Source organism: Cryptomeria japonica, chromosome 11 (assembly GCF_030272615.1).
Source record: "Cryptomeria japonica chromosome 11, Sugi_1.0, whole genome shotgun sequence".
Lineage (NCBI taxonomy): Eukaryota > Viridiplantae > Streptophyta > Pinopsida > Cupressales > Cupressaceae > Cryptomeria > Cryptomeria japonica.
Genome location: NC_081415.1, coordinates 444,635,387 through 444,923,744, shown reverse-complemented (window position 1 = coordinate 444,923,744; position 288,358 = coordinate 444,635,387). Strand labels below are relative to the sequence as shown.

The 288,358-nt window shown below is 37.3% G+C and overlaps 1 protein-coding gene across 11 annotated transcripts; it reads right to left on the bottom strand.

The window, feature by feature from the left end:
• Nucleotides 1–119,877: 119,877 nt before the first annotated feature.
• On the bottom strand, nt 119,878–263,169 carry LOC131041418 (serine/arginine-rich splicing factor SR34A). 11 transcript variants are annotated; one of them, XM_059213997.1, is made up of 14 exons: nt 262,734–263,160; nt 213,708–213,979; nt 213,397–213,522; nt 202,666–202,731; nt 194,348–194,422; nt 194,075–194,204; nt 160,403–160,449; nt 160,248–160,305; nt 121,608–121,657; nt 121,418–121,474; nt 121,061–121,296; nt 120,861–120,953; nt 120,664–120,757; nt 119,878–120,375 (listed from the first exon to the last, which is right to left on the bottom strand). In XM_059213997.1, the coding sequence occupies exons 3-14, from the start codon at nt 213,481–213,483 to the stop codon at nt 120,331–120,333; spliced, it is 1,038 nt and encodes a 345-aa protein (XP_059069980.1). In that variant the 5' UTR covers nt 213,484–213,522; nt 213,708–213,979; nt 262,734–263,160; the 3' UTR covers nt 119,878–120,330. The 11 variants fall into 11 exon arrangements, with proteins under 11 accessions (XP_059069980.1, XP_057830483.2, XP_057830478.2 ...); XM_057974500.2 differs by having other exon boundaries at nt 213,894–213,979; XM_057974495.2 differs by having other exon boundaries at nt 262,738–263,160.
• Between the last annotated feature and the right edge of the window lie 25,189 nt (nt 263,170–288,358).

Sequence of the window (288,358 nt, the reverse complement as noted above, 5' to 3'; positions counted from 1 at the left end):
GCCATTTGTTTTATCTTGGCCATGGATTTCATCACCATCGCCGCCCAATCAAAATGGGCCATCCATGATCTACTTGAAACCGCATGTCATACCGATAGATCATCACTTGCCCTGGCTAGACATCCAGTTGTTTCGCCACATCATCTGTTGTGCAACCACCACCTCATTTTGCTACTTTGCGAAAGGTAAAATTCATGTTACTTCACCCAGCGAAACAACGTGGGTCGTTAGATCTTCAGCCAGATGCTCAACTTTTAGCTTCATCCTTTAACCTAGCCACCCAGGTCCACCATCTCTTTCGCTAATTAGCAGACTTTAAACCTTTGGCAACTTTTCTTTGCAAACCAATGCGAACTGTTAGATCAATCGGGAGATGCACCTTCTTTACCTATCATGTCACCCTTTTCACCGGGCCCACTACCTTTTCGCTACTTTGCAAAAGGTAAGTCTTTCACATCTTTCCATTTCAAATTAACGCGGACCACCTGATCAATCCTGAGTTGATCGGTCTTTAATCGAAGGATCTGCTTACTTCACCAGGCCTACCATCTTTTCGTCATTTCATGAAACATAAAACCCTAGCAACTCTTCTTCATGAATCAACGTGAACCGTTAGATCCTTTCTGAGATGATCGTCTATTAACCCTTTCATGACCACCTTACCCAAGCCCGCCACCTTTTCGCTACTTCGCAGAAGGTAAACTTCAGACCACTTTCAGTTGCAAATCCATGCACACCGTTGGATCAACTCCAAGTTGATTGGCCTTTATCCAAAGGATCCGCTTACTTCTGGGACCTGCCTATCCTTTCGTTGTTTCGTGAAAGGTAAAGCTCGCACATATTTCCTTTGCGAGACTGTGTACACCGTTAGATTTGCTGGAACTTGCATGTTTTTAATGGGGCTCGACAAAGAACTCAAAACTTAGGGAAAGGCACAAATAATTAAAATTTAATAAAGACCCACCTAAGACAATTCATAAAGGGGGGACCCTTTCATGATAGACCTACCCTTCTGGTTAAGTGGAATGCAAGGGCTTTCAGAACATAGGAAAGGTTAAAATTCGAAAACCCTAAACCCCTTTTGACCCAAAAACTTAGAGGCAACATGAAATGTTAAGCACTACCTTGTAGATTTTAGCTGATTATGGAACAATATTACCCAAGTTCAAAATAGCTATAACAAATCCATTCCCACATTGATCTTAAGTTAGGGCTAATGGCAAAAGGGATACCCAAATATCTAACTTGAAAGTTAGGCCATCCCCATTGTATAGAGTATTTATTAAACCAGTTAGGAGGTTGTTCATCCCATCCCAACATGATGGATTTAGGAAGGGAGGTCTTGTTGCCTAAGGCATCACAAAATAGTTGAAGTTTGGACATTAGTATCTCAACGTTCTCCTCACAAAGATCTACAATAATGGTTGTGTCATTAGCAAACTGGATATTAGAGAGTTCATCACCTTTGGGGAGTTGTATCCCTTTAATTGTAGGAGAGATACTTTGGTCCCTCAAGAGATAATAGAGGGAATCTATTGCAATAACCAATAGGGCATGAGAAAATGGACACCCATGTCTGATAGATCTAGACAGCTCAAAAGGCTCAAATTTCTTACCATTAACTTCCACACAAGCCCACACTCCATGCATGATAGTTTTCACTAACTGACAGAAGTAGGTAGGGAACCCCAAAGTCTCAAGCATCATAAATACAAAGGACCATTATATTCTATCATAAGCTTTCTTGAAGTCCAACAACAACATGGAGACCGATTGCCCAGAGACTTTGCCCCAATCCATTGCTTCCCAACATGATAACAAGTTGTCCAAAATGTATCTTCCTTTAATAATGTCAGTCTGTGACTAGTTGATGATCTCTGAAAGGATACTCTCCACTCTTAAGGCTAAAATCTTAGCTAGGATGTTATAGGAGACATTGACCAATGTAATAGGTCTCCAATTTTTTATCAAGGCTCTATCTCCATCTTTTGGGATAAGTTTGATGAGGCTACAATTTATATATCTTCCCAAGTAGCCTTTCTCAAAGGCTTCATTATAAACTTGGATCAAATCCTCCCCAATCCATCCTATACATTCTATATATAATTCCACACTAAGGCCATTTGGACCCGGGGCCTTGTCATTACTTAGGGATCTAATAGCTTTCTTGACCTCTTCTACCTTGACCTCCTTGTTCAGGATCACAACATCTTCCTCTGAGATTTTCTTGGGAATAATATTCTTGATTATACTTCTTGCCCAAAGCTTATTGTGAGAATTATCTTCCGAAGTGAAGAGCTACTTGTAAAACTAAGAGAACGCATCTAGAATGTCTCATTGATCCAAAAGGCTGGCTCCATCATTGCAAATGCTATTAATATTTTCCATGTTTTCCTTGCATTTAAGAAGTTGAAAGAAATATTTAGATCATTTGTCCCCTCCTTCCAACCAATTAAGTCTGGCCCTGACTTTTGCTCCCTGAATTCTAGTGTTCTGGAATCTTCTGAGTTCATCCTTGGCCTGACAAAGGGCATCAAGTTCCTTAGCATTAGAGGGATCTTTTTTGATGGCTTCCTTTTCTCTAAGAGGCATCAAGTGTGCATCACTTTCTCTACTTCTAGTATCCTTAGCCCTTTTATTTCCCACTATTTGAAAGAGATTTCTCCAACTCTTGACACATTTGTTCCATCTAGAGATAGGGTTACTATGTTGGACAATCCTGTTATTAAACACCCTAATGATAAATACTGCTTGCATAAGATCCTCATCCTATAACATTAGGGAGCTAAGAGAAAAGGCTTTTGGATCCCTAGCCCCTCTCATAGGATGGGTTTTGTGAACAACATTGGTTAAGATTGGGTGATGATCTGAGAGGTTGAATGGTGAGACTCTAATAGGGATGTCCCCCTCTCCTCCAAAGTTCTTAAAAAATTCATAGTTGAAGTAGAATTTATCTAATTTACTATAAATTCTTTTGTTACCTTGCTAAAAGTTGCACCATGTAAACCAAATACCTGTGAATTCTCTCCTCCTTCTTGCTAATTGGTCCCATAGATTATGTTTGTGGGTCATTCTATTCCAGAATAATTTCTTGTCACCTTTCTAATCAAATTTGATACCACCACTTTTATCCAAGGGGTTTTCTATCATATTAAAGTCTCCTCCATCTGATACATCCACCTCCACAACTCTATCTTCTCTGTGTGGTCATTGGATGCATAGAGAGAATAGACTCCAAAGATCTGGTTCTTATAATAAAAACTAATCCACACTAGTCTATTACAGGGTGAGTAGCCCCATCTAGAAACATACTTGCTCCAACTACTACTAATCAAAACAACAACACCTCCTTTCCCTTTAGGATGGTTGGTGGTATATTAATTTGCATCCTTCCAAATTCATTTCATATTGATATCAAGTTGAAATCTAGTTTCTTTTACCTCCTATATGAGTAGAATATCTATCTCTTTGTGCATCCTCAAAAATCTCTTAGCAATATACTTTGTGTCTAGGGATTCTGACCCCCTAACATTCCATGAGCCTATTTTAAATCCATATAAAATTAGGGAGCAGTGTCCATTGGGGCTCTAAAGATATTAAATCAATTTGGGAGGGAGCCCTTAGGGGATATCTTAGTTTGGTTCATAATAGATCCTCAACCGGGTCTCCCTCTCCTTTTAAACTCAAAAATCTGTTCAGCTCCTAGTTTAGGATTACTCATCTTTTTATCTTTTTGTTTATTAGATTTTTCATTTCTCCTCTTCTTCCTATCAGCATTTCACTATCCCATCAATTCCATAGCCTCCTCCACTATTCTATCATTTAACTGAGCCTTATAGGGGACAATGGCCCAGGATCTAGCCTTGTCTTCATTAGATAAAACATCTTCTTTAGGGCAGACCTGCATACCTTTTGGTTCTTCACCAGTACAAGTCTGTTTAGGGACACCTACAACAACTTCCACCACTTTTCTAGGGTCTATACCAAGAGGGAAGGGGTGGGGGGGTGTAGTAGAGGGCATACTAGGTACAAAAAATTTAGTCCCCAATTCTAGAGTATTAGCAACCCTTATAATTTCAAAAGAGGCCTCATAAGGATAAACATTATTCAAGGGAGAGTCCTTGCAAGGAGGATCAATTGATCCCTCAACTACTCTCACCTTCTTTGACTTGTTGAGCACCTCAACACTGTCATGAGAGCTTCTATCAAGTGTATTTCCCAAGCCTGTACTGGGGGAGTTAAAGAATTTTTTATCATCAAAAGTGCCTTTGATAGACTCTGTAGAGAGATTATCTTTAATAATTTTTTGAATTTTGTCTCTCATTCCCACCATGTTCTTAAGCTTCTCCAAGATAATTTGTTGTGCATTAAAAGTTCTATGAGGAGGGGGGATTATATTACCCTTGGTGATAGAGGAGCTAGTATCCATAGGAGAGCTCATAGACGGGTCGTTATTAGAGCCCTTAGAGATTTCCCTAATTTTTTCACTATAGCCATTCAATTCATCAATCAAATAGTTGCCATCTACAAGAGCCCCTATTACAATGGGGTTGGATTGTTCTTTGTTAGGAGAGTCATTCTCCTTATCATGTTCCTCATTATTGTCAGAGATGTCGACCTCCTTATTCAGGTATTTGTCCTCTTTGGGGGTTTCCTTATTATTGGTAGTTTCTTTAGTAGGGAAAACATCAGGATTGGAAGAATTAGGGTTAGCTACCGAGTTGGCATTCTTTCTGGGCTTTTTAATCAGGGGACAATTTTTCTTTATATGTTCCTCCTATTTACAAACAAAATACGCATTTATTCCCTCGAGGAATTCCACGGAGCAACAAAACATATCATCTTTAAATTCTATCTAGATATTCTTTAGGAGGTCTTTACCAAGGCAGAGAGCAATGAGAAGTTGAACATTCATATGCAAGAGTAACGTAGAGGTTTCATCCATTTTAATGACTTTTCCAATCAAGTCCAAGGCCTTAGGAATGGTGGACCAAAGAAAAGGAGGAACATCTCAAACTGTGACCCATCTAGGGCTCAACAATGCTAGGATTTCTTCATCATTTACATCAAGGTCCCAGGAAATGGTTGTCCCAACCCAATATATTTTTTTTTGACAGCTTTAATCTGGCTAGAATGATCTTTGAAGAAAATAGTAAACAATCCTCTCTAAATCATATGACGGAATGTAAAAGAGAACCCTAGTTTTTTAGCCCAAATAAAATGCAACCAAGAGTCCAGGTAGTTTCTAGAAGGCATTCTATTAACATCTACATCAGCAAGAAAGATGGCAACATGCTTCAATATAGATATTTCCCTATCAATCACAGAAATCATTGGATCATTAGGAACAACAATAAGTTCAAAGACTGGTTTAGGCTTACCTCGTCCTACATTGGAATCGATCTCCTCTTCTTCCAGCTACAATTTAGGGGAGAATATGGCATCTACTAGAATATTAATTGTCACCTTGAGAGCTTGTTTTAAGGTCTTCTCCCATTTGGAACCCTTGTTCGTCGATGAGTCTTTGTTGAAGTCATCTAACGGTTTACTACCCATACAAGGAGTGGTGGCAGAGGGGTATTAACTTTGCTCAATTAATTGTAGAGGCTTAGGGTCGTTGACGCCCACACGGTGCATGATCTCGCATGAATGGACTACCCTATACAAATAGGCAAGACAACTTCCAGAGCCTTTCCTCTAAAAGAGAATTAGATATAAGATCATTTAATTAAAATGAATAATCAGGATTAATTAAATAATAAAATTATTTAATTAATGTTAGGAGGAAAATGATTAATTGATTAATGGAGTAAAATTGAAATATTAGTGGAGGTGAGGAAAAGTGTTAGATCATTCAAATGCATAAAATAAACATGAAAACACCAAATAACTCAATAAATATGCAAATGAAGTGATTATGCCTTCCTTTTCCTTTGAATTGAACATTTAGTGAAGTGAAGATGTGCCCTTGCTCCACTTGTTTGGATTGGTTCTTGGATTGGGATGTGGAATGCTCTCCACTACAACAACTACAACAAAGGATTTTTGATGGATTGAGATGATGATGGATAAAATTGGCTAGGCGTGGAGTGATTTTGGTAGCTTAAGGGTGTTATGGATAGCTCTAAGACTCAAATGGATAGTATAATTTTACACAAAGATGAGATATGAAAATGAGAGGAGACTCCAATTTATAGATTGGAGGAGGTCCAAATGAAGGGCCAAGATTTATTTCGAATGGAGGGCTAGGATTGAAAAAAAGTGGGACAGGATTGAGAGGACAAAGTGTGGGGATCAAGAGATTCCTTTATCACATTGTGGAGAAACAAAGTTCGACCGAGCAAGCTACAAGGTGTTGAAAGTGAAAAAGACCACACAACCATTAGAGTACGAAACCCTAGTTAGGGCTCTATTGGCTATAAATATGGGAATTTGAGATTCATTTTCTCATTTACACTCTTGTAGTCTAGGATATTTAGAGCGGTTTTAGAGAATTTACTAAGCGTTTGCAAAGCTACAGTGGGAGTTGGATGTAGGCAACACCTGTACAGACTAGAGGGTGCAAGCGATGTAGTAAGTACCTTGACTTGTCATTTATTAGCATTTATTGTACTTTAAATTTTAGACCGCTCAATATCAAAATTTGATTGTTTTGTAAGTACATATCAATTCTCATTCATTTTCTTTTATTTTTATGCATTTTATGATTTGGTTATGCATTTGCTAAGAGTCACACATTTGTGTGTGTTGCACATTTGATTTTAATGTTTCAAATTTGCGTATATTTTTTGCGCAATCGCTAAGTTATTGGTGTAATTGATGCTTGAGTTATGCAATTGATATAAGTGTTGTGCATTTGTTAATTAGGATTACATAATTTCTTTAAAAGGGTTTTCTTATGCATTGTGGGTTTAGGGTCTACATTGGGATAGGTCTAGTAGCTTCAATGATAGGCATGTACTGACATTAGGCATGATTTGTAGGCTATCCTTTTGGTCCTTGGTGCTTGAGAGAATAGGCCTAAGAGTCTTGTGTGGCACCACTGGTTAGATGAGGTCGAGCACGACTACTTGCGACACATTGGTCTATACTATATGTGCTTTATGCCTAAGGTTACAACCAACAAAGGTTTGATTGCTATACTTGCAGAGCAATGGTACTCGGAGACAAATTCCTTCCATATACTAATTGGGGAGGATTTTGTTACAATGGAGGATATTTGGCACATCTTGTGGATTCCCATCCATCATGAGATGTTGACCTATGAGCCATAATCTAGGATTGTATCTCTTTGTGAATTGTATGAGTGTGATCTAGAGGAGCTAGGTATGGATGACTTGTATGAGACCAGATGGAGGAAATTGATGGGTGTGTATGATAGGTACATTATGGTATTGTGCAACTTGATTTTTGGTACATTGGTTCCTAACATATGAGGGCATGGTTTCTCTATCAAAAGGGGTAGGGTATTGAGAGTGATGGTATCTTATTTGCAAATTTTATGCTTGGGGTCCTTCCATAATTTCCATGTTATATCATCAATTGTATCTAGGGCATATTTAGGAGCTCATTCTATTGGTTGTAGTATCATGCTCCTACAGGTGTGGATTTGAGAGCAAATTTCAATATTTTAGCCTATAGTTGATGTATAGCTGGAGGCAAGTCAACCTTATATACATAGATATTCAGGTGTGATTACTAAGGTACATGGGTCATACTATATATTGTCCGAATCAGATAGATATATTACAAAATTTCACTTGGAGGCCATACAAAGATTTCCCTAGCTTACATGATGATGCTCAACATCTTCCATACTATAAAAACCAGAGATTTTAGTTGTGATTTAGAGGATTTTGATGATGATGATGATGACGTTGATAGGGATGAGGGAACAATGTATCTATGCTAGACATACAAATTCTTGATGTTGGGTTGGAGGATGTATAGGTGGGTGATGATGTCACTTAGATACTAGACTCATAGGTTGTGTTAACTAAGGTTTAGATATTGCAGGATTTGATTGAAGAGTTGTAACTACAGCTTGGTGTAGTAGTGAGGCATAGGGATGAGGACATGACATTTTTTATGGAGGAGCAAGCCAAGTGGATACATGAGTAAGATGCTATTATTGTGGAGAGAGACCATCTGGGGTTCGAGCGAGATGATGCTATAGTCAAGGTACAACAAGCCACTGATTCTTATCAGACATATTTTATAGATGGTGCAAATCTTAGTGTGAGGGCTATTATTGATCACTTTTATGAGTGAGGACATGAGGTATCCTACTAGAATAGTTTTTATGAGAGTGTGGTACCTATAGAGAAAAGGGAATCGAGTTACAAATCTTTTTGATCTCAGAGCTTGACACAATCAAGGGCTAAAACTAGAAGTGTGGGTATTATGGGACCACAACATAGGCCACCACCATCTTTAGGACATCTCGGGCCAAAAAAATTGACTAGGGAACAAGTTAGGGCTCTGGACACTAAGGATAGAGGGATTATCGATTGATGCTCTTTATGATAGACACTTGTGCATTTTTTATTGGGCTTGTGGGCCTTATTGTTTCTCACAAACATGATGGCATTATACTTTGACACTATTTTTGAGCTATATATGATATGTTAGTTTGATGGTGATGCTTATATGATGTCTTATTATTTTACATGCATGTTATTTTATGTTATGATGCTTATTATGAAATGGATGGTTTAATATTTTTTATGTGTTTTACATGCTTTATGATATATGTATGCACTATTATGATGTATATGCTTACACTTCTATATGATACATAGTCTATATTCTAGATGCCTTGGATGCTATTATGGATGCAAATTATTGTATAGATGTATGTGATGAATGCTTGATGGATGTTGCATACTAACATGATTCTATATGCATAATGACATGTCTTTTATTATTTTTGCACATATATACGATGATGTGATGGAATGTAATGCAAACGGTATGTTATGATGTATTATAATATGCTTATATTCTAACATGTGTATGAATGCAAGATGAACTTGTTTTTGCATGCCAAAGTACCATGCCAAAATGACTATGTGCATTAATGGGAGAATAGTTAGTGAGAAGAATGAACTAGTGAGCACCGAGGAGTGATTACAAAATAAATTTGATCAATTAATATGATAGTTGATCAAACAAAATGAAATTATCATAAATTCTTTTTCTTCTTAAGTGGTATGACAATTTCATCATTGAGCCTTATTATGTATCAATGGAGGTTTTTGTACCTTGGTATGGAAGACCAAGTTGTAGATGCTTTCCTCTTGCATTAACAATCATATAGTAGACAAGGAGTGTATCCATCCATTCTAGGGTTGTTGTACTAAGGGTCAAGGTATGAGTGACAACAATAAGCATAGTTATCTTTCACTTCATTTTTGCATAGGATACTTTCTGAATGAATGTGCCAACATAGGCACCCAAAATACTTGTGCTCTAGAACTTCATGAAAACACACCACAAACAACAAAACAAAGAAAAAGAATCATGAACCATTTTTGAATTCTGAAAGATCTAATACAATGTTGAATTTTCAAAGCTTTGATACCATGTTGAATTTTGCAACACAAGCCTACAAGATCAAATGACAAAGAAAAAGATTCTAGGAGCAAAAAAGACCAAGTAACCAGCCATGTAGTAAAAACACAAAAGATCGTATAAAATTTATGTGGAGAAAAATATGGAAAATCTAATAGCATATATTAATAGGTGACTTTGAGAGCTTTTCAACGATATGTGAAAGTCAAAAAATAGAGTCCATTTGCTCAAGTTATAATACCAAAAGCACAAAAACCATGACTAAACTTGGAGGCTTGGTACTGAAAAATTAGTGTAGAACCTGATAGAAAAAACCCTAAAGAATCGGATAGCCCTCTGAACTAGCTTTCCAATGATATCTCGTTTGCCCGATTTTGACTCTATGTGATGCGGTTGTGAGCAAAAAACCAATTGTTGGTTTTTATGGTTAGGAAGGCTTGAAGAGTTCCCCAAAATGGAAATTTCTAAAAACATAAACTTTCAAAAAATGGAAACTTATAGAAAGCAAAAAACTTGCCAAAAATGGAAACTTTTAAAAAAAAATTGTAAAAAAAAATCTCTATCTCTGATTTTAGCAAATTGACAAGAAATTTTAAGGTTCTTCGGCCTATTGAGTGTGATCGTGACCTGTATTTTGCTCCAAATTGCCCATATTTTTTAGCTACTCGTAGACCTTTCCTTAATTTTTGTACCCTTAGCCAATTGACCCCAGATTTCAACTGCTCAAATTTTGAAGAAATGACAATTGATCCTAGGGTTTTTTGATGCAGCGAACATAATGATGAGGCCTATTTTGGTCCAAAGTTGATGAAAAAATCATCCACCTCCAGATCCACAAAAAAGAGAATGTGGGACTCTGCAACACTTATAATTAAAGAAACCCTCAAAAATTGAGAAGGGGCTTGTTGAATCTACACTTTGATACCATGTTGAATTTTCAAAGCTCTAATACCATGTTGATTTTTTAAAGCTCTGATAAATTGTTGAATTTTCAAAGTTCTAATACCATGTTGAATTTTTAGAGCTCTATCTTTACTTCAAAATGGTATCAAATCTTTGAAAATTCAACAACTATCCTGACTCCTCTAGTCAATTTTGGAAATCCTTGAGTAGCATAGGAACATGACTCGAGACAAATCAATAAAATATAAGACTAACTTGAAGAATTGAGTCAACAACCATATTCTCTTTGTTGATGTTGATTGCTTGTGTGATGATGATAATGATAATGTTTGATTCCAAAGACTTAATACCCCATATAAGATCAATGAGTCTATTTTCAAGTGTATCCTTCTTTGTATAAGACAAGTTGATGAATGATTGATATGGGTTGATCAATCGATTCATAAGACATGTGATCGATTTGATTGGAGACTTGATTGATTGCTCATCTATCGTTGCTTGATTTGATAGACATGATGCTTTGATACGTTGTGTATCTGCTTATATGTTTGTTGTTTCAATAGATAGTTTATTTCTTTGGATTTTCTTGATTATTTGATTTTTACACTTCTTTTTTCATGACCTTTTATGCCTTTTTAGGATATTTTTCAAGATGTTGAATTTTAGAAAAAAAAGGACTTATTTGATTTTTACAGTTTTTTTCAAGATTTTTCTTCAATTTATAGGAATTTTAAGGATTTTTTTAGCGCTTTTTTCAATAATGATTTAGGGTTTTTCCCCTAGCCAAGACTAAGACCATGTAGTGTGGAAATGGTGCGTGGACTAACTTAATGTGAAAAGTGGACTTTGACATTGATGACCAATGAACCTCAAGCCATTAGAGGTATGTTGACACATTTTATGATGGATGGTGGGATAAAATGGTGGGTGGAATGATAACTGACTAGGTAAAATGATAATAGATGGTGAGTTTGTAACCCTTTACACCTGATGCTTGTTTTCCAGGTTTTCACCATGGTACTTACCCAAAGTGCCTGTTTGCTAGGTTTTTACTATAGGGCGAACTATTTCCCTTGAAATTTTTGGAGATCACACAAGATGCCTATTTACCAAATTTTCATCGACGTGACTAATTTTTTCTTTTCTTTTGTGTTCCTTTTGACATTTAAATTACTTTTTTTGAATTTTTTCTAGGATTTAAAAAGACTCAAGTTTAGTTCTTCTTCAGGTGCATGTTGTTGATGGGATTAGATAGTGGTTCACCTTCTTTTGTAGATAACTGATAAGCACCACTTCCATGGGCCATTGCGATGACATATGGCCCGAACTAACTTGGCTCAACTTTTTCTAGCATATCTCTATCTACAAGATTCCTTTGATTTTCTTTCAAGAATAAGTCCCCTATTTCAAAGAATCATACACTAACCATCTTGTTATAGCTTCTCCTAAGGTTATTTTGATATTCTTGAAGATTATTTAAGGCTTGCTATCATTTCTCATGAAGTAATTCTATCTCATTTAGTCTTGTGAGTCAGTATTTTTCTTTTGGGATGGGATTTTGAAATGAAACTTTGAGTGAAGGCAAGTTGACCTTGATGGGGAGTATGGCTTTTGATCCATACACAAAATTAAATGGTGTGGAACTTATAGAAGTGTGGACACAAGTTAAGTGATTGAGTTGGAGGTGATAGTCATGACCAACATCATCGACAACTTTCTTGAGGATTTTGAGAATGGTTTTATTAGTTGCCTCAACTTAACCATTACTCTACAAATAGTATGGTGTGGCAAAGCGGTGTTGGATATGGAATTTGTCACAGAGGTCATAGACATCTTGGTTTTTGGATGGATGATTGTTATTTTGTGACAATGGAGAGGGGGATTCCATGATGACATCTGATAGAGTTCAATAAGAACTTGGCAATTTGTTTGCTAGTTACATAAGTGGAACTACTTCCACCCACTTGGTGATATATTATGTGGAAATAAGGATAAACTTGTGTCTATTTGAGGATGTCAAATTAATATTCCCCATGAGATTGAGTCCCTACAAGGAGAAAGGCCATGGCGATGTTATGGGTGGGTAAGTTCATAAAGTTGTGTCCACTTAGTGTGGAAGTTTTACACTTAGAAAAAAATGGCAAATTGCACGGAGCGCATGAGAAACGAAATGGGATCCCATTTCACGTTGGGATCCCGAGCCAAAATTTGAAATGAAACCCCATTTAGCATCGGTATCCCGAGCCTAGATCTAAGATAGGGGATTTTGTTTCAAAAACAAAACGGGATCCGTTTCCCTTTTTTTATTTTATTTTTTTAATTAAAAAAAAGAAGCTTTATATACATTTCTCTTTGTCTTTTTCCTTTCTTATACTTTAAGTTATATTTCATGTATATATTGGTAGAATGCTTGAAAGTGGTTTCAGATCGCTAGGAGTTATAATGCAAATTCTAGATTTTAGAAGATCTTATAAATTTTTTAGACTTACTCAAATTTCAGTAATGAACAGTTAAATATTTGCTCTCTTTTTATCTTAATCTCTTAATCTTCCTTGATTTATAGACTCATCTCCATCCATATCTATATTGGCAAGATGTTTGAAAGTGATTTCAAATCTCCAGGAGTGATTTTTGCAAATTTTATATTTTAGAAGATCTTATAAATTTTTATACTTAGTCAAATTTCAGTAATCAGCAAGATCCTATCAGCATTTTCTAGCCCTCTTTATCTTTCTTGAGCTCTAGACTCATCTCTCTCCATAGCACTCTTCCTTTATCCCCTCTCTACCTCTATATCTCACTTTTTTCTCTCTCACATCCCTAACTCTCTACTATTTGTCTCCTCTCTCTCTACACACCTCCCCTCACTCCCTATCTATCTCTATTTTTCTACATATATACCTCTCTCTCTCTCTACGTACCTTTGTTACTCTCCCCACCAACTTATATTTCCCTACATACATCTCTCTTCCACTCTCTCTCTCTCTCTAACCCTCCCTCCTCCCCTCTCTACTTTTATCTCCCCTCTATCTTCCTGTCTACCTCTCTATCTCACTTTCTCCTTTCTCTCCCAAAATCTAGACTTATCTCTACCTCTCTCTCACATACTTAACTCTATACTCTCTATCTCATCTCTCTCTACACTTCCCCTTACTCCCTACCTACCTTTATTTCTCTACATATACTATCTATCTCTCTCTACATACCTTTCACTCCCCCCCTACCAACATCTCCATCTCCCTATATCTCTTCACCATTCCCTCATTCCCTCTCTACTTTTATGTCCCTTCTATACCCTCTCTACCTCTCTATCTCACTTTGTCCCCTCTCTCACAAAATCTAAAACAATGTCTCTACCTCTCTCTCACGTCCTCAACTCTTTACTCTTTATCTCTGCTCTCTCTATACACCTCCCCCTACCTACCTATATTTCTCTATATATACCTCTCTATCTCTCTCTCCCAATCAACTTATCTTTCTCTACATATGTCATAATAGGTCCTACTAAAGGGTCTTATGTCATAATAGCTCCAAGTAAGAGGTATAATGTCATAATAGGTCCTCTTAAGGGGTCTTATGACATAATAGGACCTATTATGACATAATAGGTCATATTATGTCATAATAGGACCTATTACGACATAATAGGACCTATTGTGACATAATAGGTCCTATTGTGACATAATAGGTCCTATTGTGACATAATATAACCTATTATGACATAATAGGACCTATTATGTCACAATGGGACCTATTATGACATTATAGGTCCTATTATGACATTATAGGTCCTATTATGACATTAGAGGTCCTATTATGTCACAATGCGACCTATTATGTCATAATAGGTTATATTATGTCATAATAGGTTATATTATGTCATAATAGGACCTATTATGTCACAATGGGACCTATTATGACATTATAGGTCCTATTATGACATTAGAGGTCCTATCATGTCACTATAGGTCCTATTATGACATAATACCCTTAATAGGTCCTAGTAAGGGGTATAAAGTTATAATAGGTCCTCTTAAGGGGTTTTATGACATAATAGGACCTATGATGTCATAATAGGACCTATGATGACATAATAAGACCTATTACATCATCATAGATCCTATTATGTTATTATTAGTCCTATTATGGCATAATACTCTTTAACAGGTCCTACTAAGGGGTATAATGCCATAATATGTCCTCTTAAGGGGTCTTATACATAATAGGACCTATTATGACATAATAGCTCCTATTATGTGATAATCGGTCATATTATGTTATAATAGGTCCTACTAAGGGGTCTTATGTCATAATAGGTCCCAGGAAGAGGTATAATGTCATAATAGGTCCTCTTAAGGGGTCTTATGGCATAATAGGACCTATTATGACATAATAGGTTGTATTATGTCATAATACGACCTATTATGTCACAATAGGACCTATTATGACACAAAAGGACCTATTATGTCACAATGGGACCTATTATGACATAATAGGTCATATTATGATATTATAGGTCCTATTATGTCACAGTAGGTCATGTTATGACATAATACCCCTTAACAAGTCCTACTAAGGGGTATAAAGTCATAATAGGTCCTCTTAAGTGGTTTTATGACATAATATGACCTATGATGTCATAATAGGACCTATGATGACATAATAGGACCTATTATGTCATCATAGGTCCTATTATGTCATAATCAGTCCTATCATGACATAATACCCTTCCATGGGTCTTATTAAGGGGTATAATGTCATAATAGGTCCTCTTAAGGGGTCTTATGACATAATAGGACCTATTATGACATGACAGGTCCTCTTAAGGGGTCTTATGACATTATAGGACCTATTATGACATAATAGGTCGTATTATGTGCTAATCGATCCTATTATGTCATAATAGGTCCTACTAAGGGGTCTTAAGTCATAATAGGTCCTAGTAAGAGGTATAATGTTATAATAGGTCCTCTTAAGGGGTCTTATGACATATAATAGGACCTATTATGACTTAATAGGTCATATTATGTCACAATAGGACCTATTATGTCACAATAGGACCTATTATGACATTATAGGTCCTATTACATCACAATTTAAGAGATCTTCTAAAATATAAAATTTACATTATAACTCCTAGAGATCTGAAACCACTCTCAAACATCCTGCCAATATATACATGAAATATAACTTAAAGTATACTTAAATGTTATATTTCATGTATATATAGCTTGTTTTTTTAAAAAAAATTAAATAAAAAAAACAAAAAAGGGAAACAGGATCCCGTTTCCCATTTGCTAAATGTGTTTTTAATTATTTTAAAAAACGAAACGGGATCCTGTTTCATAAACGGGATCTCGTTTCTAAAAATTTCAAACTTTGGTTCGGTTGTACCTTCGGTTTTGGCTTGGGAAATGGCCTAGAGAGTCGACCCTTTGGCTTGGACCTAGTTTGACCTGCAACTTGAAGGCCAAATCAATCCTCATAAAAAATAATGACTTCAAAAATATATCTGAACACCAAATTTTCATAATTTTTTTAAACAATGAAAACCCATTATAGTAGAGACTATCTAAATTCTAAATATGTAATATTTCTAGAAAATGGACCAATATTTTTTATTTTTAAAATAATTACTAATAAAAGAAGTCCATAAACTTGAAATAATAGGGTGTTTTAGTTTTTTAATAACTTTTTTGTCTCATAGTTTTTGGGGAAAAAATTATATTGCATCAAACTAGAGACAATTATATATAGTTTTAAAACAAAAAAATGTTAAGTTTAGGTCAAATTATTCTTGCCGTACATGAGAATTTTTCAAAACAATGATTATGCCCAATAAAAAATTAACAAAAAAAAAAATATACAGAAAAAAATTACAAAAAAATATTCTCATCAAAGGTGAGTGAGTTGTAGATATTTTCCCAAAAGGATTTATAAAAAATACTTTTATTTAGGTCAAATTATGCTTGTCCTACACGGGCATGGTATGGTCCTGAAAAAGTGACTTTTAAACTATAGGTTTTAGTAATGCCTATTCAAACTTCATTTTTAAGACCTGGGTATTAAAGTAAATTACATATTTGGAAAGTAGACTTAGAGCACTACATTTTCTATTAATGAAAATTTTCAAGATCCATTCTTTAAGTGCCTCAAATCTTTAGGTCAAACATGCCGAAATCGAAAAAGAAAGGGGAAAAACTTTCACTTTTTGGCCAAAAAGTGGACACAACTTCTTGCAGGCAGCCAGGTTGTAGATCATGTACTAGTGCATGTATGAGGTCTTCATGCATCTAAAATTGTCGACACCTTTGAAAAAACTTGTAGGCATCCTTTTCCATTTTTGGACAATAGTATTCGGTTGGCATGAGCTTATTAACAAAAGAAAGACCGCTAGAGTGGGCTCCACAAATACCTTAGTGTATTTCTTGTAAAGTTGTTTGTGCTTCTATTGAATCAAGACATCTAAGGAGAGTTTCATCATGACCTTTTTAATATAGGGTTTTAGTGATGATGACATAACAGGCAACTTGTTGGTTAAGAGTTATATAAGTTTTGGGATAAGTCAAGGGAAAGGTATTGATCATGGAAATAGGAATATACATCTTTATACCAAGGCAAATCGGGACCAACAAGTTTGCACACACATTCGAATTGTGGGAAATCAAAAGCTGGGATCATAGGTTTTTATACCAATAACTCAAAGTGCCTTACATTGTTTGAAATATCAAGTAAATTTCCTTCTGGGGGCATTGCATCTACAACTTTATTTTAGAGTCGATAAATTAGTCAAAGGCAATATGGTCAAATTACTAGTTGAAGTCATCAACCATACATTTGTAAGGAAAAATCTTATCATCCTTAGTGAGGTAATCATCATTGACTAGTCTCACTATCAGCTAAGAGTCATAATAAGTATGGAGATCCTTTATTTTCCACTATACGATTGTCTGGACCCCAATGATGAGATCTTCATTAACTACTATGTTGCATGTGCATAATTCCATAGGACTTTGGGATCGCATATCCTCAAGGTGTGATGAATAAAATGATTGTTCCTACTCCATGGTTGGTATAATATTTATTAAAATATAGTTTCCATTGTGTGGAGGCATTTATCATAAATACTAATTCATCTAGATAGTCTGCTAGTATTGGGTGATCTGTTTGAAATTAGGCATTTATCATAAACACTAATTTTTTCAATAAGCTTTGTCCTATGACTGAGAATATAATGTCAAAGCTTTTGAAATGCAAAAATGATTGCAAGGCATGTGCACTCTATTGGGGTGTAATTTATCTCATATCCAACAAGTATCCTACCAATATAATAGATATCTCTCTCTCTTATGTGATCATCATTATGTGCCAAGATGGCTCCTAAAGATGAAGTAGTAGTTGAAATGTATAGCAATAGTAGGTGGTATCAACATGGAGGTGAAAGAAAATAATCCTTAAGTGCTTGGAAGCCTTTGTGATATTGGTTTTTCCCCTTGAAAGATACTCCTTTTTGTAGTAGATGCTGAAATGGTTGGCATTTGTTTGTGAGTTGTGCTATGAATCTTCAGATGGATTGAAGTTTTATTTGTAGGCTCCTTAACTACTTGAGATTCGATGGTGGAGACATTTTGAGAATGGCCTTAACATTTGTTAGATCTACTTTAATTCCTCTATTGGATACTATGAATCCCAGTAATTTCCCTAAAGTGACACCAAATACACACTTCTTTGGATTCAGTCTAACTTTGCATTGCTCTAATCTATCAAAGATCCAAGCTAGAGAAACAAGATGGTTGTCTCCTGTGATAGACTTTGTCAATAAATCATCAACATAGTCTTCCATTATGTCATGTATCATGTCATGAAACAAGGTTTCCATAGCTCTCTAGTAAGTTGCACCAACATTTTTGAGACTAAAGGGCATGGCATTCTAGCAGTAAGTTCCCCAATGACAGGTGAAGGAATTTTTATGTTGGTCCTCTCGGGCTATACTAATTTGATTGTACCTAGAGAATCCATCCATTAGTGAAAGCATTTCATGTCCAACTGAGAGGTCACTAATCATGTCAATCTTGGTACTAGAAAGTCATCTTTTGGAACATGTCTTATTTAAATATGTGAAGCCTATACCAATTTGTTTGCCTCGAGTGGGTTTGGTGACAAGTACGAGATATCCATTCTACATAATCTATGGACCTAATGAATCCCACATCTAACAACTTTTTTGACTCTACTCTAACCAACAAAACAATTTGGGGGTGCATTTTTCTTAGATTTTGTTTAAATGGCCTGGCCCCTACAATGAGAGGTAAGTGGTGGAGATCCAACCCTAGCATATCACCATAGGACCATACAAATTTTATTTTTTTGTTGTTTTCAAAGATTTTGTAAATTATATTTTTTTGGCATTTTCATTGTCACCCAAGTTCACTTATTCTAAGTGCTCCATTAATAGTGATTATCTTTCCTAATCTATAGGGAGATGGTCCAACCTTCCATCCTCCAACGCCTCAGAGATATTTCCACCATTGGATATGCCTTTTTTTTTTTACTATTTTATGGTCGGAAGATGCCTTTTGGTTTTCACTTTGAGACTAAATATTTTCATTTATTTTTCATTTTTATTTTCTTAGCTATAAGGATGAACGAACTTTCGAAAATATGTTGCACAATCAAGGTTTATGGCCAAGCCAACTTTGTGAGATCTTCAGATGGTATCCCTTCTTGAACTTCTAGGAATTTAATGATTGCTTGATCATTTTCAAACCAATCCAAATGCGGTGGATCTTGTTGGTTACAATCAATGAGTTGTGGGTATACAAGGCAAATGTCATCATCATGGTTAGAATAGGTTACGAGGGTAGCGGTTAAGGTATAGGTAATAGTGTCAAATTAATATATCTAGGCATTGGGATCAATTCCTTTATCCTCAAATATGGTGTCATCATCATGAATGTCCTCGCCATCATAGGATTTATCAACAACTTGGATGTTGGAACTACTAAAGGAGCCCCATTCATACTAATTAAAATTTGTCTTGACATATCTCTCGTCATTTGACTCTTCATCATTAGTGAAGCTAACTTCTTTAGTGATAGGTAATTGGGTACGTGTGGATCCCCACAACCAGTTGTCTGTTTTATTGACTTGCAAAACTTTAATTTGATTGTCCATATCCCAATACTTGATTTCTAGGGTTGCTTTTGGGTAGGATTAGTTCCACTACACCTTGTTCTTGTGCTCCAAGTACACTGCTACCACTACAACCATGTCTTTGTAACATAGTGAATCCTTTAACATATTTTTCTAGAGGAAGTTAAACTTGAGGTCTATCTTCCCCATCTCTATATAGCCATCTTTAAATATCTTATTCTAGGGAATCTTCATTGAGCTTTCCCCATCTGATAAAGGCAGTCGAAGACTGATATTAAGTGATAATTTTTTTTTGTGCTTGTTCGATTGAGGCTTTGCAAAATATTTGGGTGGCATTGGTAATTTCCCTGTATAGAAGGCTTTTGTGTATGAATATTTGGCACATCCCTTTTCATCCATGTAGATCTTGACCTTGGGTCTGGAAGTGGATGGGGTAGATGATTGTGAAGCCAATAGGGACTCTTAGTAATGTGACGTGGATGAGGCTTCTTGATTGATAGGATCTTTATTTTTAGTGGTGTCTTTCATGTTGGTGCAAAATTGAAAAGAGTTTGGGTCACCTAATATAATGATTTATATGTCATTGTATGAAAACTTGACATATTGATGCTAAGTGGATAGAATTAATTTCATGACATGGTTTTATGGGTGGTCAAGAAGCATGTTGTACCTGAGGTCAAGATCGAGGACTTGAAACACTATCTCTTTGGGCTTAATTCCTTTAGATGGGCGCTCCACGTCATCATAGGCTTTGATATTCATTCTTTTGGATACATCCACACTATGCTCAGAAAATCCTAATGTTGTGACTAATTTCAATGTACAAATATTGAGACTAGATCCACCATATATTAGAAACCTTTGGATTTTATGCTTGTGAACATACACCTCAGGGTGGAGGGTATCATTATGCAAAGGTTTATGCATTGGTACATCTTGTCACATGAACGTGGTGTGGGGTGTAGTGGAAAGTTACCCACAATGGCCTAGAATTCATTGATGTTTAATTCATTCGACACCGTGGACTCACACAAGGATTGTTTAAGACTACTTTATGGTTATATGATATACAGAGGAGCTCAAAGATAGAAATTTGGGCAAGATTTTTCATAAAGTGGTCCAACAAGTTGTATTGATTTACATGTTGGCCCTTGGGAAGTTGATGGTACACCTTGTAGGATCACCTTAGACCAATGTGTGGCAACTGTGCAATCAAGGTTTTTGCCTTTAATAGTAATAGTGGCTATAATTTCACTAGCCTGAATAATGTGGTTGATGGTGTATTCACAAGATGCATTGGTATAATTAGCCTTATTATCCAAGTCCTCAAGATGGAGGCCTTCCCCTTATCATGATTTTGAAAAGGATTTTTAAAGATTGTATGATCAATATTGGACATTTTCTTTGGATTTTCAATTGCTATCTCACTCTGGTTGATTAATTCTTGAATGAGGTTCTTCAAATTATAACAATTTGAGGTCTTATGACCTTTTATTTTATGTTAATCACATAAATCATTGTTGTTCCACCAAGTTGACTTGAAGAGGCCTAGCTCATACAGTTTGATTTCTAGCAATGTTATTACATGAGATTGGATCAATTTCTTAAGTGCTAACTCAATTGGTTCTCCTAGTGGAGTATAAGTTCACCTCAAAATATTAGTCCTTGGACCACATTTTGGATTGGGTTGAGTCACACTAGATAAATAGTCATTATTATGCAATTGACTATTATTAGGAGGTGGTGCACTTGTATTGGTAGGACCTTGAAGACAAATTGTAGGTTGGGCTCTATTCACCACTTTTGCATCCACCACTCCATTGTTCATAATATTTTTATTTCTTCACCAAAATTTGGTTTTCTCACTAGATGCATTATTGGTTTAATTACCTTTCTTGAAGGTTTTTAGGAGACCTTGAGCGATAATGCATCTTTCATATTTTAGCCATTTTTCAATTACTTGGTAGAATGTGTCCAAATATTGCATTTCTAGTGGGTATTTCATTTGTGGAATCAGATTCTTAGTGAACATGTCCACTTGCTCTTTCTCTAGTATGTGACATGGGCTCTTTCTAGTAAGTGACCACCAACATTGTGAGAATGTGGTGAATGTTTCCCCATATTTTTGTCTAGTGGCACATAGATCCATTAGCATAATGGGATTATCTATAATATGTGAAAATGTGCCACAAACTTTTCATCTATATCACCCCATGAGCGTATTCTGAGTAGGAGGTGAGAAAAATATTCCATTGCTTGCCCTCCTAGATTGTGAGGGAAGAGGCACATTAGATAACTATCATTGTTAGCAACTTCTATGCAAGCAGTAAAGAACTCACGGATATGATCTCGAGGGTCACCTTTTCCCTTATACTTTTCAAATTTTTTAGCTTCAAAGCATAGAGGGAAAGGTGGCATGTACAACATTTTAAGGGGTGCAGACATAAATCTTCCATGGTATAACTTTTCTTTGCATTCCCAAATTTAATATTAGACTTTTGGAATTGTAAGATTTACACTTGTTGGATGAGTATATTTGTTTGGGTTGGCAGAACCTAAATGTTGAGGTTTGGGTCGACAAATAGGTTAGTGTTGGTATAGGTTGACAGTTGCTAAAATGTAGAATTGTGAAAGAGCTAAGAATTGATGAATGTGCTCAATGGGGTGAAGTATGTGTAATGGGTATTGATGTTTTGTTGTGTTTTGGCGAAGGAGATTTCCAAGTCTTGGTGGGGTGGTGCAATATTTTGATGACTAAATGTAGATCCTACTAGGACTGAAGTGGAGATTTGAGACACACTAGTCATTTCTTGAGAGTGAGCATTATAATTTTCTTAAGATGAGGCACTGAAATTTGCTTGAGGATTTGAGGATGACATGTTTTGAGTTTATCTATAAGTTTGGGTGCTAACATTGGAAGATACTGTAGCTTGCATAGAAGCGACATTAGTTTGACCAACTGGAAAGGCAATGAAAAGAGGATTGTTTTAGAAGGACATAGATGTATTGCTCTGCTTGATACTTTGGGTAGTACTCACCAATAGAACACTGTTGGATATTTGTTATGCAGATGACCCTTTTGAGGATCCCATACTATGAAAAGTTTGAGATCCCAATTGCATTATTATGAAAATATCAAAGTCAGGAGGCAACTTGGTAGCATTATGTGCTGACAATAGGAGATACCTATTTGGTTTGTGGTTGAGAAGCACATTTATGAATACAAGGACTTGGGGATATTGTTGAGCATCATCAAGTTCTTCAATAGTTAACCCCTTTTGGATGTTTTCTACAGAATATGGATCATTAGGATTGGAAGTGGTAGCATGATCCATTAAGGTAGTTGCTTTTTGACCATCTATTTGAGAGTGATGTAAGGTCCATAGTACTAGAGGGATTGAAATTGGGGTCATTATTGGATTCAATTGAAATTTTCACTCTTTGTGATTAGGTATAGTTCATGGGGGACACCTAAAAAAATGCACTAAGGATGACAAAGAAGACAACTATGTTTTAGGTGTTTTTTAGAATTTTGAGGATAATTCAACTAAAGGATTATGTTGTTCTTGGATTTTTGAGGTAATATCCTAGATGATAATGGAACTAAAATGCCCCTATGTTTTTGGATTTTTGAGAAAATAATGAGACTAATATGCACCTATGTTTTTGGATTTTTGATATTTCAAGAAGATGACCTAGTGGCTAACTTAATAAAAGTCTATGAAATTCTACAAGCTTGACTCCAAGGAAATTTATGAGCACAAACTTATGGATGTTCACATAAGAAATTGAAAGAGGCACCAGGACTTGAAAATAGGATGATGATTGATTGATAATTTGAGAAAAGTTGTGACCCTATGTGCTATCCTTATTTTTAACTGTAATGTAAAAACTAGATAACCCCTATGAATTTTTGTTCAAATTCATAATTTAACTCTCTAATTTCCTTTTTCAAGGCAATTGTTCACCTCATTAGTCTTTTGGGATCTTTGTAGTTGTTTCTCGATCCTAGTTATTTTTGTTACTTCAAAGAATTAACTCAATCATTTTAAGCCTTTTTCTCAATTTTGGTGTAAAGTTAGAGTTTGACTCTAATATTACACTTTCCTTAGTCTTTCAATGCAAAATTGAAGTTCACTTCTGACATTACACTTTGTTTTGTCTATGGTGTAGATATGACTCATAGGTCTGAATTGCACCTTTATGTTGCATAAATACACCTTGATGTATTTTAGGTTTGTAAACTTGAAACACATTTAGTGTATTTCAAGTTTACAAACCCGAAATACATATTTATGTCGCACATTTTGCCTCATTAATGTTAGGTCTTTGATTTTTATTTTATTTTTTTAAAGTTTTTTCTTCATTTTATATTTTCTTTGGGGTCAATCCATCTTCATTTTATTTCTTGATCACCCTTGGCTTTGTCAAATTTTGGAGAGCTTTGGAAGCCAAATTCATTTTTCAATCTTCCTTTTGGGTGAGTTTCCTTTATTTCTACCTTCTTTAGGGTTTTTTTTTCCCTTTTCTTACCCGACTATTCAGGTTTCCAAAGATCAATCAAATATCATTTTGTAATTTCCTTTTTGGTGTATTCTAGGAATGCAATGTCGTCATACACCAAGTCACATTTTTTATGGTTTATGGTGGGACTGAATTCTCAACATACACCACCGATTATTTTCATGTGCCAATGATTGCATTCTCTATAATTATCTTGGTAGATGTTCGGGTTGTAACCCCAACATACACTATGTTTTATTGTGGTGTATGTCGGGGTTATGGCCCCGACATGTGTCTTTAAACCTTCACTATTACTCTTGTAGGGTGGGGTTATGCTCCTAACCTACACAAAGTTCTTCCATTGTGGTGTAAGTTGGGGCTATAACCACACTCTACACCTGCGATAATACCCAAAGTGTTGTTTACTGGTGTCTATTGAGGCTATAACCTCGATCTATACCAAGTTCTTCCAAAGTGTTGTATATTGGGGTTACAACCCCGGTTTACATCAAAACCTGAACCATTTCACTTTTCTTTTTGTGTGTGGTGCAAATCAGGTTTGTAAGCTCAATTGCCACCACTTAATTTTGTTTAACTTCCCAAAGTACAAACTCCATTTACACCAATATGTTTTATAAGCTTTTCCAAATGCAAATCAGATTTATAAATTTGAAATGTACTTCTTTTAATCGCACCAATTTTAGGTTTAAATTGGGTTTGTGAACCCTTTTGCACCTAGAGCACACACATGTAAATCAGGGTTACAAACCTGATTTACACTCGAAGGCAGCTTTGTTCTATCAATAAGTTTAGGGTTTTTGAAACCCTAATTAAATAAATTTGATGAGATGAGCATGGTGATGATCTTTTCCAAGTGTTGGAATTACAATCACAATCAAATGACAGAATCATCTCCAACAAAAATAACTATGAAGTCTAAGAAGCAAGACCCCCATCCAATCTTTCCATCTTCATTTGTATTATCTAATATCAACAAAATTAGGGAAAAAAAGATAGGACATATAGATATATCTTGAGGAGTTTCTTAAGAGAGTAAAAGAGCCACCTAAGTACTACAAAATGGAGGCAACTATTAATAGTGGGGTTCACTTGGTTGCGGCCTTCCCGAGGTTAGCACAAAATCCTGAGTTTGTGTTAGCATTAGCTAACAGGTCTGATCTAGTAAGAAGATATGTCAAGGATGCGAAGGGGAAGAAAACTCTCATTAAGTTGGATGAAAATTTATTTGACACCATCTTCAAATGTCCAAACATTGATCAATATGCCAATATTGACATGCAGTTAGCACACACATACTATGATAATAATTCAAATAAGTGCAGGAGAAATGTCAATGATAATTGGTTGAAGACTCCAAGGCCTACTATTGCAAGATGCCCTAAGACTATTAATCAAAGTAACTCCATTTAAGAGGTATATGATTTATTACTCTTCTTAGTAGGGTGAAAGGGCTCCTTGTTTCAAATACTTATCATGAATGGATGTATCGATACATCCATATTATCTAGAAAAACAAGAAGATCTTTTGGGGTAAACAGATAAGTGATGCTTTGTGTGAACAAATTATCAAGGTCCCTACTACTTTGAAGTTTTATATGAATTCATACCTAGTATATATAGCAGCCTCAATGAGGCAATTTCCAAGATTGTCTAATACAAGAGATAGGAATCAAATACATGTATACCAATAATACTCTCAATTGACTCCGAACAATAGTTTGCATCATTTTAGGAGAGTGGATGATGCTTTCTTCTGTCACTACATGTGCATGTTTGATAAGGAAATCCAAAAAATGAGGTTGTTAGATGAAACTAGAATGTGGTGAATCAGTATGGGTGTATGTTCTTACAATTTCCTACTTTCACCTATCTCAAAGTAGGATGCTATGATGATGAACCCTTCATACTTCCTAGTTACCCATCGGATAAAATTTGTGCTCATGGAGTTGGCTCATCATATGGTAACAATGGAACGCTAGTTAGGTTCACACAATCCTGGGTTCAAATTTTCTCTCATTATTCACTCAATTCCATTTACAAAGCCAAGGCCATAGATTAAGAAATGAGAAGGGTTACAATGAGGTTCTTTAAGGCTAGGAAATATTTTGACTACAAAGGTATGAAGAACAACCTAAAGAAGAGCTATACTCATGTTCACCATGTAGAGGATATTTGGATTGATTGTAGGATAGAAGAGGATATCAAAAAGCTTGACTATTGTAGCCTTACTATGGAGCAAATTGAGAACCTAAATCTTGTTGATATCCCTAAAGATTTTGAAGATGATGGAAATTTTCTAGATCTAGTGTATGAAAAGAATAAGATTGTGGGTTCACCTTTACCCCTCATCCAATGGTCCCAAAAGGAAAACACTTCAATAAGGGCCAAATTTCATAATATTCTTACTAATACCATTGTCTGGTTAACACAAAAAGGAATTCAATTGAAGCCTTTCCAAATTGGATCAGAGGATGATATTGTAGAAGCAGTGGGAAAACTTCTGAATTGAGAAATAAGAATAGGAAAGATTTGGCAACTCCAAAGGCTCCTAAATTCAAGTTCACTGTTTGAAAAGGTAAGGATAAGAGTTAAGGGGAATCCTCGGCTCAAGATACTCAGACAGAGGTGGAAGTTGAAGAAGAGTTTCTTGAGGAGGAGCTACAATAAGAAGTTGTTCAAAGAATTAGAGAAAGAACAAGAAGAGGAGTTTGATGAGGAGGGATTGCCTAAAAAATCCTATTACTTCCCAGTATGAAAATACACAAGAAATCATCTCTCCTACATCTCATGATAAGCCAAGTATAAATACTCCTCTAGTATTAGTTTCTAATCCTATTCCTTTTAGTTCTACAATTTCTTATGCATCTAATGCTCCCAGTGTAGTAATTCATACCATTCCTTCCACAACAACTAATGAGTTGGCCTTAGATACCCCATTGGACAATATTGAAAATGTGTTTCTTCCAAATTTATTTGAAATTTCCTCTTCAATGTTAGAATATTTTGATAAATTCATGTCAGAGACTAAGCTTGTACCCAAAGTTTTGGTTATTGAGAACTCACCTACAATTGTAACTTCCACTCCTCCTATTGTAACCACAATTGTACAGAGTCAAGAACTTTCATCTCAAGTATTGGCCACAGGAGTAGAAGATGATACACATTTACCACCTTGGCTAGTCTCCAATGCCCCAAAGAGAAATAAGCAAGCCATATCCCCAGATGAATTTGAATTCAGCCAGTTAGTTCCTATCAAACCAAGGTTACAAAGAAGGCTAAAAACTTATCTAGGGTGAAAGTGGATAAATCAAATAACAAGTATGTAGAATTAGCAGTGCCTCCTCCAGATACAAATATTAATAAGATTTAACCCATAGATTATGTTATCAACAGGATTGAATTAGGTAAACAAACTCATGAAGGAACTATAGGAGATGCCCAAACATCTTTTGATAATCTTGTGGCAAGGTACAATGAGGAAAAGATTAAGAAGGACAAATTTAAGAAACAAGTGGAACAACTCACCAATGTGTTGATTAAGATAACAATGTCCTCAGAGATAATTGAACCAGTTACTTAATAAATTTATGAATAGGTCATCGAGTAGGTTGATCAAGTCACTACATGAGGAAGATCAATGGATGAATGGATGAACAGGATATTGAGCCAAGGAACACATTCTATGTTCTATAGTTGCATTAATCAACAATCTAGAGGGTGTTAAAACTGAGATAGATAAAACATTAGGATTACTCTCTCAAGAATTAAAAACATAAGAGAAGGACTTTGACTCATGGTTGAAGTTAGAATATTTTCAATTAGATGTTCTAGTTGATAATACAGTGCCCCCTTTGAGAGACATGTACACTGAACAAAGCAAACCATTAGAACGTGAGATGAGCACTCTAGAAGTTCTTATCAAAGATATGTGAAAGGCCCAAAAGGAATGTAATGACAAAGGAAAGGAAATCATTAAAAAGGTATCAATACATCCTTGCACATTCCTTGATGAGAATCAAAAGCCTCTTCACGAAGATGTTATCATAAAAAAAATTGACTTTCTCATTGGAAAATAGGTTGACAAATAATTTTTCTCCATATCTTCAATTGATAAGTTAATAGATATTCAAGTTAATCTAAATAAATTGGATTCGCTCTTAAGAAGCACAAAAGATGTTATGTCAGCCTTGGAGATTCTATCACTGGGGTCAAAGTTCTCACAAGTCATACTCAAGGACCCGATCAAGAACAAACAAAGATTGTGCTACAAACATTTGAGGAATTCATAAAGAAAGATCATTATGGAGTGTCTGGTGACACTTAGTAGTTTTTATATTTTTGAATTTGTAGGTGCATTTTTCCCATTGGAATTTGACACTTGAAGTATCATTTTGTATTTATGTTTTTATATCTAGAATATGCAAAAGTTCTAAGTCAAGTAGGACTCATTTTTTACTTAGTAATAGTTTGTTATAGCTTTCCTAGATTATCTCATTGCCCCTCTCCTATATATATGAGGGTTCTCATTTTAATTTTCATCTTTAATTTTTTGCAACCAAACTTTGTTGAAGTGAAGAGCAAAGTGAAACTTTGAGTTCATATTGTTATTTTACAAACTTTATCAAATAAGTAGAGTATCTTTGGAAATCATACTTTGTGTTGGATTCATTGTGGTTAATGGTGAGAGTGTTCTTACATCATTCTTATTGTAAAATATTGTTTTGATTGAGTAAAATCATTGTGGAAAGTATTGCTAAAGAGTAGAACGAATCTTGTTTTGTAAACTTTGTGTTACATATCAACATTTGTTAGGTAGAATTAGTATAGAGATAACCTTTTAAATAATTTGAGATTTATTTTGTTATCTTAAGCAAAAAATTGATAGAATTGTAAGTGGGTATCAACACAGAGACTTTTTAATTTGTCTTGTTATCTTGGAAAGCCATTTTGGGTTACAGAAGTTATTTATCAAAGGTTGATAGGATTATAGTGTTTTGAAGACTTTGTGCTTAAGCACTATTTTCTCGTCTCGGGGAAGCAACATAAGACTTTGTGCTTTCATGGAAAATTTGCTTCTTGTTATTTGTATTTTTAATTACTTATCATACTTTGAGTTATTCCATAATGACTTTGAAGTTGTATTAATCAATACTGCTCCAAATTGTAACTTTTTTTCTAAAAAAAAAAAGAGAAAAGAATAATATCTATTCTAAAAGAGAGAATAAGATGATGTGCCATTGAAGTTTAGATTAGGATTCATAGATAGAGTTTATTTTTAAGTAGAGAAGAGTATTAACCAAAGGGGGAGCCTTCCCTTATAATTAGGAGAAATTTAATCTTGCATACTGTAGCTAAAACCACAATTTTGTGAACCTCCCTAGTTTAGAAAATTTTAAACCAAAATTGTGATCGACTAATGAGTGTAAGGGATAAACTTGATGACTGATGGGTAATGAGAATTTGTTGAGGTCTTGGTATCTTGACAATGAATAAGGTTTAACACTAAGACCCGATTTTCTAATTTCCTTAAGGATAATAGATTCCTATAATGCAATTTTCCTAAGGATGCTTATGTTTGGAAAATGAATTTTGATCTAAGAGGACCCTAAAGGAAACCAATTTTGCAAAAAAAAAACTAGATGAACCTACTAAGGCTAATGATCTAGTAAATCACAAGATTGAAGTAGATTTTAGATCCTTATTAGATAGTTTCAGAGGAGATTGAGTTTATGATTTTAGCATACAATTGTGTAACTAAAATTGACAAAGGCATGAAAGATTAATGTCAATTACACCAATTCACTATAAAATGTGTGACAGATTAGGGTCAATTGTGGGACTTCTTTTTCCAAAGGCATAAATTGAAAGGCAATTACGTAAAACAGTTTTTAATTGCATGAAAGAAGTTTGCAGACTATTTTGTGAAAGCCTTTTAGAGAAAGTAGATTATCAGACAATCAAAAAATAGTGAATACAGTTTGGCTGTTGACTCGGACTACTCTAAAAGTTAGAGTTACACATTAAGGGCCTAGATTAGCTCAAAAATTGACTAACTCGTAGCAGTATAAACACAATGATTTTAACAAACACTTTAGAAGCAAGAATTTTTCCTCCTCAAGGAAACAAAGGATTCTACTTGATAGTGCCTCCATTGAAATAAAATACATATCCACATCATACTAGGTAAAGGTTTCATGGCATGAGCCTAGTAGCATACACTTAGGAAACATTGATGCACCTTTCCTCTTACACTGAAGATTCAAAGACCTTATGAACTAGGGAATTTCTATTTTACTATGGGAGGTACATGAGCGGTATCTATGGGGTATGATTTGCACTCCCTAAACTATCAAGCATGTGGTTTTTGGCCTCTAATTACAAGGTTTTTGTAATGCCCACTAAAATACCCTTAGAGAAATAAAGCAACTATCATACTAATGGAGAATTGTTTTTTTTAAATAACATCTAATACAACATATATCACCATCTATGAATTACATCCATTATCATTTAATCATTACGAACATGAATAATAACACATAAAACTAATTACGCAAGTGAAATAACATAACATCACTATCATCTCCCTAGGGTATCTCAACGTCATTACTTATGACATCACCGCAAGCAATTATTATCATGATCACTACAACTATCTATTGCAACCTAGTATCATGATCACCTATTCCTTTTATGCATATACATATGATCATTTACTAAACCAAACAAAACATATCCATTACCATTTATTCTTTCCATGCAACATAAGCAAGATCATCTACTAACTATCTATCATGAAATGCAATCCATTACAATGTTAACTAGTCCATTCTAATTAGGTTCATTTTAGAGCACTAATACCAAATATTCCTAATTCCCTTTTTTACATTCAACATGATCATATACTTACCCCATCATGATTTACTTAATAGCAACATGATCTATTCACATTTATAATTCCTTCATAGCATACACATAATACCAAATGCACAACCATAATTCCAATAACATTTTTTCCATTTTAAAATTATATTACAAAATACACTTAGATACATCCATATTTATCCTCCTACTAGATTCATAACCTCATCCCACATCAACTAATGCAATCTAGTGCATTCCCTTAAGGTTAACCATTCATCCTGCCATCTACCCTTTCACATTTGTATTCTAGGGATATCCATTCACCAAGAATAACATCTTTTCCATTAAGAACAATCATTTAATACCTTCATAAATATTACATACATATTGAATATCCATTTACAACAAAAGCATTACAATGACTTCAACCATCACAATATATTGCAATACATAAAAATCTCAATCTACTACAAGTCCTATTGCTTACAACCACAAGTTGTGATATACATTACAATACATCTCAATGTTTTCTTTCACAAATCATAATCCAATCCTAAGATAACATCTACCATTACATACATATGTCCAATATATCTAGAGAATTACTCTACTACTACATAACACATTTACAACATTTACATGATATATACATAACAAGTGCCATAAGATCGAATACATCTATTTGCTACAATATTCATCCATAGGCCACCATGTTAGAAGAATCCACATCCATGCACAAAGAAACCAACGAAGACATCCCAATGGAAGAAGGCATCAACCACCCGACCATGTGGAACCGAAGGAACCACCCCCCATGCTAGGAGATGACACAAGGTCCCAACACATACTCTAGACCTAAGCTAACACCTAACAACCAAAGAGACTCAACAACTCAAGCACTACAACAATACATAATCATAATCCATTCACAAGGTAATCACAAATATAAACTCTCAGAGGCGTACCATCCAATCAAGATATAAGAGCAAATCAACAAAGGACACATGTAGGAGTGGAGTGTCATCACATGCTACCCTCAAAAACATCAAAACACTTCCTTGAAAGGCATAATCCTGATAGACATGTGGAGCCATCTCAACCTATGAGAGAATCAAGGAAGATTGACTTGCCATCGCAATGGCCTTCCCAAGCTTATCCTAAAACATCCTTCCTAGGATCAAGTCTTTGGGCTCACAATTATTAATCATCTTGATTAGATGAATCATAATTATCCAACACATCTAATTAATTATTAATGTTTTCACTTGTTTACAATAAGGAAAACTTCCAATGTGTCCTGGTGGTCTAGACTATAAGTATCCTTACAAGGAACCTCTTAATATCCTATCTCTCATGACCCCGGTCATCACATGAAATCCCACTCCCCCTAACATGTTCTGAAAACAACAACAATAATAATAAGGCTCAAAGAAACATCCAAAAGAATCCATAACAACACATAAGAAGACGTAGCCATCAATATCAATCAAGAGCCACAATGCAAGATAATGATTCAAAAGCCATCTCATGGGCAATCAAAATCTGTCGTAAACATGAAACAATCCTCAACAACAAGGCTTATCAACTTGGTGGACAAAAAGCAATAAAATAAACCTCACAACATGGCTTATCAACATGTTGGAGAAGCATAATACCTCTACGGAAAGGCATATCAACTTGTCAGAGCATAAAACCATAACAAATAACCAGATCAGATTAAACTCAATGCTGGAAAATATCATAAAACCTCAACATAATCCTCTAGTGCAAGAACAGATCTGGAAAATTCAAACACAATAGCCAAAACTAAGAAAATACAAAAATACCACAGATCGGCACATTTAATACGCAGAGTAGCGCATTTGCATTATTTTGTACTGCATATGAAATATCTGACAGCGCATATGAAACATGGATTAATGCATATAACAAATGGTTTAGTGCATATGAACAACATAATAGTGCATACGATCAATAGAAAAGCACATGCAATCAATTAAATAGCACATATTACAAACCAAATAGTGCATATGACAATTTCTCTGGCGCATTTGAAAACTCAGAAAACTCTTCACGAAAAAGCCAAAAATAAGACTTCGAAAATAAAATAGCAGAAAATCATTTAAGTCTCGAAATCAAGCATAGAAGGGGTGCCCAAACCGTACAAAATGATTGCTATAAACAAAATATTAAAACACCATCTACATTAAAAGATAACACAAACTAAGCCTCACAGCTTCCCAACAAAACTTATTCAAAATGAAAACACGAAGGAAAATACAAGCTCTGCTAACACCCCCTAAAGATCACAACATAGAATAAACACCAAAACTATAATGCCATAATGAAATGAATAAGAACTACACTCTGTCAAAGCCTCTGAGACGAGCTCTCCGGCAAGGCCCAGCTAGAGCAAGTTTTAGAGAAAACAATGAACATCCCAACTCCACAAAATAGGGTATAAAATTGTAACACAATCTGAAATCCAATTCTCCAATACATACTATACTCAACACACTAGAAACCAAATAATCACAGATCCAAAATTTCCCAGCCAATCATTCACGGCTACGCACAACAAGTGCAAAATTTCCGAATATTATTTCCCAAAAACTATAGCCAAAACCTTATAATATAAATTTCCATGAAATAAATTTCATACCCAACTATATATTAAACTATAGAAAATATATTCTTCCCAATCTCCCGGAAAACAATCTTTTCTGCAAACACGACGCAAACAAGATTTGAAAATAAAATATAAAAGTAAGATCCTCCAACCTGGAAATTGAAGTGATGGAATGAAAATCTAATGAAGCGCAAACCAATCCAAGCCAAAATCTAAAAGCTCCAATCTTCAACAAAAATTATCAAATAGCCAAGCAAAAGCTCCAAATGGTAACCCGACAAAATGCACAGGGTGTGATTTAAATAGAAAATACATTCATAGCAAAGCCTCAAACCAACCAATGAAAATAATGCAAAACCAATAAATCTTACCTACCCATCCTCATATAATATTTTATTTCCCCAATACATATTTAACCAATAACGATTAATAGTAGGTAGGAAATATAATAAAACTTATCTACCAAGTAACAAGAGAATATTAATAAAATAATATAAAGTATTATTTACCATATGAATAAATAATAACCATTCCCAATTAAATAACCAAGGGCTATTAATTAAAATAAAGCCAATTAAATAAATTAATAATTAAATACAAATAGCCAAGGTATAAACAAATAAATAAATAAAAGCCATTAATAAAATATTAATCAACACTAAAATATAAAAGCAACATTAAACAATGAATAAATGAATGAATAATATTTAAACAATAAAAACCAAATAAACAATACATCAATAATTAGTAAATAAACACTAAATCCTAAATAAATAAATAGAAGCCATCAATAAAATATAAATCAACGTTAAAATATAAAAACACTATTAAACAATAAATAAATAAATAAATAATAATGAAACAATAAATATCAAATAAACAACAAACCAATAAATATCAATTAAACAATAAATAGGTCAAATAATAATTAATCAAATTAAACTATAATAATAATCCACCAATTAATTTAATCATTAATAAACTATGCAGGCTCAGACTTGTGGAGCCAGGTGGAGTCGACATCTGGTACTTGCAAATCCTGCATCCACCAATCCACGATATAACATATACAATAATATATCATAGATAACATGCAAGTGATAGAGAATCGCAACACCACATCATGCTCGCAATCAGTGATGTAACATTGTCCTCGTCATGAATACAGTCACAAAACAACCAAAACACATCATAACGCCAACTCATCACATATAATCATGAAGTAGGGTTAGCATAATCATAATGCCATCAAATTCATGATCCATATAATTCATCTAGCATAGAAAGTGCATATAGAGACCATCAAATATAAATCCATCATATATCATGATCATCAATAACAAGTATCATCATCCATACATAAGTCATCAAATATCATATGCCCACATGAATATCTAGCATCATAATGAGCATCTAAAATATAAATGGATTCAACACATAGTATGATACCATCTATCATTATCATAAAGTAAACTAGGCTACACCAATAGGGTCTATAATGTACAAATAGAAGGGTAAGTCGTGGTGGGGCACTACAGTTTTTAAATCAATATTCAGGAAAATTGGTGCATACACATTCGACAATAAGCCACTTAAGGTTGTATTCAACCCTGTGTGGCTCTAAGTCCACCCCCAAATTGACATTGTCAACATATGATCATGAGATAGGCTACAAATTTCACTCTCACACTTTTTGTATAACAGACTGAATAAGTATCACTTGAGGTCAAGCCACGTGATGATGAAATCCCTAGGAAGCCTCTCCAGCTAGAATCCTATGATTTTCTCTTACACCAAAGCTCCATGAAGGCAAGTGGAAGAATTTAGGTAAACAACACAATGTGTCAAAGCACCAGACAGTCAAGCAATGAATAATTCCCTTAGAAATCCAAATGTTTGCTAACTACCAAACACACAAGAACACAATGAATAAAGAGATAAAATCAGAACATTGTCCAAGGTTCTTGCAAGACACATGTTCTGATTGATTAAAAAATAGGTTTTAAGGACCCAAAACCATTACATCATGGAAAGAAAAAGAGCAGCAAAAGGATTAAAATTCCGCATACAAAACGACTGGCCAAAAGACCAGTGAACAGAAAGAACAGCAAAACAACAAAACACAACAAAGAAACCGGGGAGACGCTACATTGCAATTTTCTTTAGCAGGTCCTCTACCTTTATCACCAACTCATCATAGGTAGCCCCGACAACTTTCAGCTCTTCCAAATCCTTGTTCATTTTCTTTTCCTTCCTCTTGCCTCTGGTGCAGGTTCTGGGACCTTGAGCTTCCCCTGTGCCTTCAGCGTCCAGGTCAATTTCTTGGATTTCCTTGTCATCATCAAGCTTACTGATGAGGGTATGAGTATTATTGGCCGAGATTTTCATAATACTAAGGCTCTGCTCCGCAATATTCTTAAGGCACTCCTCAATTTTTTCCACTTTGGTGACTGTATCCGAGAGTGTTTTTTCACTAGTTTCCGCAAGGCTTTTTCTATCCAGCATCTCCCTTTCAATCTTCTCAAACCTAGGGTTAAAAGAATCTTTGATGTCTTCCACTTTAGCAATAGTGTTTTTCAGATCCTCAATATAGTCAGCCATTGTATTCCCCTCTCCTATATTAATGGTCTCCAGAATCAGGACTTTGTTGCATAGTTTTTAATACTCATCCATAGCTTTCTTGTAACCATTGATGAGCCATTCCATTGTTTTCATAAAACCATTCAAGCCCGCGGGAGGAGGGCCATAGGGGGGAGTCGCTTTTCCAGGGGTTACCTGTTCATCTTTAGGGATATGGAGGGCGAAGATAGTGTCGGCAGCCCTGAGAGTTTCTTCCAATGTCTCCTTTTCCAGGCTATGCTTGGCTTCCAGGGTCCTAGCTTGCTTGTCAGCTTCTGGTTCCTTGCCAGTCTCCTCTTTTTTCTTATGTTTTTTTTGGGTTTGGGCTTGGTTTTTACTTTTCTTCTTCAACAACCCTTTAGGGTTCTTCTTCTCCTTAGAATAATTTGAATCCTCTTCTTCCAAAGAGATGTTGATCAAGGGTTTGCTTTGAAGTTTTTTGCCCTTAGAAGATGAGGGTCTTGATTTCCTCTTCTTACTACTCTCATACTCTGAATCATTAGAGCTATCCTCATTATCAGATGAGGAATCATTGTCGGATTCCTCCTCCTCCAAAAAAGAAGAATCAGACATATCTTCCTCAGAGTCCACAGAGGGCTGCATCCGGTTAATTTGACTAGCCTTTAAATGGTCATAAATGAGGACCATAAGGCCTTGGTGCATTGCAGTATCGCCCAGAGGATTCTCTTTGTAGGCTTTTAGGGAAGCATTCATTGAGCAAAGCAAGAAATAAGGAAAATTCACCTTATCATTATGCCTAAAGTGGTTTAACAGAACAAAATGATACCCATAGACTTTCGTAAACCTACCATCTAGGGTAATATACCACATTAAAACAAAAAGAATTTCCCGCCAGGGTTTGGCAAAAGCCCTAGGTGGGTAATAGGTTTTGCTCAACTTTACCAGTCATCTTTTCTCTTTCTCAATCACCGGGTACCTTTCAATGGCTTCCCTGCTGACCTTCCTATCTATGTAGAAGTTGCAGCCTTCCCTGTTGAGACTCGTAGCTTTAGCAATTAAATCTTCATCAATTTCCACCATTTGGTCACCCATTTTTAGCATGCCCTTCTTCCAATTTTTGCAGAAGAGGCTAGTTACCATTCCATCATGGTCGTGGAGTCTCTCTATGAAGTTTGAGAGACCACCCTTTTGCAAAATACCCCACACCTCTTCCTTTTGTTGCCACTCCTTGCAACTACTTGGCTCATATCGTCTCCTATTTCTGCCCATGATGTCGCTTCTCATAGCCAAATTTTGAAAATTGCAGAGTTGGTAAAACAAAGAGCTTTTCGGAACTAAAACAAATACCCAGAAAGCATGTGAGTTGTTGGCCTTAATGATCTGATTGATTAAAAGACGGGTATTGATGGCACTGATGTTATAATGAGTGATTTTCTCATTATAGAAATAAGTCGAAGTGCTTACATCAGTACTTTTCATTATTACCCTGTCAATCAAGAGTCTTTGGGGTACTTCTATATCGTTCATTACTTATGATTTGTCTGACCTCTTCGGGAAGTCCACTCTCACCCATCCACGTGGTAATTGTCTCATTTTTAACCGCCACATTGGCAGCCCAATCAGCAGAACAGTTGGCCTCTCGATAGATATGGGAGATATGGCATTTCTTAAAGGTTCTAATGATGTCAATAGCATAATTGATTATGTTGGGAATCGACCATGAGGGTTTTGAAGTCCCATTGAGGCACTTTATTATATTATTTGAGTCCCCTTCTATCTATAGATAGAGGCAATTCCATTTTTTGGCTAGGATAATGCCTTGAAGAGCTGCCATAGCTTCCGCTTTATGATTTGTTTGGGTTCCAATAGGGACAGCAATCATCTCTTTGCAGATTCCTCTATGATCTCTAAGAATAGCTCCACAACCTGAAGGACCTGGGTTGCCTTTGGCTACACCATCAAAATTGATTTTGAGCCAGCCTTGGGGAGGGGTTTGTCATTTAGCTTCAAGCCTTTTATTGTAGCTGAGATTAGGACCATCAGTGATCTTCATATTCCAAGCCCTTAAGATATTTGACTCCAGGGAGTTATTTGAGTAACAAGAACCTTCCATGATTCCCATATTTTCCTGGATAGCCCTTTGAATTTTCTGGAAAACAGTATCTTGATTTAGGGAGACATCCCTGAAGATTCAGTTGTTTCTTTCTTTCCAAAGACCCCACAAAATGTGAGGAAGAGAGAGCTGCCACATACATCTCAAAAAAGAGTTAGTCCATTGAATTTTCCAGGAGGAGAACAAATCTCTGATGTTACTAGGAAACACCCAGGCTAAACTAAAGCTCTTGAGGAAACTTTCCCAAATAGAAGCTGAGAAGGAACAGTGGAGGGCAAGGTGGTCCACAGACTCTTCCTCTTGAAAGCATAACACACACCTGTTTGGAAGGGCAAAACCTCTGCCTTTTAGGTTGTCAATGGTAAGGATCTTATTTTGGAGGTTAGTCCAGAAGAAAAAATTGATTTTGGGAGTGAGACCTTTTATCCATTCTTTAGACCAGAAAGGATTTATAGGAGGGGGGGGGGGGAGGACATAATACATCGAAGACACAGTTAAAGTACCTTTGGGATCATGTTTCCAAATCAGGGAGTCCTCTTCATTATTCAGCCATATAGCAGACAGATGGGTCTTGAGCTTAGAAAGGCTAGGGTGGATACTATCAATGTTCTACCAATTGTTCCCATCCCAGTAATCTGCCACTAAGGAGCCAAAAGAGCCAATACAGGAAGGGGCATGGGAGGCCCATTCATGGGAGTCCATTAGGGGTTTATCAAAAAGTAGGGATCCTCCCAGAATCTAACTTTTCTACCATTTCCAAGTTTCCATATCACTCCTTTAGCAATCACATCTTTACATTTAGAAACATGGTTCCAAATATGGGATCCATTTATGCTGAAATCTGAATTAAGAAAAGAAGAGAGAGAAGAAGACAGAAGAAAGTACTTACTTCTCCAAATTTTGCACCATTCAGAATCAGAATGAAACCATCTCCAAGCTTGTTTGGACAAGAGAGCTTCATTTAAAGTACGAATCCTCCTAAGACCCAAACCACCTATAGCATAGGAATCTGGAAATCATCACAAGCAAATCAAAATACTAATCATAGCTCAATCACAAAAGCTCAAATGCAATGATCAATCCTAATTACACTCAATAGAGACATGAAAAGCAAAACATTCAAAACTAAAAACTAAGCAAACCAGATGCAGATTCGAATGTCTTCTTCATGCGGCTCCATTGTCCTTCTTTCTTCTTCAAATAGCTTTTGTTTGTGGATCTCACCTTCAAGTGCATAAACCTAATGTGAAAGCAAGATTGACAATTAGCGCAAGAGTACTCAAAGCATGATTGATTCGACAAAGTGATTATTATATCGATAATGTGATTATTAGATCAATAATGTGATTAGGGGCTTTGATTGAAGAAATTCATCCAATTTATGGACAAATTGGAGAGATGATCAAATTAGCATGAAGAGATTCAAATGGAAATTGCAAATCAATATGACAAATTATGACAAATTTGCACTTTCTATGCAAAATTGATTGATTGATAATTCATGACAAAATTATGACAAATTTCTATGTCAAAATTGATTGATTGTCAATTATGACAAATTATGACAAATTGAAATGTCATTCCCATGAAAATAGGAGGAAATTGAATTAGAAATTAGGAAAATTAGAAAAATAGAAAATAGGAATTAGGAAATTAGAAAATGAGGAAATAGGAAATTAGTGAATGAATTAATAATTTTTCATTTATTAATTAATTCACAAATAGGGAATTTAGAAATTGAGGAATTTAGGAAATTAGGAATGATGTGAAATTAGGTAAATTAATTAATAATTTGTCATTTATTAATTAATTCACAAAAAGAGGAATAATTAGCCAATTAAATAAACATTTAATTGTGACTCGAAGACCTAGGATAAATAAATAATTTATTTAACCTAGAGAGAGAAATGACAAATAGGATTAAATGAATAAATCATAAAACCCTAGAAGATGAATTAGAAATGCAAGGATGACAATTAGGTCTTGACAAAGGATAATTGATATCGATTTGATCATGATTTTGAATTGATAAATGATTCATACTGATAAGTGATTTGATTGATAAATGCGCCAATTGACGAGGAACAATGACTAATTGATCCAAATTGATATGATTGAGAAGGACGACGATTGATGACAAATCGATCACAAAATGACAAAATTGAAAAGACAAGGATCGATGACAAAATAGATCACAAGACGACAAGATTGATGACAAATTGATCAAAAGACAAGAATCGATGACTGAAGATTGTTATCGACAAGACCAAATTCGAAAGCGAGACAACTGAAGAATGCAGAAGAAGGACTCGATGCTCGCAAATGATAAAGACCAAGTGCGTGAGATAGGAGAAATGTTAATGCGACACAAAAACCTAAAATGAGGCAATGCGCAAATGTTAAAGTATGATCCCGCAAGCGTTGACCATTTTTAGGTGTCTACATTTTGCCCCTCTTTGAGACAATGCGATTTTAAGCGTTGTTTCAAAGAACAGTAATGAAAATGCCCCAGACAATGACAATGACATATGCATGCCCCCTCGAGGAATTGGCCGAAAACATCCAGAAAAGAGGCCAATTGATCGATAAAAATGATAGAAAATGATAGGAGCAAACAGACTGACAATCAGGGACCAGATGCACGAAGGACAAGCAAAAGAAGACGCAAAAGACCACGACCAACATAAGATGGATAGGGTGCACGTCCATCTATGCACTGACAAAGATCTATAAATGAGGCAAAGAGAGTGAAAATTGCTCATTTGCACTAGCCAAAGAGGAGAATTTGTTGCTCTGGAAAAGGACACTTGCTGAGAGATGGTGAACATTCTAAGGACAGATCACCTTGGAGAACATGTATGCACATACAGATGACCGGACAACATGGGAGCAGTGGTATGTATCTCAAAAACCCATGTTTTCAATTTCATGAATTTAACTTGCTTGCGAGACATTGCGGGGCCCATAGGGGATGCAGAAAGCGACTCTTGCGCTTGTGTAGGGCGAATCCTGCGCTTGTGTAGGGTCTTCTATGCTTCAAGGAGCCACTTAGGGATCCACGTGGTTTTTGATTTTTCATGCTTTTGTGGTTCCTTGGAGTGCATTGCTTGCACAAGGGATTTAGGAACCCATATATATTTTGACTTTGCTTTATTTTGCTCAGTGGGCCTTTGTGGCCTTTTGGATATTTCTTTTTCTTTATAGATCAATTTGTTCTTTGTTTTGACATGTCAATTATATTGGACATGTTGATCCTTGAATACATGTGGATTGCTAGACTTATGATGTTTATACTTGGCATCCAAATTGCTTGGAGGGGGAAAGGAATGCATGGATGGATATGAATGAAATGGAGTTCTTTTGGATTGATGGAATTTACTCAAGGATGTGTGCCTTTGCTGACCTTGCATAGAGGACAAAGGGATATAAGGACCTAAGATGGATGGAAAGTATGATGGGGAAGGTGTATGTTTTGATTTTGATGGAGGGATACCAACGTCTTGAGGAATTTCACAGAGGCCATGACCCTTAATATTTTCTTTAACATGAAGGGATTCTTGCTTATGGAGATCTAATCCTTTGCCTTTATGAATATCTTGACTTGTAGGATACTCTTTTCTTTGGGAAGAAGACGCGAGTCCATTATGAGGTGGATATGATATGAGAGAAATAATGAGATCTTGAAGTGGACCGGATTTCACCAAAGTGGAAGAACCCATTGTTAATGTCAGGGGTTCATGAACATCTTGCACTGACACGCTAGAATCATGAGAGGGATTAGGATCATGAAGGGGAATAGGATTGTGTAGTGGACATGGTTCAATGATAGGCTCTTCAAGAGATTGAATGGGAGAAATACTGCAAGCATCAAAAGAAATGCAATCTTGGAGTGTATATGGAGCATTAAGACAAGGAGATGGAGGAACAAAAGGATCTTGTGGAGGATTTAAAGGAATAATTTGATCTTGACAAGGAGTAAGATCATTGGAACCCTCTTCAAAGGTGCTTTGCTCTTGACTTTGAATGGGATCATCGGAAAGGATGGAAGGGATATCTGGAATTTCAATGGGATTTGAAAGGACATTTTTTTCATGAAATGCAATGGAATCATTTGGGATTGGATGGACTGGGATATCTTGACCTTGCTCAGGAAATGGAGTGTCAATAGGAATTTGGATAAGATGGACAAGAATAGGGGAATCATCATGAGTTTCTGGGAAGATGAGATCCTGGTCAACAATTGGACGGGATGATAAGGTTTCGAGATCTTGATCTTGATCTGTTTTAAGACATATTTCTTCATGCTCTAAATTATCCTCTTGACATGGGGTTGGACTTTGGATATGCATGGAGGATTCTGGCAAGGGATCAATGCTTTGGCATGAAGGAAATGCACTTTGAACATTTGCGATGGATTCTGGCTAGGAATCAATGCTTGAACATGAGGAAGAAGGACTTCGAATGGGGTCCTCTAAAATAGGTAATGGCAATAAAGTGCATGGTGGCATTGAGTCTTGTATTTCTGAAACATGACAAGGATGTGCATCATGAATTGGATTATCTTGGCAATCAATTATGGATAGCCCTTGGGTAATTTCATCCTTGGGTGTATTGTTTGATGAGGACAATATAGAAGGTTCTTGTGAAACTTCTAGAGGTGTAGGGATAGATGCCACTGGAGAGTCAATTTGTTTATGGGGGGATGAAGCATTGCTAGACATAGTTGTATTATCTTGATCTTCCTCAAAGAACTCACTTGGTAGGTTCCTTAAGAGCCTTGTAATAAAGCCACCTTTCTTTCGAGGTTTTGACATAGTTGTATCTGGAATTTGAACTTGTTTGGCACGGAGTTGGTTCTGATCTAACGTCATGTTTTGATATTGGACTTGGTTCAATTGTTCTGACATGTTTGAAACTTGGGTTGGTGTGTGCTGCAACCTTTGTTTTTGAATGTTTGGTTGTGGTTGTTGACATTGATATTCCACCATTGGTTGAACCATTTGTGGACATTGTATAGTTGGTTGGACATATTGTTGAAATTGGACCATCGGTTGTATTGGTTGTAAATGTTGGACCATTGGTTGTGTCTGTTGGAAATGTTCGAGCTATTGAACAATTGGTTGAACCATTGGTTGTATTGGTTGAAAATTTGATTGATAGTAAACACCTTCTTGTTCTTGTTGTGGAGGCACATAATGTTGAAATTGATGTTGTCTCTTTTCTTGAAATTGTTTCATCATCTCTATTTTGGAAAGGAGAGCTGGTATGTCTGATCATTCAAGAAGAGATCTTACATCAATTGACTCAATCTTTGGATTTCAACCCGGAAATTTTCGAAACATTTTGGACATTTGTGATCTATTCTTCTCAATGTTTTTCACTCTTTGTTCCAAAATCTCATTTTCTTGAGCTAGTTTCTCCTCTAGTTTTTGTATTTGGAGACTTGTTTCATCATAATAAGTTTGATCCAAGTTCTGAGACATGTAGAGATTGGATTGACATGATTGATTGCTCAATTGTGATGACATGGCTTCGTAAGAAGTTTGAGACCTCATTTCAACAAACATGTCACTATGCAAATGCAACTAATGGGATTGACAAATGCAACCTAAAGGATGACAATGCAACTTAATGTTTTTGTTGTTTTTCAAGATTTTGGTGAACTTTTTGGAATGCAAATCTAAAAAAAAGAGACCCTTAGGAAATTGAAATGATGTCTAGACCTCAAAGGACAAAAGGACCAAGTGACAAAAGGACAAAATGACAATGTCTCCCCTATATGCTTGGATACTAAGCTAGGTTTGACCAAATGATATTGATGACAAAAAGACAAAAGGTTTGATAAGGTCTAGACCTCCTAACAATGACTTAAGGTTTATCAAAGATTTGGATTATTCAAGTATGACAAAACCTAGTTTTGACACTATATGCAAAGGGACAATTACTATGCAAATGACCCTAATATGATATGATAATGACTTAAGCTTAATGAAGGGACCTAGGGTATGCACATGCAAATGTATGACAATGGTATTACTCTAATTCAAGAGGACACATGCAAATGGATGACCCTTATTGATATGCAAAGGAGTATGACCTAGGTGAAACTTAACCTTGGTAATTGACAATGAATTTGCAAAATGCAAACCTAGGATGAACCTAAATCTAAGTGACATGAATGTTGAGACAAGATTTTGAAAAATGTTTGACAACCATGTTTGAAGGTGTTTTGAACTTTGTTGGATGAAATGTTCTTATGTTTAACCTTGTTTTGAATCAATTTGCCTTGTTTTTTTGAAATGAGATGCAATTCAACTTTTGACAAGCAAAGAAGACAAGATATTTCAACTTAGACTCAAGACAATCATGCTCATTCACACATTTCTTATGGTAGGCAAGGACATTAGGTACTTGAGAGGTAGACTTGTTATGGGATTCAAGGAGAATACATAGATGCTTGACCCCATGGGCTCCCCTCCACGGCACTCACTTCTCAGAGCAGCCAAGCATCAGTCCCCATGGAAATCTCCCCATGGCAAACTTAGTATCTCTTCCAAGTATCTGAACTTGTCCTTCTCAATCAACTAGAAGGGTTTTTGGCCTCTAAAAACAAGGTGTTTAGTAAGGATTTATGTTAAGCATTACTCCTTGATGTCATGCAAGCATGATTGAGACATTAAGCCCATCAAGATACCAAACAAATGTAGTCGTGCAAGCATGATTTAGACTGTGAGGTCCTACTTAGATGTTGATATGAGAAAGAGTTCAAGGGTCATCACTTCCCAAGTAACTGCAATTCCCACGTAACCCTTCCTTCAAAGCTTTCTCTCATCAGGTATTTTTTTATAGTGAGTTAGAATGCCAAGGTATTCTAGCCATACTCACTTTGGGTCATTCCCTTCTCATGATTGTCACTTGCTTGCAAAAGCAAATGGTCGGGAAGGTACGCCCTCTAAAGGTGACACACAATCAAAAACATGAGCATGGTATTGAAGATCTGGATTTCTGATCACCCTAAGAAGGATGAGAGCATACTCTCCTACTCTAATGTCAAACTCAACAATCAAAGCAAACATACATTCATTCCATCCTATTTAGAAATCACTAGATGCCTAAACATTATTTGCAAACATAAAGTTTAGTTGAAGTCCAAGGCAACCTGCAAAACCCAAGTCAGAAGTTTGATATGTTTAGTCTTTGACTATTGATCCTGCATAAAATGTGTTAGTAGTTTCATTTGTTGTCTTTGTCATGCGTATGCCAAGGTTCTACATAGAAAATCAGTACCAACAAAACCAAAAAAGCAGAAACAGAATGCAAAAGAAAATAATTTGCAAGTGAAAAACATTGTCTTTTACCTCTGTTTCTGGCCCTACACAGGTGTAGAATGTCTGACACAAACGCAGAATGTCTGACACAAGTGCAGAATGTCCTTGACATAGGCGCAAAATGTCTGACATAGGCGCAGAATGCTTGACACAGGCACAGAAGTTCCCAGAAAACCCTGCACTACCCTATTTATTGGGTTTTTGACCTGCAAATTATCTCAAAAGCACTCAAAAGCATGATTAGGGGGTTAGTTCACGTCGGGTTCACCAATTAATGTAACATAGGAATCTGGAAATCATCACAAGCAAATCAAAATACTAATCATAGCTCAATCACAAAAGCTCAAATGCAATGATCAATCCTAATTACACTCAATAGAGACATGAAAAGCAAAACATTCAAAACTAAAAACTAAGCAAACCAGATGCAGATTCGAATGTCTTCTTCATGCGGCTCCATTGTCCTTCTTTCTTCTTCAAATAGCTTTTGTTTGTGGATCTCACCTTCAAGTGCATAAACCTAATGTGAAAGCAAGATTGACAATTAGCGCAAGAGTACTCAAAGCGTGATTGATTCGACAAAGTGATTATTAGATCGATAATGTGATTAGGGGCTTTGATTGAAGAAATTCATCCAATTTATAGACAAATTGGAGAGATGATCAAATTAGCATGAAGAGATTCAAATGGAAATTGCAAATCAATATGACAAATTATGACAAATTTGCACTTTCTATGCAAAATTGATTGATTGATAATTCATGACAAAATTATGACAAATTTCTATGTCAAAATTGATTGATTATCAATTATGACAAATTATGACAAATTGAAATGTCATTCCCATGAAAATAGGAGGAAATTGAATTAGAAATTAGGAAAATTAGAAAAATAGAAAATAGGAATTAGGAAATTAGAAAATGAGGAAATAGGAAATTAGTGAATGAATTAATAATTTTTCATTTATTAATTAATTCACAAATAGGGAATTTAGAAATTGAGGAATTTAGGAAATTAGGAATGATGTGAAATTAGGTAAATTAATTAATAATTTGTCATTTATTAATTAATTCACAAAAAGAGGAATAATTAGCCAATTAAATAAACATTTAATTGTGACTCGAAGACCTAGGATAAATAAATAATTTATTTAACCTAGAGAGAGAAATGACAAATAGGATTAAATGAATAAATCATAAAACCCTAGAAGATGAATTAGAAATGCAAGGATGACAATTAGGTCTTGACAAAGGATAATTGATATCGATTTGATCATGATTTTGAATTGATAAATGATTCATACTGATAAGTGATTTGATTGATAAATGCGCCAATTGACGAGGAACAATGACTAATTGATCCAAATTGATATGATTGAGAAGGACGACAATTGATGACAAATCGATCGCAAAATGACAAAATTGACAAGAAGACAAGGACTGATGACAAAATAGATCACAAGACAACAAGATTGATGACAAATTGATCAAAAGACAAGAATCGATGACTAAAGATTGTTATCGACAAGACCAAATTCGAAAGCGAGACAACTGAAGAACGCAGAAGAAGGACTCGATGCTCGCAAATGATAAAGACCAAGTGCGTGACATAGGAGAAATGTTAATGCGACGCAAAAACCTAAAATGAGGCAATGCGCAAATGTTAAAGTATGATCCCGTAAGCGTTGACCATTTTTAGGTGTCTACACCACCTTTGCTTTTCGGCCTACAAACCTGATCTCAAGCCACCAAGGACATTCTTTTCTTTTCCTCAACCCCAGACCATAGGAATCTTCTTTGAATTTTCTCAATTGCTTCAGCATACTTGGCTGGAATTCTGAAGAGACTAAGAGCATAAGTAGGAATACTTTGAAGAGTAGCCTTAAGGAGTAGGAGGTTACCAGCTTGACTTAAAAGGGCCCCTTTCCAACCTGCAATTTTTTTGTGAAATTTGTCAACTAGAGAACTCCAGAAGGAATCAGGAGGGGCAATCCCCATGGGGAGTCCAAGGTAGGTAGCAGGAAGGTCAGCAATCTTACACTCCAGAATTTTGTTGATCCTTTGTTGTCTTCTCTCTGGAGTATTAATGAAAAAGACATCACTTTTGGCCCAGTTAATAAGCTGCCCCGTAGCAGAGGCAAATTTGCACAGGGTACTTTTCAGTACTTTAGCTTCTGAGATACTTGATTCCCCCATAATAATTGTGTCATCAACAAACTGCTAGTGGGAATAGATAAGGTCAACAGAAGAGGGTTGGAGGCCCTTAAAGGACCCTTGCTGCACCAAATTTTCCATGGTCCGACCAAAGCATTCTGCCAAAATTATGAAAAGGATGGGGGAGATAGGATCTCCTTGCCTAAGACCTCTTGAGGGTTGGAAAAAAGTAGAAGGAGAACCATTGACAAGAACAGCAAAAGACGCAGAGGTAGTAAGTTGGGAAAAAGATCCACAACTCTAGGGGCAAACCCAAAAGAAGTGAGAACTTTCTGAAGAAGAGACCAGTCAACCCTGTCATAGGCTTTGGAGAGGTCAAGCTTAAGGATGAGACCCTACTTCTTAGCTCTAACAAGAGAATGAATGTTCTCATGAACTGTAATAATAGAATCAAGAATTTGTCTTCCAGGAACAAACCCATTTTGTTGGTGTTTAATTAAGGCAGGAAGGATAGACAAAACTTTAGTAGTCAAGACCTTAGAAATAATTTTGTAAAAGGAGTTGCAGAGGCTAATAGGTCTGAATTTGTCCAAAGAGTCAGCACCTTGAATCTTGGGGATAAGAGCCCAAAAGTACCATTGATTTATTTCAAGAGTTTTCTAGCCCCAAAGAACTCCTTAGCCTCGTTGGCAACATCAGTACCAATAATATCCCAAAAATATTGAAAAAAGAACATTGGGAAACCGTCAGGTCCAGGTGCTTTGTTACCATCAAAGGAGAAAACAGCATTTTTAATTTCTAAGATAGTGGGAATGGAAGAGAGGGAGGCATCAATTTGAGCATCAATGATACAAGGAATGTTCTGAAGAAAAGAGGATTGGGCTTCAACATCCAGACTATGATCCCTCTTTAGGAGATCCGAGAAATACCTCTTAGCTTCGATCCTTATTTCATCCTCCTTGACTAGCTCCCCACTTTCCACAACTAACTTGTTCATTCTATTGACTGCTTTATGCTTGATAGTCGACATATGGAAGAATTTTGTATTCTTGTCCCCTTCCTTGAGCCAAATACATCTCGATCTCTGCTTCCAGAACATTTCCTCTTTGGAAATAATGTCATGGTATTTCTTAAGGATCTCATTTTCATCAGCAATAGACACAGTACTAAAACCATCCTTATGTATCTGGTCCTATATTTCTTTAAGGTTTTCCTGGATTTTACCCTTAGCCTCAAATATATTCCCAAAACTGGTTTTATTCCAGAGTCGAATGTTGTCCTTCACACTTTTGAGCTTCTTAACAACTTTGAACATAGTCGTTCCCTCAACTTGGATACTCCACCATTTCTGAATATTTCTTTTGATGTCGGGGTGAAGGGTCCACATTTTTTCAAATCTAAAAGGGAAGTTTCTCCTTCTATTGATCAAGTCAGCAATCAAGGTGATAGGAAAATGATTGGATCCAATCCGAATGTGGGCAGACAAAGAATAGAACTACTGACTATACCAGTCATCAGAAGTGAGAGTTCTATCAAGACGCACTTGGATAAGGTCATTACTAGTTCATCTGTTAGTCCAAGTGTAATTGCAACCCTGTATCTCCAAATCATTAAGAGCTTGGGAGTTAATAAAATCCATGAGGGCCATCCTACTTTCCAGCTGAGGAGGACTACCTCCAAATTTTTCCTCCTCTTTCAAAGGTGTATTAAAGTCTCCCATAACCATCCAACTAAGATTTTTGAAGCTGTCCCTAGCCTGGATGATCTTTTTCCAAAAAGAGTTTCTAGCCTTTAATGTATTAAGAGCATAAATGTTAGTGAGAACCCATGAAGAACCATCTTTTAGGTGCTCAAATTTGATTCAAGAAAAGTTACTTTCCTGAATAATGACCTAACCTTTAATAGTGTTAAGATTCCAGATGGTAGTGATGCCTCCAGAAGCACCCTCAGAACTGCCCCCACTAACATTACCATTTTTGAAGAACTTCAAAGATTCAACTTTTTCTCTACTCATTTTGGTTTCTTGAATAAGAAAAATGTCAGGATTGCTATCTCTTATCATATTCCTAATAATATCATGTTTATGGGGATTATTGAGTCCCCTTATGTTCCAAGAAATAATCTTCATAGCTACTTACCAATTCCCAGCTCCTTGAGAGTTTTTTGAGTTCCATCTGCTATGTTCTTGCTAGCCTCCTTGTCTCTAACTTTGTGGTTAGAGGGCCTTCCTAGGGAAGAGGAAATGTATCCCACATCAACATGAGCTATTCTGCTAGATTTCCTTATTAGAGAAGTCGGGGGAGTTGCTGCTTTCTTGTTCCTGTATTTTGGTTGCTTCCATTTCATTTCTATCACAGGAGCCACTTTCAAGTTGATGAGGATTTTAGAAATTTCTTCTTCATTGCCCCATTTAGGAGTCAGTTGAAACATTGTTCACTGTTCTTGAACTCTGATCCGAATCCAAAAGATTCGTACTCAAAATTGCACATTTTTGGGCTTCTTGAATTTCTAAACTCTGATCCGAATCCGAAAGATTCATACCCAAAATTGCACATTTTTGGGCTTCTTGGATTTCAAAACTTAGCATGGCTAGAGAAGAGTCAGTCCTTTCCACTTGGGGATCAAGGATCTCTCCTTCCTCAGGTTGGTAATCTCTTGCTTCCATTGCCTTGCTTTCATAAGTGTCATCAACCACTTCAGCTATCTCATTTGGAGGATCATTATGATCTTTCATATCCTTTTTTTGAGTTGTTCTTATGGGACTGGCTATGGTTGTTTCATTTCTCTCTGCTTCCTGTATTGTGGGCCTGAAGATAGAATTTGAGGCTTCCTTCTGTTCCCCCAAAGGAAAAAAATGATTGGAATTTTCTTCCTTATTTTCTGGGTTTTTAACTTGCCACACCCGTTTCTCTGGCAACTTTTGACTTTCAATCTGAGGTTTAAGCTGCTTGGGTTCCACCTTTTGCTTGTTTGGGCAGGATTTTGGTTTGAATGGTCTATGTATTCATCCATGATTGCCACATGCTAAATATAAAAATTACTATAAAAAATCCTAACCTAGAAAACCAAAAAAACATAAAACAATAATAGAAAATGACAAAAAAGTGGACAAAAATGGAAAGTAGAAAATTATACCTGCTAAAACTCAACATGAAATTGTGTGAATATACTCAGGAATTGCGTAAATCCTAGCTATCAAACGCATGAATAATTCAGCAATTCTATAACAGATTGTAGTCAATTGCATGAATCAAGGTAGGCAAATGTGTAAATCCTTTGTCACTTGCATAAATCCTTTGTCAATTGTATAATTCAAAACTTGTATCTACATATTTTCTAGAATTACCTGAAAAATCAAAACTTAGCTTAATGTTAGTTCATATCAGGTTCACCACATGTGCACAAGGGTAAAATCAATATGTTAATTAGACTAAATAAGGAGACCACTAAACCTTAAATCTAATAACAAAGTCCAATCATAACACAATGAAGAAATACTTGAAAGAAACCGACAAAAAAACATAATCATGAAACAAATAAACCCATGTTGATGCTCAAGCTCTTGGCCTCCATTGCCCTTTTTCTTATGTGGGATGATGGCTCTCAAAGTTGCACTTATGAACAACCTATAGCATAGATGCACAAGAATACAAAGATAATGGTTGTTGTTAATGAAGATTGATCCTGAATTTATTGATTTCCTAGATTTCAATTCAACACTTGAGATATATTTGAGAACAAAAATGATCAATGGTTGAGATTCGATGAGATGGAGTAGTTGGAGACAATTACTCAATGTGACTAAATTTGATTGAGAAAATAACACATTTGACTGACTAATTAAGAGATTTGATTGAGTGGAATTGAATTGATTGATTAGTCTAGAAAAAGGTGATTGATAAGTCATTGAGAGTTAGTGGCAATAGGAATTTTCACATGTCATGTAGGAAATTGGGATGAAATGTCATCTAGAGGAAATTTGGGTTTTTGAAAACATGAAATTGAGATTGAAATGAGAGGGTAATGAAGTCGATTTGAATTTGGAGAGAAGTGAAACTTTTTCGAAATGAAGGTTAAATGAAATGAAATTAAATAAATTTAGGAATTTATTTAATTTGAAAAGACATCATTAGATAATTAATTAATATGAAGAAACTATTTATTATGGGAAGATAGAAATTGAATTTAATTAAATAATAAAGATCATTTAATTAAAGTGAATAATGGAGATTAATTAAATAATAATCTTGTTTCATTAATGTTACGAGGGAAATGATTAATTAATTAATAGATTGAATTTGAAATATTATTTTGAAAGAAAAAAGTTGAATTTAATAATTAAAATTATTTAATTAAGAAAGAAGAGAAATTAGTAAAATTGACATATACAGATGTAGGACAATTTTAGGTGTTCATAATATCTTTAATATTTCCTTTCCCTTCAAATAACTTCACACACAAACCTTTTTGTTGACTCCACTTTAAATTTATAGCATTTATTGAATAACACTCACAAACATATAACTAGGTGCTCATGACACTATTAAATATTTAAGTTTATTTCCCTTTTTTCTTTCCCTAAGTCCCAAAAAAAATCAGAAATTTGTTTTTGACTCATCAGAAAAATTTATTGAAAAATGGGACATTAAATCCTTTGATTCCATGTAGATCCATTGTGATTGTTATCCTCATTCCATATAGTTCATGCATCCATGATAGTTTTCTCCATGATTCTTGCCTCTCATAGCGATGTGGATGTCTATATATTGCATCATGTGATATCTTTGTTTTTTAATTCTTCACCATTTTTTTCTTATTTTGACAGCTCATGAAAGGAAATAATTTTTTTCTTATTTTTCTTTTATTCATCTTGTTCACCTTCTAATTCTTTGGTGCATTCTTTAGTAGATTCTTAAACTTGTTCTTCCTTGACTTTCTTTTAGTTTTCATTACGTATAATATCTTATAATATAATTTTTTTATTTCTATACAAAAATTTCATCTATTTCTTCTACACATTAATGTTTATTTTCTTCAAATATTATAACCAAAGATATTTACAAATAACGTCCAATTCATACATATCTAAAGTATAAAAATTTGAATGTAAAACATATTTATCCATAAAGAGTTTCAAATCTTTTAAAAATTGAATATGTTTACCCATAATTTAATTGTATTTGATTTCTTATTGTTGTATCAACAATTTCTTGGCTTTAAACAATCATATTTGCCTTTTCAATATACCTATGGAATTGGAGGATTGAAAATTCTTTCCTTAAAGCTAAAATTAATGCAATTTTATCCATCTTCTTCTCTTTTCTTTTTTTCTTCTCCTCCTTTTCTATTATTTATTTTGGTACATATTTAAAAAATATTGTTCTATTTTTTTCAAAAAAGAATTTTTATTATGCAATGGCACATGCCATCAACTAGCTAAGTGTATAATTTTACAATGGCACAAGGACACTTCATTGATACTAGAGTTTATAAAAAAAATTCAATAAATTAACTTTATATTCATATTGTTTTTTCTTATTAATGCATACCTTCATACACATATTGTTGACCAAACTCCGATTAGATCATTCAATATGTTGTATGCCTTGAATAAGAAAATACAAATAATATACCTCTAATTAATTTTGAGGAAACATCTAAGAATTTAAATATAAAAAAAAATCTATGAATTTTAGTCTAAAAAGGGAATTTATAAAAATACCTAAAATTCCAATAACTCGCTTAATATTGACGGTAAAATTTAAAATTTGTCCTATATCTTTCATATATAATTCTCTAACTTTAGTTAGAAAACTTGCATTAACAAAATTTTAATTATTTGTGAGATATGGGTAAATCTTCCAAAAAAAGGGTTTTGTCCTATCTTTTACCTAAACAATAGTTTTGGTACCATTTAAGAAGATTTACACATAACAATGTAGTAATACAATATATTTTGAGAGATCATGCGTGAAATATTGGTGGACCAAGATTCCCTATTTTTTATAAATGCCAACATACAATAAATCCTTGAGATAAGGCATAATTGTATGATATTAAAGAAGTCACTCAATGTTTATATATCCAATTGATCTCAAACGCATAACACTCTTCACCTACCCTTATAATAGTATTCACCTCCTTTACATTGACCTCCTACTAACACAATGGAGGAGTAAACCACTAAAATTGTGTAGACCTACTCAGTATTTTATATAATTGTTTATGCAAGTTGTCCATATGATCCAATATAACTAATTTAATGGAAATTTGTAACATCTTGCATCTCTATCAATCTGTATACAGTACGATATCATATCCTTAGGTATATAACATTCCAATAAAAGTAACTATTAATTTCAATAAAACTTTGTTTATATTAGGATACCATAGGTTGATTGTGCTGATTTCTTTCGTTGAATTCTATCAATATTTTGTGTCCCCCATATTACCAATAAATTTTGGTTCTTTTGTAGTAGAGTGTGTTCCCAACAACCTAGTAATTGTATCAAAATAAATTTACACATATTTTCACACATCTTCTAATGGCTATGAGAAAGGTGAGTAGGAAAAAACTCTTAAAATAATTAAATTCAAGTTGCAAATATTATTTGAACGTCCTAAAATAATCACCATAAACTCCTTGAAGTAAACAAACAACTAGGTAATGAATTGAATAGTTAAAAAACAATCTTAGCCTCATCATGGTGCGAATTATAGGTTGTGAATGAATCGTTTCCATTTAGAAAAACTTATCACCAAAGGAAAATGTTGAATAGAGAAATCATTGAACTAGGAGCAACTTAAAGAAGACCCAATAGGAGGACATAGAAATATTTGAATAAAAAAAAGATCTATTGATTCTTAAAAGTGTGTATAGATATTTTTAAATATCTTTTTACTATGAAAGGGTCATATACATAGAGGTAAATTTTAGTTAGTAATACAAAAAATTGAAGGGTTTAGCTCGATTATCGAGTACATATCTTTTAAGGCCAAAGAATTGTTCATCTAATTTGGATTGATGATAATAAAATCATATCATTGTTACAAAAAACTATCTTAGTGTTAAAAAATGGAGGATTTCATATCAATCCTAGATCATTTTTGCAATTTAATTTGGGATCACGAACTCAATCTCACATTTTTTGTTATGAGTCAAGGACTTAGAGGTTTTCATTCTACTAAAATTAAATAGGGCATGATCTCAATATTTACCTTTATATTATCAAGGACCTTACACTTCACAAAACTTGATCCTTAATAAACTCATTAAAAGCTGCTTTATTTCACAAAGAGCTTTTTCTTATCCTAACTCTAAATTTAGAATTAAAAAATAATATAAAACACAAGGTTTTGAATTTTTTTTGTTGAATGCTCATCCTTGAGATGCACTTTGTACTCACAGTTTCAAAAGTCAAGCAAGTGTGTCAAAAAATTGTAGGTTTTTTAACATACCTTTGCATTTGAAAGTTGCACTCAAAATTTAAATTAGGTAGGAAATGACTTTTACGAAAGACATTTGAATGATCTATTTTTATGCCACAAATTTTAGATAAAATTGTTTAAGATTCTAATTTGTCTCAAATATTTCTTTGAATTTTTGGTTAAACATATGTCATAATAATGAGGTTCTCATGGTTGGGGATAGGCCATAGACTCAATCATTAGATTATGACGGACGAGCCCCTTTTGATGTTGTCAATGTTTCTCAACTGGTCACTTGGCCACGAATTATTTTGTCTCATGTCATAAAGGTGCTACTACTTGGTGGAAGGATGCTAATCATGATCACTTGACTATTTAGGCTTCTATTTCTTCTTCTGATGACTCCTCCTAGGATGTTAATGAGTCTTTTGTTATTGTGTGACCTCTTCATGCCCTTTAGTCCCTATCAAAGAACCTCTCACTCAATGCAAACATATTACTTTGTCTATTACCTTTGTTCATCTCTAGCCTTTGCTAGAGAATCCTCCCCTTCCACCACCTACTTCGTGTCCTGATAGGCTCTTTGTGGGTGTTTACCCTCATGCTCCCCATTTTTTTGGTGTTATAGATTATAGTATTGCTTATAATATTGTTAGTTGATGGAGGAAAGGTCCTCCTTCCTCCTCTTCCCAAACTCTTCCTTGAGTTGTGGTAAAAGGTCATATCCACTCGATGTGGATTTTTTGTCATTGGTAAGTGGTTTGTGTTGGCAAGAGACACTATACCAGTAGAGATTAGTGCATGAGGAATATTTTGGGGTTTCTTTTTATGGCAACTCAGATCAGAAATCAAATCTGATATAAGTTGAATTGTTCTACTGAAAGTTTGATATCAGTTTTGCTTTAGTTTGGAAGGTGGAATACAGTATGCAGCAGAGCATGAGTACATTGAGAAGAACTCAATTTTGGTTGCTTAGTTTTGGTTGCGGTGGAAGAGTTAGGTGATTGGATGTTTGAGATAGCTTAATTTGCAATCCTAGCCTCTGTTATTGATTCTCGTGCAAGATTGAAGATCCAGTATCCAGTATTTCAGGAAGAACAGGGTTATTTTGGTGTAGCGTGTTATGCAGAATCTTTGGGATGATTTCAGTGATTGGTTTTGAGTTCAAGGTGGTCGAGCTGATATGTGTGAAGCATATTATCAATTTTTTTAGGTCCACATATGGATTTATAATTAGATTGAGCCGACTTATTGTTACATGTTTCATGTTTTGCAAATATTTTGAAGCCGACATATTGATGACCTAACCAAGTGGTGTGGATATATAAGATCGATCTATCTAATTGTTTTGAGTATGGATATGTATGGATTTTGATGTGCAAAGGGTGTATGAGAATCTGGCATAGTTTCACATGCATTATCTTTGATTCTGTGCTCTGGTATATGACAGAGCAGTAGAATAGAGCAAGTTGTTGGAACAATGGAAGACAGTCAATTTGCACTTAACCGGAACTGCATTTTGGCATTTGTAGATGCTACTCATCAGTTAAAATAATTAGTTATCATTTGTAATCATTTGGAGGATAGTGAGTCCTCTAGGGTTGTATCCCTCTTTTGTATTTGAGCAGTGAGCTCTAGGCAATGCGCCCAAATGCATGTCCATTCCCCTCTTGTTATCCTATTATACTCTTTATCATAGTATTATAATATTATGGGTCTCAATCCCACCATGGTTTTTCCCTTTTCGGGTTTCCACTTAAAAATTCTGATGTTATGGTTTTGTGCTTGTTTCCATTTAGTTTATGACTTTGCTTTTATTCATTTACATCTGGTGGTTTAATACATAGTTTAAGAAAGTTGTTAATTGAAGAACTGATGCAGGAGCACCAGTCTAGTTCTGACCGGTTGAGCAATTTTCAGTGGGATTGCTTGAGAGCTTGGCATTTCTTCATGTTTGAGTGTTTAGAATTGTGGTTTTGGGTTTATTCCCTTGTGTTCATGGTCATTGGTGTATTCGAGTTTCATAGCTTTTGGCTTTGTTCTCGGTAAGATGTGGATTCTGGTATTGTCCCTGTTGGTGTGTTCTTACCGGTTAGCCTAGTTGTATGTTGAGCGAAGATGATTTCAGGTTGCGGTTGATCTCAGTGACTTGTAGATCATTTGAGGTGTTATTTTGGGCCTTGGCCAGTATTCCCGGAGGTCTGTGCATCATTTTGTGTTTTGGAGATTGTTCTTTAGTGATTGAGCCGACATGTTACTATTGCACGTTTCCTAAACCGGTTGGTCTTTGGGCTGACTTGATTAAGTTGTAATTATTTGTGGGAAGTATATATATGGAGGTTCGTGAATCATTTGGATATAAAATTCACATCAGAGAAGTTAGAAGATTGAAGATAGAGCATTGAGATTGAGTGAAGATGTAGAACCAACAAGATTGTAATCCGGTAGGACTGAGGGCAGAAGGCTAAGGTCCAGATTTTGATAGAACTGGTAGACTATTACCGAAGGCCGATTTGACTTGATGATGATCTAAAGATCTTGCAATTGCATTGTAAGCATTTTTTGTATCCTAGACTGTGATCCAACATGTGGCATGTATAATTTTTCAAATTGTAACAAGATTCATTCACATTGTTTACCGGTTATCTGTTATGTGTTGTTACTGGTTGTTCTTTCTGCTATTTTTGGCACCTTGCTACTGTAATACCCTAAAAATGGTCACCTAAACCATGGGCCCCTAATCTCGACAACATCACCAAGGTCCTAACGAAAGGCAATTAAATCAATCTTGAGCACATTATTAATTCTTAATCATCAAATGTCACATGGCAAATTAATAACTCTATATTAATTAAATATTTATTTAATTAATTAAATCATTTCAAAGAAAAACATTTTGATCAATTATCCTATTTTAATTTATTAAATATTCTAGCATAATTAATTAATTAATAAATTTGCCATTTAATCATAAAAAAGGAATTAATCTATTACAAAAGAGGAATTAATCAATATACAAAGCAAGAGTTAAATTGAAAATAAAATAAAAGAATTGAATTGAAAGAGAAATCAAACTTGAGATATTATTTCTTTCTTCTAAATTGAGAACTTGAAATCAGAAAAGAAATTAAAAGGAATTTAATCATTCTCTAAAATTGGAACTCAAAGCTTTTGAGAAAAGAACTTCAGTTGCATCGAAAAGACTCTTTTTTTGAATAAATCAAAGAATTGCCTATTTTTATCTCAAGTGCATGGAATTAATTGAATTTTATCTCTAATGCAAACTCAAACTTATCATCTGAATGCATTTCAATTAAACTATAATTGGAATCTATCTCAAGGTTAACTGAATCTGATTTCTCAATTATTTCAATTAATCCTAAATTGTGTTTTTTCTTGATCTCTCTTGTGATTCTCTATAAATTCAGCCTTCATCTCTCATTCAAAACACCCTGGAAATTTATTATTATACACTTTTTGCTCTGGAGTCATTGAATATATTGTGCTTGCTTTTTGAGATTATTGCTTCTTAGTTTACCTTTTTGCATATTTAGTTTACTCCATATTGCTTGAATCCATATTTGCTTGCATCCATATTGCTTGAATCTTTCATCCATCTTGCATCCATTTAGCTTAATCTCATGCTCATATAGATTAAATCCTTCATCTTGGTGTAGTCTAGTCACTGGTATTGCTTATATAAATCTGAGAGCAATCTTATACTCATATCTTTTAGAAGGTAATTAGTCGATTTGTTATGGTTTTATTATTCATGCTTATATCTATCTAACCATACATGTAATAACTTAATTGAAGTGTTGTGTCTTGCAGCTTACAGAATTATTCCAAAAATTGGAAATATGGCAAAGACAACAACAAAAATATTGTTAATGATGGAGTAGTAGACATTGTTAAAGAAAAAACAAATTCCATGATATTTAACTTGGCTAGTGGCATGCAAGCACTCAAAGTAGCTGAAACCGCAACAGAAAATCCTCCGAAGAAAGTAAAAGAGTGGTTCAAAGAGAAACCTTGGCTTTCGAAACCTAGACGCAAATTCACTCCTCTGGAAGAATCATACGAATCCACTTTCAAAAATTTATTTGCAAATGATCTGATAACCTTACCAGATAATTCTAGGCCATATGATCCCGAAGTCAAACCAAAATGGTGGAGATAAAATGAATACTATGACTACCATCAAAACAAAGGTCATAACACAAACAACTGCTTGAAGCTCAAGCATGAGATTCAAGATCTCATAGACACTAGTAAAATTATTGTCGGGAATCACCCGACAAATGTTGATCACAAATATTTTAAGGACCCTTTACCTATTTATGAGCAAGGTGATTCCTCAAAGACAAAAGGAGGTACCAAAGTAAATTACACTTATACCAGCAATGACAATGTGATCAACATGATTGAGTCTTCCCAACCTGAATATTGCAATGTGATTATAATCAAAGACAAACAACATGAATCACAACATGCAAATTCTATGACCCGTTCTCAAAAGAAAGTCACTCTCCAAGGAGCTAGTTCTTCAACTCCAACTCAAACAACCTCGAACCTACCAACCTCATCAAACAAACAAAAAGATACAACATCTGATAAATTTAAATAGATAACTTCATCATCATCCTCTAAATATAGCATTGTCAAACAATTGAAAAGAACGAATGCTCAAATCTCCATCTTTGAATTGCTCAAAATCTCTTCTAATCATAAAGAGATCCTGGACAAAGTGTTGCTCACAACTAATGTCCCAAAAGATTTAGATATTGATCGGTTTCAGTCTATGCTGGGTCACCTGACTTCACCTCACTATCTGACCTTCTCTGAAGAAGATGACAACTTGCTAAATCATCCACATAACCAACCATTGCACATTGAAGCTATGATCCATAAACACCGAGTTAAATGTGTTTTGATAGATGCAGGCGCAAGGTTAAATATTTGTGCTTACACAACTAGGATTTTTTGAAAAAGTCATTGATCTGGCCAAGAAAATAACAATTAAAGCCTATGATGAAGAAGATAGGACCTCTAAAGATCTGGTATTATTACCAATTAGGGTAGGACATGTAGAAAGAGATGTCATTTTCCAGGTACTTGATCTTCCTCTGTCATACAGTATCTTACTAGGTAGGTCGTGGATTCGTGAAATGAAGGCAGTTCCATCTACATACCATCAATGCTTAAAATTTCCTTATAATGGAGTTGAAGTCAGTATTCCTACTCATACAAATCTCCCCTATAATGCATTGACAAAAGGTGTTGATACCTTTGTGCCTCATAATAGAGCAACCTCTACAAATGAAAGTCTAAAAGCTCTGATGAAGGACTTAGAAAAGAAATTGAAGATTACAAATACTGGCATGGATGGCTACAAGATAGAACCAGTACTTTCATTAGTCTCTCTTCCTCCATCATTGAAACAGTTGGGAAAACCATCAAAGGCTATGAGAACATGGACTTTAACTCCGAATATCATATATGATGGTCTTTTTGTATAATATTCTACTTCCTTGGCAGATGAAATAGAAGAGGATGTTGTTCTTAAGTGGCTTTTCAAGGAAGATAGTCAAAACGAGGAAGTACGACATTGTGAGATTTCCCCAACCCAATATGGTCGCGGCTACAAAATGATCCAATGCATGGGATATTCTAATATTGGTCCCCTGGGAAAACATCAAGAGGGTATTATTGAACCGATTCAGCTGCAAAAAAAATCTACAAATGATAAGGCTAGACTGGGATACAATCCAAAAAAGACATCGGACCAAAAACCTGCTTCTAAGTCTAAGTGGAAGAAAAGGATATCACTTTCAACATCATAGGAACTCAACACTAAACAGACTCAAGCAGAGTGTGGAAAAGAAAAAGAGAAACTAGTAATCAAGAGAGAAGAAACAGTCAGTACTCAAGTTCTGATGGTGTCAGCTACAACAATACAAGGAGTTGAAGTTCCAAAAGATATGAGAGACAAAGTAGAAAGAATCAGAGAATCGTTTATACCACTAAAAGTTCTAGTCACATACACTGGTAGGCAACAAGTAGATGATTCAAAAACTGACTCAAACGAGTATGAATGGGGTCCAGACCACCTCTCTGATACATCCATTACAAAAACTCCAGAAGAGTCCAGTGATATCACAGATGACACTCAAGAGCTGATGCACTTAAAGCTATAAAAGGAGATACAGGAAATCAGACTAAAAAGACAAGAAGACTATGAACAAAAGCTGAAAGAAGGAAGAATACCAGAAAAAAAATTCATCTATTATATACCCCTCTAATAAGACAGAACAAATCATGTATGGGACTAGACAAGAAGAATTGGAAGCTACAGAAGCAAAACTAGTCATTAGTCTAGAGGAAGTTGAATGGAGTAGATGACAGAGACTCACAAAACCATCACGGTTATGTCAACAGGTATGTCAGATACAAATGATAATTGAGCCAAATCTTGAAGGAACTTGCAAGATTAAAGATGTAGGTGTTGACACCATACATACATTCACTCAATCACTTGAAGAAAACTCAGAAACTTCATCCAATGACTCTGACAAAAGTCCTATTTATGACAATATCTACTCAGCATCAAACTCTGAATCCTCTGATGTAAATGATGAGAATCTGTCTGCTGATCATGTTACTATCGAACTACGATATGAAGTCCAGTCTGGCGTAGAGAATGATGCTACAAGTTGGTATATTGGATTAGGTCAACTAAAGATTAATGTGCACTTTAATAATCATGTTCTCACTCTTCCTGGTCTCGAGACATTTATGCAAGGTAGTCTTCTAGAACTCGACTTTTTGATTCGTAGTTGTGATGACAATACCGTGAACTCCCTCGAACCTGTCCACACTCTATCCTTGGTACATCTTGAATTAATTGACTGTAGTCTACAAGACCAACCCATGAATGTACCTACTTTTGCCAATGACTACATGTTAGCCTATTACCTCAATGCAGTTGAACCCATGGACTCTTCCACTAGAAAACAGAGTGCAAATATGACTAAAACAAACATCAAGTATCTTAGTCACAAAAATCAGAAAAATAAAAATAAAAGATTTGATGGTGAAAACCACATTGTGGCAATGTCAGAATCTAAAAAAGAGAAAATAAAGGACGTACCTAAGGGTGAAAACCTCTCTGAGGCACCTAAAGGTGAGATACTTGATATACTGCGAAGTCATTTTCAGGAAAGGTCTTCTATATTGATTCGGCCAACTCAGCCAGTGAACATTAGGAGTCAAGAGACACCACACATCATTCACTTAGCTCAATCATGATCAACAGAAGAATTGAAAGATTTCACTCATTCAATTTTGCATGGGCGTACTCTAATATGCCAGGCCTAGATCCTAATCTTATCATGCACCATCTTTCTATCACACTAAGAGTTAAACCAGTCAAGAAAAAACTTTGTAAGATGCACCCTCACGTGGCACTGCTAGTCAAGGCTGAGCTAGAAAAACTGCTAAAAGCTAGATTTATCAGAGCTATAGACTATGTGGAATGGATTTAAAACATAGTGCCTGTGTCAAAGGCAGAAAAATGTATTAGGGTTTGCACAAACTTCAAAGATCTCAACAAATCTTGTCTGAAGGATGACTTTCCATTGCCAAACATTGATATGATAGTTGATATGACTGTTGGGTATGAGATGTACTCGCTAATGGATGGATTCTCTGGCTATAATTAGATCAAAATATCTCCTAGGGATCAAGAAAAGACAGCTTTCACCTATGCATGGGGAACCTTTTTGTTGGAATGTCATGTCATTTGGGCTAAAGAACACAGGAGCAACTTACCAAAGAGCAGTAACTACTATCTTTCATGATATGATGCATAAGAATATGGAAGACTATGTTGATGACACTTTAGTGAAGACTATGAAGAGATCCATGCATATTCAAGAGCTAGGCCTTATACTAGACAAAATGGAAAAATTCAAACTCTGGCTAAATCCAAAAAAGTGTGCATTCGGGGTACCATCAAGGAAATTACTTGGCTACATCATTTCAAAGAAGGGAATCGAGGTTGATCTTGAGAAGGTCCAAGCTATAATGGAAATTCTGCCTCCAAATAACATCAGTCAAATAAGAAGTTTACAGGGATGTCTCCAATCAATCAAACGCTTTATTTCTCAGCTAGCAGACAAAGCTCAACCTTTCACAAAAGTATTGAGGAAAGGAGTAATATACAACTGGGATCGAGAATGTGAACAACACCTTCAGCAAATCAAAGAATACATGTCCAATCCACCAATAGTGATGCCACCAATTCAGGGTAAACCATTGATCTTACACATATCAGCTACTGATTCATGATTGGGGGCACTTTTGGCACAACGGGATGAAAATAAAAAAGAGATATATATTACATTAGCAAAATATTGGTGTCTTATGAAATGAACCATACTATAATAGAAAAATCATGCTTGGCATTAGTCATTGCATCACAAAAATTGCAACACTACATGTTAGCACATTCCATCAAGCTAGTAGCTAAGATTGATCCACTCAAATATCTTCTCAACAAAGCAACACTTACAGGAAGATTGGCTAAATGGGTCATGGTTCTTACAGAGTTTGATATTGAATATGTAGACCGCAAAGCCATCAAAGGACAGGTGATTGTAGATCAACTTGTTGATGCTCCACTTGAAGACACACAACCGCTACATATAGAATTTCCAGATGAATCAATAATGCACCTTACTCAACAATCATGGAAGATGTTCTTTGATGGGTCTTTCACTCAAAATGGTTCTGGTACTAGAATACTTTTTATTACTCCTCAAAAGTATTCAATCCCGAAGGATTGCAAGATTTTTTTCCCTTGTACAAACAACATTGCAGAGTATGAATCTTTGGTAAATGGGATCAAGCTGGCTATCAAATGGAAGGTTCGAGAATTACACATCTATGGAGATTCTCAGTTAATCATCAATCAAATCAATGATACATATTAGACCTGAGATGAGAAACTGATGCCTTATAAGAGAATGGTGGATGATCTCAAGAAATATTTTACTTTTGTATCATTCCAGTAGATTCCCAGATCAACAAATAGAGCAGCGGATGCTATGGCCACCTTGGCATCCATACCAGAGTTACAAGAATCTAATTTTTGCTTTGAATTCTTGGTGGAAGACTTACATTACCCTGCCTATGATTCTCTTGAGTCCCAGATGGTATGTTCTATTATTGAAGATTACTCATCTCGCTACAGCCATATTTACTCTTATCTACAAGACCAAATCATCCCATAAAATCTTACCCGTAATGAGAAAAGGAACCTAACCTGAAATGCTTCATGATACGTCATCATCGCTAATGATCTATTTAGGTGAGGGTTGGATAATACTTTTCTTAGGTGTCTAGAAACTGAAGAGTCCCAACGTGCATTATCGAAAGTCCATGAAGGTATTTGTGGATCTCATTCAAATGGTCTTACTTTAGCTCAGAAACTACTACTGGCCAGACATGGAGAAGGACACTATAAAGTTTTCTAAAACGTGTCAGAAGTGTCAGCTACATGGGAATCTCATACATGCTCCAGCAAGGGATCTCATACCATTCATTACGCATTGGCCTTTTCAGCAATGGGTGTTTGATCTCATTGGTCAAATATATCCTGCATCATCCAACGGACACAAGTTTATCATAACTACCACTGAGTACTTCACTAAGTGGGTAGAAGAGGTTCTGATCATCAATACAACTGGTAAACAAGTTTCTCTATTCATCCTAAACCATATCATTTGTAGGTATGGGATACCTTCGTCCATCGTGACTGACAATGGAGGACAATTCAAGAATAAAAATCTAGATGAGTTGTGTGAAAAATTCAAAATAAAACAACACTAGTCATCTGTATATTACCCTCAAGGTAATGGACAAGCTGAGGCATCTAATAAAAACCTATTGACTATCTTACACAGAATAGTAAACAAATCTGGGAAGGATTGGCATCTACAACTCAATCCTACATTATAGGCTTATAGAACGAGTATCAGAACACCTACTGGGGCTACACCTTTTTCTTCGGTGTATGGATCCAAAGCAGTATTACCTATTGAAGTGGAAATACCATCTCTAAGAGTTTCTTTGCAAGGTCTCATTACTAATGAAGACTATAGAATAGCTAGATTGCAAGAACTCGAATTGCTGGATGAATGTCGGCAAGTGGCGTTTGATCATCTCAGAGTGTATCAAAAGTGAATGTCCAGGGATATAACAAGAAGGTTTGACAAAGAGAATTTTAGGTTGGTGACCTTGTTCTGAGAGAAAATCCTAAAAAATCAACAATTTCAAGACAACAAAGGGAAGTTTGAACCCAATTGGTTGGGTCCCTACATCGTCACTGTGGTCTTTGGCTCTAGTGCCTATCAGCGCTCAACATCAGAAGGAGAACAGCTCTATGAACCGATCAACACCATCCACTTGAAGAAATTCTTTACTTAGCATTCTCTGCTCCAGCAACCTGTAAAGCTAAAAAGTCCTGAAAAAGAAAACAAAAAAAAACAAAAAATCATAAAAAGTCCTAAAAAGAAAAAAAAAAATTAGAAAAAGTCCTTAAAAAAAAAAAAAGGAAAAAGAGAGAAAATGCCTTGGTGAAAACCTGGTAAATAGGCACCTTGGTAAAAAAAAAATAGAAGATCTTTGCCAAGTAGGTGAAAACTTGGCAAATGGGTGCCTCTTGTACTCAAGTGCTCCATCTATCAATGCAACGTTGGCATTCCCACTTTCATGCATCTTTGCTATCACTTGTACATATATTTTAGTCGCTTTTGTGACATCTTGGTTCGTTGGAACCCTCATGGCTTGAAACTGATTAATGTCCTAGTCTTATGTTAATTGACAGAGCATATTGCATGTCCTAAGTAGTATAAACCAAGTCAACTTTACGTCATTGAAACCTAGTTGTCCACTCCGAGTCAGTCACCTGTCTCCTGACTACTAAAGAGTTTTATCACTGAATACACAAGCAAACCAACATTACTGAAAACAATCACTAAATAGTTTGAGCTATGCATGAAATTTGCTTTGTGTGTTGTCTTTTATATTGGTTTTCTATTATTATCCCTCTGAGTAACTCGAGGAAGTCTATCTTGACTAAGAGGAGCAAGGATTGGGGGCATAATATTTTCTTTGTTTTTTGCTTGTAGGAATGATTCAAATGATCTGGAAACATCTAATCAGCTGGGTGTCTATGATAAGAGCCCTCACATCAAGGTGAAATTGCCACACATACCTTGACTCCAATTATTTGTATGCTACATGGAGGTTCTCATCATTTCTTTGTCTGTTTTGAAGGAATTTCTTTAAATGTGCAATTTGGGTCCATGCGTAATCTGTCCAAGGATATGAACAAAAAAAGGGTAATGGCGGACAAGATAATTAATATTGCACATGAAAAGAAAGGAACTCTAATCTACATGCTATGTTTGTTAACGCTTAGTGATGAAACTTAAGCATTTCAAATCCAGTGACTAGGTTTAGGTTGCATCTCATTTTGCATTTCATTCTGCATTTTGTGAATTTAGAGTGATTTTGGTATGATAACAATGATCTCTTTATCTTCTGAATGAGAGTTGGAAGCATCATCATTTCTTAGCTAAGTGGTCTCTTTTTCATCATTTCTTTGATTGAGTACTTGTGTATTGAGATGTTAGATGCATACATACGCATTTTATATAGATTCATACATTCATTTGCATTCATATTATTGCATAGAAAAGAAAAATAAATAATTTGCATTACTAGTTACTCATTTTCATCATTTATTTGCATATAAAAAGAAACAAAAACAAACATCCATATTCATTTGCATTACATACATCCATATTGAAAAGATATGCATACATATAGAATAAAGCATATAGAAAATATCTCATAATCGATTGACACAAGTACAATGAAGTCAAATCAAGATCTTGTATATATAATGATAAAGTCTCAGGGTACAAAATAATGTCAACTGGCATATACAAACTCCCATCGGAGGAAGAATCGTAAGGGCTACAAAAAATGGGTGTGTCTACAAAAAATATAAGAGCTACACAAAAAAATCTAGCTCTCTGCCTCTCCCTCATCACCAAGTGGTGGAGGAGATGGAGCCTGCTGACTAGGGTCCTGACGAGGTGTCCGAGCCCCCTCAAACCGTGCCATGTGCTATGAGTAGGGTACAACTTGCTGCACTACAGGAACAGCTATGCTATAAGCCGCAACGTAATAAGTCACCTGACTGGTCTGGTGCAAAACCTCCTACTGAAGAGCATCTCACTCTACCCTCATCTTTGTGACCTGACAATCGCACTCTGCTTTGACCTCCACCAACTAATGATCATGCTCAGCTCTGATCTTAGCTAATTGATGATCTTGCTCAGCCTAAGCTCTACTATTCATCGGTCTCTCTCTGCCAGCTATGTATATGCCAATGTCAACTATGACTACAGAACTATCAAATGTTCTCTCATCGACCGCACTACATCCACCCCCTGCTCCCGCAAGCTACTCACTCCTCTTCTCCTCCACCCTCTAGTACCCTAGCTCCACTCAGTCTGACACCAATAGCCCCTAGGGATCCACCCTCTCCTCTCTGCTACTGCCTACCACCATTTGGTACCCTGCTGCTGCTAGCACTAGGATCACCACCTACTCACCTTGGAGCCTCGACTCTCTGTCCCTGTCCGCATGCCTATGCAGGGGAATCATCCTCAATCTCCACTATCAAAGGTGTCTTCTCCGCTAGATCTATGAATCTAGGGAATGGATGTTACTAGACCAATCCCTGTACTGGGGCAATACCCCCGCATTTGTAATATCCTCTAAATAGTCCCACCTGAGCTGTTGCAACCCAATCAACTCCTGTATACCCAGGGCTTATGATAACCTAGGTCCCCACCCCTGTCTCTCCTCGTCTGCATAATGCACGTATGCAGTAAACTCCTGCGAGTTCCCCTGAGCTCTACCATACTGCCTCATCACTCGAGTAACCACAAACTGCTCAACCACTGTCACTGATCTGCCAATGAGAGTCAAGTCATAAATAGGTCTCTGCGCACAACTCTCCAGTCATCCCAAGGCTTAAGACCCTTGTAAGGTCTCCATATGACAACTATAATATCATCTAGCTGCCATCTCCAGTACTTTGTCTTGCCCAGATGGGGCTGAGTAACATATCTGGAGTATCTGTATATGATGGGTTGTTGTGGATCTCTGGCATCATTCACAATCGGTCTGCAAACTGGGAGGTGCTCCCAAGCCCATACCTATAATATCAAAACCCCTGCAGCCATACTCTTCCCCTCCTGGTAGACCACCTCATGCATCTCACGATACATGTGCACCAGAATACAAGAACCCCATCCTAATCTCTGAGGGTGCTCCACAAGCCTCTCTAGCATCTTGCCCCAGCCACATAAGAAACCCTATTTTCCCCTATCCGGCATAAGAAAACAACCAATGAATCCTTCTAGGATGCATACCAGTGGAAACCAATCACTGTACCTGGCCATCATGTCATCCCAGCTGATAGACCATGTCAGAATGTCTGCATCATGAAATACCTACCTCAGATCTAGTAGGCCAAGACGCTGTGTTGAATCATAATCCACCTTATCCCTAGCGAATGGAATCCTGAGAATCATATATGCATCCTCAGGAGTGATAGTCATCTCCCCAACTGGCAAATGAAATGTGTTATGCTTAGAATGGAATCTCTCTACAAGCGCAGTGAGCATCCCATGATTTTACATGGATATCAGGCATGTCAAGAAGATGAGTAAACCCGCATAAATTGATATGTGCCCTGTCCACATTAGATAACTCACGAACTAATGTAATAGTCGGTGGATAGACACATTTGAAAAGAACGTGAGGTAGTCAAACTTGCAAGAATCAAACAAAAGATCATCAGAAAACATTTCAAATTATGATATAAGACAAGTTAAACATCACGCAAATCCAAAACAATCAATTGCAAAATCAAATTTTCAAGTTTGTACCCTCAAATATGCTCACTGTTTTTCAAATGACATAACACAGTAGCGGCAGAAACTTGTACAAGTCAAGACTAGGTATAGGACGACAAAATACTCTGAAATGACACAAAACATGCCCTCAAACAACAAAATGGTCTCTTTTGAACAAACTCGTACGATACAAGGGTAGGTATGAAATGACAAAACTAGTGGGTTTAAATGACAAAACAATTTCAAGCAGTTTGTTGTACGACATAGGATGTCGTCTCGCACGACAAATCGACAAAACCTAACTTTTACATGCCTAAAAATTCAAAAAATCAATAAAAAAATTCAAAAATGAAATGATTAAGAGGCTTAAGATTGGACACTTACCGTTGGCTCTTAGTTCTGAGGTTGATTATGTCTTCTTTGGCTCTCGAATCGATGCTCTTGTGTGGGAACCATCATTTTTCTTCACAGAAGGTTTTTTGAATTTTCAAACTTGGAAGGTTAAAATGAATTGAAAATGACACTTTAACCCCTTATATAGCCAAAACCCTAATTTTTCAATTTTCTCCGATGGACATGAAAATTGTACCCTTAGCTAGTTTGCCCATCCTGATTCCATTTTCGGGATCAAAATTGAAATCTAAGATCGTTCTAGTCAATTTCGCATAATTTAGACCACTTAGCGCTTTCCTCACATTTTCATTCTTTTCTTCAATTTGCGCTCAATTTCCCTAAATCTTCAAATGATCCTCTGAATCACTTTTCATGCTCAAATCATTATCATCACTAACAATTGTCTATAATCATCATGTACCCTTGCTATCTTTCGATTTTGCTCCCGAGGGGGCATACTCATGACCTCATGACCTCACATCTTCAAAGTCAAGAAAATTTTCAAATCTTCATCAAAAGTCGAGCAAAAATATTTTCAACTAAAGAAAATCAAATTCTTATTGCTAAGGGGTATCGCAGCTCCATTGCTTCATATCAATTTGAGATTTCTCGTTTATCTTAATCAAATTAATTGCTAGGGGCATATCAGTTTCATTGCTTCAAATCAAGCTGATATTCGTCTTCATCTGAAATTAGTCTCTTAACGTTAATCAGTTTCATCATTTTTCATCAAGCTGATTATTCATTTAAACTCAATCAAAAGTTTAAAGAGTATCTTTGATCACATGCTCAATATAAGCAAGTGTTTAGTTTCATCGCATCAAATCAAGCTGGATAGTTTATCTTCGCTCATCGTATCTTGATCCATCAAGTTCAAGATCGATTTTATCTTCGCTCACTGTGTCTAGTTCAATCAAGTCCTATATCAGTAAGATCCTCTTCTTGATCAATCAACTTCAAGTTCAGTATCTTTTCTCTTCATCAGTCCTACTTCAATCATCTATGTTCAGCTTCATCGCTTCAAATCAAGCTAAACACCTTGCTCTTCATCTAGTTTGTGATCAATCAAGTTCAGAACTAGTATCTCCTAGACATCAACTATTCTTTGAACCAACGCATTGCTTGCACATTAATTCAAAGAGGGGCAAATGTAATACCCTACAAATGGTCACCTAAACCATGGGCCCCTAATCTCGACAACATCACCAAAGTCCTTGTTGGTATTTTGGATATGTTGATATGGTTTTGTCATTGATGTCAACACCTATTAACACTTATCAACTCTGGCACTTTGGAGGATTGACAATGTTCACCGACAAGCAAGTGACTTTATGCACAGTCACTGGTATCTGGTTCACTAGCAGGATATATTGTTCACAAGCACTTGGAATGACATGGAAAACACTTGGTTATGTTGAAAACATCGTTTGGACACTTTGTCTTGGAGATTTATTCATTGGTATATTCATGTTTGCATATTTGTTGTTACCGGCAAATAGGCCTAGAATAAGCATCGACAGGCTTATCTATTCCAGATCAGCACGACACACTTTGGAGATGATTTATCAATGTTGTAAATGCATTAAGCCAACATGTTGAATCAGATATTGCATCGGTTATTGATTTACTTGTAAATTTATTTTATTGTAATATCTTTTAGAGCCGACCTACTAAAATTGGTCTTAGGTTATTATAAATATGTAAGATCTTATTTGTAAGATCGATAGGCGATTGGGAAAAGGAATTGTAATTCGATATATGTGAGAATAAGCAGAGCTATACATGCAAACAACATTTGAAGCTGAAGCAAGGTTTTTGTGAAGGCATATCAAAATTGAACCGGTACTGAATCCAGCATCTGAAGATGCTATTTTGAGCAGTACATCATTATTGGATTTAACCATCCAATTGTAGTCAGTGTGACTCCTATTTGTGTTTGAGCAATGAGCTCTAGGCGCTTGGCCTTTCTGCATGTGCAGACCCCATTTGTATACACATACTATCTGCAGTAGTATCATCTGATTGTGGGTAAGGTTTCCCACCGTGGGTTTTCCCCTTACAGGGTTTCCACATACAAATATTGGTGTTATGTGTTGTGGATGTTATTGTCTTTCTATTTCATGCATTAATCTTTACCGGTACTGCAATTAACTAATAAACTGTCTACCAACATAAATTTTGGTTTACCGGTATTAAGCATTAAGGTTGTTTAAGTTGTTTTTGGTTTAAATTTATTTGACAACTGATTCACCCCCCCCTCTCAGTTGTCTCTAGGACCTAACAATTGGTATCAGAGCCTAGTCCTCTTTTTGTAGAAGTTTAATAGCTTGAGGAGATCCAATGTCTACCAACTATTTCAGGAAGGACAGTCCTAAATTTGATGGAACCAACTATGGCATATGGAAAATCAGGATGGAGACACATCTTAATTGCATTGGAAAGGACTTCTGGGAAGTTACAAAGAATGGCTATACTGCTCCTACTCAAAATCAGCCTAATCCACCTACCTTAGGAAAAGATGAGGAAAATGATTGCAAAGCAAGAGAAGCACTTTTGAGCGCATTATCAGATCAGCAAATAATGGGATTATCAAATAGATCTACTGCTAAAGCTATTTGGGACCATTTGGAAACATTGAATGAAGGAGATTCCACAGTCAAAATTGCAAAACTTGAAAGCTTCCGGGTCAAGTATGAAAATCTGAAAATGGAAGAAGATGAAAGGATTTCTGCTTTTATGGAAAGAGTTAATGAAATTGTTTTGGGTATTAAATGTTATGGAGGAACCTTAAGTGAAGATGAAATTTTTTCAAAAGTTTTAAGAGGATTGCCACCGGCATACAAAATGAAAGTTACTACTATAAATGAGTTAAGAACAATGCCTAATACATCAGTAACTAGGGACACATTGATTGGAAAACTTTCAGCTTTTGAAATTTAGGAATTTGGTCATGTTGCTACTATAAAGATAGATTTAGCTTTTAAGGCATCAACATCATCTGCACCATCATTTGGCAAATCTGATTGGAAAGCCTTTTATGCAAGAGAACTTGAAGAAAGCAGGAGAGAAAATGAACAACTTGAAGCACTATTTGCAAGGAAAATGCCTAAAGGTCCAGTTGGAAGTAAGTATGAAGGTAAAGAACCCTTTAAATATTTTAATTGTAATAAGATTGGTCATATGGCTTCAAGATACCCTGATAGACATGCTAGACTAAGAGAAGAAGCTAGAAGAACATACAAGCCTAACCCAAAATATTAGAGAAACATATTTAAGAAGAATAAAGACAAGTCTTGTTATCTTGCTGATGAAGGAGTCATTGATGATTCTGATGAGGATCTGGCAGACAATGATGGGTTTTTGTTGCTATAATAGAAGATCAACCAGCACCTACTATTCAACCGGTAGATAGGCCCTAGTAGCTAAAATTAAAGCTAAGGATGAATGGATCATTGATTCAGAATGCTCACATCATATAACTAGTGATAAAGGTAAATTCTTGACTTTTCGAGAATATAATGGAGGTCTGGTAAGATTTGGAGATGATAAAGCTTTCTTAATCAAAGGAAAAGGTACTATATCTCTTGATGGTAAGCATAATACTGATAATGTTTACTATGTTGAAGGTTTAAAGCATAATCTTTTGAGTGTTGGTCAATTAGTTGAAAAAGGATTTCAGTTACAATTCAAGAATGGAAAATGCAAAATTATGAACAGAACTGGTTTGGAAATTTCAACCGGTAATCAAACTAGAGGTAATATCTTTCATTTGAATAACAATGAAAAGACATGCTTGATTGCACATATTGATGAAAGTTGGCTATGGCATAAAAGACTCTGTCATGTCAATTTTGATTGCATTGTGAAAATCAGCACTACTAAGGCAGTTAGAGATTTACCTAAGATTGTTAAACCTCACAATCCGGTATGTAAGGAATGTCAATTTGGAAAACAAGTTAGAGCATCTTTTAAAAGTATTCCAGAAAAATCCAATAATGCTCTTGACTTAATTCATACTGATTTATGTGGTCCAGCTAGAACTAAAAGCTTACAAGGTGACAGATATTTCATGCTAATCATTGATGACTATTCTAGAATGTGTTGGGTTACTTTTCTCAAAGAAAAACCAGAAGCACTTGGGAGGTTCAAACTATTCGAGGTGATGGTAGAAAATGAAACTGGCAAGAAAATCAAATGTATGAGATCAAATCAAGGAGGTGAATTCACATCTAAGGAATTTAATACATTTTGTGAAGTGAATGGAATTAGAAGACAGTTATCAGCACCACGGACACCACAGCAGAATGGAGTTGTAGAAAGGAAAAACAAAACTATCTTGGATGCAGCTAGAAGTATGTTATCAGAAACAAATCTACCACATATATATTGGAGAGAGGCAGTAAGCACAACAGTCTATACATTCAACAAAGTTCACATCAAAGGTGAAACCGGTAAGACCCCTCATGTACTATGGTTTGGCATTACTCCTACTCTTAAATATTTCAGAATATTTGGAAGTAAATTCTATATTAGGAGAGATGAGTATTTTGGCAAATTTGATCCTAGAAGTGATGAAGGAATATTTCTTGGTTATTCATATAAGAGCAAAGCATATAGATGTTTTAACAAGAGATTGCAAAAAATTGTTGAGAGTACAAATGTGAAGATTGATGAACAATTTAGAGGAACTTCAAGGTATATAGACTCTGAACTGGCAAAAGAGATACTGACAAATGAACCTACATTGAACCCACCGGTGCAGAATGAAGATCCATTTACATTGGTATCATCTGAAAATTCCACTATAACTGAGGAACAACAGCAAACGAAGACACCCGGGTATGTAAGACTGAATCACTCTGAAAATCAAATAATTGGGAACAAGTATCAAGGAGTTATGACAAGAGGAAGAATAGCAAATGAAGAGGTGTGTCTTATTTCTCAAATTGAACCATCATCAATTAATGAGGCATGTGAAGATAAGCACTGGATTAAAGCTATGGAAGAAGAATTAGAACAAATTAAAAATAATAACACATGGACATTAGTTCCCCAGCCTAAAGACAAAAATGTAATTGGAACAAAATGGGTATTCAAAAACAAAATATGTAATTTGAAATATCTATGATTGGAGAGATAAAATTCTTTTTAGGATTGCAGATTTCACAGACTGATAAAGGTATATTCTTGAGTCAATCCAAGTACTTGAAGTAGTTACTAAAGAAATTTGAGATGAAGAACTCTAAACTGGTAAGCACACCTATGACTACAAATGACAAATTATCACTAAGGGGTGAATCTACACCTGTTAATCCGACTAGGTACAAATCTATGATAGGAGGCTTATTGTATTTGACACAAACAAGACCTGATATTATGAATGTAGTATGTATTGTTTCAGCATTTCAGAGTAATCCTAGAGAAAATCATAAATCAACAGTAAAAAGGATTTTCCAGTACTTACAAGGCACTACATATCTTGGTTTATGGTATCCTAGAGATGAAAACTTTGAATTATGTGCATACACAGATGCAAATTGGGGAGGAGATGTGGATGACAGAAAAAGCACCACCAGCGGAGCATTTTTACTTGGAAGTAGATTAATTTCTTGGTTGAGTAAGAAACAAAGTTGCACATCTTTATCAACAGCAAAATCATAATATGTTGCAGCAGTAACTAACTGTACACAAGTATTATGGCTTAAGAAAATGTTGAAGGACATAAAGGTAAAATGCAAGGAACCTATAACTATCTATTGTGACAACACTGTAGCAATTGATATATCTAAGAATCTGGTACTACATTCTAAAACTAAACATGTTTCTATCAAACTGAATTTTCTGAAAGAGAATGTTAAAGCAAATGAAGTAAAACTGGATTATGTGAATACTAAAGAGCAGATTGTAGATATTTTCACTAAGCCTTTGCCTAAGGAGACTTTTGAATATCTCAAAGATCAGCTTGGGGTCATAACCCCACCGGTAGAGACTTACACAGTTGATGTTTTCCATCAACCGGAAGAATTAACAGAGAAATCTTTTATTCTGGCTTTGATGAGGAGAGATACTTCTCAAGGGGAGTAGTTGGTATATTGAATTGGTTGGTATTTTATATTTGAGCCTGGTTTTTGTATTGGCTTTGGCATTTGATGTCAAAGGGGGAGAGATTGATATGGAAAAAACACAAGGAAAAATCATGTTACTCCTGGGGGGGTGATAATTACTTTGGGAGAGATTGATTACTTTCTGTATTTGAATTTTGATTTATGGTTATGATCTCTTTTGGGAGATTGTCGATTTTTCGTATTTGGCATTTCTGTTTTGGCACTTTGATGGTTTTTCCATCTTGTGTTGCCATCAATGCCAAAGGGGGAGATTGTTGGTATTTTGGATATGTTGATATGGTTTTGTCATTGATGTCAACACCTATTAACACTTATCAACTCTGGCACTTTGGAGGATTGACAATGTTCATCGGCAAGCAAGTGACTTTATGCACAGTCACCGGTATCTGGTTCACCAGCAGGATATATTGTCCACCGACACTTGGAATGACATGGAAAACACTTGGTTATGTTGAAAACATCATTTGGACACTTTGTCTTGGAGATTTGTTCATTGGTATATTTGTGTTTGCATATTTGTTGACTGGCAAATAGGTCCAGAATAAGCACCGGTAGGCTTAACTATTCCAGATCAGCATGGCATGCTTTGGAGATGATTTATCAATGTTGTAAATGCGTTAAGCTGACATATTGAATCGGATATAGCATCGGTTATTGATTTACTTGTAAATTTATTTTATTGTAATATCTTTTAGAGCTGACCTACTAAAATTGGTCTTAGGTTATGGTATATATGTAAGATCTTATTTGTAAGATCGATAGGCGATTGGGAAAAGGAATAGTAATTCGGTATATGAGAGAACAAGCAGAGCTATACACACAGACATCATTTGAAGGTGAAGCAAGGTTTTTGTGAAAGCATATCAAAACTGAACCTGTACTGAATCCAGCATATGAAGATGTTATTTTGAGCAGTACATCATTATTGGATTTAACCATCCAATTGTAGTCAGTGTGACTCCTATTTGTGTTTGAGCAGTGAGCTCTAGGTGCTATACCTTTCTACATGTGCAAACCCCATTTGTATACACATACTATCTGCAGTAGTATCATATGATTGTGGGTAAGGTTTCCCACCATGGTTTTTCCCCTTGCAGGGTTTCCACGTACAAATATTGGTGTCATGTGTTGTGGATGTTATTGTCTTTCTGTTTCATGCATTAATCTTTACCGATATTGCAATTAACTAATAAATTGTCTACCGGCATAAAGTTTGGTTTATTGGTATTAAGCATTAAGGTTGGTTAAGTTGTTTTTGGTTTAAATTTATTTAACAACTGATTCACCCCCCCTGCTCTCAGTTGTCTCCGGGACCTAACAGTCCTAACCAAAGGCAATTAAATCAATCTTGAGCACATTATTAATTCTTTAACCATCAAATGTCACATGCCAAATTAATAACTCTATATTAATTAAATATTTATTTAATTAAATAAATTATTTCAAAGAAAATCATTTTGATCAATTATCCTATTTTAATTTATTAAATATCCTAGCATATTTAATTAATTAATAAATTTGTCATTTAATCATAAAAAAAGAAATAATCTATTACAAAAGAGGAATTAATCAATATGCAAAGCAAGAGTTAAATTGAAAATAAAATAAAAGATTTGAATTGAAAGAGAAATCAAACTTGAGATATTATTTCTTTCATCTAAATTGAGAACTTGAAATCATAAAAGCAATTAAAAGGAATTTAATCATTCTCTGAAATTGGAACTCAAAGCTTTTGAAAAAAGAACTTCACTTGCATCGAAAAGACTCTTTTCTTGAATAAATCAAAGAATTACCTATTTTTATCTCAAGTGCATGTAATTAATTGAATTTTATCTCCAATGCAAACTCAAACTTATAATATGAATGCATTTCAATTAAACTATAATTGGAATCTATCTCAAGGTTAACTGAATCTGATTTCTCAATTATTTCAATTAATCCTAAATTGTGCTTTTTCTTGATCTCTCTTGTGATTCTCTATAAATTCAGCCTTCATCTCTCATTCAAAACACCTTGGAGATTTATTATTATACACTTTTTGCTCTGGACTCATTGAATATATTGTGCTTGTTTTTTGAGATTATTGCATCTTAGTTTAGCTTTTTGCATATTTAGTTTACTCCATATTGCTTGAATCTTTCATCCATCTTGCATCCATTTAGCTTAATCTCATGCTCATATAGATTAAATCCTTCGTCTTGGTGTAGTCTAGTCACTAGTATTGCTTATATAAATCTGAGAGCAATCTTATGCTCGCATCTTTTAGAAGGCAATTAGTCAATTTGTTATGGTTTTATTATTCATGCTTATATTTGTCTAACCATACATGTAATTACTTAATTGAAGTGTTGTGTCTTGTAGCTTACAGACTTATTCCACTTTTTCACACACATAGCTACCAATTACCGGTATGCTTTGTTTGGTTTATGTGTTTAGCTGCAAGGTTTGGTTGTCCTTCATTGGATCTCCCTGCTTTGACTGCATCAAATGGTATCAGAGCTGGTTAGTGAACTTCTTGTTGGACAGAGTGATGTTTGTGCACTCGTTGGTTGGAGAGAAGATTGAGGCAACTTGTGGACTTGTTCAGATTGTCGAATCTGAGGCAGAGCAAGGTTTGTAGGTACACCTTTGATCCTAGAGCTTGAGCTTGAGGTAGTTAGTGGGTGGAGACTTGAACAGATCATCGATTGAGGTAGAGTGCAGTTTGTACCGGTAGATCGTCATGGAGAGGCAACCGGAAGCTGTGGTTAGATCGTCGAATCCCTAAGGCAGTTGCAAGTACCTACTGATTGATTGTCAAACCAGGTCAAGTGATGGGACTCACTTTTCAATTAACCCCGAGAGTCTGATGCAGGAGCACCAGTTGAGTAGTTTTTAGTGGGATTGCTTGAGAGCTTGGCATTTCTTCATGTTTGAGTGTTTAACATTATGGTTTTGGGTTTATTCCCTTGTGTTCATGGTCTTTTTTGTATTTGATTTTCATAGCTTTTGGCTTTGTTCCCGGTAAGATGTGGATTCTGATATTGTCCAGGTTGTTGTGTTCTTACCGATTAGCCTGGTTGTATGTTGAGCAAAGATGATTTCGGGTTGTGGTTGATCTTCATGACTTGCGGATCGTTTGAGGTGTTGTTTTGGGCCTTGGTCGATATTCCTAGAGATTTGTGCATCATTTTGTGTTTTGGAGATTGGTCTTTAGTGATTAAGTCGACATGTTACCATTGCATGTTTCCTAAACCGGTTGGTCTTTGGGCTGACCTGATTAAGTTGTAATTATTTGTGGGCAGTATATATATGGAGGTTCATGAATCATTTAGATAAAGAAATCACATCAGAGAAGTTAGAAGATTGAAGATAGAGCATTGAGATTGAGAGAAGATGTAGAACCAACAAGATTCTAATCCGATAGGACTGAGGCTGGAAGGCTGAGGTCTGAAATTTGATAGAACCTGTAGACTGTTACCGAAGGCCGATTTTACTTGATGATGATCTGCAGATCTTTTAATTGCATTGTAAGCATTGTTTGTATCTTGGACTGCAATCCAGCATGTGGCATGTATAATTTTCCAGATTGTAAGAAGATTCATTCACATTTTTTACCCGTTATCTATTATGTGTTATTACCGGTTGTTCTTTCTACTATTTTTGGCACCTTGCTACCGGTTACCGGTATGCTTTGTTTGGTTTATGTGTTTAGCTGCAAGGTTGGTCTGTCCTTCATTGGATCTCCCTACTTTGACTATGTCAAGAACACTGATTCACCTCCCCTCTCAGTGTTCATTGATTCCAACACTTTCTATTAGAGTTGAATTCCTTTGAGGAATTCTAATAGCTTGAGGAAGATTCGGGAGAGTGAATCAATGGACTTTGGTTTGCAGAAACAACTTATTGTGGCACTTGAAGACCTAGATGCAATAAGGAAAGAAGCAAGTAGCCTAAGAATAAATTTGCATGATGCTGAAAATTTCATTGAGTCATTGAAAGAAAAAGTGAACACATCTAGAGAGAAAAGAAAGGAGTTGATGGACAAACTCAAGGAGAAAGAAGAGAAAAGCATTGATGATCAAGTTCTAAAAGACAAGACAGATGAATATGAAAAACTTGCTAGAGATAATGCAGTCTCGAAGAATGAAATGCAATCCATCATGATGAAGCTAACAAACGAGATTGAAGACAGGAAGAAGAATGAAAAGAGTTAGACTCAGTCATTGAAGGATAGATCTGATGAGTGTTGCAGACTTAATCATGAAAATGACCTACTGAAGCTTGAATTGATACAATCTAGTGAGCAAGAGCTTGAAAGACATATCATAATTCTGAGAGATGAACTTACCATTGCTAATGAGTACAAAGAAAAATTCAATGCTAGCTCAGCTAAGCTGGATGAAATTCTACGAAGTCAAAAGAATAAAGGAGATATGGGAGGACTTGGATTTGAGAAAGGGGAAATCAAGGTAATTCTAGGCCTAATCAGAGAAACAACATTGTTTGTTATGCTTGCAACAAATCCAGTCATATTGAAAAATTTTGTAGAATCAAGAATGGTCTAGTAGTCAAGAACAAAGCAGATGAAATGGGAAAAGTGAAGTTTTAAGAGATCAAAGAGCAGCACAAGAAGATATGGGTTAAAAAGGAAGAATCAAATGCAGTAAATGGGTCCACACCTAATTCCGGTGTTGGAACGTCATCTAGTAATTTAGGCATTTGGCCTTAGGGGGAAGATTTTCATGTAGATCATAAAAACACCTATCTGAGATCTGTAACCACCCACAATAGGTTACAAATGACATTAGATGGTTGTATAGATGATCCTGAGAGATATCTGAAATATTTCATGTCGATTTGATGCTCCGGTACAATATTCATGAGATTTAGAGCATCCAAGAAAACTTTAGGGTTGAGCATTTATTGCACCTTAAAGTTAGGTATTTGAAGGATAAAAAGGCATTTTAACTTTCATTTCTCACACTGTGTTAGAAGTGAAAGAGTAGGAGAGTGTGGCAAAAAATATTGTGCAACTAAACTAGAGCTTGAAAGGATTAGACGAAGATTTCTTGCATTCAGTTGAAGATAAAAAGGTATTTTTTGAGTTTGAGCTATTTGTTTATAACCTAGAATTTGATAATGGAAACATCTGGTGTAGCAACTCTGTTGGTTGTTGAAATAACTGATATAGCAAGGCCAAAGTTTAATAATCATCCATACAAATCGATCAAAAATTATCTGAATTGAGCATTTTCATCTATTTTGTATGGGGTATTGCACGTTGAAGATACTAAGGCATACATCCATTGCAATATTGAGGAGCTTGGGAATCCTAAAATGCTAACTTTGTGCACCAAGAACATGATGGATGGTATGGGAAACCTTAAAATCAATTTCAAATCTCTACAGGACAAGGGTTTCATTCAGTTTGTGAACTTTCCAGTTTTTGATTAACCCAAATGGGTTAGATACACTTTGAGAAGGGTCCATGATGAATTCATATACCTTGATAAACCATACAAGATCACCAAGAAAGCAATGCAAGTTGTAACACTCTTAAATGCAACCGATGAAGTTCCTCGCCTAAGAAATGTGAAGAACCAGGCAATGACAGATGTAACCAGTTCCCATCATGATAGCATATCGATGACAATCAATGACATAGTTGAATATAATGTCAAATTTGCATCCATGGTGATAGGGTATAAGGTCTATCAATCTAGCGGAGAAAACTCAGTCTTCGGTACAATAATTTATGCAGCTTATCAAATTCTCAAAGAGCACAAATTGTATGATCTGTGTGGGTACTTCTGAGTTAACTAATGAGTAATTTGAAGAAGATAAAGCAGGACAAGAAGCATGTTTGTAAGTTTGGTAATTTGGTTCTATTTAGCCTTCTATTTCATGAGAGAGATCCTTGATGTAGGCAAAGTACAATGGACATATAACAAACTGGTGGTGGTGTAGATCAAGGAAGCCTTACAAGGATTAGGAGATGCTCAAGCATAGAAGGTATCCTATGGGGTTACTTCAAATCCTTTGGACTTCATATGCTTCATGGTGGAAATTGACCAATGCCTAATGGAAGCCGTTGAACCAAGGATAGTGTGGATCATGCCTATGGGGTATGAAGTTGATGAAAATACTCTTGATGCATATGCACAACATCTTTTGAGTAAGCCGGTGGATGAAGAGGAAGAAATATTTGGGACTTACAAGGAGAAGAGTTTATGTTTGCACTCCCAATTCACCAAGCCCAATAGCCAGAGGAAAATAAGGAAGAAAGTGGAGCAGCTGGTAGAGGAGATGGAAATATCAAAGGAGGCAGTTTGTAGAGCCAGAGAAAAGAATATATTGAAAGAGGAGGACATGGTAAAATCCAAGAAGACCAAACCGACCTATACTCCTCCTAAGACAAGGCAAACTAGGTCAGCAACTTCCACCGGTGCTCAAAAGCCTGTCCCTCCACCAAAGCCTCAATCCAAATCATCTGGTGGAGAAAAGAAAAGGAAGAAAGGGAAGCTAGAAAGAGTTTATGTGGCAGCCACTACAGAAGAAGAGACTGAATCAGATGAAGTAGTGAGGGAAATTAAGAAGATTGCTACTTCTTCCAAGGTAATCAAGAAGCAACCATCGAGTGAAGTTCAGCCAAGCAAGAAGCTGAGAGTTGAAGTTGAGCGATTCGGAAGATCTCGACCTATCAAGAAGCCCAAGTCTGATCTTGACTAATCATTGAAGTCTAGGAAACTTGAAGATAACTACACTATTGTACCCCCCATCACATTAAGTCAGATAGTTGATACAGTAGTAAAGGAAGGGAATTTGAAGCATATATCAGAATGGTATGAGAATTGTGATGAGAATGGTAAAAGAAAACTAGAAGTAATTGTAGAATATATGAATGTATATAGTAAATTCCTAATATAATTATCATCAATGATTTTGAAGGGTTTATATGAAATTTTGGATGTCAGAAGGCATACGACTAATCTAGAAGATGAGAGAATGAAAGAGTATCTATTGGTTAATTTGTGCTCTGTATTTTCTAAGAGTGAAGTAGACATACTTCTTAAGGTTGCAAAGAGTAAATTTAGAACCAAAACCAAAGTTAATAAGATCATGTTTGGAAAGGTTGATGAAGTAGCTAAGGAAACAGAAGTAATTTTGAAGCAATTTTTGGAAGAGAACCAGTATGAGATAAATCCGGTGAAAGTTGACACCCATCTAAAAGTGCATACACAGGATGATACCTTTGTTCTGGATGAGAAAACAAATGAACAAGATGCAATTGCAGATGATATTGTTGATAGTCAGTAGGTTGTAGACTCCAGTGAAGCTGATCAAAATCCTCCAGTAATAATTGTTGAATAAGTGAAGGCAGTTGAGGAGGTTGGTGATGAAAAGAAAAAAGATGCAGAGAAAGAAGAAGATGCAGTGAAGGAGAAGGATGGAGACAAGGTTCAATAGGTTTTGGTGGCAAGAGACATCATGGAATCAGAGAAAATAAATTATATTACCAGGGACACAGATCTCACCAAAGGGCACATCGATCTTAACTCACTATATCCTGTCCAAGCACTCAAGCTTGCAGCACTTGCAAAAGCCAAAGCTAGTGAAGACTAATTGAAGTATCACTCTTTGGATAAAGAGCTCATATCCATGGCTACAAGTGTGTTGGAGAAATTTTTTCCATCTTTCAAGCAAGATATAGTAGACTCACCCTCCGGTAAGCTAAGGAGCATGCTAAAATCAATGGATTCTCATTTTGTATCTTTAGAGAAAGTTGTTGAAGGAAACATTCTTAGCCAATTCAATGCTATATAGTTAAGGATGGTTTTGAGAATGGTTGAAGGTGATAGGGCTAGTTTGATTTCCGGTATGAAGGCCATTCAAGAGGCACTAGATGAAGGAGATAAAACCTACAAGTCATGTCTTCTTTTGCCAACGTTCACTATTGAACTTGATAAGAAGATCAAACAATGTAAAGGTCAATTACCTGGTATATCTCAATCTTATGCCCCCCAATCAATTTTTGCCAATAATTATGAAGCTCGGGTTATGGATCTACTTGATAAAATCAAGAGATTGAATCGGGAAAAAGATAGAGTAGTTGGTAGAGTGGGACAACTAAGAAACTTAATCACTCCTCGGTTGGATACTTTGCTTAGCAATCAACAGGATGCTATGAATGCTCTAAATAAGAGTGTTCCTTCATATCTTAGAGGAGAAAAGATGCATGCCTATCTATTTAGTTCTCTTATAAACATTTTGGAGAACCTTAAGAAAGGTTGGGATGATCACCTGCAATCCTTCAAAAACCATTTTTGAAGACATTTTTAAATTCTTGTAAGTTGTTACCTTTGTACATATTTTTTTGTGGATACCTACCTTTGCCATTGATGTCAAAGGGCGAGAGAGAGGAGTGAAAAATGGTCTATATTCTCAGGGGGAACTTGTTGAGTTGTTGAGTTGTTACAGTTTTGAAGTTTTGTAGTGTATGTCAGTTTTGGTCTAACAGTGTCATTTTTCATCAAGTGTTGCCATCAATGCCAAAGGGGGAGATTGTTGGCAAGAGACAATCTACTGGTAGAGATTAGTGCATGAGGAATGTTTCAGGGTTGTCATTGATGGCAACTCAGATCAAAAATCACATCTGGTATATGCTGAATTGTTCTATGGGAAGTTTGATATCCATTTCGCTTGTCTAGAAGGTGGAATACAGTATGCGACAGAGTATGAGTACATTGAGAAGAACTCAATTTTGGTTGTGGTGGAAGAGTTAGGTAATTTGATGTTTGAGACAGCTTAATTCACAATCCTAGCCTCTAGTATTGATTCTCGTGCAAGGTTGAAGATCTGATATCTGATATTTCAAGAAGAACAAGGTTATTTTGGTGTAGTGTCTTATGCAAAATCTTTGGGATGATTTCGGTGATTGGTTTTGAGTTAGAGGTGGTTGAGCTGATATCTGTGAAGCATGTTATCAATTTTTTAGGTGTGCATATGGATTTGTAATCGAATTGAGTTGACTTATTGTTACACGTTTCATGTTTTGCAAATATTTTGAAGCCGACATATTGATGACCTAACCAAGTGATGTGGATATATAAGGTCGATCTATCTGATCATTTTGAGTATGGATATGTATGGATTTTGATCTATCTGATCAATGTACATCAAAAAATAATAAATAGGCCCAACTAAAAACCCTTAGAAGAGTTGGGTGCAAACATTGATTATTCCTCTTTTGTGCTTTTGATGTGATTGGATAAGATGAAATGACAAAATGCAAGAACTAAATATAAAGATAAAAATTTAATTATAATGAACATGAGCAATAAGACACAAAACATATATGCAAATTATGAAGAGAAATCTGGAAATTAAAATAAGAAAGGAACCTTCACCTACAATTTGAACCCAAAAGTGTCAAACACTATAGCTAGGTGCCACTGTCTTAGAGGTGTCTAATGCAGATTTGGTGAACAGACTTCAAACTGGGGTGCCTTAAAAATTATTTCCCTAAAATTTCATTGGAAAAGTGTTGGAAATTGTAGATAAGCTACAACATAAGGGTTTTCTACTTTTTCAAAGTCCAAATCTATTTGTGTAAGTCTGCACTTCACAAATATGTAACCCAATTTTGTCAAATCTTAATCCTACACATAGAAAAGAGAAAATATTATTGAGTTGTATATGGGTTTGCCTAGGTCAAACCCTAAGATGGAATTCACCCTACAACAATGATGGATAGAAAATAGTGCTTTCCCATGTAGGGAAAAGGCTAAAAATATTATGCAAATAAAGAATTAAAATATGTATACATTTTTTATGAATCTAATTGCCTTGAAGTTTCATGAAAGGTTGATGTTTCTAGGTGGAATCTCACACATGGAGAAAACACATGAACTTGATCATAAATGTCATATTGAATGCTTGATAGCTCCTTATCTACCTTGAAAATTCCTAACTGATTGCTCAAATGGGATTAAATTTCAATGAAGAGATGCTTCAAATGAGGGGTTAAGACTTGATTTTATACTCAACCTCACAAAACATGTTGAAACTTTGAAAAAGCCAACATTGGGGAGTGCTTTCTCAATCAAATTTTTTTTTAAAATTAAAGGGTTCAAATTTGGGACCCTTTAGACTAGACCATGGTGCTAGACACCCTAGTCCAAGCCTCCTAGGCTAGGAACTAGGTCAAAGAGCAAGAAAAGGTGCTACACATCTAGAATTAAGATTTTTTTTTAGTAGAATCTATTAGAATTGGGGGCATGAAATGAGAAACACCAAAGTGATCCCCAAATGAGTACAAAATTGTATGAGGATACAATTTACAAGACTACAGGCCAATAGGAACATGCATAAACGGTAGGTGGATAGCATTGGTGCAACAAGGGTTTGTATTTGTGAGTTGTTTTATGTTTTCATCAATGTTAGATAACTCTTGTGATTAATATCGCTCACACTTTTGAAAGGACCCCTAGTTATTATATCCCTAGGAAGGTGGATTTACATCCTTCATCAACTAATTGTACTAATCTATATTGCTACCATCTCTCTTTTTTTCTAACCTATCAAAGAAGCTTCTAGATTATTGGTCTCTCTACATTTTGTCGTCTCTCTATTGTTATTTTTCATCTACCTAAAATTGGAGGTGACTCTTGCAAGTGGAATTGAAAAACTCTAATGCCCTCAAACTTGATCAAGAGGTGTGGAGCATAGTGGAGAAGGGAAACATGGCTTCCTACATTTTGAAGTTATGAACGACTATAATTAAATCATGTCAATTGAATTTTATAATTTCTAGAAGTTTAATATTTTGTATGTCTACGACATCTTCTTCCAAGTATCAGTCAATTCAATCACTACTTCCATTGGTATTCCTCTTTATGGAGTTAGAATCCTAAAAATTCTAAGAACTCTAAAGGCACAATGGAAATATTTGTGAAAAGGGGAAAGAAATTTAACCATCTTCAAAATGCCTTCAAAAAGAAACATTACTTAGGAGGGTCTCTATAAGAGATTCCACGCTTTTCACTTCCAAACGTTAAATCATTTCCAACATAATTTGAAAATAAATTCTTCTTTCAGGATCCATTTGTCCTTGGAAAGATTCTATGAGAAAGTTTCTTATCATTGGTAAGTCCATGCCCCTCAATCAAAGCCTCATCTGCAACCTTTACTATCTCAACTAGGCCCTCAAGCCTACTCATTCTATTCAACTACAGGTTTATAATCTCTCCCTTATCTAGCTAGATCAGGGTCTTGCTCCCAAAAGAGAAAATTTTCTACCTCCTCCCCTTCTAATATTTCTACCTCTCCCACTTATGTTTAGGACTATGTGTCTTCCCTTCTCTCAAAGGGTAAAATTTCATTGATTATCTCTTCTTCCTCCTTCTCTAAGGGTAAAATGTTCCCTCAAAGGGTAAAATTCTAATGATTGACACCCCTCCCTCCTCCTCAAAGGGTGAAAATGTGTCCTTTTAAATCCCCCTTAGGATTCCTACTTATTTTTCTCATATGTTTGTTCTAATCTCCTAAGATCCCCCTATCATGAATCCTTGAGCTTCCCCTATCATGACAGATCTTTGAATCCTTACGATCTAAAGGTTGTACCCTTCCTTCCCCTCCTAAGCAGGTTGATCCTATTATTAATTCACCTTTGGACCCCTCTAATCTCATATCTTGATCTATTGCATCCTTTGTGTTAATATCCTTGAGTAGGTTGATGGTCTCTATAACACCCATAATCTTCAAAATGACATATTGAAGTGGCAACTAGCTCAAATGCACATGACCAAGAATAAAATGCATACTCTTGAAACCATGGTGTTTATTAAATCTCAAGAATGGCTAGAGGAGATAATCAATGAAGATGTGTGGAGTGTTATCAAAGTTATTACCACCACTTTTGACAAGTGGGATTGCCTAGAAATTGTTTTGCAAAACATAAATCTCAAGGCTACTACTATTGAACAAACAAGGAGAATGGATTATGAGGTTCATAAATTGAAGGACGTGCAAGTTAAGATATTTAACTACATTGAAGAGATTATTTCCTTCTACAATGACTCGATGAAGAATATTGCCATTATAATCTAAGTGTTGTAGTGACAATTAGAAAAAAGTAAATTTAGAAAGCTAGAGGAAGCTACTACTCAACCTATCCTTACTACCCTTCCCTCTAACACCAAAAGAAAGATCAAGTTAAATTTGTGACTCAATTGTTTCCTCCATCATTAACAAGAGTAAGTTTCTCAAAGAGTTGCCATTCAAAGACAATTTGGACTTCTTGAAATTATAATGACAAGCCATCAAAAGTGTGAAACTGTTTAGAAATACGTAGCTAGTATGTTGATTGTTGGTCAATCCTTACTTTTTTCTTATTTAAGGTTGATTTTTATGCTACTATATTATTTTAGTTTCTCTAATCTCATCCCTGTTGAGACTTGTGTTTCTTACCTTAATGGTTTTTTTTGTAATGGGTATAGGCCCTTTCTCATGTTTATCCAATCAAAACTCTTGTGATTAATTGACGCAGTCAAGGTAAGGAGATCCAATGAAGGACAGCCCAACCTTGCAGCCTAACACAAAACCCAAGCCAAATATATCGGTAGCAAGATGCCAAAAATAGCAGAAAGAACAACTAGTAACATAACAGGACACACAACCGGTAAACAATATAAACAATTCTTATTACAGTATGAAGAATTACAAATGCCACATGTTGGATCACAGTCCAGGATACAAATAATGCTTACAACACAATTACAAGATCCGCAGATCATCCACATATCAAATCGGCCTCCGGAATCAGTATGTCGGTTCTACCCTAATTCAGACCTCAACCTTCCGGCCTCAATCCACCGGTTCAGAATCTCGTTGGATCTACATCTTCTTTTGATCTATAAACTCTGTCTTTTATCTTCTAACTTCTATCTTATCAAATGATTCACCAGCTTCCATTTATATCGTGCGCAAATAATTACAACTCAACCAAGTCAGCCCAAAGACCAACTGGTTCATGAAACGTGCAACAGTAACATGGCGACTCAAAATCACTAAGAACAAACACAAAAACATAAAATGATGCGTGGACCTCTAGGAATACCGGCCAAGGCCCAAAGCAACACCTCCAATGATCTACAAGTCATGGAGGTCAACTGCAACCCAATCCAACTTCTCTCAACACACTGCCAGACTAATCAATAAAAACATATCAACTGGGCCAATACCGGAATCGATAACTCACCGGGAACTAAGCCAACTACCATGAAACTTGAACATGACAAAGATCACAAACACAAGGGAATAAACCCAAAACCACAATGCTAAATACTCAAACCAAAAGAAATGCCACACTCTCAAGCAATTTCATTGAAAACTGCCCAACCGGTAAGAACTAGACCAGTGCTCTTGCATCATTAATTTAAGTGTTGTATTATATAGTGAGTAGAATAGGTTAATATTATTTTAGGTTGTTCATGTATGCAAAAGAACAATTTTATAGTTTTATTGCAATTCATGGACTATAGATCTTTATGACAACAAATTTTTTTCCAATAGTTTCATTAAAGGTTTGGTCACTTAGATAAAGAGGACAGATCAAATTATGGTGCCCAATACTTTAGAGGTGTATGAATTTGAGGATATGGGAGAATCCTAAAAGGCACAAAACAAAGCACATAGTAAGAATTAGGTGCACCAAGATACTAGGTATAGGGATTTGAAGCTCCACTTAGAGAATGTTTTGAAGCTTCAACATATCCTCCTATGACTCCTTAGTAATAGAAACAAATGTCATACTTTTAAAGACCGAAATGTCAACAAGGTTCACATATTGGACAAGCCAAATATTGGCAACTATAGGTCCCTTACAAAGATCAAATAGAACACACATGGAATGGGCCAATTCATTTATAGTAACATTTCAAAGGAAAGAAAACCAACACTAATAGATCTAGTTTTAAAAAATCTAGTAAAACTTAACTAACATGATATTAATATAAAGGAACATATTTTGTGTGTGAAAAAATAGGCAACCTTGTCAAAGCCCTTTAAGTATTTGTCCATGTAAGAGGCTTAATAGTAACAATATTAGAGTACATAGTGGGATATTTTAGGTCTCATAACTTTTATCATGTATTCAAGCACTACCAACCTAAGTGGAAGACCACAATCAATGAGCTCACAAGTATGATTGAGAGATTAAAATATTTTTTATCCAACAACCTAGTTATCATTTATGGTTTATGGAAGAGAACTTTACAAATTTAACATTTACACAACCAAAGTATATAATCCCATTCACACTTCTATTATTCAAAACATTAATCAAATTTATCTAAAGTTTCTTAACAAACATTAGATTCTAAGAATGAGGTCTATTATTTTAGCCATCTTTGTCAAATCATCCACTTTTTCTTGTGTTCATATTTATATGTTTCGGTGATTGTTAAATCTCTAGAACTTATTTCCTTATCATGTATTACTTTTAGGATCGAGTTGTAAAAATCCTTACCTTTTGTACTTTTTGTAACCATATATAATATATTTTCTTTTATGTTTTTCATAGATATTAATATATAAAATATACAAGAATATTAATATATATCTTTTATTTTCATAGTAATAATTATTTTTAAATGGTCATCATTATATAATAAAAAATTGTAATCATCTAATAAAAATTCACTGTGTCACTTTTCATATGAACAAAATTATCAATTAGAAGTAACGTAAATTTAATGTAGCTGTAAAATAAAGGTTGGCTTGATTCTTGGTTACTTTAATGGAAAATATTATGCCTATCAATAATTCCCAAATAAATAAGGTTATAATGCAAAAATAAATTCTCTCCAATTCTTTTTTATCATTCAATTATTTGAATGATCATTTTTTTTGTGAGCAACTACTATTAACATAGGTATTTGTCTAAGTTAGTAGATGATGATATTGTTTGTTCTCCTCCTATTATCTCTAAGATTTTGGAGAATGGTTTGAAGAGCTATGTTGAGAATACTTTTAAAGTTGGTGTCTCTTCTCTAGTGAGTGGTGAGTTGGAAGTGAGTTTCGCTAGTCCTGAGGATGTTGCTTCTTCTCTCAATATTTTTGAAAAAAAATCTAGGATTCTTGATATGGAAGTTTCATCTGAGGATGTGTTAAATGATCAAATGCTTCAGTCCAATTATGAAGAGGTTATTGTTTCTTAGCATCCTGTTGTTCTTGTGTCTATCCCAATAATTCCATCAAGAATGTGCTAGAAGATCATATCCAAATTAATATGTCAAATTATTTTATTGAAGAGTCTTGAACTCAACATTTCAAGTCTCTTGTTGGCAGATTTTGTGGTAATCATCCCAACATAGACTTGGTCATAAGATGGTTGCTTCAAAGTTGGAATCTCTTTGGCAAGGGTAAGGTAACAAATTTGAATGATTTTTCTTCTTTAATTCTTCCAATTTGGAGGATTACATTAGCATTATTTCAAATGGTCATTGGTTTATTGCAAAGAATGACATTTTCCTTCAACAGTGGACTCCTAGTTTCAACCCTTTGAAGGATTCCCCTTCCAACTTTCATGTTTGAGTTCACCTAACTAGCCTACCCTTGGAATTTTGGAGTGAAAATATTTTGTTAATTATTGTCAATTAAATTGGACATTATGGTGACATAGATAGGATCGCTAAATTCAAGAAATGGCTTTTATATGGTACAATTTATGTTTTTAGAGGAAAACCATGTCCTCCCTGTCTATATTTCCTTATCCTCTAAACTTGGAGTTTGGGTAAAGAAAATTAATTATGAACATTGTCCTATCATTATCCATTCTTATGGAAAAATAGGGCACACTTCTCTACTTGTTTGATAATTAAGAAAAAACACAATGTTTGGAAGAAAAAGCAAAATTGACCTGCCTCTAAGGAGGATTATCCTCCCTTCTAAGAGGTCTATAAAGATGAAAATAAAATGAATTCCACTATCAACTATTCAAAGATGGATACATCTTTCAAAAATTCAACGATTGAATATAGTGTTGCCAGTGAACCTATGTTATCCCCTTGTCTCGAGAAAAAAAGGTTTGAAGATGAAAATACAAGGAATTCCTCTATAAATTGTTCAAAGATGGAAGTCTCTTTCAAAACTTGGAGGCCTGAACTTGGAGATGTTGGTGTTGCTACGGTCTCTCTTTGTCTCAAAAAATGGTTTAGGGAAAAGGATCCTTGTATTTTGAAAAAGCAAACTACTTTGAAACACTTTTTTAAACCACCCACCCCTGATATGGTTTGGTTGTTTGTTTGTAGTTTTTAGTTTATTTGTTTCTTCCATTGTCTCATTGTTCTTTTCTTGGTGCTTTGCTACACTTCATGCTTTATCTTTCTTTCTATTCAAGGTTTTGGTCCCTTTGAAAGCCTCGCTTACCTTAACAAAAAAACATAGGTGACTCAACATTTTCGTTTTTATAGGGACCATAATAATTTTAATTAGTCAGAAGATCACTTAACCTTTGAGGTCCCTACCTCATCTAAGATTGCCTCTACCCAAAATTATACTATGCTTCTTGTTTTGGGTGTGGCTCAGTCATGCTTTGATGTCCCTATCATGAATCCTCTTACACCTAGTGTGTCTCTAGTTTTGGAGGCTACTCCCTCATAGCTACAGACTTCTTTGGTGGTCAATGATATGCCTCGTAATATTGAATTCCCTCCCTTGGTTGTTGTTGATCCTCCAATTGGGGGGTCACTTTTTTTTTCCCCTTGTAATGTGGTGTTGGATGATAGCATTACTTAGAGGATAGTTTGTAGAAGCAAAGGTCATTCTCCTTATCCCCTTACTCTTTCAGGGTGGCAAAAGAGAATTCTATTATAGGTCGAGACCTTGTTTCCTATTGATCCCAAACTTCAGTCAAAAGATTTCTCTCTTCTTCTTTTTCCCAATCTCACCTCTCCTGAGATTTATTCTTTTTGCCTTGATGGCTAACTTGTAATGGGTCTAGGTTCTTCTCATGCTTATCTAATCAAAACAATCTTAATTCGCCTCTAAAATATAAAATATCCATCAAGATATATCTAAGAAGTTACTAGCAAAAATACGTTAAAAAGTTGTTAATGTGGTTTAAAATCAACAACTTAATTATGAAGGTATTGCTTTTTAACTCTTATAATGTGTTACTATGCAATATCCCCAATCAAACAACTCAATAAATAGTCTAACGTTTATCAAACATGTGCAAATTGAAACAATAATCAAATTACCAATTTACATATCAAATCATGATCAAATTTATATTTCCAAATCATAATATAGAAAATTCAAACCCTCATAATGATAGTATACATCTTTAAATGCAACATAAATAGAAAATCTATATTGGATGTGTCAAATATATTAAATATTACGATTGATTTATGACTTGATTCTCATGGACAATGGTACTATTATTCACCAATGTTTATATGAAACCCTTATACATTAAAATTAATCAAAAATGAAAGTAGAATTGGATAATGAGTTGCTAGATAAAATATAACATGACTAAGTATGGAAATGCCAATATAGAAACCTATGATATGACTTTTATTTATGAAAGCCAATTTAATAAAAAACTATGTATGTAACAACAACAAACCCTCATAAATTATCTATATTAATCAAGCAATGCTTGCATATATTAAACAATCCAAACTTCCAAAATTTGAAATCTTTATTATATAATTGTAGCCACTTTGTAGCAAGTTGAAAATAACTTCAATCTATAAGCCTAAGTGTGACCCTTGAATAAAAATGCATCAAATGGAGATGAGACTTTTTATTCCAAAATCAGACAAGGAAAGGCCAAGAAGGTTTTCATCCTCCAAATCTCCAACATCAAGGATTTTATTCTTGAATGCTTCAATATCTATAATGTAAGGAATAATGAAATGATAAATCCAGATTATTTGCTTTATGCTTTGAGCTCTTTTTCATTGCTACATTTTTGGTCCCTCCATTTTTTTTATTTTTAATGGAATTAACTTTTCCCTCCAATTATTTAAAAATATTTTTAGTTACATCCACAAATCTCTTTTAGTGTAGAATCACTTCTATAACATTACATACAACATAAATAATATTAAGCAGCTAAAAGTGATTGGGTCCACTTAAAAAATATTATTAAATATTTAGTTTTAGAAAGTAGATGTGACATACTAATGACACGGTCACAAAATGTCCAAAGTCTTCTCATACGACTTATCATCATACCTCCTAGACACTAGTTATTTGGTGCAAATATGTCAAGCCACAACACATGGTGATCAATTCTAATTCTAAGGAAAATGGTGTTGGAAGTATGAGTTTGTATGGTTGTCATAGATGTCAAACTTGGTTATCCAAATGGTTGTTGTTCTAGATATGTTCTTGATTATTGCAATTGTGTTTTGTGTTGCAAATTGAGTTTCATGCTTTTGTTGTTGGTTGTGACATTTTGTATTGGATAGTTATCTATGTTCTCTAGTAGGAAGTGTGTCTGTCAAAATGTTCTAGCAATCCTTCAATGCCCTTCGGATATGTTGTAGATTGTGTTGTGGTTTTGTGGACATGGCTTCATGGCATGTGTAATATTCTAAATATGTTTCTCAAATGGTTTCTTTGTTCCGCAAGAGAGCTTTATTGATTTATGTTGTTCCACAAGAGAGCTTTATTGATTTATGTTTAGGATATTCAGTTGGGTTGTGTTTCAGTGTATTTGATTAATTTATCTTAATTAAATCATATTCTTTTGGTTCGGATATGATTTGGAAGTTGTGTTGAGATGTTGTTTTGGGTCTCACCATGGCGTGTGGAGATCCGCATGAAGTATTTTGCATTAGAAGATGTTCAGTGGCCAACTAATTGCTATATCTACATGTTATGTTTTGTAATGACCTTTGGAAAATATATTAGCATGTGTGGATCATTGGATTCATCTTGGAAGGATGTATTGTAATGTTTTTTGGTTCCTTCTTTCTCCTAGAGTGGACTGATTTGAGTATTTTTGGTCTGGGTGGCTTATTTTGTGTAATAATACTTATTCTATTTTCGGTCGACCTTCAATTAGGTTTGTGATGTTCTATCTCATATTTAACGAGTGTGGATGGATGATTTGTGTAATAGAGTGTGTGTGAATCGATGAGAAGTGTATGCAAATGATATGCAAGCAGATTTGAGTTTGTGAATATGCAAAAGTCAATTTGGGAAGAGCTTTTGAAGGTGATATACTCAATAAGGCAGTGTGTTGTGACAGAGGAGATTATCAAATATTTTTGCCATGATGTTGGTCACTTGATTTAATTGTTCAAGGACAATTTCATGTTCAAGAGAATCCTTCTCAATTTCAATTCAGCTACTTCCTTTGTTATTGTTTTACAATGAGTCCTTTAGCAACAATTTGTATCTTGCCTTGAAGCAGTGAGCCTTGGTTGTACAATCCTTTACATCTTGCTCGAAGACATTGTGTCTTATCCTTGCAAATCTTTCAAGTGTTGTTGCTCCTCGGCAGTAAGCCTAAAGATTTGTAATCATTCTTATCTATATTGTGAGTTAGATTCTCACCATGGTTTATAGATGTTTTGGTTTTCCACATAAATCTGGTGTTCATGTGTTAATGGTTGATGTTCATGTGTTGATGTTTACTGTGTTGCTAAGTTATTTGATGGTGTTAGTAATTAGTCTATTTTGAAGTTCTAGACTGATTCACACCCCCCCTCCCCCTCTCATTCTTTTCATATGTTCAACAGATGGTCTCTCAAAGGCCTCCTTAGAGAGTGCCTCCTCTATTATTTATGTATCTTCATTAGCACCCTCATTCAAGTTTATTAAGTCCCCTCCTACAAGACATTTGACTCACTGAAACCTTTTTGTATTTAAGGGTCTTCTGTGTCAATGTGAACACTCCTTCTAAAACTCCAAATTAGATAATTCCTCTATTAACCAGATCAGTACCTCCTGTGGGTTTGTGACATGTGCTTCCTCCTGCTTCTAGTGGATCCTTGTCTCTAGCTTCTCTCTCATTCATTTTAGGACCAAACACCATTGTCATTGCACCAAAAGCTCAAGCTTTTAGTGATTGGGAGAGCATCCAGAGACAAGGATCCATGGGAGGCAGGAGGAAGCACATGTCACGGACCCACAAGAGGTGTTGACCTAGTCAACAATCTCCCCCTTAGAACCGAATCCGGGTTCCACACCAATGGAATGAAAGGAGGCCTCCTGGGATTTGAACCTGTAACTCAGCTCTCTGATACCAGTTTACGACAAGACACTATTCTTGTTATGCCAAAAGCTCGAGTTTTTGGCGTAATGACAACGGTGTCTAGTCCTAAACTGGTATCAGAACCCTAGGTTTCTAGTTAAATTAGCTTCCTCTAGCTTGGGTATATTCTGGTGTGTGAACACAATGGTGATGTATGAGTAATCCTACGTTGGTGTACCAAAGTTTGATGGCACAAACTATGTCATCTGGAGTTCAAGAATGGAAGTCTATGTGTTTGCCTTAGGTTATAATGTTTGGATGTTTGTCCAAAATGGTTATACAGTCCCTACTACTCCTCCTACTCTTCTTGATGCTAAGAGGAAACATGAATACAATGCTAAAGCTAAGAAAGTTATTATTCCGAAAAATCAAGAAATGCAAATCTGTAAACGATGTATAGGATAATATGAAGAAAATATATGGAGAAGTACCAAGCACTATTCGATCAGATTGTGAAGGTAAGAAGAAGAAAGGTTCATGTAAAAGTGCAGATGATAAATGAAGATCAAATTATTTCTACAATGAAGATGAAAAGGAACATCATCTACTCATGTCACAAGATAATCAAAATGGGGAGAAGACATTAGAGTGTGACAATGGATCACATTCTAATAATCACAGCTTATTTGGTAGCGATGATGAAGATGAAGGTAATGTTGAACTTGACTTTGGAGGAGAACTGTTATATACCCTAGAAGAATGGAAAGAATTCAAAGATTATAAGAAGTCAGACACAAAGGAATATGATATGTTGAGGAAAAGCCTTGAATAATCAAATCAGAGTAATTTTGTTGTGATAGTTGAATTAGAACAAATTAGAAAGGTGAGGACAGAATACAAAATGTATAAAAATGTTGTTGTTGAAGAAAAAGGCCGGTTGAATAAGTGCCTTCAAGAGTCAGAGAAAACTACTGCAAATCTGAAGGCACAAATGAATGATGTTAAAAGAATAAATGAAGAATCAAAATCATATTTTCATACCAATAAGTGTAGGTGTGAGGAGTTAGAGCTGGAAGTGGATACTAAAGGAAAAGAGTGTCAAAATCTAAATGATGAAATAGAAAAACTAACAATAGAATTGGAGAAGTGCCAAGATGAGCTCAAGATGAGAATCAAATATGGAGGCAGCACTGAGGCTTTGGATAAGATGTTGAGCAAACAAAAGCACTCCAAGTATATAGAAGGCTTTGGATATGATGCAGGTAAATGTTCTACCAGCAAGGACTCAGCAAATAAGGAGATACACTTTGTCTCTTCAAGTTATAATGGTAGTAGACAAACTTTCACAATCAAGAATGCTCTAAGGAAGAAGATTGATCTGACCACTACAGCTAAAAGTTTAAATGCACAGAATGTTGCCACAAGAAAGAACAATGTTGATTCAAAAGGAAAAAGCAAGTTTAATGGAGAAGGCTTCATCAAAGATAAGAACCCAAGAAGGAGATATAGAAGATCAAACAATTATGTTGCACAGAAGACTAAGAATAGAAGGAAATCAGAACATGAGACTACTGCAAATGAGCATCTCAGTATCAAAAACAAAGGAGAAGGAATGGAGCAAACCAGTCAACAAAATATCCACACCTGTGACAAACAAATTTGTAAGTTACAAGCCCTCCTTCTCTGGTTATCATTTTTCATGTAAAAGTTATGGCCATAGGGCAAGTGAATGTAGAAAAAGGTCTAGGAATGATCAAGGTGCATTTTCTAGAAATAAAAAAGTAGTTTGTCAAAGATGTAATGCAGATGGACATATGGTGCAGGAGAACCCTTCTTAGGTCTTCCTCCTTTTGGTTTTTGTTGGTGTTTTGCTTCTTTAAGAAGACATTGTAAATGTAATAAGAGCCATGAGCTCATTAGTCTTAATTAGGTCCTAGTTTAGGTCCCAGGTTCTCATTTCTTGTGGAGAAGAGGTTGTATGTGTCATTGATAAGTTTGGGGTCCTTTTAGCATGGTGGTGTCCATAGGATAGCCCAATGTAGGCCTAGGAGTCAAGAAAAGCAACTTTGCAAAAGTTGCTCAAAAGTTGCAAAAAGTTGCATGACAACTTTTCAAAGTTGTCAAGCAACTTTTCCACCTAATAGGTCAAAAAACCTTAGCTTAGCATGGAGAACCCTAATTTTGGCACATAGACCAAGGAAAGGATATTATATATAGTTTCAAACCCTAAAATGATGATTGGATGTAAGTTTTTGTACGGCCCAAGAAAAGAGACCTTGACTGTGACTATAATTTTGTTGCCAGTCCGCACAAATGGAGCATCAGAGAGTGATAATGGGTTGTTTTGCAGACTAAACTATGTTGAAGGTTTTGTGTTGTGTTTACTCTTCCATTTTGAGCAATTAGCTTTAGTGTGTTGTGCAGGTTTTGAGTCTTTTGTAAATATTTTGTAAAACACTCTTTCACTGTCCAGTTTTGGACTGTTTTGTGTCAATGGGTTAACAACTCCTATCCCCATTGTGGAATCACCATGAAACCATGGGGAATAGGATTACAGACTCTGTAAATTACCTCAGAGCAAGCAAGACCCTTGAAGATGTAGGGGAGCCATCTAAAGACCCACTCCTAGGCGAGACTGGACAGTGCCCGGCTAGGAAGGGTCAAGGTTGCAGAGGTCCGTGAGAGCAAGGAAGGTCAGAGGAGGATGAACCCTTTGGATAAGTTGTAGAGGGGTGTGTGGAGCACCATTGGTGAGAAGGAGGAGCTTCCACCAATCCAGACAAGGTGTTAGAAACACTAAACCTTCACTGTGACCCTGGCAGGCCTTAAAACCCTCTTAGAAACCCTTAAAAACCCCAAAATTCAACTAGGATAGTGTACGGACACTTGGAGGCCTAAAACATAGAAAATCTTTGAGATTTTTCCAATTGAATAGCAGTCCTTTTGGGGAGTTTCACAAGTTGGGTCATCATTTGCAAGAGGGAGCCCTAAAAGTCCGGAATGGAGGCCTAATTGGGCTCATTCCTTGTAGCCCTATTTTGCAGGATAGAGGCAAAATTGTGAGATCAGTAATAAAAAGAAAGGCCTAAACCTCTTGGCGGAACATGAATGGATGGTAAACCATGCCTAAAACCTGTCCTATCCTTGCTAGGACCTAAGAAGGTGTAGGACAAGCCAAACCCTTATGAGCCTAAATAAGGGTTCTTTTGAATCTCATGAGTATGTGAGACCTTAGCAGAAGTATTGCAAGTTGTTCGTGGGTGGATTGGGAAAGGTCAAGGGATTCCATAAGAAAGGGAAGTCCTAGAGACCCTAGGGTGTAGCTAGAACACTTGGTGATCCAAGGAAGGGATCAAAGAGCATAGACTAGGCTAGTCTATCCCATACCCATTCCCATCAGATTGGTATCAGAGCTAGTTAAAGATTTGGTGGACCGTGCATGTCTCTATATTCTGGTGAATCAGTAGGGGAGAACATAATGGTCACTAATGCAGAGCTGGCTAGGGAGGTAGGAGAGCAGAAGCAGAAAAATAGACTCCTTGAAGAAGCTATGAGTGAGATAAGGGACAAGCTACAAGAAGTGGTTGATCACAGGACACATGGACTCTGGGGTGAGGACACCAAGGATAAAGGCAAGAAAACTATTGACATAGATGACATTATACATGAACCAGACCCCTTGATCAATGAAGAACCTTTTGTAAAGACCATCAAGGCTTTGAATACTAAAGCTTTTGAAGGAATGCAACATTTTAGTGGAAGGATGGGCATTAACACTGTCATGGAATGGATTGAGGGTATGGAGAACCACTTTGAGTGTGAAGGTGTGACAGAAGCTCAAAAGGTTAAAGTTTCCAAATCAAGACTAAGGGGAGCAGCCTTGACATGGTGGAAGTACCTACAAGAAGAGAGAGCTAGCATGGGGAAGCTACCTATTGCAAATTGGAAGGCCATGGTGAGTAAGATCAAGGAGAACTACTTGCCAGAGGATTATGAAGTCCAACTTCATAAGAAGAGACAAGGATTGAAGCAGAAAGACCTTGATGTGACCTCCTACACTGAGGAGTTTCAAAAGCTTTGTCTTAGATCCAAAGTCCAAGAAGAGGAATCTATCAAGGTGGCTAGGTATCTAAGTGGCCTAAAGTGGAACATTCAAGAGGAGATAAGCCTGTGGACTCCTACCACTGTCCAAAAGTGTCATTAGCTTGCTGCTAAGGTGGAAGAGAGGAACAAAAGGAAGGGAGACTCTAACAACAAGGGTAGAGGCAGAGGTAGAGATCAAATGAATCACCAAGGTGCTTACCAAAGCAAGGCAAATGAGCAAAGGAACCAAGGAGAATCAAAGTTGACTGAACATAGCAGTGAAACCAATCTCAGAGGAGGCCATACTAGAGGAAGAGGTGCACAAGGGGGTCCAAGTAGGGTAGAGGTACCGGCAGGGGTAAATCCTACTTTGCAACCATGAAATGCTACAACTGTGGTCAATTGGGACACCCGGCCTATAGATGTCCTAACAAGCCTACCTCATCAAACAGTGGAAAGAGGGTTGCTTATGCTCATGAAGACACATCAAGCAGCAAGACACCTAAGGTGGACCATCTTGAATCAGAGATTGGGGAGAATTTGATGTTCAATAGAGTATTGATAAGACAACCGGTTTAGGGTGAACCTAAGCATAGGAGAGCATTGTTTAGGGTGAGATGCAAGATCCTTGGTAAAGTTTGCAAGGTGATAATTGATTCAGGATCAACTGATAACATAATATCAGATGAGGCAGCCAAGAAGTTGAAACTCACAAGGATACCCCACACTAGCCCTTACAAGGTGACATGGTTGAATCAAGAGCAGAGTGTGCTTGTCAATGAACAGACTTGGGTAGAGTTCTCTATTGGAGGATACAAGGATAAGATCCTTTGTGATGTATTACCCATGGATGCCTATCATCTACTGCTAGGTAGACCCTAGCAATTTGATAGGAAGGTGATCTATGATGGAGAGGAGAACTCCATTTCCTTCAAGAAGGATAGCAAAACCTTTAAGATTCAGTCTCTGACAGAGAATGATGAGGGAACCTCAAGAACACCTAGTGTCTTACTGACTACTGGTAAAGAGTTATTACACTTGCTACATGAGGATGAGATAGTGAGGTGTGCCATCTTTGTGAAGCCAAAGGAGGAGGAAGACAAGTTGCAGATAGAGGTACCCAAGGAGGTGAAGCAAATGTTGCAAGAGTATCGAGACATAGTGAGTGATGGAGAACCTACAACACTTCCACCAAGAAGGTCTATAAGCCATCAAATAGACTTTGTTCCCGGTGCATCCCTACCCAATAAAGCTTCATATAAGCTCACACCTGACCAAAACAAGGAGGTGGCAAGGCAAGTGTAGGAGTTTTTGGATCAAGGACTGATCAAGAAGAGCATCAGCCCATGTGCAGTCCCAGTAGTGCTAGCATCAAAGAAGGGAGGCAAGTGGAGACTTTGCACTGATTCAAGGGCAATCAATAGGATCACCATAAGGTACAGATTTCCTATTCCTAGAATAGAGGATCTGATGGATTGTTTAGGAGGTGCCATGTATTTTACCAAGTTGGACCTTAAAAGTGGTTATCATCAATTTAGAATTAAGGAGGGTGATGAGTGGAAGACCGCTTTTAAGACCACAAAAGGGTTGTATGAATGGCTTGTGATGCCATTTGGACTTACTTATGCCCCAAGCACCTTCATGATGTTGATGAATGAAGATGCCATGTATTTTACCAAGTTGGACCTTAAAAGTGGTTATCATCAATTCAGAATTAAGGAGGGTGATGAGTGGAAGACCACTTTTAAGACCATAGAAGGGTTGTATGAATGGCTTGTGATGCCATTTGGACTTACTTATGCCCCAATCACCTTCATGATGTTGATGAATGAGGTGTTAAAGGACTTCATAGGTAGGTTTGTGGTGGTGTACTTAGATGACATACTCATCTATAGCAGAACCAAAGAGGAGCACCTAGAGCATCTGAGGTTAGTCCTAGAGAGGTTGCATGAAGAGAAGTTGGCAATCAACTTAGAGAAGTGTGACTTTTTGAAGCAAGATTTGGTCTACTTGGGATTTGTGGTGTCTAAGGGAACCTTGAAGATGGATCCAAGCAAAGTGGAGGCAATCTTGAATTGGCCTGCCCCTAAAATAGGGACTGGAGTTAGGAGTTTCCATGGTTTAGCCCAATTCTATAGAAAGTTTGTGAGGAACTTCGGTGGCATATGTGCACCAGTACTTGACACCATAAAAGGAGGCCTAAAAACCAAATTCAAGTGGACTGAACAGGCTGATAAAACATTCCAATTATTGAAGCAAGAAGTAGCCACAAAACCCATCCTACTCCTACCTGCTTTTGACAAGCTATTTACATTAGAATGTGATGCAAGTGGCATTGCAGTAGGGGGTGTTTTGAGTCAAGAGGGAAGGCCAGTGGCATTTTTTAGTGAGAAGCTTAATGAAGCAAAGAAGAAGTAATCAGCCTATGACCTAGAGTTGTATGCACTAGTTCAGTCTCTCAAAAAGTGGAGGCATTACCTACTCCCAAAGGAATTTGTGGTGTTCACAAATAACCAGGATTTGAGTTACATCAACACTCAAGAGAAGCTTAGCAATAGACATTTGAAATGGATGGAATACCTCCAATCCTTCACCTTCACCATCAAACACAAAAAGGGGCAACTCAATAAGGTGGCAAATGCTTTAAGCAGGAAGTTGTTGACTGTTCAAGAGTTACAATTGCAGAGCATAGGAATAGAAGGTTTCAAGGACCTCTATGAGGTAGATGAAGACTTCTCATCAGTCTACAAGGTTTGCAAGGAGTTTGAGAATCATTTTCATGGTGAGTATGCAGAATACACTCTTCAAAGTGGTCTCTTGTTCAAAGGTAATCAGTTATGGGTGCCTAGAGGATCCATGAGAGAAAACCTCATCCAAGAAAAACACAATGGTAGTCTAAGTGGACACTTTGGAGTCAACAAAACTTTGGATCTAGTACAGAGGTACTACTATTGGCCTAAGTTGCCAAGAGATGTGAGAAAGTATGTGGAGCAATGTGGTGTGTGTCAAAGGGCAAAAGGAGGATCAAGTAATGCAGGCCTCTATCAACCATTATCGGTCCCAAATAGGCCTTGGGAGTGTGTGAGCATGGACTTTATAGTAGGACTCCCCAAGACAAAGATAGGTATGGATAGCATCTATGTGGTAGTAGACAGGTTTTCTAAGATGAGCCATTTCATTCCATGTAAAACTACTCATGATGCTAGCTATGTTGCACATCTCTTCTTTAAGGAGATTGTAAGGATACATGGACTCCCACTAAGTATTGTTTCAGATAGGGACAGCAAGTTCATGGGCCATTTTTGGCAAACCTTATGGAAAAGACTAGGGACCAATTTATCATTTAGCTCATCTTACCATCCAGAAACTGATGGTCAAACTGAAGTCATTAATAGGGTGTTAGGCAACTTGTTGAGGTGTCTAACCAAGGAGTATGGGCAGACATGGGATCTAGTCATTCCACAAGCAGAGTATGCCTATAATGACAGTGTAAATAGGACCACTGGAAGGAGTCCTTTTGAGGTTTTCTATGGTAGACATCCAAGAGGAGTGTGTGAACTCAGGGAACTTGGATCCATGGAGATGAAGAGTGGCCAAGCAGAGGACTTCACTCAAACCATCAAGGAGGTCCAAGAACAGGTCAAGAGAGCTATCCTAGAGTCTACTCAAAAACTAAAAGCTAAAGTGGATGAGAAAAGGAGAGAGGTTCAATTCAAAGTGGGCGACTATGTGATGGTCCATCTGAGCAAAGCTAGAATGCAAAGTGGCAAGCCTACTAAACTGCAAATGAAGAGGGTAGGACCTTGTACGATTCTATCAAAATATGGTGAGAACGCCTACAAGGTTGATCTTCCTTCAAATTTGGCTATATCACCAGTCTTTAATGTTGTTGATCTGATATTATACAAGGGTGCAATAGCAAGACAAACTGAGAATCAAGCCAAGGTACTACAAGACTTGGATGTGAATGCTTTACCTCAAGTGAAGCAACCCATAGCAGAGGAGATCTTGGAGTCAAGGGTGAAAAAGTCTACTAGACACCGGGTCTATATGGAACACTTGGTGAAGTGGGCAGGTCAACCTGAGTTTGAAGCCACTTGGGTTGAAGAGGGCAGGTTCAAGAAACTTGGTATTGACCCGGCTCTCATTTCTCCCTTAGTTCCTTAATTTTGTGCAGAGGGGGAGTATGGTGCAGGAGCACCCTTCTTAGGTCTTCCTCCTTTTGGTTTTTGTTGGTGTTTTGCTTCTTTAAGAAGACATTGTAAATGTAATAAGAGCCATGAGCTCATTAGTCTTAATTAGGTCCTAGTTTAGGTCCTAGGTTCTCATTTCTTGTGGAGAAGAGGTTGTATGTGCCATTGATGAGTTTGGGGTCCTTTTAGCATGGTGGTGTCCATAGGATAGCACAATGTAGGCCTAGGAGTCAAGAAAAGCAACTTTACAAAAGTTGCAAAAAGTTGCATGACAACTTTTCAAAGTTGTCAAGCAACTTTTCCACCTAATAGGTCAAAAAACCTTAGCTAAGCGTGGAGAACCCTAATTTTGGCACACAGACCAAGGAAAAGATAATTTATATAGTTTCAAACCCTAAAAAGATTGTTGGATGTTAGTTTTTGTACTGCCCAAGAAAAGAGACCTTGACTGTGACTGTAATTTTGTTGCCAGTCGGCACAAATGGAGCATCAGAGAGTGATAATGGATTGTTTTGCAGACTAAACTATGTTGAAGGTTTTGTGTTGTGTTTACTCTTCCATTTTGAGAAATTAGCTTTAGTGTGTTGTGCAGGTTTTGAGTATTTTGTAAATATTTTGTAAAACACTCTTTCACTGTCCAGTTTTGGATTGTTTTGTGTCAATGGGTTAACAACTCCTATCCCCATTGTGGAATCACCATGAAACCATGGGGAATAGGAGTACAGACCTTGTACATTACCTCAGAGAAAGCAGGGCCCTTGAAGATGCAGGGAAGCCATCCAAAGACCCACTCCTAGGCGAGACTAGACAGTGCCCGGCTAGGAAGGGTTAAGGTTGCAGAGGTCCGTGAGAGCAAGGAAGTTTAGGGGAGGATGCACCCTTTGGAGAAGTTGTAGAGGGGTGTGTGGAGCACCATTGGTGAGAAGGAGGAGCTTCCACCAATCCAGAAAAGGTGGTAGAAACACTAAACCTTCACTATGACCCTGGCAGGCCTAAAAACCCTTAAAAATCCCAAAATTCAACTAGGATAGTGTATGGACACTTGGAGGCCTAAAACCTAGAAAATCTTTGAGCTTTTACAAATTGAATAGTAGTCCTTTTGGGGAGTTTCACAAGTTGGGTCATCATTTTCAAGAGGGAGCCCTAAAAGTTCGGAATGGAGGCCTAATTGGGCTCATTCCTTGTAGCCCTATTTTGCAGGACAGAGGCAAAATTGTGAGATCGGTAACAAAAAGGAAGGCCTAAACCTTTTGGGGGCACATGAATGGATGGTAAACCATACCTAAAACTTGTCCTATCCTTGCTAGGACCTAAGAAGGTGTAGGACAAGCCAAACCCTTATGAGCCTAAATAAGGGTTCTTTTGAATCTCAGGAGTAGGTGAGACCTTAGGAGAAGTATTGCAAGTTGTTGGTGGGTGGATTGGGCAAGGTTAGGGGATTCCACAAGAAAGGGAAGTCCTAGAGACCCTAGGGTGTAACTAGAACACCTGGTGATCCGAGGAAGGGATCAAAGAGCATAGACTAGGCTAGTCTATCCCATACCCATTCCCATCAACATAGTATGTCAAGTTGTAAACACATGCATAGATATGATCCCATCTATGATAGGAAGAGTCCATTTACTGCTCCAAGAAATGTAAATATTGTATGTTATACCTGCAATAAAATTGGTCATAGGAGTCATGAGTGTAGAAGAAAGACTTCTCAATCCAGTAGCAGCCTCTCAACCTTCCACTTCTATAAAAATGTAATATATACAAATTATGGTCCTCATGTAAGGAAGGGCAGATATTATGAAAGACAATACTTGACATGGAACAAAATCAGAAATGCCCCTGTTATGCCAAGAAACTATTTTGTTCCATCTATTGGTCACAAGAATGTAGATTACAAGAGAAACCAGATGAGACCATCTAAATACAGCAAGAAGGGTAGTGCCCCAAATGTGCAGAACAAAGGGTTTGTGAAGGTATGAAAAAAGGAAACAAGAGGATATGGCTATGGGCCAGCATGATGCATATCATGCACATGTGATATCTCCTCAAGCTTAGGGAGATGCAGACCTTAGGGGGAGCTGCATATTGGTCACATCTCTTACCCCTAATTTTGAAAATTATTAGTGTAGAGATAGTTTATTGGACAGGAACCAATAACAAGGATGTTGATTAAAATGATGACTATGTATGTACAGTTTGATTGATGCTGAGACAGTCAAAATTTGGTATGTTTGTTGTAATTGTTTTTATTCGAAATGATTATAGCTTGGTAGCATATCAAGGTTCAAAATTGTTGCCATATAGATCTCTAAATTTGTGTATGCTCTAAGGGAAATGGAGCATAAAGGTGATTGGCCTTGGGGGGAGACCATTTCTCAAATGGACAACAAAAAGAATTGTATGTGCAGCAGATAAGGAAATAATACGGGGAAATGATCCATTCACAGGGATCAACAAATTGATAGCAAGTGTTGACATCAAGAATATGAGATGACAAATTTTATTGTTGAAGATGATGAAATGGAAGCAGAGCGGATGTATGAGCAAGTATTTGGTTCATTGGCAGTACTGGTAATGATTTTGAAGATCTGTGGTTCAAGGAGAGATTAATAACATATGTATCACTTTATTGTATTCATGCAAATCTACAAAATCATCTAGCATGGCAGTTGCGTTTCTCAGGGGGAGTTCTAAAATTTTTGTAAGCAGTATTGGAACTGCCTTTATATTGTAATAATGGTTCATCTAGAATACAGGCCACGGAGGAAGACCAAATTGAAGAAGGGACATGGAGGAAGCTGTTGTAAAGGAAATTTCTTATGTATTGCAAATGTGTCACGACTAAAATTGGAAGTTCCATTCATTGCTATGTATCAGAAGAAGATGTAGGACAAAGGGGGAGAAGAACATGTCTGGGTGAGAAGAAGATGTTGGTAGCCAGCCCCTTTGCCATTGTTGTCAAAGGGGGAGAGTGATGATTGGTGTTGACATCAATGCCAAAGAGAGAGATTGTTGGCATTGAAGTTTTCATTGATGTCAACATGTGTGTGTGTGTGCATGGATAAGTTGATGAAGTTGCAGAGAGACATACTACACACCCACTAGATGAAGATCAATGCTAGCATGCAGGGTTGATTGATTTTATCAGTTAAGAAGTTGCAATGGTTACAGTGATGTATTGTGTTGAGGTCTTAGAGTAAGATTAGATTGGGTCATATGGTGTTGCATCAGGATGGTAGAGTTGACATCAATACCAAACGAGGAAATTGTTGGCATTGAAGTTGTCATTGATGTCAACATGTGTGTGTGCATGGCTAAGTTGATAAAGTTACAGAGAGATATACTAGACACCCACTAGATGAATATCAATGCGGGCATGCGGAGTTGATTGATGTTATCAGTTAAGAAGCTACAATGGTTATAGTGATACAGGATGATGAGGTCTCAAAGGAAGATCAGATTGGATCATATGGTGTTGCATCGAGATGGTAGAGTTGTGCAGTTTGTATGATAATGCATGGAAGTTGCATGAAGTCAAATATTGCACTTGTGGGTGATTAAAGGACCAAGGCCATATAGTTCTGATGACATGAGGCAAACAAGATTGACCAAGACCATAAGTGTTGTTGTAGAATCATATAACCCACCATGTTATATGCACAAGGAGATACAGGAGGAATGCATGAAGTGTGTCATTGTGACATCAAAATGGTCTAGGAGGTCACAGGTAGTTGAGTTTGAAATGTATTGGGCGAGCTTGTCTGAAAGAGAAAAAGTAAAGATAAAATTGTGAATAACATGTAAGTTATCGCCATCTACAAAGATACAAAAGGTGACTGAGTTATCAATAATGTGAGGGTTATATAATTGTAAATTTCAATAACATGATGGATAGGTGACTGCAAATATCAATAACATGATGGGTTAGTCATGTTGGTCTTGAGACAAAAGATATCAATAACATGCAGATTATGTTGTGCAAGGAGCACTTGTTGCATGAGTTATAGTTGCAGATGAGGTGAACAAGGGTGCAATCAATGATGGCATGGTGTGTCAAATATGTTCCCCAGAGTGGTCAGATTATCGCTTCTGATTTGTGCAGGTTATGAGCTAAGCAATGTTGAGAAACCCCTCCTTGGTAGATTTTGGTGCGACTTTAGTTTTGTCTTACCGATAGGATGTATTTCGATGTGACCATGCAATTCGGGAAGACAGATTTTGTCTCTTATCAGTCCTTTGTGGTTTCACCGACAAAGTCCCTCTTTAGTGTGATATTAGATGTATCTTGGCGACATGTCTCATGCTTCAATGTAGCAACTAGAGGCTCATGCCAATAAAGTTTACATTTCGGTATAACATGGTTTGTCAACATGACCCTTTTTCTCTCTCGGCGATCGGTATAAGCTATAGCAATAGAAGTTCTTTTCGTTGTGATGCACTCAAAGTCTTGGAGAAATGGGTCCAACTGCAGGATATGACCAAAGGGACGTATATCGATAGATGAATGGTCCAAATGGATTGTCGACCATGGTTGACTTGATGACATAGAAGGATGCTGAAGACATGGAACAAACAGGAGCTTATCCCGCATCAAGAAAAGACGAAGCAAGATGACCATGCGGGGTATCAAGACCGAGCAAAGGGTAGTGCATCCTGCTATCCCACACCATGCAAGATGGGTGCGAAGTGGCCATGCGAGGTATCAAAATAGAAGATGTGATGCACATCCCGCTATCCTGCAGTGAGTAGGTGAAGAGAAAGATGGTCGTGTGAGATAAGAAAATGAGAGAAGGGTGAAGCACCCCACCACCCCACATGAATAAATAGACTTGTGAATGACAATGCAGAGAAAATAAAGGGAAGGAAGAGAGTTGTTTCTACCAACCTGCCCGTATACATGCGATGCAAAGGAAGCATATAACATACGCATTATGTGATCTGCTGAACATTTTGGTGTGACCTAAAAAATCCACATGGACAATGAACATATGACTCCAATGGCAGTCTACCAAGTTTGACCAAATGATCCAAACATTGATTAAGAAGACTTTTGATGACACTTGTACATGCCGATAGACACTGAGTTTTACGTGGAAGCTGACCGACCTTGACCACAGTGATCTGGACGAAGAAAATGGAGACATGTGGCTCCTTGGTGGAAAAAGAACAAATCAGATACGCAGAAGTCTGTGATGTTGGAAGTAGTTGTCTATCTTTTCAAGGATGAGAGAGGATGGAGAATGCATTAATGGTGATCAAGCTGCAGATAGTTTATGTGGCTTAAGGAAGGATATCAGATCTCATCGTACAGATGAAGATTACTAAGCTTATTAATCGGTACACAGAGATATAATCTGAATACAGACAACAGCTAGAAGACAGGAAGAATGCATTTATAGATGATGATTATCTGTTTGAGTGGTGTATAGAGAATCTAATTGGTATGCAAACATAATCTCTCTAAGGTCAAGGAGGTCAAATTTTGAATCCATTTTTTGGACCAAAATCTTGTTGGTACAAAGCTAACCGAATGAAGTGGCGGTTGATGAGATGTGACTATAGTAGATGTGGCAGCTATGTTCATAGAGTTGTTTGAACAAGTAGCAAATTGAGTAGGGATATGACAAGCTAAGTGTACGCCACAAAGTGTGTGTGCAAGTTGATGATGAGTTGTGTGTGAAGCAGTTAAGTGAGAATAGGTTGCAAAATAAGGTGCAACAGTCTAAGAAGGAAATAGTGACATGCATTTAGAGATAAATTGAAGAGTAGTGAGTGCAACCTGGAGTAGAATTAAAAAGGGGTAAGCCGTAGAAGAAAATTATTTAGAAGCAGTATTATGGGAGCTGAAAGAAAAAAAGGAGAGTAAATAGTGAAGAGAAACAGTGTGGACTATATAGTGTACAACAGACAGAGAAGTATAGTGAGGTGCAGAGCAAAGACCAGCAACCAGAGTGCAAAGATGAGGCAGATAACACAGTGAGTTATACACACTGTGCAAAGTAGAGAAGGTGGATTGAATCGAGCAAAGTTCAAAGAGTTGGATAAGGAGATAAGAAGAAGATAGAGAGAAGAGAGAACAGAATAAGAGCAGAACAGTAAGGTGTTACAAAACCTTATTTGTAACATGGTGCATAATTTATTTTAAATACATGGTGTGAGTGTGAAAAAGTGAAATAAGTATCTATAAGCTGCAAGACACAACACTTCAATTAAGTCATTACATGTATGATTAGACAGATATAAGAATGAATAAGAAAACCATAACAAATCGACTAATTGTCTTCTAAAAGATGCAAGTATAAGATTGCTCTCAGATTTGTATAAGCAATACTAGTGACTAGACTACACCAAGACGAAGGATTTAATCTATATGAGCATGATATTAAGCTAAATGGATGCAAGATGGATGAAAGATTCAAGCAATATGGATTCAATCAATATGAATTCAAGCAATATGAATAAACTAAATATGCAAAAAGATAAACTAAGATGCAATAACATCAAAAAGCAAGCACAATATATTCAATGACTTCAAAGCAAAAAATTGTAGAATAATAAATCTCCAGGGTGTTTTGAATGAGAGATGAAGGCTGATTTTATAGAGAATCACAAGAGAGATCAAGAAAAAGCACAATTTAGGATTAATTGAAATAATTGAGAAATCAGATTTAGTTAACCTTGAGATAGATTCCAATTATAGTTTAATTGAAATGCATTCAGAAAAGAAGTATGAGTTTGCATTAGAAATATAATTCAATTAATTCCATGCACTTGAGATAAAAATAGGTAATTCTTTGGTTTATTCAAGAAAAGAGTCTTTTCAATGCAACTGAACTTCTTTTTCTCAAAAGCTTTGAGTTCCAATTTTAGAGAATGATTAATAATTCATTTTAATTGCTTTTTGTTTTTCAAGTTCTCAATTTAGAAGAAATATCTCAAGTTTGATTTCTCTCAATTCAATTCTTTTATTTTATTTTCAATTTAACTCTTGCTTTGTGATTAATTCCTTTTTTATGATAAATTAATTCATTTTTGCATGATTAAATGGAAAATTTATTAATTAATTAAATATGCTAGGATATTTAATAAATTAAATTGGATAATTGATCAAAATGATATTCTTGGAATGATTCAATTAATTAAATAAATAAATATTTAATTAATATTGAGTAATCGATTTGCCATGTAATATTTGATGATTGAAGAATTAATAATGTGCTCAAGATTGATTTAATTGCCTTTGGTTAGGACCTTGGTGATGTTGTCGAGATTAGGGGCCCATGGTTTAGATGACCATTTTTAGGGTATTACACATAGTTATTGTGAAATTGGGTTGGAGCAGTAAACTCCAACAGCATTTCTCACCGAGGTTTTTCCCCACCGTGGGTTTTCCTCATATATTCTTGTGTTATGAGTCTGCTCTGTGTGTCTGTGTGTTAATGTGTTTTATATCTCTTCTCATAGCATTATGATTATTGTGATTAGAGTTTAGATATTTTAGATGTTAGTTTTTTTATTACCATTGATTCACCCCCCGCTCAGTGGTCCAACATCCTCTTCATTTGAACTCTTAAAAAGATAAAAATGCTAGAACCACAAAGGTAAGAAAAAGGAAGACACCCTTGACTAAAGGCATCCAAGATAACCTTTGTTCTAAAGTTAATAAGGGTTAGTGATATAATTTATTTTCTCCCTCTTAAGTTATTTCTCAAGGGTTCTTTGTAAATATTTCTTGTTTACAAGGATTGACCTTTACTCCCATGTTTTGTTTTGTTTTTTAAAAAAGGGGTAAAGATTTATTCAGAAATCACAGAATTACAAAGAAAATCCTTATGCCCACCAAGACAGCAACAAAAACTAAAAGGATCCTAAAAGAACCACCAGCACCACCACTGCAAAGTCTAGTGACCATAGCATTATATCCGACCGTCGGGTTTCCAACAAAAACCAGGCTCATCCGGAGCCTCAAAGGGCCTCAAAAATGACAATGAAAAGGAAACAAACATAAAAGGGAAATTGATCCATACCACTGGATGCTCTTGCATCATCATGTCTTCTAGCAATAGCATGTCTAAAGTTTCAAGATAATCAGGAGGTAGACCATCCCTTCCACTAAAATCTCAACCATCAACAAGCTTTGAAGCCCACATGGCCAAACAATCAGCCAGTCTATTCCACTCCCTGGGAATATGACAAAAGGAGATAAATTCCAATGTATTACACAGTTGTAAAATTTGTCTGACCACAAAAGTTAATTGCCAACTCACATCATTCAAATTTTATTTGTTCAACATGTCCACAACAATCTGAGAATCCGACTCACAAATAATCTTCCTCCATCCCAAAGAAGAACTTCGCTCAACAACAATCTTAATAGGTAGGGCCTCTATAAAATTGTTAGAGTGTTGCCCAATATAAATAGAGAAGAAAAAAATTGCACAACCATCATCAACTCTACCTATACCTCCAATACCTGCATGTTCATGATTCCCACAGGAAGAGCCATCTGTATTGATTTTTAAGATTCCCACAAGAGGAGGAATCCACCTTCCATCTCTACTTATCAGTCGTTTCGCATGTCAAGATCTATTTCCAGTAGCACAACCCATTTTAATGTTTTCCAATTGCAAATCTCTTACAATAGCATAATCACCCGAATCAACATTTTCAGACAAATTGCACTTACTCGAGATTTTCTCAAGAAGCATATTAACTATCTTTTGTCATAGCTGAGGACTCTCTATATGTGAATCACAAAAGACCCTCTGATTCCTTCCCAACCACAAATTTCAAATAATAAGGGTTGTCCTAATAGCCTAGGACACTTGAAGAAAAGAGGTATTTGCTGGGAATCTGCCCAAGCTATCCCAAAAGTCAATTAAGGAGATAGCATGAAAACAAGCATGTTGCCAAGCCTCCCACCACTTGTGCCAAATCTCCCTAGAGAAAGGGCATAGGAAAAACAAGTGGGAGCAGTCTTCCTCATTATGCATACAAAGATAACTAATAGATGGTCCATGGAAGCCTCTCTTACGAAGATTCTCCCATGTGAGGCATTTCCCCTTAACAACCAGCCATAAGAAAAAATTACATTTCGGCCAAAAGAAGATATTACAAACCTTCTTCCACCAAGCAACATCCATCAGACCATGCAATTGCCTATCAAGCTGAGCATTACCTTCAGCAATAGAAAACTTGTCTTTTGGGTTAGGACCCCAAGCCAAAATATCTCTCTCCTTGAGGGAACTACATAACCTACCCTTCAAGATATTAACCAACACCACACGATCTTCATCTGAGCCACCCAAGGGTCATTCAAGAGGATCCTTCCAACATGTCACCTCAACCTATCCAATACGCCTAACCATTTTAAAATTCTCCACCTTAACCCATCTAGCACCAGTGAAAATGTTGCAAAGAGGCTGAAGTTGTGGATAACTAGACAAGATAGGAGGGTGACCATCCCAAGAGTCCTACCAAAAAAGAGCTTCAGAGCCTCTATTACAAATCCAAAAAAGGCCATCTTTAATAAGTTGGGCACCTTTTTTAAGAGTATCCCAGATACAAGAGCCCATGCCCACTAAACTAAGACGAGGAACCTCATGATCATTAGCACCAGGGAGATACTTGTGGGTTAAAATCTTGGCCGAATCTTGATCCTAACTGTTACACCACCTCCAATACAGCTTAGTCGCCAAGGCCTTGCTGACCAAAGCAATAGATCTGAGGCCAAGACCCCCAGCATGTCTCGGTCTACAAACAGAGTCCCATTTAACTAAACTCCACTTAGAAGAAAGAAAACTACCAGACCAAAGAAATTGACAGGAAAGAGCATCGAACTCTCTCACAAAGCTGGAGTGGGGAGCCTGCACAAAACACCTCTAAATGGGAAGCGCTTGCACCACAATCTTCAGAAGAATCGTTCTTCCAACAGAGGATAATCACCTGTAAGTCCACTGATTAACCTTGCAACGAAATTTATCCAAAATTTCTTGCCCAAAATCTTCACGCTGCACCCCCAAAGCTAAAAGAATCCCAAGGTACAACAAAGAAAGGGACCCCGTCTGAAATATGAGGATCTTGGCAATCCTATTTTGAATAAGCCGATGGGTATTAAAGAAATATATGGATGATTTATCTTCATTAATTTTCTGACCTGAGGCTTTGCAATAGATATCCAAAACTCTCCTGAAATTCACTGCCTCATTGATTATGGCCCTGCCCATCAAACCCGTGTCATCCACAAACTGAAGATGAGAGTAGGGAAGTAAAGCATTCCTCCAACTCCAACCCGGAATAAGACCATGCCTCACCTAGGAAGTGAGAAATCTGCCAAGACCTTTAGCCATGAGAATAAATAAATAGGGAGATAAAGGGTCCCCTTGCCGAAGCCCCCATGAAGCGCTAAACAATTTTGAAGGTTCCCCATTAATAAGAACTGAAAAAGAGGTAGAAATCACACAACTAAGAACCCAATTTACCCACTCTTCTCCAAAACTAAAAGCCAAAAGGATCTTCTGTAAGAAATCCCAACTCACCCTATCATAAGCTTTGGCAATGTCAAGTTTAATAAACATAGCCTTCTCCTTAGAGGAAGCCATCGAATGAATAGCCTCCATTTCTATCACAACTCCATCAAGGATTTGTCTTCCATTAATGAAATCACCTTGTTCCTTAGAAACCAAAGTGCAGAGGAGAGGTTTGAGTCGTTCAGCAATCGATTTAGTGATTATCTTGTAGACAACATTACATAAAGCAATAGGCATGTACTGATCCAAGCTATGAGCCCCCTCCTTCTTAGGAACGAGAGCCACGAAGGTAGAATTCATAGATTTGAGCATTTGTTTATTCCTATGATATTCTTGAACCACATCTAGAAGATCATACTTATAATCTCCCAAAATTATTGAAAAAACTCATTAGGAAACCCGTCAAGGCTAGGAGCCTTGCCTTTTTTCATTTGAAACACAACCCCCTCAAGTTTAGACAACAAAATGGGGCGCAAGAGAGAATCATTCATTTCAATAGAGACAAGAGGGGGAATACAGTTCAAGATGGCCCTCTCTTCCACCATAGCTTCAGTATCCTCTTTGATAAACAAATTAGAAAAAAAACTGATAGCTTTCGTAGCAATTTCTTCTTTAGATGAAAGATGAACCCCTTCTAAAAATATGAGAGAGGTAATAGAGCTACCATACCTCCGAGCCTTAACAGAATTATAAAAAAAGCAATGTTTCTATCACCTTCTTGGAGCCAATCCACACGAGACTTTTGTTTCCAGAAAATCTCCTCACGCAACTCCCACTCTTCTAAGTCCTTTAGAGCAAGGGACTCGGCCATGCTGAGCTCCACAGTCATCCCTTGATCCCTAATTTGACGCGTAACCTCATTCATCTTGGATTGAGTTGCCATCTTGTGTCTATGCAGATTCCCAAAACATTGTTTATTCCTCCTCTTCAGCCTGTATTTCACATGTTGTAATCTCTTCCCAAAGGAGTACATAGCCCGCCCGTGGGTAGGCACCCCTTCATACCACCAATCAACCATAAGATCCCTCAACGACTGATCACGAAGCCACATCAATTAAAATTTGAAAGAGGGATTTTTGGAGGTTCTAAAAGATGTAATAGAAACTTTAATAGGCCAATGATCAGAACCCCTCCAATCAAGAATTTCTTAACTGGAGGACCACCTATCATGCACCCAATAGGAGAAAACCAAAAATCTATCAAGCCTTTCAAAGATAGCCTCAACACCATTCCTCCTATTATTCCATGTAAAGACACCATTAATTGGCTTCACATCAATGAGATTCAAGAGACCAATATTATCTCTGAGTAAATTTGAGGAAGGATTAAGCCTAAATAACCCACCTCGCCTTTCCTCCAAACTAGTAACGGCATTAAAATTTCCAGCCAAAATCCAAGGGAGAAAAGGATCTTGAGCCCAAACAAGATTGATGTGAGCCCAAAGATGTGACTTACCCACAAGATCAGTAGGAGCATAAATATTAGAGAAGATGCATCTTTCTCCAGTCTCAAAACTAGAAGTGACCAAAGGGGAAACTTTCCTCGAGTTCCAGAAGCAAGCAACCCCCCCTGAACTGCCATGAGAGCTCACTCCCTGCCAAAGGCCATGGGGCCAGACACGCAAAGCACAGCTAGCCAAATCATCCACTGAAAGCTTGGTTTCCTGAATAAAAACAACGTCACGAGACTCATAGTCAATTAATCTGTGAACAACCTTTTGTCTATGGATGTTGTTCAACCCCTTTACATTCCATAAGAGCACAATTATTTATGTGGTTGAGAGAAGTGGAAATCAATGGGCTTCACAAACCCCGACTCAACCAAAGTATCACCAATAAGCTTAACTTTGTCCTGATCCGTTTTTCGTCCACTCCTTAAAGGTTTGTCTAAAGAACCCTTTTTGAGGGTCTTCTGTTGCAAGCCTAAAACAGGCGAGGCTTTGTTACTCTTCACAGAATCTGAGGCCACTATAGTGGAAGGAGGAGTAGACGCCATGACCACTGCACCTTCAGGGACTTGTGACCCACTAAGATCTTTATTGTCCTAAACATGGGAAGGCAAATCCATAACCATTTGAACATCCTGTTGATTCTCCAAAGATAGGGCCTGACCCTCTTTCTTGGAATCCCCATGCAACACCTCATGCTGAAATTGGGCACGCAAGGACATTTCAACTGGAACTCCTTCCTCTTGGACCAAATCCTCTAGAACATCAAACCTATTTAGGGTGACATCATTTTGCCTATCCAACTAGGTTCTCTTCTTTCCTTTGTCTTTATTCTGAGGTTTGACAAGAATGAAGCCATCTTTATCAGCAGGACCATTAGACATAGGGGTTTTCCCCTTATCTTCCCCCAAAACAGAGTGAGGAGGATCAGAAACAACCAGTTTAGAAGATTTACTTCTAGGACATCTCCGTTGTAAATGACCATATTCATGACAAACTCTACATCTAAATGGTAGGGTCTCATAATCCAGCTGTTGAATCCAAGAAGATGTCCCCAAACAGATTTCCATAGAGTCTAGCAAAGGATTATTTAAATCAACTTCTACACATATACGAGTGTAGGAAATTACCTTCGATCTTGAATTTGTGAAGCCAAACCCACAAGTTTACCAAGAAGCAGTTAGATTGAGTGGACAATATCTTCTCTCCAAAATTCCAACGGAAGCCTCAATAATCGGATCCACACGAGCACACAAGAGGGAAGCTCCTCAACAGAAATTAAGCCAATATGCCAAGGTTTGATAAAGAGTCCCACCTAATTGAAAAAATAAGGGCCACCCTCAAAAGCTTTATTCATATCTCTCAGGTTGGAAAAAATAACCAAAAAGTAGTTATTGGTTGTCATAAGTAGCTCCATGTCTCCTTCAAGATTCCAGACACGATGTGCCCAAGACTCTAAAACAAGTATAGAGAGGCGAACACCGATAAATTTGCATATGAGAGCATGATTACACCAAAATTCAACATCCTCCGAAATTTGCTCAAGTTGAATAACCAAAACTGGACGATCTTAGGACCTCTCCAAACAACCATTCACCTTTTTCATGCAAAAAGGCTCTTTCGAAAAAGAGACGCCTGTCCCTGATTGGGAATGACTAATGTGTTCCTTTCCACATGCATGCATCAAATGAGACAGATCCGCCATATCCAAATCTCCAAAGATCATCTGAGAAGAGGATAATCCTCTATTCTCCATGGACCCAGAGAAAATACCAAAAGAAAAGTAGAAAACCCAACCCCAAAACCCCACACACCCCCAACGGCAACCCAGAGCAAAAGAAACAAAAAAGGGTTGCAAAAAAACCCTGCGGCAACCCAAAAAACCCGACCATGAACAAGCAAAAATTGACCCCCAGCAAGCAAGAAACCCACCCCCCCCCCCTGGAATAGAGCAACAGAGCGCACGACACAAGCTAGGGCACGTCAACCCTAGCACGACACCCACGCAAATGCAGAGCCATCCACATAGGTATACACATTCCTCATTAGGATCCCAACCTTTCCTCCCATGTTAAGAGTGAAATATATAACGATATAATTTGTTCTCTTTCAAACTTTCTCTACGATTCTTTCTACAACTTTCTTATTTACAAAGATTGACCTTTAATTTTATTGGTTGAAACATATTTTTAACGTTTTCAATGTTTTATAAATAGGCGAGGGTCTTTTGTCCCACATAAATGAATTAAAATATAAAACAAAAAATAGAATAAATAACATAAAATTCAACACTTATTTGTTAAGTTAAATATCAACCCACATTCCTTAATAATTTACTAGACTTTCCCCAATATAACACCCAATTGAGTTTACCTAAACAATTTGAAAGTAAAATATTTGCTTTGGCAACTCCTTGAAAGTAAAATGTTGTAATTAGCCATGAATAAGAAGCTTGACTAAAGGCTATGGTCATAAAAACTAATTTCTCCAAATGGTCAATGAAGGATAGGTTACCATTATGCCAAATAAATTTGTTATGAATATCTAATGAATTGTTAAAATTTAATTGAAGTAAAAATCTCTTAAAAAGACTACAAATATCAAATTGGTAAAATTTTGATTACTTACATTGATTTTAGGCCAATAGTTTTAAACAAATTTACAAGTATTATAGGAAGTTAATGTAAATAACATTGCTATTATGAAAACAATTTTATTTTACATCCACTTTTAATGCATATTGATATTCGTGACTAAGTTTTCCAAAAACTCTATACAAATTACATTTAAAATTTCAATCTTAAAGGCATCTTAATACTTAAGAAACTTATTCTATTAGATAATACTAAAAAGTTATGATATATTTTTTTAAATTGAAAATGACCCATATAAGTACCCTAACTCTAGATCTTTTTTCACACATAAGATAAATACTTAATGTCATATAGTCTAAAAGTATTTCTTATTCTTAAAATGCTTTTTGTTAAGATATTTGTGAACTTCATACGAGCTTTGCAATAATTAAAATTTTCTTTATAAATATTGCAATAGAAAAAATAGATCTGCATTTTCATATCTAAAAACTCTTTTTTATTAGTTCATTTAAATTGACCTTTTATTCAATTAAGGGTCTTTGTTGAGTCATTTCAATCTGCATTTATTAATCACCCAAAATTTTACTTCACATAGTTTTACATTAATTCATTTAAATAAAATTCTATATTAAAAAGGGTCTTTATCTATACATTATACCTATAACGTTAAACCTTTCTAAGCAATACTCATCACTTGCAAATAAAATGTATCCAAATTACAATGCCTTTTAATCTCAAATTTTTGGATTGAAAAATAAACAAAAGCTTTACTTATAGCTTAGTGCGGCATAAAAAAGCTCCATTCTAAGTTTCCATATTAAAAGCTCATTTCCAATCAAAGCCATGCACGCTACTGTAGTCAACCACTTATATTACAAACCAAATTCATTATTGCTTTAGAGAAAAACAAAACAAAGTGGATATTGAACTTTGAAATTAAAACTGCTTCTACATAAAACCTGCCCCTAGATTTATTTGAAGAATCTGTAAAAATCAAAATAAGTTTATCAAATCTGTCAATAAACATGTATTCAACATAAATACGAAAGGAAAATATGCTAGGAAGTATTTAGGAGAGGATATGCAGCTTTATATCACCAATATTGCAAAGAACAATTTTAAGTTATAGTTGTTGCTCGTCAAATCATAAGAGTGGTACTGTACAATAACTATAAATTTGAGAGTTCCATTATCTACCTATCAGGCAGACACCAATTAGCTAATCTTTCAAATCATATCATGAGTGTCAAAAGAAATCAACATTAGAGTTCTGAAATTAGCATCCTGCTTACTCGAGTCACCTCAACTTTTCAAAGATGTCATTTCATCAAGCTTTCTGAGTTAGAGTGAGGAGACATGAAACCTTCCAAAACTATTAAAACATAGATTTACCAGCATAGAGAAAAAAATCTATATATTCTGCAGTTATCCAGAAAATTTTAAGGGTTTTCTTTAAAATAAAAATGTGCTCTCAAAAAATAATTCAGCATAAAATTGGACACAACTGCTGCTTAGCCAGCTTTAATCACCACTGGAAGCAGGAGATCGATTTCGATCAGAGCTTACCTGAAAAACCCAACAAATAATGAATATTTGTCGATTGAAACTTAGGAGGATTATGCCAAAAAATTTAATCATCACAATAGAAGATAATTTTGGAGTGCTAATCAAAAAACACAGTGAATGAATTAAAGTCCTAGCACCACAGGTGAAGGAAATCATGAAAGGCTCTGGTTCTGGTGACGGTTTTGGGTCTACTAACAAGAAATAAAATTGATCTACTAAATTATAAAGCAACCATAGCAACAACTGATCACAAATTCAAAATAACATACATTCCAATATGATACATACCGAACCTGGAGGCGTCCTGGACCTGGACCTGGATCTGGATCTCGACCTGGACCTGGACTTGGACCTGGACCTGGACCTGGACTTGGACCTGGACCTGGAATTTACAACCAAAAAGAATTTAAAAAAAAAAAACTGCTTCTAGACAAACATGTAGAAACACTTACGCAGTGTACCACTTTTTTACTACAAGGAATAACCTGGAGGACAGTCGTGGACGAGAATGAGAGCGTGAACATTTGGACAATGAACTAGTATGTGACCCAGAACCAGATTGACTTCTGGCTAACTTGCTGCAAAACCAAAAAGATTTATTCCTTTGAAAATAAAATCTGAAATAACTTTGTACTTTGCTTCAACTGTTATATAATGATGTGGTTGTGAATTGTGTAGGCCAGACCTATGGCTCCTGCTTTGGCTACTGATAGGACTTTGGCTTTGGCACCGGCTTCTTGATCTACTTTGGCTCCAGCTCCTCGACCTGTTCTTTCTTCTGCTTTGAGTGTGACTGTGGTTCCTGCTCCTTGACCTACTCCTGCTCCTGCTTCTGCTCCTGCTCCTGCTCTGGCTCCGGCTCCGACTGTAACTGCGGCTACAGCTTCTTGAGACACTTCTATTAGACTCATAACTCTTGACCTGATTCATATAAACATTTTAAAATAACAGCAGTATCAGCCATAATATAAAGGCCATATATGTAACAATATTATGGTATCAAATATCATGAATGTGAAATCCTCCAAAAGGATATGTATACCCGTATATAAGACCTAGCAAATGGATTTCTGAACTCGGAATCATCCAGCTTTCTGATCTGCAAAAACTCGAAAGTTCATCCATGTTAAACAACAAATAACTATAAGGAAATATTCACTCGCTGTGCTATAAATCAAATGAATCTGCATATTAACTAATAACAAGTCTAGACTAAAATGAATCCAACTTACAGCATATTTCATGTCCTCATAGTTAGTGTAGTCCACAATTCCAGTTGTACCTACACAGCAACAGAACCCAACAAATATCATTATGCATACCAAGCACTCAAAGCACATATGCATTATCTAAGCAGCAACAAACCCACAAAATATCAATATGCATACCAAACACTCCATTGAAAATAATAGTAATCCCACAGTAAATTGATAATATTTCAATGGCCATTTTTTCAGGAATTGTGTATGATAAGCTCTGCTAGGTTTTCTTCCTCTGGTTTTAGCTTTTGGCACCCTAGCTCTTCAGGTACAGCTTTTTCTCTTTTCCCATAGATTTTTCCTGGTTTTTCAATTATGAGCAATGTTCAGGGGGGTTATTCCCCCCTCCCCACAATTTCCATCCTTCAAATTTGGGCATGCTATCAGGAAATAGATCTTTGGCTTCAAATAAAGAGGCAGAGGCTGCCATGGCTGCAGCAGGTAAGAGAAAGATGGCTCTCCCAGGAAACTCCTCCAGCTATTACATACCAGCAATGTAAGAAAATCTGGTCAACAACCTTGATATTACAGAAGTTGATAAGAATGTATCATCTCCATGGACAGCCTAATCTGCAATTTTTTGAGAACTCAGCTCCCCATGAAAGATCTGCATATACAGGCCAGACATTTCCTCAGCGTTTGCCTAAGATTATTCGTAACTGTTTTTGCTAATGAATCTGATAGAGATAAGGTCCTTGGAGGAGCTTCATATTTTTACAGAAATGCAGGTCTCTTAAAGAAATACTAGCACCTTGGTTTCAAACCCAATGAGGAAAGTCCAACTAGCGCGATGGTACAGGTCAGACCGTACACCTTAACACAGGAGTTTTGGTCCAAATAGTTTTTGGAGTCCACAGTCAACTCCTGAAGAAAGGCAATCTACACATCAAGAACTTTCCATACCAAAGGCCTCTCCACCTACACAAGAATTTGAGTAGAGCTCAATTTAACAAAGCTACTTCTGAAAAGCATCACAGAAAGCTGGGAAATGGAATCGGACCGGCCACTGTACTTTGAAAGTATTTCATTCAAATGTAGGGGATGCCAATAACATGTTCGTCTAATCAGGGAATGTCCTGCATTCACCAAAATCCAACATGCAACCAAAATAAACAGCAGGCAAAGCATAAAGGAAAATACTGGTTTCATCCAAAGATGAAAAACTCTTACTCGGCAATAAATCTTTTCGCCCAAAATTTTAAAAAAATCGTGACTCGGCAAAAAATGGAGAAAAAATCGGCAAATTTATCGAACTTTTGAAAACATATAATTTCTTAAAATATTCTTAAAAAAACACACATATACACTAAATTTATAGAACATAATAACATATTACTGGTTTCCATCATATATAAATCATAGTTTGAGTTAAATACATATCATATACCAAATAACAAGTGCAACTTCTAAATAAGTTTGAGTCAAATACATAACGTAGAATCTAGACCACAAAACAAATACAATCTCTGGAGCCTAAATACATATTAAGTTCAAACTTTCATATCAATGAAAATTAGAAATCATAGATTGTCTACGACTAAAGCTCATAAAACTCTATTGCCGCTGAGTGGGTGCTGAAGTAGGTGGTGTTGCTGCTGCAATATCCTAAACAAGTGAGGAAACTGCCTCCGCTAGATCAGCAAACTCATCTCCTACCTCCTCACGTTTTGCCACTTTTGTCGCCCATTCAACTGCCTCCCTCTCCATCTCAGATAAGTGATCATAAGTGAAAAATGGTTCCATATCAACATCACTAGTAGCACCATCAGGTTCAGCAATCCAATAATCTTATCTAAGTCAAGTGCTTCATATGAACTGTGCCCTTGTACCCTCTTTTCATGCAATCGAAGGTTGTACCGCACATATACAAGGTCATTCAAGTGCTTTTGAGTCAACCTATTGCACTTTTTTGTGTGAATGGCACCAAAGGCACTCCAATTGCGCTCACAACCAAAAGCACTACAAGGCTGAGATAATATGTGGATTGCAAGCCTTTGAAGATTAGACGTTGTGACACCATAATCTTCCCACCACAGATCTGCAAAGATACAAATTGGCATTTATAACTTGGTAAAAAAATTTATAAACTTAAAGATTGAAATAAATGGTAAAATAAATATAAAAGCGCATTTTTTTTTCACCTGGCAGTAGGGTGTCTCTCTTACAAATACAAATAGATGAAGAAAACAATGGTCCATCTTCCTTCTTATAACTCTATAACTCATCACGAATGAGGTCTTGAATACTTTCATCAACAACTAACCTCTAAATACATGTGTTGATGCCAATTTGAACCTTTGCATCTACTTTGAAAGTAGGGGAGGATAAAAAACTTGGGGTTCAATTAGTAGGCAGCAGCATGAATGTGTTGGTTGAGTTGTTGATTCCACCTCTGATCAATTATGCACCATATGGGTTCATATTTGGTCTTGTCTAACCCATACAAGTGTTGACTTGTCTCTTTAGCCTTATCCATGGCCTCATATAGATACCCTATAGGGCTTTTATCCCCATCCACCATTTGTAGAACCCTCACCAACAATTCTGACAACTAGATATGAAAAATTTAACAAAAATCAGCAAAAATTAAAAAATAAATCATCAATCGAAGTTTGAAAACTTACACTGATGATCTCCTCCATGACTTTGGCAAATCTATCATCAAAAATGGTCTTCACGGCCTTCTCTGCTTCAGGCTTCCTAGAATAAGGACTCTCCAACCATCTTTCCCTCACAAACATCCGCTTCAGGTTGCGCAATGCACATAATATGCTCTGTAAGTTGAGGAAATTAGTGGCAAAACGTGTGACTCCTGAATGCACAAGATCCTTACCATCAGTGTGTTGTCTCATAAGCTCCAAGACCAATGTGTGGTTGTTGATGTAATTTGTGATTTCCCTTCCATCTTTAACCACATTCTTCACCCAACTTAGTTTCCCTATGTCCTCAAGGAGCAAATCAAGGCAATGAGCAACACAAGGGCTCCAAAATAATGTCTGATGCCTAGCCTATAGAAGTTTGTCAGCTGACACATATGCAGCTGCATTATCGGTCACAATTTGAATAACATTTTGCACTCCCACTTTTGTCACCACCTCATCCAACAGGTTGCACAAGGTTTCTGCATTTTACACTTCATTTGAGGCATCAATTAATTTTTAAAATACCACGTGTCCCCCTAAAGCAACTAGAAAGTTGATGAGTGTTCTATTCGTGCCATCCGTCCACCCATCAGATAAAATGGTGCAATTATTCTTTTCCCAAATCCTCTTTTGTTGTTCCACTAGTTGTAGTGTCTTTTGGACCTCATTCTGCAATAATGGCCCACTCAACTCATAAGGACTTGGGGCCTTGAACCCCTTACCTGACACAGTCAATTGCTCCCAATATGGACTATCAGCAATACTAAACGGAAGTCTGTTGTGATACCAAAATCTAGCACATGCCACATTTGCCTATTGATCTACTTCTTTATTCCATGAAGTACCTTGCAATCCAGGTTGTGCACTAGGAATGTTACAAGGAACGAAAAAACTAGACATATTGCTGCCCACCCCCATACTTCCTGATCCTGTAGAAATGAGATCTGTCATTGGGGCTGCCATTGCCTCTGTTGTCCTCTTTTTTTCTGCCTTCTTTTGGTCATATTCTGAAAGCCTTGCGTTTGCCTCCCTCTCAACTTCATCAAGACAATTATGACATGGCGTAATATTCTGACCAGTGATCCGTGCAAGATCATATTTGAGTCAGTGTATGCCACCGGTCATAAATTTCGCACAATGGTTACAAATAACCTCTCATGCCAATGCACCTGGTGTGCCATGTTTCCATAAAGAATCCCTCTTTCTACCACCAGCTTTACTTCCACCACCTCTAGTTGCAGAAGCCATTGTCTTTTATAAAAATTCAAAAGAAACCTAGCAAAAGAGACCAAACATGGATCAATGAATATAAAATGAAGTTGAACATAAACTAAAATTGGACAATACAAAATTTGAACACAAACTAAAATTGGACAATATAGAATTTGAACACAAAATGGTCATAGAGTTGGACGTGGGAGAATATGGGCTCTTTGGAGATCAATTTTAAGGAAAAGAAAATGCTTGGTTTATAGAGAGAAGGTGATGAACATTACAAATCGAAATATAAAAAACTTATTTCACAATTGGATTTTGAGACAAGAAAATAATATTTATGGATTTATTATTAAGAAATTTAGGAGGCCTACTCTAGTTTTATGCATTAAGAGAGAATTTGTACTTTGGAGTTAAGCATTAAGAAAGCATTTGGCCCTCTAGAGGTGTCGAGACATGGACCAGCTAGGACTCCAACCTAGGACCTTCCATATGCTGCTCACGTGCTCTATCACTGAGCTACTGGCCCCTCTTGGACTAGTCCATCGTCGGTCCGGGTGTGGCTTATTTCCAACACCAACCCCCCCCCTTAAGCCACACCTCTCGTGTGCATGGGACTCCTAGCCTAAACCTGGCTCTGATACCATGTTGAGACATGGACCAGCTAGGACTCGAACCTAGAACCTTCCATACGTTGCTGGAGTGCTCTACCACTAAGCTACTGGCCCCTCTTGGACCAATCCATCGTCGGTCTGGGTGTGGCTTATTTCCAACACCAACAAGAGGTTGGTTACCTCTGCTTCCTTTCCTTATTTCAACAAAACTATTTATGATCTCCATGGGATGCAAGTATTTGTGATGTTGGTGCTGTTAGGAAAGGGGACTGCTTCACAATGTGGAGATAATGCTAGATTGCTAATAAACACAAAAGAACACATCATATATGAGCATTGTTCCCAATAGGTAGATTTGGAATCATTAACACAAGGAGGTTTTATTTTTCAATATTGATCAGAATGTCTATGTACACCTTATTTTCTGCCTCATAGATTTTCTTGGACATAGCGTATTCAATGTATATGGCATGTAGATAGGATTTGTAATGGCAAACTTCTTTTATTAACAAAATTTTCAAACAGACAATTTGGAAAATCTTAAAGACTTAATTAATACAAGTTAACTGTTAAATATTAGTTGTACATTTGTCCATTTCTACCTGCATTAGAACATTTCCAAAGGTAATACAAAATTCTGGTTTGCTAATCTTAAGAATAAATTCTGGTTTGCACTTGCTGTGTTCGTAAAAAAAGGAGCAAAAATAAAAAACTGTTCTACTTTTGAATCTCGTCAGTCGTCGAAGGAGTTGCTCAATCGCACATTTAGGAAAACCGAAACAATGAAGCAACCGAAATTGCAGTTTTATTTTTCTCGTGCATTCTAAAATAGCAACCTTTTTACTTTTAGGATTGTGTCAAATTTCGAATCGCTTTTTTAAAACGTGATTTTTTTAAATTTAACTCGCTTTTTTCCCTACGAAAATTGCAATTTTGGGTAAAAAATTGTCCACGATTTTTGGCAGATTAAATTGGCGGGACAAATGACTCGCAATAAATCGTCATTTGGAGGCGATTTTTCATCCTTGGTTTCATCAAACCCAAAAGGAGAAACATTATCAAGAACAAAACTGTGAAATCTTAAGGAACAAAAGACAGCCAAGAAAGGAAAACAAGACCCAAAAGATAGTACACGACACTGAAGAAAAAGAAACAGTTCCAGAAACCCGATCTTAAGGGAAGCAAGGGAAAACTATGGAATCTTTTGGAAGGATGTGACTTTAAAGTTTAAAGGAGATCTGGAAATGTTGTTGGAAGAGCATAGCTCATATTCTAAAGGAAACAAGAAGAATAGAAGCAAGGTACTCCAAATGTATACAAGACTATGCCCTCAGAATGGTAAGAAAAAGGAAAACCACAAGAAGATGGCAAACTTACAGAGGATTCAAGCACAGACGAGGAGAGAATCCACCATCAATACATATGAGCAATGGCAAGAGAAAGGTGACAACACAAACATCAAGGTAGGAAGACCTAACAAACATGATTTTCTTCATAATGTTGCTAATGCAGATATTGTGGCAAGGATTGAGAAGATATTTTGGCAAGCACAAGAGACCTGTTGGTGTGTGTTTTATTACCCACCGAACACAGAATAAAATGTCAAAAGACACTCTATCCTCTCTTGAACAAAATCACCGCATATGCTAAGATTGCGAGAAGATCATATGGTGATTCCAAGGTTTCTTTTGTCAGGTCTTGACGTGTGGATAAGCTCAATGGGTGTTGCGATATGTTGGTAGTACACAAAGGGACTTACGCTTGGCTCGTTCAATTCACAAAGAAGGCCTAGACAATGAAGCTCTATAATTTGGGTCTTGGATCATGGACTTCAAGAAAACTGAAAAGAAGATAAGGGTTTAGAAGTTCTAATCTATTCCTAAGAATTCAAGAGACGGTATTGACTTGGTGAAACCAATAACCACGCTTTGCTTCACCACATTGGAGACAACTACACAAAGTGGGTGCAATCTTCAAGGGATGTGCTTATGATTTTCACGTCATGAATAACTACCATCAAACCGAACAATATTTATCCAGACAGAAGTTAAGCATCCACAAAGTAAGCTTAGACTAACTTTACACAATGAACAAAAATCATTTGTTCATCAAAAGTATGAGCGGAAGATTCACCATAAATCAATACTTATTAGATATTGCATTCGTTTAACATACATGAAATAAAATCCAAACTATGATGAGGGATAAGAACCATGCAAACTCCAAAATAACAGAAGTAATCACCATCAATTTGAACAACGTATTACTTATTACTTTGACAGTCGTAAACAACAATTTGCTTATCTCAACATGTTTTGCAACATGCTCCCATATTTTACAAATGACAGGCGAGCTCAATTTATAGGCTCTTCAATTACAATTCAATGGCCAGGATGGATTTCGAATCAACCGTCGAGATTACAAAATAAAACCCTAATAATTTGTTACAACTAACTACCCCTCAACTAATGAGAAAATTACATTTGTGCACACTTGTCCTTCTGCTAAATATAACCCAATAATAAAATAGAAGGTTGTTGCATCGTGGAGTGTGCCTTCTAGAAGCTTTCATGGATAAGTCAAGTTCATTGAACCTAGACATGCTGACTTGGAACAATTTGATTGGTTGGAAGATGATGAGGCGCCACCTCAACGTGTTGAATGTCCTCCATGGAGGAAATGTCTAGACTTGAAGTTATTGAGATTTCCTTTCTTGATTGCTTTGAAATTCCTCATGCTTGAACTGGATTGATGTTATCCCTTTGGATTTCCTCCCTGAAGTCTCCAATTTGTGTCAAGAAATTGTCTAGGTATGGAAATTTGTTTGGAATACTCTTCTTGTCACCATCTGATTCTGATTGGGAGCTTGTCTTTTTCTCTTCTGGAGATGAAATCCTTCAAGAAGTTGCCCTGATTGCTTCAATAGGTCTGGGATTGTAGATGAAATCCCTCAAGAAATCCGAAAAAAAATTTCTATACTTTCGCCAAGTCTAAAGACTTTTCTTTCTTGATGCCTTGAAATTCTTTCAAGTGCCTTGAATTTGGAGAAGAATTCCTCTGTGCCTTCACCACAATGGAGGAAATTGGAATTTTCTCTGTGAAGTATTTCCCATAACCAAATTTTGGCTATTCATTTTAAGACACCTTCATGTGACCCTTTCAACACCTAGCCAAATTATGGCCATCTCCATGATCGGACGAACTTTGCCTGTGGATTTGCCTTCAATTCTGAATTTGGCTTGTGCTAAGTAGGACAAACTCCATCCTTGGACAAGGATTTTATTCATTTTCTCTTTACTTTTCCTCTTTATTTTTCTCCATTCTTCCTATTTCCTTTCCAACACAGTCAAAATTTGACTCTTTTGTTGTGGAAAACTCCACACTTAGCCTTTTTTTATATTTCTTCTTCCTTGTTTCTCCTTGGCAAATTCCAACACTTGGGTCGGACTTTCGAAATTCCTTTCCTTCCTTGCTTCAAAAAATCCACTTGTTGTCTTCAAAAATCTTCCCTCATTGAACTTGGGAGAGAGAGTTCTTTGAACTTTCAAACTTGAGAAAGAATGAGAATGAAAATGACAAGTTGAAATTGATATAAGTTTAAGAAGTTCGATCTTTTTAGCATCTTTACATTCTTTCATAGATTCATCAAACCTAATGTCCTTCTAATCTTTCTCAAAATGGCAACTTAATCCCTTCAAAAGATTTCAAAAGAAAGTTTCTATTTTTGTATTTTGGCGCCACTTCAAACCTAGCCAACGTGTCTTCATCTTGGCCATGTAGGTGAATGTGTTGGCAAGGAATCTTTAGAAATTCATGTGCTTTAAGAAATCTCTCTCTATGATGAGCGAATTTTTGAGAAATAATTCTAAGCATTGAGCAAATTTCTTGACTTTCCAAACTTGGTCAACTCTATTCATGGCAGAGTTTGCCATGTGTTAGGACATTCTTTTCATGACCTTGGCGGAGCTCATGTGGGGTCATGCTATATCCAACTTCAACATGGGGGACTTCATGTGGCCTTAGGCCATTCTTTCTCCTTCATGGGCGGAGTTTAGGTGTTTCCATGCCATTTCTAACCCTTTGGCAGACTTCATGTGCCTTCATGCAGGGCGGACTTTGCACTTCATCATGCCAATTTCTTCTAAGTGTCAAGGCGGACTTGCTACTTTGTCATGCTATCTATACTTCAACCTTGGGCGGACTTCACCATTGGCAAGCCATCCTGCTAACTTCTCTTGGCAAACTTGGTTCCTTGGCCAATCGAACTTCATTTCTCCTTGGGCGAAGTTGGCCTTGTGTTGTGCCACTTTGAGTGGAGTTCATCATGTCTTGGACATTGTCATCTCCCTTGGGCAGACTTCATCATCTTCATGCCATTGTCATTTTGTTTCATGCTTGGAGGAGTTGATCATTGTTAGGACGTTTTGAATTTAGCCTAGGCAGACTTGGACATTGCCATCTCCCCTTGGGCAGACTTGGCACATTCATAAGCCATTCTTGGCAGAGTTGGCACCTTGGCAAGCCATGTCTTGGCAAAATTCATCATAGATTGGGCATTTCCAACTTGTGGCATGGTGGACTTGACACTTGGCAAGCCAATTGTATGATTTGTCTAGGCGGACTTTGCCATTACCCACAACATTGTCTTGCTTTGTCTTGGCACTTAGGCAAGACATTCCTTGACACTTAACCAAATTTTCAAAATTTATTTTTTCTAAGGTATCAATACTTAACCAATTTTCTGAGTTTTTCTCCCCAAGGTATCGACACCTAGCCAATTTTCTGAATTTTTTCTCCCCAAGGTATCAACACTTAGCCAATTTTCTGAATTTTTTCCTTGGCGGACTTTGCACTTGTCCAAGACGTTGCCATCTCCCTCCTTGGTGGACTTTGCACTTGTCCAAGACGTTGCCATCTCCCTCCTTGACCTGTTATGTGATTAAGCATGTTTTAGCAGGCCAGTGAGCCAGTTTCTGTAACCTGGTTGCTACCAGTTGATTGTAAATAGTTTTCATGATATAATTCATTCAGTTCTGCATAGCCTCCATCATATCCTTGTGTTTCCATTGTGTTTACTCTTGCTGACTGGCCCGGATTGATCTCTTTGAGGTCTCTCCTAACCGGTGACTGCACCACTAAGCCTTCTCTATGAAGTTAATATCGAGAATATCATAGGCCTTATTGTCTATATTGCCCCTAACAATTTTTTTCTGTTTTTTTTTTACTTTCACAATGAACAGCTTGCAACCCTAACACCTTTTGATCACCAGAATCCTAAGGTGGGCAAGTTGAGAGCATATGGTGAAGAGGTCAGAATGAAATTCTAGTAAAATACTTGTTGGTGGCAAGCCACACAACTTAATATTGCATTCTTTTACAATCTTTGGATGTAATAAAATAATTATTTTAGCACCAATCCTTCCACATTGCAAACTGATAACTGAAAATAACTACAGCTAGTTCTAGAAGCAAGCCTTCCAGAACAACTTAATACTAAATCTAGCAGAGAACTGCATAAATTATCATTGGAAATAGTAGTACTAAAAATTAAAAATATTCTTCTAATGTCGTTGTGGCATAAGCATCCAAGCATACTTGGAAAATCATCAACAGTTCTAATATTTCTGATGGTATACCACACAAAAATTTACCACAAAAATATCATTTCAATGTTTTAAAATACTGAATTGCAACTGCAGAAATATCAATGAGATAATTACCAGAAAATAGCAATAATTTATAAAATCAGAAATATAAATCATACCAAATAATTGCAGCTTGGAACAACTGCCTTTGAAGCTGTACGGGAGGCTGCATCATAATCTATTAGCAGCTATTAAAAGGCTGCAAACCTCCCTAGAGCTGTACAGCAGCCCCTTCAAACATTCAAAGAGATATTAAAACCACCTCTTATATTGAATCGCCCCCCTTTCTCATTAGTACAACACCTCTTTTAACAAACAAATTTATTAATATATTCCCAAAAGGTGAATCACTGCCTCCTTAACAAGGTACAGAAGCCTAAATCACATTAATATGGTGCAGCCAGGTAGGAATGCATAGCTGCGAACCCTTTTTAACATTAATAAAGGCTGCAAACTCATAAAAAGAAGGTACGCCAGGACATAAAATAGCAGTAATAATCTAAGTCACCAGGTTCGGCCGAATTTCAACCTTGAAGTTCGAAATTCGCCGAATTTGAAATATTCTACAAAAACCTTAAAAAATTCGATTAAATTCGAATAAAAATTTAGGGTAACCGAAAACCGTTTTTTTATCTTGCGTTTTAGGGTTTCGTCGAACGGGTTTCCATTGCTATTGTAGTCACGGGAGTTGCCAGTCGCGGGAGTTGCCAATCGCGGGAGTTGCCAGTCGCAGGAGTTGCCAGTCGCGGCCCACGGGAGTCGCCATTGCTACCCGACGTTGCCAACCGCCATGGAAGTTGCAGTCACGGCCCACGGGAGTCGCCCGACCTGCACGGGTAGGCTTCCGCTTATCCTCTTTTTAAAAAAAATAATTTAGGTTTAATAATTAAATACTATTAAACAATAGTATAATTAATATTTTTTAGGTTTATTATTATATTATATAATATTATAAAATACACATAATTGATGATACACATTTATAATATTTATTTATAATGTTTGTATTGTTATTGAATATTATTATTATATAATTTATAATTTTAGATTAATAGTTTTTAATTTTATATTATATATTTTTTTATTTTTTTTATTTTTTTTAGGTTTAATAATATATTAATATTATTATTATTTTGTACAATATGATTTTACAAAATACAGATAATACACATTTATTTATTTATAATGTTTATTTATAAATTTATTACATATGGCGAATTTAATTCGAATTTTATACATTTCGAATTTTTTCCACATCGAACTTCATTCGAATTTCATAGCTGTCGAACTTCGAATTCGAATTCGAACCTGGTGACTTAGGTAATAATTAATAATCAGATTTACTAGCCAAACAAAATGATCATTAAAGTCCTCAAACTGAAATCCACAATCAAAACTTCTCTTAAAAACTTAAATCACAAACACATCCCAAAAATAACAGAAAATACTTGTGAAACAATCAGCTCACTAGTAATCCCTAAGTAGAATTACTCAAATAAATAGAAGAGTTTTCATCTTTGAATCCATTCTTTGCCAAGTGTCTTCATTCTAGGGCAAAAAAGATGAACAATATTAAATCCCAAGAGAGATAAATTTGAAAATATGAAGTGGTAACCCTCTCCATTCCTCAACTCCTTATATAACTTTCGAAGATAAATGGTATTATTTACTTCTTTCCAAAGTTGCACGGAGACGCACCCTTGACCCTCTGGGACGCGTCCCAAGGATGAGGGTGCATCTCATGTCTCAGAGATGGGCACGGAGACACTTGAAGGTGCACAAGACAGTGGCAGAAGTTGGCAGGATGTCTCCAGGCATTTCCGCGGCAGAAAAAATAAAAACCAAAAACGTGATTGATGTAAAAGCAAAAACAATGTGTCGGGAGGGTACCAAAACGTGATGCCAGAGAAAAATGCCACTGCTTGAAGGAGTTGCTGAGGGTTTCACCATTATTCAGAGGGATTTGCGCCACACGAAGAAGTTGCAGTCGACTGTGGCAAGCGTTTTATTTGCACAGGTCCGCAAGAAATATGTACAAAGCAAAATACATATATATTATAACTTATAAATCAAAAACAAAATACACAATACATGCATCTCAGAAATAGGTACAAAGCCAAATACACAACACATTCAAAACAATATATGGACTGATTATTCATTATACCCTGCTAATCAGGTTTGTTCATGGACTATTAATATATGCAAAGTCAGTTACAATATGAATGCTAACGATGCATACGATACTAAAGTGTAACTCAAATAAGGAGGAAGCTAAAACAATTTTGGAAAAACTGAAAACAAATACAAAGTTTAATGTTTGCAAATGATGTGAATGCAAGACAATGATGCCAAGAATGCAAGAAGAGGTGACTTATGAATTCTATTAACAATGCAAATTTAGGAGAAAGTTAAGTGTGAGTGAGAGGAACCAAAGAGAGTAATGAGAAAGTGTTGATTCTCAGAAACTAACCATAAAAGAATGACCGTTGATGCTCAATCACGGACAACTAGCAAACAGAAATCAACCATAAAAAATGACAGACAGACCTAGACAACCAAACTTAGAAATTAACTTAATAAAGCATCGCAATTTGAATTTCTCATTCTTTTAGAGTTTCTTGAAATATTTTGAATTCAAATGTTGCATCTTGCTACGAATTTGCCAAACCTAATATTTTTTTTATTCTTTTAATCAGATTCAAAATATCAGGTAGAGGAAGGCAAGACTTGTACCCCTTGTGGAAATATGTTGACTATGTCCCAAGGCAAAAAGGTACAAGCAGAACAGCCACGATCAAATGGAAGCTTTGTCCAATAGCATAGCAAGGTACTTACACAAGGGTGAAGGCCCATTTCCCTCGGATACTTGGAAAAGGTGTTGATCCTTGTACAAATGAGGGAGAGCAATATGATGCAGTGAGAGATCAAGAAAGGGCTGATGGAAAAGTTGCTAATCAGAGCTCTCACGCTTCAACAAGAAGGACAACTAATGCAGTTCAAAGTCAAAATACAGAGGTAGAGGTGGATGCGTCTTTTAGACATAGGAGCACAAAATGCTCGCAAGAGACCACACATTGGCAACTCAAACCCCATTGGAAGATTGTTTGATGTGCAAGGTCGAGAAGCAGTTGATGCAACAATTGTACGATTCTTTTATGCAAATGGTATACCATTCAATATTGCTCGCTCACCTTTCTACTAGGAGATAGTCCAAGATATCAGTAAAGCACCAGCAGGGTATAGACCACCTGGGTATTGAAAGCTTCGCACTACTCTAGTCAATAAAAAAAAACTCAATTAGAGAAAGAAACTGCACCAATGAAAAGAGTGTGGGCTGCAGAAGGATGCAGTATTTTGATGGATGGGTGGGGAGATGTTAGAAATCATCCACTACTTAGAATTATGGTCACATGCAAAAAAGGGCCTTAATTTTTTAAGGCAATAGATTGTTCAAGGCAAGAAAAAAATGTAGAATATCTTAATAACCAGCTGTGTGAGGGCATTGAGGAGGTAGGATCAATACATGTAGTCCAAGTTGTTACTAATGCTGCCCCTGTTTGTAAAGCAGCAAGAATGTTGATGCAAAAAAGGTACACAAATATATTTTGGACACCATGTGTGCATTTGTTGAATAATGAACTCAAAGATATTGGCAAGTTCCAATGGATTTCAAATCTCAAAGAGAAGGGCAGAAAAATACAAATGTTCATATGTAGCCATCACCAAACACAAGCCATCTATTGTCAATTCGCCAATGTGGAACTTCTCAAACCTATTTATCTACATTTTGCTTCGTACTTTATTCTTCTTGACCCCCTTTCTGAAGTCAAAGGAGCTTTGTGTTCCACGGTTGTTAGTAATGCATGGGCAGCTTGAAGACAATCTACATCAAATATTGTAGTTGAGGTGAGAGGTTTGGTCCTTGATGACCAATTTTGGGCTCATGTTAGATTTATTGTGGACTTTATTCAACCCATATGCGAGGTGATCAGACTTGTAGATTCAAACAAGGAATGTTTGGAAGAAATTTATGAAGCGATAGATTCCATGTGTTGAAGAGTCAAGAATATAATCAATGCAAAAGATCTTTCTCTATATCCTTTGATAGAGAAAAAGTTACAAGGAAGATGGAACGAACTTAACACACCTCTTCATTGTGCTACCTATGCCCTTAATCCTAACTAGTATTATACACAAGTGACTAATAAGAGGGTTTTGCATCAAGATAGAGAGATAATTAAGGGAATTTGAGCTGCAATTAAAAATATTTATGGCCAAGGTGACTATGCTTCAATTTTAAGGAGTAAATGGAATACATTTTCACGTGGGCAAGATGTTTTTTCTTCCGTGGAAGCTTTATATGAAATGAACGTAAAGGAAGACCCTATAAAGTGGTGCTGGAACCATGAAGGTGAAACCCTTGAATTGCAATCATTTGCAATAAGATTGCTCTCACAATTAGCCAACTCTTCATCTTGTAAGGGAAATTGGAGCACATATGGTTGCATTCATTCACTAAAAAGGAACAGGTTAGGGTCAAATAAAGCAGATTACATGGTGTACATTCATAGCTCACTTCGTATTCTCTCTCGTGTAGATCCTAGATATAATGAGGGTCCTTCAACAAAATGGGATCAAATTTTACCTGATGGAGAAGTTACAGCCATGGTTGATGAAGTGGTTGAAGCAGATGGTCATACTGATTTACCCCTTGTTATTCTACCAATAGAGGAACCTAAGTTTAAGAGTGATGAATATTTGGAGAGCATCATAGCTAAGGACCTTGATATGGATGATCATGGCATATTAGTGTAGATGATAGATCTAAGATTTCTGATTTTTGTTTTTTGTTTGCGTATCAGTTTGTGGCTTATCAAGATAATTTCAATACGTAATCAGTTTGAAACTTTGACAAAAATGATTATATGACATTTGTTTTGTGTACTTTAAAATGTTAAACAATAAATTGTATCACCATTATTGTTTTGAAAGTTCTATATCTTCAGATTTTCTATAATTTATTAAATTATATACAAAAAAAAATTGGTGTCTCCAAGTACCCTCGTCTCAATGCAACCTTGCCTTTTTCTTATTGTCCTCCAAACCTGATTTAGGAGAAGTGACTAGAAGAATCTTTATTAAATACACTACATTTTGAACCTCATTCCTAGCACTACTTTTGTTCCTTATTTTAAAGCCACCTTTTTAATAATTATACATAAGTTGTCTTTTGATGCATATAACTTAAAGGTACTTTATCAACAACTTAAATTATTAACTTCTTTCATTAGCTCAAATGGGGGACATCACAATGCCCTCTACCCTCAAACCAAGAGAAGGCTTCTTAGAAGACTCTTGGACGAATATCATCCTAATATATTTTTGCTATAGGAGACGGCTGAATTTATCTTAGAATAAGAATTTAGACCTGTTGTGATGTTTTCACACATCACCCCATTGCAAATGCGGAACCCCTACCTTTTAGGTCTTCTTGGTCTTTTGATTTTGGTTCTTTGGGTCTTTTCGCAGCAATCCCTTCAGTCTCTCCGGTTTGCAAGTGTTTTGGTGAAATTTGATCAAGTCTGCAAGTTGTTTGAGTGAATTTGGCTAAGTCTAGAACTCATTTGGTCTATTTTAGGGTTTCACCCTTCAGACTTGGATTTGAGGTCTTTTCCTTAGAGTTTTGAAAAAACTGAACATTGCATTGGAATCAGGACCCTTCAAGGAACCTACCAGTGAAATTTGAACAAATTCTAAGCAACTTTCTATTTTTAGAAAGTTTCTATTTTTTAGGGATTTCACTACCTCCCGAACTGGCTTTATTTTGCCAAAAAATAAAACTTACTATTTTTAGTGTCATCTTGCCCCGGTTTGCCCTAATTTTGACGTTTTGAAGTACTTACTATTTTTGGTAGGTTCTTCACAGGCAGAGGTCCCGACACTGAAGACTAAGTATTCCTGAACATTTGTCTATATCCAAAAAGTGTGAAAAAGTAAGCAGTTGATCAAAAAATGGCTGTTTGAATTTGTTCTAGAAGAAAGGCATTGAAAAATCTCCTAAGGCACGAAAATCCACTTCAATCCAAGATGGTATCCCGATCTAGAAAGTGCAAAAATGGTTGTCTGGACAAAAGCCAAGCGAGAATCCTTACCATGACAAGGTAACATGCAAATCTGGAAGAGGGCGCTAGATTGGGGTCATCCATGAACAAAATTCCTTAAGCACATGGATTCCACACCCAAGCTTGTGGTAAGGCGCCAAATAGAGCTCATGGAGGAATTTTCCTCCTCAAGGCGAATTCCTGAAGCACATGTGATTAGCGCCCAGGCATCAAGGGAGTGCGCCAAACTTGGGTTGTGGAGGAATTTTCCTCCACACCCAAAATTCCTATCCCATGTGGTTTTGGCGCTCAAGCATAGGAGGTTGGCGCTACAATGGGGTACTAGAGGAATTTTCCTCCACCCCCAAAATTCCTGCAGGCTAGTGTTTTGGCGCCCAAGGATAGGTAGTGAGCGCTAGAGCAAGGTTGTGGAGGATTTTTCCTCCTCAACTAATATTCCTCCACACCATGCAATGGCGCCCTAGGTAGAAATAGAGCGCTCAATAGGGGTAAGGGAGGAATTCCTTCCAAACAAGACTAATTCCTCCATGAAGTCAAAATTCCGCCCAAAGATGGATTGAAAGTTGAATTCCTAGGCAAGGTAGCATTGGCGCCCAAGGAGAAGAAAGGAAATCCCCTCAACAAAGAAAACTTCCAGAAATCAAAGAATTCCTTCCTCGAGGAACAAATGCACCCGAGGTGAAGAATTTCAAGGCACAAGGAAAATTGGCTAAGTAAGAAGATTTTCTCTCTCCAGAGCTCAAAACAAGACAAAATTCCTTAAGTGAGAATTAATGGTTAGTGGTCAGGAAAACCTTCCTTTAGGACGAAGTGTGCACAAAATTTTCCTTAAGGACAATCTCTATACAAAGATTTTCTCTCTCCTCGAATTCCAAATGTACAGGAATCTTTTAGAAGTTAAAAAGATTGTTAAAATTCTTTCATGGCAAGAAAATCTTCCAAAATGTCTTTTATGAGCTTGGAATGGAAAGATTCTCGTAAAGGATGAGTTGGCACTTTGCAAAGAAAATATTCCATATTAATGAAGCACAATCCGAAAAATTATAGAAGTTCCTATGACGGCAGGGTCCACTTGCATGTCGAGAATCTATTGAATGTATGGAGGCATGATGGCACATTTACTGTTGGCGGGCGTTTGACCAAGTGGCGACTGATTCAATGAATGGCAACCGTCATACTTAATGAAATAAGAAGTCCAAATCAATCCTCGAATCTCTAAACTCTACATTCTTGGTTCTCATTAAAGCTTAGGGAACCCAATCAGCTAAAGAATTTTTTCCCAAATTTACTCCAATACAATGTACAAGGTTATCTCAAAAGTGTTCGCAAACAAGTTGAAACAAATCCTTCTAGTTATTGTATCTGTAAAAGCGAGGACATTTTGTTTATGAAAGACAAATAACACATGGGATTGCCTCTTGGAATGGTCTCCAAGAAATTGCAGGTGAACCAAAATCAATGGAAGAGTGACATCAAAAAGATTTGAGTAATCTCGATATGAACAAGAATACCATTGATAATACATTTATCTAATAAGTTGTGTAACTCGGGTTTCGAAAACAACATAAGAATCCATTAACGAGTGTACACACTAACAAAATGGTCTACAAGAGGCACGTTTAAAGCATTGAAAAGACTGAGTGGCAGCCATTACAGGCACCAGGCCTGTAAGACGTCATTTCCAAGGCAAACTTTCTTGATGCCCCGAGTACATATATTGGATGTGAATGGTGCGTTTCTACAATGGCAAGCTCCTTTATGAATACAATTATAAATGAAGATGACTTTATCTCCATCCCTAAGTGTAAATGTGACTACAATCAAAGAATGGTGAAAGATCAGCTAAAGGAAGTTTTCATTATCCATGGGGACATGGAGGATGTGATCAGGCAAATCATAGGTGAGTAGTTCCTGAAGGGGAGCCATACCCATAATGCTTGAGTTACTAGAGCAATTTATCTACAATGTGGTGCAGACGTTTGGAGACTTCGATTGGACAGAACATGCCATAGACCATCTTGTTAACCGAGACCTGCATGCTCCTACGAGTAAGGCCCTTGGGAACATCAAGATATGGTCGTGGATTAATTGGTGATGTGATTTGTGTTTAGGCAATGTAGGATAACAAGAATTGAAGAAAAAATTTGTTGTAATGCCGAAAGGGTTGTCTCATAACATCATGGATACATATGCTTACTATTGTGTTGTAAACACACACGCTCCATTGCAAATGGGGACCTCTCTTTTTGCTTATTAGCTTAATTTTTTTGCTTAGCTTGATAGTAATTTTGGTCTCCTAGTTGTTGGGATCAGGTAGCAAGGTCCTTCTCATTCTGGAAGTGAGCAAGGATAACCCTCGGAAGCAATTTCACTTTCCTTTGTCAAAATTGCTTAAGTATCAATGGGAGTCCCAAAATCCTTGTTGAGTGAATGACCCTAGGGTGTAATGTTTAAGTCAGAAATGGGTAAGTCAAGATAGGAAATCCAAGTCTAAAATCCATGAATGAGTGATCTTCAAGATGAGGAATACAGGGCAAAGTCGTAAGGAAATTTCGCTTAACAAAACACGAAATTTGATAAGGAGAAGTGAAGGTTGTCAAGGATAGAATGATGAATCCAAAATTGAGTCATGGAAAAATTCCAAGGTTGAGATAAAGATCATGGAGAATTCCGAAGTTTAGATAAGGTTTAATGAAAATTCCAAAGTTGAAATGAGGATTTTATCCTTGGATCAAAGTTGGAATAGGAGTTTATCATTGAAATAAAAGGTGGAGAAGAATTTTATCCAAGAAATAAAAAGGAAATAGGGGTTTTTATCCAAGGAAAGAAGTTGTGAAAGTTAAGGAATGGCTTGTAAATGATATTCAAATTAATGTTCAAGTCTGAAGTTATATATATTATTATTATTCTTTTACTGATATTTTATGGTTTTTCTTATGTCATAGGTTGCTGAAGATAACATTAATTATTTCGATGGATCTAAAGCACTTCATTGACATATACTTATAGGCCATGTCCACCGATCAAGGCATGCCTTGACCGGTCATGTCTTTTGACATGCCCGATCAAGACATGTCTTGATCGGTGCATAGGCACTGCTTCACTTAAGATTACCATATTAACATGTATTATACCGATAACTATCGGTCACGTCATTTAACATGTTAAACCGATTAACAATCGGGGCACGTCAAGTAATATAATCATCCAATAAATGATCAGGTTATGTCAAATATAATCATCAGATAAATGATCGGGTTATGTCAAATATAATCATCAGATAGCCGATCGGTATTAATGTGCGATTAAGATGATAACTATTATAGTTATCATATGATAGCTATGATAGTTATAAGTCTGGTCTGATCACAGCATGAGAAATATGATTATAGTATGATCGATTATGCATATAAGATGATTATAACAAGTTCTTTTATTTAATCATGAGGTCTACATTTTAATTGTAGTTATATCGATAAGGTAGATGATTGAATGAGAGATAAATGAAGTCTCTCATTCAATCATTTATCTTACCAAAGCTACTAAGTTTCAACACTCTCTCTTAGCTAGGGAAGATAACTAGAGACCTATAAAAAATAAGCATCCTATTTCTCATAATAAAATGTATTACACGACTTCGTAATACAAAGGATCATATCACATATGCTCGTGACATGATGCATCACGTAATGAGTGACAGGAATATATCACATCATCTCGTGACATAGATATCACATAACACGTGATATCAGTATCACATAACACGCGATACCTTGGATATAAAATACTTGAGAATGTTGAATTCCCTTATATCGAGGTTCTGGTATGTGCACTGACATTACATCACATAATGTCTACCATAACATATCAAAGCACATCCATGAGTCAGAGTGATATCAAGTCAGCATGATATCAACATTACAAGATCGTCACCTCATAATGTTTAATACAAGTGTTCATAGTCTAAACGATCGTCGCCTTTTAGAAATGTACACAAGGGGTGGAGCCCATAAAGTCATAACACGACAAAAGAAGTTTACACATTAAACATCTCATATGTTAGTACAGATTACAAAATTGATTATAACTCAATCATACCAAAACCTTTTCTGAAGTGTTCAACTTTCACTCTGGCTAGAGGTTTGGTCAATATGTCTATTGTCTAGTCTCCTGTACTGATTGTTGGCGGGAATAATCATTATGTTATGTTGTTATATTATGTTTATGTTGTCGTCGGTAATAATGAGTTACGGCGGTCAGTTAGTTAGCCGACGGGTAGGTAGTTGGAGTCGCGACGGTTGTGTCGCACCCCTTCGGGTATTATATATTGTGTACCTTTTCTTCGAAAGGATCATGTTAGTCATGTCAGATGTAATGTTATAAGCACTTATTGTACATGGACTGTGGAATTAATACAGAGGCTGGTTATTTTATATATTTTTCCATTATGTTCTGTGCATTTACTTTCTGCATTTAACCGTTTACCCGAGAGGGCAAACACTGATATATTGTAACTGAATCACATTCCTATCCACCATATCTCTTACATAGTGATAAGGGATCTCAATATGTTTGGATCTATCATGAAATACAGGGTTCACGGAGAGTTTTATACAACTCTGATTGTCACAATGAATTATAGTAGGCTTCATTGGTTCTCCAAATAATCCCACAAGTAGCTTCCGTAGCCATACAGCTTCTCGTGCAGCCATGGAAGCTGCGATATATTCAGCCTTTGTAGAGCTCTGAGCTACTGAAGACTATTTCCTGCTAATCCAAGATAGCATGGCTGAACCCAAGCTAAAGCAGCACCCTGAGGTGCTTTTCCTGTCAGTCAGACTTCCAGCCCAATCTGAATCAGTGAACCTATGGAGATTCAAATCAATATTCTCATACTTGAGTCCATAGTTGAGAGTGCCTAAAAGGTATCTCATTATATGTTTTACTGCCATATTGACTAGATACATTAATGATCTAATCATTTGTTTGTAGAGCATAGGATCTACCAATGGGGAATCTGTTGCTGCCTCCTTCAGTTTGTGAAGATTGGTTTCCATGGGAGAAGTCATGGGTCTGCAGTTCATCATACCAAATCTCTTCAATATGTCTAAGGTGTATTTTCCTTGATTGAGTATAATGTTGTTAGAGTTTTGCCAAACTTCCAATCCAAGGAAGTAATGTAGAAGGCCTAAATCCTTCATATCAAACTCCTTTTCAAGGTCTTTCTTACATTGAAAAATAAGGTGGTTTTCTCCAGTAATCAGAAGATCATCAACATATAAAATCAATATCAACATGTCACTTTTGACTTTCTTGAAATAAAGATTCGGATCTGCATCATTCTTTGAGAATCCCAATCCCAACAGATAGCTATCAATTCTTTCATACCAAGCCCTGAGAGCCAGTTTTAGACCATACAGTGCTTTCTTTAATCTGCACACGTGTCTTTGTATTATGGATCTCAAACCCTTCTGGTTGTTCTAAGTAGACTTCCTCCTCAATTTCACCATTCAAGAAAGCAGTTTTCACATCCATTTGATGGACTTTCCAACCTTTGGTTGCTGCAATGGCCAGTACTGTTCTAACAAAGGTGTATCTAGCAATTGGAGCAAATGTCTCATCATAGTCTATTCCTTCTTTTTGTGAGAACCCCCGGGCAACAAATCTGGCTTTATGTTTCTCTATGCTACCATCTCCAGCATGTTTGATTTTGAATAGCCACTTGGATGAGACAACGGATTTCCCTTTTGGCCTAGGAACAATTTCCCATACATCATTGTTGAGGATGGATTTATATTCTTTTGACATGGCATCTTTCCAAACTTTATGTTTAAGAGCTTCTGGTACACTAGAAGGTTCTGATTTAGAGAGATCATTCATTAGGGCTACATAGCTAGTGAATCTTTGGGGCCTCCTACTTTCTCTAAAAGTCCCTGAAGGAGTTGCAAAGTCCCTTGCATCTTCCATTGTTTTGTGAACCCACAGAGGTCTTTTCTTAGCGATCTCTTGGGGAGGAATTTGTTCTTCATTTTCTTCTGAGCACTCCCTCTAAATCTCAGAGGTGGAAACTTCTTCTACGTCTGAAGATGGAACATAGACTTCTGACTCAATAGAGTATTTGGCTCTTTTGAAGGCTATGTCTTCTTCAAACATTACATCTCTACTAAGTTCAATATTGCTATGTCCGGGCACAAATATTATGTAGGCTTTAGAGGTTTCACTATATCCAACAAAGATTCCATTTCTTCCAGAGGGTTCTAGTTTTGTTATTTTCTCTTTAGGTATATGAAAGTAGACAGGGCATCCAAATATCCTAAAGTCAGCGATATCAGGTTTTATACCTATGAAAACTTCTTCAAGAGTTTTATCTTCGATGTGGGAGTGAGGGCATCTATTTTGTAAGTATACAGCAGTGTTGGAGGCTTCTGCCCAAAGATGAGTTTCTAAGTTTTGATCAAGAAGCATGGCTTTGGCTGCCTCTACAATGGTTCTATTTTTTCTCTCAGCAACCCCATTTTGTTGGGGGTTGTAAGGGACAATGAACTCCCTCTTAATCCCAGCATCTTTACAAAATTCTCTAAAAATGTCTGAGGTGTATTCCCTCCCATTATCAGTCCTTAAGGTTTTTATTTTCCTTTCGGAAGAGTTTTCAAAGAGAGATTTGAATTCCTTAAATCTCTTGAGAATCTCTTCCGATTCTTTACGTTTAAGAAAATAGATCCAGGTCTTCCAAGAGAAGTCATCAATGAATATTACATAGTAAAGGAACCCCCCTAATGATGGTACAGACATTGGCCCACATAGGTCAGAGTGAACTAGCTCTAAAACATTGCTTGTTTTTCTAGAACTATTCTGAAAGGAACTCTTGGTATTTTTGCCTAGGGCACACCCCTTACATGTACCAGAATGATATTGTTTTAACTTAAGCAAACCGATTACTAATCTTTCCATTGAACATAAAGCACAAAAGTTTAAATGACCTAATCTTCTATGCCAAAATTCATTTGAATCTGTAATCTCATGAAGTAGAGCTAGGTTAGATTCAATACATACCTCGTATAAATAACCTTTTCTATGTCCTAGGGTTGTAGCCTTCTTGATGGAAGAGTTTTGTGGCCATACTAGGACTTTACCATTCATGAATGTTATTTTGTACCCATCATCTTCAAGTGCAAATATGGAGATTAAGTTCCTCTTGATGCCAGGAACGAATAAAACTCCAGTGAGTTGAAGAGACATGCCTCTCTTCAGCTTAATGGTGCAAATACCGACGCCTTTCATTGGATGTGCATAGTCATCACCAATAGTTACTTCCTCATCAGTTTCTTCTACCATGGAATCCAATAATTCTCTATACCCAGTGATGTGTCTTGAAGACCCACTGTCAATGATCCAGGTGTTAGTTTTATTGGTTACTTGACTGGAGAGGGCAGAGTAGAATACATGCTTCTCAGAGTCATATTCTTCCCTTTTAACTTTTGCAAATGTAGCTTGTTGTTTGATTCTATCCAGACATCTTCCTGCATAGTGTCCATATTGATCACACCTAGAGCACTGAATGTGAGAGTTGTCTCTTTTAGATGACTTTTTCTCATGTCGGTTCTTTCTCTTCTTGAAATGTTTCTTGTTTTTCTTGTTGGAGTTGGTATTTAGAACATGGAGATCTTCATCTATGTTCTTTTGTTTGATCCCCTTCTTATTTAGCCTTGACTCCTCTTGAAGACAATATGCTCTTAGCCTATCAAATTTCGGATATTTAGCTCTTGCACTAATGCCTTGGACAAATGTCTCCCATGTACTAGGCAACCCATCTAGAGCAATGAGTGTTAGTTCTTTGCTCTGGATCTCATATCCAAGCATTGCCAGTTCATCCCTTAGAGCTAATATCCGCATAAAGTATGCATTGATTGACTCTCCTTTGTTCATACTTATATGATTTATTTCCCTTTTTAGAGCCAGGGTTCTACTTGCATTGTTTATCTCAAATGCACTTTGGAGTGCTTTGAACATATGGTAGGCAGTCTCATGCTTTGTTATTATTGGCATGATGTGATTTCTTACTCCATCGACTATGATCTTAATGGCCCTTTCATTTCCCTTAGTCCATGTTGATTTGTTAGGTTCATTCTCTAGTTCTATAGATTCAACTTTTACGAATGATTCAACTTTATTTTCTTTTAGAATCATTTTAATTCTGAACTTCCATGCTGAGAAATTGTCGCCTCCTTCAAGTCTGTCCTCAAATCTGATAGCATTAGCCATGGGAAATATGATGTTTATATCTTCGGTTTGAACTTCTCAAATTTGAATGCCTCAAGTTCGATCAGCATGGGTCTAATACCATGTAAATGACATTCAAATTTATGTTCAAGTCTGAAGTTATATATATTATTATTATTCTTTTACTGATATTTTTTGTTCCTTCTTATGTCACAGGTTGCTGAAGATAACATTAATTATTTCGATGCCTCTACAGCACTTCATTGACATATACCTATAGGCCATGTCCACCGATCAAGGCATGCCTTGACCGGTCATGTCTTTTGACATGCCCGATCAAGACATGTCTTGATCGGTATGTAATGTCCGTACTTAGTACCTTGGAAAGAATACAAATAGTTGGTGAACTAAGACAAGACAGATTACCTTCTTACCTAATACCTATAAAATACCCTGTTAGTAAACATGCAGCAGTGGTTTCTATTTCTACCCTTGCTGTTCGCAGTCTGCTCCTTTCCCAGACTTCCTTCTAAACTCTTTTCCCTGTCCACTACTTCTCCCCTTATCCTTGGTTGACCTCCCTTTTTATATATCCCGTGGAGGGGAAAGGTTGCATCTCAAATCACATCCTAATATCCATCGCAAAGAGTACAATAAGTCCACAGCATATGGAAGGAAAGGAAGTGGAGGTTGAGGATGATTGGGATGTAGATGGAGCCACAGATTGCATCACTACCAATGCAGCAAAGATCATAATATCCAATTACAGCATAAATGATATAATCAATAGTATGAATCCATTAACATCGCTTGCTTTTCTTAATGCAATCAACATAGATGAATGCCAAGTCAATTATATATTTTATACTTTCCCTTTCACCTATTTTGATAAGGGATAAAGATTGGATGACAAAATAGAGTTGTGTCTGATAAGATCTTATGAAATATGCCAATTTATGGTACTCCAACCTGCAATGTGTTCTTCCTGATATATCGATGTGTCTTATGTAGTAAAAAGTAGATGATATTTCTTATAGCAATATCAATTGTTGTTACTGACTGGGATCCTTTATATCATGCAGTGGCTGGTATATAATACCACTTACAGTGATATAACTGCGGTGTCGAATATGGACGTGTTCCTTGCAACCATAATCTAATGTTATGTCTGATGTGAATTTCTACGCATGTAATTGAGAGGGCCACAGAGACTAATGCTCCAATAAGCCAAGCCGAATTGGATACCCGTAATCAAAACCCCAAAAAACTATATTCCCTTTTTGAATGACGACTGGTCTCTTATATCTCCATCCTTGAATGAGGGGTTACGTGGGATAAGACATATCCCATGTCCTTTGACAAACACACCCTTCCTAACAATTCTGATTGCACCTCTTGAGTTATTGATGAAGCTTGTACTCTTAACTGATTTTATCTAATGATAATCACATTCATTCATGATAATTATCAATTGCTGCACTCTAATCGTTTAGTTTTCCTTATATATCATTGTTACTGAAGATACTATTTTGCTGTCTAGATGCGCCTTTTCGGATATCAACTATAACAGCCTCCTTAATTGATGCTGATAGTAATATTCTCAAATAATCAATGTGCATTAGTTAATATGACGATAATCCCGCTCCTTGGTTTGCTAGATATCATAGTTAATCGCCTTCTCCCGTGACTTAGTCATTATCGTATCATAATTGCTGTTCCTCCATATCCATATCGGCTATGATCGCTATATAATCTAACATCATTATCAATGTAATTGCTGCCCAGTCATACGTTGATTTCCGTCATCTTAATCATTGTCTCCAACATATATTTATTGATACTTGCCAATGCTTATCAATGTCTTAGCATATTGTAAAATTTATTTGATAAATATGAAATTAATATTAATATTTAATAAATATAAATTATATATTAAATATTTTATTATCATTTAGTTCATTATATATTAAATATTGTTTATTATTATCATTTAGTTCATTCTATTCATTTATTTGGTTATATATATATATATATATATATATATATATATATATATATATATATATATATTTTAATTGTATTATTATTTATTATTAAGTTCTATTAGGTCTGATGCATATGGGTTATACAATATGAATTAATAGTCAAACACTTCCGATAATTGATTTATCGGTATTAATAATGATTCCCGTGTTTACCTGTTCTCATCACCGTAAACATTAAAGTTTGGCTTCAAGAGATATTTTCGATTTTGCTAATGGGTTCTCAATCTATTCCAACGCTTATTGCATTATAATTGTTTGGTAGTTACTATATAAATAATAATAAATAATAATCATATATAATAATAATAATAAATAATAATCATAACAAATAATAATAAACATTAATAATTATATATATTAGAGGAAAATCGTGAAGTCTCATAAATGAGATGATTTTCCAATATCATTAAATGTTAATTAATAAATGTTTTAATTATAGTATTTATTTAATCCAATGTCCAAAGAGGGGTTATGACACGGTGCATAGGCACCGCTTCACTTAAGATTACCATATTAACATGTATTATACCGATAACTATCGGTCACGTCATTTAACATGTTAAACCGATTAACAATCGGGGCACGTCAACTAATATAATCATCCGATAAATGATCGGGTTATGTCAAATATAATCATCAGATAAATGATCGGGTTATGTGAAATATAATCATCAGATAGCCGATCGGTATTAATGTGCGATTAAGATGATAACTATTATAGTTATCATATGATAGCTATGATAGTTATAAGTCTGGTCTGATCACAGCATGAGAAATATGATTATAGTATGATCGATTATGCATATAAGATGATTATAACAAGTTCTTTTATTTAATCATGAGGTCTACATTTAAATTGTAGTTATATCGATAAGGTAGATGATTGAATGAGAGATAAATAAAGTCTCTCATTCAATCATTTATCTTACCGACGCTACTAAGTTTCACCAGGCTTCATTTGCATGGAATTTGATGGGAAATCCAAGCACAAAGTGGATTTCCTGGTGGAAATCCACGTCCAAGGCAAAATCCCACCCAACAATCCACACTTGCCTTCAACTTCTGCCCTAAAATCCTTGCATGCCTCAAAATCCTGCTTGGAAATGCATGTATACCTCTACAACCCTCAAGGAAAAAATCCACATTCAAGTTGGAACTTGGCTCCAAAATCCATGAATCAGGTCAAGGTCGGCTTGGAAAATCCACACTTAAGTGAAATCCCCGCCAAGGCAAAATGGTTTTTTGTGAACAAAACGTGTGAAGTGGGATGAAATAAAATTCAAATATGTAAGAAGAAGGCCGACTTGGATTTAAAAGACAAAATCTCTCCAAAACATGTCCAAAAATTAAAAAAGCAAATCCAAAGGGTGATGAAGGCCGACTTAGATTGGAGTAAAAGGCAACATGAAACTGAAAGAAAAAGAAAAACACAAACCTAGCCGACCCGCTTTGCTAAACATGGAGCACCTATAAGAGCAAGATTAGAGAGCATTTTCATAACAATTCAAATCAATCCAAAGCAGAGATAGAAGCGAATTCAACAGCAAATAGAGGTTAATTCAATGCAAGGGAATCAGGTTCAAAGCCAAGAACTGGAATTAAAGGGAAGTGCTCAATGTTTTAAAGGACAAAGAATAACATGAGTTGACATTGAAAGCTGGAAGGGGATGGTTTTTGGAGAAAAACAAGTCATTTATATACAGATCTGAACGATTTCTTCACTAATTTGGGCATTTCCAGATTTAAAATATCACTTCCACAAGGAATTCCCAACTTAAAAGTGCCATTTCCAGATTATTGAAGGAAAAATCAGAGTATTAAGGTTCATTCTTTTGGAAAACTTTAGGAAAGAAATGAAGATCAAGGATTTTGGAAGGGTTTGTGAAGCATTTTTTAATGAATTTTTTATGTTATTTTAACATTAAATCTGTTTCACAATTTTGAATAAATGTCATTAAATTTCTTTTAAATTGTTCAAAATGAGTTAGGAATGCATGATTTTGAACTTTACTTTTTTATCATGATATTTTTGCATTTCACTTGGAACGTTTCAGAATTGACTTAGGATCCATTCATGATTGTAAGTCAGGGTATGTTTTCTTTTCAGGAGTGGATGTCGCATGCAAAGACCGGAGTTGTTTAAAAACAAGCACAAACGAAGAATGATGCAAGCAAGCAAATAAAGTAGGACGAAAAGACGGAGGTCAATGTCAAGGATATCCAAAAAGAAGGATGGCGAAAGACGAAGATGGAAATGTGTAATGATGACCAAGGAAAGCATTTTGAGGAAGCAATTTTCGCTCTTGAGCAAATACTTATGTAACTCTAGAGGAAAAAGGATCTAAACTTGACATCTACATGTCTGACAATCCATCCTTTGGATTGAGTGATGTTTTTTCTTATACCAATCTCTCTTTTGTGTTGATTATGAAGACAAAAAATTGCTCCTTGCACTTAGTTGTTGATGCTTTCATGGATGGGTTACATATGAATACCAAAGAGGTCACAAAATTCCATGGTGAGAATGATATTATGGACGACACTTGGAGTTTTGGTGTGTACCTTTCAAGGTTTGTTGGAGATCATTCTTAGTTAGGTATCCATGCTTGGGATCCTCAACAAAGATTGATGGAGCTTATCAGGAATGGAAGGAATGATCTTTGGAGGGATAAGGATCAAAATTTCAGAATTGATAGTGCTATTATTTTCCTTACCATCCATCTTTTGATTCCATTTTCTCATCTTCAAATGGATTGGAGAGAAATTTGAGGTAGGGATTGGAGCAATAAACGAATAGTCACTCTCGGGAGTGTTCCTTGGCAAAGAATGGATCAGAATTTCAGTTTTGAGCTTGCTGTTTGTTTGCAGCTCAGTCACTTTATGGGTTGCTCTCATTCAAGGTTGTTAGCACATAATTCTTTGTCAAGGAAGTGAATTTTTTCAGTTGGAGATTGCTTGGAAGTATTTCCCAGCCATCTATGAGTTAATTTGGTTCAACAAAATGCTAATCACGAATGCTTACACTTGGTAAATTCATCGGTACTGTTGTTGTCCTTTGTGAAGAGCACTAAAATCAAATTGCACTTCATTGATTTCAGTTTTGAACAAGTCATTCCTGTTTACATGATTACATCAAACCTTCCTAACTGAAAGAGTTCCTTTTATGAAGGTTTGTGATGTAAACTTTGATAGTTTACTCTCAGTGTTGGTTCAAGACATCGAACTTCCACATGCTTTGATTCATCATTCAGTGAACCATGGATTTGGAACAATAAGTGTTTTTGCAAGTCCTCATGGGTGTGTACAGATTATCATAGAGGAGACATATTAGATCCATGTGATGTTAGGTTGGTCAGTTTGTTGAACTCTTGCAAAGGATTGCTTTCTTTTAAGCTTGAAGATTGGAGGAGTTCGCATTTGCAGTTATGACTCTACATGAAACCTTGAGCAGATATACTAAGGATTATGGTTTTGGGTTGAACAAATATTTCTTCCTATTGCCCAAGATCGTTTTATGTGCAGGGATTGCAATTATGGACCTTACCGGGATGCTTCAGTAGGAGATGTTTCATGGCTTAGATTTCAGCCCTTACTATAAGCATACATATAGCAAGCAAATGTGTTATATACTTATGTCCATGATATTAAGATGTAATTAGAATTATGAAGCAGTCAATGCATGGTGCACATAACCTTGAGATCAAATGAGTAATCAATGGCTTATGGACTTACCTTATGTGTTAGTAGGTTATAAACTAATGGACTCGTTATCACTTCTTTATCCTAATGTGCAATATTGATTAGTATCATAATATTTTACAAAAGGATCTTCTGCGGTGTATACTAAAGGATTGGTTGTCAATTTTGATCAAAGTGGCACAGCGTCAACATGGTGGATCTTTTCTAAGATTGACTTGGAACCCTGGGATCACATTAGTCTGCGGTCCAGCAGCTGTTGGGAATGAGAGACAATGTTAGCTTTTTGGAGATTGCTCCTATGTTGCATCGGCTTGGTTCTTACAAAGAGCAATTCTTTGAGGAGTTGACTAAGTTCATGCAATATCTGACTACTCTTCTTCCAAGCGATTTTCAAGAGGTCTCTTATATTGGCACCTTGTAAGAAAGTGCCTTTAGTAAATGGTGCTACAGATCTCCTAGGCTAACTTGGGACCTATTGATGTGTGTTTTATGCACATAACATTTTTAGAATAAAATACCAAGGTAATTTACCCTCTCTTGAACAAAATCACCTCAAATGCTAAGGATAAGATCAACTAAAATGATTCCAAGGTTTCTACATGTCAGGTCGTGACGAGTGGGTAACTCAATGGTCGATGTGAATTGTTGTGTTCACTTGGGGACTTACGCAAATGTTAGGATTATCTTCTTCGATCATGAAGATGCGGAATAGGTGTGCTGACAACTTAGGATTTAACAATGAAGCTCCAGATTTAATTCTTACTAAAAAAAATAGGCAAAAGGAATAGGGTTCAGGAAATCTATTCTAAGCCTAGGAATGTAGGAACTGATGAACAAGTTTAGTGGAATCAAACTAGGCAAGGTCTCACAAACAGGTATTGACACAAGCTTAGTGCAATCGTCTAAGGTTTACTTAAGGATTTTCAGACTATTTCCATCACACATTGACACCATCCAAGTTGATGCTTGTCGAAGGTTGCATAATAATTGAAGTTAAGCTTACTCAAATTTCCAATTGACCACACAAGGCACACTTACCAGCGGCAAGAGGCTGGTGGCATGGATTAACGATTCCACACAAATATATTCAACAAATATTTCACTCAATCTAACATACATGAAAATAAATTCTAATCTAACTTGGACGAATTGAGAACCATGAATGCAAAGACAGCACTTGAAGAGCAAAATCACCAACAATTGAACAATGATTATGATTCAAATAGCTGCAACATATACCAACAATTCTACAAAAACTCTCTCTTACAAATGAGACACAAGGAGGTATACATAGAGTCTCTTACAAAATGGATGGCCAAGATTGATACAAGATCAACGGCCATGATCATGCCAACAAAACCCTAGAATTGCCCTAATTAGGGTTTACACCAAAAATGCCGCCACCAACAAATGGCCCAATAAAAAGATACCTAGTCATCAAATAGGGAATCTTCTACAAGATCCCTCCCTGCATCTCTCTCTCTCCTAGCATACTCCAAGAATCCAGCCAATACAGAATCTAACTCCTCCATGGAAATGTTAAGCAAGGTATCTTGCTGCAAACCAATCACGTCCAACGAATCTAAGCAAGTGTCCAAAGTGTTCTCCCAATCTGGCATGAGCTTTTGCGAACTATGAACATGAATCAACAAAGAGACCAAGTCGTCTACCTGACTCTTCTTCACGGAGTCCAACTGGCAAAAATAAATAAATTTCATCTTGTCCCTTAATTCGGCTAAGTGCAAACCACTAGCATCACTAACATCAACACCCAATAATTCCTCAATTGAGGCAAGGATCTTCATCTAAATATCCCGAATCAATCCCTCCATCTCCATACAGCTCAACTGGGCATTCTCATAAGTTGATCTCTTCACGGCCAATGAACAATACCAGCCATGGAAATCGTATGTCTCCACTGTGCACAATGTTCTCGCTAACCAAGGTGGAATTAGGAATCCTCTTCAAAGCCTTGAGGTGTGGAATAGTCTTCTCCTGAATAGGCCGGAATTCTTCCCAAACTCCCTCCAAATACTAGATTCTAAACACGAGCCCTGTTGTCCTATCGTATGCCTGGACAAACTGAGTAAGGAAATCATCTACCTATTTTCTTACACTTTCAATCCACTTTTCCACCTCCGAGAGTGTATCTCTCGCTGCCTCATAGTGTGAATGTAGTCCATGATCAACTGCAATAGGGGAAATAAGGGTGGGATTCTCACGGCTTATCCCCGCAATATACTCTCTAAGTCTGATATTCTCTTCTTTGTAATTTTCTTTCTCTTCAATTTCTCTGTCTAACCTTGCGTCAATCGCCTTAAGGTTATCACCAACCTCCTAAAACTCTTGCTCTCTTGATATACGGCTAAGGGCAACTGAAGTAATCTGGAAATCCATAGGAGTAGCAATGCCCGTTGTCACGCCTGCAATAGGAACAGCAACCTGCGCAATCCGCATTCCTGTCTCATCTCTAACTATGTGCGACAAAATCTCAGCTCTCTTGGGTTCCTTCTCCTTAGCACTTCTAGCTAGGTAATCATCAATGTTATCAATGGGTTGTACCTCTTATCATTTTCTTACTTTTCTCCATACTTCTCATCAGCCAATCAGGAATAGTGGCCATCTCCATGCCATCATCGAGACACATCTCTCGATCAAGCCCTCTCAATGCCGAGATAACATCATCATCATGATTAGGATTATTCCTGGTCAAATCATATATCTCATTTCCCAAACTAACTTCCAAAAGGACAGTAGGGGATCTCGGCTGATCATCATTCTCATTTGGTGGTGCAGATGTCGCTGTGGCATGTAACTCCTGAATATTCTTTGGTAGTATCACTATGTTGGAACATTGTTGGGTTTCCTTATTCTGCTCTGTTATTTCAATCACCTTAATTGATGAGACACTGAGAGGTGGTGAAGGAATGATAGTCTTATGTTTCTTCTTCTTTACCTCCTCAATCTTCTTTCCTCTAGCCTTGACTCCTCCTAGCGTGTTCTTCCTTCTCTTGGGAGCTTGACTCTCTTCGTCTGCATGAATCCTGACATCACTGATAGTCCTCTGATCATCTTCGGAAGCAGACTCTTTCGGCTTCATCTTTTCATAAGTGAAGGGAACACCCATATCAACTAACTTATTCATCTGAATATCTACCCATGCATGGGAGAAACTAAAGACCTCTCTCATCAATACATTCAGGTCAATCTCTTCTGATTCTAACCAATTTGGCAAAAAGATTGTCTTCTTCATTTCATTCTCATACTGTGGATGCGTATGATCTCTGGCATCTAATACTTGATCAGGAATGAGGAAAAGTCAACACTTCCTCACGAAATCCATTAACATTCTGGACCGCCTTCGTCTCTTCACTGCTTGCTCGTCCATTAGGTCGGCCCAATAATCTTCTATGTCTACTTTGTGGATGAACTTCTCTCCCATAATCCTTCCAACTTTCTTATCTGGATCAAATTTTTCTCTTTTCTTGAAGGTTGCAAATCGATAAAATGCAAGCTCCTCACTCGCAGTGTCGACGGCTAAGGCAGACTAGCAAACCTTCGATGTCTTCCCAACTAAAATAGGGAATGTCATGTCTGTCCTATGCTTCTCTCTTTGAATGGAATCAAACTCTAGAAGTTGTCTCGCCACTTCCAACAAGATCATTCTGTCGGACGGATACCTTGGAAGCCTATAGGGTTCAAATTGAAACCCATGAATCCTAAGGTATGTGAAAGTGGGAAACTGAATATACCACGATCCATATTTCTCTATTAGCTCTGTTGCCTTCTTGGACAATCTTTTGTGGACTCCGCCTTGCAGCATCCGCGTGATGTACATGATGAATACATCATTCACTCTCTTATAATCTTCAATTCTATACTTCTTCTACTGAGGATAACACTCATGACTCTTGAATTGTCCTTGTCCATTCCCGACTTCACCTCTGCATATCAATCCTTTATATGAAACGAACCGTGCAAGCAGGTATACCAAGTAGGAAGTCATGGCAGATGACTTGGACCGCTCTACATTCCTCACCTGAAAGTCCAAATTGTCACTTATGATTCTAGACCAATTTACCAATATCCCTCTAAGACAATCTTGGATGAAATAGAACATCCATCCATCGAATATTGCACCCTGCGGCATCCCCATCACTCTGTTGAGCGAGAATACTAAGTCACTATGCTCCTCTTTGAAGTCTGTGCACATGAGTGTCTTGGGAGCCTTGGAATGATGAAGCCTAGATTCAATCATCCACTCTTTGTTTATCATACTCTTACACGCATCCATCTTCTTCGTGTACCGCTCTTTATATTCATCCTTGGTTGCATCCTTCATATCTCCTCCGCGTGGAATTCCGAACACCTCAGCAATCACATCCTCAGCAAGGTAGGCAATAACAACGCCCTTAGGAGTTTTGATCATTCGCGAGCGAGGATCATAGATAATGAGATCGTGGCCTAAATCTATAATACTAAGCAAGTGAAAAATGAGAGTGTACACGCTTACAACTGTAGGCTCAAAGAACTGTTGAACAAGATGGAAAACCAGCTAGCCGACGGTTCGAAGAAGAGGTGGTTCACGGAGGGATTGATACCCTCACAGCACAAGAAGATGAAAGTAGTGCCTCCGTCCTCTTACGCCGATGCGTACAATCGAGTGATGGACATTGAGAGTGAAAATAAAACCTCCTCCCGAGAGAAGAGGAAGACCTATGATGATGAGAGCACCGAAGGTAGTAGTGACGAAGAATCCAAAACCGTAGGAGCCCTTCGACGGTATATGTGGAGAATGATGAAAGAATTGAAAGCTGAGAAAGGAACCAGCAAAGAAGGTAATGAACTATGGTGTATTGAGTGCAAAAGGGAGGGGCACATGAAAGGTAATTGTCCTAGAAATATGTTCTATGAAATTTGCCAAGTGCTGGGGCATTCAATCAAGGAGTGCCCGTACAATTTGAAGATGAGAAGTACACAAGTACTCTTCACACAGGGAGAGTCCAGCCCATCGAAATCAAAGAATGTATCGCCAAGTGCTTATGGAAATCAACGAGGGCAAAACCAAATACAGTACGACTCCAGAGGACGTCCTATCATACACTGTCGGCAATGTAGTGAATGGGGACACTTTGCGAGAGTGCCATAACAAGAAAGACAACATACAATTATTGTGCAAATGGTGTGGACCAAGTGACCATGAAGACACCAACTGCCCGAATAAGACGAGTATTAATATGTTGGACGTGGAGGAACAAGAGGACACAGTTTTGGCAATCACAAGAGCACAAACAAAGAAGGCGATGTATTCAAACTCTGGTACGGAAAAAGAACAAGCCAAAGTAGAACAAGTGTTGGCGAAGCAACGAGTAACTTCCAATGGAACTGCAAGTATGTCATTGCGGGAGTCAGAGAAGAACATAGTCCGGCAGGTGCTACAAACAACTGTACCCATCAAGGTGGCAGACCTTCTTCAAACTATGTCGCAACTGAGAATGGCAATTGCCAACCCAGTCAATGACGACGCAGTCATCCAGAATAATGTAAGCCACACGAGGAGGAACTGACAGGAAAACCATCAGCTGAAGGGAATGAGTCCAGTGATCCAATGTTGTTGACGGTGAGCATCGGGAGGAAGCCGGCGGTCGTCGAGATGGAAATAATGGGAAAGAAGTTGACAAACACCTTTGTCGATGGAGGCTCAAGAGTAAATGTAATGCCAGAAGACACGTAGAAATGTCTAGGGAAGCCGAAGCTTTGGCCGCCAACCTTCCACTTGGTAGGTGCCGATCAGCACGACATCCAACCATTGGGAACATTGATGGAACAAAATGTAATGATTGGGACACAACAATTTTTCTTGGACTTTGTAGTCATCGGGTTACAGAAGAAGGCGTATGATGCACTCCTCGAGAGGGGATGGTTGATTATTGCCAAGGCGAATCATAACTGGAAGGGAAACACACTCTCGATCGAGAGTGATGGGAGGAAGCACATCATTGACTTGAGGAACCAGGCGGTGAGTGAAGAACTAGCACCCTCGGACTCTTAGTCTGAGGGTGGAGAGTTAGGTATGGACGGGGGGAGGAAAGGCATGAAACCCAACGATGAAGCGTTGCTCGAACTGGAAGATTGCTTTGAGGATGAGACGAGTTCTCTTAATGGATTATTTCACTGGCAGACGGACGATTATGAAGTCTTCCACCCCGACTGTAACATGCTATAGATTGGTGAAATTGAGGAAGTGCAAAGTCCAACAGGCTCAAAGGAATTGTATGGGGCTAGGCCGTATGAGAAGGAGACAAAAAGTTGCAGGAATAATGAAGCACGTCATCTATATGCTATACGAGAGTTGTATGAGAGAAGGTTGTACAAGTTGAAAGCACATCATCCGTACAACAAATCCGTACAACAAATCTGTACAACAAATCCGTATGGAATTTGGAAGCACACCATTTACCTCAAAAGGATCCGTAAGCCTTGCGGAATACTACCCAAACAAGGAGTAAAGACTTGGGGTCAGAAGAGTTTCGTACCACAAATCTGTACAGAGGTGAAATTCAGAAAAGCCACACAGACAAACCGTACATTGGCAGGGTCCAAGGTTGGACGAAGGGAATAAGGCTCAACCTGTACAAAGGAGTCTGTACGGAAGGAGACACGAAGGCATGTAAAGACCAAGACAACATCACATCAAACTGCCAGGAGGAAATTACCACCATACGGACATCAAACCGCCAAGAGGGAATCACCGTACGGACATCAAACCGCCATGAGGGAATCACCACTGTACGACCACCTTCTCCTTGCCATGTACATCACCTAAGAATCGTATGTCCAACTGTACAACATAATTGTGGAATAATCGTACGAACTTCACGATGGTCATTGCTTTGTATTGTACGGCTTTCAGCTCATTCCGTATGGCATGGCAAGTTCATTCATCTCGTATGGTATCACAAGTGCATTCTTTTCGTACGGAACCTAGTGCATCGTTCCCTACTGCCAATGCACATTTCGAAGTTCCAAGGAGTTATTGTCGTACGTCAATTCCATCACATATGGACAGATCATATTGCCCACACTGTACGGAGGATACTTCATCTCATACGAACAAAGCCTATTGTCGACACCGTATGGCCAAAGCATTTCTTTTGCATCGTATGACAATGGTTGCATCCTGTACGGGAACACCAATCACCCGTACATCATCACCCTCAGCCTGCATGTGGACTTCTCATCGTGTCATATATGGTACAATCCTCTCAATGCCATCGTTCCATACAGCAAGGTGGTTTCTTCACGACATGTTGCAGACGTTGGTTAAAGCTCTTTTTTGGCTTCATCAGCATTGTTTTTGGTGTCTTAGAAAATCACGAAAATCATGTGCGCCATGGAATTCCATGTGGTTTTGGAGGTTGTCATGGCGCTGCCCTGGGACCCTGCGAGGGGCGCTGCCCCCACACCCCCGTTGGGGTCGTTGCCCCCAAACCCCTATTTGATTTGGCAGGTACACTACAAGTTGGGGTTGCCCAGTCGAAGTCACTATCTTTCGTTAGTCTTCCCAAATATTACTTGATGTTTGCTTGTCGTCTGGAAGACGACTTTTTCTTTTGGGGGAGATGATGTTGTCGGCATAAATTGCCTATTGTTATGTTTGATAATATTTGTTATCCAACAAGATATTAATTAATTGTATTGAGTGGGTTGTCAATCTCGGATAGTTATGCGTCGGTTGGTTGGCGGTTGTGTACCTCTCAGCAACTGTCGGGTCCTTTAAGTATGTCGTGTACTGTCAAGGAAGGGGGACGGTATTGTCGGATCTGTGTAATCCTTGGCCAACCATCTCTGGTCTTCTTCCCTGTAATGATTGCATGTGCGAATAAAGATATATTTTACTGCCATGTAAGGTATGCATTGTCATGTACATTGTTATTTTCTATATTTGATTTACCAGTTGCAGCAGTAAAAACGTCTTCTTGAGATAATACATTGAGTTGTGTGGGTGTTTTTCAAGACTGGATTTTTCCCTTTCGAGGATTTTTCCAAGATATATCTTATGTTATCTTCTGTTTGGCTTTGTTATTCTTTTGCAATGTGGATTGTAAATACTGTTACTGCATTTATTTTTCTCATGAGAGTTATGTGAAAGTGATATATTTTTCTGCAATTTCCTTTCAAATTTTTGCTAAATGGCATTTCATTTAGCAAAGCCATACCATTCTAGAAAAGCTCACATTTCTTTACAAATGCATTATCAATATTTGGCAAAAACTTTACACAGATTATTTGTGAAAGATTTCGAGAAGGCTATCAAAAGACAATATTCTAATAGAATATAGCATTAGAACATAAAACAGCCTCATGTAAGTTCAAAATAACCATACACTATAATATGCAATCAATACCATTGCCATCACGGAATACTTGAGAAAAACAAACATCTCCAGCTTCACGCATGTGATCCTGGATACAAAAAGCAGCAAATAACAAGAATAGGCTCACCATTAAATATATATATCCAAATTTCACATTTATTTGTAAGAAAAATTTAATAAATCACCTTCAAGTCTTGCCAAGATGCCGATGAAGGAAGCCCATTAACAATAACTGCAATTCACATTTACAATTCACTAAAAGGTCAAGGTCCTCAACAACAAAAGGGGATTAAAATAATAGTATTCACACAAAAGGAACAAAGATTCACATTAAGAGGACAAGTAGCATTAAGGGTATAATTCAAAGAGAGAGAAAATCAAACTTGCCAAATCAGAAATACCACTAGCTGAAACAGCCAAGATAATCTTTGACACGGCATCCCAAGAAATTCTATGAATCACTAGTGTTGAATGTTTGATAAGAGACCATAATGGCATTTTTTAAGGAGAACATATATTCTATTCCAAAGGCAACAAAGCAAGGAAGGAAGATGGCAGCAGAAAGTGTGTTAACAAAAATTATTCCAGTAGCTGACTCAGTGACCATTATTAACACCATGAGTAAAGAGAAAACATTAAATTGGAATATTGAAGGCACCCTACAAGAAGCCAAAGAAAGGGCTATAGAAATTAAACAATTATTATTGCAAGAGTAACCAACAGGCAGATCTACTTGCTAATTCAAGAATTGACATGGATGTGCTAAAATGTAGGGTGTTGTAATGTCCCCTTCCAGCCAGTGATCACTCTTGGTGGAGAATAGCCTATTAAGGAGGCCCGTAGGCTATTTTTGGCATAATTAGGGTTTCCATCTTTCGGGAGGATTTTGAGTGGGAAGCAGTTGGAATCTAGGATTTCTGATTGTGGAGAGTTTTTCTGGGTTTTCAGAGAGCTTCTTAGTGATGGTACATGCATTGCGTTCAGTTGAGGTTTGCATACTTACTATTTTTAGTAAGTAGGGTTTGAATAGCACACTTTCCTAGGTTTTTCGAGAGTTTTCCGACAATATGACATACAACTTCATCCAACTACTCTTCAGTGGACTTACTATTTTTAGTAAGTAACAATTGATTCCGGTTTGTGCCCGAATTAAGAGTCACTTACTATTTTTGGTAAGTGTGGAATTTTTTAGGGTTTCAGTCAAGTCTGGTAGCACCAGCTATTTTTGGCAATTATGTGATGGCTCAGTGACTCAGTTCTATTTCTGGCAGGCATAGTTGAGTTCAGAATGGAGTTTAATGGACTTGGTCATTTATCATTAAAATGACTTAACTTAATATTTTTATGACATTTGGTCTTCAAAATGGTTCATTAATTATTAATACTTTGTCCCAAGTTTAATATTCAATTATTAAATTGGACGACTTAGGAAAGAGGGAAAAATATTCTATTCATAAGGTTTTATTATTTCTCCCAAGTCAGGGGCCGAAAAAAGGAAAAAGTATTTTGAGAAATTACTTGTGGACCTTGGACAAGTTCGAACTTGTCTAGGAGAGGAAAAAATACATCTTAGGCGGCCATATGCTGGTGTAATGAAATGAAATGCAACACTCATTTGGGTGAAATGAAATGTCATGTAATGTGGGCGAATTTGGAGGTGTTGAATTTCAATTTCGATGAGCAAATGTTATAAATAAGAGCTTTGGGCTCTCATTTGGGATATCTTTGAAAACTTATACTGTTATGCTATCAGATTGACTCCAGACTTCTTCGAAGGTGAAAACCTCCTAGGGCTTTTGCAGTTTCGAGTGTGAGACATCACTTCTAGTTGTCGTTCGATCTTGGATTGCTTGGTTTGATTCTTGTGGATAGCGTTTTGTTGGAGAGTTGAGTGTGTGGCGTCTTCTTCCTCTGAAGGGCGCGATTTTTGGTGAAGAGCGTGGCTTTCCTTGTTGGTCGTACTTTCCTTGCAAGTCGTACCTTCCTTTGCTGGTCGTACCTTTTGGTGTTTGTTGTTGGACGTGTTTGGTGTGCTTTGTGTGGGAGATTTTGGTGGTTTTGTCTTCGGCGATTCTAGTTTTTGGGTGTGTGCGAGTCTCCACTGGTGTTTGTGCTTCATTGGTGTGGCTTTCCATAGTTTGTTGTGGTTCATGGTGGCTGATTAGTGGAGTTGCAGCAGGCTGTTCTCTGTCACAGCAGTTTGGTATTGTGGTTCTTTACTCTCTTGCAAAGCTTTTCGTTGTTCTCGTGCTTCTCCTTCAGTTTTATGTTTGTAATAGCTTATATTTCATATTAGCTACCATTTTCAGAATGATTCATTGTAAAGCTAAATGGTAGTACCATTAGCTATCACTGTTCGCATCTTATTTGTAATTCCCACTGCACAAGTGGAAGAGAATGGCTTGGCCGCCTTCTATGTTTTGTAATCAAGAAGTTAGTTCAGTCTTCCCACTGCATAAGCGGTTGAGTGGTTTCAATGTGTAATCGTCCTCCCACTGCATAAGCGGTCGAGTTGATTTTGTTTGTAATAAGTTCTCCTGCTGAAATATTGTGGTAGAGTTGATTTTGTTTGTGTTGATGTTTCTCCTTGGCTGGTTTACCGCCAAGCCTTTTGGTTTTATATCCCGCTGAAAAGTGGAAGGGGCCCAAATTTGTAATCAATTTCAATTTTCAAGCATCTAACGATCCCGTCAACACTGTATGCTCTCACCCTCCCAGATTGGGCTCTCGGTGATCAAAAGGTGGAAAGGGTTACTTTCAGCAGCATTGAGATTATGTTTCCTAACCTTAACGGGTGCTTGAAGTGTTTGTTGTGTTTAAAAATCAAAAAAAAATTATTGAGGATATTTCAGGTGTGATCAAATCCCAAAGGCTAGGATGGCATTTCTTCCTTCTTGATCCAAGATTGCCTTGCTATGAGGAGGCAAGAGATTGACAGCTAATAAAAGGTGATAAGTGGGGATTTTTTTTCCAAATTGTGAAATACATAAAAATTATACAAAAGATAGTATAAAAGGAAAGATTGGATTGGAAAATAAATAATTAATAGTTGATCTGAGAGCGTGATAAAGAAAATCATAAAGTGCATTACCTTGCCCCTTGATCTCTTCACATAGTGGCTAATAGGTCATTCCAACCTTGCATTCATTGCCAAACTCATCCCACCCCTTCACTTTCGATTGCCCCTCAAATAGTATCTCAAGGCATTACCAACACTGGTGTTCTCTTGAATTGAAAGAATCTTAGTGAATTTGAGGTGTGAATCACAAAAGGAAAAAGCTAACATCATGAAAGGCAGCATGAGGGGATCTCTATGTGGAGACACAGTATATTGAGAGAGGGCAATGCTAATTGCTAATAACTTGAGTGACATGCATTTGAACCTCAACCAAGGTGATGAGCACACAGTTATACTAAGACCGGGTGGGGGGTGAATCAGCATAACAATCTTCACTTTTTCAAACTTAATACCATAAGCATATCAATTGCACGATAACAACATAAGATGCAACAATTACAAACACAAGGAGAACATGAAATTTATGTGAGAAAACCACGGCAAAATATTGCTTATATAAATTCTCTTTTACAAACTTTGTAGGCACCAACGAAGACATCAATCCCCTCAATTTGTAGGCATCAACCTCTCCAGCTAATCACCAACTTAGTGAGAGACACCAATCTCTCCTCTAGGCAGCAACAACTTAGCGAGAGACACCAATGTCTCCTTTAGGAAGCACCAACTTCCAAATCAAAACTAGCTCCCACCTTGAATGTTGCTATCACAATGGATGATAACCAATTCGATCCTTTCACAAGTCTTCTTCTTATTCATACATACTCTCCTCAAAATCTAATCATGAATCTGACTTTGGATTATGTAATCTTTCCTCTACAAATCTCATCTTGAGTGATGTATATATTTCTTTGCTCTAGGACTGCTATAGCTCTGCTCTTAATTTCCCTTACAAATCTGATCACAAGTTCTTCATATATATTTCTACCTTAATGTCTGCAGTAGGTTAATCTGCTCATAAAAACCTTATATATATGATAAAAAACCTCATAAATCTTATCATAGAATTTTCATACAATTACTAACAAGTTCCTCACAAATTTGCTTGTGAAATCTTCATAGATCTGCTCATAAAATGTTATACAAATCTGCATATAATTCCTTTTCAATTCTTCATACAAGGCTGCTTGATTTTGAATGATATATCTTTTTTATTCCATTCACTTGTGAATCTGCATGTGTAAGTATGATATATACTTTTATTCCTCACTCAAATTTGCATATAATAATTTATTTTCTTTATACAAATCTGCTGGTGTATTTAATATATTTCTTTATTTTCACACACAAATCTGCATCTTAGAATCTCTTCAAATCTGCCTTTACTTTCATACAAATCTGCCTTAGATATAATCGCTGCACTTAGTTTAGTTTAACTTTGTTTATTTCTAATATAAGAGTTCTTTCATAAAATCACTATTATTTGCTACCTTCATAACCCTTCTGTCTTATCTCTTGTCGTCTTATTCACTTTATCTCTTACATGCTTTTGTCTTATATGATATTTTTTTTCAAATGTTGTTCTTTTCATATCATTAAATAATCACAGGATATAGATTAATGATAATCGCTGCCTTAATCACTGTCTTTACTTCTTAAATGAATTGCTACTCCTTATATCTTCACCACTGCCCTATATTAATTATGATTATTGTTCTTATTGAACAGTATTCTGCATTTCATATATAATTGATGCACATAATGAAATGCACCTCCTTTTGATACACATTAGTTGCTGGTGTGCCTTGCACACACACCCCATCCGAAACGGGGACCCCCTTTATTCCCTAGTCTTTTGCTTTGGGTGTGTTGTGTTTCTCTTTGGCTTGTCATTTCCCAGTTCTGCCCCTTGGGAATTTGTGAGAGAGTTTTTGCCTTTTAAGTCTTGGTGGCCCAGATGGTTAGGTCATTGTCCAAGTAAAGAACTCCTGAAATCATTAAAGTTCCATGAGAAAGTCTTAACTCGAGATATTTTCCTGTCGGGGATTTTCCTTTGTCAGGGATTTTCTTTTTTCAAGGATTTGATATCTGTGGAATTCCCAACAATTCCATGTTCTGACAAGCTTGAAATCAGAGAAAAGTAAAAACTTTGGAAATTTCTACATTGCCAAAATTTCTGAAAATCCTGAGATCCAAAAATCTCTGAATTACTGATTGGTGAAAATTTCCAAAATTCCCTGAAAGGTCCAAATCTCAATTCCTTTGAAGGTCCAAATCTCCCTAAATTTCTTTGAGGGTCAAAATCCCCTCAATTCCTTTGAAGGTCCAAATCTACTAAAATTCCTAGGAAGGTCCAAATCTCCTCAACACCTTGGAAGGTCCAAATCTCCTAAAACTCCTTCGAAGGTCCAAATCTCCTAATTCCTTTGAGGGTCCAAATCTCCTAAAATTCCTCAGAAGGTCCAAATCTCCTAAATTCCTTGAAAAGTTCATATTTCTGAAATTCCAAAAGAGTGTCAAGTTTCCAAAAATCCAAGAAGTGGTCAAATTTCCGAAAAATGCATAAAAAGGCCTGGACTTAATCAATTTGATGGAGATTTTAACATGTCATTCATTGATGATTTTGCTCATGATGTTGGCATGAAATTTGTGTAATTCTTTTAGAATATTTTGGAGTTAATTTATTCATCTTTTTTTCAGATCAAATGCAACTTGTTAAAACCGAGAACTTATTAATGATTGCAAAGATGAAGTACGATTTTAAGGGAGTTCCGCTTCAACAAAGATTACCAACCTGGGGTGTATTGACATGAACCTCTTATAGTAGTGCATGGTTTCAAGGAATCCAAGTTGTAATGGGATAAAACTTTTAAGCAATCTACTGATGACTTGGCATCCATAGAATACAAATTGAGGGCTCCACCCACACCACCCAAGGAGTATCTCAAAGATATTATTTCAAGATTCCTAGGATATGCTACAAAGGAGAAAAATGCTGGGCATATGGTGCTTGAAGATGATTTGATGTAATCTAGGTACTTAGCTAATTTTGAATTAAAAATTATAGCACCTCTTTACCATTTTTTCTTTTTCCTCATGGGATCTGCACCAATTTTGTCTTTTTCTGGCTGATGTAGCAAACCGTAGTTGGAAAAGGTTTGGCTGTTGTAACTAACTATATTAAATATCCTAAACTGCCCTAGAGTTTGTGGTAAATCTTGGCCCTTGAATAGGATTAAATATGGGCCCTCTATTTGAAAAGAGAAATCTATAAAAGGCCTTAGCCTCTCTCATTGTAAACAGGAGCCGCGAATTGTTCCTAAACAACTGACAAAATTAATACAGAAATTCATTGTTGTTGGTGAAAATTTGTGTTAAGTTTCAATGTCAGCATGGTTTCTTGCTTCGCAAAGTTATTTTAAGTTCAGAAGTATGAAGATTGTTAAGATTGATACTTGATGAAGTTCCAGGTTCATACCATTTGGTGTTTGCTAATTGTAATTTTCAGTGTATGGTTGGTCTAAACCCTTTTTTATGAACTGAATTATATAGCTTATGGTCTAAAGATCTGAAGTATTCCTCTAAAGATTGCATCTATTTTGTTGCAGCTGTGATATAATCTGGTGAAACAAAATTTGAATAACATTTTGGGATTCATCCATTAATATCAACAAATGTTCATTTAGGATTCTTAGTTTAGTTTTCTGAACCCTGTCGTTTTGAAGTTTATTTGGAATGAATTTAGGTAAGTTCAAAAGATCCACTTTTATTGCTAAATCTGATCATGTTGAAGTTTTAGATATTACGATCTTCTGAGAAATCTTCCTGGAACAAAATTCCAACTTTCATGTGTAAGTCCCCTTGTGATACCAACAAAATCACATAAATTCACTGAGTTATTTGGAGTGCAATCAAGACCTGAGTACCAGAGCCTTGGGATAATAATATTTGAGTCATCAAATATGATTTCCTCTCAAGCGAGAATAGAATCACCAGTGTATTTTATTGTGTACTGGAGAGTGCAAAAACACCTGTCAACAGTTTCCTTCCTAACATCATTTACTACTCTATAGCAAATGAAATGCTGCTCATAAACTCTTCAACATTAATCTTTTTCTTGAGATATATTCATTGCTGCTCATCCACCATATATTACATGTGTCTTCATTAATACTGCTCTTTATTTAGACGCTGCTTTTCTTATATTAAATCACTACTACTCATTATATTCACTGCCTTCTTATTTTATGCTCTTTGTTAAGATTAATCACTTCATATTAATTTATTCCTTCTTGGGTGAATTAAATACATGTCATTTAACATATAAGAATGTGGTCAGCTAGCATGGAATATAACAAGTTTGTTTTGCACATATGTTCTTCATAGAACCCAACACTCCTACACATATGAAGTTGGCCAGCAAGAATACATCAAGTTTGTCTTGCATATATGCCTATATTAAGTCGGTAAGCATCAACCAGTCCCCACCAATATCAACTCCATTTTATACTTGTAATCTAATTTGATGGGTCCATTCATTAGTGGCCTATGGCCTTTCACAATTTCCTTGACATGGATCTCATTTGACATGAATGATAATGATGGCAACTATTTCGCCCATACTCTTTTGAAATCAATGACAACATTTCTATCAATAAATTCCTTCAACATTAATGACGACTTCAACTTTACTTTTTACATCAATGACAATTTCCAACACAAGGCTGATATTCAGATGAATTTGGCGACCCTAGTTAGGATCATGAAGTGTCTAATTAGATAGTAAAAAGGTACTAATTTGCAAGTAGATTGTACCCTGAAATGTACTCAACTAATAAAAGAAGAGCCCTACAAGAAAGACGTGTACCTAATACTAGGATGGAAGTTACAACACTACAACCATGCCTAGAAGCTCTACAGCAACATTATAAGGTGTTGTCCTCAATTTTTTATTTCAAAAATTGGACTATCATATAGAAATTTTTGTTAAAAAATGAAAAAATTTACTCTACAGCATGCTTCCCGAGGCAGAAATTCACCCCATCCTTGGACTGGATCGATCATTGATCCATTCCCAAGCTACGTTTCGAATTTTGTCGCGTTTCGAGTCCGTTTGCTATGTTTTTGCATCAATGTAGGGGAATTTTTCAATGATTACCAATAACTGGTAATTTGTTTTTCAAAATCCCCTTGAAGCTTTTAGGCTTGTAGGGGAATTTTTTTCTAATTGCAAGTTTTTATAAAAACTTGTAATGGGGGTTTTAAAACCCCCATTACAAATAGTTTGACTTTAAGTTAAAATAAAACTTGTAAATGGGATTTTAAAACCCCTTTACATGTCTTCGTAACTTAAAGTTATTTTTATAATGTTAAAATAAAACTTGTAAATGGGATTTTAAAACCCCTTTGCATGTTTTAAGTAAAATCACTTGTAAAGGGAATTCTATTTCCCTATTACAAGTAATTTTACTTGTAATTCCTTTTCTAAAACCCGAAATTTGCCTTAGAGGCAAAAATATGAACATTTTGAAAACTTGTTGTTTTGTTCCTAAAACCCGAAATTTCTTCCATGCTTTTGCAAGCTGATTTGGGTTCGAATTTTTTGGAGGAAATATAGGGATTCCTTCCAAGTGTAGATTTGCTGCAACTTTGAAGGATTCAAACCCTTTTTCTACGCATTTATCCAATTCGTTCTTCGCCATTTGTCCGCTTGAAGCGTTTTTGTTTGAATCACGCATTTATGCGTTTGGTTATGGTTTAAGGGTTGGAATCCACCTATTTCCAAGGCGTTTTTGGCTCTTCAATAGAAACGTTGGATTCTAAACTTCATTCAAGCTATTTTATGCGCATTTTTGGTTTCGGATTTGCCAAAAAGGCCCTAAAAACCAATCACGTTTTTTGCAAGATTTCGCACCTTTCTCATTTAAGGTATGCTTTCAATCCTAAATCGTTTTTGCTTTGTCTTGTATTTAATGATGAATCAAATCAGTTTCGAACTACTTCCTTGGCATTTTTCATGGCATTTTTATAGCAAATCGGTTTTTCTTTGGTCCCCATGCGTGGCTAAGTTTCTTCCTTTGTGTAAATTCTATTTAAAGGGCATCATCTTCCATGTTGGGTTGATTCTCCAAGTTTGGATTTCTTCTCAACCTTGCAAGGTAATTTTTATTTTTTGTATTTCTTTCTTATTTCTTTCCTTGCATTTTCCTGTTTCGTTTTAGTTTTGTTCATGTTCATATTGGGTTTATGAGAGGAAATTCCCCATTTTACAAAGAAATTTGTAAAGTAAAGTTGTTCTTCCCCTTTGCAATTCTCCTTCTTTACTTGCATTCGGGTTTTAAAAACCCGATTGCAAGTAAGAGGAAAATTTGTGTTCTTCCCTTTTTGGACAAAGACTTAACCTTCGTTGATCCAAAAGATCAAGTTTCAAAACAAGAAAGATGTGTTCTTCCCAATGTGTTCTTCCCAATTTGCAATCTTCCTAATTTGCAAAGAAATTTGCAAGTGTGAAAAGTTCTACCTCAAAATGTGTTCTTCCCTTTTTGGACAAAGACTTAACCTTCTTTAGTCCAAAAATCAAGTTTCAATGACAAAAAAATCAAGTTCTTCCCAATTTCGGGTTTTGAAATCCGGATTGCAAGTTGAAAGTTCTTCCCATTTTGGCATGACAAAGTTCCAAGTGATCTTCCCGAAATTCATTTTTACCTATCCGCTTCCAATTCCCTTATCCGTACTTATCATCTTCGTCATTTCCCGCATGCCTAAATACCTTTTTTTTCGTCCATTCCTTCGATTTTTAATTTGTAAATAAGTTTGCATTTGGATTTAGAAAACCAATTGCAAATGTGTTCTTCCCAACTTCCAAACTGAAAACTCATTCTCCTTCCATTTATTCATGCTTCGTGTTTTGCAAGTATAATTGCATTCGGGATTTAAAACCCGATTGCACGTTTGTACTTCCCTCTTGTGTACTTGCAAAACATGTTTCAAAACCTGAAATAAGTCAAAAGCTTATTTTTCCACCTCTTATATTTCCTCTCACAAAGCCAAAGTACGAAAGTTGAAATTTCCCATTTGGAGGAGTGAAAATGTCTAAAGATACTGACATTGATGTTGCCTTGATACTCTTGGATTTACATTGCAGCATTCCCAGTTGTTTCCAAATGACAGATGTATCATCATCTCCCACTCCAAAAAAGATGAAATATAGGTATGATAAATACCAAAATGAAGTTCCGCAGTCAAAGGTTTCCTCCTCCCTTGATCATATCAAGGATACTAAAATAGGGCATGTTGACATGTCCGAATTCATACAAAGGATTGAAGATCCGAAGGAGGGGGATATGCAACGGTTGCTGGACAGCCATATCCATCATGCCGCATCATTTCCAGTTGCTGCCCTAGAACCGGAATTTATTCTAGCATGTGCTCATCATTTTCACAAAAAGACACGAGTTATTAAAAATGATGATGGAGAAGTGATCATTCGCCTGGATGCAGAAGCTATAGAGAGGGTTTTCAAAATACATTTTGAAATCATCTATATAGAGATCTCCAACCAAAGTGCAGCTGAATACTTTGCCAAAAAGGAGAAAGACTGTAAGCGTCATATCAACAAATGGATTCATGAACCTCACACTGCGCTTACCAGGTGGGCTAAGTTATATTGATCTGATTTCAAGAATGAGATCGGTGATACTATTACCCTTCTGAGCCGTATGATGGGATTGGAGCATTCCAATGTTTTTGAACCTTGGATGTACCAATTTATTATGTTAATAAGGCAATCTCAGCACATCTGTTGGGGTGAGATCATCAATGATGCTTTGTGTGAACAACTTGCAATCGTCTCTACTACTTTCACCTTCTACATGAATTCATATCTCGTGTATATTGCTGTGTCACTTAGACATTTCCCAGGTCTTTCCACCAAGGGTGACCACATGCTTGTACCGGTTTGGGAATACTATGATCAGTTGCCTCTAAGATCAAGTAGGTCTCATTTCAGAAGGGTTCTGGACACTTTCTTTGGTCATTATTTGTGTCAATTTGACAAGAACTTGAAGAACAAAAGAGTCTCAGATGAAGCATGGGAAAAGGTGAAAGAATATGGTTGTTTGTTTCTCCAATTTCCAACTTTTACCTACATAAGAGTTGGATGCTATGACGGGCAGCCTTACATGCTCCCACGATACCTTAATTCATGTTGGTCAACTCTGAACTTAGTTAACAGTTCCTTAATTAGAATCTTTTGTTAATGCTAAGCTTTCCTATAGCCATTCAGTTGTTATGATTCTCGCTTGTTTATTTCAAATAGATTTAGTTGTTGCAGTAGCGCAGAATAACTATCGCAGGAACTTAGTGCATATATAGTGCAGACCCATTTCAAGTAATACGTCCCTGGGTTGACAAGTAAATGAACTTCAGTCATGGAGATAATAACTACACAGAATGAATGACCAATCTTTGGGTTCAAACTTTAGCTCTAGTTATTGTTCCTATTGGTGAGGCAACCATTTTTGGCGTCGTTGTCGGGGATGGTGTCAAACTACGAACCTGTTATAGTTATGAATTTTCAAGCTTTCTGTATAGTTGTTTTTGATAACTTGGTTTGTTTTAAGTAATTCTCATGAATCTGCATGCATAGACAAAGAAGAGATGCTCAAGCTAGATTCCTTCCTAACCGTCCTAATCATACAAGACTCAATCCATATGAAGCACCAGATGTAAATCCTTTTGTTGCACTTTACCAAGCCCCAAATAATTTGAACCCGCTTGAATTTGAGCTTTCTGAGAACAACCTTCATTTCCTCTTTGGACCTCTTGAAGAGGAACTTCGTTCAGTAACTCCAGTAGCTCCTCCTCAAAAACCAATGCAAGGAAATCCACCCCCTGGTGGGAATAACCCACCTCCACCTATGAACCCAACGTTTGAGTTCCCTATTTCTGATCTACATCACAATGCTAATCTCAAGAACATCCCAGCTTCTTCCCTTCCTAAACTCTATGGATTAGTAACAGAGGATCCCAACGCTTTTCTGTTTGAAGTTGATGTCCTTTGTAGGAGTTATGATTACACTACAGATGCCCATAGACTCAAAATATTCCCTACCACTTTAAAAGAATCAACTTTGAGATGGTTTATGAGTCTAGGGAGTAGTACAATCACTACATGGGATGAGATGAAACAGTTGTTTCTTGTGAAATATAAAGATTATTGTAGAGGTACTGACCATCATGGGGATGATATTTTTAGAATGACACGGAAGGAAGATGAGAGTCTCGAAGATTATCTGGAGAGATTTCTATTCAGTGTCAAGAAGTCCAAGCATAATACTCTAAATGAAGATTCTCTTAAGTTAATATTTTTAAGGGGAATTAGTGACGAATGTACGGATGCTTTGGACCTTATGGGAGGTGGTGATATAACACAATCATCATGGAATGACATTGGCCAAATCTGTCAGAAGTATTCCAGATCTTCTTCTAAGAAGAGTAGGCGTTTCAAGTCAGGAATTTCTTCATCAACATCCAATAATGAAAATTTCTTGAATGGAGCTTAGCCACCTTTTGAAGGAGTTTAAGGAGGATATCATAAACAATATGGCTACTCGGTTAGACACACTTCAAGCTAAGAAGAAGCATGAAGAAGCTGATGCAATTCTTGCAGAATTTTGCCCACATTGTAGACAGAAGAAAAGAGACTGCAGATGTAAGATGGTTGCAAATCTTGATGTTCCTGATTTCAAGATAATACAAGGAAATGATGAACAAGTTTTCTATGTTGCTCAAAGGAGGCCAAATTTCCAAGACAAGGTATGCCTCCTGATCCACTTTCTTTTTCTGGTTATAGTGGAAATTTCTATGCACAAAATAATCAATGGCAATCTCCATATGGTCAAAATTTTGGAAATTATCAAAATTGGTATTATCCTCAAGGCCAAGGGCAGAATTTTGCCAATCAAACTCCACAGTGGCAGCAGCCACAAGGAAATTGGTCTTAGCCTCAGGGACCATGGCAACAATTCCAAGGGAATTGGCAACCTACCCCTCAATAGAGAGGAGGTCAACCATGGACAAATCAATCATCTGGTTATCAGCAACCTCAGCAGCAGCCTGCTATAATGTCTCCTCCTGCTGCCAATGTCGTTCCACCTAAACCTACACAGCTGCCCACTCAACCCATGTCAAATCCTAATAGCAAGCCTCAACAGCAACAACAAGTTTATTCAGCTGACCCTAATCAATACCCAACTTATTCTCTTTCTATAAGTGATATTCACCTTAGATCTGGGACAACTTTACCTAACCTGCCCCTCCAGTTATAATTGAGATAAAAAAGCAAAAGAAAATATCTAGCCCAGCGACCCAAATACCTTAAAATCAGCAAATACCCCCATTTCCTCAAAGGTTGCAAACTAACGAGATTTCACAAGAAGAGGAAGTAAATTTTGATATCATAGATCAGTTGAAACACGTGTTAAAATTCCATTATTTCAAGCTATTAAGGATGTCCCTATTTATCGTAGAGCAATTAAAGAGGCATACTTAAAGAAACCTGGCAGGAAGAAAAAGGATCCGCAAACAGTGCATGTAATGGGTCAATTGGCTAATATTATGTTGGGAAAGGTTTCAATTCCTAAATATTCTGATCCTGGTAGTCCTATTGTGAAAATAGTCATCAATGGCACTCAAATAAAGAATGCTTTAATAGATTTGGGAGCAGCCATCAATGTAATGACAAGAGATATTATGCAGAAACTTGACATAACCAGTCTCAGGCCTACACCTACAGTCCTGCAGCTTGCTGACAGTTCCACGGTTTGGTCTGATGGTATGATTGAGGATGTTGTCGTTACTTTGGACTCCTGGGAATATCCTGCAGATTTTATGATCTTGTATCCTAAAGCTACATTAGGGGGATATCTGGTTATTTTAGGGAGACCTTGGCTTGCTACAGCCGACGCATATATTGCATGCCAGTCAGGGGACATGACTATTTATGATGGAAATACTACGAAAACTCTGGTTCTATATTCTCCTGCTCAGCCCCAACTTGATCAAGAACAAGCCGCTTGGCCTAATGTGGGAGAAGAATTTAAGGAGGAACTCATCTTATGATGATTAACAGAGAATCATTCATACGACTCCAGGATGATGATTCGATCCTCTCTAAAATTCTAGAAAATCAGTTTAAACAGGAGCAACAGTCGTAGGAGTTAACATCAAATATTACAGCATCAGATTTTTCTGCAGCCACTGATATATTGCATACCCTGTTGCCGCAGGAAGTCTACACTTCTCATCTTTCTGAAGCATCTCAGGTTGATCTTACTATCAAAGTGGAAGTTGATCCAAATAAATATTTGAATATCAACAATCAACTCACAGAGACTCAAAGGATAACACTGGTTGAATTGCTTAAATGTCACCAACACGCTTTTGCATGGGATTACAAAGACATGCATGGAATTGATCCTACAGTTTGTACCCACCGTATTTATATCAAAGAGGATTGTAGACCACTTAGACAACCACAGAGAAGAATTAATCCTACATTAAGGGAGATAGTTAAAGAGGGACTACAGAAATTATTAAATGCTGGATTTATCTATCCTATATCAGATAGTCAATGGGTGTCGCCTCTAGTCATAGTTCCAAAGAAAGGAGGTAAATGGCGGGTATGTGTAGATAACAGAGCTTTGAACTTAGCAACTAGGAAGGATCATTTTCCATTACCATTTGTGGATCAGGTATTAGATTCCTTGGCAGGGAAGCAGTACTTTTCATTCCTAGATGGATTCAGTGGCTACAACCAGATTCAAATTGCTCCCGAGGATCAAGAAAAGGCTACATTTACTTGCCCTTGGGGGACATATGCATATTCTATTCTTCCTTTTGGGTTATGTAATGCTCCAGCTACTTTTCAAAGAGCAGTAATAAGCATATTTTCAGATATTTCCCAGGACAGCATGGAGATCTATATGGATGATTTTACCACTTATGGTTCACAATTTGAAGAGGCATTGAAGAATCTGAAGAAAGTTCTGCAGCGGTGTGAAGACTAAAATTTATCATTGAACAGTGAAAAGTGCTTTATGATGATGCAGGAAGGCATAGTTCTTGGTCATCATATTTCTATAAATGGAATACAGGTTGACCCAACCAAAATTGAAGTCATTCAAAACCTCCCTGCAACTATAAAGCAAAAGGATGTCAGAAGTTTCCTTGGCCATGCTGGATACTATAGAAGGTTTATCAAGGATTTTAGTAAAATTCTAGGTCCTTTATATTGTCTTTTGACCAAGGATATGGAGTTTAATTGGTCCTCCACATGCCATGAAGCTTTCTTGGAGTTCAAACATGCCTTAACTCAAGCACCAGTGCTCAAGGGTCCGAACTGGTCATTACCTTTTCATATTCATACAGATGCATCAGATTATGCCATAGGAGCAGTTTTGGGGCAAAAGGTTGACAATTTGGAGAATGCAATTTATTTCATCAGCAAAAATATGCAGGGACCTAAGCTTAATTATACTGTCACCGAAAAGGAGATGTTAGCAATCATACATGCACTTAACAACTTCAGGCATTATATCACAGCATATCAGATATATGTGCACACTGATCATACAGCAATCAGATATCTCATGAACAAACCTTCAATTACAGGAAGATTAGCTTGTTGGTTACTATTGATGAAGGAATTTGATATTACAGTTGTTGATAGACCGAGGAAATCCAATGTAGTTGCAGATTATCTTTCTAGGCTTCAATTGCAAGACGATCTTGTAGCCATAGATGATGCTTTCCCAGATGAACATTTGTTCCTGATGAAAGCACATACTCCCTGGTATGTTGATATTGCAAATTATTTAGCTGCTAATAAGATGCCTTCTCATTTTTCTACTAAAGAAAGAAGACTGCTAGTTGAGAAAAGCTTTAATTTCTCATGGATTGTTGATTGTTTATTTTATACTGGACCTGACCAAGTTATGAGAAGGTGTCAGAGAAGATGAAACATATGATATCCTTCATGCATGTCATGATGAGCCATGCGGAGGACATTCTGTTGCTAAACGAACAGCACTTAAAATCCTTAGCATAGGATATAATTGGCCAGCTTTGTATAAGGATGTAGCACAATATACTAGAAAATGTGATAAATGCCAACGAATGGGTCCTACCAGATCTGATGAAATGTCATTATATCCCCAGATATTGGTTGCACCATTTGATGAATAGGGATTGGATTTTGTTGGACTGATTGATCCTCCTTCAAATGGGAAATCTTATATTCTAGAATGCACTAATTATGTTACAAAATGGGTGGAAGCACGAGCCATGACACATGCAAGACATAATAAGGTAGGCAAATTCCTCTATGAGGAAATATTTACCAAATATGGAGTTCCAAGAGAGATTGTTTCAAATCAAGGACCACAGTTTACTTCCACATTAATTGCAGCATTGGTTAATGAATATAATATCAGACACAGGAAATCTACTCCATATCGTCTACAAGCAAATGGTCAACTGGAAGTTACAAATAGGGATTTAGAAGCTATTCTTACCAAGACAGTAGCTCTTCATAAGAAAGATTGGTCAAATAGACTTCCTGAAGCCATTTGGGCATACAGAACAACATGGAAGAAACCAATAGGTTTTACACTTTTTGAAATGGTGTATGGAAAAACAGCAATGATACCCATTGAGTTTGAGCATAAAACTATTAGGACAGCTCTACAGTTGAATATGACTCTCTCATAAGCACAAAAAGACCGCATCATGCAATTGAATGCTTTGGATGAGCTGAAAAAGATGGTTATCAAGCATACAGAGCTTATTCAACATCAACGAACTAAATGGCATGATAGGTATATAAAGGAGAGAAAATTTAAATATGGCAATTAGGCATTGCTATATGATTCCAGATATAAAGATACTATGGGGAAGTTGCAGACAAGATGGTTGGGCCCATATGAAATAAAGAAGTTTTTACAAATGGAGCAATTCGGTTGCCAACAATAGACCCAGTCAAATTCGAACTTCTGGTCAATGATTATTGACTACGCCTGCAGCAATTTGCCAACCAAGAGCAAACAACAATTCCTGCAGCAACTGAAGAAGTTCCTACAGCATCAAAAAAAAAACACCCTCCTGTCATAGTTCCTACAACATCTAGAGAGGACATTATGGACGCAGCTCCTGCAGCTTCTGCAGGAGGCCTTCTTGGTCCTCAGTCTTAAATTCATTATGCGTGCCTTCATAATAACTATTTCCATGCTTTATGGAAATATCATTTTCCGATAATAATTTTCTCATACACATCATCCCATTTCATATCTCTGTCTCTCACATCATTCATTTCACATCATCTCATTTCATATTTTGAATAACTAACCGTTTCATGCAGCATTAATTAGTACGACTGTAGGTATGTATATTATTAATTTTTCTTAATTATGCATTTATTATTTCATTATGATTATTGCCTATTTTGATTCGCATAATCCGCGTACCCCTTCTCTCTGTCCTTTTTCACATGTGTGGACACGTGACATCTTAAGTTGGGGGGGTGTTTTATGGTCTGATTTCCAAGTTGACTAATTGCCTGTCCTTGTCAGTAATGTGTTTTAATTTACCTAACATCATTTTTCAATGAGACATTCTGTGGGACGAGTGAGTTGTTCATCCTGTCGCCATAGTTGATGAAAGGTACTAAAAAGAAGTAAAGTATTTCGGAACATGTATTTTCAATTCTACAGGTTATTTCAGTCCTTCATTTTGTTGTGGTAATTGTTTTGAAAGCCGAGTTAGCCATGGGAGGAGCTCCTATCCATCATTAACTAGTAATTCATGACGTTTTGTTGCAAGATGTCCAGTGTGAACATTAATTCCATATGTATGGGTCAATTGACTATTTCCTAAAATTCACGGATTTCAATGAATAAATTGCCCATGAATTCATGCACACATACAGCGAACGAGAGGCCTCTCTCAAAGGGTTAAGAGTCATTGCAACAGAACAGTGGATAGCCGAAGTCACTGGGTTGCTGTAGGAGGGAGAACTGTTTCCTAAGTCGAAAGATGCGAGAAGCGCTAGGGTAGAGTTTACTCACCTAGCAAATGGAACCCTAAGTGTGGACAAGCAACGAACCAAACGGACATCTCTTCTAGCGAAATGGCCAGAGGTGGCATTTTAAGTGACGAAATATATTACCTGTGATGGAAGGTACTCAAATTTGCATTCGGTTCATTTTAAATTACTGAGTCATCTACGGCACGGCCGAAGGATGAATGTTCCCAATTTCTTATATCATCTTATTTCCATACGTGCAAAGGAAACACATAAGGGTGGAAATTGTTCTGTTAGTCATCACGACTTGATTAAATTGTTGGTAGAACATTCTCTTAGACATGTCTCGCAGATGGCATGCGGAGAGTTCGAAGATATCCTGCAATTTAGGGACGAAAATGTTCCTACTGTAGAAGAAATAGCTGCTCAAGAGGAAGATATCGGAGAACCCTCATCTCCTAGGGTTTTGTAGCGAACGAACCTCCTGTTGCCAAGGAAGCCTTCCTGTTGAAGAGGAAATGGTAATTGAATCAAATATTGAGCAGCCCTCCACTCATTTTCAAAGTGGAGCGACATCTTCTAGAAGGAAAGGGAAAGAAACAAAAACAGTTGATGCAGAGGAAGAGACCGTAGAGCAACCTCAAGCTGCGCAGGTTTCTCCCGCAACTAAAAGGCGCAAGGTAAAGGGAAATTCTCCTGCAACAACACCTCCTACAGCAACACCTCCTGCAGTAATGCCTCCTGCAGCAACGTCTCCTTCAACGACTCGAGAAATGCATTTGAGAAGGAGTCGGCGAGGTAAACAGAAAACTCAAGCAGCAGGGGCTGTGATTGAGGTCATTTCTGTGGAAACGTCAGAAGTAGGGCACGAAAGTCAAACAAAGATTCAACTGCAGGAAGAACATGGGGCTGACAAACTGTCAAATTTGGCACATGTAGTAGAACAGTTTGAAGAACCAGTTGAAGAGATCTCACGCCCTCAAGTAACAACTCATAGGCTCCCTTCGTCTCTTACTAGTTTATCCATTGCATTTACATTTTATAGACAGTGGGAGATAGAAAGGGTAGGTTACAAGGAGTTATTGATAAACAACAGAAAGAGATTGAAAAGAGGGACGATCAAATTGTGGAATTGCAAACCAAAGTAGACACAGTTGCCAATATGGTTCTTGAATTGATGCAATGCAGCGCTCCTCCGAGAGTTTATGCTTTATATTTAAAGGAGGAGTATTTATGTTTCAAGCTAAATCGCATTGTTAGGGATCTTAGTCCTTCTCTAGATACTCCTCAAGAATTTTATAATGTTTATCAAAACTCTCCTGCAACTGTTAGGAATTCGTTATGTGAATTTTATTTGCATAATAATGTTGTGCCTTCTGACAACGAATGGAATCCCTTACTATACATTGGTGACATTCAATTAAAAGCATTGATGTCATGGATACAAAATGAAATCAGTATGGGGACACAGGCTAGAACATACAGAAATTTGGAGTTTGATTGCCCATTACCACTCAAAGTTGAAGCCAAAAACCCACGGCATATGTACTATGACTGGCAGAAGTTGTTAACGAGACCTGATGTCAGAAGCCAAGTTTTACCATTGAGAGAAGAAGCATTCCGAGAATATGAGCATTTGGTTTTAAATGAAAATAAAGTTGCAATTGAATGTTTGGAGCAGCGTTGGAATAATCTCCCAGAAGACCTAAAGCAGGGTGAACCCCATTCACTGCATATTTATCATGCAGCCACACAAAGAGCTCCCAAGTACATTCACTTGGGTAGGACAAAAAGCAATAACTGGCTACCCTTGATATTTCAACCACCCATCCTTATATGGCCATTGATGAGATGCAGGGTTACAGCCAAACCATATGAAAAGGCCACAGAGGAAGCCAAGTGGACTAGAGTGGAAAAGATGAAGGGGTTTTATTGTGTTGGTTGAAAATTTTGAACACTTGGGGAAATATACAAAATTGTGGTTTCAACCACAGCGTGAGAGTAAAACTCTCCTAATTAAGGGAAAGCTCCCCCTATCTAACTACAACTTTAAAAATAAAATAGGATGGGACAGCAATCTTTCTTCTTCTTTCAAGAAAGACAATATCTTTTTCTCTTCACAATAAAGTGATAGCGATTTGATATAAAACAGAAGTAACAACTTTCGAAATGAAATGAGAGAAAGGAAATGAAGTTTCCTGAAAGCTCAAAGACTTCCGTCACTTCCTTCGAGATGGGACAGCAATATCAAGCTCAAAGACTTGATTGCGTGAAGTCCTATCAACCCTTTTCTATACTAACGCTATCAAGAACAAATTATAACAGCTCAAAGACTGCAATATCTTATTCTTTTCTACGTAAAACAATGGGAAGTAGTATAAGCTCAAAGACTCACAGCTATTTCTCAACAAATCTGCTCCTAAAATCTCTTAAGAACAAGTGAAAGCACAAAGACTTATAGCTTTTCTCAACAGAATACTTATTTTAATGTATATTAACCTCAAATACTTGCATCACAAAGACTGCAAATCAAATTCGATTAAGCTCTTTAAGAAACACTTGCAAGAAAGATAATATAGAACACTAACTCAAGAATGTATCCCAAAGACCCAAAGCTTGAGCAATTTCCTTCTATTCCTTTCAGTTCTTGAATTTACACATGAAAGCTCAAAGACTTCTTTGCTGTAAATTTGACAGAGTTTTTGCTTACTTTCCAAAAAGATAAAAATTACAATTGACCCCTCAAGTATTTATAAAAGACGAGCCTTGAGAAAAAGGTGGGAGGATCCCAACTAACTCGAGAAATTCTCTCAACCACCAAGTCTTATTCAATAACTAACTAAGACTTATTCCAACTACAGTCATAATTGAACACAACTTGCAGTTGCCTTACATGTAATTACAAAAGTGCAAGTAAAGACTTAACTTGCATTTTACAAAAAGGCTTTTACATGTAACTTGTCAAAAGAAAAACTACATCTAAAAGATTACAAATCTGGAAAAATACAACTAAGTGTAGAAAAACACTTAAGTTGCAGCACGTGAAGACATGAATCCTTCAAACTTCTGGGTGATCATTCGTAGTTCATAAGGATCCAGTTCATGGGTGTTCTTGGCGACAACCATGGTCTTCACAATGGTATCATGGCATCAGAGGAGCGTAGAGTTGTCCTTCTCCAAGATGGACTGAATTTCATGCAAAAAGATTTGGTGTTTCATCAAAATTTGAATTGAAGCAGCTGAGAATTGTTCGCTCCTCCATTCATTATGAATCCTCATCTGTAAATCTGCAAGAACTTCTTCTTCTGGTATCAGCTCTCCATCCTGACTTATTATGTTGCAAGAGGCCTTTTCACAATGAGAGACAATATCTTGGAAAACTTCACCCCATAATCTTATTACATCACCAATCTCCTCAATGAGGGATTTAAGAACAAGGGTCTTATTTTCCAGAAGCTCTTCAAATTCCAAGTACATAACCCTGGAAGAGATGATGACATGCTCCTGTAGAACACTCAACTGTTGTTGGGGCATGGTAAGCTAGATTGTCAAACTATCTTCAACACTTTCCAGATTCTTTTTGAAAGCGTCGGACATATGACTTAATTTATCTTCAATAGTCTCCAACTTAGACATCATCTAAAAAATGTCTTTCATCACTTGTGCACATAAATCATGAAGCTGATCAACCCAGGAATCCAATGCTTGTACTTTCCGAGCAGCCCTTTCAACTCTACGAATTGACTCTTGGGAATCGAAAGAACTTGTGGGATTACTCCCTTCAGCAGCAGGTTTTGTAATTTTATGAACAACTGCCACAAGTTGTCGGTTTTCCTCTTCTAGTTTGTCTTTCTTTGCTAGAAGTTCATCACACCGCTGTACCAATGAAGCTACAGAAAACTGGGCATCATGTTTAATCACCTCATGCGTTTGCTTACCCAATTCTATCCTTGTAACTTTCTAATCAGCAGCTGACATCTCTTCAAGTGGCTTATCTGCAATGGGATCAACAATTTCAGCTACCTTCATCTTGTTGCTGTCAACAGTTACTCTGGAGATAGTCTTGGCCTTTTTAGCAACCTTGGGTCTAGACTGTTTAAGTTGCCGATAATCAAAGGCATCAGGTGAGATTTCTTGTTTCTTCCTTTTTGGGGTAAAAGAACTAAGCCATGGAGGTAAAGCCATCAACTCTCCTTCAGTTGCAGTTGTAGGCAAAGGAGAAGCAGTTTTTGTTTGAATAACTGTGGTCATCCTGGGAGGAGTATCTGTTTGGATGGCAACCACGGTTTTCTCAGTAACCAATGGGCATGAAGATTGCCTCATAAATTCTTCAAAGCCAGAAGTGGAGGTATCAATCTCTGACAGCTGGATACAAGCAGAAGCATCTTCAAGAACTTCCAGCACACTCTCTTGTTGATGATCAGGAGGCGCTTCGTATGCCGAAATAGGAACGACATTCTGAGGAGACTCTTCCACCACTATGTCAGGAGGAGAAAGGGGCGTCCCAATGGAAACTGAGGAAGGAATCTCATGAGGCAAGTCCGAAGCTGGAGACTTAGGAGCATCATCAAATTGTTGCCCTTCTTCTGGATTATCAAGATCAATCACCTGAACATGGAACCGTGACTTTTCCTTCCCACGAACTGTCGCCTCCTCAAGAGGAAGCACTACTGCCCGACTAACTCGCAATTTGATCCTAGTGCCAGAAGATGATGCGCCTTCCTTGTTGTCAACCTGAATCTCAGACTTACGTCCAAGAGGCTCCGTAGAATCATCTTCTTTTCCAATCTTGAATTTAATGAGTCTAACAGCATTACTTTTCAGCCAAGCGTTGGTGTTAGCCAAGATAAGCTGAAATCTCTCAAGAATGGATATGCACTCCTTGTGTGACCATTGGATTGAAGGAAGTGGACCTTCCTCAACCCTTCGTGAAATGTATTCAAGATCAAGTACATGTCCATCATCAATCATCCCTTGTGGAATATCCACTAAGTTCAAATCAACAACTTCCTCAACAGTGAGCCTGCAGTAATCCATCTTCAGAATTTCGACCTTTGTATGGAGATCTACCCAAATATCCTCAATACGATGCACGTGCACGAAGGATTTTTTGATCTTTTCCTCCATACCCCAGTAATCAAAATCAGCTCTGGACTTAAACCTTTTGAGCTTAATTTCTTGCATTTCAGTCTCCATAGCCTTGGCTTCAACGGATGTGACAAGAGAATACCGGCCAATTTTTAATGGGTTAGTTGTAGACATCCCCATTCCAACCTTATGTCTGACGAACTGATGAGCGTGGACAACCATGATCTGTCTTCCCAACTCCATAAGAATGATCTTATCAGTTGGGTATCTAGGGAGCATGTATGGCTGCCCACTAAAGCATCCAATTCTCATATAGGTAAAAGTCAGGAATTGAATAAACAAGCATCCATACTCATTCACCCTTTCCCATGCCTCATCTGATACCCTTTTGTTCTTCAGAGTTCTGTCAAACTGGCAAATGAAGTAACCGAAGAATGCATCTTGAACTCTTCTCAAATGCAATTTGCTGGGTCTCAAAGGCAGCTGATCATAGTATTCCCATACCGGTATAAGCGAGCGGTCACGCTTGGTAGAAAGACCAAGGAAATGTCCAAGTGACGCTGCCAAATATACTAAGTATGAATTCATATAGAAAGTCTTGGTGGAAGGGACTGCTGCAAGTTGTTCACACAAGCCATCGTTAATGACTTCACCCCATGATATATGATGGGACTGCCTTATGAACATGACGAACTGGTACATCCAAGGCTCAAAAACATTAGAGTGTTCAAGACCCATTATCCTGCTGAGGAGAGTTATGATGTCTCCAATCTCCCATTTGAAGTCACAATGGTACAAGTTGGCCCACCTTGAGAAGGCGACTCGTGGCTCATGGATCCACCTGTTTATATGACGTTTGCAGTCCTTCTCCCTTTCACATAGTACTCAGCTGCACTATCTTTGGAAATCTCCATATAAACAGGTGTAGGAGGAATTCTGAAGACTTTCTCAATTGTGTCTGCATCAAGGCGGATCATTGCCTCACCATCATCATTTTTTATGGTACTTGTCTCCTTGTCAAAATGATGGGCGCAAGCGAGAACAAATTCTGGTTCTAGGGCAGCCACCAGAAAAGAAGATGCGTGATGGATATGGCTGTCCAACAGCCGCTGCATATTGCTATCTTGCGGATCCTCAACCCTCCTGACAAATTCCGACATCTCCACATGCCCTATCTCTGTATCTCTTATGCGATCCAAAGGAGAGGAGATTTGGGAAGGTGCAACTTCGTTTTGGTACTTGTCATATTTATACTCCCATCTTTTTTGGAATTGGAGATGACGGCAAATCTGACATTGAAGGACAACCTGGAATACTGTGATGAAGACTTAAAAGTGTTAAGGCAACATCATAATCAACTGCAACTAACATTTTTCCTTCTTCAAATGGGAAGAACTTCAACCCTTGCACTTCACGATTTTGTGAGAAAAAGAGGGGAAATAAATGGGAAATGCCAAGAATCTTGACTTTGACCAATTTCGGATCTTGGGGAAAATTTTGCAAGTATACAAGTTGGAAAGAGCATACATGCAATCCGATTTTTAAAACCCGAATGCAAGTACACTTGTAAATTTGCAAATGGAGAAATGGGTGGAAAATGAGAATTAGACTTGCGGAAAATGACGAAAATGGAAAGCACGGATATGGGTGACATGAATGGATAAAACTGGGAAGATCCGGGAATGTCATTTTCATGACAATGGGAAGAACTTTCAACATGTAATCCGGTTCTTAAAACCCGATTTTGAAAGGATGGGTATTTCTCATTTTTGCAACTTGGAATTTTAACCAAAAATGATTAAATTCTTTTAACCATAAGGGAAGAACAGAGATTTTCATCCAACTTGTAATCGGGATTTAAAATCCCGAATACAAGTAAAGAGGGAAAATGAGGAAGATCAATGCAATTCAAAAAAGGGGGAAAATCTCTCTCACAAAAACCGATTTTTGGGGCAAGAACAACATATTTACAAATTTACAACTAGAAAGGAAAATAAGAAAACAAGAAAATAAGAAAATGAAACAAGAAAAGAAAAGAAATCATACCTTGTTTCAATCTGAAAATGCCCCTCCAAAAGATAATCAATCTTTGGAAGGTAGAAGAATAGCTCTTAAATAGAGACAAACCGTAATCCCAAACCCTAGCCACGTTTATACAAAAACGTCATAAACTGAAAAACGTGGCAGCAAATGCAAGTTTGGAGGGCCAAAATGCCAAAGAGGAACCACGCCTAAGAGTCCCAAAGCAAAACGCCTAAGGAAGAGATGAAAACATGCCATCAAAACCTTCCAAAACACAGCCTAGGAAGGATCACGTGGTAAAAACGTGGCATCAAATGCATCTTAAATGGCCCAAAGAATGATTGAAACATCTCCCAACTTCAACGCCTAGGTAAGAGAGGTAACAACGATTTAGGAGATTGCTGCTTTGTGGAGTAAAAATCCCCCAAAATGTGGATTCAAGAGGCCACGTGGTAAACCATTTCTTGCAAAAAAATGAGGGTAAATCATCACCAAACAGCAGCAACGTGTTCTTCAACCCACATAAATCGCCTTGCTACAAAATCGCCTCCTTTCTCCTTGAATTTCTCCACAAAAAATTCGGAAGAATTTGTGGAAAAATTGGCTTAGGAGAAGAAAATCAGGTTTTTGGGAAGAAAATACAAGTTTTAATTAATGTATTCACATGCAACACAGGAAATCGGGTTTTATTTCCCATATAACAAGTTTTAATTGTCACTTTTCCCTCAACAAGGCAAAATCAGGTTTTAAAAATGCAATTACAAGTTTAAAATCCTCCAAAAAGCACTTTATAGAGAAAATTGGGTTTTCTAGGCAAAAGAGCAAGTTTTAAATGTCACTTTATTTCATTTCTAGGCAAAATCGGGTTTTGGAGAGAGATGTGCAAGTTTAAAATTACTTGTAAAGGGAAAATAAAATCCCTACAAGAAGTTTTAAAAACTTGCACATATGTAATAGGGGTTTAAAATCCCTATTACAAGCAAAAGACATTAAAGTAGGGGTTTTTCAAAAGAATTACAAGTAAGCCTGTAACTTATCCAAAAAATCCCTATTTTAACTTAAAAAGCCAAAAAGCATCAAGGGGGAAATAAAAAGCAAATTACAAGTTCTTATTTTCAATAAAGTGCACTTGTAATGAGTCAAAAATTTCCCTACAAAGACCAAAACAATGGAAATCATTAAAACTTGTAATTCAAGAGAAATTTCCCATCTGCAGTCAGGGAGAAAAAACCCGAAATTTAAGGAAAGACATAGCAAACGAATCCAGAATGCGATGAAATTCAAAACGTGGTTCGAGGATGGACTAAGGATTAGTCGAAATTCTGCCTCGGCAAGCATGTCGTAGGGAAACAATTTCATTTTTTTCACAAAAATATTATGTAATAGTCCTTCAAAAACAAAAATGAGGACAACATATTGGAACTTGGCTACAGGACGAACAGGACAGGGAACCATAGGCGATTTACAAGTCAGCGCCCGGATAAGAAATTTTCCTCTTGCTGGAGGATCAGCAAGACATTAAGTTGGGGGGCATGATGAGCTGAGATTTTAGCTCTTTTATTCCTATAACTGATAAATTTTTGCCATGTTTTAATTTGTAGATCAAGATAGTGTTTGAGTCATGTGATGTATTAAAGTTTGACTATGTGCAATCTAGATGATAACTAAACCCATTAAATCCTGTATTGTTTTGACCTATTATTCCTGTTGCCATGCGGATTATCATAGGTAATATCAGGTCTGACTGTATAAGTGTTATGATTAATGAAAATAGATATATATATATATATATATGTGCGCTTGTATGTTCTATCTTTTTAATTGCAGGAATAAATGAGATGTTGCAGAAGTGGTTATTGCAAGCCACATGTTGAATCACGTCATAAAAGCAGTTGGATATATTCAAGGGCAGTTAAATATTCAAAACAGCAGAGAGGATAGTGTGCGTAAGAAGCGGCAAAGGAATAGCAAGGCGCTGCCAGATTCATTTATGTTATATGTGCGCTTGTATGTTCTATCTTTTTAATTGCAGGAATAAATGAGATGCTGCAGAAGTGGTTATTGCAAGCCAGATGTTGAATCACGTCATAAAAGCAGTTGGATATATTCAAGGGCAGTTAACTATCCTCTCTGCTGTTTTAAATATTTAACCGCCCTTGAATATATCCAACTGCTTTTATGACATGATTCAACATCTGACTTGCAATAATCGCTTCTGAAGCATCTCATTTATTCCTGCAATTAAAAAGATAGAATATACAAGCGCACATATAACATAAATGAATCTGGCAGCGCCTTGCTATTCCTTTGCCACTTCTTACACACACTATCCTCACTGTTGTTTTGAATATTTAACCGCGCCCTTGAATATATCCAACTGCTTTTATGACGTGATTCAACATCTGGCTTGCAATACCGCTTCAGTAGCATCTCATTTATTCCTGCAATTAAAAAGATAGAACATACAAGTGCACATATAACATAAATGAATCTGATAGTGCCTTGCTATTCCTTTGCCACTTCTTACGCACACTATCCTCTCTGCTATTTTGAATATTAACCACCCTTGAATATATCCAACAGCTTTTATGACGTGATTCAACATATGGCTTGCAATAACTACTTCTGCAACATCTCATTTATTCCTACAATTAATAAGATAGAATATACAAGCTCACATATAACATAAATGAATCTGGCAGTGCCATGCTATTCCTTTGCCGCTTCTTAAGCACACTATCCTCTTTATTGTTTTGAATATTTAACCGCCCTACAATATATCCAGCTGCTTTTATGACGTGATTCAACATCTGACTTGCAATAACCGCTTCTGCAGCATCTCATTTATCCCTGCAATTAAAAAGATAGAACATACAAGCGCACATATATATATATATATATCTATTTTCATCAATCATATTACTTATACATTCACACATGATATTACCTATGATAATCCGCATGGCAACAGGAATAATAGGTCAAAACAATATAGGATTTAATGGGTTTAGTTATCGTCTAGAATGCACATAGTCAAACTTTAATACCTCACATTACTCAAACACTATCCCGATGGACAAATTAAAACATGGCAAAAACTTATCAGTTATAGATATAAAAGAGCTAATAACTCAGATCATCATGCCCCCCAACTTAACGTCTTCTTGATCCTCCAGCAAGAGGAAAATTTCTTATCCGGGCAATGACTCATAAATCGCCTATGGTTCCCTATCATGTTCCTCCTGTAGCCAAGTTCCAATAAAACCCCATCATCTTTTCCAGTATAGTCCATCTGGCTTCCTCTGTGGCCTTTTCATATAGTTTGTCTATAACCCTACATCCCATCAATGGCCACATAAGGATAGGTGGTTGAAATATCAAGGGTAGCCAGTTATTGCTTTTTGTCCTACCCAAGTGGATGTACTCGGGAGCTCTTTGTGTGGTTGCATGATAATTAGGCAGTGAATGGAGTTCACCCTGCTTTAGGTCTTCTAGGAGATTATTCTAACGCTGAACCAAACATTCAACTTCAGCTTTATTTTCATTTTCAACCAAATGCTCATATTCCCGGAATGCTTCCTCTCTCAACGGTAAAACCTGGCTTCTGACATCACGTCTCGTTAACTTCTGCCAGTCATAGTACATATGTCGTGAGTTTTGGGCTTCAACTCTGAGTGGTAATGGGCAATCAAACTCCAAATTTCTATATATTCTAGCTTGTGTCCCCATACTAATTTCATTTTCTATACATGACATCAATGCTTTTAATTGAATGTCCCCAATGTATAGTAAGGGATTCCATTCGTTGTCAGAAGGCACATCATAATTATGCAAATAAAATTCACATAACAAATTCCTAACAGTTGTAGGAGAGTTTTGATAAACATTATAAAATTCTTGAGGAGTATCTAGAGAAGGACTAAGATCCCTAACAATGTGATTTAGCTTGAAACATAAATACTGCTCCTTTAAATATAAAGCATAAACTCTCGGAGTAGCCCTACATTGCATCAATTCAGGAACCATATTGGCAACTGTGTCTACTTTGGTTTGCAATTCCACAATCTGATCATCCCTCTTTTCAATCTCTCTCTGCTTTTTAATAATAACTCCTTGTAACCTACCCTTTCTATCTCCCATTGTCTATAAAATGTAAGTGCAATGGATAAACTAGTGAGAGACGAAGGGAGCCTGTGAGTTGTTACCTGAGGGCGTGAGATCTCTTCAACCGGTTCTTCAAACTGTTCTACTACATGTGCCAAATTTGACAGTCTGTCGGCCCCATGTTCTTCCTGTGGTTGAATCTCAAATGCATTTCCCGAGTCGCTGAAGGAGACATTGCTGCAAGAGGCGTTACTGTCGGAGGTGTTGCTGCAGGAGGTGTTGCTGCAGGAGAATTTCCCTTTACCTTGCGCCTTTTAGTTGCGGGAGAAACTTGCGCAACTTGAGGTTGCTCTACGGTCTCTTCCTCTGCATCAACTGTTTTTGTTTCTTTCCCTTTCCTTCTAGAAGATATCGCTCCACTTTGAAAATGACTGGAGGGCTGCTCAATATTTGATTCAATTACCATTTCCTCTACAACAGGCAAGGCTTCCTTGGCAACAGGAGGTTCGTTCGCTACAAAACCCTAAGAGATGAGGGTTCTCCGATATCTTCCTCTTGAGCAGCGATTTCTTCTACAGCAGGAACATTTTCGTCCCTAAATTGCAGGATATCTTCGAACTCTCCGCATGCCATCTGCGAGACATCTCTGAGAGAACGTTCTACCAACAATTTAATCAAGTCGTGATGACTAATAGAACGATTTCCACCCTTGTGTGTTTCCTTTGCACTTATGGAAATAAGATGATACAAGAAATTGGGAACATTCATCCTTCGGTCATGTCATAGATGACTCAGTAATTTAAAATGAACCGAATCCAAATTTGAGTACCTACCATCACAGCTAATATATTTCATCATATAAAATGCCACCTGGGGCCATTCCATTGGAAGAGATGTCCGTCTGGTTCCCTGCTTGTCCACACTTAGGGGTCCATCTGTTGGGTGAGTAAACTCTGCCCTAGCGCTTCTCGCATCTTTCGACTCAAGAAACAGTTCTCCCTCCTACGGCAACCCAGTGACTTCGGCTATCCATTGTTCTATGGCAATGACTTTTAACCCTTTGACAAAGGCCTCTCCTTCGTTGTATGTGCGCATGAATTCATTGGCAATTTCTTCATTGAAATCCGTCAATTTTAGAAAATAGTCAATCCACCCATACATACGGAAGTAATGTTTACACTGGACATCCTTCAGCAAAACGTCATGAATTACTGGTTCATGACGGATAGCAGCTCCTCCCATGCCTAACTCAGCTTTCAAAACAATTACCACAGCAAAATAAAGGACTGAAATAACCTGCAGAATTGAAAATACATGTTCTGAAATACTTTACTTTTTTTCAGTACCTTTCATCGACTATGGCGACAGGATGAACTATTCACTCGTCCCACAGAATGTCTCATTCAAAAATGATGTTAGGCAAATTAAAACACATTACTGACAAGGACAGGCAATTACTCAACTTGGAAATCGGACCATAAAACAAGCATCCTATCACTGTTTTCCTCCACTTGTCATAGCTGTCCTAGAACCCATGGTTTAGATATTCATCCAATATGATAGAAGGTATGAGGGCTGTTCCAGTAAGGTGCCCAGGAAATCTATTCTTCATAGGCCCAAGGGCAGGACACTTGTACCCCCTTGGCCTCATGGAACTCCCCAGTCTTAAACCATGAGGTGGTGTGCCTACAAGATAACCCCAGCACCGTTTTCCTCACTGAAATTCCTCTCCTTCATACTCAGAAACTTCCTAGAACAGATTCACAATACTATTGCATATATATAAATTCAATATATTATCCAACAAGGATTTCTCAGAATTTGCTAATATTCAGCATGCGCAGAAATACTTATGAAAGCAGTGATATATTACATTTGCCAATGTGCATAAGTTTATTATAAACATGATTGCAGCATAAGAAATTTGTACCAGGTTTGTGTGACCAGGTTATTGCATGGAGTCTTTCCTTTTTCTTTCTTTATTCCGTCTGATCTTCTTCTCAGATATTTTTCCTTTTTGAGATCTTGCAATCTGCTTATAGAAATCACTAACTGCTCTGAATATGAGAAGTTCTGCTGCTATTTTATCTACTATGGGATAGGAATTGTATTCATGCCTTTCCTTTATATCTCTCAATGTGAGGGAGGGGCATACCTCTTCATCATGTATGCCCTTTGGCAAGAGACACACCCTTTCACCATTAGCACCGTTTGAAAGAGTACAACCATTCATTATTCCTGCCCTTTGAAATGGGCACAACCTTTCACAATCAGGTCTGCCCCTCCGATTTAAATCGGATCTGCACTTTTGATTTCCAAATTATCCCCCCATCAAATGAGGTTCTCTTCTCCCTTTTATATCCCATGTTTGAAGGAGACACAACTTTTCCTTCCATGTCTTTTGACCCTTCATTAACTTAATTAAATTTTAATTATATTTAGTTATAGTCTTTTATATTTTTATTTTTATTTTTAATTTTATTATAATTATTATTTATTATTAAATTCTATTCCAGAGTGGGGACATTACATAAGGCAATTCTCATTATGCTCTCTTGGCTATTGACTGCACTCTCTATGAGCAGCACTCCATCATCTTGTTATTGGCATTATGCATCTTCTTGTGAGCTTTCTTTTGATCCTTCATATGTTGGCACTTGGCAGAAACAGCCATGCATTTCATTTCTCTATTTTGTGGTCTTCAACTTCAAGTTACAGAGTTTTCACATGGAAAGCTTCATTCTTATTGCTAGAGTATTTCACTGGAGGATTCCTCTTCACAACAAGTGTAGCTTCTATTCAGCAATCAAAGAGTATTTCACTGGAGGATCGCTCTTCACAACAAGTGTAGCTTCTATTCACCAATCAAAGAGTCATTTATCACACTCTCTTGAGCTAGGTGATGTTGCATTATTATTTCTTTACAATCTTGTGATTCCCTTTATCTTAATTCTAAAAATAACATTTTTTTGTAGCATGTCTTCTAGATACTAGTAATACCATTGTCATCATTCTTATCATTATTTTCAATCTCTCCATTTTCTTGAGAAAGAGTTTCAAGTAATCTTGTGTACTATTGTTTTATCAAACTTCTTGTTGGCACTTTGGACTTTTCACCTCCTACTATTTTCCATTTACCATACATGCTAGGAGATTAGTAGCTCTGCAGACCAGGGTTATTGATATAGATAGACTAGTAACATATTGTTGCTTTTTACAATTCTAAACACACTTACGAGTTTTAAGAGCAAACAATATCCACTTTTGTTCCTTTCTTTTTTCTATATAGCTGCTCATGGACATCAAAAGACCATATTTAGGGTTTGAACATTTTGACGAGCTCCCAAGCAGTCAACCCTTCTCCCTCTATTCCAGTTATAGGTATCTCTTGAAGACTCTCTCACGCTGAGCTTTTGCATTCACTAAACCTTACTTTGTCATTCTGGCATTTCAATTAAGTTAAATCTAGTTTAAAACATATTATCATTATTCTGTATTTTTCTGGATATCTTCTGTGTTTTGTTTCGTGTCTTCATCTTCTCTGTGTGTAGAAAATTTGGCATATGTAGAGCTCCTTGATTCTTCTGTTGATTTTGAACTATGGCACAACTGGAGGACAATAATGCACGTTATGGATGACAATGCTAGCACGTTAGTGTCTGAACTTCTTCCAAATTTACTCCCCAAACTCTTTGCAACTCCACGATTGTTGTACTACAGTTTATCTTCATATTTTATTTCTCTGTTTTCATTTTTTCTTGTTTGTGGATATCACTCAGTACTTTTGCTTAAGGGATAAACATAGTTTAATTACAGAAATGTACATTTAGTACATTTAAATAAGATTAAGAATAATTCTGATAATCTGTTGAAAACAATAACAATACTTTCTGATTCTTAGCATTATCTAGTGTGTGTTAGGTTGAACTCCTAATATTACACAAAAATCAACTTTAAACATCACATGAAATTGGAAAACTGCTCGCGAGACCCCATTTTGTTAACAATAATTTCTAGTATCTGATCTATGGTACAAGGGTCTGTTGTAGCAGTTGTAGATGCTTGTAGAAAAGGAGGTTCAATATTTAATATGATAAACTTAAAGGTTAACAGTTTGTACTCCATTTTATATGTAAAATTTTAGCATTTAAGGATGGACTGGTCCAATTTTGGTGATAATTGCTTTATGAAAGGCTTTGAGGTTGCTGGAACAAGTTATTCCCAGATCAACAGGCTGATAGAAGCATATGGATACGTTAAAAAAGACAACCATAAAGAAAAGATAGAAAATGCTATTAGACCAAACAGTTGAGCTTTGTTTTGGCTTTAATTCTGCATATTTTTCCATTAACAGCTTATTTTGCAGTGCTTTTGGCCATTAATGCCCATTTTAGGGATGACAGACCCATTGTAACCCTCAATCCACCTATTGAAAAATTAAAAGACAACTTTTTTTTTTGAGCTGATGAGGCTCCCCCAACATAAAAGCCATACCTAGATTTCAAAATATGAAGATGTCTAAAACAATTTAATAGATTACCAACATACCACGAAATTCAGACCGCTTGGAGACTCCACCACGACCACCACTACTGCCACCACGGCCACCACTAGCACTGTAGCCACTGTGGTGATCTCCTGATGAAGGAAGTCCCCGACCTCCATGGGCCAGTTCAACCTGCATATGAAAATACATTCAACACATATACACGTACTAATGGTATAGAGTGAACGAGGACATAGAGGACTCGAGCAGTTCTAGCAAATTAAAATAAAAGTTCCGTAAGTAATTGTCACTGCCTTTGTTAAGTTCCTTCTCACCCTTAATCTATGCCCATCAAAATTATATCCATCGCGACCACGAATTGCATCTTCTGCATCTCGAGCATCCTCAAACTACAATAACACAGACAATATACAGAAATTTTCTACATGTCAAAAATATTTTTAAAAATGGCTGGAAAAATCAATGTAATGTCAAGGAGCAACATCCTATTTGAAGTAGTAATAAGAGCGGGAGTTCTGGATCGGACATGGAGGGCGGTCGGATCCAGTATTCAAATTTGAGCGGGAGTTCTAGATCGGCATCGGGGCAGCATGCGGCAGATGACACAGAGATTCCTGCAGATGGGGGGGGTTCAGATGGAAAGGACCCTGATGATCCCGTGGTTTTGGGGGACCCAAGGGGAGGACCAACACCACGTGAAGAGCGGTTAACAGAGGAGAGCGGGAAAGGGCAGGTTCAAACTTCAAAAACAAAAGACGGCAACTCGGTAGGAGCCCAAGGACAGCAAGCGATTTGTGTCTCAGAGAACACGGTGGAAAGAAAAGATCACCCGGAAAAGGTTCATTCGTCAACGGACCCGAAGAAGGGGGGACCCAATGGACAAACACGTAAGTGGTCCTCGCTGTTTGGCGTTAAGCCTAAAGGTAAGTCCTCATTGCCTCCTGTTAAAAACTCCTTGAATGTGGCTCAAGGCAAGTTTGCTATTGTTGTTCCAGACCAAATCATAGATCAAAACATTGCCAGAATGGAAAACACTTTGATTGGTAATTTTTTTGGGTCAAGACCTAATATAGAAATAGTTCGTGGATTTGTCAAAAGAAAGTGGAACCTGAAAGGTCAGGTTGATGTGGTAGCAATGAACAGAGGCTGTCTATCTTTCTCCTTTTCCTGTGATGAAGATAGAAGAAACATTCTTTGTAGTGGATCTTGGACAATAGGTAAATACATTATGTACATCCAGAAGTGGTACCCTAATGTAGCGAAAGGAAAGAATTTTTTGGTCCAAGTCCCGGTGTGGGTTAAACTACCTGGGCTCCCAATGGAATTCTGAGAGGAAGACGTTTTTGCAGGTATTGCCAATACCTTTGGGGAGCTCATCGCTATTGACCAAGTAACGGCATCCAGAAGAAGACTGATTTACACTAGGATCTGTGTTGGAGTCAGACCTGACATGAACATGCCAGAGTAAATAGAGATAGAATCGAAACTGGGGAAGTGGAAGAAAAATATTGTTTATGAAACAATCCCCTTCGCCTGTTTCCATTGTAAAAAGGTTGGACACTGGGCTAAAAAATGTCCAAATATGGAGGATAAACCCTTCCCCCAAACTAAGGTCTGGAAAAAAGTAGACAAGCCACTAAAAGCCTTGGAATCCAACGATCTTAATCAGGAGAATCAATCTCAGATAGGACGGGTGGAGGAAGAAATTACCAACGAAGTGGGTAATGAACTAAAGATTCAGATGCTGGGGCAGAATGTTGAGGACTCAGAGTACAAAGAAAAAGACAACACTCAGCAAGAAAAACCGAAAGAGGACAAGAAAGAGTTAGTCCCAGATAAAGCGGAAAAAAAAACCCTCAAACAAAGAGGAAGGAGATAACTTTAACCTTGTTTCAGAATCTCAAGATCAAGATAAAGAAATAGACTGGTTCCAGGAGGCCCAACCTGATACCATTCTGGGCCAAGGGCTATCGGAAATTTCTCTAACCACCCCAGCAAAGGGAAAGCTGGCGTTTTTGGAAGAACAAGATCCAAAATGGGGAGATGAAGAAGACATAAAAAAGGCACTGGGGAAGAATGAAACAAAACAGGAGGATGAAGAAGCAGCAGAGGATAAAAGAAGGAACAAGCACAAAAAAAAGAGTAACAACAACCCAGTCAATAGTACGATGACTAGAAACACCAGAAGCAGGCTTGGTGATGTGGGAGCACAACATACTTCTCCAGGAAGACACTCAAATGCCAAGAAAAGATCTTTGGAAACAAGCAGGAACTTAGCAGATGGTACCCAAAGAACCATCTTTGAGGCAGGTATTTCTAAAAATCCATGAAAATCATCTCCTGGAACATTAGGGGACTTAATAGTCACCACAAGCATAATTTAGTTAAAAATATGATTAGAGATAAAAACCCTGATATTTTATTGATTCAAGAAACTAAGATGGTTAAAGATAAAGTTGAAAGTTTGAATATGTTCAAAAACGGTGGAGTCAGTGGAGGTAGTTCAGAAGGTGCATCGAGAGGAATTGTTACCTTTTGGAACAAAAACAATGTAGAAGGAGAGGTGTTGATTCAGGACAACAATCTGGCTTGTATAAGATTTAAGCACATTAAGAATTGTACAACTTGGGTTCTAACTAACATTTACGCCCCCAACACAAAGACTGGTAGAAGTGAGATGTGGAGATATCTAATTAGGCTGAGAAGTAGGTTTGCTGAGGACAGTTGGATAATTATGGGAGATTTCAATACTCCCTTGAACGAAAATGAGAAAAAGGGAGGGAGTCAAGCTAATCTGGACAGCAGATTGGACTTGATGGACTTCATAAACAATAATGCAATTCATGATCTGGAGTTGCAAGGAGTCAAATATACCTGGACCAACAGAAGAAGTGGTGAGAATCTGATCCAGGTTAGACTCGATAGAGCTCTTCTTTCCTTAGATTGGTATAATCTTCATGATTGTTCTTTATCCTCTCACATAAGGGCTGGATCAGATCATTATCCCATAACCTTTACGGCTGAAGTAAAGAACAAAAGGAGACATTTCCCTTATAGATTTGAAAAAATGTGGACCAGACACCCGGATCTGGAAAGCAAGATTAAGGAATGGTGGCAAGTCAGTATTGAAGGCAATGCCATGTATAAAGTGGTCAAAAAGCTGAAGAATGTTAAAGATAATGTTAAAAAGTGGAATAAGGATTGCTTTGGGAACATCTTTACCTCAAAAGCTGCAACCCTCTTAGAGCTCAAGGAAATCCAAGATGAGATACAGATCAATGGTTACACTAATATGTCTAGAAACACTGAAGATGCTATTCTTATGAGATATCATGATATAATAGCTAAAGAGGAAATCTACTGGAAACAAAGATCGAGGAATGTCTGGTTAAAGGAGGGGGACAGGAACACTAAATACTTCCGTATGTCCACCTTAAGACATAAGGCCATGAATAGAATTGCTCAGATTAAAGTGAATGGCAGATGTGTTGTTGATGATGACTCCATGAGCAAGGCTGCTATGGATTTTTTCTCTAACTTACTTGCTAAGGATCAGAATTTGGAAATACAAGCACAGAGGGAACTTTTGGACAGCATACCTACCATTTTGGGGGAGGAACAGAATGATCACCTGTCGGCTATCCCTTCCCATGAAGAAATTTTGATAGCTGTCAAATCCTTTGAAGGAAACAAAGCCCCAGGTCCGAATGGCTTTCCTATGTTTTTCTTTCAAATGTACTTGCATATTATAGGAGATGATGTCACCAGAGCAGTGAAAGAGTTTTTTGGCGCTAGAAAACTGTTAAAAGAAGTTAACGGTACTTTTATTGCTCTCATTCCCAAAAAGATGGGGGCAAACTCTATGGATCTTTTCAGACCTATAAGTTTATGCAACTCTCTCTATAAGATTATCTCTAAGGTCCTAACCTCTAGAATTTTGAAGCTGCTGCCTTCCATCATCTCGCCTCAGCAAAGCGGTTTTGTCCCGGGAAGACAAATTTTGGATTCTATCATCTCTCTTCATGAAAATATCCCCTCATTGGCATTCTCTAAAAAAGATGGTTTTTTTTTAAACTGGATCTCTCTAAAGCCTACAATAGAGTGGATTAGGATTTTATGGTGGACGTTCTCTCTGCTTTTGGCGTTAGTCCTAGAAGTGTCAGCCTTATCAGACAACTTGTTTCTTTGGCTTCTTTCTCTGTTTTAATGAATGGCTCCCCCTCTCCTTTCTTTAAAGCCTCAAGAGGTCTCAGGCAGGGCGATCCTCTACCTCCAGTGATCTTCATCATCATGGGGGAATGCTTGGGGAGATGTATTGGTAAGCTGGTTGAGAAAAGGGAGTTTTGCAGTTTGAATCCTTCTTCGGCAGATCAAATATGCTCTCATCAGTAGTTTGTTGATGATTCTATAATAATGGGAAAAGCCACTGTTAAGGACTCTAGAAGACTAAAAAAGGCTTTGGACAACTATGGAGAGGCCACTGGTCAGCTAATTAATTGGTCTAAAAGCTTTGTTTATTTTATCAATACTCCGAAGAGAAGGAGGACTAAAATTAGTAACATTCTAGGAGGCCAAATTGGTAGTCTACCTGCTTCTTATTTGGGGCTCCCCTTAGGCCTTGATCCTCCGGACACCTTTTGGGGAGCCTTGGTGGATAAATTCCTCAAAAAGTTGTCTGGATGGAAGGGAGCTTTCCTTAGTCAAGCAAGTAAGGTCCAACTGCTTAAATCCACTCTACAAAGTATCCCACTCTATGCCATCAGTCTGTTCAGGATTTCAGCTAAGTATGTTGAGGCCATTGAAAAGATTCAGAGATCCTTCTTATGGACAGGGGTGGAAGAGAAGAAGAGAATGAACTTAATTCCATGGGAGAAGTTTTGTAAGCCTAAGAATAAAGGAGGTCTTGGCCTTAGAAGAATAAGAGACATAAATGATCACCTCATGGCCAAGCAGATTTGGAGAAGATATAGAAATCAAGGAGAGTGGAAAAAAATATGGGACAACAAATACAAAAGCCAATGCCCGAATCTTCAAAGTTTCCTCAAAGCGGAGATCATCCCAATTGGTTCCAATATTTGGAAAAATGTCTCTAGGACTAGAGACTTAATTATCAAAGGTACAAAGTGGAAGTTGGGGAAAGGGAATCTTATTCAGTTTTGGGAGGACCCTTGGCTTCTGGACTCCCCTTTGAATGGAAACCCTGAGTGGAACAGATATCAGAACCAATCCAAGGAAAGATTTCGAACCAAGGTTGAGGATTACTGCAAAGATGGACAGTGGAAAGACTTATCTCAAGCGGATCAGTCTTTAGGTAGTTTGAACAAAGTTATGAACTCTATGGTGAGGATTGAAGAAGAAGACAAAATAATTTGGAAACTCACAACTAGTGGTACTTTTTCAGTGACTTCTCTATATCATCAATAGTTCAAGAACATGGAAAGTCCTTGCTGGGCCAAAGCTTGGGTGAAAGGCCTCATACCCAAAATTAATATTTTCTTTTGGATAGCCCTTCAAGACAAAATTCTCACCATTGAGAATATCAGAAAAAGAGGTATCAGCATGCCTAGTTTCTGTATTCTCTGCAAGCAGAATGAGGAGACTATAAATCATATGTTCTTCCATTGTCCCTTCTCTGCTGATGTTTGGGGAAGCTATCTGGATCAATTCAATATTAGTTGGAGCTTCCCTAATTCGATTCAGGAAATTTTCAAGTCTTGGCATCACCCTTCAAAAAACAAAACCACAACCTTATTATGGAAAATTGTTTTACCCCACATGTGCTGGGGTGTTTGGAAAGAGAGAAATGATAGAATTTTCAGGGAAAAGACTACTAAGGCTAAAATTGTGTTTGAAAAAATAAGAAGAAGCATAGTGGAAAATCTAAATATCATAGGTGGTTTGGATAATCCTCAGACTAAGGAGGATCAATGTATCTATAAAAAGTGGAGACTAAAGGCTCAAGAGAGTGTTCAGAGCAACCCTAGAGAGGGAGTGAGATGGATCAGCCCGCCCAGAGGATGGATGAAAATCAATTTTGACAGGGCCTCTAAGGGTAACCCGAGGGTTGCTGGATGTGGAGTGGTCCTAAGGGATGAATGGGGAATATGTAAAATCATTAAATGTATTCCCATAGGAAATCAAACCAATCATGTAGCCAAAGCCATGGCGGCCTATCATGGGATGATCCTTGCCAAGGAAGCCAAATGCACTAAAGTTTAGTGTGAAGGAGATTCCTTAAACATTATCAACTATTTAAATATGAAATTCCCGCCGTCTTGGTCTATTAGTAATGCTATTAAAGCTACTAGGAAAATAAGCGAAGAGTTTGACATGTGTGTTTTTACACATGTTTACAGGGAGGCCAACTCTTGTGCTGACTGGGCTGCCAACCTGGCCTGCCAATCGAGAGACATCATTACTAATTATGGTGAAACGAAGATTGCAAGCGAAATGAAATCCTTGCTCAATCAAGACCGAAGCTACACAAGGCAACGTGGTACTTTTAATCCTTATTTCTAATGACCTTTCCACCTTTTTTGATCCAGGGCTCGTTTGAAGATAATGAACTTTTAAATAGGTGTCTTATCATAATTACTTGGCACGGATTCTGGGCGCCCTTACAGAATAACCACAGAAACCAGAGGGGAGGTGATCAAATCGAGAGAAGGCATTGCAAGGAAGGTGCTGGAAAAATGGGAGGTAACAAAAAGAGATTTGAACCTGCTTCCTGCTCGGACTAGAGAAAGAATGAAAAAGTCTGGGATATCCTCCAGCAGGGAGGAATGAATGTTTTCATGGAACGACTAAGTGGGAAAGACCCCACAATTACTTCTTACTTCATCAAGAACTAGAAAAATGGAAAAATTTTGATTGGTTCACAGATGATGAATGTCAACGAAGAGGTTATTGCCGAGGCCACGAGGATGTCTACTGAGGGTATGAAATTTTACAGCGACAGAGGAATATCTGACAAAGCTGCAGACAAGTTTCCAGTTACGGATGGAGAGAGGCGAAAGATGATCAAAATTGACAATTCCTACCACTCCCCGAAGAGAATTTGCAAGCCTTGGAGGTTTGTTCTTTTCGTTTCTATTGAATACATTACCTTAGATGGTAGGTTTACCAGGGCCTACAGGCATTACTTCGTTCTTCTTAATCATTTTCGTCATGGACAAAGGGTTAGCCTTCCCTATTACCTTGCATGTTCTATGGATCATATCATAAAGGAAATCCAGAAGGATCCTAAAGGTGATCATGCCCTCCACCAGGGGCTTATGGTCCTGGTTTATAAAATGCTAAAGGGGAAGTGCATTGAAAAGCCTATCAAAGGCAAAAATGCTATAGATGAAACTACAGAAAGTAAGGATAGTGGTTTTAATTTTGACTCAGATACCGAGGGAGAGTCGGAGGAAACTAGCAAGAAAGGGAGAATTAGGGCCAAGAAGAGGAGGATTATTGTGGACTCTGATATGTCAGACTCTGCAACTGAATCCCTTGAGGAAAAATCTGCTAAAAAAAGGAAAGCGAAAACCACTGGAAAGAAGGCTCAGAAAAAGAACATTAAAAAGGGGAGCAATTCCGACTTCAATCATGTTCAAGTTGAATCGAAACAGGAGGCTGAAGAAAACAAGGTGGTTGATAGTCAGGATAAAGAAGGGGAGGGTAACCTGGTGATGGATAATTTGGAGACCATGAATACCACAAATCTGCATAAGGAGGAAAAAGGGGATAAAAGTGACAATGGTGACAAAGACACAGTTAAGGCCTTCTGTGAGACCATCGCTACTATGGTGAAGGATGTTAACAGTTTGAAAACCGATACACAGGCCATTGCAAGAATTACAGTTGGTGACAAGCCCTTGGCGGAACATGTTAAAGAACTGGTGGCCGTTCTGCATAATGCACAAGCTATTGAATGTATTGTTGGAAAAATTATGGCAACGGAGAAAAAGGTCAATGAGATGGGAGATCCTAAGGAAATGGAAAACAAAATGAAAGATTTCAGCACCAGAATTGACAAGCTGGAGCTCAATGTAAAGAAGATTGCCGACCAAAATTTCCAAATCCTCAAATCCTCGATGGACAACATGAACATCCTTATTAACAGGTTCGAGAATGATGCAGAAAAAGATGGTGATAAAGAGCAGTCGAACAAGAAAGGGCATGAAAGGAGGACCAGAGCTAACACAAAGAAAAAAGGCGACATCGAAGGTCATGAGCTGGAGGATCTGAAGACCTCAGCGAACAGCATGAAACAAATGGTTGTTCACACTGAGGAAATTATGAATAGTATTTAGTTTCTGTCGCTGTCCCCGGTTAGGTCTCTTTGCTGTCTTTTTGCTTTCCTTTTGTTGTCTGTTCCGAGATACTTTTTTATGTAATGTTGTGTTAAGTTGATCCCTTTCGGTGGGTTCATTTTGTTTTTTGAAGTGACCACGCACTTTTTTTAGCAGTTCGTTCTCCTGGTTTGTACAAGGTTCGAGTACCTTTCAAATACCTCCTTTTACTTAATCAAAACATCCTATTTGAAGAAGCCACCATAATAAGTTAATCATTGTCCAAATTTGATACCCACAATAAGAAATGGAAAAAGTAGAATGCTCAAACTTCATAAGTGAGATGATTGGCATACCTCTATGAAACAATAGCCAGGAGGTCGAGGAGGGACTTTAAGATCAATGTCAACAATGGGCCCATACTGCTCAAAAAGCCAAACAAGGCAAGAAAAATCAAGAAGCTAATTAAATATACACTAAAGCATGTATAAGTTACAATGAACAATTCATTGTTCTTTCAAGATAATACTGAAATCAATCTCTAAATAGAATATTCTGTAACAAAGTCCAATCCAAGTTGTCAATACGGAGCCAAAACTTAATAACAATCACAATACAAGTCTTTTTAAGATAGCATTCTAATCCAATCTTTGTACTGCAAAATATACCGATGATTTGAAAAAAACACCCAAAAGCAGAACTTCTAGAATCAACACAAATGATGTCCCAAAATCTACTAAATCAGGTTGGCTGGCTGCCAAAGAGATCCACATTCACAAGTCCTCAGCTCTTGTAAAATCAAATTGCTCTCATAAATATAGTATATAAAAAAGCAATCCATGTCTATTACATTTGGAACTCTAAAATATCTACTACTGTTTAATAATGGGAGTATGTGAATTCCAATCATAATAATATCTCAAATGCTATACAAGGAACTAAAAAGGTTTTCTCCACAGCCCTAAGTAAAACATAACTCTTAGTTTTTTTATTTCCTGTTATGTCATGTCCCATTCTCCGCAGTGATCAGTTCAGTTGGCCGTTAGCCTAACCCGGAGACCCGTAGGCTAGTTGCGAACAGAAATTAGGGTTTCCTACCTCTGGGAGGATGTTTCAGCGTTTTTGATGGCTTGCCTATCGGAGTTTGTCAGTTTTGGTTCTAGATTCCTTCTAGGTTTTCGGAAAGCTTCGCAATGATGGTACATACATAGCAAGTAGCAAAGTTTGGCAAACTTACTATTTTTAGTAAGTGGAGGCGAGGGCAGCTTATTTCTCTGGGTTTTTCTAGGTTTTCAGAGAGCTCCGCGATGGTGTGACATGCAACTGACTCTGGAGACTTTTCCGGACTTACTATTTTTAGTAAGTTGTGATGGCTTCTCAAAATGTCGTTAAAATGCATTTGGACACGCTTACTATTTTTAGCAAAATGCTATTTTTAGCAAGTGAAGGCGAGGACAGTCTATTTTCTGGGTTTTTTGAGAGCTTCACAGCAATGTGCCAAGCATCTCCATCTGTTCACTTTTGGCAGAATTACTATTTTTAGTAAGTGACAATTGTTTCTCGATTTGTGCCCTAACGAAGTTTGGAGACACTTACTATTTTAGTAAGCACTATTTTAGGGTTTCAGACTGAGCTAGTGCAGCACAGGCTATTTTTAGCAGTGCGGCTTGACATGGTGATCCAGTGATTCAGTGCTATTTTTGGCAAGGTTTCTACAGCTCAATGCAGTGGCTATATCCGGTAGGGAAGTTCTTTCAATTTGATCTCCCATACTCTTGGAGCTTGTTTTGGCAAGTTCAATATTTGATGGAAAATGATGTTTTAAGTTGAATTATAACTTAAGGCAAAAATCGACGATTTATTAAAGGGATTGCTTAAGTTATATTAAAAAGTCATTTTCTCAATTATGTTGGGCGAATTCATGGCTGACCAAAAATATTTTATAAGTGAATTATTAATAAAGCAAGTTGAACGCCTTAAAAAGAAATAAGTTAATTTTATGAAATAGTTCACATATTTACTTTAGACGCCATAATGCACTTTATTGATATTTTTTATTAAGTATATTTACTTCCTTGTGATGGACGATTTGGGGGAAAAAAGAAATGAAATGCAAATTACAAATTTGAGAGAACTGAATGTGTATTTGGATTTGGCGTCCATTTGGGAGTGAATTTGAATTTGAATTTGGAGCTTCAAAAGCTATAAATAAGAGTGTTGGGCTCTTGTTTTGGGTATCAAATCTTGTTATGATAATGAAGTGTTGTCGAAATGCCATCAGACTCTTAATTCGAGGGATGCATACCTCCTAGTGCCTCAGTTTCTTGCTTGAAAGATAGCGCCTAGCTGAATGTATGACTGTTTCTCATCCAAAGGAGCAGATTGGGCTCAACGTTAGTGAAGATTTGTGTGGTTTCAGAGTGTTCTTGTTGCTGGTCGCGGAGTGTGCTGAAGTAGATTATTGGTTGCAAGTCTCAATATGTCATTCTCCTCCTTCTGGGTATTTCTTTTATCTCTTTTTTTAGTTTGGGCAATTCATTTTGTGAGTTTGTAGAGTCTAAAATGGTGTTTTGGATTTTATTCTTGCAAAATCGTACCCTAGTTGGTCGTACCATGTGGTTGAATGCTTTGGCATGCATGCATAAATTATCGAGATCAGTTTGCCATGTTTTGTTGTCCTAGGATTGATCACCTACCTCCTAATGATCTTATGCTTTTAGTTTCATGTCATTTGGTTAAGAATCGAGCGAGTTGTGAGTGTTTTAGTGGGATTTGGTGTTGTTCGTCTGTGTGTTTTCAGCGTGCTGGGAGTATATCAGATTTAGAGATTTCTGATTTTGGAGTGTCTTTCCTGTGTGGAGTTGGTTTTAACGTGTGTGGGTTCATTGGCCTGGAGAGGAAGATCTTAGTAATTGTTTGTTGTTGTTGATTCTTCCTTCTTATCTTTAATGATTCGAATTGTAATGCTGGTAGTCGTACTAACAGCATATTCTATTGATCTTTCTTACACCCACTGCAAAGTGCAAGAGGCTGGCCTTGCCGCCTATCTTTGGATAGTGATTTCTCTTAATTTGTAATCCATATTGTGCATTGTAAAGCTGGTTAGTAGTACTAGCAACTATCTAATTGGATTATTGCTCTTAGTCCTGCTACATAAGTGGAAGAGGTTGGCTTTGCCGCCTACTTTGAATATTGTAATACTATCCTCCCGCTGCATAAGCAGTAGAGTTGATTTGTAATTTCATTTCTAGTCCTCCTGCTGGATAAGCGGTTGACTGATTGCTACTTCAGTTTCTTGGCTTGTCCTTGGCTGGTTTACCGCCAAGTGATCTTTCTGTTGGTATTTTGGTATGGTTTTGTCATTGACGTCAACACCTACTGAATACACCTACTTTGGAGATCCAACAACATTCACCGGCAAACAGTAAACTTTGCAACAGTTACTGGCATTTGATTCACCAGCAGGATATATTGTTCACCGGTACCTGGAATGATATGGAAGACACTTGGTAATGTCAAAGACATCATGTGGACACTTTATTTTGAAGAAATAATCATTGGTATATTCATATTTGCATATTTGCTTTTACCGACAAATAGGTCCAAGTTATCTAGGGTTACACCGGCAGGTTTATCTTTTCCAGATCAGCATAGCACGCTATGGAGATGATTTATTATTGTTGTAAATGCATTAAGCCGACATGTTCAATCGGTTATTGCATCGAATATTATATTATTTGTAAAATGTTTTTATTGTAATATCTTGTAGAGCCGACCTACTAAAATTGGTCTTAGGATATGGTATAAATGTAAGATCTTATTTGTAAGATCAAGTGTGGAATGCGAAAAAGAATTTTGTGAAGGTATATGCGAGATCAAGCAGACGTATACACGAAGACATCATTTGAAAGTGAAGTTAGGTTTTTGTAGAAGCATATCAACATTACACCGGTACTGAATCCAGCATATGAAGATGCTATTTTGTGCAGTACATTCTTATTGGATTTAACCATCCAACTGTAGTCAGTGTGACTCCCATTTGTGATTCAGCAGTGAGCTCTAGGTTGTTGGCCTTTCTGCATGTGCAAACCCCTTTTTGTACACGTACTATCTGCAGTAGTATCATCTGATTGTGGGTAAAGTTTCCCACCGTGGTTTTTCCCCTTACAAGGTTTCCACGTACAAATATTGGTGTCATGTGTTCTGGATGACTTTGTGTTTTTGTTTCATGCATTAATCCTTACCGGTATAGCAATTTACTGTTAACACTGTCTACCGGCCTACTTAACTGGTTTACCAGTATTAAGCATTAAGTTGGTTAAATAAGATCTTGGTTTGAATTTATTAGACAACTGATTCACCCCCCCCACCCTCTCAGTTGTCTCTGAGACCTAACAATTGGTATCAGAGCCTAGTCCTCTTTTGCAGAAGTTTAACAACTTCAAGAGATCCAATGTCTACTAATTATTTCAGAAAGGACAGTGCTAAACTTGATGGAACCAACTATGGGATATGGAAGATAAAAATGGAGACACATCTGAACTGCATCGGTAAAGACATCTAGGAAGTTACTAAGAATGGTTATACTGTTGTTGTAGCTGGTCAGGCTGCTCCAACTACCTTAGCCAAAGATGAAGAAAATGATTGCAAAGCAAGAGAAGCACTTTTGAGCACATTATCAGATCAACAAATCATGAGATTATCAGATAGGTCTACTGCTAAAGCTATTTAGAATCATTTGGAAACACTAAATGAAGGAGATTCCACAGTCAAAATTGCAAAACTTGAAAGCTTTCGAGTCAGATATGAACATCTGAAAATGGAAGAAGATGAAAGGATTTCTGCTTTTATGGAAAGAGTAAATGAAATTGTTTTGGGTATTAAATGTTGTGGAGGAACTTTGAGTGAAGATGAAATTGTTTCAAAAATATTAAGAGGTTTGCCACCGGCATATAAAATGAAAGTTACTGCTATAAATGAGTTGAGAACAATGCCTAATACATCAGTAACTAGGGATACATTGATTGGAAAACTTTCAGCTTTTGAAATTGAGGAATTTGGTCCTGTTGCTACTATAAAAATTGATTTGGCCTTTAAAGCATCAACATCATCTGCTCTATCATTTGACAAATCAGATTGGAGAGTCTTTTATGCAAGAGAACTTGAAGAAACCTGAAAGGAGAATGAAGCGCTTGAAGAACTTGAAGCACTATTTGCAAGAAAAATGCCAAAAGGTCCAATTGGGAGTAAGTATGAAGGTAAAGCACCCTTTAAATGTATTAATTGCAATAAGATTGGTCATATGGCTTCAAGATGCCCTGATAGACATGCTAGACTAAGACAAGAAGCTAGAAGAACATACAAGCCTAATCATGAATATCAGAGATACAGATTTAAGAAGAACAAAGATAAATCTTATTACATTGTTGATGAAGGTGTGACTAATGATTCTGATCAGGATCCAGCAGACAATGGATGGGTTTTTGTTGCTATAACAGAAGATCAACCGGCACCTATTGCTCAACCGGTAGAACAAGCCCTAGCAGCTAAAGTTGAATCAAAGGATGAATGGATTATTGACTCAGGATGCTCGAATCATATGACTGGAGACAAAGGTAAATTCTTGAACTTTCAAGAATACAATGGAGGTTTAGTAAGATTTGGAGATGACAAAGCCTGTTCAATCAAAGGTAAGGGTTCAATATCTCTTGATGGTAAACATAACACTGACAATGTCTACGATGTTGAAGGATTAAAGCATAATATTTTAAGTGTTGGTCAATTAGTTGAGAAAGGTTTTCAGTTACAATTTAAAAATGGAAAATGCAAAATCATGAATACAACTGGTTTGGAAATTCCAACCAATAATCAAACTAGAGGTAATATCTTTCATTTGAATAACAGTGAAAAGGCATGCTTAATTGCACCTATAGATAAAAGTTGGTTATGGCACAAGAGACTATGTCATGTAAATTTTGATTGCATGGTAAAAATCAATACTTCTAAGGCAGTTAGAGATCTACCTAAAATTGTGAAACCTCAGAATACAATTTGTAAGGAATGTCAATTTGGAAAACAAGTTAGAGCTAGTTTCAAAAGTATTCTAGAAAAATCCAATAATGCTCTTGATTTAATTCACACTAATTTATGTGGTCCAGCTAGAACTAAAAGCTTACAAGGTGATAGATATTTCATGCTAATTATTGATGATTATTCTAGAATGTGTTGAGTTACTTTTCTCAAAGAAAAATCAGAAGCACTTGGGAAGTTCAAACTATTCAAAGCAATGGTTGAAAATGAAACCGGTAAGAAAATCAAATGTTTAAGATCAAATCAAGGAGGAGAATTCACATCTAAGTACTTTAATACATTCTGTGAAGTGAATGGAATCAAAAGACAGTTATTAGCACCTCGGACACCACAGCAGAATGGAGTTGTTGAAAAGAAAAACAGAACTATCTTGGATGCAGCAAGAAGTATGTTATCGGAAGCAAATCTACCACGTGTACTGGAGAGAGGCAGTAAGCACTGCTGTCTATACATTCAACAAAGTTCACATCAAAGGTGAAACCGCTAAGACCCCTCATGAACTATGGTTTGGTAATATTCCTACTCTTAAGTATTTCAGAATTTTTGGAAGTAAATGTTATATTAGAAGAGATGAGTATATTGGCAAATTTGATCCTCGAAGTGATGAAGGAATATTTCTTGGTTATTCATCTAAGAGCAAGGCATATAGATGTTTTAATAAAAGATTGCAGAAAATCGTTGAGAGTACAAATGTAAAGATTGATGAACAATTCAGAGGAACTTCAAGGTATATAGACTCTGAACCGGCAACAGAAGTTGTGACAAATGAACCTACACAGAATCCACCGATACAGAATGAAGATCCAGTTACCCCGGTATCATCAGAGGATTCCACAGTATTTGAAGAACAACAGCAAACTAAGACACCCCGGTATGTAAGACTGAATCATTCTGAAGATCAGATAATTGGAAACAAATTTAAAAGAGTTATGACAAGAGGAAGATAGGCAAATGAAAAGGTATGTCTTATTTCTCAAATTGAACATCATCTATCAATGAGGCATGTGAAGATAAATTTTGGATTAAACCTATGGAAGAAGAATTAGGACAAATTGAAAAGAATAATACTTGGACATTAATTCCCCGGCCTAAAGATAAAAATGTAATTGGAACCAAATGGGTATTTAGAAAAAAACTTAATGAAGATGCAAAGGTTGTCAAAAATAAAGCAAGACTAGTGTGTAAGGGATATTCTCAAAAAGAAGGAGTTGATTACAATGAAACCTTTGCACCGGTAGCCAGAATTGAGATAGTTAGATTATTCTTGGCCTTTGCAACTCACAAGGATTACAAAGTTTATCAAATGGATATTAAATATGCATTTTTGAATGGAGATCTTGAAGAGGAAGTTTATATTGAACAACCTGATGGATTTTCTTTGACAGATGACAATGATATGGTCTGCAGGTTAAGAAAAGCTCTGTATGGATTGAAACAAGCCCCAAGAGCTTGGTATGCAAGATTGGATAAGTATCTTTTAAAGATTGGTTTTACAAAAGGAAATGCAGATAGCAATTTATATTACAAAGTAACTAATGATGACATCTTGATTATTGAAGTATTTGTTGATGATATAATCTTTGGAGGAGAAGATGGATTATGTAAAGAATTTTCTCTTGAAATGCAGCAAGAATTTGAAATGTCTATGATTGGAGAAATAAAATTCTATTTAGGATTGCAGATTTCACAGACTGATAAAGGTATATTTTTGAGTCAATCTAACTACTGGAAAGAACTACTAAAGAAATACTCTAAACCGGTAAGCACACCTATGACTACAAATGACAAATTATCTCAAAAGGATGAATCTACACTTATTAATCCAACTAGATACAAATCTATGATAGGAGGTTTATTGTATTTAATACAAACCAGGCCTGATATTATGAATTCAGTATGTATTGTTTCTAGATTTCAGAGTAATCCTAGGGAAAATCATGAATCAGCAGTAAAAAGGATTTTCCGATACTTACAAGGCACAGCAAATCTTGGATTATGGTATCCTAAAGATGAAAATTTTGATCTATGTGCATACACAGATGCAAATTGGGCAGGAGATGTGGATGATAGAAAAAGCAGCACTGGAGGAGCATTTTTTCTTGGAAAGAGATTACTTTCTTGGTTGAGTAAGAAACAGAGTTTACATCTTTATCAACAGCAAAATCAGAATATGTTGCAGCAACAACAAACTGTACACAGGTACTTTGGCTTAAGCAAATGTTGAAAGACATAAAGGTAAAGTGCAAGGAACCTATTACTATATACTGTGATAACACTGCAGCAATTGATATATCTAAAAAATTGGTATTACATTCTAAAACAAAACATGTTTCTATCAAACTGAATTTTTTAAGGGAAAAAGTTGAAGAAAAAGAGATAAAACTGGTTGATTTGAACACTAAAGAACAACTTGCAGATATTTTCACAAAACCTTTGCCTAAGGAGACTTTTGAGTATCTCAGAGATCAGCTTGGAGTCATACCACCACCGGTAGAGACTTAAACAATTGATGATTGTCATCAACCGGCAGAATTAAATGGACAAATCTTTTATTCCGGTATTTGATGAGGAAGCTACTTCTCAGGGGGAGTAGTTGGTATATTGAATTGGTTCGTATTTTGTATGAACTTGACTTTTGTGACTTTGGCAGTAGATGTCAAAGGGGGAGAGATATCTATGGACAAACACATTTAAGGAGAAATTGGTATTGTTACTCCCAGGGGGAGAAATGGAGATTATTGGTATTTTGGTATGGTTTTGTCATTGATGTCAACACCTACTGAATACACCTACTTTGCAGATCCAGCAACATTCACCGGCAAACAGTAAACTTTGCAACAGTTACTGGCATATGATTCACCGGTAGGATATATTGTTCACCGGTACCTGGAATGATATGGAAGACACTTGGTAATGTCGAAGACATCATGTGGACACTTTATTTTGAAGAAATAATCATTGGTATATTCATATTTGCATATTTGCTTTTACCGGCAAATAGGTCCAAGTTATCTAGGGTTACACCGACAAGTTTATCCTTTCCAGATCAGCATGGCATGCTATGGAGATGATTTATTATTTTTGTAAATGCATTAAGCCGACATGTTCGATCGGTTATTGCATCGGATATTATATTATTTGTAAAATGTTTTTATTGTAATATCTTGTAGAGCCGACCTACTAAAATTGGTCTTAGGATATGGTATAAATGTAAGATCTTATTTGTAAGATCAAGTGTGGAATGCGAAAAAGAATTTTGTGAAGGTATATGCGAGATCAAGTAGAGGTATACACGAAGACATCATTTGAAGGTGAAGTTAGGTTTTTGTAGAAGCATATCAGCATTACACCGATACTGAATCCAACATATGAAGATGCTATTTTGTGTAGTACATTCTTATTGGATTTAACCATCCAACTGTAGTCAGTGTGACTCCCATTTGTGATTGAGCAATGAGCTCTAGGTTGTTGGCCTTTCTGCATGTGCAGACCCCTTTTTGTACACTTACTATCTGCAGTAGTATCATCTGATTGTGGGTAAGGTTACCCACCGTGGTTTTTCCCCTTACAGGGTTTCCACGTACAAATATTGGTGTCATGTGTTGTGGATGACTTTGTGTTTATGTTTCATGCATTAATCCTTACCGGTATAGCAATTTACTGTTAACACTGTCTACCGACATACTTAACTGGTTTACCGGTATTAAGCATTAAGTTGGTTAAATAAGATCTTGGTTTGAATTTATTAGACAACTGGTTCACCCCCCCCCCCCCCCCCCTCTCAGTTGTCTCCGGGACCTAACACTTTCAGTATTCTTAGTATCCCGCTGAAAAGTGGAAGGGCCTGGCTTGCCGCTCAAGTATTATAATCAACTTCAGTTCCTTGTATCTAACGATCCCCTCAACATTGTATGCTCTCACCCTCCCAGATTGGGCTCTCGGTGATCAAAAGGTGGAAAGGGTTACTTTGAGCAGTATTGGGATTTCACTTTCTAACCCTGGTGGGTGTTTGTGTTGATTGTAAACTGAAAATAATTGAAAACAATTAAGGGGAATATTACATTTTACTAAACCATAAACCATCGGTCTTAATGGAAATTTATAAATGTTTCAAACGTAACTTTTCATGACAATCCACTTTAAAATGCACAAGTTCAACTAGATTTCTATCGCAATGGTTATTTGTAATTTGATTTACTAGCCTAATACTTCAATTATAATTCAATCAACAGCTGGCTATTTGAATTTCTATCAGCATGCTCCATTATAATCCATTATTATATAAAGAAATTTGAATGTGAAAAAGACTGCATTGCTATAAGATATCAGATACTAATGAATTTACGATTAGAGGAAACTCTTGTAGTGGTAACTATTGATGAATTTTATGATAAGAATCTCTTATAACTATAAGACAAAAATGAAAAATTCTACGTCACTTATTTCTAAGTATATGAAATAAAGTATAAAACCAACCATTTGAATAATATGAGAGATTTATATATAGGTATCAGATTATCTCAGACCAAAGAAGAAAATAATACCTAAGTATGAATTCTAAAATTTAAATGACTATGGACATTGGGCCATACACGGTAATATGCATAATAATGAAATCTACAGTTTAAATATGTTTGGTCCATACATTCTAAGGTCCTCATAATAAAACTCCCAGTGAAACCTTAGTTCGTTGCTTTATATATTCTATGGGACAATTTCTTTTTTGTATCCAAGTACAAACTGCAAAAAAATTAGGAAGTGCATGCCTATTTTGCAATATGCATTCTATGGGATGATTTCTTATCTATCTACATAAAAACTGCAAAGCAATTAGGAATTATGTTTCCACTATCATCCAAACCCAAATACAAAAAGAAACAGAAAATAAACTTTAACTTTAACAGTAAACAAGAACACAGAATAATACTCCATTCTAATATAAAGTTATACAATTAAACATATGAATCCATTCAAAAACAAAGAAGAACAATGGTAACCTTATAAAAAAGGTCTTCAACTTCCCATTCTCGAATATCGCCAGGTAGGTTGCCAACATATAATGTTCGAATGGCCTGGTCACTCATTGTTGCCAAGACAAATAATCTTCCTTCGTAATCTCTTGCCTGCAGGAAGTGGAAGGACCTGTTAAGTATTTTACACTGAATAATTCAAGGAATAGTTAAGATTGCCCAATGTAATGACTATCCTAAAGTAACTACAAATTCAAACTAGAACCCTCTTATATCTGCATCCTACAGTTCTTTTACTAACAGAGAGTGGCGCCAAAGCTAAATTCTATGAGGCAAACCAAGAGAAAAATCTTTGGTGAAACTGATGCCCAGAAAGCTCCATCTTTCCCTCTTTTGCTCCAAGAAACTCCTCAGATATGAGATATTCAAAAATGAAGGACTTAACGATTAAGACCTACTCCAGCTTCTTGTTCATGTAATTAAGCTCTCTCCGAAGCTTGTTCAAGGGACCCTTTTTTTATTACCCAGTTTTCCACCGTGCTTTCTCCCTTCCCTCACTCTCTCTACCTCACAGTTCCAATGCTCCTGACTTTATCAAAGTGCCTCGCATCTATCATACAAAAATGGGTCATATTACTGGAAGCAACAAAATATAGTTTAACATAAAACTTATTATCTATTTCTCTGACACAACCATATTTATCACAAATAGACCTGAGAATATGCAGAGAACAAAATTAATAAGTTTTGCACTCTTATAGATGTCAAATTACATTAAACTCTCAGGAACGGTGAATATTCAAAGATGAATAAACTTAACAACTTATACAAACAGAGTACCTAATCCACATTTTGAACAATTAGCATGTACGAATCTTGATGAAATTAGATATGAATACAAACTCGTCAACAAATTTAAATGAAGGATTTCCAAATAATTATATGTACTTAAAATAGAAATATGAGAACATTGAATAACAAAAAAGCAGTTCTATGACTATCAATGAACTTTCCTTATTGGTCACAGAAAAGTTTGCAGGACAAGACAATTATTGATTTTGACAACACTTTCTAGATTCCTCAAATCAGTAGCCTTTATGAAAAAATTAAAATAAATTTTCCCTAGTATCTACTATCTGACAAAATTTTGCCTCTTCTTGAAACATCTCCTTGATTCCAGTTACAGTTAATGGAAATTTCACATTATCAGAATTTGAACCAATTCACCTTGTTGTGCATCTATTAGCCTTCCATATCATATACTGCCATACAAACTAAACATAATTGTACGTGAACAAGAGAAAGAACCTCAAATTCAAATACTTCATATTCTGAGCAAATACTATCCTCTACTAGGGGATTACTTCACTTTGCTTTGTTGTTCAAGGTCCTGTACCCTCCTTTGGGATCAATAAATATGAGAACATTAAATAACAATATAGCAGTTATATCTATAAATTTTCTTATTGTTCACATAGGAGCTTATGCAGACAAGTTTACAGGTCTGTACAATCATTAATTTTGATATTTAGATGCCTAGAATCCAGATGTTCATGGGAGCTTCCTTTTATCAAAATTTGAACCAATTCATAATTGGGTTCATCATTGTTTGGCATCTAATAATCTTCAATATGATATAGAGTACTGTCTAAACTCTAAAGTAAAAAGAAATGTCCTTGAACAGAAGAAAGTTAGTCAAAACTATTTTATATTTTCAGAAAAAACTCTTTCTTCAGTAAGGCAGAAACTTCACTCCACTTTGTTCAAAGTCAGTTCAAAGTCATGTACTCTCCTTTGGGATCAATGATTTGTAGAACACTAACATCTTTTGAGTCCAATCATTTGTAGAGAAACACAATTTTGACAAGGTTGTGGTTGATTTGGCTATCGAGATAGCCACCCAAGATCAATAAAGCCTAAAGAAAAGCGCAAAGAAGACAAATAGGACAAAATAATTATATTAAAATCAAAGGATGCAACACAATGAGATTATGTACAAGGGATGCTTGTATAAGAGTAGGATACACCACCAAGAGTTGTGAATGTACAACCAATGTGAGATGGAAATGTTTTTTTTTTCTTTTCTAATACCTCACAAGTATCCCCGCGACGCAGCCCAATGCCCAACCTGCATTTCTTTGGTCTTACTTACTGCCAAGTTGGAGCCAAGAAGGGGCACGCTGAGGCGAGACTAGTCCTCTAGGGATGCCCGCAATCACCAGTTAACCACAGGCATTAGGTAAGCCCGAGCCTCGAAGTCAAATTTGAGACCAATGGGGAGCAAACCCACATACCAAGCCAACTTCACTAGTCGTGTGGGGCAAGATGGAAATGTAGTAATGTGTATAGTACAACTCCACCAAACAAGTACAAGCTAGTGCAAGTTTGTAATGTCCCCTTCTTAGCAGTGACTAGTTCAGTTGGTCGTTAGCCTATTCCGGAGACCTGTAGGCTACTCAGAAGCAGAAATTAGGGTTTCCTATTTTATAGGAGGATTCCTTGGTGTTTTCAGGGGTGCATTCGTGGAAGTTTCTCAGTTTGGATTCTGGATTCTTTCCGAGTTTTCAGAGAGCTTCAGGATGGTTTGCCATGCATCTGCATTGGATGACTTTTTCCAAACTTACTATTTTTAGTAAGTTCGGCAACTGCTCAGAATGTGCTAAAAATCACTTTGGAAACACTTACTATTTTTAGCAATATGCTATTTATAGTAAGCACTATTTTTAGCAGTGCTATTTTTGGCAAGGGTTCTGCAGCTCAACTCAGTGGTTATTTTTGGCAGTGTTATTTTGTTTCAGATGACTATTTTTGCAATTCAATACCTTGGCTTCAATTCAAATGTGGCAGTGGTTGAAGAAGGTATATTTAATTGATTAAGGCTTATATATATTATGTCTTGACTAAGGACGACTTGGAGGAGGAAAATATTAATTTTATCCTAAGTCTATTTGCACAAATTATTTCACCTTCTTTTTGGATGCCAAAGTGCAAATTCATTAACATTATTTTATAAACCTTAAGTTATTCCAAAAAAGTATGACTTAAGGGGAGTCATGTTGTGGACGCCATATGCTAAGGAAATAAAATGAAATACAATGCCAAATGAGGATGAAATGAAAGTGCATTTGGTTTGGGTACCATTTGGGACGAATTTCAATTTCAATTTGGCCTGGTGAAAAGTTATAAATAACGGCCTTCGGCCCTCATTTTTGGTATCCATTTGCTATGATAATGAAGTGTTGTTGAAATACTGTCAGACCTTTGCTTCGAGGGATGCATACCTCCTAGTGCCTTCAGTTTCGTGCTTGAGAGATAGCGCCTAGCTGAACTTGTGATTGTTTCTCATCCAGCGGAGCAGATTGAGCTCAATGAAGATGAAGATTTTTGTCGTTTTCTGATTTTGGAGTGTTGTTAGTGTGCTTTCAGGTTGCTATTTTGGTGTGGTTGTAGCATGTCTTCGCTCATAACTCTCTATTCGTGTGTCAGCTCATTCTGGGTAGTTACTCGTTCTTTTCCTATGCCCCAGGCGATAAAGTTTGTAAGTTTGTAGTGCTTAATGTTGTGTTTGTTTTTAAAATGCAAACCGTACTTCTGCCTTGGACGTACTATGTTGGGCTGCCTAGGAATGCATGCATAAATTAATTTAGGGGTTTTGGGTGCAGTTTGTTGGTTCTAAACTTATCGCCTACCTTGCCTCTTTCATTTGCATCCATTTTGAGGTCTTTCTGTTGAGTGTGGATTAAGTTGTGAGCATTTTAGTGAGTTCTTAGCTTGCTGGTCTGCGTTTTTCCGATGTGTGGTTTGCATTTTCAGAATTCGAAGTTGTTAGTGTGGAGTGCGTCTTGGTGTGATTGGTTTATGTTGGTTTGGGAGTTGTTGTGACCTTTTTCACACATCGCCCCATTGCAAATGGGGACCCTCTCTTTTCCTGCTTTCTAGGGTTTTGTTAGTGTCCTATGACCTTTTGCTGCAGTTTCACCAAGCCTTGTCCAGTTCAAAGCATTTCAGGCCCTGACAATTGAAAGTTAGTTTTTGCAAGTTATGTGATTCCGAAGTGTGAACACCACCAGAGTGCTTAAAAAGGCCAAAGGATGAAGATCGCAATCGATTTGGACGAAAGTTTGCTTTTTTGCTTTTTCCTATTTTTTAGGAAGTTTTGTTTTTGGCCTTTTTAACCCAATCCCCGGTATGGCTATTTTTAGAAAGTTTTCCCTTATTTTTAGGGATGTCTGCTTTTTGCTTTTTCGAAATGGGAACCTAGGGTTTACACTTGCACCACTGACCTGCTTCGACCGGAACTCGAAAATTCCATGTTTTGACATAAAAAGCTAAATCCCTAGATTTTAGGCTTTTTGCTTTTTCGGGATGCAAACCTAGGGTTTACACTTGCACCACTGACCTGCTTCGACCGGAACTCGAAAATTCCAAGTTTTGATCTAAAAAAGCTAAATCCCTAGATTTTAGGCTTTTTTGCTTTTTCGGGATGCAAACCTAGGGTTTACACTTGCACCACTGACCACCTTCGACTGGAACTCGAAAATTCCAAGTTTTGACCTAAAAAAGCTAAATCCCTAGATTTTAGGCTTTTTTGCTTTTTCGGGATGCAAACCTAGGGTTTACACTTGTACCATTGACCTGCTTCGACCCCGATCCAAAATTTTCAAGTTTTGACCCAAAAAGCTAAGTTCCTATATTTTAGGGGGTCATGGCACCTTCAAAGGATACTTAGCTCGAAAAATCATCCTGATCCTCAAATGTCCTGAAATTTGGCTAAGTCTGGAATGTCATCCTGATCCTGAAATTTGACTAAGTCTGGAAAATTGGAGAATCCTCCAAAAACTAGATTTTGCATTATTAGTCCTAGAGGCCCGAAACCACTCTCAAACATCCTGACAATATATATGAAATATAACTTAAAGTATAAGAAAGAGAAACTTATACTTAAATGTTATATTTCATATATAGTCCGCCCTCTTGAGAGCCTCCAAAAGTCCGCCTTGAAGAGCAAAGGTCTAGAAGTCCGCCCATGTTGGAGATATCTAAAAGTCCGCCATGTTGGGAGGTAGACCAAAACTCCGCCAAGATGGAAGAGATGCTTGAAGTCCGCCCAAGAGGAGGGATGCCTAAAGTCCGCCTTAGGAGGTGTCTCCAAAGTCCGCTCAAGGTAGGAGTGTTGCCTAAAGTCTGCCTTGCATGGAGCAACTCCAAAGTCCGCCATAGGTTGAAGAGGCCATGGTGGAAGAGGCCATGGTGGCCAACACTCCAAAGTCCAGCATGCCAAGTGATGAGAAGCCAAGTCTAAACTCCACCATAGGTTAGAGAGCCATGAGGAGGTGTCTCCAAAGTCCGCCCAAGGTGGGAGAGATGATAGAAGTCCGCCCAAGGTGGGGACACCACCAAAGTCCACCCAAGATGAAGGTCATGTAGGAGCCCTCTCCCAAGTCCGCCAAGGTGGAGAAGCCTCCAAAGTCTGCCAAGGTGGAGAGCCTTCTAAAGTCCGCCCAAGGTGGAGAAGCCACTAAAGTCCGCCATAGGCTAGGAGGGTTATGGAGGAGCCAAGCCCAAAGTCCGCCCAAAGGTTAGAGAGCCATGAGGAGAGATGCTTGAAGTCCACCCAAGGTCTTAAGTGTTGGAAGCAACCTTCAAAGTCCGCCTAGGCCATAAAGGAGAAATGTCTAGAAGTCCGCCTAGGGGGTGTGTTCCAAAGTCCGCCCTATGCCTTAGCTAAAAATTCGCCTTGATTGAGCTTGGCTCAAAGTCCACCCTCCATGTTGAAGGGACCCTTCAAAACTCCGCCCAAGGAAGTAGATGCTAAGTATGATGTTGAAGAGCCTTCTCAAACTCCGCCATGCCTTAGAGAGGTAAGGAAAGTCCGCCCAAGTTTGAGGAAGATGAAGGTAAGCCTCCAAAAGTCTGCCTACACATAAAAGTCAAACAGAATCAACGAAAATACAACGTGATGTCATGAAAATCCTTCAAGATTTCAAACTTAAATCCAAAATAGAAAGTTTTCAAAAGGAGAATATTGGAAGATTGAAGAGGATTTCGAACTTAAATCCAAACTGACAAGTTTTTTTAAAGAGAATATTGGAAGATTAATAAATATTTCGAACTTATAGCCAAATTGGAAACTTTTGGAAGATATTTTCTTCGAATTTGGAAACATGACAACACTTTCCAAAAGAATGAAGTTAAAATTGGAAACATGATTTGGAAGATTTTAAGGGTTTCTGATTGAGGATTTAACTTTATTTACAAATACTTCGTTGTAAACTTCATTTCTACACCAAGAAGTTCGAAAATATTAAGGAGAGCATAGTAAAATACTTTCAGTTTGGAGTTCATCTGGAGAAAGTTTTGGATATTGCTGGAAGTTGGATAAACTTTTTTGACAAAAGTTTCACAAATTTTTTGGGGTTAGACAACCCGTATAAGGACAAATTATTGAATCTCTCCTGAATTTTTGAGTATTTTTGAAGGTGAAATTAAATTCATGATGCAGATTTATATATTTTCTGAGTTTTTCTAGAGTTTGAGAAATGAATTTTAGTGAATTTGTTCGAATTTCTAAGGGAGGAAAATCATTTTTTTTGGCTAAGTATAAGAAATTTTCGGAGTTATAACACTTGGTGTTGGATTGTGATCACAGTTATCTTGAAGGTTGGAGAATTTACATGTGAAAATCCCATTCTCATGGCTAAGTATGAAAATGAAGTAAAATTTTCCAAACACTTCGCTGATTGCAGCCTCGATTTTCTTTAATCCAAGATAGATTTCTAACTTATTTTCCTTTGGTTTTACAAGTCACGTGAGGAAATAGAAGCGGGATCATCATAGAGATCGCAGTTGGAGTTCACAGGCAAGGTTCATCCGAGCGTGAAGATAGCCAAAATTTGGCAAAGTATGGGAAATGTTGAAGGCATGTCAGGGTATCGAGAAGAAGGACATGATCACAGTGAATGCCTGAACAGCTTGATCCCATCATTTCATATTTGCAAGGGGTTACCCAGAGCTTTTTAACCCTCTTCCCATGCAACATAAATTGGCAACTGAAGGCAGGATCATCACAGAAAACACAAATGGAGTTTCGAGCCAATTTCAAAATTGAAAAAGGGACCACGAGCAAGGTTCGTCCGAGCATAGAGAGGGATAAAATTTGGCTAAGTATGAGAAATACTTTGCGAAGAGATTTCTTCTCCAAATTCGAGGCACTTGAAAGAATCTCAAGGCATCAAGAAAGAAAAGTTCTCAGACTTGGTGAAAATATGGGAAAGTTAAATAAACTTCCAACTTCTTGAAGGATTTCATCTCCTGAAGGAATTAAAAAGACAAGCTCCCAAGCAGAATCAAATGGCGACAAGAAGGAATCAAATTTCCATACTTAGGCAATTTCTTGACACAAATTGGAAAATTCAAGAAAGACATTCAACACGTTGAGGTGGCGCCTCGTCATCTTCCAACCAATCAGATCGCTCCAAGTCAACATGTCCAGATTCGATGCACCTGACTTATCCAGAAGCTTCTAGAAGGGCACACTTCACTACGCAACAACCTTCTATTTTCATTGATGGTTCATATTTAGCAAGAAGGACAAGTGTCCCAAATGTAATTGGTCGAGGGTAGTGTTGTGACGTTTTCACACATCGCCCCATTGCAAATGGGGACCCATGTTTTTTGCTCGTTTTGTTCGTTTTCGCTTTGCTTTTTTTTAGGGTTTTGTTAGTTTGTTAGTTGTCTGGATTTAGGGTCAAGCCTTAGGGTTTTAATTACCGTCTTTTCGGACCAGAATCCAGTCGCTTTTGAGAGCTTTTGAGTTTCCTTTTCTAGAATGCAAATTTTGAATGAAATGAATTCGCCAGAATGGTCTAATTTTCAATTGGAATGTTGACGCAGAGTCTAAATTCGTCTAAGTGTTGATGATGAAACATGAATTTTGTCCAATTGAGTAATTTTGACCAAATTTTGACTTTTTTGATTTTTGATCCTAGGCATTTCAAATGATTTGTTTTCGCCTTGTGAAGTGATAAAATGTGTAAAATCATGATATTTTGGCCTGTAGGAGCAAAATCGCTCCTGTCCCTCAGTGAAGGACGGGAGCTCGTTTTCAAATATCTCATCATTCTTGCAGAGTCCAGACAAATTTTACGTTTGAAGTGATGGAGAACGGCGAGATCTTTCCATTGAATATAAATTGAAGATTTTCATGAGCACAGAAATGCCTCCAGGGGGAAGATCGCTCCTGTCCCTCAGTGAAGGACCGGAGCTACAAATTCAATTTCGCCTTGTCCTTGCAAGATTTTGAAAGTTTAATGATTTGAGGACGTCCGAAGGAAGATACTTTAATTTGATATGCAAAAACGAAGGAGAATGACCTATATTGACCATATCGCTCCTGTCCCTCTCCAAGGGACCAGGGCGAGGTACCTTGTAGCTCTCGTCCCTCTCCCAGGGACCAGAGCGATTTCCTTCATTATGCAAAATCCAGACAAAGGTCAAGGCAAGTTTACGTTCAAAAACAAGGAAAAACATGAGATAAATGCGTTGAATATAAATTGAAGATTTTTGGGACGTCCATAACAGTGCTAATTGCCTAAATCGCTCCTGTCCCTCAGTGAAGGACCGGAGCTACAAATCCAATTTTGCTTTGTCCTTGCAAGATTTTAACGTCTTGACGATGTGAGAAGGTCCAAAGAGGTACATTTTATCAAATGAATATAACTTGAAGTGCTGTCGGGGAGATCAACAGGGTAGCAAGTCCGGCTTGAGTGAGGTCCTGATCCTGAAATTTGGCTAAGTCTGGAATGCCCTGATCCTGAATTTGACTAAGTCTGGAAACTGAAAAAACCTCCAAAAACTAGATTTTGCAATATAACTCCTGGAGGTCTGAAACCACTCTCAAACATCCTGAAAGTATATATGGAATATAACTTAAAGTATAAGAAAGAAGAAACATAGAAGGAAATGTCACTTATACTTAAATGTTATATTCCATTAAAATTGTCCTGATCGAGAGTGCGACAAGTCAAATTTCGCTCGTGTCCCTCACCAAGGGACCAGAGCGAAAATGCTTAGTTGAGCCATTCCTGACCTTGTTTGGACGAATCGAGACATCAAAGGCATGGTGAAGGACGAAATGAGCATGATAGAGCATCCAGACTTGATCAAAAACAATGAGATGATGAAGTTTTGCCTAGAGGGTCAAATTCGCTCCTGTCCCTCACTGAAGGACCAGAGCGAAATTCTTCATAAGGTACGATCTAGGCAAAGATCAAGCAAATTTTATGTTCGAAGGCAAGAAAGGAGGTCAATCGAACCCGTTGAAGACAAATTGAAGATTATCAAACGTCAACAAAGGACCAAAATGCTTAAGTTCGCTCCTGTCCCTCAGGAAGGGACCAGAGCGATTTTTGTTGTGGATGACTTTCTTGCACAGTTTGAACCGATCTCAAGGCATGGATGAATAGAAGAGCACATTACGAACCCGTTGAATATAAGTTTTGAAGGTGACAAAGTGAAATAAGGCCCATAGAGCTAAAATCGCTCCTGTCCCTCTCCAAGGGACCAGAGCGAAATTCTTATGAAGGCTTAAAATTTGAAAGTTTATCAAGCATCAAGTGATCACGAAGGATCAAGGAACTTTATTTTGCACGATGATGGTGATTGCAAGTTGGAGAACGCAAGCATGAACCCAAAGACTTGAAGTTCGCTCCTGTCCCTCAGGAAGGGACCAGAGCGATATTGATTATAGTTGCTAATTCCTTCAAAAATCACGTTAAGTCAAGGTTTTGCAAAGGGGTAAAAGGTACAAGGTGTCTTTTGAAGATGATATGCAAGAGTTTTGAACGTAAAAGTGTTATCAATTAAGTTAAAGGACTCATATCGCTCCTGTCCTTTGGACAAGGACCAAGGCGATTTTTACTAAAACACTCATGTTCCGACAAAATCAAGACAATGCAAGGATAGCTAAGGTCAAGGACGTCCTTTAAGAGGCAATGAACGAGGAACCAAGGATGAAAGATGACACGTTTTGGCTAGAGCTTCAGGATCGCTCCTGTCCCTCTTCAAGGGACCAGGGCGATATCACATCTAAGGGACATTTATTTGCAAGACAAGTCACTCAAGTTTGAAAATCCTAGCGAAAATGCCAATTCCAACGTGAGGTTAAAGGCTTTGAACGTCAAAAGTGCAAAAAATCAAGACCAAGTGATGGATCGCTCCTGTCCCTTAGTCAGGGACCAGGGCGATGAGGTACATATTTTCCATGTTTTTTAAAAATTTTGGCGCTCAAACGCATTTTTGAATTTATTTAAATGCTAGGAAAATCGATATTTAATTAATGGCATTTAAATTTAGCGCTTGGTATTAATTGATTATTTTTGCCTTGTAAGAAAATCGAATTTATTAATTAAAAATGAAGGCATTTAATAATTGATTATTAATTCATTAAAAAATTAAATGGAGCGCTTGGTATTTATTTGTTTTATGGAGGTCGGCCCTTGTTATTCATTTAAAAATCATTTAAATTGCTTTATTTTTACAAAGTCGGCCTAAATGGTGGTGAGAGGTGTGAGCGCTATAAAGGGAGGGGTAGTTTATTTCATTTTCACATCATCATTTATCATCTCTCATATGCGACTTGGAGAAGGCAAAGGAGGAACGAATTTCATTTCAAGCTAGAAGGCACTAGTAACTATCCAAAGGAGAGGCGAACTTGAAGTTTCTATTTGAGCGAAGTTGCCTAGGACGTCAAAGACATATCAAAGATGGCGAAATTGCTAACTTGAAGAAAAGATCACGTCCAAGGCTTGAAGGGTGGCGAAGTTGATAAGAGGAACGTTCTTTTGAAGATCACATCAAGACTATCGAATTTCAAATTTTGCCTAGGCGAATTCCTTTATTTTGCATTTTAGAGTTAAGCTCTCAAGTAAGGTATGGCAAGATCTCTTGTTTTAATTTCAAATTTTGATCGTCATTGCCTTAATTTTGAATTTTGAAATTTTGTTTTGCCTTAGCTCAGTTGTTTTTAGGAAATGATTAATAAAGGACTTATCATTAAGTTTCCTAAAATTTGCTCTCTAATTTATGTTATGTATTGCAAAATCATGTTACTAATTTTGAAATGTTGTGTAGGCGTCAAATGGAGGTCTCTTCAAGGAAAATCAAGCCGGATCAAGGACGGTCTTCGCCAGGACGATCAAGCCAAGACATGGGCGACCTCTTCCAATCCAGCGTTCCAAGGCGAGGTACATCATCCTGCACATCAAGGACAAAAGGAGTTAGAACAAGAGTTAATCAAAGATAGCCTCTCAACGACATCAAATTAAATATCTAGCAAGCTTCAAGTGTCAGATGAGGTGGCGTCCTAGTCATCATTTCTCCAATCAGAGAAGTCCATCTCAGCATGTCCAGATTCAATGTACTTAACTCATGGAAGGTGGCACAAACTCCGATGTACCTACCCCGGCTATCCATTGGTCGATTTTTCTAGAAGGGACATGTGTCCAAGCAATACAATTTTATCATTGGTCAAGCATTAAATGTTATGTAATGGTTGTAACAAACCCTAATTAGGGTTTTCATTGTAAAATCTTGGCCATTGATCTTGAATTGATCTAAGCCATCAAATTGTATTGTGGGCACTATATAAGCCCAAACATTTCATTTGTAAAAGGAGAATTAGAGTGAAAGAGATTTTTAGATAGAATTAGAGAGATTTGTAAATAGTTGAAAGTAGTTAGAGAGTAGAATAGGAGGACAAGGCAAGAAATTGTTGCCATTGATTGTAAACAAACTCCATTTTCATTGAAGTAATGGTGAAATATGTCGTTTTTCTTGCAATTTGCATGGTTTCTTGTTGAGTCTTCAATCTTAGATGGTAGATAATTAGATGAATGGAGGAAATGTGATTGATTGATGGTGGAATTCGTACATCCATACTACTAGCAGTTTGTTGATTGCAGACTTGCCTTGCGTAGTCAACTGGAATCATTCAGCCTAAGCTCAATTTCAATTTGTTGCCTCTTCATTGATATGCATCAACTTGGATGGTATCTATGCCTGCGGTGATAACTTGAACATCATAAAGCTCCCCTTAGAAGATTGCACTAGTCTTGTGTAGATGTTCCATTGATGTCAAAACAAGACCTAGTTAGAGTTTCATCAAAAGGTCAAGTCATTGCTCCTACATTCTTAGTATTAGGATTAGATCCTCTCTTCGCCCTTATCCTTTTTCTATTTTTTTTAATCTAAGTTAGTAAGAGCCTGTGTCCAGCAAAGCAGATCGGAAGTTCAATGTAAGTCCCCTTGTGATTCCAGCAAATCACATCATACCACTGGAGCTTGTCCACACGTGGAGACCCCACTAAAAGAACCTTGGAGTCTACCTAACTGATCCTTTACGCGAATCTTCAGCAGTTAGAGACTATTTTCTCAAGAGAGGATAAGATGCCTTTAGGTATTTTATTCTGTGTATGATTGTGTACAAAATACACGTCAACAGGTAGTTAGTTTTGGGAAACCCTAATTAGGGTTTATAGCTTTCAATCTCGGCCCTTGATCACTATTTGATCTCGGCCGTTCATTTATTCTTGAAAACTATATAAGGCTACCTCCTCTCATTTGGAGAGTGTGAGGTTTTTGATGTATTGTTGCTTAAGGTCATTTCCAGATAATATATTGCAAGTGCGCTGCTTTGTAATCTGTATTATTTGAATGATTTGCATGGTTTCAATTGCCTCAACACTTAGTTAGAAATAATTTAGATTTGCTTTCATTGTTGTTAATTCGAAGGAAGGATTTGATAAGTGTCAATTGATGGTGTATCTCTGCTCATACTTTTGGTGTATGGATGATTTCCATCTCACCATGCAAAATTAGTCTGAGCCCATCCCCTATGCATCCCAACATCTCGATCATAAGCACAACCCATTGAAGATTGCACCGGCCTTGTGTAGTTGTCCCTAGTGTGGCGAAGCAAGGCTTGGTTTCTCGAGAGCACCCAGTTGGTACCGTCTCCAGAATTCGTAGGATTAGATTAGCCTTCCTGAACTCTATCCCTTTTTCCCTTTCTTTTGAAAGTCTAAATCCCAGAAAATCCCCCCCAAAAAAAAGAAGAGCCTAAATTGCTAAATCCATCTATGTTCAGAAATTCAAAAGAATACTTGTCAAACATAAGTCCCCCTTGAAAATTTCAGCATACACTACCCAAGAAGCTATTCCACTAAAGTCGCTTGTTCGCGCATATAGACCTTGGAATCAGTAGTGATTTTTCAGGCGAGGATAGAATACCTTTGGGTATCCTATCCTAATGTTTGGTAGATGATAAAACAGACACCAACAGGACTGAATATCTATTATCATTTGTAGTTGTTGGACTTGTTATCAGCACTTGATTACTCTTAGTCCCACTGCATAAGTGGAAGAGGCTAGCTTGGCCGCCTATATTTGGACAGTGACATCTCTTAATCTGAAAATCCATATTGTGCATTGTAAAACTGATTAGTAGTACTAACAGCTATCTATTTTGGATTGTTGCTCAGGACCCACTGAATAAGTGGAAGAGGCTGGCTTGCCGCCTTTCTTTTATTATTGTAACACTATCCTCCTGCTGAATAAGAGGTTTAGTAGATTGCAATTCCATTTTCAGCCCTCCCACTGGATAAGTGGTCAAGTGATTGTTGCTATTTTCAGTTCCTTGTAATCTTGTAATTGGCTGGTTGCACCCCCAAATTGTTGTAAAAGTTTTATCACCCGATAGATAAGCAGAAGGGGCTGGCTTGCCGCCCAGTATTGTACTTTGCATTGTAATTTCCAGCAGATAATTGAGCTAACGATCCCCTTATCACCGTATGTTCTCGCCTTCCCACATTGGGCTCTTGGTGACCAGAAAGTGGAAGGGTTACTTTCAGCAATGTTTTTTATTATCATTTTCTAATCCAAACAGGTGCTTGTGGTGCTTATAATTGGAAAAATTTGAAAAAAAATTAAGGGGAATATTTCAAAGTGCAACTTAAGTTGATACCTACTAGGTGCATATAATTCAATAACGTGATAAACTAAATAAAAAGTCAAAATTATGCAACCACAACCCCAACCATAAGCATAGATTAGGTGGATAGGATAGATGGGTGAATGGATCCTAGCAAATGTGTAGCCATGTTATGTACCCCATATAAAAGTATTGCCCTCAAAAAGAAGAAAAGGTATAATGTCCCCTTTTTGGGATTGCCTTGAATATTGCCCTAGAATTACAATTCAATGAAAATAAAGAATTTAATATCAATAAAATGTCATTGTCAAAATAAGCCCCAGTTTAGATCCTCGAATCATATTAAACAATATTGGATATATGTAATTCATAAAACAATTATATGTAATTCATAAAACCAATTATTTCTACAAGGGTTAGGAACCAAACATGAGTACAAATATGTGCATATTAATAATCTTCATAATCCATTAGATAAGTCATGTCACATCTATATTGATTTTTGTATTCAACCATAACATGGTTTGGATGAGGGAGCATAATAGGTTGGCCCAAAGCAATCCTCACACCAAACCCAAGAACAGACTTTATACCGTCTTGGCCCACATGTGGCAGACACGCCAATCATCCAGCATGGGGTGGCCTACTGTTGATGTGTCTTTTGTACACGACCAAACACAGAATTGGCGCTAGAAGGAGGGCAGCCTACTTTTCTATACAAAAGTTTGATCATCAAGAGGAACAGTACTATCTAGAAAATCTTGCCTCAAAAGAAATTCAGCAAAATTTGAGATGAACTTGTATCACTATGGTGTTGCCACATAGAGGATCAAATGAGGTAGTACAACCCAATTTGGAGATAGGCAACATTCAAGAAGACATTATTTCTGGATTGAATGACCTGGCGTGGAGCCTGAGGGAAAGTGACGCTAAGTATACTAGAGTTAGAATTATCTTGGAACAAGAAGCAAACAGAGCTGAAGAACGTCAAAGAGCTGCCGCCAGGGAACTTCGTAACCAAAGGAACCTGCAGTAATCTTCAAAAAAAAAAAACAAGATCTTCACGCTGGATCGTATTGGTTCTTTCTCGCCCGAAAAGCACCAAAGGATATTGAGGTCTACACCAGGCACAAAAAATCTGACTGAACTTCAGTTCACTTCAAGATCGAAGCGGGCTAAGAGAGAAAATACTTCAAGAGAACTTGGATCGAAGTCAGAAGGTACTTCTGATTTATTACAAGCTCCGTCGCTTCAAGAACAAGTACAAGCTGCAATTCAAGCAAGTATCCAGACAATTTCTCAATCAACAATTCAAGACAATTCATCAAGTTCTCAACCAAGTTTCCAACCTTCGGGAAGCACGATGGCTCACAATGCTCCTCCTCCTCCTCCTCCTGCTTATGCACTCAACGGCGCTACATGGATGATCGATAATCCATCACCATTAGAATTTGCAGTGTATCATGATATGCCTAAGAATCCGGAGAATTTTTGTCCTAAGTTCAACACCAATGATTTCAATTGTACAGCAGAAGATCATATCAAAATGTTCGAAGACCTTCGCAACAGGCGAGTTGAATACGGAGACGTAGCTTGTAGACTTTTTCCCTATTCGTTAGGAGAAGAAGCATAATTCTGGTTCATTCATCTACCAACAAAGTCAATCAGAACATGGGATGCAATGAAAGATACATTTATTGCAAAGTTTGGCATTCCAACCACGCCTGCTGAGTTATATAGGCAATTTGTTAAAATCAGAAGTAGAGAGCATGAGCCTATCACTTCTTTCAATAATAGGTTCCATAGAGCTTACACGATGTTGCGACATCCATATCTCATTGTTGACCCAAGGGAGATTTATGATGGAGCCTTAGATCATCTCACTGCCATGTTTGTGAGGGCCTATCCTATCCCAAATGATTTAAACACAGCGTATGCAAAAGCTATTAAAGCCAGTAAGCACATGGGGCAAAATATTACTGGGCCGCTACTTCGTATGGGACCTACTACAGCACCGAACCAAATTCAAGCAGTTAGTCTGGCTTTGGCACATCAAACCCCAGTCATGAATCCAATTCCGCAAGCAACATATCCTAGCGTACAATCGTCAAACCAGTTGGTGCTTCATCCTGGAGTTGCACTTTCACAAGCCCCACCAGCACAATCTGTGTACCTGCAAAATGCAATAAACTCTTCAAGAACACAGGAAGAAAAGGACGAAATGAAGGAATTGATTGAACAAATCAAGAAGTTATCAACTGAGGTGACCCACTTGAGGAATCAAAATAACCAACTGCAAAGCATGCAAAGAATTAATCAGGGACAAGTGAACAATCAGAACTTTCAAGGAAACAATAATCAAGGTTTCAGAAACAACAGTCAAGGCTTCCAAAGGAGAACATGGAATGCGGCTCCTAATAGCGGAAATGTGGTGACGCCACTAGACAACCCATCAAGTTCACAAAATCAAGAAAATCATCCTACCAGTAAAGTGTTTCTAGCAGAGGCAGCCTTATCCAGCTGGTGTAGACTTCACAGTACAAACCAACATTCTGAATTGCAGTGTCCTGAATTCAAGATTGCAGCTGACATATTTCAGCAGGAGATGCGTAGCAACAATGCACCCGAAAACCCTCCTACAACAGGATATGAAATGGTCCCGACCACTCGGTATGACCAAGCCATGGTTGTGGAAAGTTACAACCATTCACCAAAAGGAGAGAACGACCAGGCTCAAAATGGAAGATTTCCGCTGGAGTCAGCTAATGGACCGATGGTACCTCCAAGTTCCCAGTTCCTGCCTGCTTCAGCAAATGAACCTATTGAAGACTCGGAATATTATTTCCCGCCCTTGAATATTAGTGTCCTGGTTGAAGGGATAAAAGAAATATTCCACCAGTCCTCAGGAGGCGTAGGTCCGAGGGTATACCAAAGAAATCAGAGAAATCAAGAACCTCTGACAACATCCATTCCTCCAAACAATTTCTCTACTCCCCCAAATCCAAAGGCTAGTAATACTCCGAATTATCCGCAAGATACACAAGAGTATAGACAAAGGAATGCCCCTCCTCCTCGGGATGAAATAAAAAGACTTGCTATGTTTGTGTTGGAAGAACTCAAAAAGGTTAAGATTAGCTTGCCGCTCTACGAGTTGCTAAAAGTGTCAAAAATTAAAGACACCGTGATCATTAGCTTGAACGACACAAGTGCAGTGAGGCCAAAAAGTCAGAATACTTCCAAAGAAGCGGCCAGCAATAGTCAAGCCACCGTCAATGTGATTCAAGATGAAGTTGATAACAAGCAGCAGTCAGAGGAGGACAAATGTATGGTCCAGACTGTATCCTTTCCATCCAAAAAAGAGAATATGTTAGAAGGAAAAGTGTTACTTAAAAGAGGCGATGTTAAGAAAATCCAACCCACCATCAAAGAAAGCCTCACTTCAAGCCAAATCCTTTCCGAAAAATGGGTTGCTACTAAGAAGGATGCAATAAAGAAAGGGAAGTCTTCAAAGAAAGCGGAAAATTCAAAGGAAGAAACTTCAGAAAAGAATGGCAATCCAAAGGTCAATGAAATAAAGAATCAAGAACATAATGAGGACTCCTCAATTCTTTGTCAAGGAAAAGATGAGCCAGCCCCATTCCTCCTATCAGTCAGAATCTTTGGAAAACTATTGCACAACTGTCTATATGAATCAAGAGCTTCTAGTAATGTAATGCCCCTGGCCGTCTGTCAGAAATTAGGTATAACTTCTGCACCCACCAGAAGGAAGGTCACTCAGTTGGACAAGACAGAGGTTCCAGTCATGGGAGAATTGAACAATATCCACGTGCAGTTAGCAGCAGACCCAAGGGTCCAAAATTTCATAGACATATCAGTCGTGGATATGCCTGACACATATGGTATGCTTCTGAGTAGAGATTGGTCGCGAAAGTTGAATGGATATGTATCAACGGACTTTGCACATATGTGGCTACCCTGGAGAGGAGTTCCAAACCAGATCAAAATCGACAGTACTCCAAGATTGAGGCTCATGATAACCGAGTATGGAGAAGTTAATGAGGTCCTATTCTTAGAAACTGATCTAGGGACATACAAACCTAAAGTAGAAGAGGTCTTGATGATACAGGATTTGCAAGAGAGGGGTAGTAAAAAAGAGGTGATGGAATCTACAGAAGTTATTGTGGAAAGTGATTAAGGATCCGACCAAGATGACGATGGAATGTTTGAGAACTTTAGAAAATTTGTCCACAAGAATGTGCAACAAAGTATGCAACTTGGCAACTTAGCATCTGTTCGAGATCTGCTCCTCCCCAACTGGTGCAGGATACATAACGTTGTCCATTCAGAATTATCTTGTGCTATGTGCAAGACTGCATTAGAACAAGTATACAAGAGGGTCCCACAGGCATTGATTGTAGATGAAATTGAAGCCACGGATGTTCACAATTCCTCAGAAGAAGAAATTCTATCAAACGTGTCAGAAGAAAGCCAAGAGGACGAAGAGTCAGAAGACCGGGAGAATCTAATTTGGACACTAAGATTTGATGGATCTAAATCCAAACAAGGATCGGGACCTAGCTTTGAACTGATCAGTCCGTCAAGAGATACCTAACTCACCGCCCATAGATTACAATTCCCATGCACTAATAATGTTGCCGAATATGAATCCTTGATTCATGGGTTATTGCTAGCCATCAGAAAGAAGGCTAAAATAATGCAGGTTTATGGAGATTCAGAAATAGTAATAAGGCAAATCAGGAGGCAGTATGTGTGCCATGACAAAAGGCTGACTAGGTACCAAAACCGAGTTTGGGATCTCATTGAAAGTTTTGATGCCTTCAATATTAAGTCCATATACAGACATCAGAATCAAGTGGCCAATTCTCTTCCTCAGGCCGCTAGCTCTTTGGTTCCACTTGCCATGGAAGGACTGAAGAAGTTCACAGTAGAGTTGACCCCAGTACCTTCAGTCCCTGATAACATCACCAACTTTTAGGTCTTTGAAGACGACAAGCACATATTGGATTTCTTGACTAACACAGATGTCTTCTTAGCCCTAATCATCGATGAAGAGGAAGTGGAAGGAGCAAAAATGGATGCAGAAGGAGTTTTGAATTTAAAAAACAAACACTATCCCAAAGGGAATGGTGGAATTAGAGAGAATCTTTGATCCCGACAAATTAAGGGAGTTGAAAGGCCATAGCATGGAAGGAAAAGCATGTGACACTATCAATGTTGGTGACAACAAAGAAATTAAAAATGTCCTCATCGAAAAGGCATGCACTTCACAGGAAAGAGAAGGTATATTGAAAAATGTGAGGGATTTCCCAGATGTCATTGCTTGGAGCTATGAAGATCTCAAAACTAATGACACTGCAACCATCACTCATACAATCCCTTTGAAACCAGGAAGCAAACCATTCAGACAAAGACAAAGGTAGGTCAATCCCTTATTGGAACCGTTGATATATCAAGAGGTCCAAAAGTTGCTCTCAGCCAAAATCATCTTTCCAGTAAGACATTCAACGTGGGTCGCCAACCTGGTCCCTCTCAGGAAAAAGAATGGAGAGATCAGACTATGTGTCGACTTCAGGAATCTTAACCGAGCTTCAGAGAAGGATAATTATCCACTGCCATCACTAGACGAAGTGTTACAAATTGGTTAACGGATCACAAATGATGTCATTTCTGGATGGATATTCAGGTTATAATCAAGTGTTAGTAGAACCTGAGGATCGATTGAAGAACGCTTAATGCCTTTTGGACTCATCAATGTCGGCGCCACGTTTCAACGGGCTATGGATATCGTTTTCAGGGACTTGATAGGGAAATGCATTATCATATACATGGATGATATCACAGTCTTCTCCAAGAGAAGGGAAGATCATGTGGATGATTTAAGAAAGGTTTTCCAGAGATGTAGAAGATATGGTGTTTCCCTCAATCCCAAAAAATGCATATTTGGAGTAACGGAGGTAAAGTTGCTAGGCCATGTCATATCAGAAAAGGGTATTTCCATTGATCCTGACAGAGTAAAGGCTATATCAACCATCAACCTGCCAGCCAGTAAAAAAGAGCTTAAATCATTCTTTAGCAAGATCAATTTTGTCAGAAAATTTATCACAGGATTTCCCAAGATAGTTGACCATTGAATGAGATGTTAAAGAAAGACGCCAAAATAGAATGGACGGCACCAACGAAAAGAGCGTTTGAGGAAATAAAGTCAGCAATTGCAGAGGCTCTAGTACTAATCAGTCCTGACTACATGAAGCTCTTCTACCTATATTCATTTGCCTCTGAATATACTTGTGCGGCTATCCTCACACAAAGGAGTGAAGAAAAAGACGAGAACCCGATTGCATTCATGAGCACCCTGTTGAAGGATGCAAAGCTCAGATACCCTAATATTGAAAAACAGGCCTATGCATTGGTTAAAGCTATCAAATAATTGAGACATTACCTTTTGAGGGCCAAAGTATATGCAATTGTACCAGATGCAGCCGTGAAAACCCACCTCATGCAAAATGAATTAGGAGAGAGAAGAGGTAAGTGGGTCGCCATCATCCAAGAATTTGATATTGAAATACAACCCATGAAACTTGTTCGAGGTCAAGCCCTAGCGCAAACACTGGCAGTCAACGGGCCCAGGTTAGTTCAGTAGGTATATGAATTGGATGATGTCACCCCAAATGAATGGTATAAGGAAATTGTGACTTACTTGCTCAATCAGAAATGCCCCGCTCATATGACACCTACTCAAAAGAGAGCGTTGAGGTTAAAGTGTCAGCGTTATATGCTTCAAGGTTCTGTCCTGTATCGCAGAAATCATGAAGGAGTATATCTAAGGTGTATTGGTAGGGGAGAAACGAAACAAATAATTGAACACTTTCACTCGAAGTTCGGTACAGGGCATGGTGCTAACCTGGCCACAGCCCATCAAATTCTGAGAGCAAGGTATTATTGGCCCACACTATTCAAGGATACGTTTGATCATGTCAAGACTTGTCATACTTGCCAAGTCGCCGCTTTCAAAGAAACAAATCCTGCCATGCCGCTCAATCCAGTGATCGAAGCAAGACCATTCTCAAAATGGGGAATGGAATTTATTGGTATCATCAACCCTTCATCCTCGGCGCAGCACAGGTATATAATCACTGCAACTGACTATTGTACCAGATGGTCTGAAGCTCAAGCTCTTAAGGTATGCACTACTGAGGCTATGATTAAATTCCTTGAGGAAAAAATTATTACAAGGTTTGGTTGTCCTTACGCGTTGGTTTGCGATAATGGTTTTGCCTTCACATCATTAAGATTTTCAAATTGGGCTTTTGAAAATGGTATAACCCTTAAATTTTCATCCAATTATTATCCTCAGGGTAATGGGTTAGCCGAATCCACAAATAAAAATCTGCTCATTGTGATCAACAAATTGCTGGAAAGAAGTCCAAGAGAATGGCATACCCAACTAAGATTTGCCCTTTGGGCAGATCGGATCAGGACCAAAACCGCTTTAGGGATTTCGCCCTACTTCCTAGTTTATGGTCAAGACCCAGTATTCCCAATGCAGTTAAGCATCCCAACATTAAGGTTTATCCAAGAATACATGGAAGACACCGATGTTGTGCAAGCTCGACTGACACAACTCCTGAATCTTGAAGAAAAGAGAGATCAAGCATTAGAGAATTTTGCAAAGCATCAAGGGGTTGTCAAAAGATGGTTTGATAGACAGGCCAGAATCAAAGCGTTCAGCATCTCAGATCTTGTCCTATACTGGGATAAAGCTCACGAAAAGAAGGGAGAGCATGATAAATTTGATAAATTTGATAAATTATGGAAGGGCCCTTATCAAATCTCTGAGATACTAGGACAGAACGCATTCAAGTTGAAGACCTTAACTAGGGAAAATGTCCCATTACCTATCAATGGGAGGTATCTCCAACATTATTTCCAGTCCTAAAGTTCAGGAGGTCTGCCTTTGTATATAGTTAGCCTAGGTTCTTTTGAGTTCGGTTTGCCTGGGTAGGTGTGTGGTGTGTTTTTGGCTTTCTTTGGTCTTCGTTTTGGTCTTAGTTTAGGTGGTTTTTGCGTCTTAGTTTGGTTAGTTCGCTTGTTTGGAGGCGTATCCATCTGAAAAGGGAGATTTTTGTTATAAAGCACTCTAACATTCCGCTGGATTGTTCATTTCATTTGCTCAATCATGAAGTCTTCTAGGACATAAAGAAATCTTTCTTGATGGAATCTTGAGTCGAAATATATTTGCAGTGAAGTAAGATTGGCTTATTGAAGCGAGATACTAGTGTCCTTCAGTTATTATATCTTTTCACACTAATAATCTCCAAGTCGTTATGGTTTTCAGGCTAAGCTATGGTTAGTGAAAAATCCAAAATCTGACTTCACCGCCACCACAACTCTCAAACCCTAGTAAGCCTCATTGCTTACAAGCCAAAGGAATTGACGGAATGAGAAAGCAATAAAAAAAAAAAAAAGAATCATGAGAAAATGAAAGAAAAATCAAGAAAAAATGAAATGAAATGAAATATCAAAATTGGCTAATGGGAATATGCGAGTAACCCCATCGGGGCTATGGATGCCTGGCTGGCAATGGAGCAATATTCGTGAGATTGCGGTGATAACCTCGTCGGGACTATGGACGTCTGAATGGCAGCGAGGCTCTATCCAGGATGCTTTTGAGGTTCAGATAAACTACGTAGCTAATCACAGGGGAAACCGGAGATCATGATTGTCTTGTTGAGAGGAATTAACACATTGCACACACATGGATAACCATGGACTTAGTACTCTATCTCAATATGAAAGTCTCTTCTTGTAAATGCTTTTTAACTTCTTGATTTGTTGAGGGAGATTCTCTGAATATTCCTGAAGATGGATTGATTCTCAAATGTTTGCGAACATTCTTAGTGGTGTCGCCAGATGTTGTGACCATTTCACACATCGCCCCATCAAGATGGGGACCCCCCCTTTTTTCTTGGGTTTTGCTTTCCCTTTGCTAGGTTTTTTCTTTGCTTGCTAGGTGTTTTGAGTGAGTTAGTGGTCGTCTGGGCTAGGTAGATTAGGGTTTCCTTCGAAAAGCTCACCGAGGGTTTCTTTCAGAGCTAAATTTAACCTGGGCTTGCGGAAGACATATGTTGTCTGCCAATGCCCTAGTGGTATCTTAGAAGGGTCTTGCCTTTCAGGAGATTGAAAATGGATAAATTGTGCAAAAGGGATAAAGGTCGTAGGTCGAGATAGGTCAGGGTTGTTGGTTTTCGAGTCAAAGTCTTGTCTTCTGTCGAGTCGGAGTCGATTAAACAGAGCCAGTGGCAAAGTGAAGATTCAGGAGGCGATTTTAAGAATTGTTGAGCGAATTGGCAAGAAAATGGATAAGTTATGCATCAAGGGATGAGTTTGGAGGTCAAGTCAGGTCAATCTTGGAGGAAATCATGCCAGGGCTAGGATTTCGCTCTTGACCCTTCCAAAGGGTCCAGAGCGAATTCCTCCACAAGACACTCCATCCTGAACCAAACCTGAGCTAGCCCATTCCTAGGCTTCAAGGAAGGTAAAAACAATTGTTTGAATGAGGAAATGAGAAAAATGAAGTCTGGATCATGGCCTAAGGGTGAATTTCGCTCCTGACCCTTCCAAAGGGTCCAGAGTGAAATTCATGTAAAACCCTATTTTTCAAAAACCTTGAGTTATATGTCGACTTGAAGAGCAAATTTGCATGATCATGATGGAAGGAAGCCTAATGAGTTATATCCAAGCCAAAGAAGGGAGGGAAAAAGGTGAAAATGAGGCTAGAAGGAAAATTTCGCTCCTAACCCTTCCAAAGGGTCCAGAGCGAAATTCATATTTCCTCTACTTTGCTCTTTAGCTTGACCAAGTTTGGGGCTTCTCAGGAATGGTTTGAAGGATTTGGATGTATATTTGCCTTGGAGAGAAGGTTTGAAGCAATAAAGTGATGGAAATCAACCTGGAAGGAGAATTTCGCTTCTGACCCTTCCAAAGGGTCCAGAGCGAAATCGTCCATTTGACCTTCTTTTTTGCCTTAAGCCCCAAGTTGGCCTTGTCTGGAGCTAGTTTGATGGTGGATTGCCTTGATTGGGATGGAAGGAAGTTGAATGGATTATGATTGAGGAACAATTGGAGGAATGAAGTAGAAAATCAAGCCAATAATGAGGATTTCGCTCCTGACCCTTCCAAAGGGTCCAGAGCAAAAATCCCCATAACTCTCATTTTCTTCCTTGTTTTGGCCAAGTGTTGGTTTCTAAGGCATGTGGGAAGGTGAATTGGTATGTTCTTGCCTTGGGAGGTGATTGAAGGCATTAAAAGATGAAGATTTTGCCTAAAGGATGAATTTCGCTCTTGACCCTTCCAAAGGGCCCAGAGCGAAATTCTTTATAAACCTTATTTGCTCCCTTGCTTAGGCTACAAACCTTGTTCCTTGGGTGGAGTGATGTATTTTTGCCTTCCAGAGAAGATTGGAGGTGAAGAGATGAAGAGTCAATCCTAGAGTAGGAATTTCGCTCCTGACCTTTCCAAAGGGTCCAGAGCGAAATTCCACAAAACCACTCCTCTCCCAGTTTTGTGCCAAGTCAAGTGTGGGTCAGGGTGAGATAGGATTGGATATGTCCTTGTGAATGACTTTGAGTTGCTAGTGATCAATAAATTTGAAGGAATTGAGCAAAAACTAGGATTTCGCTCCTGACCCTTCCAAAGGGTCCAAAGCGAAATTCCTAAGATCACCTATTTCCCTTGCAAATCAAGTCAAACTTTTGGTTTTTATGGCTTAGGGAAGAATGAAGCAATGTTTCCTCGACCTTTGAGGTGAGTTGAAGTAAGAGGCATGATAGAATTTGTCCTAAAAACAAGAATTCCACTCCTGACCCTTCCAAAGGGTCCAGAGCGAAATTCCAAGAGGACACCCATTTCTTCCTTGTTTGGACCAAGATCTTAGTCCCTTGGAGGTATTTGGAAGTAAATCAACATGTTTTTGCCTTAGGAAGTGAATGAGGGCGAAGGGAATGAAGAATCAAGCCTAAATCTTGAATTTCGCTCCTGTCCCTTCCAAAGGGTCCAGAGCGAAATTCTTGCCAACACCTATTTTTCCCTTGGAGAAGGTCAAATCCTTGGTTTTTATGGCGTGGATGGAAGTGAGATGATGTGTCCTTGCCTTTTGAGGTGGATTGGGGTTGAAAGAATGAAGGAATAAGCTCAAAAACAAGAATTTCGCTGCAGGCCCTTCCAAAGGGTCCAGAGCGAAAATCCTAAAACCTATCCTATCTTCCAAAATTTGTGCCAAGCCAAGCCTAGACCAAGGTGAGAGAAGCCCCTAGGATTGCCCTTGAAAGGATTTTGGCCACCAGAAATGTAGATTTTGAGCTAAAACAAGGATTTCGCTCCTAACCCTTCCAAAGGGTCCAAAGCGAAATCCTAAATAGGTCTTGTCCCTGGCCATGATTTCTAGCGAATTTTCCCTTTCAAGCCTTTTGGAGGTCAAGCAAGTGTTGTCAAGATGAGAGATGGATCCAAATGAGGGAGTCAAGGGGAAACAAAGTGAAGAAGAATGGAGCTAAGTAAGAGAAGACAAGCAAGGAATGAATTTCACTCCTGACCCTTCCAAAGGGTCCAGAGCGAAATTCTTCAAACCACCTATTTTCTCCTTGAGTGAAGCCAAAACTTTGATCCCTATGGCATGATTGGAGGGAGAGTGATATATTTTCGCCTTGCAAGATGGATTGAAGTGAAGGAAATGAAATATCAAGTCTAAAACTTGAATTTCGCTCTTGACCCTTCCAAAGGGACGAGAGCAAAATTCACAAAATATCATGTTTCCTTCAAGTTTGCGTTAAGCCAGGACAGTGATCAAGGTGGATTAGACTTGAAGATTGCCACAAGCTTGCATTTGAGTAGGTTTTGAATTCAACAAGTAAGAATTTTGAGCTAAGGGATGAATTTCACTCCTGACCCTTCCAAAGGGTCCAGAGCGAAATTCTCATGATCACCTAATTCACCCATGATGGAAGCTAAAAAATGAATCCCTAGGCTTTGGAAGAGCTAAGACAAGCATATGCTTACCTTGAAGAGCAATTCGAAGTGAAGGAGTGAGACAATTAAGACGTAATCATGGAAATCGCTCCTGACCGTTCCAAAGGGTCTAGGGCGAAGTCCTTAGAGATCCTCTTTTTTCACCATAATCAAAGGCAAAACTCATGATGGCGGAAACATTATAAGAAGGATCAAGATGGTGGAATAATAACGAAAATGGAGAAAATGGCAAACATTTAAAAAGCATCAATATCTTCTAGGCTTGCCTATACCCTCTCGAGAAATTCCCAAATTAAGCCATATTCAAGACACATTTTCCCTCTCATTAATTGCTAATCAAACCTCATTTGGGCATGTAATGCAAATCTGCCTAAATTAGACACTTATCAAATGGGTAAATTGATTTTTTAAGTCTTAAAATTAAAAAATTTATCCTTTGCCGCCCAATTATATTTTTTTTAAATCTTATGGCTAGAGCGGCCACCTTGAAGGTGATTTTTAAAATTTTATTTGTTCCTCCAAGAGGTCGGCCTCTTGAGGAAATTAGGAAATCGCCATATAAAGGGGAGGAAATTTGTGAAGTTTAATCATTCATTCATTTGTGTCTTTCTTAAAGCAAATTTTAGAGAGCAGAAATAGCAGAGCAGATTGCAAAAAGGAAAACGAATTTCTGATCCATGAGGGCTGATTAAAGGCTTAGTAAAGGCTAAATCATCAAGGGCGAACTTGAAGTGCAGATCAAAGACCTTTCATCCAGCAGAAATCTTCATTTTTTCTAATCCATCTTTTCAGATTAATAAGTGAAAATCGAAGGTAAGGTGTTTAATCTAATTTTTTTAGGCAAGGTATTGAAGATCTGATCCAAGTTTCCATTTTTTAAATTTTCTTAAGGTTAGGTCTTCTATATCTAGTTTATTTTCTAGGTGATGCCTAGTTTGGAAATTTCTTAATTTTAAAGTTTTATCTTTTAAGGAATCTCAAATCACCTAGCTAAGATTCTACACTTAAACATAATTTATGCCTCTTTTATAGGTAGCAAATGGCGACCCCCAAGGCAAGTGGATCCGCTACCCGGTAGGCTCTCATCAAAGAAGATCAAAAGAATGAAGATTTGGAGACCAGGATCGTGTCCAAATGGAGCAATATCAGAGACACCAATTTGGGGAACTTCAATGTGAAGAAGTTTTGAGAAGCACCCTACATCGGCAAGCCATCACCCATAGCCAAGAAGATAATTGAGAGTGGCATAATCAAGGCTGCAAGCTTCCCTCCCGCAGTCAAATGTCACGAGCTGATGATTGAATGTGCTCGGCACTATGATTCACATTCAAGGACAATCATAGCCGAGGATGGAACTGTCTTAGCCTATCTTTCAAAAGAAGCTATAAGTGAAGCCTTTCATCTCCCGGAGCCGAGAGATATGATCTATAAGAGCTTGGAAGGAGCTAGGTCTATCTACGAAGATGATCCCGATACCTGTCTAAACTTCATCAATAAGAATTGGTTACTCAAGAGTAGGCCTCGCTCGAACAAGATACCTAATACGCCACATAGAATTGATTTCCAAGAGGAATTCAGGGACTTGATAACCATGCTCAATCGGGTTATAGGTGCCTCTCAGGCCGCCTTCTTCGACAAGTGCATGTTCTTCTTTATTCAAGTGATCGTCCAAGGAAAAGGAATGCTCAATTGGGCTAGAATCATTAGCAACAACCTAGACGTGCAGTTGAGGAGGCTAGTCCCTACTAAGTCACTCCACATGAGTTCATATGTTATATATTCCTTAGTCAGAAGTTTTGAGTATGCGGGGCTACCACATAGAGGAGTTGTTGGGAGAGGGACAGGAGAGATAAGAGCATGTGATTCTTATGTTCAACTGCATCATCCGCCTAAGAATGACTACAAGCTAGTCAATGATACCTTCACAATGTATATCACTAGGACATTGCAAGGAGGGATTCACCACCGACTGTCTCTGGAGGCACAGGAGCTCGTGAAGAAGCATGGTGCATGGTTCATTCAATTTCCAAAATTCACCTACATCAGGGTCCATGGATGTCCTTCACCTCCCTATATGTTGCCAAGGTATCCTACAGACAGAATAATATTACTTGAAGTGACTGGACAGTTGGCAGCTTATGCTAAAGCATCAAGACATAAGCATGGAAATGGTATCCCCGTACCTATTTTATTGGGAAATTCAATTGAAGTGTGTCCCAATTCTCAAGCCGCAGAAGATGCAGAAAAGGAATTATCTCTGTATCCATTCACATCCTTTGCCTCAAGAGAGAATTTTGATCCTCATGGTCATATGGAAGAGACAGTTGGGAAGAAGTACAAACATGAGTTTCAAGTAGAGGACTTTTGGATGAATGTTCAAGATGATGTGGAGGTGAAAAGAAAGATGCATTCTAGATTACCCTTGGACCTTAGTAGGAAATGTAAAGTTTATAGAGTAGCCGATCAAGCCCAGGATAGTGGTAGATATCTCCAATCGTCCTATGAGAAGGAAGATAAAGAAATGAAGATAGATTGGAATGAGCAAGAAGTTGCAGACCTAAGAGCATTGATGGACCCTGTTTTAAATTGCACTCGCTGATGGGTGGACGTACAGCATCAAAAATTGAAAGAGAAGAATATAGCCATGACATTCACCCTAGAAACAAGAACAGAAGAAGGAGAAGCAAGTGTGAGTGAAAATACTTCTCATTCCAAGGGGTCAAAGAGAAAAGAAGGACTTGAGAAGAGAGAACCCTCCAAGAAGAAACAAAAGGTGAATCCTGATCGTCCACCGAGTACTTCTTCTAGACATGAAAAGGAGATAAGTCAAGCAGAGGATCAAAGAGAGATAGTGTATGAAGTTGATGAGTCTATGGAATCCATGGTACAGAATGATAAACAAGGGAAAGGACGAACACCTCAACACTCATCAAGTCAATCTCTTCCTCTCCAGGTTGGTGCTCATGAACAACAAGAAGAAAAGAATGATGATGAAGCAACATCTCCTTTCAGAGACGACAGACCTCTACCTAAGGAAATACAGGTAAGGGAAAGAAAGTCTTCCATTCCAAATTGGCTAAAAGAAAGACTGACGAGGGTAGTTGTAGTTGAAGAGGAAGAACAAGTATTTGATTTGGAAAGTCTCATAGGAAATTCCCAAGAAGAAATCGAAAAGAAGAAGGCTACAAAGATGTCAAAGGTAATTAGAGATGATGCAGGATCCAGGAAGATACAGGTAGCCACACCAGTAGTGGACAAGTATGAAGATGAGATTATGGCGGAGGAATATGATTTAGAAACATTTGATTGGTCCACTTACCTCCAAACAGGCCATGGAAGAAGCAACTGATTCAGTGAGAGCACTTAATGACAAACTCAAAGAAGAAATGGAAAAGAATAAGAGGTTAGAAAGGGAGGTTAGAGCTTGGAAGAATTATTTTAGCCACCTTAATCAACCATTAAGGCGACAGGATCCAGCAATATCACCTTTGCATGCACTTCCTCCTGAATCAATAAATGAGGCAGAAAAGATGAAGAACTTAGCCCAACTCATGAGTTCATGGATTGATGAATCTTACAAGGTAGCCATTGAATTTGTAACAAGAATGATGAAGACAGTCCACAGGGCTATCCAAGTCCTTGAGATCATTCATAATCTATTGATAACTGTGGATGCATTCACTCACACTAAAGACATTGTCATCTCGGTCTTACAAGTGATAAGAAGGACGCCGAGGCAGATTTTAGCACAAGAAAAGATAATGAAGGGAGGAACCCATAACCTTCTGCAACGGTCAACTTTGCTCCAAATGAAGGAAGTTCTTTTCAAAGACATCAATAACAGATGCAGCCGAGTTGAAGGCACTATCCACCCTATTCAGGATAAGTGTTTGATGTATTGTGTACAATCCTTGATAGAAGGATAGAGATCGAACCAAATGTGGATGTCCAAGAATTGGAAGACGGGATCAAGATTATTTTTTGCAAAGGGGAGAACATGGTCACAGAAAAGAAGCGAGATCAGATGTATGCTACTATGTCCCTGATAGAGAAAACAAAAGAGCTAGAGCCTGGATGGGAAATGACCCTTCCCGCAGCTTTTGATCAAGTCCTTCACTTGGAAGAACGAATGAAGAACCTGCATGAGATTCCCATTGCTGAGATTGAGGGGATTACATCCAGATTCATTGAATATGTCAGAAGAGAACATAGAGGGTTAGAGTCAGAGAAAAGAGAAATGTCGTTCATTGTATTTGAGAGTGCTATATAAGCCCTCACTCAATTCATTTTACAGGGTCAGAGTCAGAGAAAAGAGAAATAAGATTAAGATTATTAGCAACAGAGAAAGAAGTAGTGAAGAAAGAAAGTTGAACAATTGTTGTTTTATTTTGCTATGAGATCAATGAAATATTGAAGTTATGGTGTTTTATTGCAATCCTTATGGCTATTTTCATGGTTGTTTTATCTTCTTGAATCACTCTTAGTAGAGATAGTACTTAAGTTTTAGAATTAGATTGAAGAACGAATGTTGTGTTTGATCTTTGGCAAAACTCATAGTCCAAACCACTAGCTCCTTACTGATTGTAAGCACGCCTTGTGTCGTCAACTGGAGATATTAAGATTGTTTAAGAATCCAATCATTATTGGAGATATTGATATGTATCTTAGTGATAGTATCTATCCCATTGACGATTCGAAAATCATTGAATCCCCTTAGAAGATCATACCAATTCCAGTAGAGTTGTAATCTTTTGGCAATACTGAAATTGGTAGAGTTTTATCAAGACCAGTCCTCATTTAGTCATTCCTAGGATTAGTTTAGTATCGCCTCCTGAAAACCCTTATCTTTTGCCTTTTTTGAAACATCAGTTAGTATTAGGAGAATTCAGTTTCCTCATTGAAAGGTAGTTGCAAGAACAAGCTTTCCCAGAAAGTACGTAAGGCCCCTTGTAAAACAGCAAACACAACGACCACTGGTGCTTATCCACGAGTAGAGAACCTACATAACAGAACCTTGGAGTTTCTCCGATTGATCCTTCTACGAAATCTTCAGCATTCGGGGAGTTTTATTCAAGAGAGGATAAGATACCTCTGGGTATTTTATTATGTTTTTGGTCGTGTACAAAAGACACATCAACACCTACCTAGTGGAAATGCTTGTCCCCACCTTCCCTATTCATGTCATTATTTACCCGCTTATGATTTTGACTTCTCCATCAATCAATCATCGTTGAGGTTTGAGAGGAAATCAAAATTGGACATTTGAAAGCCCCCCTATCTAAGCCCAACAGTGGACTTTATAACCACTTGGCCGACATATGGGAAACACGTTAGTCATCCTTCATGGGGTGGCCTATTTAGATGGTGATCTTGTATCAATTCTCCCTCTCTTTCGTTTCCTTCTTTTCTCTACACGATTGCTCGACGGGTTATAAATAGATTAATAATATAGAGTATATCTAGTAGTGGTTGTTCATTTCAATAAGTACACGACACAGCACTTCGAGAACATCAGGGCTTGTTCAAATTAACAAATTAATCAAAGAAGCTATCTTTTTTATAGAGGAAAGCATTACCTCTCAATACACCATTTCGTGGAAAACCTAACAAAACCATTTATTTTTATTAATTAATCGTGTGTCTCTTTATTCTATATTTGGATCTCTCTCCATTGTCTAGAATCACAATAAATCAGAATAAACTAAGTTATTTCCATGCTTGTAGAAATACCTTGACTAGCATTTATCTTTAAATGATAGTTAGCATTGGATTTTTCGGTGACTATCAGTCATGCCAAAGGTAATGTTTTATGTTAGCAATAAGGTCAGATGGTTCACTTTCCAAATTGATTTTTGACTTTTGGTGTGTTCTCCAAGATTCTTGGAGAGAACGTCTATTTATAGTATGTCACCCAATCTATTCCAATTGTTATTATTCATCATTCATATCACTTTAGCGCAGTTAAATTTCAATTCTTATGCTTTTCCACAATATCTACAACTCGAGTGTATTATTGGCCTTAATTTAATCATTTCACTAAGGTTGTTCAATTTAGTCAAAATAATTTACATGACACCTTAGTATTATAGCTTAAGTTGCCAATACGGGTACGGGTAGGAGAACCCAATACATGGGTACAAGAAAAAAAAATTGCCTTGATGTATATATATATATATATACACATACATACATATATATGTGTGTGTGTGTGTGCATACATATACATACACGCACACACACGCAAACACACACACACACACACACACACACACACACACACATATATGTATATGTATGTACATATATATATATGTATTTATATGTATATGTATATGTATATGTATATGTATATGTATATATACATATACATATGTATATATACATCTATATATATATATGTATACATATATACATCTATTTACATATATGTATATATACATCTATACATATATGTATATATATATATATGTATATGTATATATACATACAAATATATATACATATATATACATATACATATACATATACATCTGTGTCACAGAAATCGCTGAATTTCAAGGAAGAAATTCGAAATTCGGCGAACTTCATAAAAATATTAAAAAATCGTTTAAGTGCGCCCAAATTTGTACAGAAGGCATTGAAGTTTGTTTATTAAAAAATATTTCTAAAATGCAGTGAATATTTGAAACCTAGGGCAACGATTCTATGCTAGCGATCAAATGGCCATAGCTCCTGTACGAACCATCGAGGAGATCATAGCGGGGAGGTCATGGTAATAGCTCCTATGTGAAGCCAAAGTGCTGCAAAACACAGGAATGGAGGACGGAATGAGATGGACGACGCGTACAAACCATCAAACAAGAATTCGCGAGCAAGTCTTCCCATCCATCGAGCAGGACTTCTTGTTGCTAACTAAAACCCACGCTATCAAAAGGGGGCTATTAATATATTCTAACTATTGAATATATTTTTATTTATTTGTCCTCAAGGAATCATCGTGAATGGGTGGCTATTAAAATACGATCTTATTTTTTATTTTTTATATAATTTAACATATTAAAACGTATAAATATTGTTTAATTTTGTTTTTGTTTTTTTCTTCTTTAATATATTAATGTTATAGATTAAAACTCAATATTTTAAAATATATTTTTTAGATTTTTTATTATTAATATATATAAAATATAAAATTTAATATATTAAAGTTTATTTATTTTAGTAATTTTATAAAAAAAATTTATCTATATTAGTCGAATTTAATGTCGATTTTTTTTCGGAATTTTTACTTTGCCGAATTTCATCCGAATTTCATTGTTGTCGAATTCGAATTTGAATTCGAACCTTGTGACTTAGATAGACATACATGCATACATACATATATATCATACAAAATTTAAAGAAATATACAAAATTGTAAAGCAAAATACATTTCATAGTATGATACTTCATCATTGATCAATGCCAAATGCCAAAATGGTAGTGATAAAGATAAATATTAAATGCCAATTGATAGTTAAATATTTAATATTTATCTTTATCAATTGGCATTTAATAGTGATAATTTTATTTCTCTAAGTTCTTGATTTTGGTCCCCACTCCCAAACCCCCTCACTATAATCAAATTTCTTATAAGACAAGAGATCCCACTAACTAGTGGGTGTTTAAGAGTGGAGACCCTAATTGGTTTGAGGGGCAGCAATGATGAGCTGCACAAGGTGATAGATAAGAGAAAAACAACAATAGAAGGGGTGCGGGGAAACGAACTTTTGTTTCCCCGCGGGTTGGAAGTGGGGGTTCAGTTTAGAGGCAATGTTAAGGAGAGAGTGAAGAGAGAAAAATGACCTTTGTATTGGGCAAAATTATGCTTTTACGAGCATCTAAGGGTTTTTGGATGCAAAAAAAAAAGGTCACAAAATGTCTTTGTGTTACTTTTTGGTGCTCAACGCCTTTGGGTACGTCTAGTACGTACCTTGGGCATACTCGAATGCCCGGGTACATACCCAAGGCATACCCAGGCATACCCTCAAACAAACCCATACCCAAACGTACCTAGTACGAGTACGCGATGCCTTCAGGACATACCCGATAACATAGATTATAGCTCATCGGAAAGAGAATAAAAAGTTTTAAATCATGGATGAATAATATTGGGACCTTGCTAATCAAATTTTATCATTATTCCGATAAAAGGTTCTTTGGAGCTAAAATGGAATTTAAATTATAAAAAAAAAGCGAATTTTAATTTGTGCTTTCTAGAAAGATTGGCAGGGAGCGAATATAAGGTAATTCAGGGAGCTCATTTGTATTATGGAGTTTATTTTATTTTCTCTAATTAGACTCTTGTGGTTTTATGGGATTGGACTTAGTTCATCTTATAGCCTTCTAGAGGGCAGAAAACCCTCTTGGAGAAGATTAGCCATGGTGGTGAAAGATCTTCCCTAGTAGTTGTGGTGAGATTCATTCGAAGTCTCAACTTGAGCATAAAAGATTGCAGGTTCAATTGAAGATTGCAGGTATGATCGGAAGTTGATTTTGTGAAGTCTAATTTTAAGACAAATTCCAATATTGTGGGTTTATTTGAAGATTGCTTGAAAATGATGGACGCCAAGGAATGGGATTGGTGTCTTTGTGCTAAGCGACTGAAGATCAGAAATTCTGGGTGATTGATAAATATTCTTAGTGCTGGGCATAGGTATTGTGCAGGTCATGGGTTCTATTTCAGTCAAATAGAGGTTATTTATGTATTTAATCAATTGGAAATGTCTAAAAGTATGTATGATCTGTTGGACATTTGAATGGAGGTATAGCTGGAGGTTTATTGTATCTGCTAATATCAAGTCTTGAATTTATTTGGGGCATTGTAGTATCCCTTGGTCAAATAGGAGTAGAAATGATGTATCCCAACCCAAGGAATATTGTCAAACAATTCATGGACAACCTTCCAGCTTGCTGGTCTAATTATTCAGACTGATAATATTGGGTTGAAGGGTGTTTGAATGCTGCAAATTGATGTTAGATCTGCTTCTAGAGGTGCGTATTTGATAATAGCAATGATATACCAGCTGATTTCACTTCTGAAGCACTCAATCTTCCACCGGCATTCACTTTCAGGTATTTTTCAAAATGGCATCTGGATCTTCAGCTCCTCCTTTTATTGCAAATCCCACCATTGTCGAAGTCAAAGATAGGTTAAGGCCAGTATTTAAGGACGTTCCCGAAATTGCTAAAAAGGAAGACTCTGCGGGAGCATTTTCTAGGGTTCCTGACGACGTTATGTATGTTGAAGATGTGAGGGCATACATTCACTACACCCTTGAGGATTTGGGCACAGAGGACATCAAAAGCATGTATCAATCCATGATACTGGGAGACTCCAGAACCATCAAACCGGAATACAAAGCAATTGAAGATCTAGGGTTAACCGGTATTATGTACATACCAGAATTCAAAGATGAGGTTATCAGATACGTTCTAAGGAGGGTTTACAATGAATTTATTTGGCTAGATAGGCCTTACATGATCACGAAGGAGGCTATTCAAGCTGTCACCGACTTACCCAGGGTCGGACAAGAACCTAGCAAGAAAATTTCCAACACAGAGGTCGAGAAACTCACCGGTGCTACACCTGATAGCAAATCAATGAGGATAAGCACAATCACCGACACGGATATAAAGTTTGCAAGCATGATCATAGGTTACAAGGTAACTCAATCCAACCAATTGAATTATGTTGCTAGTTCATGCATTCATGTTGCATATCAGATGCTGAGGAATAATGTGAAGTATGATTTATGTGAATGGATGAGGAGTGAGTTGATGTTAAACCTTGGTAAGATTAAAGGAATCAAGAAAGGCACTTTTAGATATGGAAACTTGATTGTTTGTTTAATGCTTTACTTCCTGAATGACCTACCCGGTCAGGGAAGAAGCATTGGGCTCATGACATACCCGTAGGTATGCAGATCAAGGAAGCAATCACCGGTCTTGGTACCGACAAAGATGAGAAACTTTGGGGGTATTTTAAGACATTTCAAGAAAACATGAGGCAAAGGGAGAGAATTTCAAAGAACATTGTGGAGAAGTATTCCACTGATATCTATTCCATGGTAAAAACTGATGAAACTCTTATGGAACCAGTTGAACCTAGGCAAATCTGGATTATTGAGCTTGGATATGAGGTGGATGATAGCATTTTTGAACTCTATGCAAAGATGTTGTTAGATGCCCCATTAGATGATAAAATAGAGCATTTTGGTACAGCAGGAGAGAAGGCTCTTGAAGTGAAAATAAGTTTAAACAGGAAGAGAAGAGAGAAGAAAATAGAAAAGATGTTTGCATATGTACAAGATGTGATTTATAAGATAGACATTCAACTGGGTTCCAAATCAAAACAGGCTGCTAAATTGGCAGAGGTTGGTACTGCAGAAGTGAAGAATCCACAAGTTCACATTTCCCTATCACTTCTGATTCTGATTCTGAGGATAACGGACCTCTAGCTTTCTGAAGGGTACAAAGGAAGAATGTGGTAAAACCACCGGTAGAGCAAAAGAAGGCAGAGCCTAGGAGGAGACTTGTTAGAAAGGCAACTAAGCCTACTGCACCTCCACCACTGGCAAGGAAGCCTATGCAAAAGAGGAAACCAGTCACACCGGCAACCACAAGTAAAAAGAAGAAGGGTGATGATACTGAAACAGGTAAGACCACAATGACCTGTGCTGAGCTAATTGATGAAATTACAAAAGATGGAATATTGAAAAATGTACCAAAGTATTATGAAGATTAAGAAGTGAATGAGCAAAGTGAATTAGAAGAGGCTATTTTGTTGTAAATAGACATTTATAAGAAAGCCTTAATTGAAATCTTGAAGGAGATACCTTTATCCTTGTATAGTAAGCTTGAGGCTAGGAGACTTGATGCTGTCAAGAGGGAAAGGGAGATTAAGGAAGTTGCACTTTTGGAATTGTGTGGTGCTGTAAATAATGAAGAAATGAAAAGATGTATAGACACTGCAAATAGAACAGTTTTCAGTAGTAAATCCCAGCAAATAACCCTTATGATGGGGAGAGTAAATGAGGTGATAAATGAGACAAGTAAGGGATGGACCAAATTCTTTCAGAAAAACCCAGACTTTCTCACATCTCAAGAAGAATTTGCAAAGGCAACATCTTCCACCATTCCTAACAAATCAAAAGGGAAAGGTATTTTGGGCAGTCCAACTCCTATTTTGACACAACCGGCAGTAACTATAGATACTCAAACACAACTGGCAGCTAAGGAGAGTGTACAGTCTGTACCAGCACAGACCATTTTTTAGCAAAGCAATGTACAGGACACTGGAAATATTGTGGATAATACTCCACCGGCAGTAACCGACACTGCACAAAGTGGCGAAGCCACCGGTGCAAAAGAGGTTGAAATGGACAAGGTAAAAGCAATTGAGCCCATACCAGCAGGTAAAACTGATTCCCCTGCAAAGGTTTTGGCAATTAACACTTCTCAGGTTGAGAAGAAATCAGTCTCTGAGTTGAGTCCAACTGAATTGAAGATGATGGCTACTCAAAAATTACTGAAGGAAGGTACTGCAGATAAAAGATTAATAGATCAATCGGTCTCAGTATTGCACAGACTAATACCTGACTGTCAGATTGAAGATGGAGCAAGCCCTTCCGGTAAGCTCAAGACTCTAACAGAGCATATCTCAAACAATTTTCAATCTCTGAGGTAGATTGCAGACCGACAAGCTTTGAATAATTTCACAGCAGCAAAAAGAACAACTTTTGATAAGATTATAGAAATAGAGAAGAAGAAAATTGAGGACAAACTTATACATATTGAGATTTGTTTAAAACAATGTACAAATATCTACAGAGTGTGTTGTAACATAGAAAGTCTTACAGCTAATGTAGATAGCAAATTGAAGGAGTTATATGATAAGATGGCTAAAATTGCTAATTCTTTTGATGGATTGACTGCACTGACCACATCTGTTAATGGACAAATTTTGTCCTTAGAGAACCAAATTTTTGCTTTTGAGAAGGAGAGAGATAAAATTATGCGAAGAGTAAGAAATCTAAGAGGATTGGTAAGTCCTAGACTAAATTCATTGGGTGTTCATAAGAAAGAGTGCATGGACATGATAGATAAACCCAGACCGGCAGATATCCAAGAGAAGGAAACACTTGGCCACTTACTAAGTGGACTTGCATCTATTTCTGATACTTTCAAATCCGGCTGGGATAAATATCTTCAGTTATTGCAAAAGGCATACCCGGAAATCTTGAAGATGACTAAACTCCAGTGAAACTAACAGTATTCTTTTGTTCCTTTTTCAATTCTTTCACCGGTCTTTGGCATTAATGTCAAAGGGGGGGTATGCACATATGTGAAAAATATCAAAGAAACACATTGGAAGGATATCAGATGGAGTGTATTGCTCAAGGGGAGCATACCGGCAGGGAATCCATTTTTCACATGAGTGTTGCCATCAAGGTCAAAGGGGGAGATTGTTGGCAATTGACACTCATTGGATTCATTTTGTTGTCATTGATGGCAACAAGATCTGATGGAAGTCATAAACCGGCACTAGGAAGCATATACCGGCTTTGGAGCATTCAAGGCTACACCGGCACTGGCATCAATACTTCATTGGAAGCCGACATCAAGGAGGATTTACTTAATAAATCATTTTGTAAATATTGTCAAGGCCGACATTGAATATCTTTGTAAATGTATTGTAAGCCGACATAAGGCATATCATTTGTAATAGGTATATAGGTCAGTCTGCTAGGTTATTTTTGTGAGGAGGATAGACATATGAAATGTGTGGATATAGGAGAATATAGCATAACTGTATGATGCGAAATATATGTATGGAGATCATTTTGTATGTGAGTGTTATATCATGCAATGATCTGTAGATAGCTTGGAAAGCATTCTTGGAGGGGAAGAGATACCGGTATCAGTTCAGAGTTTAGGAACCGGTACAAAGCACAGACAAAACCGGAACTCTATTTGGCATAGCAGATGCATTCTTGAGTTCATTTTCAGTAATTTACTTTAGCAGAAAGCTTATAGTCAGTGAGGCTCTTTAGTGATGAGCAGTATGCTCTAGGCAGTGTGCCTTCCTGCAAGTGCAGGCCCCTATTATATGTAATATCTTTTCATATGGCCAGTGAACTGATATTGTGGGTCACAAATCCCACCGTGGTTTTTCCTCATTGAGGTTTTCCACGTATAAATTTTGTGTGTTATGATGTTCATTTATGTGGATGGTTTATTTGCTTCTTGTTATATGTTTATTTGTTTACCGGTTTATATATGCATGGTATAAAAGGATAAAAAATGTTCATACCGGCAGAACATTGATTCACCCCCCCTCCCCCCCCCTCTCAGTGTTCTTGAATCCCAACAAAAGGAAGCATCATTTGGCTATTCTCAAAGAGCTTTTCTTATGCTGGTTGATTCCCCATATTGAGGGCTGCTGGGTATACAAATCAACTAGGCACAAGTTTGTTGGATTGGTGGAGGAAATTGCTGGGCATGAGCATACTTCAAGGAAGCAATTAGTGTTCCAGCATTCACCTTTTCTTCTGTGTATTGATTGCTAAGTCTAAGGAAGAGGTCAATTGGCGATTGTTACTTCTATGCTTGGTGGTGTGAAGTTTGTGGGATGTTTTCAGTCTTGGCGTAAAGTATTGCTGTTCAAATCTTGCCTTTTACCAGCTGACAGAAAATAATCTTACTGTCCAGGTCACAATTTAAATCAATTTGTCTCTGTAATCTACTTGTTCAATCCATCATATATGAAGCTTATTGAATATTTTGGATTACTATTGTCATCTGCCAATTGTTTTAAATCCTTTCCTGTGAAGATTTATGAATGATTAAATCTGATTTAAAAACCCATCAAGACTTTTCGTAGACGTTCAATGGAAATCTGTGAATAGCGCACATGTGAACTGTTTGTTAAAATGTCCATTCTCTGAACATTGAGGAAAGGTGGAAAATTGGGTATAAATGATATAAATCAGCAGGAGGACAAATCAGAAAACTCTAAGATTCAGAATGCAAGCAAACTGTTTATTATAATGTCTTAAAATAAACTTGAGAAGAAAGGCAAAAAATTTGGTCAGCAAACAGGAGGATGTTACAAATACAATGTGCTCACTAGTTAATAGCATTATTATATCCCCATTTTTGAGAAGATAGATGATGGGCTTCCAAGTATTGTTTATTTTCAAACTATTTTCTATATTGCACTTCCAAGTATTGTTTAAGTTGTTCAGGTATTTCTCAATTTCCAAGGCCTTTCTAATACTCTTTTTTGAAAAATGTAACTTTTGCAATGACCTTTGTGTTCTTGGGGTAGAAGTAGAAATAAAATCTGTCGGGGGAGTGTTCTAACAAAGCAAGCCTCTCCAAGATGTTGCCAAAGACATTTAAACTATATGTAAATTGTGATGGTGCGAGCGGCAGAAGCTTCGTGGGTAACAGGGGAAAATGCTAGGGCAGAGAAGCAACAAAGAGATGTTGCAGAGGGAACAGAGGAGGGAAGGGAAGGAGGAGAACTAGAGAAGGAAAGACAGTTGTGCCTAAGGGTGAGAAGGCCCTAGGTTTTTTGCTCGATGAGGTTGAAGCGAAACTCAGTAGTGCTGGGAGGAAGGGTTTTAAAATGTCCGTGGGAAAAGTCAATCTGGATATTTTGAATGATATCTTGCAGATCAGCATCCATTGCCAAATTAGAAGGAATTTGGCCGTCTATGGACAAGATTAAGGCATGGATCGATAAATTTTGGATTGGCCTTTCTTCTAAAGTGAGCTTCCTAGCTTTAGGGTTTCTCCAGATTGTTTTCGTTTGGAATGTGATAGGGATTAGTGTCATTGGCCTCTACATTAGGGCTTGGTCACCTAGGTTTGATATTAGAGCGGAAGTTATCAAGGAGGCCCCTGTTTGGATCCGGATGTTCAAGCTTCCGCGGGAATCGTGGTTAGAGGATATCTTCAAGCTCATCTGAACTCAGTTAGATCTTATGTTCGGTGTTCTAATCCTAACCCCAGTGGTAGGATTTCTCCTTATCCCAAAATCTATGTTTTAATGGATCTGAGTAAGCCAATAAGGCACTCCTTATGGCTTTCCTAAGTGCTGGGCAATTGGCTTCATGAGTTAGATTACGAATGCCTCCCAATCGGGTGTTTCAAATGTGGCAAGGTTGGGCATCTGGCCAAAGAATGTTTGGTGAGTATCGCTAACCCTGGAGATACAAAGGGTGAGGGCATGGATGTGAACCCCAAGGCTAGCGATGATGTTAGTTCTACTCCTATTTCGCCTAGTTCTTCTTCCCAAATCAGCGGATGAAAGGTGCACAGTGCGGTGGACTTGAGGTCGAGGCTCCTCTCCCATTGCAACAGAGTAATTAGGTGAAGCATATTGGGGGAGGACTTGACACTTTGGTTGCTCTCCCTCCCCCCCTCTATATGTCAAAACAAGGTTTTCCCCTTTGTTAAGGTTGTGGATGGTTTGGCCGGAAGTCACAAGAGCTGCCTCACTCAAGCGGGAAAAGAAGCCTACTTAAAGCAATATTGTCGAAGGGAGATCGGTTGAATGGTAAATTGTAGGGAAATGAGAAGGTGCTAGTTGGTGATGCTTCAAAAGACAACAAGGAAAATTCTTGGCACATGGTAACCAAAAGTGGTTGGAAGGTGGAAAAGCAACAGGATTATGGATGCTGGCGGGGCCAATCCAAAGGGTAGGAAATTGGAAGCCAACAAAGCCAAGCATAACACTTTGGTAGATATAGGAAAAGGTACACAAGAAACCTTAAATAAGTTTGTTAATAAAGGAGGCGAGCACCTCCCTGATTCACGTAGAAAATGAAGTTGCTCAATTGGAATGTGAGGGGCTTGAACGGCCCAAAGAAGCGTTGAGTACTTAAGTGGTTGCTAGAGCTTGAAAGTCCTAATGTGCTAATTTTGCAAGAGACTAAGGTGGATGGCAAGTCAATAATAGATATCATTCCTCGATTCTAGAAGAATGGAGAGGGTGTTGTTGATGCTATCAAAACTATTGGTGGCCTGGCCATGGTTTGGAATAGGTTTAGGTTACCAAGTCTTAAGGTTTGTGATTCTAATCACTTTTTATCGGTCAGACTCAAAGGCATACAAAGTTCTTGTAATCTAGTTCTTACGAATGTTCATGGGCCTAACCTACAAAAGGATAGGAAGATATGTTGGGGGAGCCTTTAAAAAAATTGGAATTCCATGAGGGAGAACAATTGGGTGATTGGAGGAGATTACAATGCTACTCTTTGCCTAGAAGAAAGGAGAGGTGGCAGGTCTGCTAACAATTTAGGCTTAGTAAGCTTCAGAGAATTTTGTTAAGATCTTGCCTTCGCTGATGTATTGCCTAAAAAAGGTTGGTTCTCTTGGAACAATAGAAGATCGGGTGATGAAAGTATTCTTTGCAGATTGGACCGTTTCTTGGTTAACTCTAATTGGATGTTGTCTCCTATGAGCTTCATTTTGAAGGTGTTGCAATATGGTGGCTCCAATCATTGGCCGATTTCTTTGGTTGTCTCCCTTAATCACAAGCTTGTTGGGATTCCTTTTAAGACGGAAGTGTTTTGGTATGAACATCCTAAGTTTAAGAAGGCCCTATCGGAGTGGTGGAGAATGGAGGTGAGGAGAATAAGAAATTTGTTATTTTTTCAAGAAACTCAATGAGACTAAAAATTTAGCTAGAGCCTGAAACAAGGAGGTGATTGGTGATCTCTTTGCTAACAAAAGTAGAGTGGAACCAGTTTTGAGCTTAATTAAAATGGAGGCTGCAAAAGCTACTTTTATTCAGGACCTCAAAGATAAGGAGGCGGATAAGCTGGATGAGTGGGGTAGGATTGTAATGTTCCCAATTGGGGATTGGATTATTTGGCGTTCAAGTCCTGCAAACAAACGTTAGTATACAAACAATATGAAAGATAATTAAACATATATATTTGTTTGGGCAATTATACAAGAAAGAATGCTATACGTTATTCTACATATTTAACAAATAATGTTAAGCTAATTTATTGTTATCTATAAAAAAGGATACAATACTCAGTGGGACCTTACCTGGATTGACCCAACCCTCTATTGAGAAATATTTCTCAGTTAGGAGCAACCCAGGATGTCGTCCTCCTAAGGTCTCTATTTGGGATCTCTATTAATGAGTGAAATCATTAATTTTCTCAAAGCTTGGCAGAGATCCCACCCCTGCTCAAGCTTCTCTATCTCTAACATATGAATATGGTTAACCTCTACAATATATATATATATATATATATATATATATATATATATATATATATATATATATATATATATATATATATATATATATATATATATATATATATATTGTCTCTAAGAGATTCCCTATGAATCTCTCTCTAGATTCCTCTTGGAATCTTGGCATTCAATTTTGCCCTCTGGTCTCTATGGCTCCTTTAAAGGGAGCAATCATCGTAGACATTATCAGGGACTTAAATATAATTCTGCTCTGAAATGCCTCAATGATCCCTAGCTCTGTAACTTGCCTCTGAAGCAATCTCTATTTCCTTTGTTTTAATTCTAAGTGTATCTCTACAATCTTATGGTAATTGTTATTTAACATCACTAATATATCACTATTATATTATAATCCTGAGTGTATCTCTGTCTCTAGAAGTGTCGTTACAATTCTGAGTGCATCTCTATTATGCTAATTCTGAATGTATCTCTGCAACATTGATTCTAAATGCATCTCTGATATATTAATTTGGAATGTATCTCTGTTATTTACCGGCTATTTTGCTTTAATTTATCTTGCAGTATGATTCGAATTCCACGGTATTATTCATGAAGTATTTCCTACGGTTTAGGGCAAACCACTTACCGTTCACTTGCCGGTGGTGTATCCTGGATATGCTGGGTACGCTCTATTCCTTCCACGGTTTTTGCTTCCAACGTGGCTATCACTGTTAGCACTATCCCCATGCATACCACCAATAACACAAATGTTACTGCCTGTAACTTGATAACAATTCTGATCTGATCTGATCAATGGTGATGTCACTAGATGCTTTTTATTCCTTCCCTTTATATCTCTCAATTTGAGGGAGAGGTCACACCTCTTCATCATGTATGCCCTTTGGCAAGAGACACACCCTTTCACCATTAGCACCCTTTGAAGGAGTGCAACTCTTCATTATTTCTACCCTTTGAAAGGGACACAACCTTCCATAATCAGATGTGCACTTATTTAAATCAGATCTGCACTTCTCATTTCCAAATTATCCCCCCTCTCAAATGAGGTTCTCTTCTCCCTTTTATATCTCATTGTTGAGGGAGTCGCAACATTTTTTCTTTCATGTCTTTTGACTTTTCATTAACTTTATTAATTTTTAATTAATTATATTTAATTATATTATTTTATATTTTAATTTAGTTTTTAATGTTTTAATTTTATTATTATCATTTATTATTAAATTCTATTTCAAAGTGGGGACATTACAAGGATCTTCAGAATGGAGGAGATTTTTTGGCTTCAAAAGTCCAGAGTTAACTGGCTGAAAGCTGGCAATTAGAATAGTAAGTTTTTCCACTTGACTACAAATGTTAGGAGGCATTTTAAAAAAAATCCTCTGGGTTCAATTGCCTAATGGTATATGGTGGAGGATATTGCAGCAATCAAAATGGAAGGTTTTAACTTCTTCAAGGAGATCCTGAGTGCAAAGGGCAAGCTGCATGTGCAGGCGCAAGAAGAGATGTTGAGGAATATTCCGACTTTAGTGACTAAGGATATGAACAAAGCTTTGATGACTCCTTTTTCGATGGATGAGATCAAGGTTCTTGCTTTCTCTCTTGGGGTGATGAAGGCCTTAGGCTTGGGCGGTTTCCAAGTTGGGTTCTTTCAGAGTTTTTAGGAGATTGTGGGAGATGTTTTGGAAGCTGCGAAGGAGTGTAGGCAAAGAAGGGCCATGATGCAGGCCTAGAGTCGTAACTTTGTAGCTCTTGTGCCCAAGAATAATAGCCCTAAATATTTTGATGAAAACAGGCCCATAGCCTTATGTAATGGTATTTATTAGATACTCACGAAAGCTATGGCTTCTAGGCTAAATAAGTGCTTACCGTTAGTCATTTCGAAGAAGCAAAGTGGTTTCCTATAAGGGAGACAGATTATTGATGGGATTGTTATTGCTCATGAGACTTTCCACTCCATTAAGGTTTCAGCCATGAATGGTGCAATTGGGTGCTCAACCGCATACCTTTTGCTTCTTATGCAATTTTGATCAATGGTGTGGCCACAGATTTTTTTGATGTGGGAAGGGGTTTGCGGCAATGTGATACCTTGTCCCCTTTTTTTATTTTTGATTGTTGCAAAGGTTCTTGGTTGAGTCTTGAGTGGTATTCCTAACTTGACTCGTCTAAAATTTGTAGATGACACTCTGCTCTTTGGGAAAGCTTCAGCTAGAGAAGCTAGAGCCATCAAGACTGTGCTCCGAAACAATGAATTGGTGACTGGTCAAAAGATCAATAATAGTAAGTCTCGGATTTTCTTTCTGAAAGATTTTTGTGGTGAGTCTCTTGATCTTCAAAGAATTATGGGGTTCAAGGCTGATCTTCTCCCTAGCTCTTACTTGGGGATGCCCTTGGTTGACAAAAGAACATTGGAGGTCGAATGGAGGAAGGTTGTGGACAAGGTCCAAAGAAAGCTCACGTCTTGGAAGGGGAAGTGGCTTTCCCTTGCTGGTAGAATCACTCTCATCAAGACTTCCATCGCTTTTGTCCCAATCTACACCATGTCAGCCTTTCAAATTCCTAGTAAGGTTGCCAAGATGATGGAAGACACTCAAAGGATTTTTCTATGGCATGGATCTAAAGAGGTTTTCAAGTATAATCTTGTGAAGTGGGGAGATGTGTGCTCACCTAAATGCCTAGGTGGGGCAGGTTTTCGGAACATCAAGAATATGAATAGGGCCTTGGGAGCCAAGCTGGCTTGGCAAATCTATGAGGAGAAGGATCCCCTTTCAATAGGGTGCTGCAATCTAAGTATTTACAAAATGATCTAGAGCTCATTTTTTTGCTGACTTACCCAAGGGTTCTCGTGTTTGGAGTTTTTTGAGAAGCAGTTGCACTATCTTTAAATCTGACACAATTTGGAAAGTAGGAAGCGGGGATTAAGCTTAGTTTTGGAGCGATGCTCGAATAGAGGAGATTGCTTTGACGGATTCTCAATAGTTCCTTTAGTAGACTTCTTGGACCCAAGAATGGGGCAGTCGGTTAAGCATTATTTGTCTGAACACGAGGAGCAGAGGCGGTAGATCTTGCTTGATCTCCCAAAGGATAGGCTAAGTGAAATTTGGAGAGAGGTTCTAGGCAAATTAAACAAGTGGCCTACTCTAGATATGGACAACAAGCTCATGTGGAAAGGCAATGGGAGTGGGAGGATGATGGCGAGTGCTGCTTACAAGTGCTTGTTTTGCCTTGGCAGGCCTATCAATACAATGGCCTTGAAGATTATCTAGAATAGCTTAGGTCTTCCTAAGGCCAATGCATTCCTCTGGAACGCTTGGAGGATGTGTGCTCTAACATGGGATTGCTTGGAGGATGTGTGCTCTAACATGAGACAAGCTTATGGTTATGGGTCAAGCTGGCCCTTCCAAGTTCCAAGTGTGTGATGTGCAAAGTTTGCTGCAAAGACAACAACCACTTGTTCGTTCACTGTGCGGTGGTTAGTGAATTATGGAGTAGATTAGTCTCTAAGTGGGGGTTGGTCTAGGTTACCCCCTAAAATTTGTTGAAATTGGTAGATGGCTAGATGCTTAAGATCAAGAGTCCAGGTCTTAAGTTTATTTGGTACCTGGCTCTTGTGATTCTTGTTTGGAGCACAATAGAAGGATATTTCAAGATGAGTAAAGAGAGGTGGATTAAATATGGGATAAGATTGAGAATATGATAGATGAGCTTGGGAAGGTGCATTGCAAGGATGATTGGAAAGTCGAGGAGGAGGAGTTGGATTGGGCTAATAGGTGGCTGAGGTATGCATGATTGGCTGGGAAGAGGAGTAAGGAGGATGATTAGGATAATAAGAGGGTGAATATCTTTTGGTCTTGTCCAAAAATGAGATGGATTAAACTTAACTTTGATGGTGAGGCAAAGGGTAATCCTGCTAGAGCAGGAGATGGTGGGTTGTTCAAGGATGATAGGGGGCAACCTCTAGGAATGTATGCCTCCAACTTTGGGATGGCTCTAATATATATCTGAAGCTAGAGCTCTCTGGAGAGGTTTGCAAATTGTGAGTAATAAAGGATGGAAAAATGTAAGGGTGGAAGAGACTCCAAGATAGTCATTAATAAAATGAATGGCTGCTCCTCCAATAATTGGAGGCTGGAGTGGCTGTTAGAGGACTGCAAAAGATTAGCTCTTTTGTTTGACAACATCAAATTCTCTCACATTAAGCGTGAAGGAAACAAGGTTGCTGATTGGGCTGCTAATCGAGGCATTGTCTTGGATGATGGTGATTGCTACAGTCTTGGATGGGAAGAGATGTATCTTGCGGATGTGTTAAGATTCAAGACTGCTGCAGCAATACATTAAAGTGCATCGACTGGGCTGATCTAGGCTGGATGGTGTCGTTTCCCCCTGTTGTAGTGTTGTTGGTTGTGGCGTTGCTGCTGCCGGGCTGAGTTGTGTCTTGGTTGTGCTGCCTCCTGTTGGGTTGGTTGTCTTTGGTTGTGGTCTGATTGTTTTTTGGTTCAAGCTCTGGCTGGGTTGGCTGCCTTCTCTCTGAGTTGTACATATACATTTTTATTCTTGGCCTCCTGGACCCTTTTCCAGGTTTCTTATATCAAAAAAAACACATTTAAACTATGCTCCATGTTCCCAAAACCTATAGCATGCCTTGTTTCTACTATGTAAGGTACTTCACAGAAGCAAGGTACAAAGTAAGCACCATCATCTTATTGAGGATCAAATGAGTCTTCCAAACACTGTGCAAATTGCTAAGAAGTTTATACATCTTTTTCTAAAGATCCTTGCAATTTTATCTATCACGGTTTGTGAACAAGGTACCTATGAGGTGTGCCTTGCATTATGCCATACTCCTTATACGCACGAGATTGCTTAATGGCTATTGGAAATATTTTCCAGATTTGCTACTCTCGACATCTTGATATTTTTAATCTTGTGGAGTTTTTAACTATGTGGGAGTACTTTTCCCACTTAAGCTATCGCATTGGTGACTATTTCTTTACGAGTGATCATATCTATATGACCTTTAACTTGTCTCATTGGTATAATCACAAGGCAAGAAGACCCACAAAGCATATGAGCACCTCTAGACATTTGTATCAGAAAATTCAAAATGATAAATTTTAGAAAATCCACCTCTTTGGGCTTTTCATTCTCTAGCATCTTTACTAAATAACTTTTCTTGGTATGCTGTAAGGATCTATATAAGATGTATTCAACTCACAACTACATTCCAAAGGGTTGTGTCAGCTCCTCTCGCTGCGCGTCCCGGTCCTATTTCCCTTTTCAATACCGCTCCTGGATTCAGGGGGTACTTATGAGCATTCCCTTTTTGCATTCCCGAGATTCCAAACATCATTTCTCCAAACGAGCACTTGAGGGAAAATAGTTTTACAATGACAGTTAGGTAAAGTATATACAAACCTTAAGAGTAAACTCCATGTGACAACTCCTTGCAAGGGAAATTCTGATCCAATTCAATAAATACTAAACAGAAAAACCAACCTTCCTAAAAGTAACACAATCCTGAATTTCAGTTCCTCTTGGTAGACAGATGTGGCATTTGCAGTCGTAGAGGCTGTTGGAACCAGTGAGCAAAACTATATTTCTCAACAATCATTCATTTCTAAGGCTTATCATAATGTGTTTGGTCCTCTATTATTTCCAATAGGGTTTGATATCAGATAATCCTACTCGAATAACAAGGGTCCTCAGGAGCTGGGTTTGCCAGCAAGGCCACATCTTGATTTCACTCCATGAATCCTTACCGCCAACCTCTCTGTCTTCTTTTCTTTCTTTTTAAACGGCATTTTACGATATGAATTATTTATTTTTGTCCATTTATGTAGTGGAGCTTACTGAGTGGCAACAAGTCCTATCGAAGAAGTAAGAGGAACTAGCCAACTAAACCATAAAAAATTGTGGGAAGCATAATTTTTTTGCAATCCAGATTCACATGAAAAAGAAAAAAATCACTTCATCGAATTTTTTTTCAGAAGGTGAACTCTACGAAAAAGGGTCCCGTCTTATTAACCAGGACAGGAAACTAAAAGAGGAAGCAACTTACTTACAGAAAAGGGTAGCTTGCTTTACGAATAGATTTCTCCCTTCCGGCTGAAATATCCACAATTGAAGGCCAAAAATGAAGCTCAGCAGGAAAGCAGGAAGAAAGAATGGGTATTTTGAAAAAGAAAGCGCGCGTATAAAGAGAGCGGGAAAGATGTTAAGAAGGATTGAGCGCCTCCTTGGTTGACAATGTAAGCAGTTTTTCATAAATGAAAACCACCGGAAAAACATGTACTCTTCTCCAGGCGAAGAAAAAACTTGGTTGGAAGCTCGGACGCAAAGTTACAGCCCTGGATTCATAGCTATTGCTTCCGCACTCCAGAGAGCCGGTCTCTGCAAAGATAAAAGTACCGCAGCCTTTTTTCATACAGTGTCCTCTCTTCAAAAGAGGAAAATACATAATTTAATAATTATGGAATTGACGTCGGAATTGAGGTTGAAATGGCATTAGGATCAGGGAGTCAATTGACCTGTACTTTTCCAATTCTGATGGGAACTTTCTGCCTATAATAGTACCTATTAATTTTGTAATTGGTTTTCATCTTTATTTATAAGATTTGTTCGAAAAGGATAAGGTTATGGAAAAAGAAAGTTGATAGGTAAGTTTGTTGTTGGTTTTCATCTTTATTTATAAGATTTGTTCGAAAGTTGATAGGTAGGTTTGTTGTTTCAATAGATTATTTTTGATTGTATAGAGTAAATTAAAAAAAAAAAAAAAAAAAAGGTGTAAAATTATTTATCAAAAAAGAGCATTAGAAAGCAACAACCTCTAATCAGCAAACCATCAACCCAAAGCACAACATTTTCCAAAGCATAAAGAATAGCAAGAGCTTCCATATAATTATTAGAATGATATCACTTGTACAAGGAAAAGAAGCTATCTCTAGCCACTCCCCGAGTACTGACCAACACCCATCCCTTGAAACTTACTAATTTTAAAATTTGTGATAATAAATTTAAAATTATAATTGTATTGATAGTTGTAATTCTATAATGATATCATTGTTCTTATCTGTAGTTCATATTTATTTTATATTTTACATAATCATAAAAATATCACTTTTTTTTGTTTTCATTTACTCATTCAAAAATAGTGAGAGAAATTTATTTTTTACAAACAAAATTTACAAATTAGTACATTCAATTCAATGACATCAGCAATATGCATTTAACTCAATACTCTATGACATTATAATTTTTAGACTGATTGATGGAAATTTTTGTACGAATTTTTAAAAAAGTTTTGTCTATAGGTAATCCATCCAAACGGAAACGTTGAAAACATATTATGAAAAAAGTCAAGTGGTCCCACTGGTCTGTAAAAATTTAAGTTCATGTATGGGTTATTCTTTTATACATTATTAAATTGAAACCATTAGAGTCTTGATTATTTTTTATTAAGAAAATAAAAAATTAAAATCTTTGGTGAGGTATCTATCTATTAATCATTGTGACTTCATTTTATTTTAGTATTATATTACAGTTAGTTGTAGTTTTAATTATGTCCAGAGGTATCTACAATCACATCAAAATATTTGTAAATAAAAATTCAATTTTGAAACAATCTACATGCAAATGACGGGTAAATACATGAAATATGCCATCTTTTGATTTTTGTGGAGGTGTTATTTTATTACTCCAAATAAAATAGAACCTTCACCACTTGTCATAATAATATTTAAAAGGGAAGAATCAATAAAACCAAGTAGGGTTGAGAGGTTAGTGGAGGAGTGGGCTTGGCATTGTGAGTATGTGAGGATTCTAAATTCCATATTATTATCCATATTATTGAAACTCTTGTATACTACTAATATTGTTGCAATCGTCAGATTCCTTTCTATTATAAGATATCTCCCCATAATTTACTTATATTTTTTTATTCCCTTCTATTATAAGATATCTCCCAATAATTTACTTATATTTTTTTAATATAGATGTACTAGTTATTTTAGTGTTGGTTGATAATAAGTAAATTAAAATGAATTTAGCATATAGAATTTAATATTTATATGATAAGTAATATTTTAAAATCTAGTCATATTAGTTATATAAATCGATCGAATTTGTTGTAGTTCTATGTTAGTTTATACAAATATCTTAAATTCATTTATTTAAAAAATGCAAGAGTTATCATTATAGAATTATTTTATTTTATTTTACTTGAGAATTATTTAAGAATTGTATTATTTTATTAAGTAATATAAAATGACTCAAGAAAATTATTAAAAAAACTTTTTAAAAAATCATTAAATAACATATTATTTGCTAAATAAATAAATCCATATTTCTCATGTTTTTTAGATAAATGTATTTAATATATCTATATTAGTTTACTTAAGAGTTAGTGTTTTGATTTTTAAATAATACAATCACAACATAACATATTGATAATAAAAATTTACACAACATTTTATTGAAGCACATTCTAAATTTCTTATAATAAATTATTTAAATATCTTATTTAATATTTTTAATATAGATTATCATTTTCATTTTTTTTAAAAAAATTAAATAATTCAAATAAATTAAAAATATCTACCATATTAAAATTTATTATATTTCCAATGTTAACAATTTTATTTTGAATTATCTTTTACATCTAAACCTTGCTAGTTAATTCGTATAATTTCAATCTTTCAATTTCATTGCAACTTCTTTTAGCTTTTAGTCAATTTTAAAAATATTAAAATTTGTTCCTACCTTGTGATGGATAGTTCATTGGAGAATATTTTTTCTCATTTCAAACAAGTCTTTTTAGTGAAAATTTTCAAATTTAAAATAAAATGTTAGGGTTGTTACTAACATACTCACACTTTTACACTTCACCACTTGTTGCCGTTATAGAATGCCTATAGACTTGATGACAAAAATTTAGTTTATTTCACTTTAAAACTAATTTAAATAAATGATACCAACTTTTATGTATTTCTTCACATCCCTTCTTTCTCTATCTATATACTTATATCTCCTCTTCTATCAACTCTATTGGCAGGAACTTGATGCATTGCGTCTTGTTAATGAAAGAGAAATTAAAAGAATAAGACTTGTATTTTTTTTGTCTAATCAGAATTGGTAACATTATTTTCATTGTAGATTGTTATATAAATGAGAAAAGCAAAAAAGATAAAACTATTGGCAAGTTTCCTTTCACTACTAAAAAATATATCATTGTATAAATAATTGTGCAATGGTACTCTACAGTGACACCGCTGCTTTTTATTACATCGAGAGGCATAATCCTACAAAGGCACCCACCCAAGTGTAACGATGTAAGAAAAAAGAAATGGTTGGCATTCCTACAGTTACAAATGCAATACAATGATGAATATGTTATTATAACTCGTGCCATTTGAAGAGTCATTTGATCTTTTTGAATCCCCCAAATGAGCCTCATCTTAGTTTTGATTAAACCAAATGGAATCGTGTTGCACAGTAAAACAAATGGAAGCGTGCTGCAATCTAACGAAGGTGAGGCAGTTCAATAAGAAACGCATGCGCGAATTGAAAGAGCGGAAGTGGAACTGCAAAATTCATATGTATTCTGAATGCCAAATTGAGGGTTAATAGGGTTCATATTTTTTTATGATAAAAGGTATTTGATGAAGTGGGTCGATTGTAAGACCTCATATACTAACTGCAAATGTGGCCATGTAGGTTCCATCAATCAACTTTCTCATATCTCGTGCTTTCATGATACGCTAGAGGCATGGAACAAAAAAGTTCACTGCAATTGGCAATATCCCAGTGAATGCTTTCTATAAATTTCTCTACTGCACACTTGATTTTCAAGTTCTTAGTGTCACAAAATGAAGGCTTGGAATTTCAGCTCTACGAAACCTGGTCTCTATATTTTTTTGTTAATAAAATAATTCGATAAACTAACAAGTGATTTCAATTTATTTATTTATTTTCCTCTAACAAGTGCTTTCAAGTCTTTTCATGCTACTAAATTTGTGACATTTTTTTTTTAATGTTTGGATTTACTGATTTATGGATTAGATGTCATAATGATTTAAGGAAGGAAAGAATCTTAATCGTGAATTTGGAAAGATCAAAAAGAATTTGTATGTTTCTAAATCTTAAATATAAAAATATAATATTTTTATTAAATGATAAAATCAAAATCGTGTACTTAAACAAATACTTCAAAATTTATATATAATTTTTAAAGAGATCAAAAAGAATTTTTATGTTTCTAAATTTTAGTAATAAAAATATAATGTTTCTAAATTATATTAGCATAGAGTGATAGAACATATGATTTTTCTCTTTTTTGTTAAGATAATGTTGCACGAATCTTAATTACCAATTACGAAAGATAAAAACAAACTTGTATGTTTCTAAATTGTAAGCATAAAAATATAATGTTCGTAAATTTAAAAAATCAAAATCATGTGTTTAAAAAAATAATTTTAGTCATCAAAATATAACGTTTCTATATTGAAAACATCAAATTTATACATACATGTGATTTTTCTATTTATCTCTTCATTGTGTTATAAAGATAAAAAAAAATTGTTTTTATATTAAGGATAGGGTTAGCATTTAATTTTTATAAGAGTAGAGTTAGAATCAAGCAAGTAATCTTTTCTTTTTGAATAAAAGGGGTAAAAACTTTATTGAAACTCAAAAAAGACAATTACAAAGAAAGCACCAAGCCCCAGGCTCGGCCAGAAGGAACAACCAAAATCACCCAATCTCATAACTATCAATATCCCCTTCCAAGATGCTCTCTAGATCCTGACAATAATCAGGAGCAAGATTCTCCCAACCCTCAACCTTCCAATCCCCTCCATACTCATAAGCCCACTTGGCCAGACAGTCAACAACCCTATTCCATTCCCGTGGAATATGAACAAAGGAAACCTAGTCCATCTTAGAACTGATCTGAAGAATTTGTTGAACAACCAAGGCAATTTGCCAATTCACATCAATCACCTTCCTCTCAATTAACAAATTGATAATAACCTGAGAATTTGATTTGCAAATAACCTTATGCCACCCAAGGGCAAAGGCCCTTTCAAGGCCATAAAGAATAGCAAGCCCCTCCATCAAATTGTTAACCTGTTGCCCTTTATGAACAGAAAAGAATAAAACAACCTTACCCGACCAATCTCTACCCATGCCACCGATCCCAATAGGTCCAGGATTACCATGCGAGGAACCATCAGTATTAATCTTCAAAAAATGCTTAGGAGGAGGCATCCATCTACCCTCCCTAAGAACCCTCTTCTTAGCGCATCTACCTCTTCTAACACAAGCCGAAACTGGGGACAATCTCTGAATACCCAATCTATTCACAATATCTGTATCCCCTCTATTCAGTGGGAACATCACCTCACACTTTGCTTCCACCGTCTCCTGGATCATTCCCATAACTTTGTGCCAAACCTGTGCTCCCAAAAGCTTTACAACCCTAAAGATCCTATGGTTCCTTTCCAACCAAATCTGCCACAATATGAAAGTAGGCCCAATACACCACATAATTTAGAGAAAAGGAGTCAAGGGAGGAGGCTTACCCAAACTGATCCAGAAATCCACCAGGGAAGAAGCGTGAATGCAAGGGTGTTTCCAAGAATCCCACCAAAAATGCCAAAGCTAGAGGGAGTAAGGGCACCTAAAAAACAAGTGTGAAGAATCCTCCTCACTAGCACCGCATAGAACACACATAGAGGGTCCTTGAAAGTCGCGCTTACGAATATTATCCCAAGTTAAACAGTTGTTCATAGCCAAAGTCCACACAAAACAATTGCACTTTGGCCAAGAAAATTTGTTCCAAACAAATTTCCACCACTAAACCTCCACCCCATTCAGTCGTTGACTCATCAATTTATGATATCCACTAGCAATAGTAAAAGTGCTCTTATGATTCAAGAGCCAAGCCAGTATATCCTTATCCTCGAGGGAACTATAATACCTACAAAACAAAATGTCATGCAACTCTTCATGATCTTCCTCTCTACCAACTGCAGGTCACTCCCTAGGGGTCTTCCAACTAGCCACCTCTAGGTGCCCATTATGAGAGAAGGATTTGAAGTCACTCACTCTTGACCATCCAACCTACAGAAACTATTGGCTTAAATGTATCAAATTAGGATATTGGGATAAAATGGGAAGAGAGGCATCCCACGAGTCCGACCAAAAGAGGGCCTCCTCTTCCTTCTTACAAATCCAGAAAAGACCTTCCTTAATAAGAGTAGCTCCCTTCTTAAGCATGCTCCAAATCACCGATCCCCTCCCAACAAGTGGGTACCTTCGGATATCTTCCTTCGAAACTCCCACCAGATACTTGTGGGCCAAAATCCTGGCCCAAACCTGATCCCATTTCACACACCACCTCCAGTACAATTTTGCCACTAATGCCATCCCAAACAGAGTAGACTGCCTTAGACCTAAGCCTCCAAACTACTTCGGGCTACACACAACCTCCCACCTAACAAGACTCGACTTCAAAGAAGACAAGTTGTCTGCCCAAAGGAACTTTTGTGCCAAAGCATCTAACTCCTTAACAAAGGCCACAAGGGCCACCTAGATCAAGCATCTGTAAATACAAAGAGCCTACACCACTAACTTGAGTAACTGGATTTGCCCAACAAAGGATAACCACATGTGAGTCCAACAATTCACCTTCAAGTGAAACTTGTCAATGATATATTTCCAAGATTCCCTAGGAGGATTTCCTGAAGAGATGGGAATACCCGAGTACTTCAAGGGAAGAGTACCAATTTGAAACCTTAAAATGTGAGCAATTCTCACCTGAATAGGCTCTGTCGTATTGAAGAAGAAAATGAAAGATTTATCTTCGTTGATCAGTTGACCAGAAGCCACCAAATAGACATCCAAAACCTTACGCAAGTTCATGGCCTCTCTAATCTTTGTCAAACCCATTAGAGTAGTGTCATCCACAAATTGAAGGTGAGACTACGGGGGCATACCATTTCCCCATCTCCACCAATGGATAATTCCCCTCTCCACACTATTCTTCACCAGCCTCCCCAACCCTTCCGCAAATAAAACAAGCAAATAAGGGGAAAGAGGGTCACCCTGTCGCAGACCTCTAGAAGCATTGAACAGTTTCATGGGCTCACCATTGATCAAGACTGAAAAAGAGGTAGAAGTGACATAGCTGATAACCCATTGGGTCCATTCCTCTACAAACCCAAAGGCGCCAAGAACTTTTCGAAGAAAGGACCATCTGACTCTGTCATAGGCCTTTGCCATATCAAATTTAATGAACATAGCCTTTTCCTTAGGCACCGCCATAGAATGGATAGTTTCAATAGCAATGACCACCCTATCCAAAATTTGTCGACCTTCCACAAAACCGCTATGCTCCTCTGAAATAAGATACATAAGCCACTTCTTCAATCTATCTGCTAGCAATTTGGAGATAACTTTATAGATGACATTGCAAAGAGCTATTGGTCGGAACTGACTTAACCGATCAGCACCATCACACTTCAAGATAAGAACCAGGAAAGTAGAGTTCAAGGCATGGAGCATTTACTTATTTCTTTATGATTCTCACACCACCTCCAATAAGTCCATCTTTATAATATCCCATAATTCTTGAAAAAATTCAATGGGAAAACCATCCAGACCTGGAGATTTCCCTTTCTTCATTTGGAAAACAATTATTTCCAGCTCATCAAGAGTGATAACGCCCATAAAATGCTCATTTGTCTCCCTAGTGACCAACTTAGGGATCCAAGAGAGGACCTCAGCTTCCTCATTTGAGCCCCCTTGAGACTCCTCCCTAAAACATGAGGCAAAGTACTTGTCTCTCTAGAGATATCATGCAGAGAAGCCAGCTCCTCACCCCTGTCATTAACCAGAATGGGAATAGAATTTCCATGCCTTCTGGCTTTCATAGACTGAAAGAAGAAAGTGGTATTTTTATATCCTTCTTACAACCACTCGATCCTCGCCCTCTGTTTCCAATAAATTTCCTCCTGAAGCTCGCATTCCTCCAAGTTCTTCACCACCTTAGCTTCCTCTTTGCTAAGAGCCTCTGATAAACCAAACTCTTTAATTTCCCTAGTGATGCCATCCAACTCCGCTCAGGCAACAACTTTAGCATGAAAGATGTTACCAAAACATTGGTGGTTCCAACATTAAAGTTGGAATTTAACATATTGCATGAATTTGGCAAAGGTGAACATAGCAGTACCGAAGGTAGGTCTGCCCTTCCTCCACCACTCTGCCACACAATCATGCAAAGAGGGATCCTGCAGCCACATAAGTTGAAATTTGAAGGGAGAAGATTGAGAGATCCGAGTAGAGGAGGCAGAAAGATTAATCGGCCAATGATCTGACCCCCGCTAATCCGAAATCTCAGAACTAGGAGACCAACCCAGAAATAAGAAACAGAAAGCGATCAAGCCTCTCTGCAATGCAATTCTCCCCGATCCTCCAATTATTCCTAGTAAACTGACAATTGTTGGATTTGATGTCCAAAAGGTTTAAAGACAACATGCTATCACACAACATCTGAGCAGAAGGCTCCAGCCACATGGAACCCCCTTTCTTTTCTGTCAAGTCCACTATTGCATTAAAGTCCCCAGCCAAAATCAATGGGTGGAAGGGAACCATGTTACAAATAAAGGTGATGTGAGTCCACGGGATTTGCTTACCCTGAAGGTCCATAGGCGCATAGATATTGGAAAAGAGAATAGTTTCCCCTATTTCAAGACTGGCTACAATCATCGATAAGGACTATTTAGAAGACACCCAACATAGAGGTTGAACCTTACAAGGGTCCCATAGATAGGCCACCCCTCTCAAAAATCCGTTAGCCCCAATACACTAATAATTTCCTCTCCCCCACAACTTTGGTAGTAGCCCAATCATGTTGTACACTGACAATTAAGTTTCTTAAAGAAAAAGAACATCAAGAGAATGACTCCTAACCAACTCACAAACAATTTTTTTTCGAGGGCCATTGTTCAAGCCCCTTACGTTCCAAGAGAGAACTATCATTTCGAGGGATTCGAGAAATGAGAATCCAGAGTCTTTATGGACCCTGACTCCACCAAATTCTCCCCCATCAATTTAATCTTTTCCAACTCCTTCTTTCTACCCACCTTGGATGTCTTCTTTGATCCCCCTTTTTTGAAGTCTTTCTAAAGAAGGCCCAGATGAAGAGTAGCCTTATTACCCCTTGCCCCTTCTGATCCTGTCTTTATCCCTGGAAGGGGAATTTCCACCTCATCCATCCTCACCTCAACAAGAGCTAGTGGATTCCCATGAACCCCCGGTTGGGCATCCATTTCCATTTTCAAATCGCTAGCATCTTATGGAGCCTGACCAGCATCTAGAGAAACCCCTAACTATTTTGAAACAAGAATACTCTGATCCAAACTTAGTAATCCTGGATTAACCTCCTGCTAGCTCAGGTCATCCAAAGCATCAAATCTGTAGAAAGTTTCCTCCTCATGTCTCTATTTCAAGGTTCTCTTTTGACCCTAAATCTTATTGTATACTTTAACTGGAACAAAGTCATCAGCCCCAACTCCCTCACCAGAAATGGGGGTCTTGCCTTTATCACTTCCTAGTGGAATTCGAGAAAGCTAAGGAGATTGAGACTCCATATGTTTAGATCTTGGACATCTGCATTGTAAATGGTCATATTCATGATGTAAACGACACCTGAAGGGGAGGGTTTCATAATCTAGATGTTTCACCCAAGAGTGAGGACCCACACATATATCTATCGAATCTAGCAGTGGCTTGCTTAAATCAATTTCAACACAAATGAGGGCAAATGTCATTACCTTTTTAATTTGAGTTTGCTGAAATGACCCAATTGGTTTTCCAAGTAGTGAAGCCACCATATGCAAAATATCATTCCACCAGCATTCAATCAGAAATTTGGGAAGGCCAACCCACATCAAAACCTGATTTGGAAGCTCCTTAGAGGGGTTGAAGCCCACATGCCATGGTTTCATAAATAAGTCGGTCTGATTATGAAAATAGGGCCCACCTTCAAATACTTTATTGTGGTCCACCAAACAATTAAAGATTACCATAAAGTAGTTGTTCGCTAGTAATATGATATCCATTTCACCCTATGGCCACCAAGTCCGTTGTGCCCATGTTTCCAAAAATTGCAGCGAAACCCTCATTCCCAAAAATTTGCACAGTAAGGAGTGTTGCGAATTATAAGCAACATCTTTAGTGATCCATTCTGGTTGAATGATTAACTTTGGCCTCTCTTTACATCGCTCAAGGCATCCATTGATCTTGTAAATACATGTTCCCCCCGTTGAACCCATCTCACCAAACCCTGGATCAATAAAAAATAAGTTATTATCAAAAACCTTCTTAGCATGTAAGGGCTTCGCAGATCCAATGGTTGTACGAAAATCCATTGTTTTGGTAGCCCTAGATAGTTCCCCACTCACCATACCGGTGGACCTTAAAAAGAGAGGATAAAACCCCACACAGGACCCAAGGAAAGAGGGACACAAGCCCTGACTCACCTCCACTCCACACCAAAGCCAACACAGACCTGCAAAAAGAATGATAGAAAAAAATCATAGCCTAGGAGGGCATGAGAAATCCCCACTCCCCATCCAACACCCTAGCCTACTACATTGTCCACCATCCACCGACCCCCACATTGCCAACACTTCCCCCCCACCCCACACACAGACGCTCGGGAATGAAAACACGAGCTAGGGCATGAGCCCTACCTCGGTACTATCGCGACATCCTCGAGACACATAGTGGCTCCTCTCTTAATAAGATGAATCAAGTTCTCAAAGCAAGTAATCTTAATAAAAAGAAAGTTTAAACTACTTTAATATTTGTATTAATAATATTATTTTAATTAAAAGAAAGTTTAATCTATTTTAAATACCTTTATTTTATTACAACAAAATTTAAAGGTATTAATCTCATAAAAATATTTAAATAATGAAAACCAATTCATAAGAAAAGTACATGATAATGAAGATTTTTTTAATATTTTATAATAAAATGATAATAAGCTTTATGAATCCATTATCCTATAATAGCAACTGTAACATAACCATAAATCTGAATATTCATTATCTTTGACAATTAAACCTAACCCTAACCATAAACATAATGCAAAACATGTTACTAACCCTAACTATATCCCTAACAATGATGTATAACCTAGCCCTAAACATAATCCTAACCCTAACTGTAACTCTAACCCTAAACCCTAGCCCTAGCTCTAAGCTTAACACTATTACTAAACATGAAGTAAACCTAACCCTAACCACATCAATAACTATAATTGTAAATCATAATCTTAACTATAATTGTAATTCTAACCATGATATGAATCCTAACCCTAATCATAACCCTAACCTTAACCATGATGTAAACCATAACCATAATCCTAATCCTAACCATAATCCTAACCAAAAATCTAAACCTTAATCATAAACATAATAATAATCCTAACATTAATTGAACCATAACCCTAACAATAATCCTTAGCACTAACCCTCGAACTTAACCCTAACCATGATCCTAATACTAAAACCTAATCCTAATCACAATCTTAACCGTAACCATAATCCTAACCCTAACCATGATATTAACCTTAATCATAGCCATAATCCTAACCAAAACCCTAAACCCTAAGTATAACCATAATACTTAAACCTAATGTTATTCAATCATAAGCCTAATTCTAACCCTAATTGAAATGTAATATGAATCCTAACCCTAATTTTATTGAATCATAAGCCTAATTAAACTATAATATGAACCCTAACTATATTTAAAACTTTACCATAATCAAACCCTGACCAAATGACAATAACCTAAATCTAGACTTTATTAACCCTAAACCATAACCTAACCACAAACTTAAATATAACCCTAGAATTGAATTCCAACCATTACCTAATCCTAAGCATAACTATAACTATAAAATTAAACCCTACCTACAACTTCAACCTTAATCTAACCCTAATTGAACCTTGACCTACAATCCAAACTCTAACACTTATTAAACCCTAATCCTAATTGAATTTTAGTCCAAACCCTAACCCTAATTAAACTTTAATCATAATTTAACTGTAACTCTAATTTAATTGAAACGTAAAGCTAATTATGACCTTAATTGAACTCTTATACGAACCTTGTCTATAATTAAAACCTTACCATAATCAAACCCTAGCCTTGACAATTTCCCTTTTCTAGACCTAATTGAACCCTAAACCATAACCTAATCCTAAACTTCAACCTGATGAATAAACGATGAACAGTTAGTACCAAACAAGGACTGAGAAGGGGGGGGTGTGAATCAGTACAGACAAAAACACTTACCCTGAACCGGTTTGACTGCAAACACTGCACTTGGCTAGCAAGCAATAACATCGGTCTAAATCAGATTACTACCGGTAAAACACAGTGAGAATGTGAAAGACATAAACCGGAAACTCTTAGCTTTCCACACAATCTAATCCCTCATTTCCACTTCACCCTTATGCATAAACAAGTAATCTAACATCATAAATATAATCACTGCTTGTTCAACATGTTTTACCACTTTGACATAAAACACTAAAACATCACATGAAAGACATCACACATGACACACTGATTTTTTATGTGGAAACCCAACTGGGAAAAACCACGGTGGGGATGAATACCCACAAGTTGTTCTTTGAACTCTTTTGAAGTCCGCTCTGTTAGGAGCCTAGTCCAGTTACAGGCTTTTTACAATAGGTTCTGCTAGGAACCGATCCTGCTAGGGATCACCTGGTTAAGGGATGGCTAAATACCTGGTTAAAGGTTAGAACCCTGTTAAAGGTTACCTCGCAAGAGGATTTGATGAACTCATTGAATTGAGTCACCCTGTCAAAGGATTTACACAAAAGCATGTTAAATCTACCTGGTTAAGGGATTTTCCAACTACTGTAATGGTTAAAAGTCAACAGGTAATACACTGATATGATAACAGCACACAATGCCAAGGCAGATCCTCTTTAGCTCCTTTGCTTCTGCAATCACACTCTGCAGGTATCAACACACTCCTTCGGTCTGGCAAGAATCAAGTATTGCTCACTGGGATACACACGTAACATTTGCCAACAACTTCAAAATGAAAAACGTCATCGACCTTATAGGAAACAGATAGGTCAGTAGCATAAACCCTAAACATTTAGGTTTAACACTTTAGTCAGTTCAATCCAAACCATTAATCACACTGCATCGAATACAACAGTCTTGACCAGATCTCAAGACGTTCTCCAACGTCCATTCTTTGTCGATTCAGGAAGCTGGTAACCCATTACGCGTTCTCCATCATTTACAGAGACTTCGCACATTCCCAAGGTAGATAGGAACAATCTTCTTCATGCAAGATCCTCAAGGAAATCCTTCATGTGCACAAGGCTGACGTGGCAACACAATCTAATCTTCATTACAATGCTAACTCATCAAAAGATGTCATCGGTTGAATCACACAAGCAATGCATCAACCGTAAACCCTGAAGCTGAGACTACCAACCGGTAGTCATGCCAAATGGAACCCTGATACAAAACTTCCCATATACTGGTTCACATTCCAACATACCAGTTCACCTTGAACAAACATAGCGCTTCACTTTTTCACATATACCGGTTCACAACATCATACCGATTCTCTTGTCGATTTGCTTACTATATGTGTAGGGGAAAAAGCGAGACTAGGTTAACATGTCCTAATCCTACCTTTTGACACACATTGCGGAATATGAAAGAGCCTAGAGGTATCACACAATTGGCTACTTCTTTTTGTGAAAGAGAGAGCCACGGGCTACCTATTAGGGTTTCTATTCCTTTGTTGTAATTGAAAGATAAAATGATGCAAGTTCAATTCCTAACCTCAAAGTGCAAGTATGAACTAATAACAAAATTGTAGAATTGAAGTTAAACAATGGAAAGCTACAAACACAACGACGAGACAAGAATGCAGATGAGTACCCGGAGCTAAAATCTGAGTGAAAATGTTCAGGACGGGGGCGCGGGCGCCACTGTCCTGATTCTGCTCCTGAAACTGCACCTGAAACTGCTATTTTGCAACCTAGAAAACTGTCAGAAATGTTGTCTGACAGAAGGACCAGGGCGCCCAGCGCCCCTATCCTGGTCTTTTGCTCTGAAACTTGGTGTATGGTTTGGTCTCCGTCTGCTTCTTTCGAATCTACAACATGTGGCGTCGTCTGAATCCCGAAATCTGTACTTATATCCGAAAAGGTGTTTTGGGCGGCTATATAGGGTTTTGCCTTAGTCAAACCCCCACTTTGGTGATTTCCACCTCCACGAATAGCCAAGTTGTATTGTAAAAGTAGTGTGTGTGCAAACCTTGTGTGTGTGCAAGATCCTAAAATGCAAGTAAGCAAACTAGAGCAACCTAGAAAGTAAACCCTAATTGCTTGTAAATGATAATGTAAATGCTCCAAATCAAGATGTAAAGAGATCTAAAGCATGAATACAAGTGATATAATGAGACTTATGCAAAGACATGAAAACAACATGAAATCATACCCAACCCCAAGGGAGGGGTACAAGCCAATCTTCAGTCGGTGATCCCTTATTGCTCTTCAATGCCTTCAAAGCCCTAAATGGATGAATGAAATTGATGGATGCTCGATGGATGGATGTTGAATGTTGTTGAAGTCTTCAAAGATCTGCTCTTTCGCTGCCTAGAAGGTCCTTGAAACCAAAATTTCGGATCCTTTCTAATGAAGAAAGAGAGCTCTTATATATGAAACCCCTAGGTCTTAATTTCAACTTTTGGCCGACCTAGAGATTGAATCTCCCACCAATTTCTTGGGGTTAAGCTTTATTTTATGATTGGATCGCGCTCCTAAAATTTTGGGAAAAATGTCCGGGACCGTGTGCACTCCGGGCGCCATGGTCCCGGCGACTTTTCACCAAATTTTCAGGGCCATCGGATATGATGTTTTTAGAGAGAATCCCGAAGTTATAGGTGATTTAGAGATGTTTTGACCCCCGAAATCAAGCTCCAAAGTTCAAAATAGGACTTAATTAGGGTTTTTGATTAAATGATGTATCGGAGGAATAAAATGAAAGGGGCACACTTTAATGAAAGGGCCCAACTTTATGACGTGGAAGATGATGAAATAGGACCTTAGACCTAATTAATTTGATTGATTAAGTGCTAAAGGAGAAATGCAATGCAAAATGCAAACTGCGCCAAGGCGGGTGCTAAACTAGGTGTGAAATTGTACTGCTTTAGCAAGTGCGTATAATTTACGACGCTACATTTAGCCCCCACTTTAGCGGTCATATGAGTACTACGTGCATATGCAAGCTAAAATACAGAAAAGTAAACATTATTTGAAAAAGGATATATCCATAAGTCCGTCGAACGAAGCCCCCAGCGGTATCTGCAGTACACAGTTAGGAACCGCACCCTACAAAACACATGTTAGATCACAAAATCACCTAATGCTTAGTAAGGAAAGTGATGAAATTTGCGAGTAGCTATATGCCCCCCCTGTTTCGGCTTGCTTATTAGGGAGGTGAAACAGGGTAGCATGTTTACTTACGACAAATTGTGTGAGCGATTATTGATGAGAGATGTTCACTAAAAAGGCTTCATCAGAGCACAATTTGGAACATCAAGGGAGTAAGGGAATGAAAACACGATTCCTACGCAACAAACAGTTTGAAAATCGCATCTCCCAAACTCAAGTTATGATGAAATGAGTGATATAGAAGAATTAGGGTTTTGAAAGTAAAGGTAAAGGAATGAAAGTAGATACCTTGAAAGTGACTATTGCATTTGTCACTTTGTTGATTTCTGAGTATTGTTCATTGCAGCGGAGCCCACATAGCCATCATCATGCCTTCACGATGACCGGAGCGTCCCACGAGGATTGAGATCATGCGACAGGCCGTGATCGACAACGAGCCACTGGACGAGGTGAGTTGACTGAACTTTGACTTTATGCATTTCTGTTGACTTTGAGTTTCTGCGATCGAATGCGGGCCCTGGAATCTGACCCTGGGTCCCACCCAGGGTGCCATGGTCCCTGAAGGGCGCCATGGTCCTTTTAGGGCACCATGGTCCCTGTGGGGCGCCATGGTCCCTGAAGGGCGCCATGGTCCTCTCAGGGCGCCATGGTCCCCTCAAGGCGCCATGGTCCCAATCAGGACTTGGCAAGGGTTAGCTTTCGATGTTCGTCAGTTTGCATATTTGGCATAGATGATTTTGATGATTGATTACTGATTACACTGATGTTTTTGTATTGTAGGGTCTCCCATACATGAGAGAGCACACGGCGGGGTAGATTCTTCGCAACTTGCGAGATCAGATTCCCTGGCTGACTCAGGCAGAGGGAGACACATTATCTATAGTAGGTTTGTGGTATATGATTCTTATACCGGCCATTCGATTTCATCCTGCGATGTTGATGGCACTCATGGAGCGATGGGATCCTGACACATGTACATTCCAGCTTCCAGTAGGGGAGATGATAGTGACACTTGAGGATGTGTACCGCATACTTCACCTACCGATTAGAGGAGCTACCGTGACATATGCGACCGATCGATCAGCAGAGGATCATCAGAGGGAGCAGGTATACTGCATAGGGAGAGTCATGCCGAGTGAGACGAGAGGTCGCATCATGGTCAGTTGGCTCTTACATCCTACAGGAGAGGTGCCCCTCATGAGACGTCTTATGATTGCCATCATTGCACTAGCTGTCTGCCCTAACGGGCGAGGTACGCACATGCATGGGGGTCTCACATGGTGCATCAGGGCTATGGAGAGACATAGAAGAGTATATGCATGGGCTCGGAGTATGCTTGCACATCTCTATCACGACCTCGAGGAGTATGTTTTTGGACAGGGTTGCAGCTTGATGACATGCACACTTCTGTAGGTGTGGATATTTGAGCACTTTACATGCACCAGGCCTGTCGGCTATCCGATGAGTGCGGCTAGCGAGCGACCTAGGATATTTGCTTATCCACTTACCAGCGAGTGGAGATTTGGGGATCTATTGTATTGGAGAGTGACATTTGATAGATTGACAGCTGAGGTGACTGTATGGAGACCATATCTGCGGATGCACAGATGGGATGGGATGGAGAGACAGCTAGCATGCTTACAGAGGAACCGCCTACTGAGAGGACGATATCCACATATCATAGTCCCATTCTACTTTGATTGAGTACAGAGGCAGTTTGGGCTAGAGCAGTGTGTTCCAGCCGATGTACCCATCTACACTCGACACTCACGAGTCCTTCCCAGACCCAGAGCAGTAGCGAGACCTACGATAGATGATATCGAGATCATAGATATAGAGGGATCCGATCAGGATGTGGTCACTGATTATGCCGCAGATCCCGGAGCACAACACAGGTATCTCTCATGGTTTGTGAGGACATACCCAGGGCCTATCTTTCCACCAAATCACCCGACAGGCCATCCAGGTCCATGGAGACATGGAGACCGAGATGAGGATCAGGGATCCAAATCGGAGGAGCCAAAGGAGGGAGAGGGTCATGAGGAGGCAGGAGGTCCTGATCCACCCATAGGAGATCAGCCTAGTGCCGAGGAGGAGGAGGAAGGAGAGGAGGATGACACAGATAGAGATGATGATGAAGAGAACAAGGATGCGGATGAGGACGAGGATGACGAGGAGGAGGAGATTAGAGATGATGAGGAGGAGTCAGATGCAGCTCCTCACCATTCAGGAGATGATACCATAGCCTTAGATCCTCCCGTTATTCCCCAAAAGGGGGAACACGAGGCGATATGGAGACCTGTACCCATCGCACACAGATCATTCGAGCGTGGGGAGCCTAGTAGTTCCCAGTCACAAATGCTACCGTACCACGATCCCTACTGGTGTGAGGCAGATATAGGTATAGTAGGTTTATATTGGTTGATTAATGTTTTGATGACATAGAATGGTACTAACACAAAATCTGCTCTACTGCTACAGCTAATGTGCAGGAGTGGCGTTCCCTGATCCAGCAAACAGTGTTAGATATTTCCATGACAGCACAGATCCCTAGTTCCTCATAGGTTGCTTATAGACCTCAAGGGAACACGGGTCGGAATGATGACTTGTTTTCCCCATTTTGAGTACAGGTGGAAATATGGAGGGAGAGAGAGTGAGCTCTATCAGAGGACCTTCAGCGGGCACAGCGTAATCTAGCAGCAGCTCAGGTCGAGGCTACCTCGTATCGCGCAATTCTTATGGATAGGGATCGTAGGAGTTCCTCTCGGAGTCACTCACGATCTATATCATGCTATACACCTATGGGTCCACCTTCATGGCCAGATCAGGAGGGAGCGTCTAGTCGTCACTCTCCAGCCACTAGCCCTAGGGATAGGAGATGATCTTATGATGTAGGGTAGGTCACATTTTGGATGTATAGTGACCTACCTGTGTATATTGATCCACACACACACACACACACACACACACACACACACACACACACACACACACACACACACACACACACACACACACACACACATATATATATACATGCTTCTTTGTCTCAAACGTGTTATCCTTAATGTCTAAAACAATGTGTATTTTGATTAAAGTTAATACATTTGGTAGATGTACATGTATGTTCTGAATTTAATTCTCATGTGATTGATTTCTCAATGCTCCATGATTAAATTGATACATGTGTGACTTAATAAAAATAAAATATGTAATCAAGTACTACATTGATGATAGAGAAGAAATATGTGTTAAGCCTAAGAATCATATAAGTAACATGATACAACTCTACTTAACACATAAAGACATTGTATAATATGCCAGCATAATGAAAATGTAAATCTTTTGCAATTTACATAGATGAATTCAAGACAAATCATAGAATAAAGAAACACGCTTGTTAGGAACGAAGCATTATAGATTAAACAAAACATCATTTAATTCTATTTGCTCTAACAAAGATATGCTAACATATTATCCAATTCTGAAGAAGTGCAAAGAAGATACATGAAATAAAAGATAGGAAATGAGGAATTAAGCATAGTATCTATGCAAGTGCATAGCATTTATAGGTTCTTTAAGAGGCGTACCATCTACACCCGCTATTTTATAAGCACTTGATCCATAATCTTCAATAACGATATACGGTCCAAGCCAATTAGGACTAAATTTTCCCTTTTCTTCAGGTAAGGCATTCACATTGCGCTGATTCTCATGGAGAACTAAGTCACCCACTAAGAAGGAACGTTGAATAACCTTATCATTATAGCTTCGTTGTAGATTTTTGTGATACGCTTGAATATGCCCAAGAGCATTTATACGCTGTTCATCAAGCATCTCAAGCTGTTGAAGTCTTTGTTCTCTGTAAGAGTCCTCATCTACTATACCTTTGAGAGAAACTCTAAGTGATGAAATCTCTAATTCTAAGGCATAATAGCATCAGCACCATAAACAAGATTATAAGGGGTGGTTCCTGTAGCAATTCATACACTCGTTCAGTAGGCCCAAACAGCATAGATTAGCTGAGTACTCCAATCCTTACCATGCTTATTCACGGTTTTGTGAAGAATTTGTTCAATTATCTTATTGGATGATTCAACTTGACCATTTGATTGAGGATAGTATGGTGTAGAAAATCGATGTTTGATATGATACTTCTCGAGGAATTTCTTCACGTCCTTGTTCTTAAATGATGTCCCATTATCGAAGATTATAGTGGAAGGTATCCCGAATCGAGAAATAATGTTTTCTAGAAGAAATCGACAAATCACTTCAGCAGTAGTAGAGCGAAGGGGAACAACTTCTGCCCACTTTGTAAAGTAATCTGTTGCGGTTATAATGAAAGCATGTCCTTGAGATGAAGGAGGAGAGATTTTACCGATAAGATCTAGCCCCCATGCAGAGAAAGGCCAAGAAGCTACATGAGAACGAAGTTCTTGGGCAAGAGCATGAATCAGATTATTGTGTTGTTGACATCGATGACATTTCTTAACAAATGAAAAAGAATCCTGCTGCATAGTTTGCCAATAATATCCCATACGAAGCAACCTTTGAACCAAGGATTTGCCTCCAAAATGCCCCCTACAGGCACCTGAATGCGCCTCTTCAAGAGCAATAGGGATTTCTGATCTGTTAAGACAGCGAAGGAGAAGACCGTTATAACCCCTTTCGGTAAAGAACATTAGAAAGAATGATGTATCTAGCGGACAGCTTGCGAATTCTAGCCCTAGTGTTCCTATTGGCGGAATCAGGAAAGGTACCATCGGTCAAGTATCTTACGATATGCGAATACCATTCATCTGAGTCTATAAAGTCACAACATGTCACCAAGCTAGAATCATCCATAATAGCTGGAGAAATAAGGTTGTGAATAACAAATTTAAGATCAACCATAGGGTCCTTTAAAGATACCAGAGAAGCCACACATGCCATTGCGTCCGCATGTCGATTATCTTTTCGAGGAACAGGTTCCATGGTGTAAGAATCAAATTTTTGTAACAAAGAGATAGCAAGGTCTTTATAGTGTGATAATTTGTCTTGTTTTGCTTGATACAGTCCTGTTACTTGTCTTATAATCAGTTGAGAATATCCAAAAATATGTGTGTTTTATATTCAAAGCCAAGGCTACCTGTATTCCTGCTATAAGAGCCTCATACTCAGCAATGTTATTGGTACATAGGAAATTGAGACGATAAGATAAGGGAATGGACTTCTTTGTAGGAGAAATCAGAACAACACCTGCCCCCGATCCCGTACGACACTTAGAGCCATCAAAGTATAACTCCCAAGTTTCATCTTTCTCTGTACAAAGAATGAAGTCGTCAGGAAAAGACTCAGGGTTAGGGAAGGAGAAAGGTGAAGGGACCTCAACTAAGTGATCGGTCAACGCTTGCCCTTTAATTGCTCTTTGTGAAACAAATTTAAGGTCAAATTCAGTTAACATCATAACCCACTTAGCTAGGCGTCCTGATAAATCAGTTTTAGAGAAAAGATGCTTCAAAGGATCAAACTTTACCATGACGTGGACTTCTGAATTTAAAAGATAATGTCTCAATTTCTGAGTCGCAAACACCAAGGCCAAGCATTGTCTTTCTATCGCAGAATATCGGGTCTCATAATCGAGTAAGGTATGACTTATATAATAAACTGGACACTCCTTACCATCTTTATCATGTTGTGCCAGTAATGCTCCGAGAGCATGAGAGGAAGCATCTATATAAAGAAGAAAGGGCTTAGAAGGTTCGACGGGTTGAAGGATAGGAGGATTAGCCAAATATACCTTTAAATCTTCAAATGCTTGTTGACAATCTTCGTTCCATTGAAAGGTGATATTCTTTTTGAGAAGTTGAGTAAAAGGAAAAGTACAATCCGCAAGTTGAGATACGAACCTACGAATAGCTTGAATCTTTCCTTGTAAGCCTTTGAGTTGAGACACATTTCTAGGAGGTGGCCTGTTGACAATAGCATCTATTTTCTTAGTGTCCACCTCAATCCCACGATGCGAAACTATGAATCCTAATAGTTTTCCACTATCCACACCAAAAACACATTTTCGGGGATTCAAGCACATGTGATATTTATGAATTCTTTCAAAGATTTGACGAAGGATCTTAATATGATCTATACGGAGAATGGATTTGGCTAAAATATCATCAACATAATCTTCTAAAATCTTATGCATGTAATCATGAAAGATAAGGGTCATCGCTCGTTGATAAGTTGCGCCGGCGTTTTTAAGTCCGAAAGGCATCATTACCCAACAAAACGTACCCCAAGGAGTGGTGAAAGCAGTTTTGAATTGATCTTGAGGATTAATGAAAATTTGATTGTATCCTGAAAAACCATCCATGAAGGATAACAAAGCATGTCCTGCTGTAGAATCAACTATCATGTCAATGTTTGGGAGGGGAAAATCATCTTTCAAAGAAGCTTTATTTAAATCTTGAAAGTCAGTACACATTCTTATTTTATTATCTGATTTAGCCACAGCGACAATATTTGAAATCCACGGGGAATAATCAATAGGGCGGATAAATCTAGCCTCCAATAATTTTTCAATCTCAGCCTTATCAAGAAAAGCTACCTTAGGATTCATTTTTTGAATCTTTTGTTTCACAGGCTTAGCATCGGGAACTAAGACAATATTATGAGTAACAATCTTAGGATCTATACCAGGCATGTCAGAATATGTCCAAGCAAAGATCTCAGGGAATTCCTGCAATAAATCTGCATATTGTCTTTGTTCTTCTTCATCCAAACATTTTCCAATTCTAATAGCTTTTTCTTCATTGCGAGGATCCATCTTAACATCAATGGTGTCACTTATAAGAAGATTACTTTGTTGAGGAGTATCCTTTAACTAAGGGAATTCTTTCACAATCTCATCGTTATCAGTCTCTTTTCCAAAATAGGCTTCAGTGTTCAAACAATAAGGGAATCCCCTATTGTGATGATAACGAGGAAGAGTATCATATGCTCCTAAAAACTTAGCTAAAGCATCATCGGTAGGAAAGACATCCAAAGCATAGGCACACGAAGGATCCCCATCAATATACTCAGGGTGTCGCATTGGTAGAGATGTAGAAATGACATTAACACTAATACATGGTCTCTTAGAAGCTTTAGTGCGCTTGTAGGGATTATAACCAAGTCCAAAGATCATATCATAAAGATTATTCTCTAGAGGAACCTTTATTCCTTGTTCGTGAGCGCCACAGCCATTTCCATGATACCCATGCTTAGCTAGAATATGAAAACCACGACCATAACGATCAGCCATTTCAGAAAGAGAAGGTGGTTTTTAATAAGACAAAGAATCAAACTCTTCAGAATTAGAAGTGTGAGGAGAAGAAGTTTGAGAAGCGGCCACGAAATTATTACTCATAGGTTCAGGTAAGATTGATTGATTTTTAGCTTCTTCCTTCTTTTCAACTTTAAGCTCTCTAGAAGAAACCTTATATTCACCTACAAAGGTGGGATTAAAATCAAGAGATCCCCAATCGTCTTCTGCGAGAACCTTCTCAGGATCAAAATCATTCTCATGTGTAGATTCAAGTCGAGAAGAATCTTCTTCAGGAGCTCCAGACTCATCCAAAGAATTTTGATCATCAGAGAGCAAGGATTCATCGATAGGTATCTTGTTTAAAGAGTCATCACTAGACGAGGAAGGCTTAGAAGAACCCCCTTTGGAAGTAGATGTTTTCAAACAAGCTTGGAAATTAGTATCACCTAACAAGGTATATGTCTTATTGTTATAAATAAATTTAACTTGTCTATGCAATGTAGAGGGGACAACTTGCATACTATGAATCCAAGGTCTCCCTAATAGCAAGTTGTATGTTAGATTTCCCGACATAACATGGATAGGAGTAGGCAAAGTAACAGGCCCCACTGTGAGGGGTAAGGTGATAATACCTAATGAAGTCTTAGCCACATTGTCAAAGCCTCAAATGGGACGAGAGTCAGGCTCAATGAGGGATGTATCCACATTCATCTTATGCAATAGATTAATGCTACACACATTAAGGCCAGAGCCATTATCTACTAGTGTTCATCTTATAGCAGTGTCATTTATGATAACCACAATCATCAAGGGATCATATTGATGTTGAATTTCACTAGTAGGCAACTCATCTTGAGTAAACACAATTTGAGCTTTAGGATTCATCACAGAGTTAACCAAAGACACTATATTACTAGATGTATTCGGTGGAGGAACATTCAAATCTTTCAAGGCATCTTGTTGTGATGAGCAGAAGAAGTTTGAATCAAATCCCAAAGGGATATCTTAGCAGGGGTAGCTTTAAGTTGTTCTATGAGATCATATTCCTTGCCAAGAACCTGTGAAATACGTGGAGCTTGCAGAAGAATTGGTTGAGGATTAGGAAGAGAAACTGGAGTAATAGGAGGAGGATTAGGCTGCCTATTATTTCTAGTATGATAAGTATGGGCAACCGCATGATAACTCTCTCTAGTTAATTGCTTGGCATAACTATAAGGACTTATAGGTTTTCTTCCTTGCACAGTGATGATAGGTTTATTCGGAGTAAGAAAGGAATCATACCCCCCTTGGACAGTAAGGAGAGGTGATTTAGGAACTTGAAAGGTGGGAGAAGGACAAGCACCTTGGACTTCAAAGAGAGGCTTATTATGCTCATTCAGGTTTATCAAGTTAACTAATTTAGAAGTTTTGTTCTTGTTTAGAGATTTCGATAAAGCCTCAAAGTCATCAAGAGCATCATCCAACAAAGCATGATCATATCTATTAAAAGGTTTATCTTCTGATTCAAAAGGAGACGTCTCCTCATAGGGGGGATTATTGAAAACAACCATGTTACTAGATTCAGTGGAAGAGTTGATAGGAATGTACCCTTGAGAGGAACCATTCGACTTATCCTTCTCATCACAACGGAATGGCATAGTAACAAGGTTTATGAGTCTTTGGTAAAATGAAGGTTTGGCATCTTTAGGATTCAAAAACTCATCTAAAGCTTCATCTAATTCATCTTGGCTATACTCATAATCAACATAATTGCATACATCATCATAAACATGAACATCTTGCAAATAAAAATCTGACATTTTGAAATAAAAGTTGCATAGAATTTAAACACACAATACAAAGAAACAAACAAACACACTCTTTTTTTTTTTCTTTCTTTTTTTTCTTTTTTTTTTTTGAAAATGAAACACACTAAATCTAGATCTAGATCTAACAAATGCAATGCAAGAGAAAGCAATAATAAATTTCACGTCTGGTTCACCAAAATGTGGAGGGGAAAAAGCGAGACTAGGTTAACATGTCCTAATCCTACCTTTTGACACACATTGCGGAATACGAAAGAGCCTAGAGGTATCACACAATTGGCTACTTCTTTTTGTGAAAGAGAGAGCCACGGGCTACCTATTAGGGTTTCTATTCCTTTGTTGTAATTGAAAGATAAAATGATGCAAGTTCAATTCCTAACCTCAAAGTGCAAGTATGAACTAATAACAAAATTGCAGAATTGAAGTTAAACAATGGAAAGTTGCAAACACAAGGACAAGACAAGAATGCAGATGCGTACCCGAAGCTAAAATCTGAGTGAAAATGTTCGGGATGGGGGCGCGGGCGCCACTGTCCTGATTCTGCTCTTGAAACTGCACCTGAAACTGCTATTTTGCAACCTGGAAAACTGTCGGAAATGTTGTTTGACAAAAGGACCAGGGCGCCCAGCGCCCCTGTCCCAAGGACCAGGGTGCCTAGCGCCCCTGTCCTGGTAGGACTAGGGTGCCCCACGCCCCTGTCCTGGTCTTTTGCTCTGAAACTTGGTGTATGGTTCGGTCTCCGTCTGCTTCTTTCGGATCTGCAACTTGCGGCATCGTCTGAATCCCGAAATCTGCACTTATATCCGAAAAGGTGTTTTGGGCGGCTATATAGGGTTTTGCCTTAGTCAAACCCCCGCTTTGGTGATTTCCACCTCCACGAATAGCCAAGTTGTATTGTAAAAGTAGTGTGTGTGCAGACCTTGTGTGTGTGCAAGATCCTAAAATGCAAGTAAGCAAACTAGAGCAACCTAGAAAGTAAACCCTAATTGCTTATAAATGATAATGTAAATGCTCCAAATCAAGATGTAAAGAGATCTAAAGCATGAATACAAGTGATATAATTAGACTTATG

Excerpts from the sequence above, each read along its gene's own strand:
- LOC131041418 (XM_059213997.1), bottom strand. The coding sequence starts at position 213,483 with ATGAGTGACCAGGCCATTCGAACATTATATGTTGGCAACCTACCTGGC. Across the intron at positions 194,423-202,665 it reads CTGGCTATTGTTTCATAGAG|TTTGAGGATGCTCGAGATGC; the intron begins GTATGCCAATCA and ends GTGTTATTGTAG. Across the intron at positions 160,306-160,402 it reads CATCTTGGCAAGACTTGAAG|GATCACATGCGTGAAGCTGG; the intron begins GTGATTTATTAA and ends TTTTGTATCCAG.